Below are 280762 nucleotides of genomic sequence, written 5' to 3'. Positions count from 1 at the left end.
ATAATGTATTCAACTCTGAGTGCACGAACCAAAAGTTGCTTCAGGAGTGCCGTTGAAAGGCTTGAACACCATGCCCTCTGAGTCTACAAGTACTTTACATAGGAACAAACTTGAAAATTCATGTTAGAAGGTAAGAATATTACTGATCTTGCCAATATCAATGAAATCACTGAAATCATTACTACTTTTTACTAAAGAGACCTAACAGCCAAACTGGAGTAATTTGTTCCAAGGATCTCTTCCTTCTCAAGTAACTGGGCTTTTTCTCAAGCCATAAGTGCCCAAATCTGGCCAGTTTGGAAGCCACCACCTTCTTCCTTTGTAGAATGGAATCTGTTTTCCTGATGTAAATTATTTGGAGACGATGAGGCTTGGCAAGAAGGTGGCAATTAGCTAATCTTCTGAATACGCCTTTCTCAAATAATGTCCAGAAGTGCTGCTCGAAGTCCTCTGGTGGCCTAGTGGTGAGGATTTGGTGCTGTCGCTGCTGTGGCCTGGGTTGGGGAACTGAGATCCCATTAGACATGAGCTGTAGCCAGAAACGAAAAGTGCTGTTAACTACTTTGAACAGTGCCATGGCTTGAACAACAGCAGATGGCTTATACATGTGCCCTTTGTGAATCTTTGTCAGTATTCTTAAACATTACTTTTTCCTTGTTGGGCCTCAGATTTGCACACTGCATGCCTGTTTTTAGACACTTCTGTACATTTTAATTTTTATTTGGAGCCAAGAGGATACTGGTGCTAGATATATTACACTCAAATAACATCAGCACATTGGCTGCTGTTAGTTATCCGTGGCATATCTGCTGTTTCCAGTGATGCACCAGTGGTCCTAGGCTAGATAAAGAAAGCTCAGACAATTTTTAATTTAATTAAAAAATGAAAAATAATAACAAAGTTTAGCAACACAAAGGTGGCTTTTCTGCTGCCAGCATTCTACTTTTTGCACCCTCTGTAACATTTCTGCTAAAATAGCAATGATAATGTTAGAAGTAAAGCTCTAAGAATAAAACATTTTTTGATTTGCCATTTCCTGCTTTTTTATAGAAATGGCTTTAGTAATAATAATGGTACACCTGCAACATCTTATTTTTTCCTGCAACATCTTAATGTAAAATTTTTTAGGAACTTCTGTGAATAAAACATTTTTTGATTTGCCATTTCCTGATTTTTTTAAATAGAAATGACTTTAATAATAATAATGATACACCTGCAACATCTTTTTTTTTCCTGCAACATCTTAATGTAAAATTTTGTAGGGACTTCTGTGGCAGCCCAGTGGCTAAGGCTTTGAGCTCGCAATACTGGGGTTCTGGTTTCAATCGCTGGTCAGGGAGCTAGATCCCACACGCTGCAATTAAAGAATTCAAGCACCACAACTAAGACCCGGCACAGCCAAAGAAATATTATTTTAAAATTTGAGAGACTTCCCTGGTGGTTGCCTGTGCCGTGTTGGTGGGACAGAGGTGAGCATAGGTGCCTTCCTGGTGCTTCACTGACTGGAGGTCCACCTGCCAGTGCAGGGAATATGGGTTTGATCCCGGGTCTAGGAAGATCCTACATGCCTCAGTGATTAAACCAAAGTGCTTACTGCTGAGCATACCCGCCAAGAACCTGAGCTCCATTCACAACAAGAGAAGCCACTGAAATGAGAAGGCCACACACTGCAACTAGAGAGTAACCCCACTGGCTGCAAGTAAAGAAAGCCCACGCATAGCAACAAAGACACCGTTCAGTCAAAAATAAATTTTAAAATATTAATTTATACTCGGCTATATGTCTAAAGCTTGAAATGTGGTATCTTGAGCTCTTTTTAAACAATTTTAAAACTATTTTTTTTTACAAAATTTTTTTTTTGTTTGGCCATGGCATACACATCATGTGGCTTATGGGATCTTAGTTCCCCAACCAGGGATTGAACTTGGGTCCTCAACAGTGAAAGCATGGAGTCCTAACCACTATATCGCCAGGGAACTCACAAATCTTTTAAATAAACAAGATGGGAGAGGGTGGGATGAATTGGGAGCGTAACACTGACATATATATATTGGCACCTGTAAAGTAGATAGCTAGTGGAAAGCTGCTATATAGCACAGGGAACTGAGCTCAATGCTCTGTGATGACCTAGAGAGGTGGGTTGGGGGTGGGGTGTGAGGGAGGTTTGAGAGAGAGAAAATATATATATGTGTAACATTCACTTTGTTGTACAACTGAAACTAACACAATATTGTAAAACAATTATACTCCAATAAAATAAGCTTTGGTTTTTAGGAGATTCTTAAATTATAGATTAGAGTAATAAAAATGTGTATATCATTTTAATGCTTTTTACTAGGGATATATTGTTTACCATATTAAGATACAAGTAGTTTAGACTATTGGTTTGGTGTATTTACACTCACTGTAGCATCTATTTCATTTGATTCAGTCCATTAATAAGTATAGATTGGGCCAATGTATATCTATTAATATACTAGATGAAGTGGGACAGAAGGAGCAGTGAGAATAAAGGCAGGATTAGGCATGAACCCTCCTCAATAGGCAGCTGTAGTCTATGTTGAGATAAGACAGTAAAAAAAAAAATGTGAGTCAGGACTTCCCTGGTGGCCCAGTGGTTAAGACTCAGCTCCAAATGCAGGGGACACAGGTTTGATCCCTGGTTGAGGGAACTAAGATCCCACATGCCCTGCGGTGTGAAGGAGAAAAGCAAATATGGCAGTGATCCATCAGTGCCATTTCTAGAGCCTTGCACAGTTGTTTAGTCACTTCAGTGATGTCTGACTCTTTTGCTTCTCTGTCCATGGGATTTTCCAGGCAAGAATACTGGAGTGGGTTGTCATTTCCTTCTCCAGGGGATCTTCTGACCCAGGGATCAAACCCACATCTCCTGCATTGGCAGGTGGATTCTTTTACTGCTGAGCCACCAGGGAAGCCCATGCTAGCACAGTGCCTTGCCCTTAATAAGGGCTCAAATAAATGTTGAATAATGAATTCTACGGATACACTTGCACACTCTCATTCATTCATTTGAAGAGATTTGTTGGCCGTACCACTACCTCATCATCATTCTTGGTGATTTTCAATATCAAAATAAATTATCCTGTTCTCCCCCTGGTCCTCCCACCTTAGCAGCCCAACTCTTCAAATTCCACATCTAGGAATCATCTTTGTTTTTGTTTTTTTTTTCATCTTTGATTTCTCTCTCCACCTCCCACATCCAAGCCATGTTGGCTCTAACTCCAAATATACCCAACATTTGAACTCTTCATCCCATGTCTATTTCCACCACATTTACTGCCCACAGTGCCCTGATGGGTCTCTATTAAAATGCTCCAGTCACAAAATAAAATGCTCCAGTCACACTTAGAATAAAGTTCAAACTGCTTACTGTGGCCTGCAAACAAAGCTCTGAGTGATCGTGTCCTCTCCAGACTCATCGCGTTCACACTGCCATCACCTTGGGTTCTTATTCCTATCCCAGGACCTCTGCACATGCCTCAGCCTGGGATGCTCTCTCCCCAGCCAATTTGGGTCTCATCCTTCAGGCTGTCTAAGTATTGTTGTTCAGTCCCTCAGTCATGTCTGACTCTGTGACCCTATGGACTGCAGCACACCAGGCTTCCCTGTCCTTCACTATCTCCTGGAGTTTGCTCAAACTCATGTCCATTGAGTCAATGATGCCATCCAACCATCTCATCCTCTGTTGCCCCCTTCTCCTTTTGCCTTTGATCTTTCCCAGCATCAGGATCTTTCCCCGTGAGTTTGCCCTTCCCATCAGGTATCACCTGCTTAGAAGTCCTGACCCTCTGTAACCCACCCTCCTGTCTCCCTTGATATTATTGTTGCTGAACCCCTTTCATAGCAACAGATTATTTTATTTGTTTATTTGCCTTTTCTATCCCCCTCCTCCCATCTACCAGCCCCCCCAAACCCAGCTGCCTACACACTCAGTAACAGCCACAGCTTTCTCCCACATAATAGACAATCAAATATTCTTTCAGGGCTGGGAATCATAATCAAGAATGTTGTGTTCTGTGAGAATCTCCACATTTTTAGAAAAATGTGAAGAACTTCAAGTAGGGCAACAGTTATCTGTAATGTAACACCAGTGAGATAAGATTTTGAAAACACAAGTTCATGGTTAGAGTTAATCTCTATTGGGGAACATGAAAAATTTCATTATTACAGTTTTATCACATTGTTTTTCTTCATCTTCATACAAAACTGGATTTGAATTATAGCAAAAGGCCTTGCTAAGATAGGTTAAGCATTCTGACCTCTCACTGGGGAGCTTATGGAATCCTCATTTCTGGAAATCTTACTGGGTAGAAAGTGTCTTTTGCAAATGAACAGTGGAATATTTCCATTGTAAAATCCCTTTCATCTCATTCTCTGACTTCCTGACACTCTTCTTCCCTGTCGTTTTATTCTCTCTACCAGCTCTGCAGACAGCTGGAAACTTTACCAAAATGTTGTTCTTTACAGACTAGGTCTCTTCCAATCTGACTACGCCCATCATCACTAAGCAGGAGAAGTAGCTCCATCTTTAATGAAAATGAAGAAACAAGAGCCAGATTCAAATGCAAAGGGCAGTATCACTGCAAGAAAGCAGGGGTTTGGGCAAGTGGGTAGGAAGACTCTATTTCATTTCCATATATACCAGTATCTCTGTTACAAACTCACTGCCTTAATACCAAGATACTGAGCTTCATTTCCACTTCAGTGTTGAAATCACCCGGAATGATGACAGGGACAGTGGTGAAGTCAAGGAACCTCTTCAAATGAATGAGTAGGAGAGTTCAAGGATATCCATGGAATACAAGAACAGGTCTGTAAAGCTTAGAACTTTTTATGTCTGAGTCCCAGGTAATCAGGAGTTTGCTTATACAACTTTCAGAAGTACTAGTTAATCTGTTCATTCAGTGGATAGAGACTATGGCCCAAACATTGTTTTAGGTCTGAGAATACAGGTGTGAACAAGGGGAATCTGGAGGGTCAATAGACAATGCATATATTTTTAAAAGATGAATTCAGATGGTAGGTACTGGGAGCAAGTAAAACCAAGATGATGTGCTAGAGTTGATTTGGTGGGGAGAAAATTCTTTAGTGTGGTAAAGAGGGAAGGTCACTGGAAAGATGACATCTAAGCCAGTACCTGAATGATAAGAAAGGACCTGCCAGATGAAGAGTTGGAGAAGACAGTTCCAGGAAGAGGGAGTAACAAACAAAAAGACTCTAAGCGTGGTTTGAGAGCCAAGGAAAGGGAATGGGTTTTATTTGGAATATAATGGGAGGCCATTAGAGAGTTAATGTTTTCTTTTACTTTTTTTGTACTTGGTTTTGATTTAGGTATAGTGAATTTACAATACTGTGTTAGTTTCAGGTATAGAGAAAGTAATTGGTTCTACATATATATGTATATTCTTTTCTCCTTTTCTATTATAATTTATTACAAGATATTGAATATAGTTCCCTGTACTATGCAGTAGGTCCTTGTTGGTTATCTATTTTATATACGATGTTTGTATCTGTTAATCCCATACTCCTAATTTATCCCCCCTCCCCCCACGCAGAGAGTTGATTTTTAAACAGAGCGTTGGTGCCACCTGATTTGTGTTTTAAAGGGATCTCTTCAGAGACCTCTACTGCGTAGAGAATGAATTAGAAGGAAGAGAGACGAAAGGAGCCTATTTCAGTAGCCCAGGGAAGCAGAGATGGTGGTTTGGACTGGGTCGTAGCTGTGGAAGAGGTGAGAAGTGATTGGATTCAGGACATGTTTTGGAGGTAGATCTAACACGGGGGATGAAGATGGTAAGAAGTTTTGATTATATAAATACAGATGTTTCTATTAATGTTATAACAATGCCTCTGAAAACCTTCACATTCTGCAGAAAATGTGCTAAAAATAATAGGGCCGATACTTTGGCCACCAGATGGAAAGAGCTGACTCATTAGAAAAGACCCTGATGCTGGGAAAGATTGAAGGAAGGAGGAGAAGGGGACAACAGAGGATGAGATGGTTGGATGATATCACCAATTCAATGAATTGAGTTTGAGCAAACTCCAGGAGATGGTGAAGGACAGGGAGGTCCAGCATGCTGCAGTCCATGGGTCACAGAATAGGATATGACTGAGCGACTGAACAATCAACAATGGGAAATGTAACGTTAGGGCAAACCACTCAAAACCCAAGGAACATGGTAACCAGAACATTAAAAAAGCAATACCAATTCTAATGGGCTTCCCTTGTGGCTAAGATGGTAAAGAATCTGCCTACAATGCAGGAGACTGGGGTTCGATCCCAGGGTCAGGAAGACCCTCTGGAGAAGGGAATGGCAATCCATTCCAATATTCTTGCCTAGAGAATTCCATGGACAGAGGAGCCTGGTGGACTACAGTCCATGGGATTCACAAACAGTCGGACATGACTGAGTGACTAACACACAAAATTCCAATTATAGTAATAGTAGAGTTATGCCTTGATGGCATTTATGCTCTGTAGCCCAGCCAGTTAATCCTTCATAGTTTTAATCAGCTTCCTTCTCCAAGTCAGCTTCTCCAAGTCCTTCTCCAAGTCAGCTTCCTTCTCCAAGACATGAGTCCTTGAGGGCATTCACTTCTGATAAAGATCATCCTCAGGTTTCCAGGTGGCTCTAGTGGTAAAGAATCCGCCTGCAATGCAGGAGACACAAGGAGACACGGGTTCAATCCCTGGGTCAGGAAGATCCCCTGGAGAAGGAAATGGCAATCCATTCCAGTATTCTTGCCTGGAGAATCCCATGGACAGAAGAGCCTGGCAGGCTACAGTCCATGGGGCCAGAAAAGAGTCAGACATAACTGAGCACACATACACACAGTGAAATTAAATAAAATGAATCAGAACATAGTCTTCTTTGCTGTGCGTGGACTTTCTCTAGTTGCAACGAGTGGGGGCTACTCTCTATTGCAGTGTGCAGGCTTCTCTTGTTGCAGAGCATGGGCTCTAGATACACAAGCTTCAGGAGTTGCAGCTCGTGGGCTCAGTAGTTGTGGCACACAGGCTTAGTTGCTCCACAGCATGTAGGATCTTCCCAGACCAGGGATCGAACCCATGTCTCCTGCACTGGCAGGCAGATTCCTATCACTGTACCACCAGTGAAATCCAGGGCATAGCCTTTTTTTTTTTTTAGTTCTACCAGTTTATTGCTACCAACCCATCTCCCTCCACCCTCGTGCACACATGCTCAGTCATGTAATCCCATGGACTTCAGCCCGCCAGACTCCTCTGTCCATGGATTTTTCCAGGCAAGAATACTGGAGTGGGTTGCCATTTCCTTCTCCAGGCATAGCCTTTTTATTTGTCATTTTACCATGAGAGAAATGCCTTTGCAGCATCTTCATCTGTATTCATTGCTTGGACAGATAGCTTACCACAGAAAAGACCACAGCCTCTATGGAGAGCTCTAAACCAGGCACACTAGTACTCATAGAAAGTCTGTCTGTAGACTTCCTGCTTTTTGCTTAGGGTCTTTGTACATTGCCCAGGCCTTTGTAATAGTGAGGATGTTTGCCACAGATCGCTTTAAAATGTTAATGCACTAGAAAAATGGTGTGTTAACCAGCACAATTTCTGTTACCCCAACATCAATCCCTTATTACTTATTAAGTAATTTCCAACACACAAAGACACGCTGTCAGAAACAGGCTGTACAAAAGAAAGCTTTTGGAGCTTTTAAGCAAAGGAGTGATGTGATCTGATTCTGCTTCAGAAAGATCCTGCTGACTGCTGAGAGGACAAACAATGCCCCGAGAGGCTGTTGCACTGGTCCAGGTGAGAGGTGATGGTGGTTCCGATTAGGAGAATAGCAGTAAAGATGGTGAGAAATGATTGCATTCATTCTGGACATAATTCTCTGGGAGAGGTGATAGCATTTGCTGATAGAGTAGGGATTGAGGGCAAGAGAAGAATCAAGAATGACTTATCCAAAAGTGAAAAAGAAGTGAAGACCTTCTTAGACAAAGATTGAAGGAATTGTGCTTTCACTTTTGGAAGATAATTTCACAGGCTATGGAATTCCAGGTTGGTAGAATTTTATTCTCAGCACTAAATATTTCACTCCACTTTCTTCTTGTTTGCATGGTTTCTGAGAAATCAGATATCATTCTTATCTTTGCACCTCTTGCAGGTAAGGTGTTTATTCACTCTGGCTTCTTTCAGGAATTTTTCTTTATCTTTGATTTTCTGTCCTTTGAAACTAATACACCTGGATGTAGTTTTGTCGGCATTTATCCTGCTTGGTGTTGTCTCAGCTTTCTGGATGGGTAGGTTGGTGTCTGACATTAATTTGGGGACATCATCATTGTTTCAAATAATTCTTCAGTTCCTTTGTTTCTCCTGATATTCTCATTATGTGTGTATTATTACACTTTTTGTAGGTGTCCCACAGTCCTTGGATATTCTGCTGGGTTTTTTTTCCCACTCTTTTTTTCCTGTTTTCTTTAGAGGTTTCTACTGAGATATCCTCAAGCTCAGAGGTTCTTTCCTTAGTTGTATTCAGTCTTTGGATAAGCCCACCAAAGGCATTCTTCATTTCTGTTACAGTGTTTTTGATCTCTAGCATTTCTTTTTGGTTCTTTCTTAGAATTCCCATCTATCTGCTTACTGAGCCCATCTGTTCTGACACAATGTCTACTTTATCCATTAGAGCTCTTATCAACTTAGTCACAGTCACTTTAAATTCCTGGTCTGATAATTCCAACATCTGGTTCTGATGGTTGCTCTGTTTCTTCATATTTGTGTTTTGATGTATTATTTATTATTATGTCAGTGTTTTACAGATGCCCTTTATCAAATTAAGGGAGTTATTTTCCATTCTGAGTTTCCTGCAGTTTTAAAAGCTTCAGAATGAATGTGTATGAAGATGTGTTGAAATCTATTAAATTTTTTTCTGTACTGAAAGGATCATTTAAAAACCAAACAAAATATGTGTTTGGTCTTTTAGTATGCCTTGGAATTTTTTCATGAAATTTAGATATGATGTATGAGATGAAAGGAACTCTGATGCACAGAACTTTAGCGATATGCAGATAAGGTGTTGGGGAAGGGGGCACATTCTACAGTCTGAGGATTAGGTCTCAGACTTTTAGTGAACCTTTGCCTCTGGAATATGAACTCACAAGTGTTTCTCAGCTTTTTCTCCCTCCTTAGGTGGGATAGGAAGGCTAGAGGGGGCTAGAGTTGAGTATTTCCCTTCTCTCAGGTCAGTTAGGCTCCACTAAAAACCTTAGTAGGTTAGGCTCTGGTTAACTAGTCTCTCTTGTCTCTCTTGTTAAAAAAAAAAAACCAGAGTGCTCTGGTGTTTTTCAGAATGGTTCCTTTTCCCCTCCCCCTTTTGGAAGCACAAGGGAATTTTTCTCGAATATTTACTGTGAGAACCTGGTCGAGTTCCTGGAGGTAAAACTCATAAAATGTGAACACTCACTGCTGACTAGGTCCCCTGGAGTATCTTATCTCTCAGACTTGTCCATACGGATCCTCCAGCAATTTGTTGATTACAGTTCAGGTTTTCCTGCCCCAGCACCACTTTCCTCAGCGGTTTCTGCTCCAGTAAATTGTGGTTCTCTGTATTCCCCTGTCAGTCTCTTCTATTTGGGGGCAGCAGTTTGCCCTGTGACCTCAGTTCTCTGATGGACCTAAGAAGAGTTGTTGATTTTTAAGTTTGTAGCTGGCACAAAGACAGAAATATAGATCAATGGAACAGAATAGAAAGCCCAGAGATAAATCCATGAACCTATGGACACCTTATCTTCGACAAAGGAGGCAAGGATATACAATGGAAAAAAGACAACCTCTTTAACAAGTGGTGCTGGGAAAACTGGTCAACCACTTGTAAAAGAATGAAACTAGAACACTTTCTAACACCATACACAAAAATAAACTTATAAGCTTTTTACTTATTTTTAGGATGCAGTGGTGATCTTCAAATTTCTAACAGGTCAGACCAGAACTGGAAGTCTTTTTTTTTTTTTTTTTTAATGAGCACACACACACACACACACACACACATAGTGTGTGTGACACTATGCAGATGGTATGCTGCAGAGAAATGGATGTGCGAGAGAGGAGGGGGTACTTACAGGTCGAAACACTTCAGTAGGATGTTTCAGTTGGAGAGATGCAAGCAAGTTACCTTTGGCTGGGCAATTCAACTGCTCAATGCAAGTTATGGGGCAGATAACACGTTTACCCTTATGTTGTGACCAGCAGTTACCCACATCTAACTCCGCCAGGCCAAAGCACAGTTGTACTTTTGCTCACTTGAGGGGCTGAACTAGCTCTTAAGTGGATTGTGTAGAACTGTCAGCTTAAAAGATGCCTGTTGAGCTTCCCTGGTGGCTCAGCGGTAGAGAATCCGCCTGCCAATGCAGGAGACATGGGTTCAGTCCCTGGTCCGGGAAGATCCCACATACCTCAGAGTGACTAAGCCCATGCATCACAACTATTGAGCCTGTGCTCTAGAACCTCTGAGCTGCAACTCCTGAGACTAGGTGCCACAACTACTGAAGCCTACGTGCCCTACAGCCGGTGCTCCACAACAAGAGAAGCCACTGCAGTGAGAATCCCATGCACCACAACTAGAGTAGCCCCTATTTGCTGCAAGCCCGCACAGCAGTGAAGACCCAGCACAGCCAAAAATAAATAAATCAAAATTATTTTTTCAAAAAAGCTTCCTATTGAGCAGCAGTGGAGATCAAGCACAGCGGGGGTGAGCAGCTGTCCTGATCAACTCTGGCGCATGTGTGAACACACCCTAGGGACTCCCAGAAATATTTGGCGGGGGCGGGGGGGGGGGGGTAGGAGCAGACCTAGAAAGGATCTGAGAGTCCCGCAAATGTGCGTAGCCAAGGGAGCTAGTGTCATTTGGGCAGTGATGTCAATGTGACTTCATTTGTACCCAGAGATTGATGAGGCTCTGGTCAAGTACCCCTAGGTCAGTGCTTCTTAAACTTTAGTATGCAAAACCTGAAAAACTAGTTAAAACACTGGACCCCACCCCCAGAGAGTGTGATTCCCTAGGTCTGGGGTAGAGCCTGAGATTCTGCATTTCTAACAAGCTCCCAGGTGATGCTGGTGCAGCCAGTCTTGATAGAAGGCTGGCCTGGAAGCAGTGGGGCCACAAATAAACCCTGATCCTGTCTCCATGGTGGGGGAGGGGGCGGGAGTCAGGAAAAGCTTCGTAAGGAAAGTATATGCACTGCAAAGATGCCTTAAGTCAGGCATGCCAAGAACAGGGGAGGGAGAAACTAGGTCACGTGGCGATCGACGTTGATTGTTAACACAGCTGTAATGAACACATCCACTGTGCTGCCAAGCATTGCAGTGAAACACTGATTTTAGATAATGCAGTCTTCATGAGGTGTTAGCTTTACTAAATAAATATGGTAGGAAACGATTTGAATAACGACCATTTCTGAACTGTTAATTTAGATTATGGGAAGCAATTCACTTATTAAAGAGGAAAAGAGGGGCGACACAAATGTGTTTCATTTCCTACCATAAACTATAATAAATTTTTAAGAAATACTTTAGATAACTATCCACTGTCTCCCCTCCCCCACACCTGCAGAATACCATTGCTTATCTAATAGCTACGGGCTCTACCCATCTGATAAAAAGGGAATTTTTACTATACCTTTCTGTAGATTGACATTCTTTAGTTTGCTTTACTTTTGTTTTGTTTTTAAATTAAGCAAAGACCAACAGTTATTATCAGTCTCTCCGGAGGTTTACACAGATGAACACTGTTCACATTCAAACGATCACAGTTGACCTGTAGTTATCTTGTAATAAATCAGAACATTGTGTGAAATGCCAGTTGAGTTTTAAATATCTTTTAGTATTTCTTTAAAATATATTTCATAAAGGAGGGATGCTGCATCATAAATCATGTACATATTTTAAATTTTGCCAAATTGCTCTCCAAAAATGTTGAGCTCATACCACCACTCACTACAATGGTGTGTGAAAGTGTGCAGTTTCCCCATATTTTTGTTAATTACTACGTGTTGTTCATCTTTAAAATGTTTGCCAATCTGATAGTTGAAAGTGGGACCTCATTTTAATCTGTATTTCCCTAATAACTAGGGAAGTGAAACATCTGTTCTCTCTTGTTGGCTCTTGACGTTTCTTCCTCTTGTATTTGCTTCTTCATATCCTTTGTCAAGTTTTCTATTGACTTGCTTGGCTTTTCTCAAAGATTTGTAGTTCTTTTTCTGTTCTAAATAGTAGCCATTTGTGATAAGTGCTGCAAGAAGTTTGTCTCTGTCCTTGGTCTTGGAGCTCTATGTTCGGTTTAGGTATGCAGGAGTTTTCTGTGTGTCAGTGGAAAAATCTTTCCCTTTATACCTCCTAGCTTTGAGGCATGCTTGAAAGACCTCCCCCATCTCAAATGATACTTACTGTAATATATCCCCTATATACTTTTCCACACATTCTTTTTGTAGTTTGTTTAATTTTTATGTTTCTATCTTTAACTCTTCCAGTATTTACTTTTCATAAAACATAAGAAACAATTGGAGCACAAGGAATTCAGAGCTCAGTTTTCAACATAGGATGTTTGAAGTGCATATTAGAGGAGAGGTCTGGGCTAGGGATGTAAATTTGTGTCAGTTCAGTTCAGTTCAGTCGCTCAGTCATGTCCAACTCTTTGCGACCCCATGGACTACAGCATGCCAGGCTTCCCTGTCCATCACCAACTCCCGGAGCTTGCTCAAACTCATGTCCATCGAGTCAGTGATGCCATCCAACCATCTCATCCTCTGTCGTCCCCTTCTCCTCCTGCCTTCAATCTTTCCCAGCATCAGGGTCTTTTCCAATGAGTCAGCTCTTTGCATCAGGTGGCCAAAGTATTGGAGTTTCAGCTTCAGCATCAGTTCTTCCAATGAATATTCAGGACTGATTTCCTTTAGGATGACTGGTTTGATCTTGTAGTCCAAGGGACTCTCAAGAGTCTTCTCCAACACCACAGTTCAAAAGCATTGATTCTTCAGTGCTCAGCTTTCTTTATAGTTTAACTCTCACATCCATGCATGACTACTGGAAAAACCATAGCTTTGCCTAGACGGACCTTTGTTGGCAAAGTAATGTAATGTCATTGTAACATAGAAGATATTTATGACTCTGGAGGTGGGATTATCAAACAAGAGATTATAGAATCAAAGGAGAGAGCCCAAAACTAAGCAATCCCTGAGGCAACCCAAAGTTTAGAAGTTGAACAAAGGAGATTGGGAAAAAAGAGGCAGTGAAGTCAGAGGAAAACAAGAAAGAGTGGTGCCATGGAAACCCAGAGGAGGATGTTTAAAGAATGCAAGTGATCAACCCTGCTAAACACCTGTCAGAGATCAAGCAGGACAAGGACAGAGAGATGTCTCTGAATTTAGTGATGTTGAGATGATTGGTGACCTCAACAAGAGCAGATATGTTGGAGTGGTAAGAATGGACACCCCCCTGGGCTGTTTAGGAGGGAAAGGAAAGGTAAGAAGTAGAGACAGTGACTAATCATGGACCACAAGTATAAGAAATGTTGCTTCGAAGGAGAACAAAAGAATGGAAATGGAGATGGGTGAGGTGTTAAAAATGGGAGATACATGGGAATATCTGAATAATGATGGAAATGATCCAATAGAGACTGAGAAACTCAAGTGGGAGAGAAAGGGGATAACTGAACTTTAAGATATGCCTCTAAGTTAATTTGTTTCCACATGAATAACCCATTGTCTTGATACCATCAACTGATTCATCCATTTGTCCCCTGCTGATTTGGAACCTTAAAAAATATGAAGTACTCCTTTGTATTCCATAGTCTGTCCTACTGTTCTTCCATGATTTGGCTTCCATGATACTGAGACCGTTTTCAAGTTATACCTATTGTGATGGACCTGTTTTATCTCAGCAGTTGTTCTTAGCAGACTAATTTTGTTCTAGCAATGCAGTATTCTCTTGGACGTCTCTCAGGATGCAAGGCAGAATTTTTAAAACATTTTCCATATATATGTGTTAGTATACTGTAATGGTCTTTATCTTTCTGGCTTACTTCGCTCTGTATAATGGGCTCCAGTTTCATCCATCTCATTAGAACTGATTCAAATGAATTCTTTTTAATGGCTGAGTAATATTCCATGGTGTATATGTACCACAGCTTCCTCATCCATTCGTCTGCTGATGGGCATCTGGGTTGCTTCCATGTCCTGGCTATTATAAACAGTGCTGTGATGAACATTGGGGTGCACGTGTCTATTTCAGATCTGGTTTCCTTGGTGTGTATGCAACACATATATATGGAATTTAGAAAGATGGTAACGATAACCCTATATGCAAAACAGAAAAAGAGACTCATGTATAGAACAGACTTGTGGACTCTGGGAGAAGGCGAGGGTGGGATGTTTCAAGAGAACAGCATTGAAACATGTATATTATCTAGGGTGAAACAGATCACCAGCCCAGGTTGGGTGCATGAGACAAGTGCTCGGGCCTGGTGCACTGGGAAGACCCAGAGGGATCGGGTGGAGAGGGAGGTGGGACGGGGGACCGGGATGGGGAATACATGTAAATCCATGGCTAATTCATTTCAATGTATGACAAAAACTACTGTAATGATGTAAAGTAATTAGCCTCCAACTAATAAAAATAAATGGAAAAAAAAAACAAAAAAAAAATTTAACTGCTATTCCAACATGTCCTTTGTTCTCCATCGCCTTATGGTGGTCTACAAATTACCTGGACAATCCCCACTGATCTCTCCAACCACAGAGTCAATGCTGGGCTCCCTTTATGTGCACAAGAAGGGCTTTATTTAGAAAGCTGCTCTCACTGGCCATGGCCAGGGCTAAACACTACAGCAAGACACTGTGCACAGAGTTGGAGAATGGCCCAACCACTTTGGCAGACCTTTACCTATCTTCTCTACTTTCTGTTTCATGACTCAATCTAGCTCCTAAGCCCTGCAAATTCTGAGCTTTTCAGGGGCTCTATTTGGAAGATTCATAATCATTTCTCCAGTATCCTTCTTCCATTCCTGTGTGAGCAGGATGTGGGTTCCAGAGTATAATTTCCAGAAATTTCCTATTGTTTCTGAAAGGTCAGATAACAGTGGTTTAGTGTACAGTCCTATAGAATCGGACTGCCTGGCTCCAACAAGTCTTAACCTCTCTGTGGCTCTGTTTACTCATTTTTAAATTGCATAATAATAGTGCCAACCCTGCAGAATTATCTAAGTGGTTTAATGCACATGAATTGTTTAGTGCAGTAGCTGGCCCCCTGGACGCGCTGAATGTATGTGTGTGTGTGCTGTGCTCAGTCATGTCTCTTTGTGACCCCATGGGCTGTCACCTGCCAGGTTCCTCTGTCCATCGGATTTCCTAGGGAAAAATACTGGAGTGAGTTGCCAGTTCCTTCTCCAAGGGATCTTCCCCCATCTCTTGTGTCCCCTGCCTTAGCAGGTGGATTCTTTACCACTGTGCTATTTGAATTTCACATTCTCTTGATTTACTTAGAGTAAGTATAGTTGTAAGAAATCCTAGAGATCTTCTAATAGAGCACTCTCCTTTTAAAAATGGGCAAAGAAAAAAAAATGGGCAAAGAAATGAGAAAGAACTTCTCTAAGGCTATAAGTCTATTTAGGGGAAGGACTTATACAAAAGTCAAGATCTCTTGCATCTTAATCCAATTCCTCTCTTACTGAAAATAACTAGATAAATATTACCATAGGTACCAAAGTTATAAACTATGTATGTCTGGGACCATTCTATGTCCCTTTTCTCCTCTGAAAACAGAACAGTCCTTCCTTGTATTTAAAGCCCATCTTTCCACCTGGACTTTGATCCCATTCTCTCCTCCTGCTTTCTCTAGTATTTTCTTATTATTAACACTACCTTCTTTTTGTGGTATATTTAATCTCTTTCTCTGAACTGGATCCTTTCCACTGGTCTTTGATCATGTTGAAATCTATCCCAAGTCATTCAAGCCCTGATGCTCCCACTCCTAGATTCTGCTCTATCTTTCCACTCTCTTTCACCTCCAAACTCCTGCAAACTCCTCTTCACATTGTGGGTACTTTCTTTTTCTCCCATCCCACTGGAGCCTGCCTCTGGCCTTATCACCCCAGCAAGCATCTCTCACTAAAATCACTTATGACTTCCATGCTACTAAATCCAATTTTCAGGCATCAGATTCTCCCACATCTCAGCAGCTGGGACCCAGGTGATGGGTTCCACCATCTTGAAACGGTCCTCTTTGGGGTGTAGGGTCCTGACACTCCTGTGATGTTTATCCTCTCTCCTTTGCCATTCTTTCTCTGTAATGCATGTTCACTTGTCACTTCCACCTGACTGGTAAAGGTTGCAGTTACATGAACAGGTCTTGCTTCTTTTATTTTCCCTTATTTTTTTAGAGTGCTTTAGTTCTTTTCTATGTTTGACTCTCTACTCTTCCTGGGTGAGTTAGAGTCCAAGGCTTTAATGACGGTTTATATAACATTAGCTTCCATGTTTCTATCTCCAACTCAGACCTATCTGCATATGGACTACTGTCATCCTTTCTTAGACAGCTCAAAAATTCCTCAAAATCAACATGTTCAAACAGATCTTTGACTTCCTCTCCTAAAGAAGACACACTAGCGATATTTCATAGCTCTGAAAGGCACACTAATCAATGAAGTTATGCACCCTCCAAACCTAGGAGTTATCACCTTTGAGACCCCCTCATTCCCTGTATCCAATCCAGTATCAAATTTGTTTTCTAAATACATCTTGAATCCATCCACTTCTCTCTGCTTTCACCTCAGCTCCCAGACGCAGCTACCATCCTCTCTACCGTAGACCACAAAGTGATCTCTTCACGGCCACGTGCTCCCTCCATTCTTTCTTGATATTGCAGTCAGACCAAGGTTTTCAAAATGCATGTCTGGGGACGTCCCTGGCAGTCTAATGGTTAGGACTCTGCACTTTCACTATCGGGGGTGTGGGTTTGATTCACTTCTGACTCCCTCCCCTTCCCCATTCTCAACACACATCTCCATAAAACCATTTAATAGCTTCTTCTTCTCCTTAGGAAAGAGACAGTGTTCTTCCATAGGGCTCGCAAAGCCCTGCTGCCTCTGGCTCCTGCTTACTTTTCCAGCTCACCTTGCAAGGCACTCCCTGCCACTGTCTCCCTACCTTTTTCCCTGTGACTCATATTTGCCAGGCCCGTCCCACCACAGGGCTGCTGAACATACTGTTTCCTCCACTTGGACCAGTCATCTCTCCCCTCTTGGCGTGGTTAACTCCTTCTCAGCCTCTGGGATCTCAGCTCAAGCATTATTTGCACAGGGAAGATGACTTGGTCTTCACTGATGAATGCAGGCATCCTTATCACAGCCTCGCCTGGCACCAGATACTGATTCATGACCGTTGCGGTCGTCTATTTATTTGTGTGAATACCTGAATAATTTCTCTCTCCCCTCACTACTCACTCATTCACTCAGCAAATATTTACTGAAATCCTAGTAATACATATACCAGGCATGATTTTAGAAGGGGCGACCAACTATAAACAAAGAGCTCTGCAATATGACATCCAGAGGTGAAAAGTACCCTGAAGAAATAGGAAGTGGGAGAAGAGGACAGAGAGTATGAGAAGCTGCTGGCTTAGATAGGATGGTGAGGGAAGGCTTCTCGGAAGCAGTGATGGAGCCCAGGTTTCATTGAAGAGGAGGGCAAGTCAGGAGGTGGTCTGGGGGATAAGCATCCCAGGTCAAGGACCAGTCAGCAGTGAGTGGGGCTGGAGTGGAGCAAGGTTGGGGCAAGGTCAGGAAAAAACAACCACTAGAAGCTTTTCAACAAGGAGTGACAGTGTTTAATGCACATCCTCAAATGATCACTGTGGCTGTCTTGGGGCGAAGAATGAAGAATTAGAAAGGCAAAAGGTGGAAGTACTGAGTTCTGAAGCTGTGGTCCTGCAGAGAAATGATGGGGGTTTTCAGGAGAGTGAGCAGGGCCAAGGTGGTGACAAAGGATGGAGATGACTGAGAAAAGGATGGGATTGGAATGTGTTTTGATGCTCTATGTGTCAAGATTTGTTGATGGTTTCCTCCAACCTCTCCAACGGGTTTCCTTCTCACTTACAGAAAGAGTCCGCAGCCTAAGCATGGCCGAGGAGGCTTTCTGTGCCATGGCCCCCTCTCTCCTCTCCCCTCCTCTCCGGCCATGCTGGCCTCCTCACCCTTCTGTGAACAGGTTGGGTGTGATCCCACCTTTTGTGTTAGATGTTCCCCCAGATATCAGGCAAGCAGGTATTGACATGCTTCCCCTGCCCTGACCCAGGGTTCTGATCAAATATCACTTCATCAGAACATTTTTTCATGAACATCCTAGATAAATGAGACACTTTTCTATTCCCTGGCTGATTAATTTCTCTTTATAGTACTCACTGACACCTGACAAGTCCATATACTATAGGCAAATATAAAACATGTTACGTATTTATTATTCCCCAAAGGCAGGAATTTGGTGGTCTGTTTTGTTCACTATGGAACAAAACTCCCGGAATGGTGCCTGGCATATAGTAAGTGTTTAATAAATATCTGTTAAATTAATATGGTTGAAACAGAGAATGGGAGAAGCAAAGAACGGCTCCCAGGCTTTGGGGTCTGAATGATGGTGCTATTGAAGATTTTTCAGAATGTGAATTGGGCCTCCTTTGCTATGAGCCTGAAGCTGGAGTCCTGAACTGCTTCATCTATTGCAGGTTTGGAGAAGTCCTCGATCCCTCTGGGCCCATGGAAGCCTGAGAAAGTCCAGAATCCTAGAGGGCTGGGCTCCCTTTCTCTTCCCACAGGAAAAGAGGAAGAAACTAGTGACCAGTCAAACTTTCCATTCCGGAGACTGAAAGTCCCATCAGTTGGATTCCAGCCTCAGCACTGATGCTGAAGACGCTACTACTCTGTGTATGGTTTCCAGGCAAACAATTGGCTGCCCACTTTAAGAGACAGTATCACTAAGCACTTTTTTTTTTAATGCAAAAAGAAAGAAATAAAAAAAGAACTACCTATTTTCCTCATTCCTGCAGGTGCCCAACCCGATTGACTTGTTGGAGTACATTTTCTGCATTCTTAATAGATAGCTAGCAGGAAATGCTTCGTATAGGCTCAGCTAGAGGGGTAGAAAGTTAGCGAGGGGAGGGCACAAGATCGCCAGGCCCTGCTCGGACCAGAGCTGAACTGCTCTAAAGCAGGCCAGGCAGCGCCGGCCAGCAAAACACACCTTTGCCTGGCCATAGCGTCTTGCTGTGTCTCTGCCTCCGATGGTCGAGAATTAAGGTGAGAGAAGGTGGGAGCTCTGGGGGAAGCAGGAGGGATGGGAATTCAACTGAGAAGGAACTGGGGCTGGGGGGAGGTGGTGGTGGTAGGGGGCATCACATGCTTTGCTTAAGGAGATGCGTTCCGGTGCCTTTGGGGCTTTGTTCCAAGTGATCACTGTGACAACCCAACTTCTCAGACTCCCCATCCCAACCCCAGGGGTGCTGGGTACCATTTCCCAGAAGGGTGGTAAGCGTGTGCAGGTAGGCATCCTGGTAGAATGGAGGCCAAATTGTTGCTCTTGCATTCCTCTTGGCCCAAAATATTTGGGCCGAAGACCAGGCATTATTTCAATGCCTACTTGGTGTCTTAAATTTCTGAGCACTGGGGAATATTGTAATTACACTATTTGAACTGCACAGCTGGCAAAGCTTGGCCAAGGCCAACGGTTTTGTCTGCAAGAGGCTTTCGCTACAAAGCCAGGTGCCAATACAGCAGCATCTTGGCCAGGAAAGTCCTACCCTCTGTTCCAGCTTTGTGGCACCTCCTTCTAAGCCAGACCCACCCCACCAATTCACTTCCCCAAGAAAGAGAGTCTTCAAGGAGGGTTCGTGTGGGGATGAAACCGCTCAAGTCACTCCAGAGGTTCAGTGAGATGCGATTGTGTAAAGGATTAAACCAGGTAACAACTCAGAGATTTGAATAGCCCTCGAATACAGACCCTCATCCCCTGAGGTCTGAGTACAGCCGGGGAACTGCTCATGAGCTGTGATCCAGAGATGTACTCCAGGGCTTTCCTTTAGAGTATGTGTCCATGTGTTTGGCAAGGAAAAGAGGGGCATGCATAGGACTTGAGATTTGTTCAAGATCCGCAGTTGTGTGAGGTCTGAGCTCCCCAGGTGAGGGGACCGAGACGGCCTTCTCTGATCTGCTCTATTTCTATGGAACTAGCCTGTCATCTTTGCCCAGGGAGGCTAGGAGCGTGCTTCACGGCATTCATGTCTCAGGGGTCCAGCCAGCTGCTTCTCATGGCTTCAGGGAGACTTAGCAAAGAGAGGTGGCAGGCGGGGTCATACCTGAGCTAGAGCACCGGCCACTGGCAAGAGGGTAAGAGGGCAAGACCCACAAAGGTGCTAAGCCGCCCTTGCAGGTGACGGCTTCCAGGAGACACCCATGAGAATGTGCAGACAGACCGTCTGCCGGCCTGACTGGGAGCCAGAGGACTGGATCAGGATGAGAGTCCCATGGAGGGGAAGGGACTGTTTGCCCCGACAGGTAGAAAGGGATGGTGAGAAAAGGCCAGACACCGAAGTCAGGGAGACTTGGGTTCAAACCTCAGCTCTGCCACCACCTAGCTGCATGGCCTGGGCCCTTGATTTCCTCTTTCTCTAAGCCCAGATTTGCTCATCTTTTAAATGGGGATAATAACACCTAGTCTGAGGGTTGTAAAGATTGGAGAAAATATATTTGGAGCCTCTGGGACAGAATAGGTCTTCTGTGAACTGCAGCTTTAGCAAAAAGGTCGCGTCCATGCTTATCATTACTTGGTCATTCACAATACCATCGCTTTATTATTCATTTGATTTGCTATTTTTTGGAAATATATTTGATAGATAACATTGTGTAGATTTAACATGCACAACATGTTAATGTGATAAATTTATATATTGTCATACAATTACCATCGTGGCGGCCATAATTAACACCTCTATCATGATGCATCATTACCCTTTCTTTTTATTGGTTCAAATAATTAAATTCCAGTCTTTTAGCAAGTTTGATGATTAGAATGCAGTATTGTCTAGATTCACTGCACTGTGTGGTAGATTTCTAGGGCTTGTTCACTGCTTGTTGCACATTTATTCCCTTAAACAACATTGGTTCTGTCCCTCCAACCCCTGGAACACCATTTTATTCTGTAGTTTGGCTCTTGAAAATTCCACAGATAAGTGAAATTATACTTTGACTTATGTCATAACGTGCTCAAGGATTACACCTTTGCTTTATTGCTCAAAGTCCCAAGTATCTGAAGATATCATGTGCTTTTTCACTGAGGAATAATTTGCCTTCAGTGAAACTTGCAGATCTGAGCTGCACAATTTGATGAGTTTTGACACATCTGCATCCATATGTAACCCTCACCCTCTTCAGGATGTAAGACATTTCCAGCACCCCTGTGAGTCCACTCTCACCCTTTTCCAAGCTCTACCTCAAGGCAACTGCTGTCCTGATTTTTATCACCATAGATTATTTGTGCCTGTTTCATGTAAGTGGAGTCATACAATATGCAGTCTTTCGTGTCTGGCTTTTGTCACTCAGGTTAATGTTTTTGTGATTCATCTGTGCTGTTGGGTGGATGTAGTTTGTGCCTTTTTATGGCTGAAGAACATTCCATTGTATGAAAATGTCACAGTTCGTTTATTTGTTCTCCTGGTGATGGACATTTGGGCTGTTTTCACTTTTATAAACAAAGCCACTACAAACACTCATGTAGAAGTCTTTGTGCACACATCTGTTTTCGTTTCTCTTGGTTATATGTGCCTAGAAGTGGGATTGCTGGGTCTTATGGTAAGCGTACGTTTAACTTTAGAAGACACCGCTGGACGGTTTTTCAAAGTGGTGATTCCTATGTTTTTTGAAATAAGAATACAGTGGATTCATTTTTTTTTTAGGGTGGTGCCTGGTGATGCTTAACGTGTCTATCACCCAGGGGGAAACAGATTGACATGCTGAATCAAAGGCTTCTAGAGATAACAGAATCCAGCTGTGATTGGGGCTAAGATTCTGAAAGAACTTTTAAATAAGGGTCCTCTGCTTACTCCCAGTTTCCCTCCTAATGGTCCCATGATAATCGACTGACACTTCTGGCAGAAAAATAAAATAGGCTGCAGAATTCCTATACCCCAACCTCTTCATTTTACAATAGAGGAATCTGAAGGCCAGAGAGGCCCAGTGATTTCCCCAAAGGCACACACCCAGTCAAGGGCAAGCCCAGGTCCTCTGAGCCCTAATTGGTGTGATTTCCTTGCATTGTGCCTTCTCTGCACGAAATTGCATTTCATCACTCAGCCATTGTTTACTGAGTGTTAGGTGCTAGAGATAAAGAAATGAATAAGAAATGGCCTCCATCCTCCTGGATCTCAGAGACTAGACCAGGCGATGGGCTATTCAACTCTAGTCATTTGCATTATATGCATCAGAATGACTAGATTCAAAATTTCTTTAGCCAGAACTTTGGGCAAGTTGGATTGGATGGCCAGAGGTGACGAAGCACCCAGACCTTTTATTTCCCTGGTAAAGGAAGGCCACGGCCTCTCTGAGGTCCCGTCTGCATGCCTGGTCCCTGCCTGGGTGCAAAAAAGGACAGCCTCTGCCCTCAAGGAGCTCACAGGTAGGACCCATTGAGGCCAAGTTGAAGGCAATTCAGCAAATGATTGTTGGGTCATTTGCTCAATATTGAGCTAGGTGGCAGGCACCCTCTAGGCGCACAGGAAGCCTGGTGAACAGAGTGCTCTTTCCCAACAGAGTATCAGTGTGAAAAATGTTAGCTGCATTGGGTGCCGAGTGTATCTATCTGGGGATTCCCTGGTGGCCTAGTAATTAGGGCTCTGGGCTTTCACTGCCGTGGTCCGGGTTCAGTCCCTCATTGGGGAACTGAGGTCCTGCAAGCCATGCGGTGCAGCCGAAAGAAAAATAAAACAGAATATGGACCTGGATTTAAAGCTCTGACATTTTCTAAGTGATTCTGGGCAGAGTATGTCTGTCTGGAGGCCTTAGGACTGGTTGATTGTAATTGCTAATTCTAAGATGGGGTGGGGGTGGGTGTAGGACCCCATCCCGCATGAATCACCATGTCAGGGAGAGCAGGAGAATTTGGTGGGTTTGGTGCTCCTGCACGGAAGTGGGCAAGGTAGAAATCAAGGCTTGCTAGGGCAACAAATTGTCAATATCCACTGATTGCTTAGTCAAGGTCTACTGGAGTACTCGTGCCCTTGTTCAGGGAATCTAGTGGGAGGCAGGCACTTCCCCAGCTGGCAAATTACTGCAGTCTTTGGCTTCAGTGTCCTTTTTCTTTCCTTTTTTTTCATTTGCTGATGTTCTTCTAATCACGTTCCCAGACACTCTTTCACATTTATGAGAGGACCCCTTCAGCACTTTGTCTTATTTCCTAAAGACTGCTCAGTAACTGTGCAGCTCCTGGGAGCCCCAGTGAGAGAACCTGAACCTTAGGCGCAAACTGTCCTCAAGGAAGCCACTTTTGCCAACTTAGCCAAACCACTTGGAAAAAGAGTACCAGTAACATTTTGCGTTTGCTCCGCAGCTCTCCCCTGAGTCACCATGGAAGACGTGACCAAGACCACCGTCCTCACACAGAGCCCTATCAAAACTGAATGGAATTCCCGCTGTGTCCTTTTCACCTATTTCCAAGGGGACATTAGCAGTGTGGTGGATGAACACTTCTCCAGAGCTCTGGGCAATGTCAAGAGCCCCCAGGGACAGAACCCTTCCAGCCCTAGCGGAGACGTGCTGCTGAGGAATGGTGAGCACGTCGAGAGGGAGGGGCTGGAATTCCCTATCAGGCTATCATCAAAGGACAGTTCTGATGTTCTGAGATGTATGTATATTTGCTAAAGGCACATCACACTGTTTAGTGAGAAGCCACACCTCTTTCTCAGAAGTTTTGCTTGAAAATGGACACTGTTTATGGAATTCCCTAGTGGGCTAGTGGTTAAAACGCCACGCTTCTACAGCAGGGGGCACAGGTTCCATTCCTGGTTGGGGAACTAAGATTCCATAAGCCACATGGCGCGGGCAAGAAAAAAAGGACACTTTAATCAAATTAATATACCGATTTCATTGTGTTCTCAATTATGTTAAATGCTGGGTTCACACTCAGTATGCGATGAGAGCACCATTATTATTATTATTATTACTACCTTGGTCTGACAGGGCAAGAACCTGGGCATATGTGTCCTCTGTAGAAACACCCAGCCTTCTCTCAGTTAATAGTGGGTGCTGTGGGGAGCTGGGGTGGGGCCAGAGGGAGGCGGATAAAATGAATGTCTCTCTGCATCCCTCTCCCCACCATTAATAGCACTGGGGGTGTCTATTGCACACACTATTGGGTGATTTTTTTTTTAAAGCATTGTCTCATCTCAAAACAGTTACTTCAAGAGAGCTATACCAAAAGGTGCCGAGCTTATGCGTTGAATACCCTGCTCCCGTTGGAGGATGGACATGCCTCCCAGGAGGGGGCCTCTGCCTGTGGGTGAAGAGCTCACTGGTTTTCAGAAGCTATCACTCTTACTGGCCAGACTCTGGGTCTGGATAGGGAATTGGTGTATTAGCCTCTTTAGCCTTTCAGAATTTGCTTCTTTCCTAGAAATAACTTTTCCAGTCAGGTGACATGTTTTTCTCAGAGACTCTTTGGAGTTCAAGAAACATGTGGAAGGGGAGCATAGTAGGAGCAGGTACTAAAGCTAATACTGGGGACCAGGGGCTGGGTGGAGAGCACAGAGGTGCTGTCTAAGGGTGTGCTGAGTACTTCAGAGCAGCTGCAGGAATGGCTGCTCTTGAGTCGTTTGGGGAATTGATGCGTGGGTAAAAACCCATCCATGTGGTCAATGGGATTCAGAAGCTCTATCTGGCTCCTAGGAAGGGTCAAAATCCTAGGCTCTTCATGCATAGCTAAGTCTGTCCACTTTGGCTATTTGACTCTGAGTTAATTCTAAACACACTGCCTTGAATATATGACAATCATTTCTTTGTCAGCACCAGCAATTCGTCATCCCTCATTTTCTCTCTCCTGCTTGCCTGGTAAACAAACCTGAGATATAACCAATTCTTGGTTGCTTATTGTCCCATTTCTTGGTTTCATTTCGCAGCCAGACTCCTAAGAGGTGTCCACGCATGCTCTTTCCTCTTCCTCTCCTGCTCTCTCAGATCTGCTCCACTGAGGCTGTCATCCTCATCACTCTTTGAAACCACTCTTATCCAGGCTCGTGGGAGACTTCCACTTTCCAAAGCAAATGGTCTTTGTCCTCATCTTAGCTGACCCATCAGCAGCATTTGCTGCAGTTGATTGCTCCCTCCTCTTGGAAGTAACCTCCTTCACTTGGATTCCATAATATCACACTCTCATGGTTTTCCACCTGTCTCCCTGGTTACCCCTCCTCCTCAGTCTCCTTTGCTGAATGTCCTCTTCTCTTCGAGGCTTCATCTCTTAAACATTTGACGGCCCTAGGATTTTGATCTCAATTTCTCTCTCTACATTCACGCCCTGGGGGATCTATTCTAGTCTCTTTGTCTTAAATACCATCTACATAAACACCACCTATGTGCTGATGAAATATCGTATCTTTACCCAGACTGGATTTCAGACTTATCTACACAGCTGCCTAGTTGATAGCTTCACTTCACATAGCTAATAGGAATCTAAACAAAACAGGTCTCAAGCTGAATTTTTTTTAAGACTTTTTTTTAATGTGGACCATTTTTAAAGTCTATTGAATTTGTTACAGTATTGTTTCTGTTTTATGTTTTGGTTTTCCGACTGAGAAGCATGTGGGATCTGAGCTCCCCTTCCAGGGATCGAACCCGCACTCCCTGCATTGGAAGGCTAAGTGTTAACCACCAGACCACCAGGGTTGTCCCCCAAGCTGAACTCTTGATCTTCCCCTCACCCTGCTCTGTCCATAGTCTCAATAAATGGCAGCTGCATCCTTCCAATTAATTGCAGTCATCTTTAACTCCTTTCTTTATCTCATACCCCACATCCAACCCTTTGAACAATTCTGTAAGTTCTACCTTCAAAGTTTATCTGAGCTCTGAACATGTCTCTCCACCTCCACTGCTGTCCCCTTAGTCTGAAAAGCCATCCTCTCCCCACTGGATTTCTGCCTCCTCGTCAGTCTGCTTCTACCGTTGCTCCCCTTCAGTCTGTTCTCAAAGTAGCGGTCAGAGTAATACTATTAAAAGGAAAGCTGTACCATATCACTTCTCTGTTCGAAATCCTCCAGTAACTTCTCATCTTACTTGGAATCAAATCCAAGGTCTTTCAGGGGGCCCTCACTTGCCTGAGCCCCTGTCATCTTTCTGATCTCATTATCCTCCCACCTCCCTCACTCCAGCATAGCCTCCTTGCTCTTTGTAGTGTGTGACAAGTACAGTACTGCCTCAGGCCTTTTGCACTTCCTCTCTCCCCTCTTCCTGAAATGTTCTTTCCTAGGTAACTGCAAGACTTCCCCTTCATTGAAATCTATGTTAGAATGTCATCTTTCAGACAGGCCTTCCTGAACAATCTATTTAAAACATAGAAGTCCCCACCCTGTCACTGTCTTACTCTGTTTTATTTCTCTTAGCATGCGTCACCATGGGGCATATTGTGTATTTTATGGGTTTCTTATCTCCTCCTACCCCCTAGACGCTGTCGGTCTGTTAAAGGGCTGTTTTCCAAGTACCCACCCTAATGTCCTACACATGGAAGGTACTCAATAAATATTTAGTGAATGAATGAAATTGTGTTTTGGATCACAGGGTGCTGATGTCTGTCGTTGATGGGGTTACTGGAGAGACAGTATCATTTGGTATATGGCTTTAGACCCAGGCACCCTGGGGCAGAGTCAGCTTTACTGTTGTTTAACCATGTGACCTCAGGGCTCATCACTTCATCTCTCTGGGCCTGTTTTCCTCATCTGTAAAACTGAGTATCATTGAACTAAAGGAGGAATCAGTGAGATTACGCATGTCAAGTGGCACATAGTAAGTGCCATGTAGGTGGTAGTTAATTTTTGTGATGTGTGAAGGCTCGAGGCATGTTTTTTGAATGTCTACAGTGGATGTGAGGGCCCACCTTCAAACCTTCAGGATTGCAAGGCAGCAGGAGCCTCCCCTCAGCCTCCAAGTTGTCCACTGGCTTCTGCTGGGTGGCCGCTGCCCTGTTTCTTAACTCTCCTGTCTTCGCTTTATATTCTGTGAAGCCCCTGCCCACCAAGGGAGCTTGGACGCGGTCTTGTATCTGGCCCAAGATAGCCTTCTCTGGCCAAACAGAGGCGGCGTTCTTCTCTACCTGCCTCCTGTGCTGTCACATGTTCCGTGTGATGGGCTCACAGGTCCCCTGACTGTGAAGAGATCTCCCTTGCAGCGTGTGTTGTGGGTTAGGCCGGTGTTTGTCCAGCTGACTGAATAAATGAAGGAGAAAGCCTCTTTTCTTCAAGGCCTCTCTTATCACAGTTAGGAGTCAAATTTCTCTCATAAGCTCTGCTGCCTCCAGGGAGGGTCCCCCTGAAAGAAGACGTGTCCCCAATGGTTCTCAATTGGAGGTGTTCTATGAACTGCACGCAGCTTCGAAAATGGTGGGAAATCCATAAAGCGGCTCTTCATCACCGACACTTAGCATCCTCTCAGCCCCTGCAGGCCTGCCCCAGGCTGCCTGGCCTCAGCGAGGCCCCAGCTAAGCTGAGAACAGGCTCCCATTCATGGGCTCCCATGGCGGGCTCACCCACATTTTAAAGGTGCTCTAACAGGCCCATGTGGCTAGGAAATGCCATTGAATTTCCTGGCTGCTTTTTTCAAATCCAAGTAATTTTTTTAATTACTTAGGTATAATTTATACTGGCCCTACTTGTAGAAAAGAAAACACATGCTGAAAGTGTCTGAATTATTTCCCTTTTAAAAGGACATTGGTGATTTCAGAGTAGGTAACTTGAAGAAGCTTCATAAATTATCATTTCTGGGGGCTTGTCGTGGTGCACAACCCACCCTGTATTCTTCCTGTCCCAGCCACGAGCCCAGCCCCAGGGCTGGCTCCCTTCACTCAAGGGCTGCTGAGAGAAGGTATTTGTACAACCTGAGCCCTCTGAGGTCTTTTATAGCCAGTCTCCTCCTCTCCTCTCCTCCAGAATCCAGGGAAGAAATGCTGGGTTTCTTTCTCTTTTATTTATTTTTTCAATTTTAAAAATTGAAGTGGAGTTGATTTACAGTGTTGAGTTAGTTTCAGTATACAGCAAAATGATTCAGTTATACATACATGAGTATATAATATGTATCTATTCTTTTTCAGATTCTTTTCTCTTCCAGATTCTTCCAAGATACTGAATATAGTTCCCTGTGAGAATGTATCTGTTAATCCCAAACTCCTAATTTATATTTCCTCTTTCCCCTTTGGTAACCATAAGTTTGTTTTCTGTGTCTGTGAGTCTGTGTTTTGTAAATAAGTTCTTTTTGGGTTCCACATATAAGCAATATTATAATCATATTTGTCTTTCTCCGTCTGGCTTACTTCACTCAGTAGGACAATCTCTAGGTCACCTACACTGTTGCCCATTAGCACTCTCACTAATAATGTTTCTAATGACCAACATTTATTGAGTGCTTCCTATGTTCCAGGCCCTTTCCCAGGGGCTGGCACATGAATTATCTTAGTGAATCTTCACAGTAACCTCTTGGTTAACTCTCACCATGCTCATTTCCTGATAAGGAAACTGAAGCTCAGCGAATCAAGTAACTTGTTCAAGATCCCACAGCTCATAAGGGGCAGCTGTTCACAACCAGATCATTCAATTCTAGATACTGAGCTCTTACTGGGCCTTCCAGGTGGCTCAGTGGGAAAGAATCCACCTGCCAATGCAGGAGATCCAGGTTTGGTCCCTGGGTCAGGAAGATCCCTTGGAGGGGGGAAATGTCAACCCACTCCAGTATTCTTACCTGGAAAATCCCATGAACAGGGGAGCCTGGCGAACTACATACAGCCCATGGGGTGGCAAAAAAGTTGGACATAATTGAACACGCATACACTGAGCTCTTAGCCATTTTCAAAATACAAGCACATGTTCTGTATTTCATCTCCATTTTCAGTTGGGAAAGGAAACCTGGCTAATCAGCAAAGGACCTAGACAGGTGGCTGTGAAGGAAGGGGCGAGATTGAGTAGGAAACTCACCCCCCACACACACTGGGTGCCCTGAAACAGAGCTGTTCCCCACAAGCTGTCTCTCTGTCTCTAGTGTTATTGTAACCTCAGCTAATACAAATAATGTTTTCTTTGTTTCTGGAATGAATAAATCAGAGACAAGTGCCACCAGCCAAAATGGCAGAGAGGGGAATGTCAATGTGTGCACATTGGTCAGGCCAAAGTTGGGAACTTCATGAGGCAAGATATGTGTGTGTGTGTTCTGAGGTTTCTTGACTTCAACTTCATCATAAAGCAGCATTTATATTAAAGGCAGAGACAGAGTGGAGAAGGAAGGAAGGAAAGATAGATGGAAGGCAACCAGGCAATTATGCAGTGGCCTTTCACAGCTATGACTCAGGTTCAGAGTCAAGTGGGTTCTTAAGTTTTTACTTTAAAACTAATTTTTTCGGGAAAAAAAAAAGCAAAACTAACTTTTTCTAATCACAACGATAATGTGTTAAGTTTTGAAACTTGACAAAACATAGAGAAGCACTCAGGACACAAAACCACATGCACATCTAGGCGCCCATACTAAGTTTTACAACCTAACGTCACTTGGCTTTTTAACGGGTAATAAACCATATATATCTTTACTGCCATTTCATGTTCTACTAAGACATCATTTTATGCCTCAAGAGTATCCTTTTTTTATAGGTGCTTCAAATCTGTTAAAATTTTTGGACATTTAGATTGTTGCCAATCTTTCACTATATGTAAATATCACATTGAATATCCTTGCAGCTCAACTTTTGCATGCATCATTGATTATATTCTTAAAATATATTGTGGGTAGAATGGCTACATCAAAAAGTCCACTCAGATTTTAGGGTTTTGATATCTGCAGATAAATTGCTGCCACAAATGTTATGCCCGTTGTGCTCATCTGCCACCTTTCCAGCTGTGGGAGTGGGTGAAAGCGCCAGCTCACTGCATTCTCAAGATAATAGGAGGCAGAGCCAGCCAAGCATGAAGCTGAGACTCAGCCAGCTCTCCACCTGCTAGTTCTGAGGCCTTAGGCGAGTTACATTAACCACTTTGATTCTCTATTTTCTCATCTGGATGGCCATGAAGCTCACCTGAGGTGCATCCAGAATGCTAGACAAAGAGCCTGACCCATAGTAAGTGCTTAGTAAACAAAAGCTCCTCTAGATTTACAATCTTTCCTGCCCACCTTTGATGGATTATTTCTGGGAATTGACACACAGAGCAAAGGCTTCTGAAATCTCCCTTAATTTTTATTTTATTTATTTGGCTGCACCGGGTCTTAGTTGACACACAGATCTTTGATCTTTGTTGCAGCATGCAGGATCTTTAGTTGTGGCATGTGGGATCTAGTTCCCTGACCAGGGATGGAACCCAGGCCCCTGCACTGGGAGAGCGGAGTCTTAGCCACGGGACCACCAGGGAAGTCCCGGAAAGCTCTCTTTTATAGCCAGTATCTACTCCATCCTCCACATCAGCCCTGAAGCACCGTTGCTGCCCAGGCTCCTTGGCTCTGGCCTTTCCTCCCCTCCCTTCTGTGATGGCTGAGGGCAGAGAGACTCCTCAGGCCCCCTGCGTTACCATTTGGCTTTTTCCTGGTTGATCCTGTAGAGTGTTGCAAGCCAGGAGAGAAACCCGTGAATGTGAGCCTGTGCTGTGTTTCTAAACCAAAATAATAATTAATAATATTGACCACAGCAGCAGCTCTCACTTCTTGAGTGCCTATAAGGTCCTGGGCGCCATGCTAAACCTTTTACACGGATTGTCCCCTTCCATCCATGGGAGTGGGCGTGCTCGGTGTCATTGGCTCTTATGGGGGAGCCTCTTTGAGGGGTTGACATTGAAGTTGGTGTGTCCAGAAGCCAGCCTGGAACAGGGTGTCAGGGCCACCATGCAAGGATAGAGTGTAGGGAGGATCCTCTGGGGTAGAAGCAAACTCATTGATGCCTAGAGGTGCTTTCTAGAAGGTTCTGGGGTTCTCAGAAGCATCTATGGGTGGGCATTTGATGTCTCTGGGTTTGCTTAACAGGTGGGAGAGTAGCTTGACATTTTCATCCTAAAGGGATAGGGAGGAAATGGGGACTTGTGCTCTCTGAACAGGACCTGGTCTTAGAACCAGGGGCTTCATGAATATTAGAGGCATGGATGGAACTTGGAGGCAGGGGCTACATGCTCAGATTAGGAGTCCAAGGGTTGGAAGCCTTTTGTATTCCTACTGAAAGAAAGATCCAGCCTGGGGGGGAGGGGAGGAGCAAAATACAGGAAGGGGATTAAGAAGTACAACCTACTATGGACAGAAGTTACAAGGATGTAATGTATAGCTCAGGGACTATAGTTAATATTTTAGAATAACTATAGATGGAGTATAATCTCTACAAATATTGAGTTACTCTGTTGTATACCTGAAACTAAAATAATATTGTAAGCCACTTATATTTTTATTTAAAAAAAGGCTAAAGCTGCATCCACTTTAAGACATAGTAAGATATGGGGTGGTTAATATGGGGTCATAAACACTGCCTAGTATGGACTGACATCTGAAGGAAAAAAATAGAATATGAAAAACCTAGCCTTCCCTAAATGTCTCCAGAGTGTTCTTTGCTTGCTCTCCATTCATTAGTGTAGGCTGGAGCTTGAGAAGGCTGTGGAGTCTTGCCTGGGGCTCTAAGAGAGGGAACTCGGGTAAGGAAGTATCACCAGGGCCACTTCTTTGCACCAGCCACCATGAGCCAGTCCAGTGGTTCCCCGACTAGATGGGTGTGGTGACTGGAACAGTTTGTCCAAGAAGCCTGAGAAAGCGGCCACCAAAATCCAGGGTGTCCACTCCATGGGACACCACACCCAAGCCTGCCCTGGAAAGGTGGCTTTTCTGGGCCTCCCAAGGCCTACAATTGGGTTACTGTGAATTCAGGATTGGGACTCTCTCTGTCTTCCCACATACTCCCATCCAAACTGTGCTCTGGTGCACTCAGTGGCCAAGTGGGACCTTGGAGAGGCACATCCACCCACTCCCCTTAATCTTTCAGTCAGACGATTCTGGAAGGGAAGCAGTTAAAGAAAATATTCAAACCGTGCTGGGACCCTGCCTTCCACATTTCAAGACTTCCAAACCTTGGTCCTATGTATGAGATCTGGAAGGCCAGTTCAGATGGAAACTGCCCAGTTGTCAGAGGCTAAACATTGTTTCTCATTTGTGCTTAGGACATGCAGTACCCTCATTCAATATGAAGCAGGAACAGTGATTAGCCTAAGTCAGCTTAATCACTCTATTTGTGCTACACAGCAGGCCCTGAATCGCTACTACCCCACAGATAACTGCCTCGAATTGCTACTACCCGGCAGATATCAGTTTTCCAAAGTAGCAGTCATCCTCAAGAACAAATCTTGCTAATTGTTTCACTGCCCTTGGCCTCATTAAAAGAAGCCAACCTTTGCCTATCCCTCATGAACAATGTGAAAAGTTGAGCAGAATATCTGTGCTATGTAGGTGAGGGCTTGTTTTGCCCTTACCATCTATATTACGTGAAAAGCTGTGCTGGTGGGTGAGACACTCCAGCATCACTGGGCAGACCTATCAGAAAAGATCCAGGCAAACTGAACATTCAGGAGTGCTGGATGAGGTGCACGAGGAAGGGCAGGGGGCCAGACAGCCTCTCCAGCCCTCCAGCCCTTCAGTCTCCCTTTGTCTCCACACCCACGCCCCCTTCATTATCTTGGATAGATGAGAACCTCCAGGCTTTAAGCACCATCTGCCAGGGCTCTCTCCCGCCTCCCCTCTTGCCTGAGTGGGTGTTGAGAATGGGGAAAACATCCGTCCATGTCAAGCTGCCCAAGACTCTTGAGAACTCCAATTCAGCTGCTATTAGAGGCACAATTTGAATAGTGTCTCTGAGACCAAAGGAGACTCCATCCCCATTAGCTAGTCCACAAGAATTTTACAAGAAGAACCTGAGTCACCGCTTCACCTTGAACATTTTGCTTTTATAGGAAGAAGTCCAAGAAACTGGGCTTCCCTGGTGGCTTATATGGTAAAGAATCTGGCTGCAATGTGGGAGACCTGGGTTTGATTCCTGGGTTGGGAAGATCCCCTGGAGGAGGGCATGGCAAACCACTCTAGTATTCTTGCCTGAATCCCCGTGGATAGAGGAGCCTGGTGGGCTTGTAGTCCACAGGGTTGCAAAGAGTCAGACACGACTGAGCACACGAAGCAACCATTTTCCTACCCATTACTGACCCCCTCTAGCTCCGATCTCTACTTGGCTAAATCTGCTTTGCTAACTTGGTCCAGTCTCTTAACATCCCCATGGCCCAGACTGTTCTTGAAAATGAAATTTCAACCCCAGACTTGTATGATACCGGCAACTGGTGTTTGGAATACACTGAAGAGGAAAGGCTTCACAAAACTTTATGAAGGGTTCTTCTCTTCAGTGTATTCAAAACACCAGCTATAAAATAAAAGTCAAACAATGGCAACAAACAACACAAATCACCTTTAATCAGGTAATTCTACTTCTAGAAGTTTCCTTGAGGGGTTAGTCAGACAAGTGTATAGAGATGTATATCTGAAGATGCTTATTCCAATGCTGTTAATTGAAAAAATGGAATAACTGAGCTGCCCAAGTATTGTGTTTGTTAGTCATGTTACTGCCTTCTGATGGCATACCATGCAGTGATTTGAAAAGCTGGTGTTGGTTCTATTCATTGCTATAGCAGGATGTTTGTGATATTTTAATAACATGAGAGCAACTGGAAAAACAATGTGTACATATATAGAAACATCATAGAAAGAAGTACACCTAAAGATAGCCACTGATAGTCTCTGGATATTATGCTTAGAGTGATTTTTTTAACCTTCTCTACATTTTTCACGTTAAAAATACATTATATTAACCATACATAGTAGGTGTGTACATGTTCAGTCGCTCAGTTCTGTCTGACTCTTTGCAACCCTTTGGACTGTAATCCTAGTCCATGGGATTTTTCAGGCAAGAATACTGGAGTGGGTTGCCATTTCCTCCTTCAGGGGAACTTCCCGACTCAGAGATCTTATTGAACTGGCATCTCCTGAGTCTCCTGCATTGGCAGATGGATTCTTTACAACTGAGCCACCTGGGAAGCCCCTGTGTTAACCATTAAAAAAGCTAATTCCATTTTGAAAACAAGAAACAAACCTGTCTTCTAAATCTTTCCTTCCCAGACAGTGACATGCCTCCAAATCAGTGGCATTTCTCTGCTCCTTGGACAAAGCCACAGCCAGAAGTATCTTTTGCAAATGGCGCCGCTAGCTGCAACTTGAATGGATCTGGTCTCATGCCTATGGATCAGTACCCACTGTCCCTGACCGGGGGCCCCTCCATTCAGCCTGGTGAGCTGTGGCATTTCTCCTCCCTCGCCAGCCCCAGCTTCCCAGAGCCTGGCTACCCTCATGCTTTTTCCACTGGGCACTTGGTTCCGGAGCCCCAGCCTGAGGGGAAGTATGAGCCCCTCCTAAGTCTCCTCCAGCCAGAGAGATGCCTAACCCATCCTCAGGAATCTGCCTCGTGGGAGGATGGCAACTCTGCCCAGATGGCCGGAAGCACAGGATTTCTCTTCAACCTGCCTCCCAGCTCAGCCCACTGTAAGGAAATGCCTCTAAGTATGGTTGGAGGGTTGCTTCTGATTGGTTGTGGTTGAGAGTGAGTTGGCATGAGATGGGATTGAAAGACTAATTGCTGCCTCTCCAGCTATGGGGCTTCTGAGGGACAAAACATCTATCTTCACTAGGCTGTATCTATAGTCACTATTTAATGACTAAAGGGTTGCATAGATAGCCAGCCAGATGCACTTGGTTCAGGATATTCACCCTGGTCTGCTGACTCAGACTTACCCTAGAAAAATGATGGGCTGCTGCCTAAAATCTTAGGGTCTTGCATTCACTTTACTGTGAACTGCCAGATAACCCATGTGTAAAACAGAACTCAGTGATACACCTACAGGCTCAAAACTATCTCCTAAACAGGTTGGCTACTTGCAATAATGCCAGACTCCTGGGTAGAAACAAGGGCCGTCTATACCAACCATCTGCTCCACACATTAAAATTCAAAGCGACAGTGGAGGCCGCCCCCTTGCTGCCTGGAGACCGTTCATGGTGCCTGGCTGTCTGGGGCTTTTGCTCCCTGACCCCTACTCCTCCCCCAGGCGAAAACCTCCTTAACGCTCATTCACTTTTATTCCATTTACTCACTCACCCGACATATTTAATTAGCACCTACTAGTTGCAAAAATACCCATCAAGAAACAAGACTCTCTTCTTTGTAAAAGGATGGGAAAGAATTGGCCTGAAGTGTACTTTGACCAAAAAAACAAGCGACTCTCCTACAAGATTTGCCCTTCACATGAAATATTGGTAATAATAGATGTTTCATAGTTTCTTGGGGCTGAGTCTCCATCTTCTGGCTTTTTGCACCTTGGATGAGTTTTCTTTTACAGCTCTCTGGTCTGTGCCTGAAAGAAATTGCCAGAAGCTGCTTTTACTTCCAAACTAAGTATATTTATGTTACACCGAGGCCTATTCAGCCTAGCTTACCTAAGTCAGATGCTGTGTTCCATCCTAATGTCAAAAAGAAATTTCCCATTAAAATACCATCCCATCATTTGCAGAGTTTGATTAGCAATGTACTTAAAGAGTAAATTAAAAAAAAATGTCAAGCTTGGGAAACATATGAGAATTCCCACCCTTGTACTCTTTTTCAAAAATCTATTCCTGCTGGATTCAGAGGGGAAAATGAGGCCAACTGTGTGTATATGCTTGTGCACACACACAGTGGAACCCTGTCTCGATGGATGGTTAGAACACAACTCAAATCATTGCGTCCCAAACAAAACAAGCCCATGCAGTTCAAATCAAATTTAGCAAAGATTTAGCAAGCATCTAGTATATGCCAGGAACATCATGGTAAAGCCACAATGCAGGCATTATCATAGTCCCGAAAGTTCTAGATGCATTCTCAAATATTCATCACCAAAGTCTCGACTGTTGCCAACTCTTTACACTCTCCAACTAATGCTGATATCCAATGGATGAATCAGTGGCTGACAGTCCAGGATCTGTTGAGGAAGTCGGCAACCCTTGATCAGAAACACTGCCCATAATATGGGAACAAAACTCCAAGGGCATACAAAACAGAAGTGTCTGTTTTTGTAGCATGTCAGATGTCAAAATTGAGGAGCACATGATTTGGGATTCCTTGGGGGGCTACTGTGCACTTTCTAACCCAGTCCCTGATTTCATTCCCAATCATATTTTCTTCTTTCCTAGTTAAGAAAATCTATTTCCCCCCTGATGGTGGACCTGCCAGTGCCAGCTTTGCAGCTGAAAGTGAGTATCTGCTTCTGTCTTTTATATCTTGTCTCCGCATCCTGAGAACAAACTTGTACCAGAAAAACCAGGATCTCCAGCAACTGAAATGACCCTCATTTCTGTTATTTAGTGTTTTTACCCTTAGAATTGGTTACGTTTAAGTCTCAAAGAGCCCATGCACTTAGTATCTTGTAAAATGTTTTGCCCATTTTCTAATTTGGCTGTAAAAGCAATTCTATTAAGTTCTTTTATCTGAGCTGGATTTAGCGAGGTAACCAAGGTGATGCAGGAAAATGAACAAATTCATGAAGGTTAGCCTGCTCTTTCCCGGATGTTCACTTTTCAGCCTAGAACACAGGGCCACCCCAGGACTCTGCAGTCAGAAAATGCCACCTGATACCAAAGGCTAGGACTCCGGGCTCCACATTCAATTTGAAAGTGGTGTCAGTAAGAACCGCCCAATGAGGACAATCTCTGGTTTGATGTGAGGACCTTAATGGCTCAGGTTTGAATCCACCTTCATTAGTTACTAGCTTCAGGAACTTTAACCACATTTCTTCACCTCTCCATACCTCAGTAGCTTTATTTATAAATGGAGGATTAAAATAATGTCCACCTCATCAGATGTCTGATGAGGATTAATTTACATATATGTATTGACATGTAAATTCTAATGGAAATGAGCTCTAGTAAGTCAGTGCATGGTAAGGCAGCAAAAAGTGCCTTTAGGCAGGGCATCCGTGTGCCTTCCGCTGTTCTCTGAGAGGCCTCAAGGGAACAGCTGCCACCACAGCCTCGAGTCGCTGGCACTTTACAGTTTGGTGTGAAGTGGGGTGAGCAAAGTATGTAGACCTCCCGAAAATGTCCACTCCTTGAGGGCCAAGACTTTGAGGGGTGTCCTAACCCATCCTGGCACCTGTGGCAGTGCCTGGCATGGAGGTCAGAACATGTGTGTCTAATGAATGAGTGAGCAGAAGCCAGAAACAATAAAAGAACATCAAAAAAGGAAATGGTAAAAATCTATCTGCCAATAGAGTATAAATTAATTTTTTTTGATGCTGTTGTGTGAAACAAGCAAGTCACAAATCACCCTCCGTGAGGAATTGGTTGTACCCAAGTGACGGGATAGATTTAGGGCTGATCCAAGAGCCTTAGTACAGTTTCATCAGGCTTCATGGAAGTCTTCCTAAATGGATGAGCTCTGCTCACCTTCTAATGTATGAAATCAGGATTATCAAGTCTCCTAAGTACTCGTTAAGAGCTTATACATTAAAAAAAAATTGTAAGCCTTAGAATTACCAAAAGCCTGATGCTTTCAATTGCTCATAGGCCCAAATTAACAGCAACACCATGTATCAGTGGTGGCTATGAGCTCAGTCCCCACAACGACCTTATGATTCATGTATGAGAACATCTTAGGTGCCTTACATGAGGCATGCAGTAAATAGAGGTTGAATGAGTGAAGAAATGAATATACCCATTTTATAGATGAGTAAACTGAGTCTCAAACAGGTGAAAGGATTTGGCTTAAGATCATCCAGCAAGTGGCAGGGGTACAATTATTTCTCTGCTCTCACAGTGTCATAACATCAACATCATAAATTACATTAAACATAAATCATCAAAAACTATTCCAACTTAAATCAAGTGTACAGCAGTGAAGACTTAGCAACTGGTATGATTGCTTCACTGTATATGGGGTCACTGTCCATCTGTGGGCCAGGACAGTATCCTGAGTAAGATGAGGGGGTGCAGAAACTTGGAAAGCATGCAAAGGAGCAGTATTACCCTGAGAAAGGGCCATGTGTAGAATAGGAAGTGTGGAATGAGTACCTAGCTATGCCAGCAGCCCCCTGTTGGCTATTTTGCCACTGTGGCTCTGGGCAGAGGGAGGCAGCAGGACATGGAGAGTGGGAAGGGGATGACTTCCTAGGTGAAAAGAGGACCAGGAACACCCCTCAGAGCCCACATTCTTAAGAGAGCACAGCACCCATTTCCCCATCTTGCCTGATGCTGAAAACCAGAGGGGAGCTTGTGAAATGCCCAGATTCTGTGCCATCACTTCCTGGTTGAGTGGTTTTGGCATGGAACTCAGTAGCGTCTTTGTATGTTTAAGTCTTGATCTATTTTGTATTAATCTGATTTGGGATTTTTGTTTTGTTTTGGCCATGCCAAACAGTTTGCAGGATCTTAGTTCCCCAACCAGGGATTGAACCTGGGCCCTTGCAGTGAAAGCGCTGAGTCCTAACCATGGGGCCGCCAGGGAGTTCCCATGTAGTGACCTGATTTTGAAGTGAGCTAGATGAAACTATCAGGAAGGATTTTGGTAGTCTGAAAGATTTCCTCTGTTAGATAAATATTTGTTGAAGGAAGGCAGACCCCCTCCTGCCCCTCCAATATGGTCTAGTCCTCTCGAATGAGTACCACACACCCACATGAGGCAGAGACCATGTGGAGAGAAGAGCAATCTACTGGAAGCATAGTTGGAGGGCCTCCCCAAAACTGGTGCCAAAATATTTAGTGAATTTGATTTTTTTTAATCTGCAGAAGTAGACAGTGATTCATTGTACATTCCTTCAATGTCTACAGAAAATATTACCAGACATGGTGCACTTATATATATATATATATATATATATATATATATATATACACACACACACACATATATACAATAGTGTATAAACTCTCTTGGTCCCTGCTCTCACAGATTTATTAGTCTAGTGGGGAAGGTAGACTCCACCAAAAAAAAAAGGACAAAATAAAGTGTTTGCAAGTTACGGTAAGTCTGAAGGAAACATACCAAGTGTTGAAACAGAGCAAGACAGAGGTCAGCTTTGGATAAAGGGGGTCAAGGGTGGCTTCTGTGATGAGTGATGTGTGAACAGGGACCCAAATGGGCTGAGGGATGCCGGGAGCTTTAGAAAGAGCTGGGATGAAGGTGGGGAGGCTGCCCTGCCCAGACCAGAAGTGAGTGAGGAATGGGAGAAACATGAGTGTGGGCCGAGTGAGCCCTGGAAAGGTCAACTGGGGCCGGGTGACACAGCACCTTCTGGATCATGGTGGGAGGTTGATTTTCTCCTCTAAGTGACTCAGTGAGACATGGCAGGGTTTGAAGTGTGATCCAGTTTGCATTTAATAAGGCCACAGAGCTACTGTGCAGAGGATGCATTGGAGTAAGAACTAATTAGGAGGCCAGAAGCACAAGATGGTGGCCTGAATCAGATGGCAATCGTGGACGCTGGATGAAGTGAATGTGTTTGAGATCTATTAATATGCGGGGTGTTTAGGTTTTCATTTGCATGAGCAACTCTGGATACTGGTACATGTGTGGAAATGAGGCAGATTGTAGGAGAACACAACTCTGCCTTGGCCACATTCACTCTAGGTGATGATAAGACATGCAAGCAGATGGCTCTCTCCAACAGTTGTATGTAAGTGTGGAGTTCAGAAGTGGGGAAGAGCCTGAGTCAAGTTTTGAGACTGTTCGGTATGAAAACGACACTGCAAGCCACTGAATGATCACTCAGGCAGAGCAAAGGGCAGAGGACAGAGTCCTGGAGTGTGCCAATATTTAGAAGTTGGGAGACATGAGAACCGAGCGGCCGATATAGAGAAGGAGCAGTCCCTGGGTGGGAGAAGAACCAGAGAGTGTGTGGTGTTCCAGGAACTCAAAGAGGAGAAAGTTTCCAAACACAGAGAGTGATCACCTATGCCAAAGGCTTCCGAGAGATCAAATGAGAGAAGGCCAGAGAAATTTCTGTTAGATGTGGCATCAGAGATTTTGATAACGTAGTTAAGAGCAGTAATAGCAGTTAATAGCATGTGGATGAAACCTGGATGGGGCGGGTTGAAGAGGGAATGGCAACTGAGAAAGTGGAGATAGTAAATGGCAATAGCTTCTTGGAGAAGCTTAGCATTGAGGGAGGTGAATAAAAGCAAGGTAGTAGCTACAGAGATTAGTGGGGTGGAGAGGGTCTTTTATTTATTTATTTTTTAAAGAAGGCAAATATTAGAGCCTATACAGAAAAGTAATTAGCCTCCCCCCCCCCAAAAAAAAACCCTCAGGTGACCAGAAAGAAAAAAAAAATAAAAATAAGAGCCTATACAGAGATGAAGAGATGGATGACAATAACTTCATGGCTGGAGACAATTGCAAGGATGTGGGGAAGCATTGGCATTTGCTCGGAGGAGGGGACATTCTACCATTGAAAGCAGACAAAAGATGGGGAATAAGGACACAGATGCCACTAGATTTGCAGGCTTGTTTGTGGGGAGTTGGAAATATACTAATCAAATGATTTTGAGTCAGCTATAAAGGCTGACATCATGAGTTTAAGTGGAAACAGTTGGCTGACTTGTGTGATTTTTTTTTTTTTTTCACCAGGGCTGTTGGGTTAATGTAACGCACAGAGAAGCCAAACTGGCTTATCCAGCGTTGAGATTTTGACAAGTGAGCATGATGAATGAGGGACCATAACACGGGATCAGGGTATCTAAGCTGCTCAAAGAAGGAAATGGAGGCAGGTGGAAGGTGCCGGGTAGTAGAGGTTGATGGATTGGAGGATGAGATTATGTAAAAATCTGGTGATAAGACTGCTTAAGCCAATGACATCGGGAGATGGTGGTTTGAAATTGAGATGGTAGGGGTGCCACCTGTGTACGTGATGACAAGGTATAGTGTGTGACCATGGCGAATGGCTGACTGAGGTGCCATGAACCAAAAGTCATTAGAAGGTGCAGAGAATGGCAATAACCACATGAATGAGGTAAAATAAGAACCCATAGCTCACTACACCACCGGTGCTGTTTTTATCCTCATTCACAGATGGGAACATGGAGTTTTAGGGAGGTTAAGTAACTTGCCCAGAGTCAAGGTAAGTGCCAGGGTCCGTTTTCTGTCCTTGGTCTTACCCAGTAAGCTAGCTGCAGTGTGACCACACGATAATTCTACTCTACTCCACATAAGGACACTACCTCTTTAACAAATAGTTGAGTCTATCTGTGCCAGGCACTGTTCTAAGGGCTTCACACATGTTTAACTCATGTAGGCGATAGGTATCATTAGTATTCCCATTTACCAGATGAGGAAAGGGGAGCTCAGGCTAGGTAACTTGCCTGAGGTCACACAGCTAGGAGAGGTGAGGTCAAGACTCAAGCCTGGGTTCCCTGGGCACCAAGCCAGCTGCTACCTCATCAAGTTTATTCTATTTTTCAGGAAGCCCGTCTCCAGAGAGAAGAAGAGATCTGTTCTTTTACTGAACATGGGTTTAAAGAAGAGAATTCTTTTTCCGAACCTGCTTCTGGTTTTCTACTGTGAATCCAGAGGGTCTGGAGACATCACTGTCCTTTTTTCTTGTTGCCACCAAAGAGCACTGGGTTCAAAGCAAGTTTCTGTTCTCCCTGAAATTCTATACTTTTTCTTGGCACCTATGCCCCGCAGCACATTTTTTTGTTTTTGTTTTTTAAACTTGTTAAGTGAATCTTGAGCATATAAGATGGTTAAAAGAGCTGTTTAGTGGTGGGGAGCAAACCTGTAGATTGTTCCCCCCAAAGTGACAAATTTCACCCTCTGTGCTCACTGCCCTCCTACTTAGCAGTTGGCCAACTTACCCTCCCTCAGAACAGTTGCCCACATCAACACTGACCACGTGGTACCCAATGGGGTTGTCCCACTCTTCCAACTGAATAGAGAGATTCCAGAAACAGCCTGACGCTTTCTAGCCTTAACCAGATGATGCCCAGCTTCCCTGTTAATGGCGTTGGCAAGACCCACAGAGAGTGGCCGGGAGGTAGAACGGTTCCTGCATCCTTGAAGTTTGAAGGGAAGCTGAAGAGGTCTCAGGCTGGCCCTGATGAATGAGATACTGTCACTTGGAAAATTTGATCACTCAGTTCCAAAAAAGTGATTCTAATCACTGAGCAATCTGACAAGTAACTTGCAAATTAGTAAGCAAACTGTCCCATCCCAAGCCAGACCTAGAGTAAGTTCTGTATCCAGAGCATTCTTAGATGAGCTCCATGACTTCCTGGCTGCCCTCCCTCCAAGGAGGACCTTGGGTCTCCACAGCCCACATGTGCTTGTCTGCACCTGACAACCTTACACAGGGGCCTGCCTGACTGCCATCACCACAGGATCTTTCCTGTAGCTCTTCCACTGTCAGTGGCACCGAGAAAACAGTAACTTTCTTTTCAGGGCAGAACCACTGGGGCCACCTGGGTGGATACCCACATGGGTCCAGGACCAGGCAGCGGGACCTCCCTGCAGATCGTTCCGGATGAAATGACCAATTTCTCCAAATTCTTCCATCTCTCCAATCTGGTAGACAGCTCATAGTCCAGCATGAGCTTGGTACTTAGCTCTGACAATCCCAGTATCCCTGCCCTCAGCATTCCCCACACATACACCCCCTGTTCCCACAGCTCACAGGGTTATTAATAAAGTAAAAATTCTGGATTAAGCTATTCTTAATTCTAAATTCGTTCATGTCCATGATCTCATGCAAACTTGCCAGCAACTCTGTGATTGACATGATTACCTTTACGTAATACATGTGGGTACCAAGGCTCAGAGTTGGCCAATGACCTGCCCAAGGTCATGTAGCCCAGGCTGGATCCCAGGTCTGATCTCGGGGCTCTTTTCTCTCTACCATAATACCAAGGGTTACCATCAAGGTGGCTCTTAGATATTTAGTTCTCCCATCTGCTATGTAAATAAAGACTACAGCTTTTACATGAGTGAATTGGTAACCTTGGTAGTAATAGAGTGATTCTCTTGTCTTGATCAGTTTTTCCAATGTGTTACATATGTTTCTGAGATTTACTAAGAAAAAACCTGTACATTTTCCTTCAAAGTTATTTTCCTTTGAAAGTGCTGTTCTTTTTTAGGTGATGGTTGGGAAAATTCTGGGTGGAGGCTGACTCTAGCACTTGAGATGCATCATTATACAAGGGTGTTATCTTGGCTCACTGTAGAAAGATTCATCTGTGTTAGAAGGTAATATGTACCATCAGAGTTGAACTCTTAATTATGCTATTTAGGGGAAAAAAATGATTCCAAGAGGGCTGGCATTTGGTGTAACCTGGGTAATCTGATGTTATTTCCCCGAAAATCCCTCAGCCTGGAAGTTCTCTCGTATAAAGCTGAAAGCAGTAGTCAATTTTCCCACATTAACAAAGAGGAAAGAAAAGGCCTCCTGTCTCTGAAAGACCCCAGCGCTTCTGATACAAGTAAATCCCTGCCCAGATCATCTGCCTAGAACCATCGTTTCTTACTTTCCCCCTCACTTCCAAAAAGCTAACTTGAAAAGCATTTCTTTGACTACCATTGGTATTTTACTCTTGCTGGCTGCACACCTACACAAGCCAGCCCCATATATTATCTATGGGGCTTAATCTACACTCCCAGTTGATAATCTTATGAGATGCTAGCTAGCTGGGGAAGGGGTGGAATCAGGTGGATCAAGGTTTGAAACTGGAAAGTCGGGCCCAATAGGGCTAGAGCCCATAAACACATTTTTCTCTACAGTTTTGAGAAACTGACAAATGGCTTGATCTACTCTGACTCACTGGCTGCGACCCCTCCCCCCCAAACACACCCATTCCTGAACTTTATGATCTGAAAGAATGGGAATTGTTTCCAATGGGCTGGAAACTCGCTTGAATACCTGGGTTAAAAAAGCAATAAAAAGTAAGTTTCCTTTTTTCAGGAAGCAAAAACTATCAAGAATTCAAAATAAGGATGTTTGCAAAGCCAGTTGAGACTTGTGTAAAAGCAGTTTTCCATTCTAAAAATCAATATCAAGTGTAACAAAACAAAGGAACCCCTCCAGAGATAAAACGAAGTAGCTATCTTTATATAACATCTTTCTCCCATATAAACAACAATCTCTGCCCTTTCCATAACTGTTTCTCTAGCTTGACATAATTGAAAATGATTTTGTAACCCATTTGTTTTTTCAAAATGTGAAGATTCCCTGAAGTAGGAAATGGCAACCCACTCCAGTATTCTTGCCTGGAGAATCCCATGGACAGAGGAACCTGGCGGGCTGCAGTCCATGGGGTCGCAAAGAATCAGACACAACTGAACAGACACGTACAGGTTGCTTAACAGAAACTTATTTCTCACAGCTGGGAAGTCCAAGATCAGGTAGATTTGGTGTCTGGTGGGAACCTGTTTCCTGGTTCATGAACAGTCATCTTTTTGGTGTGTCCTCAGGTAAGGGAAGGAGTGAGGGTGTTTTCTGGGGTCTCTTACATAAGGGCACTGATCTCATTCATGAGGGCTCCACCCTCATGGCCTCCTAATCTCTCAAAGGCCTCACCTCCTAATACCACACTGGGGATTAGGCCAAAACATAAATTTGGGGGTACACATTCAGTCTGTAGTAGTCACACAGCCTGAAATTCTTCAGAGCCAGAATCCCAAACTAGCTCTCCCCTTTCTAAGGAAAATGTTCTATTAGCCCAAGGGGATCTCTTTGCAACTTTTTCCTTGGTTATTGCTTAGTGGCTAAGTTAATATCCAACTCTTTTGTGACCCCATGGACTGTAACTCACCAGGCTCCTCTGTCCATGGGATTTCCCAGGCAAGAATACTGGGGTGGGTTGCCATTTCAATTTTTTTTTAAATTAATTTTAACTTTTTATTTTTACAAAATCCTTGCATTTCATGGTCTCAAAACTTCTGCTCCTAGCCTTTATGGACAATGATGGTGGGAAACAGAACTCAGCTCTGAGATCTGCGTTAACAAAAGATAAAACATCACTACTTCAGAATCTTTCTTTTGTTCCCAAGTAGTGGGTAGGGAGAGGGATGGAACAGTTTCTGCAACAGTTATTCCCTTTAATAAGAACATTGACCCATAAAGGATTGGTGGCAATCCCTTGATAAAACTTGTTAGAGATGGGAGGAGGAACGGGGAGTTGTTTAATGGGTACCATTTCAGTTTTGCAAGATATGTAATACAACATTGTGACTATACTGAACACTGCTGAACTGTACACTTAGAAACAGTTAAGATGATAAATTTCATGTGATATGCTTTCTATAACATTTTAAAGTCTAAAGAATCTTTTTGTTAGTCATGGGAACTTTTAAACAATGTCCCAGAAAGAAGAAAAAGCTGATGCTCTAACGGCACACTTGTTGCTGCCTCCCCAACCCCATAGTCAATGCAAATCTGGAATCTTCAGATTGCAGATCCGAGTCTATAATTCTCCAGAAAAGGTGAAAATCAAGCCACAGAGCTCATCATAATATCAGAATGCAGGAGCTGACCATTTCCTTGCACCTAAAATCTCTCTATGAAACAATCTACAATGACCTGCGCCCACAGAGATTTTCTTAAAGAATCATTCACTTAGAATATATTTATAGGGCATTCCCTGGTGGTCCAGTGGTTAGGACTCAACCTTCCAACACAGGGGATGTGGGTTTGATCCCTGGTCAGGGAAGTAAGATCCTGCAAGATGGTACAAAAACCTAGTTTTCTGGTAATGATTTGGTCATGTTGACAAGGCACCAGCAGAGGATTTCATTGGAAATACTCTGAATATATTCTTTGCGAAGTTGAAAAGTGAAATACATTGAAATAACATAGGCCAAAATAGCATGACATTCTCATTTTCTGTCAGTTTGCATCCAACTTACTAATGACAGAAAAAGGACTTTGAGGAAGATAATTGGGATACATTTTTCAGAATTTCCCAACCCTTTTGCTAAGACTTTGTATCCCCAAACCTAACTGCAATTGTAATCTGTCCACTCTAACTGGCTTAATGTCAGTAACTTCTAGAATTATTGAAATTGGAAGCATTTCCAACTCTAGTCAGAAGAGTTTGGCACCCTGAGAGTATATTGCCTTTTTTACTGAAAAGAGAAATACTTTGGAATTCCAAAAGAAGTAGCAAGATTCCATTTATATATGGTTAAAAAATTTATATACTTAGGTAGAACAAACTTATGGTGCAAAATGTCACGGTTCTAAATGGAGTAAAACTAGAATTTAAAAATGGAAGCCAAAACCAAAAGACAAACCTCAGTGCCAACATGTCTGCTTAATATCACTGATGTTGAGTTTGATTTCATCCTCAAAAGGCAAAGGTCAGTATTCAAGATTCCACTAGTTAATGTCACAACCTATAACCATGCAGGAAGTTCCAGAAATTCAGGTGCACTTTCCTGCTCACAAAAGAACACATTTTGTGATGCAAAAAGAACAAATAATCAACAGATGTTTTAACCAGGCAGAAATCCAACCAATGAATTTTTCAGACTTATTGTTCCCTGTTTCCTGAAGGTGAGGGAGTTGATAATTCTGAATAAACTGAAAAGCACCATGCCTCCTACTTCCTAAAGGAAAGTGCCAATTTTCAGAAGGGCAATACCCAGGGCTGAGTCATCGCTGTATCTTATCGTGCCTAGCACAGTGCCTGGCACAGGGACCTCATTCAGTAAATGTTTGGTCAAAAAATGAATGCAGATAGCACTGTGTCACTGGCCAATTGATGTTACTCTTGGCCAACAAGAACAGATCCTTCCTGGGCCCGCACCCTCACCTCCACTGATGTCTGGATTAGCTGTCCTCTTCTGAGCTCCCGTGGCTCCCTGGGAGCCATCACAGCACTGGCCACCCCATGTTTATTCCAGTTGACTATCCCCTTGTCTGTCTTCCCCACTAGACAGTGAACTGGGTCTGTCCTGATCATCACTGTATCCCCAGTGCCATATGTATGAATGACTGAATGCCTTGAATATTAATTATACTCTATGTTCCAGAACTACAGGGTCAAGGCTAAGGAACAGTGGATTTCCTACTCTTTGTCCAGGTCTCCTTGCTCAGCCCATTGTGTGACTTTAGGCAAATAATTCGGCTTTCTGGGAATCAGCCTCAGTTAGAGCCATGGTCTCTAGGATGGATGTCCAAGGGGATGCAGGGCAGCCCCTTACAGCAGGGCTCTGAGAAATCTCAGACTGGAGGGAAAGTTGATTGCCCTTCCAGAAGAAAGTTGACATGGAAAACTTAGTTCTAGCCTCAGACAGACAGGACTTAAGGTCCATCTCTAGCAGTTTCCAACCAACTTTGGGGCATTACCTCATCCCTCTGAACCTCATTACTTTATGAGGGTTTGATTTGAGCATTTTATCATGGTCACTGACTATCCTCAATGTGAGTTCATAATTGCGCATGCATGTGTTGTAGCATTCTTACAATATTTGAGTAATATCAAGGGCTATGATTTACCGAGCACTCATCGGTCCCGCTCTAGGCTAAGTGCTTTAGATGCATCATCTCATTGAATCTTTACAATAACCCTTCGAGGCAGGAATTAGTGTTGCCATTTTACAGATAAGGAAATTAAAGCTCAGAGCGGTCGCATAAGTGGCCCAGCCGAGGCAGCTGTTAGAGCCAGGATTCAAGCCCGGTTTTGTCTGACTCCAAAGCCCATTACTCTTAACCCCTTCACTCAACTGCTATAGAGTAATTACGGGGTATTAAAATGGGACCCTGTAAAAGCCAGAGAATAAGGTAAATAAATAGAAAGCTTTTGCCTTCTCTTGAAAGGCCATTAGTCCCAGCAGCCTTTTGGTGTCAAATGGAAAAAATAATAAGGCTGGCCCATCAATTAGTAGAAGCAGGCCACTTTACCAGTATGCTGGGCTCTTCTTTCCATTGCTAGCTAAACTAATTACCATCCATTCAACCACTTTAAGTGACTCCCAATGCGGACTTATGAGCCTTTCTATTAACTATAGAACATCAAAATAATATGTAGATGGCAGCTCTCTCTAAGGGACTTTGAATACACTATTAAAAAACAAAGAAGTTTCCAGTTCTTAATCTTCTAAAGCCAGGAACTCTTTCCAAATTTGATAATACCTTTTGTCAAACGCATGGAACTCTGTGGCAAGGAAGCGGGCAGCACCACTGTCCCTTCGCGGAGAGTTTCAGAGCTCACGGATGCAGTGGCTTAGCGAACGTTGGGGATGGCCTTGGTGACCAAAACGACTCCTGTTACCCTAGTTTCAGGCCGACATTCGCCAACTGCTAAAGGGTCGGGAAACATTTTAGTCAAACGGAGCTCAATTTTCACCCCTTGGTTCAGTTCAGTTCAGTTCAGTCGCTCAGTCGCGTCCGACTCTTTGCGCCCCATAGACTGCAGCACACCAGGCCTCCCTAGAGAGAGGCTAAATCTCAAGCAAGGTCCGCGACGCACGGAATCCTGGCGGGGCTCGGGGCTTGCGCTGAGACGGTCTGGGCTTCGGAAGGGTCTCTGCTGCCCTCTGCTGGCCGCAGGTTGGTGCTGTAGCCGCCCAGAAGGTGACCCCTTCAAAGTGCTGCTCTTGGGGCCTCTCCTCCTCTTGCCGCTCCCACTGTTACCCCCACAAACTAGTACCATGTCCTAGGCTTCTCTCAGGGCCAGGGACTGAGTCAGGTGCTGTGGAGACAGAATTGACAAGTCCCGAACAAGTCTCGGGCAGATTCCCAAGCGGAGAATGACAACAAAGTGCAGATCGCGTCGCCAGAGCGTGGACCGGGATCGCTGAGACCCCCTCGTCAGCGGTGCTGGGCTCCTACTCTGCCGACTGAGGTTCTGCGAAAATAATAGTATCACCTACTCGCGTTTGCACAGAGCTTTGTCGTTTTAAGCCTTCGTTTCGAATACATCTCATCTGATCATCCCAACAAACGGGTGAGATGCGCAGAGCCGAGTATTCATATCCTCCTGGTATAGATTAGAAAACCGAGGCTCAGAGAGGGTGCGTAAGTTGCCAAATGTAGCACAGCCAGCTGTTAGGATACAGAGCTTGGACTTGACTAGCTGACTTCGAACTCACCGTGCTGCTTCGTGCTCCTGCTTCCTGAGAGGCGGGATGTGTGTGTGCGTGTGCGTGCGCGTGTGTGTTCGCGCATGCACACTCAGTTGTGTCATTCTTTGTGATCCTGTGGGCTGTAACCCGCCAGACTCCTCTGTCCATGGGATTTCCCAGGCAAGAGTACTGGAGTGGGTTGCCATTTCCTTCTCCAGGGGATCTTCCCAACCCAGGGATCAAACCTGCATCTCCTGCATTGACAGGCAGATTCTTTACCACTGAGCCGCCAGGGAAGCCCCTCCTGAGAGGCGGTAGATCACAGTTCAGGCCAAGTGCTGCCAGTCTTACTAGGCTCTAGCTAGACAGCAGCAAGCAGGTCACTTTACTTCTCTTTGCCTTGTTTCCCCTATCTTTGAAATGGGAAGGATAACCGTATTTATAAGGTTATTTTTGAACACTAAATGGTTAAAGGCTTATGCCAGCCATAGTTAGCACTTAATAAATGTCAGCATTCAATATCACTGTCAAAACGTGAGGCAGGCAACTTAGGGCATGTGTGCCGAGTCCACACTGACAGCTCACTTTTCAGTTTTCTGGGGACCACACCTCTTCTATTTCCAAGATGATCTACAAGAATAACAGGACTGCTGAGTGTGGAGGAACTAATTCTGCCCTAGAGAGTTGATCTCTGCCTTTCTAGGGGCAGGGGCAGCAGGGAAACTGGCCCAGGGACCGGGACTTGTAAAAGAGAAACTTAAAATGTTCTTGTTAAAAACAATCTCATCCGCAAGGGATGTGTTGATAAGCCTCTGGAATCACACCACTCATATCAGTGACCAGACATACGGCTTATACATTAGCAGTTTAATTAAATCATGTTTTGAGAGACTAAGATGCTTATTTGATGTGTATTTTTAAAAAATTGTTACTGAGGTTTAGTTAAGTTACAATATAATGTTAGTTTCAGGTGTACAACGTAGTGATTCAATATTTTTATAGATTATACTCCACTTAAAGTTATTATATTCTAGACCACCAAAACTACCATTTAATAGAAAAATCTGTAATCACTTTTTAAAATCCAGATGTGTATCAGAATTATCTTGGAATAGAAGATAAAATACAAATGCCCAGGTATTGCTTTTTTTCTCCAAAGCTCCAGATATGTTTCTAATGAGCAGCCATGTTTAAAAACAACTGGACTATATGAGGATCTTTTACTTTTATCTAGTTTGTTTCACTTTTTCTATTTCATATTCAGTGCTCCCATTTCATTTAGTTATGTTTTCCAGTTTCACTTTTTTTGATGTTCTTTCTAAGCGTAGTAGAAAAGCCTTTGTATACACATATAAAAAGTTCATATAATGTATATTTTAGGAAACTTATGAATTTTTACCTAGCTAAAACATTTATGATGTTTTGATTCCACTTGTTTGACTTAGTATGAATAGAATGCTAGATTTCTAATTTAAAAAATAGATATGCAACAAGCAACAAAGGTTTACTGTATAGCACAGGGAACTATAGTCAATATCTTGTAATAACCTATAATGGAAAATAATCTGAAAAATAATATATGTATATATATAACTGAATCACCTTGCTGTGCACCTGAAACATTGTAAGTCAACTATACTTCAATAAAATATATATATTAAGAAAAATAAAGTTATTATAAATATTGGCTGTATTTCCTGTGCTGTACAATATATCTTTATGGCTTATTAATTGGTATACATTTTAATAGTTAGAAATGTCTCTTATTAGTAGGACATTTATCCAACAAGGATGTTATAATATGAACTATATATGCAATAGGAGAATACAGGCAGAACTCTATTCGTTGGGCTTCACTTTATTTTTTTTTAAGCTAACAGAGCCAACAATGGTTTTTGTTTAATTCTCTTCCAACTCTACAGACATAATTCGGCCTTCACCTTCATCACACTTTCATATGGTTTTAACAGGAGACACACCTCTTCTTCTAAGAATCTCTGTACCTGCTGGGATGCACGGCCGGTGAAAGAAGGGATCCAGCAAATGGTCCAACTGGGAGTGGATTGGACTGAAGTAGGCATCAGCCTGGATGCGCTCGATGAGGTCGTTGTCACCCCCTTCCTGCTTGACCACGGCAGCTGCCTGCTGCGAGAGCACTCTGATTTTCTCATGGCAATCCTGGCGGTTACCCCCGGCTTTCACCATGGCCATAATGATGTTCTCTGTGGCCATGAAAGGCAGCTCCTGCCGAATGCGCCGCTCAATTACTTTGGGGTATACCACCAATCCTTCAGAAATGTTCTGCAACGTATTCAGTACAGTATCTGCAGTGAGAAACGCCTCTGCCAAACAGATTCGCTGGTTGGCACTGTCATCGAGCGTGCGCTCAAACCACTGCACAGATGCCGTCTGCAGGGGGTCCGTGACAAGCGCCATCAGGTGCCGGGCCAGGCTGCAGCACCGCTCTGAGCGCATAGGGTTCCGCTTGTACGGCATTGCACTTGAGCCAATCTGCTGTTTTTCAAAGGGCTCCTCCATCTCCTTGAGGTTTGCCAGGAGTCGTATGTCGGTACAAATCTTGTGCACCGATGCCCCTAAGCTAGCCAGCACAGAGAGCACCTCAATATCTACTTTTCGTGTATAGGTCTGCCCTGTGATGATGAAAGCCCTCTTGAATCCTGCCTTTTCTGTCACCATCTTGTCAAGCTGTTCTACCTTTTGGTCATCTCCCTCGAAGAGCTGCAGGAAGCTGGCCTGGGTGCCGGTGGTACCCTTCACGCCTCGGAAGCGCAGTTCATCCCGGACACGCTCCAGGTTTTGGAGATCCATGCACAGATCCTGAATCCAGAGACAGCAACGTTTCCCAACTGTGGTCAGCTGAGCAGGCTGGAAATGTGTGAAACCTAAGGTGGGGAGATCAGCTCGTTCCTTGGCAAAGTCGGCAAGCCGAGAGATCACCCTGACAAGCTTTGGCAAAAGCAGGTCAAATGCATTTCTAAGAACAATCAGGTCTGTATCGTCTCCCACATAGCAGGAGGTGGCGCCAAGATGGATAATGCCAGCAGCTTTGGGGCAGCAGTGGGCAAACGTGTGCACGTGGGCCATCACATCATGTCGTAACTGCTTCTCCTCCTCAGCTGCCATCTTGAAGTCGATGTTGTCCAGGTTTGATTTTATCTCCTGGATTTGTTCATCTGTGATAGGTAAAGCCAGTGCCTGCTCGGCCTCCGCCAGCCACAGCCAGAGCTGCCGCCAGGTCCGGAATTTGTACTTGTCGCTAAACAGGAAGCACATCTCCGGGCTGGCATAACGGGAGGCAAGCGGCGAGCGGTAGCTGTCGTGCCCGCAGGCCTCCCGCCCGCCACGGTCGCCCCCGCGGCCATGCCGGACTCTGGACCCTGCTGGAGCCCTGGGCTTCACCTTATTGTGCTTTGCAGATACTGGGTGTTTTACAAATTGAAAGTTTGTGACCAGCCTGCATTGAACAAGTCTATAGGCACCATTTTCCCAACAGCATTTGCTTACATTGTGTCTCAGTGTCACATTTTGTTAATTCTTGAAATATTCCAAACTTTTTAATTGTTATTCTATTTGTTATGGTGAACTGTGATCAGTGATCTCTGATGTTAACACTCTGACTTGCTGAAGGCTCAGATGATGGTTAGCATTTTTAGCAATAAAGTATTTTAAAATTAAGGTATGTACATTGTTTTTTAGACATAATGTTATTGCAGACTTAATAGACTATGGTAGAGTATAAATATAAATTTTATATCTGCCAGGAAACCAAAAAATTCACATGACCCATTTTATTTTGAGATTTAATTTATTATCATGGTCTGCAGTCAAAGCCACAATATATCCGAGGTCTGCCTGTAAATGCATTTTGTAGCAAAGGGTTGGGGGGACAATTAAAAAATGTTCCTGTTGGAAAAAATTCTCTTGTTAAAGGGAACTTTTTAATTACAGAGAATTGATCATTGCATTAAATTCATCTTACTCATGCATGCAAAGCGGGGTCGGTATAGACTGGTACTAGGAATGTGGGCAAAGACTTAATTATATCAGTTCAGTTCAGTTCAGTCGCTCAGTCGTGTCTGACTCTTTGTGACCCCATGAATCGCAGCACGCCAGGCCTCCCTGTCCATCACCAACTCCCGGAGTTTACCCAAACTCATGTCCATCGAGTCGGTGATGCCATCCAGCCATCTCATCCTCTGTCGTCCCCTTCTCCTCCTGCCCCCAATCCCTCCCAGCATCAGGGTCTTTTCCAATGAGTCAGCTCTTCGTGTCAGGTGGCCAAAGTATTGGAGCTTCAGCTTCAGCATCAGTCCTTCCAATGAACACCCAGGACTTATCTCCTTTAGGATGGACTGGTTGGATCTTCTTGCAGTCCAAGGGACTCTCAAGAGTCTTCTCCAACACCACAGTTCAAAAGCATCAATTTTTCGGTGCTCAGCTTTTTTCATAGTCCAACTCTCAGACATCCATACATGACCACTGGAAAAACCATAGCCTGACCAGACGGACCTTTGTTGGAAAAGTAATGTCTCTGCTTTTTAATATACTATCTAGGTTGGTCATAACTTTCCTTCCAAGGAGTAAGCGTCTTTTAATTTCATGGCTGCAATCATCATCTGCAGTGATTTTGGAGCCCCAAAATATAAAGTCTGACACTGTTTCCACTGTTTCCCCATCTATTTCCCATGAAGTGATGGGACCAGATGCCATGATCTTAGCTTTCTGAATGTTGAGCTTTAAGCCAACTTTTTTACTCTCTTCTTTCACTTTCATCAAGAGGCTTTTTAGTTCCTCTTCACTTTCTGCCATAAGGGTGATGTCATCTGCGTATCTGAGGTTATTGATATTTCTCCTGGCATTCTTGATTCCAGCTTGTGCTTCTTCCAGCCCAGCGTTTCTCATGATGTACTCTGCATAGAAGTTAAATAAGCAGGGTGACAATATACAGCCTTGACGTATTCCTTTTCCTATTTGGAACCAGTCTGTTGTTCCATGTCCAGTTCTAACTGTTGCTTCCTGACCTGCATATAGGTTTCTCAAGAGGCAGGTCAGATAGTCTGGTATTCCCATCTCTTTCAGAATTTTCCACAGTTTATTGTGATCCACACAGTCAAAGGCTTTGGCATAGTCAATAAAGCAGAAATAGATGTTTTTCTGGAACTCTCTTGCTTTTTTGATGATCCAGCAGATGTTGGCAATTTGATCTCTGGTTTCTCTGTCTTTTCTAAAACCAGCTTGAACATCTGGAAGTTCATGGTTCACATATTGCTGAAGCCTGGCTTGGAGAATTTTGAGCATTACTTTACTAGTGTGTGAGATGAGTGCAATTGTGTGGTAGTTTGAGCATTCTTTGGGATTGGAATGAAAACTGACCTTTTCCAGTCCTGTGGCCACTGCTGAGTTTTCCAAATTTGCTGGCATATTGAGTGCAGCACTTTCACAGCATCATCTTTCAGGATTTGAAATAGCTCAACTGGAATTCCATCACCTCCACTAGCTTTGTTCGTAGTGATGCTTTCTAAGGCCCACTTGACTTCACATTCCAGGATGTCTGGCTCTAGGTGAGTGATCACACCATCGTGATTATCTGAGTCATGAAGATCTTTTTTGTACAGTTCTTCTGTGTATTCTTGCCACCTCTTCTTAATATCTTCTGCTTCTGTTAGGTCCATACCATTTCTGTCCTTTATTGAGCCCATCTTTGCATGAAATGTTCCCTTGGTATCTCTAATTTTCTTGAAGAGATCTCTATTCTTTCCCATTCTGTTGTTTTCCTCTATTTCTTTGCATTGATCGCTGAGGAAGGCTTTCTTATCTCTCCTGGCTATTCTTTGGAACTGTGCATTCAAATGGGAATACCTTTCCTTTTCTCCTTTGCTTTTGGCTTCTCTTCTTTTCACAGCTATTTGTAAGGCCTCCTCAGACAGCCATTTTGCTTTTTTGCATTTCTTTTCCATGGGGATGGTCTTAATCCCTATCTCCGGTACAATGTCACGAATCTCCATCCCTGGTTCATCAGGCACTCTGTCTATCAGATCTAGTCCCTTAAATCTATTTCTCACTTCCACTGTATAATCATAAGGGATTTGATTTAGGTCATACCTGAATGGTGTAGTGGTTTTCCCTACTTTCTTCAATTTAAGTCTGAATTTGGCAATAAGGAGTTCATGATCTGAGCCACAGTCAGCTCCCGGTCTTGTTTTTGCTGACTGTATAGAGCGTCTCCATCTTTGGCTGCAAAGAACATAATCAATCTGATTTCGGTGTTGACCATCTGGGTGATGTCCATGTGTAGAGTCTTCTCTTGTGTTGTTGGAAGAGAGTGTTTGCTATGACCAGTGCATTCTCTTGGCAAAACTCTATTAGCTTTTGCCCTGCTTCATTCCATACTCCAAGGCCAAATTTGCCTGTTACTCCAGGTGTTTCTTGACTTCCTACTTTTGCATTCCAGTCCCTATAATGAAAAGGACATCTTTTTTGGGTGTTAGTTCTAGAAGGTCTTGTAGGTCTTCATAGAACCGTTCAACTTCAGCTTCTTCAGTGTTACTGGTTGGGGCATAGGCTTGGATTACTGTGATATTGAATGGTTTGCCTTGGAAATGAACAGAGATCATTCTGTCATTTTTGAGATTGCATCCAAGTACTGCATTTCAGACTCTTTTGTTGACCATGATGGCTACTCCATTTCTTCTAAGGGATTCCTGCCCACAGTAGTAGATATAATGGTCATCTGAGTTAAATTCACCCATTCCAGTCCATTTTAGTTTGCTGATTCCTAGAATGTCAGCATTCACTCTTGCCATCTCCTGTTTGACCACTTCCAATTTACCTTGATTCATGGACCTAACATTCCAGGTTCCTATGCAATATTGCTCTTTACAGCATCAGACCTTGCTTCTATCACCAGTCACATCCACAACTGGGTGTTGTTTTTGCTTTGGCTCTGTCTCTTCATTCTTTCTGGAGTTATTTCTCCACTGATCTCCAGTAGCATATTGGGCACCTACTGACCTGGGGAGTTCCTCTTTCAGTATCCTATCATTTTGCCTTCTCATACTGTTCATGGGGTTCTCAAGGCAAGAATACTGAAGTGGTTTGTCATTCCCTTCTCCAGTGGACCACATTCTGTCAGACCTCTCCACCATGACCCGTCCGTCTTGGGTGGCCCCACACGGCATGGCTTAGTTTCATTGAGTTAGACAAGGTTGTGGTCCTGTGATCAGAATGGCTAGTTTTCTGTGATTATGATTTCAGTGTCTGCCCTTTGATGCCCTCTCACAACACCTACCATCTTACTTGAGTTTCTCTTACCTTGGACGTGGGGTATCTCTTTACAGCTGCTCCAGCAAAGCAGAGCCGCTGCTCCTTACCTTGGACAACGGGTATCTCCTCAGGCCGCCCCTCCTGACCTTGAATGTGGAGTAGCTCCTCTCGGCCCTCCTGTGCCCGCGCAGCCGCCACTCCTTGGACGTGGGGTAGCTCCTCTCGGCTGCCACCCCTGACCTTGGGCGAGAGGTAGCTCCTCACGGCCACGCTTCTGCACGGTCCGTCGCGTATTTAAACTGGATCTTTTATCTCAATGCCCTGGGATCTCATGACAATCCCTCCTCCCACTTGGCTGCTTCTCCTCAAATCTTCCTGAGGCTCCTCTTCTGACTCCTGCATGAACCCTTCTTTCTCTACCATCCCCTAAATGTCAGTATTCTCCAGGGATTTTTCCTTGGCCCACAGCCCTCACACACTACACTTTCTTCCTAAGTGATGGCATCCTTTCCCATAACATCAATGACCATTGATGATCAAGTTGATGACTCCAAAGTCGCCATCTCCTACCAAGATTTCTCCTAGGAGCCTGAGACTCACCATCTTCCTGGCTACTGGGCATAAGTACCTGGAGGTCCCATAGGCACCAGTCCCTCTTAAATGTGTTCTGCCACCTGTTTTCTCTGCATCATTTAATGACGCTCGTATTCATTAGTAGTTACTCTCCACGCCCTCTGCCATTTTACTACCCCACCAACAATGTGTGATGGTCAATTTCTTTGGGGGTCATTCTTTTTTTTTCTTAAGAAAAAGCATTTGTTTATTTGGCACACATGATCTTTGATCTTTGGTGTGGCATGTGGGATCTTTTTTCAGTTGGGGCGTGTGGGATCTAGACCACCAGGGAAGTCCCTCTTTGGGAGTCATCCCTCCCTCTCCTTCAGTTCACACATCTAAACACTTAACACCCCAGCCATACTGATCTGCGCATGGTCTCCAATAGAAACATGCTTTTCCTCCTCTGTCTCCTCTGCCTAGAATGTCTTTCCCAGCTCTTTTCATCTAGGGAGCACTTAGTCATTCTTTAAGATTCAGTACCTCTAGGAACTCTCTGTATTACGCCCCTCCTGTTCTGTGAGCTTTCTGAGCCCTGTTGGAGTTGTCTTCCCCCAAAAGGCTGGGACACACCCCATCCCCAACTCCTGCTTAGCTCACTAAGTCCTCTCTTGAAATTTATCAGGCACTCTATCAAGAGTTGTTAGATTAGTGAAAGTGAAAGTCACTCAGTTGTGTCCAACTCTTTGTGACCCCATGGACTATATAGTCCATGGAATTCTCCAGGCCAGAATACTGGAGTGGGTAGCCTTTCCCTTCTCCAGGGGATCTTCCCAACCCAGGGATTGAACCCAGGTCTCCTGCATTGCAGGCAGATTCTTTACCAGCTGAGCCACAAGGGAAGCCAAGAATACTGGAGTGGGTAGCCTATCCCTTCTCCAGGGGGTCTTCCTGACCCAGGAATCAAACCGGGATCTCCTGCATTGCAGGTGGATTCTTTACCAACTGAGCTATGAGGGAAGCCCTTGAATGTCCTCAAATGAGCTGCAGTACAATATTTATTGGGTGCCATCTTCACAAGCAGACACCGAAGGCTACAAGGACTTCAGCCATGGAGGAATGGCCTGGTGTTCCAGTCCCATCACAGCAGCACACAGCTCTCCTAGCCAGGAAAGTCTTAGGCTGAACATGAAACTAACTCAGACCTACCAGGAAGCAGATGCCTTAGCAGATCCCCTTCAAACTCCAAAACCTCCGCCAAAGAGGAGGGTGGCTACTGCGTGCGCCTAAATCAAGAGCTCTGTAGCGTGGGGCAGAATGAAGCTCCTTCCCTCTCTGATTCTGTTCCAAAGTACCATCCCATCTTGGGGGGCCTCCATAGAGTTTTGTTTCTCTTTTTGTTTTTCTTTTGTTTTTGGACACACCACACAGCATGTGGTATCTTAGTTCCCCAACCCAGGGATGGAACCTGTGCCCCCTGCATTGGAAGTGCAGAGTCTTAACCACTGGACCCCCAGGGAAGTCTGGGGGCTTCCATATTTAATGCCCCTCCATGCTGTTTCCTCAGAATCCCAGATCCACCTGCATGTCTGGTTCTCGGATCTCTGCTCCACCTTGATCACTTGGTAGCAACTGATTGGCCAACTACACCAAGTGCCAAGCCCATGAGTTCACAGGAGCCCATCTCTCTGAGGAGGGCATCAGCTTTGCCAGCCTACTGTCTGCTCAAAGTCAGTCCGCATACTTGGCCCCTTGATTAGGTATTCAGTTTACATGTATCTCAATGCTAATATGAGGCAACAATGCTAATCACACATGTTGCATGCCAAATATAAGAGAAAACACAGACTATGAACATATTAGAATACTTGATTATTTTAGCTATGCTTTATTGCTATTTAATTCTTGATTCTCAATCTTGACTGCACCTTGAAATCACCTGTCTCTTGCATTGGCAGGTGGATTCTTTACCACTGAGCCAGTAGGGAAGCCAACCTAGGGAGGTTTTTGTTGTTAAAAATACCAATACCTATAAATAAGTGAAACAATCAATCAACAGTAACGTAATATTAATTAATTAATTAACCTTAAAAAACTGATTCCTGAGTCTCCCTCCCAGAGATTCTGATTTAATTCATTCACAGTGCAGCCTGGACACCAAGAGTTCTTAAAGCTCTCCAAGCAATTCTAACACAAAAGCAGCGATGAGATCACTTTTCTTGCATTTACTTCCTAGACCACAAATCCCCTCCCTTTGACTTGATTCTGGGCAGTGGACATCAGCAATGTGATAACTTGGTCTTACAATGACTTTAGTTCCCCCACCCCGTGGTATCCAAACTGAAAGCCCAGAGTGAGAGAAACCCACGCTACAGAGTGACTCGCTGGGGTTTGGTGCCAAATCTTACAACGCCCACTCTCCAATCCAGGGTGACTAAATTATGAAGTAGCACCGCCCCAGCCCCCGCCTTTTCAGTCCCTCACAGCGCCTGCTCTCACCTATTTTATAATTAGTAGCTGATTAACATGAAAAAGATCTTCCTTCCTGAATGAGGCCTCACAATTGTGTTTTTCAACTTCTGACCCAAATTGCTGTACCACTTGGGGTTTTTGTTTGTTTGTTTGCTTGCCTCTTCTATTCACTCACTGAACTCTTTTCTTTTTTTTGTATTTCACAATGATTTATTTTGCACATAAGAAACACGAGAACTGGGACACTCACTGAACTCTTGAAACTCCTTTTTTTGTTTTTTTTTTAATTTTTATTGGAGTACAGTTGATTTACAATGTTGTGTTAGTTTCAGGTATGCAGCAAAGTGAGTCAGTTATATGTATACATATATTTACTTAAGATTCTTTTCCCATATAGGCCATTACAGAGTATTGAGTAGAGTTCCCTGTGCTATACAGTGGGTCTTTATTAGTTATTTATTTTTATATATAGTCACGTGTGTACATTAATCTCAGTCTCCCAATTTATCCCCCTCCCCTTACACCCTGGAAGGATAGGTTAGTTTTCTACATCTGCAACTCTATTTCTGTTTTGTAAATAAATTTGTTTGTACCATTTTTTTAGATTCCACATATAAGCGATATCATGTAATATTTGTCTTTCTCTGTCTGACTTACTTCACTCAGTATGATAATCTCTAGGTCCATCCATATTATGGCAAATGACATTTATCTTGTTCTTTTTTGTGGCTGAGTAATATTCCATTGTATAGATGTACCCCATCTCCATCCTTCCTCTGTCTATGGATATTTAGATTACTTCCACTGAAACTCCTTTTGAACAAAGCAGCTTGGAAGCTGATTTAGGCTGTTTCTGCACACCAACAGTAAGCAAAAAAACCTACTTTTTATTTTTGCAGGGAAAGATAAAGATCAACAGTCATAAGGGACCAAGACTCAAGTTTCATTTAGGGGAAACCAGATTCAATTTTCCATGTGACACAGAGAGTTTGTATTCCGAGATTAGGATTTACCTAATCAAGACTCTCTTGTTTCCAGGGAGAATGTAGATTCTACATGTTGGGTTTTAGGGTGCACATAATAGGTGTTTTTGAGACATTTCCCCAGCAGTTTATTACTGGGGTACAAGACAGAAGTACCACTGCAGCCCTCTCCCTGAGAAGGTTCCTCCCACAAAGCTTCTCACTTCCTTTTCAAAATTTACTTATTTCACTCATCAGTAAGAACATGAAATGTCTTTTTCTCTTCTCTATGATCATCTCCCCAACTCAGCAACTTCATGCACCTCCGTCACTTTGATTTATGCAAATGATGCGAAATGTCAACCTATTGAAGATCTGTAAGGACCGTGGGTAGTGTCACCCACTGCCCTGAAAAGCCAACGGATTTCAACTCTCTGAACGGATGTCAGAGAGGGGCAAAGCTGAGCCCACGGGATGTCTTCCTGCCGTGCTTCTCAAAGGAGTGAGTCAAGGTGACTTGGGCACCTTGCTGGGGAAGCCACATCTCCTACAACAAGCCACATCTCCTGAATGGCACCATTTTGGCAAAAAAGGAATAGTCCCTGAGAGACTTTTCCCCTCAACTGTGAATTCTTAGAGAGCCACGACATCATTCTGACACATAATGAAGCAGAAACTTTTGATCCCAACCACAGTCTGATCTCACTGGATTGGCAACAGCCCCAGCACGCTGACAATTTAGGTGAGGGTGCCCCCAATTGAGGTCTTTACATGAGGCCTTATGAATTAGTCTGTGAGGATGGCCTTATACTGTGCTTGGCACATATGTAGGAAGCATCCATTGTGTGTGAGGTATTGCTTTGATTATTTAAAGTTCTTTTCCAGAACATTCCACTAGTGCCTGAAAAGTAGGCCTACTGTGACTGGGATTTGGTCTCAAACACGTCATGACTATCTTGTTGGCGGGGGCTTCCCAGGTAGTGCTAGAGGTAAAGAACCTGCCTGCCAATGCAGGGGACATGGTGTTCGATCCCTGGATTGGGAAGATTCTCTGGAGAAGGAAATGGCAATCCACTCCAGTATTCTTGCCTGGGAAATCCCATGGACAGAGGAGCCTGGCAGGCTACAGTCCACGGAGTCAAAAGAGTTGGACATGACTGAGCATGCATGCATGCGCACACACACACATATCCTGTTGGTAGCTGGTCTGGTGCTCCAGGATAGTCAAAACCATTCCAAGAAACCTCAGAGAAAGGTCTAAATTCTTCCATTGGGTTGGAATTCAGTGAATTCTGATTGGTTTTGAAATAATTGAATCAGTGTCTGAGGCTTGGAAAGGCAAGTTTTCTTTTGCTGCAAGGGATTTGGTGTGACTTTGGCATTAATATCAAACTTGCACTATTTTGCTTGCTTCCTTAGGAAGAAAGTGGGTGCTTGCCCCTCAAGTCCAGGGTAAGGTGCTTAGCAGAACTTCATTCAGTTTCTCAGCAGGGAGTGACGCTTGAGCTTAGTGGGTAGGAAGTTGACTGTGAGTTGTTATATGGCTGTGAGGTGTCAGGGGTTTGAGCTGAAAATAATCAAGGCCCAAAATACTCAAGACCTTCTCACTAAGTGCCTAAAAGAATTTACTTAGAGACCTGGTTCCAGAATAGAGCTATCAGTAGAAGAGACATCTGCAGAGAATATGGGCCAGGGATGGAAGGCAGAACAGAGCCTAGAGATCAGAGTCCACACTGTGTCCCCTTGCATCTATAGGGCCCAGCCAACATTTCTTTACCAAACATTTGCTTGACCATCTCTAGGTCAGTTGCCTTCCATCCCTTTTGAAGTCCCAAACCACTACCCCCAACATCCTCTTTTGTCTTTAACTGAAGATGGTATTTAAGGTGAGGGTTTCATCCATTTGGGGAGTTACCGATTTTGCCTGGGTCTCTCCCATGTATATGTCTTATTAAACTTTTGTGTGATTTTCTGATATTTATCAGTTTCATATCAGTTGAATTTTTAGGCCAGCCAGAAGAACCAAGAAGGGTAGAGGGAAATCTTCCTCTCCAACACCTTTCTGGTAAAACAGCACAACCGAGCTCAGAGGAGACACTCACCCATGTTCACTGGAGACAGCCAGGCAAATCCATCCTTTTGTCCCTCCTAGAAAAGAAGTAAGAGGGAGCTTGGTTGTGCTGGTATGAGCTCCTGCTGACTCAGGAGAGTGGATAAATGTTCAGAAATTTAGAAAACTGATTACTAAACACACTGCTATTAAAAATTAAATTATATAAGGACTTCCCTGGTGATCCAGTGGCTAAGACTCTGAGGTCCCATGGGGTCAGGGTTCAATCCCTGGTCAGGGAACTAGATCCCACATGCCACAACTAAGAGTTCACATGCCACAACTAAAGATCCCGCATGCCACAACTAATTTTAACAAATGAAAGTTAAAATTAAAAATTAAATTATATAAACTTACAATTAAATCAAATATACTTAAAGACAGGCAATAAGTACTCAAAGTGTATTACTTCCTCATCATTTTTTTTTTGATTGTGCTTTTTCCCAAGTCAATGTTGAGTGACCTCACACTGATGGCTTGAAATTGACCATGGTAGAAGTATTTATACCATGGAAATCAGCGATAATTTTTTTTTTCAGAAAACCAGTTATTAAACATTGACCAGCATAACCACTGGAGCTAGACTAGCAAATCCGTGGTTTCAGTAACTCTAGGAAGCCACATGGCTACAGGATTTCAGTCTAGGGTGGGGAGTATGAGAAGAAGACCTTAAACAAAAGCCTTGAAGGAAAATTAGGAGTGAAGACCCAGAAGCAAGAGAGGGCAGACTTTTTTTTTCCTTTGGCCATGCTGCGAGGTTTGTGGGATCTTAGTTCCCTGACCAGGAATTGGACCCGGGCCCTCAGCAGTAAGAGCATGACATCCTAACCACTGGACAGCTAGGGAATTCCCAAGGCAGAATTGATTGACCGGAAAAGATGTGTTCTTTGCCTTCAGGGGATCTCAGTCCAGTGGGAGAGACAGGAAGAAACAGGCAGAAAGGAGTACACAGTTAAGTGCTCAACTCGGACCCACCAGGACAGCTTTCGAAGCACAGAGGAAGACACCTTCTTGGTGGGGGTGAACGAAGGCTTCCTGGAGGAGGTGATGTGGCATCTTAAGCTGAGATCAAAAGATCAATAGGAGCAGCCATGTCTCTTGGAAACTGAGGCAGAAAAGTAATGTCTTCTTATATTTTAAAATATGTTGCCAAGATATTCTGCAAAAGAGTGAAGAATAATAATTATTTTTAAAAGGAGTCCTCAAGAAGTGTCTCAGACTTTTTTGAACTTATGTAATTCTTAATAAGTTGCCTTGTGGGTGTGAGGGGACCTCATTTTCTAGGACAGCCTTCCACCAAGTACAGAGCTTTGCTTGACCATAGGCCAGCCTGAGGTCTTCCAATTTTTGCCTGAATGTTATAGGGGTTTAGCCGGGTGGAGAAGGAAATTGGGTGCATTTATTAAATTCTGAACTAAATGGGAGCAAATGTCTCATTTGGGGGAGTAATTCCTAAGTCGTATATTCAGAAGTCTGGCATTTGCTAAGTCCTTGGGTTTCCAGAGCAAAGCTTAAACCACACCGTTCTTTTCTCAATGATTTACATTCATATAAACATCACAGCCTAACTTTTCCAAGAAAAAATGGCTTTGGGATAAGGATGGATCACATTCTGGCATATGTGTGGGGAGCAGGAACCTTGAACAGCAAACGGGTCTCTAACGACAGAGACTCTAAGAAATAGATGTGGTCTCACTTTGGTAATAACACCGGGGGAAAATACCTACTCTTTGTGTTCGGTGCCTTTAAAAAAGAAAAAAAAAAAACAACTAAAGGTCAGATTAGCAAGCTAAAAATGAAACTAGAATGGAGGTGAGGAAAGAAGGACTAGTTTAACACTTTACTCCACCCCTGAGAAGAGGAAATAGATCTAGTTCATCCAAGCCCCTGGGAAAGAAATGTGGGTCTTTCATGTTACAAATGGAAGGAATCCCTTTGCAAATAAACTCTCTGCTAGAAACCTGGGCTAAGCTTTTGGTTTTCATTGATTCCTTTGTATTCTATTCAAATTTCTTGTTGGCAAGGCACAGAAGTTCATCAAGCTATTTCAGATCAAGGATGGTGGGGAAACTGGATTAACTCTGAAATGTTTACTGAGCATCTACTATGTGCCAGATTGTGAGCTAGGAGTCCCAGAAGCAGTGGCCAAATTGGTCACAGGCTCTGTCCTCATGGAGTGCACAGTCTAGCAGGAAAAAACCCACACTACACTCACAAGTACATGATTTGTTATTTAATTCTAAGTGTGATGAGCACTCTGAAAGAAAGGAACAAGACACTGTGAGATCTACTGGGGAGGAAGAAATTTTCCTCTATCCTTCTAGGTTCTTCTGGCTGGTCTAAGAATTAAATTGACATGAGGCAGATTAACAGGAGAAAATCAAGCCAAGTTTAAGAACATATATACCTGGTAGAGACCCAGGAAAACTAACTCCCCAAATGATTCAAACTCTCACCTTAAATACTAACTTCAGCTAAAGACAGAAAAGGATGTTAGGGGTAGTGGTTTGGGACTTCAAAAGGGAGAAAGGCAATGGACATGGAGATGGAAAAGCAAATATTTGGTAAACAAATGTTTGTTGCTTTGTGTGGAGATAATAGGATACAAAGAGGAATTATAAGAGGCTTTGCTGGGTGCACACTTAGTTCTCACTATAGTTACCAATGGTGGTAGCTCCCAGCCTGGAACTGGCCCTCAAGCTACACTCTTTAGGCAGTTAGGGGGAGCTTCTTCCTGAGTCATTTTGGGCCTTGATTGTTTTCAGCTTGAACTGATTATTAATCCCCATTACAAAGAGATATCTTGGGGTGGCAAATTTTGCTCTCCTACAGATTCCATAGGGCCCCCATGTAACGGAACTGGAGAAAAGGTCGGAGAAAACTTCCTAAAGAAATGGTATCGAAAACACTCAGGAGTATGCCATTAGCTGGGATGAGGGAGGCAGATCTGGTAACTTTCTTTGCTTCCTAATTCCCTTATCAAGCAATGCATCCCAAAATCTGCAAGGAAACTGAAAAAGTGAAACTCATAAACAAGGCAGAAGAATAATCCTCCAAATTTATTTTGTATTGGCAGGATCCTTCAACTAGATGTTCCTGGATCTTCCATTCACCCAGGGGTTTATTTCTTGACTGCACCAGACAAAATGCTCTCAGTTTGACATGTAAAATGTGTGTCTCTATAGTGCTATACCCAGAAGGCACCCAAGAAAGGAATTTTCATTGGTAAAAGCATTGCCTTAGTCATGGGAATGGTGTGACTAACAGGTAGTGGGAGTGCTGAGTGAATTAAAGCTTTAATTGTTGTCTGGCCTGAGAAAGTAACTGACCTCAGATTTGTGCAACACTCAGCACTTTCCATTTTGTAGAAACTTTTTTTTCAGTTATAATTGCATAAAAGAGCCTTTCCTCTTTAGATTTCACTTTGAACTCTACCTCTGGCTGAACCTAAATATCAGAATGAAACTCAGTCAAAACCACAGTGTAGACCCCAAATAAGTACAGGTTTACTTGGAGCCTGAAGATATTCTCAAAAGTTTTTGAGAGGGTGCAGAATGAAAGAACCAGCCTCACTCGGAATTACAATAACAAGTGACACCTAAAACCATGAGTTCTAGGCCTTGGCCACCACAAGAGGTGGGTGGTGAAATAATAATCATGATGATGATAATACTTACTACAACTTCTCCTGTGTATTGGGCTTCCCTGGTGGTTCAGATAGTAAAGAATCTGCCTGCAATGCAGAGACCTGGGTTCAATCCCTGGGTCGGGAAGATCCCCTGGAGAAAGGAATGGCTACCTACTCCAGTATTCTTGCCTGGAGAATTCCATGGACAGAGTAGCCTGGCAGGCTACAGTCCATAGGATCGCAAAGAGTCGGACACGACTGAGTGACTAACACTTTCACTTTCACTTTATATGCCAGGAGGTGTCATGATGACCCAATTTTTCAAAATCTCATTGGCTCACGCCAGCAATCGTCTGGGTTAGTTGTGTTTAAGACCTCATTTCATAGATGAGGAAACGAGGCTTATAGGATTCAACACAAATAGTTCACATTCTCACAACCTGTAAGTGTCAGAGCTGGGACATAAACATACATTTATTTACCTCATGTCAATGCCCATGTTCTTAGCCGAGGCCAGGTAAAGTGGGAAATATTTGAATTAATAATAAGCTGATTTCCAAAGCAAGGAAGCAGAGTGTCTTTATTATGTCTAAATTCCATAAATTAATGACAAACCACACTTATTATATTTAATACATATACAATTATATAAAGCTGAAGATTCTGGTGCTCTTGATAACTCTTGTTCTTACTAGACACCCTTATTGAAGTGCTTCTTACTGTGTTAATAAAAATAAGTTTTATTGTCCAATCAGAAATCTTGCTGTCTTGAATCAAGGAAGGACTAGAAGGAGGCAGAGTGATAGAGGACTGTATGCCTTAGCTAGGTTAACAAAAAGATTTTGATTTTCCCTGGAATGACCACGATAGGCAAAGCTGCTTACTTCGGCAATACACTTTGGGGCTGTTGTGCATGTGTGTTAAGTCGCTTTGGTTGTGTCGAACTCATTTTTGTGTGTGTGTCTGAGTCTTTGCGACCCTATGGACCATAGCTCACCAGGCTCCTCCATCCATGGGATTCTCCAGGCAAGAATACTGGAGTGGGTTGTCATGCCCTCCTCCAGGGGATCTTCCCGACCCAGGGACTGAACCCACATCTCTTATGTCTCCTGCATTGGCAGCCGGGTTCTTTACCACTAGCGCCACCTGGGAAACCCCCTTTGAGGCTGTTATACATGGAGAAAAGTTGGGACCAGGAAGGTAGATGAGTAATAACAGCACTAATAATAGGCACGCATGCTCAGATGGTAAAGAATCTGCCTGCAATGCAGGAGACCTGGGTTCAGTCCCTGGGTTCTGGGAAGATCCCCTGGAGAAGGGCATGGCAACCCACTCCAGTATTCTTGCCTGGAGAATCCCATGGACAGAGGAGTCTGGTGGGCTACAGTCCATGGGGTCTCAAAGAGTCGGACACGACTGAGCACTAAGTAAGCACAGTGCAGCACATGCAGCCTTTCGCAGTTGACTAAGGATTTCATATTTGGAGTCTTTCACTTGGTCTGCAAATGTTTTTTTAAATAATGCTTTATGTTGAAATAATTAAAATGGGTCAAGTGATGAAGTGGTAAAGAATCCGCTTGCCAATGCAGGAGATGTAAGAGAGTCGGGTTCTATCTCTGGGTCAGGAAGATCTCCTGGAGTAGGAAATGGCAACTCACTCCAGTATTCTTACCTGGAAAATTCCGTGGACAGAGGAGCCTGGTGGGCTGCAGTGCAGGGAGTCACAAAGAATCGACACAGCTGAGTACGCACGGCCAATTATAAATTTATAGGAGGTTGTAAAGAAATACACAGGGAAAATATGAGCAGCCTTTCCCTCAGTTCAGTTCAGTCGCTCAGTCGTGTCTGACTCTTTGCGACCCCATGAACTGCAGCATGCCAGGCCTCCCTGTCCATCACCAACTGCCGGAGTCTACCCAAACCCATGTCCATTGAGTCAGTGATGCCATCCAACCATCTTATCCTCTGTCATCCCCTTCTCCTCCTGCCCTCAATCTTTCCCAGCATCAGGGTCTTTTCAAATGAGTCAGCTCTTCGCATCAGGTGGCCAGAGTATTGGAGTTTCAGCTTCAACATCAGTCCTTCCAATGAACATTCAGGACTGATCTCCTTTAGGATGGACTGGTTGGATCTCCTTGCAGTCCAAGGGACTCTCAAGAGTCTTCTCCAACACCACAGTTCAAAAGCATCAATTCTTCGGCACTCAGCTTTCTTTATAGTCCAACTCTCACATCCATACATGACTACTGGAAAAACCATAGCCTTGACTAGATGGACCTTTGTTGGCAAAGTAATGTGCTCTCTGCTTTTTAATATGCTATCTAGGTTGGTCATAATTTTCCTTCCAAGGAGTAAGCGTCTTTTAATTTCATGGTTACAATCACCATCTGCAGTGATTTTGGAGCCCCCAAAAATAAAGTCAGCCACTGTTTCCACTGTTTCCCTATCTATTTGCCATGAAGTGATGGGACCAGATGCCATGATCCTAGTTTTCTGAATGTTGAGCTTTAAGCCAAACTTTTCACTCTCTTCTTTCACTTTCATCAAGAGGCTTCTTCAAAAGGCTTCTTTAGTTCTTCTTCACTTTCTGCCATAAGTGTGGTGTCATCTGCATATCTGAGGTTATTGATATTTCTCCCAGCTATCTTGATTCCAGCTTGTGCTTCCTCCAGCCCAGCGTTTCTCATGATGTACTCTGCATATAAGTTAAATAAGCAGGGTGACAATATACAGCCTTGACGTACTCCTTTTCCTATTTGAAACCAGTCTGTTGTTCCATGTCCAGTTCTAACTGTTGCTTCCTGACCTGCATATAGGTTTCTCAAGAGGCAGGTCAGGTGGTCTGGTATTCCCATCTCCTTCAGAATTTTCCAGTTTATTGTGATCCACACAGTCAAAGGCTTTGGCATAGTCAATAAAGCAGAAATAGATGTTTTTCTGGAACTTTCTTGCTTTTTCAGTGATCCAACAGATGTTGGCAATTTGATCTCTAGTTCCTCTGCCTTTTCTAAAACCAGCTTGAACATCTGGAAGTTCACAGTTCATGTATTGCTGAAGCCTGGCTTGGAGAATTTTGAGCATCACTTTACTAGTGTGTGAGATGAGTGCAATTGTTCGGTAGTATTATACAACTATAGCACAATAGGGAAGTCAAGAAATTGCTACCACTAAAATCTAGGGATCATATTCAAGTTCTATCAGTTATATACATATACTTGTGTATGCGTGTGTGTATAACTTCATGAAATTTTATCACATGTGAAGATTTGTATAACCACCACCACAATCAAAATGCTTGACCATGAAGTCACCACAAAACTCTTGTGTTATGCCTTTATAGCCACACCCATTCTCTCCCCTCCTCTCTCCTCATCCCTGGGAACCACAAATCTACTCTCTTATCATTACAGTTTTGCCATTCTGAGAATGTTATATAATACGTATACAGTATTTATTCTTTGGGGATCAGCTTTCACCTCCTCAGCACAATTCCCTCAAGACTCATCCAAGTTGTCGCCATGTGTCAGTGGTACACTCCCCTGTTTTGCTGAGCTGTATCCCACAGTATGGATGCACTACAATTTGTTTAACCAGTCACCTACTGAAAGACATTTGGGTAGTTTCCAGTTTGGGGCTATTATAAATAGCCACTATGAATATTTGCGTGCAAGTTCGTGCAAATTTAGGACCATAGAGAGGTTTGTAGTATTCCCTTATTATCCTTTATGGGTTTTCCAGGTGGCTCAGTGGTAAAGAATGTCGCTGCCTATGCAGGAGACACAAGTTAGATTCCTAGGTCAGGAAGATCCCCTGGAGGAGGAAATGGCAATTCACTCCAGTATTCTTGCCTGGGAAATCCCATGGACAGAGGAGCCTGGAGTGCTGCAGTCCATGGGGTCGCAAAGAGTTGGACACGACTGAGCGACTGAACTGAACTGATAGTTGCTTTACAACGTTGTGTTAGTTTCTACTGTACAGCAAAGTGAATCAGTCATACGTATACATATATCCCTCTTTTTTGGATTTCCTTCTCATTTAGGTTACTACAGAACACCAAGTAGAGTTCCCTGTGCCACACAGAAAGTTCTCATTACTGTTATCTGTTTTACACATAGTAGTGTATATATGTCAATCCCAGACTCCTGATTCATCCCACCCCCTTCCTCCTTTTGGTAACCATAAGTTTGTTCTCTATATCTGTGTCTCTACTTCTGTCTTGCATCATCTCTACCATTTTTCTAGATTCCACATGTAAGTGATATTATATGATATATTTTTTTCTCTTTCTGACTTCTTTCACTCTGTATGACAATCTCTAGGACCATCCACATCTCTCTGAATCAGCCTGGCCTCTTAAACCTCAAATATCACTTCTCCAGTCACACTGAACTACCTGTGGTTCCCTCCATTAGTTGTTCTCTTGTTCACCTCTGAGCCTTTGCATACACCAGTCTCACCTCCGCCTCATCCAAAATCCATCCTTGCTCCTCTGGCAGATTCCTATCATCTTTTCAAAAACCAGCTATGGGGGCTAGCTCTTCCCGGAGGGCTTCCTCTCTGGACAGAGGTCAGCATGTGTGATTCTGGGTTCCCATGTTCACACCTTCACTAAACCATAGACAACATATCCCTATCCTGGAGGACAGGGACCAATGCTTACTCACTTCATAGCCCTACACTTAGCTGGGTGTCAGTCACAGAACATGCCTTCAAGAGTGGATAAAAAAAAAAAAATCACTGCCCTGGGAAAGATGGATCCCAATGTAAAGAATAAACTTCCCATTTCAGGAATAAAATGTGTTGCTTAGTGAATAGGGTTCAACCTCTAGATGGCTGATGATCTAGAAAAAAGATATGCAGGGATGGGAAATTAGCTGGCCTCCGAGTACTCTTCCATATCTGAGAATCTCAGGTTCCATGAAAGCATGACCTTTTTATTTTCTTTATTTTGACTGGAATAGTGCTTTTGAACTGGAGGGCATCTCCCCTCTGAACTGACTGAGTAGGCCAGGGTTAGAAAAGGTACTTTCCAGAAGTTTACCATCCCAGGCAGACTCACAGTGCCTGGCTTCGCCTTCTCAGCATCTCTGACTTCCCATCTGAAAACTGACTAATACTTGCTAATTGTATGTTCTGAGATCCTTTGAAGAAAATGCCATAGTGTGTAAGTATCAAGTATTGTTATGAATAATAAAAATGGATGAAGTTTCTGTTGCTTACTCCTTGAGAGACATTATAGAAAATGGATGTCTCTTAGCAAATTGCAAGTCTGCATTGTAGAAAAGAGATTGGTAGAACACATTCAAACCCTCAATCCTTTGCATTCAATGTAGCAATGTGTTTGTTTCTCCATGACTCTCTTTAATCTGTTCTGGATGCTATAAAAAAATTAGTATAGACTGGGTGGCTTACAAACAACAGAAATTTATTTCTCACAGTTCTGGAGGCTGGAAGCCCAAGATCAAGGCAACAGCAAATTTGCTGTCTGGTGAGAGCCCACTTCCTGATTCATAGGTGGCAGTCTTCTTGCTATGTCCTCACGTGGTTGAAGGGGGCAAGGCATCTCTCTGAGATCGCTTTATAAGGGCACTAATCCCATTCATGAGGCCTTCACATTCTTGACCTCATCACCTCCCAAAGGCCCTACCTCCTAATGCCATCACATTGAGCATCAGGATTTCAACATATGAATTTTGATGGGGACACATTCAGTCTACAGCATCCCCTGAGTACAAAAATGTCATAGAGTCTTTTGGTGTTATTGTGGATTGTACTCATCAGTCTCCCATCAAAGACAATGAAGCTTCACTCAGTGGCTGTTTAGTGTTTTGTCTAGAGCAGCACTCCCCTTCTGGAAAAATGCTCTTTTCTACACTCCCACCATGTGATGAAAGGAACACTGCTATGTTCTTGCCAAACTCTGTTGCCTGGATACAGTGATTGGTAGAGATGTGGGCACCTGATCCAAGCTAGGCCAATCAAAATCTCTCCTGAGACTTCTAATACATTCAGGAAAAACTGGTAGAAATTCCTCTCTGACAGCAACTCTGGGAGATATGGGTACAGATCTGGCCAGCTACTATGTATCTAGCTGTGTGTCAAGAAATTAGTTAGAGTATGAGGCTGACACTCAGAGAGGCAGAGATGGGAGTCTGAAAAAGAAAGGGAGAGGAAAGGGAGAAAGAAAGAGAATCCTGTCAGTTATCACAGGTTTTTGTTTCAGTTGGCCTCGACTTTCCCATGGCGTGGTTACATTAACCAAGAAGTCTCCCATATTGGCATAAGCAAAATTCCAGCTGGCTTTAAGCCACAAGAATCCTAATACACACAGGAAACATGCTATTTGCTCCAAAAATGAAGAGCCTTATAGTCTCCATGTACTTTCAACTCAAGACAGAGTATTTTCTTTTTTTTTTTCAAACCACTTTGTTGAGGTCTGTTTGACAAAAAGCTGTGCATTAAATATCAACATACAGAACTTGGTGAGTTTGGGGTAAGTATACATCTGTGAAACCATCATCACAACTTTTTCCATAAGCATATCCATCACCTCCAATGTTTCTTCCCACTTCTTTTACTATTATTATTATTTTGTGATAAGAACACTTAAACATAAGATTTACTCTCTTAGCAAATTTTCCAGTATACAATATAGTATTGTTAACTACAGGCACTATTCCATACAATAGATTTCTAGGACTTATTCATCTTTTTTATTGCAGTATAGTTGATTTACAATGTTGTGTTAATTTCTGTTGTACAGCAAAGTGATTCCGTTATTTTTGTTGTTGTTCAGTTGCTAAGTCATGTCCGACTCTTTGTGACCCCATGGACTGTAGCACACCAGGCTTCCCTGTCCTTCACTATCTCCCAGAGTTTGCTCAAATTCATGTCCATTGAGTTGTTGATACTATCTAACCATCTCATCCTCTGCCACCCTTTCCTTCTGTTGCTTTCAATCTTCCCCAGCATCAGGTCTTTTCCAATGAGTCAGTTCTTTGCATCAGGTGGCCAAAGTATTGCAGTTTCAGCTTCAACATTGGTCCAGTTATATATCAGATTCAGTTGTACATATACATTCTTTTTTATATTCCTTTCCATTATGGTTTATCCCAGGATATTAAATATAGTTCCCTGTTAGGACTTATTCATCTTATAACTGAAATTTAGTACCCTTTGACTAATATTTCCTCCTTTCCCCATTCCTCTAGGCCCTGGCGGCTACCCTTCCATTCTCTGCCTCCATGAGTTTGACTGTTTTCAATTCCTCATGAAAAGTGAAAAGTGAAAGTGAAGTCTCTCAAGTTGTGTCCGACTCTTTGCAACCCCATGGACTGTAGCCTACCAGGCTTCTCCATCCATGGGATTTTCCAGGCTGGGTTCAATCCCTGGGTTGGGAAGATCTCCTGGAGAAGGAAATGGCAACCCACTCCAGTATTCTTGCCTGGAAAATCCCATGGATGGAGAAGCCTGGTAGGCTACAGTCCATGGGGTCGCAAAGAGTCGGACACGACTGAGCGACTTCACTTCACTCTCTACTGGAGAGTTATGGCCATGACACTTAAGATTTTAGTTCTACAAACTACTTTGATTCATATCCATTTCTCAACTTTGGCATGAAGGACTAACAAAGAATCAAGTCTCCAGGCTTTTCATTTTTCCTCATGTAAAGTTACTGCTATATGTAACCTTAAAAAAATGTGGTCAGCTTTCCTTAGTCAATTGTATCCTCAAGACTTTCACAAACTGATGACATTGTCATTGCTGGGAGGTCATCCTGCACCCATTGTGGACATCCTGCAGCCAAATATAACATATCTTGGAAAGCATGATAAGATTCACAACACTGTCAGGCCCATAAACATTTCTTCAGAAGGAAATGGGTGTAAGGAAGAGATCATTGCTGTTTATCAACCAGTCTGTTATCAATCAAGCAGTCAATCATTGAATGCTCAGTGAGTATCTAGCACTATTTTAATTTTGGGGGGAATAAAATAAGGCCCCTGAGACACTTAAAATATATTACTGTAGATATATTTTCCATTTTAAACCTGGAGCAACTTCCTTAAGGCAGTTACTCTAGTTATGACAGGAAGCTATATGGCACAGTGGAAAGAACACAGGCTTTGGAATTGGGGTGTGTTGTAACTGAATAAATGCCCACTACTAATTGTGCAAACCTGGAGAACTTACAGCCCACTACTGCACCCCACTCCTCATCTGTAAAGTTATTAGAATAAATAATACATTTATTCATAATACTATGAATGAATAATATCTATCTTAATTCATAGCACACAGTGCATATCAATTCATAATCAATAATAATATTATTAATCAACATTGTTAATAATGAATAACACTAACAAATATTACCATTAATGTTGATGCTATTGATATTGATATTAATACTGATTACAATAAATAAAGTTATTACTTTATTATAGCAATAATACCTATTTTTCAGGGTTCTGATAATGAAATTATATTTACCTGGCATACAGTAGGTGCTCAATAAATGCTAACTAGTATGATGAATGATCAATATTTGTTTCATTTCGGTTGTTCAAGAAAATGTGGTTACTTAGGAAGCTTAGCAGGTATTTTAGGCAGCAATAAAGTGTAGGAAATAGACCCTCAAAGGGAACAACAGAACCTTGTGCACCAGGACCCAGGAGAAAGGAACAGTGACCCCACAGGAGACTTGCCTGTGGGTGTCCGGAGTCTCCAGCAAAGGCGTGGGTCGGTGGTGGCCTGCTGCAGGGTTGGGGGCACAGACTGTAGCAGTACATGCATGGGATCTCTGTTTGAGGGAGGTCACCATTATCTTCATTACCTCCACCATAGTTTGGCCCCAGGTAAATAGCAGGGAGGGAACACAGCTCCACCCATCAACAGAAAATTGGATTAAAGATTTACTGAGCATGGCCCTGCCCATCAGAACAAGACCCAGTTTCCCCCACAGTCAGTCTCTCCCATCAGGAAGCTTTCATAAGCCTCTTATCCTTCTCCATCAGAGGGCAGACAGACTGAAAACCACAATCACAGAAAACTAACCAATCTAATCACATGGACCACAGCCTTGTCTAACTCAATGAAGCTATGAGCCATGCTGTGTAGGGCCACCCAAGACAGACAGGTCATGGTGGAGAGTTCTGACAAAATGTGGTCCACTGGAGAAGGGAATGACAAACCACTTCAGTATTCTTGCCTTGAGAACCCCATGAACAGTATGAAAAGGCAAAAAGATAGACACTGAAAGATGAACTCCCCAGGTTGGTAGGTGCCCAATATGCTACTGGAGAGAATCAGTGGAGAAATAACTCCAGAAAGAATGAAGAGACAGAGCCAAAGCAAAAACAACACCCAGTTGTGGATGTGACTGGTGATGGAAGCAAGGTCTGATGCTGTAAAGAGCAATATTGCATAGGAACCTGGAATGTTAGGTCCATGAATCAAGGCAAATTGGAAGTGATCAAACAGGAGATGGCAAGAGTGAATGTTGACATTTTAGGAATCAGTGAACTAAAATGGACTGGAATGGTGAATTTAACTCAGATGACCATTACATCTACTACTGTGGGCAAGAATCCCTTAGAAGAAATGGAGTAGCCATCATAGTCAACAAAAGAGTCTGAAATGCAGTACTTGGATGCAATCTCAAAAATGACAGAATGATCTCTGTTCATTTCCAAGGCAAACCATTCAATATCACAGTAATCCAAGTCTATGCCCTGACCAGTAATGCTGAAGAAGCTGAAGTTGAACGGTTCTATGAAGACCTACAAGACCTTCTAGAACTAACTAACACCCACAGAAAAAAGATGTCCTTTTCATTATAGGGGACTGGAATGCAAAAGTAGGAAGTCAAGAAACACCTGGAGTAACAGGCAAATTTGGCCTTGGAGTACAGAATGAAGTAGGGAAAAAGCTAATAGCTTTGCCAAGAGAATGCACTGGTCATAGCAAACACCCTCTGCCAACAACACAAGAGCAGACTCTACACATGGACATCACCAAATGGTCAACACTGAAATCAGATTGATTATATTCTTTGCAGCCAAAGATGGAGAAGCTCTATACAGTCAGCAAAAACAAGACTGGGAGCTGACTGTGGCTCAGATCATGAATTCCTTATTGCCAAATTCAGACTTAAATTGAAGAAAGTAGGGAAAACCACTAGACCATTCAGACATAACCCAAATTCAATCCCTAATGATTATACAGTGGAAGTGAGAAATAGATTTAAAGGACTAGATCTGATAGACAGAGTGCCTGATGAACTATGGATGGAGGTTCGTGTACAGGAGACAGGGAGCAAGAAAATCCTCAAGAAAAAGAAATGCAAAAAAGCAAAATGGCGGTCTGAGGAGGCCCTATAAATAGCTGTGAAAAGAAGAGAAGTGAAAAGCAAAGGAGAAAAGGAAAGATACACCCATATGAATGCAGAGTTCCAAAGAATAGCAAGGAGAGATAAGGAAGCCTTCCTCAGTGATCAGTGCAAAGAAATAGAGGACAATAATAGAATGGGAAAGACTAGAGATCTCTTCAAGAAAATTAAAGATACCAAGGGAACATTTCATACAAAGATGGGCTCAATAAAGGACAGAAATGGTATGGACCTAACAGAAGCAGAAGATATTAAGAAGAGGTGGCAAGAATACACAGAAGAACTGTACAAAAAAGATCTTCACAACCCAGATAATCACAATGGTGTGATCACTCACCTAGAGCCAGACATCCTGGAATGTGAAATCAAGTGGGCCTTAGGAAGCATCACTACAAACAAAGCTAGTGGAGGTGATGGAATTCCAGTAGTTGAGCTATTTCAAATCCTGAAAGATGATGCTGTGAAAGTGCTGCACTCAATATGCCAGCAAATTTGGAAAACTCAGCAATGGCCACAGGACTGGAAAAGGTCAGTTTTCATTCCAATCCCAATGCCAAAGAATGCTCAAACTACCGCACAATTGCACTCATCTCACATGCTAGCAAAGTAATGCTCAAAATTCTCCAAGCCAGGCTTCAACAATACGTGAACTGTGAACTTCCAGATGTTCAAGCTGGTTTTAGAAAAGGCAGAGGAACCAGAGATCAAATTGCCAACATCTGTTGGATCATTGAAAAAGCAAGAGAGTTCCAGAAAAACATCTACTTCTGCTTTATTGACTATGCCAAAGCCTTTGACTGTGTGGATCACAATAAACTGTGGAAAATTCTGAAAGATATGGGAATACCAGAGCCCCTGACCTGCCTCTTGAGAAATCTGTATGCAGGTCAGGAAGCAACAGTTAGAACTGGACATGGAGCAACAGACTGGTTCCAAACAGGAAAAGGAGTGCGTCAAGGCTGTATATTGTCACCCTGCTTATTTAACTTATATGCAGAGTACATCATGAGAAACACTGGGCTGGAAGAAGCACAAGCTGGAATCAAGATTGCCAGGAGAAATATCAATAACCTCATATATGATACCACCCTTATGGCAGAAAGTGAAGAAGAACTAAAGAGCCTCTTGATGAAAGTGAAAGAGGAGAGTGAAAAAGTTGGCTTAAAGCTCAGCATTCAGAAAACTAAGATCATGGCATCTGGTCCCATCACCTCATGGGAAATAGATGGAGAAACAGTGGAAACAGTGGCTGACTTTATTTTTGGGGGCTCCAAAATCACTGCAGATGGTGATTGTAGCCATGAAATTAAAAGACGCTTACTCCTTGGAAGAAAAGTTATGACCAACCTAGTCAGTATATTAAAAAAGCAGAGATGTTACTTTGCCAACAAAGGTCCGTCTAGTCAAGGCTATGGTTTTTCCAGTGGTTATGTATGGATGTGACAGTTGGACTATAAAGAAAGCTGAGTGCTGATGATTTTGAACTGTGGTGTTGGAGAAGACTCTTGAGAGTCTCTTGGACTTCAAGGAGATCCATCCAGTTCATCCTCAAGGAAATCAGTCCTGAATGTTCATTGGAAGGACTGATGTTGCAGCTGAAACTCCAATACTTTGGCCACCTGATGCGACGAGCTGACTCATTTGAAAAGATCCTGATGCTGGGAACGATTGAAGGAAGGAGGAGAAGGGGACGACAGAGGATGAGATGGTTGGAGGGCATCACTGACTCAGTGGACATGAGTTTGAGTAAACTCCGGGAGTTGGTGATGGACAGGGAGGCTTGGCGTGCTGCAGTCCATGGGGTCGCAAAGAGTTGGACATGACTTAGCGACTGAACTGAACTGAACTGGAAGTGTAGGAATTAAGAACCTGGGCTCCCAAGTCTGACAGAACTTGGGTCCAGTCTCAGCTGTAGCACTTTAACTAGCTGTGTGACCTCGGACAGATCATTGACCGTCTCAAGTTTCAGTTTACCCATCCCTCAAATGGGGATAACAGAACCCACCATTTAGGGTTGTTGGCACTACTTGCTGAGATATTGACTGGGAGGAATTTATGATAGTGCATTTGCTTACATGTGATGTTATTAGGACCTGCACTGTAGAAACACTATGGCCATGTCATAAATTACTGTTTAAGTGAAAACTGAAGTCGCTCAATCACGTCCAACTCTTTGGGACCCCATGGACTGTAGCCTACCAGGCTCCTCCGTCCATGGGATTTTCCAGGCAAGAATACTAGAGTGGGTTGCCATTTCCTTCTCCAGGAGATCTTCCCAACCCAGGGATTGAACCCAGGTCTCCCACATTGTAGGCAGATGCTTTACCATCTGAGCCATAATTTTTCTTTCCAATATTCACAGGTAGAAACAACTGAGCCACTCCTTATATTCATCTGCTTTTGTCATAAGTGTCTGAAAATACCATTAAAAAAACAGAGATTTAAGGACTACCTAGAAGAACTTAAAGATTTCAAGATGATGCATTGAATTTCAAGTCTCTAATACTTTTTAGAGCCAGAGATATAGGCATTCAGCAGTAACTTTTCTGGATACTAATGTACTAAGCAATCTACTTAGTTTGGGGGACTTGCCAAGAGAAGGCACATTGTAAATATTATTAAAATGCCTATAATGAAATAAAATTAATCCTCTAAGTACTATGAGGTTGTATACAGCTAGTATTTTATCATGAAAACACAACTGCTAATATAGTTCTAAAGGAAAAAAAGCAAAAGTATTTGTCGCTCACTGGTGTCTGACTCTTTGTGACCCCATGAATGGTAGCCAGCAGGCCCCTCTGTCCATGGGATTCTCCAGGCAAGAATACTGGAGTGGGTTGAAAGGACAAAGTCAAAAGGTTGCATTGTTTCAAACACATTTTGTAAAAAATAAAATGATCAATTTACAAATTATTCCTGTAAAAATTATGTTTGTTACACTAAATATATTTGTTAAATCAAGAAAAAAAAAGATTACACTGGACAAAGTGTCAAGGAGGAAGCAGAATGAGCTGACATTCACTGACTTTCAGCCACATTATGTAATCTCATTTAAACCTCACAACTCCATGAGGTGGACGCTCATGTTAACCCCATGTAACAGAGAAGAAAATAGGCCCAGAGAGATCAGATAACTTGTCCAAGAGCACACAGGAAATTAGTGATTCAAGCATGGATCTAACAGAGAATAGACTTGTGGTTGTCAAGGGAGAGGGGAGGTAGGGAAGGAAGGGATTAGGAATTAGGGATTAGCAGATGTAAAGTGGTGTATATAGAGGATGGATAACAACAAGGTCCTAACTGTATAGAACAGGGAGCTATATTCAGTATCTTGGTGTAAACCATAATGGCAGAGGATATTAAATATTAAAACTGAACTACTTTTCTGTACAGCAGAAACTAACACAACATTGCAAATCAACTGTACTTCAATAAAAAATATTTTTAAACAAGAGCCAAAAACTATGGGTTTATTTAATTCCAAACTCCATATTCATTCCAGATCTAGTCCTTCCACTGATGCCAAGGACCTGAGCGCTCTTGGTCACCTCACTTTGTTCATTTGTGTCTTGTATCATTTTGCTTTGTTTATTTGTGTCAAAGTATCAATTTCCTAGAGGAAATCAACCCTGAATATTCTTTCAAAGAACTGATGCTGAAGCTGAAGTTCAAATACTTGGGCCACCTGATGAGAAAACTGACTTATTTTAAAAGACACTGATGTTGGAAAAGATTGAAGACGAAAGGAGAAGGGGGCGACAGAGGAGGAGATGGTTGGATGGTGTCACCGACTTAACTGACATGAATCTGAGCAAACTCTGGGAGATGGTGAAGGACAGGGAAGCCTGGAGTGCTATAGTCCATGGGGTCAAAAAAAGTCAGACACGACTGAACTACTGAACAACAAAAACAATCAATTAGGTTGCTTTGGGCTTCAAGTATTAGAGTAACTAACACTGGTTTAAATGACAAATACATTTCATTTTCTCACATAATAAAAAGTTTGGAAACAGTTCCAGTGAAAAGACCACAGCTTAAGCCCCTCCCTACCCCTTTTTCTCTCTATCTTTGCACACTGCTACCTTTAGTGGGTAAAGACAGTTTAGCGGTGTACTCAGTAGCTCTCAGCATTAACCAATCAATGGTCTGACAACTTCCCAAAGCAGGAAGTGGGTATAGGGCAGACACTTTCTCTCTCTCTGCCTCTCTCTTTGATCAAAGAGGAAAAATTTTTCCAGAAACCTCCCAGTGAACTTCTCCTTTGTCTCACTGACCCAAAGTAGGCAATATGGTCACCTATAACATGATAAGAGAAACGGGTTTGCTGTGCTTGACTTGAACCACTAATGACAGTGGCTGGGGACATCTTTCCTGAGATCAAGTGCTCTTGACTTGAAGGTCAGACATGATCAGAGTCCTGCTATCAAGAAAGACATGGAAGCAACCTAGATGCCCATCAGCAGATGAATGGATAAGGAAGCTGTGGTACATATACACCATGGAATATTACTCAGCCATTAAAAAGAACTCATTTGAATCAGTTCTAATGAGATGGATGAAACTGGAGCCCATTATACAGAGTGAAGTAAGCCAGAAAGATAAAGACCAATACAGTATACTAACGCATATATATGGAATTTAGAAAGATGGTAACGATAACCCTATATGCAAAACAGAAAAAGAGACACAGATGTACAGAACAGACTTTTGGACTCTGTGGGAGAAGGCGAGGGTGGGATGTTTCGAGAGAACAGCATCGAAACATGTATATTATCTAGGGTGAAACAGATCACCAGCCCAGGTTGGATGCATGAGACAAGTGCTCAGGCCTGGTGCACTGGGAAGACCCAGAGGAATCAGGTGGAGAGGGAGGTGGGAGGGGGGATCGGGATGGGGAATACATGTAAATCCATGGCTGATTCATGTCAATGTATGACAAAACCCACTACAATATTGTAAAGTAATTAGCCTCCAACTAATAAAAATAAATGGAAAAAAAAAGCTCATAGAAGGAAATAAGATAACAGTGGAAATAGTCCACGGCAGTAGCATAACAGATCCAGAACAGATTTATTTCTGTTAGATTTCTAAGTGAATTATATTTGACCTCAAGTCCATCTCAAGTGGAAATTTTTTTTTACCATATTTTGTATTGCTCCAGGAAAAAAAAACAGTTGTCATATTTTCTTTAAGAGCAGCTGTCAGATGACTCTTTTAACAGTTTAATGATTTAAAACACTCCCTGCCCCAAACTGGATTAGGGATCTGTGCTGTGGCAGGACTTCTCATTTATTATTTTGCATTCAATATTTTACTATTAGCTTCTTACTCCAGGAAATGTAGAGACTGAATGCTTGTCAAAATATTTTATAACATTTCTAAAATTGAAGTACCATGAAAATTGTATTTAAACTGTACTCAGATACTTGATAGCATTATGCTTTTTTTCCAAGTGTGGAAGATTTATTTTCCTATCTTCATAAGAAATGTGTTTTTTTTTCCCCACAGCTTTTCCAAAAGACTTATGGCAGACCATCTTACTTTTTCCAATGCAGTGATTCAATTATTATTTCAAACTATTCCTTTTTTATTTATTGATTAAAAATTAATTTTTCTTTTTACTTTTTGGCCATGTGGGATCTTAGTTTCCCAACCAAGGATGGAATCTGAACCCCTTGCATTGGAAACTCAGAGTCTTAACCGTTGGATTGCCAGGGAAGTCCCACCCTCCTTCCTTTTTGAATATGTCCTGAGCCAGAAAAAATTGAGTACCTCACTCCTGTGCATGTAGGCCCTTCAGCTATCTCCTCAAGCAAAGGAAGTGCAGAGGCAATAATTACCTTGTGACTCCAAATCAATGCTCACTGTTGATAAGGCTTCCAGTGGTGCTAGTGGTAAAGATCTTGTCTGCCAATGCAAAAGGAGATGTAAAAGACAGGGGTTTGAACCATGGGTCGGGAAGATCCCTTGGAGGAGGAAATGCAACCCACTCCAGTATTCTTGCCTGGAGAATCTCATGGACAGAGGAGCCTGGCAAGCTACAGTACATGGGGTTGCAAAGAGTCAGACATGACTGAGTGACTATCACTCACTCACTGTTGATAGAACACTTGACCTCACCTTGGTCTCAACAGCCTCGGGAGGAGGAAAGGCAAAAAAGTACCTGAATCATCAGGACCAGTTACTCTTATTTTACCTTGACTGTGTCTCCATTTATTCATTCACTCGCAAGGACTAATTGAGCCCCTCCTATGTGACAGATGCTGATCTTCACCAAGGAAACAGCAATGAACAAGAGAAAGATCTTTGTCTTCAAGAAATTTATACAGAGGAAGGTAAACTGCCAAACTCATTCTATGAGGCCACCATCACCCTAATACCAAAACCAGACAAAGATGCTACAAAAAAAAAAAAAGAAATTTATACACACCCTGTATATGGACTTCCCTGGTGGTCCAGTGGCTAAAACTCTGCACTCCCAATGCAGGGGGCCCCAGGTTTGATCCCTGGTCAGGGAACTAGATCCCACATGTGACAACTAAGACCTGGTACAGCCAAATAAATTAATTAGTTTGGGACTTCCCAGGTGGTGCTAGTGGTAAAGAACCTGCCTGTCAATGCAGGAGACGTAAGAGACACAGGTTTGATCCCTGGGTCAGGAAGATCCCTTGGAGGAGGGCATGGCAACCCACTCCAGTATTCTTGCCTGGAGAATCCCATGGACAGAGGAGCCTGGAAGGCTGCAGTCCATAGGGTTGCAAAAAGTTGGACATGACTGAAGTGACTTGGATTACTGTGATATTGAATGGTTTGCCTTGGAAACGAACAGAGATCATTCTGTCATTTTTGAGATTGCACCCAAGTACTGCATTTCAGACTCTTTTGTTGACTATGAGGGCTACTCCATTTCTTCTAAGGGATTCTTGCCCACAGTAGTAGATATAATGGTCATCTGAGTTAAATTCACCCATTCCAGTCCATTTTAGTTCACTGATTCCTAAAATGTCAATGTTCACTCTTGCCATCTCCTGTTTGACCACTTCTAATTTACCTTGATTCATGGACCTAACATTCCAGGTTCCTATGCAATATTGCTCTTTACAGCATTGGACCTTGCTTCTATCACCAGTCACATCCACAACTGGGTGTTGTTTTTGCTTTGGCTCTGTCTCTTCATTCTTTCTGGAGTTATTTCTCCACTGATCTCCAGTAGCATATTGGGCACCTACCAACCTGGGGAGTTCATCTTTCAGTGTCATATCTTTTTGCCTTTTCATACTGTTCATGGGGTTCTCAAGGCAGGAATACTGAAGTGGTTTGCCATTCCCTTCTCCAGTGGACCACATTTTGTCAGAACTCTCCACCATGACCTGTCTTGGGTGGCCCTACACAGCATGGCTCATAGTTTCATTGAGTTAGACAAGGCTGTGATCCATGTGATCAGTTTGATTAGTTTTCTGTGATTCTGTCTGCCCTCTGATGGATAAGGATAAGCAGGCTTATGGAAGCTTCCTGATGGGAGAGACTGACTGTGGGGGAAACTGGGTCTTGTTCTGATGGGCAGGGCCATGCTCAGTAAATCTTTAATCCAATTTTCTGTTGATGGGCAGAGCTGTGTTCCCTCCCTGTTGTTTGACCTGACACCAAAGAAAGGTCCCGTGTACACACTGCTGCATTCAATGACCCTGATCCTGCACCAGGCCACCACCACCCACTCCTCCACCGGACACTCCTGGACAATCATAGGCAAGTCTCAGCCAGTCTCTTGTGGGATCACTGCTCCTTTCTCCTGGTCCTGGTGCACACAAGGTTTTGTTTGTGCCCTCCAAGAGTCTGTTTCCCCAGTCCTGTGTAAGTTCTGTAATCAAATCCCACTGGCCTCCAAAGTCAAATTCCCTGGGGGTTCTCAGTCCCTTTGCCAGATCCCCAGGTTGGGAAATCTGTTGTGGGTCCTAGAACTTTCTTAACAGTGTGAGAATTTCTTTGGTATAATTTGTTCTGCAGTTTGTGGGTTGTCTGCTTGGCAGCTCTATGGTGGGGTTAATGGTGACCTCCTCCAAGAGGGCTTATGCCACAGGCTGTGTGACCAGGTAGCTGCACCCAGAGCCCCTGCCCCTGTGGCAGGCCACTGCTGACCCATACCTCCACAGGAGACTCAAACACAGGTCTGGCTCAGTCTCTGTGGGGTCTCTGGGTCCTGGTGTGCACAAGGTTTTTTTGAACTGTGGTGTTGGAGAAGACTCTTGAGAGTCCCTTGGACAGCAAGGAGATCCAACCAGTCCATCCTAAAGGAAATAAGTCCTGAATATTCATTGGAAGGACTGATGCTGAAGCTGAAGCTCCAATACTTTGGCCACATGATGTGAAGAACTGACTCACTGGAAAAGACCCTGATGCTGGGAAAGATTGAAGGCAGGAGAAGAGGATGACAGAGAATGAGATGGTTGATGGCATCATCCAACTTGATGGACATGAGTTTGAGCAAGCTCTGGGAGTTGGTGATGGTCAGGGACTGGTCAGGGACTGGTTTGTTGCAGTCCATGGAGTCAGACACGACTGAGCGACTCAACTGAACTGAACTGAACTGAACTGAACTGAAGTGACTTAGTATGCAGCATGCATATATTAGGGAAAATGAACATCCTCCAGTGAAACCACAGAAGATGGGAGCACAAAGGAATTTTAAAGAACCTCCAGGGGTGTTCAGCCTCCTCAATGGATTGATGAAATCTTGGACCCAGAGAAGGTACGTAATTTATATGAAGACACACAATTAGTCCATGGAGCTGGAATGGGAACCCATATCTCTTGAATAATCATTGCCTAAGTTGCCTACAAAAGTAGGAAATGGCAACCCACTCCAGTATTCTTGCCTGCAGAATTCCATGGACAGAGGAGCCTGGTGGGCTACAGTCCATGGGGTTACAAAGAGTCAGACATAACTGAACAACTAACACACACACACACAAAAGTTGCCTACATGGGAGGCTCCTCAATGGAGCATGAATGCTTGGTCATCTGTAGAGGTGTCATTAACGGTATCATCAGATGAGTGTAGGAATGGGGGAGGGAAACATTAAAGAGGCTTATTCATTAGGCAGTAGTTTTCTCTCCAAATGTCTCACCTGTGCCTTAGTGTTCTGGGGTTGCCATAATAAATTACCACAAAATGGGTGGCTTGAAACAACAGAAATGGGTTCTCTTGCAGTTTCAGAGGTCCAAAGTCTGAAGTGAAAGTGTTAGCAGGGTAGGCTTTTTTTGGAGATAAGAAGAATCAGGTCCACACTGTCTCCTAGCTTCTAGTAGTTGCCATTTCTTGGCATTCCTTGGCTTGTACCTCTGTCACCCCAATCTCTGCCTCCATTACCACATGGCCATCTTCCCTGTGTGTGTCTGAGTCTTCACATGACCTTCTTGTAAGGACAACAGTCTAAGGATTTAGGACCTATCCTAATCCAGTATGTCCTCATCTTAACTAATTATATCTGCAAAGGCTCTATTTCCAAATAAGGTCAAGTTCTGAGAGGATGTGAATTGGGGGAGGCACTATTTAGCCAAGTACACTTTATATTAGAATTTAGCACCAGCAGAATTAGGGTGGGTGTTTGATATGATGTCTAGACTCTCCTTTAACTTTTTCTTCCTAGGGCAAAACAAACAAAAACAAAACTCCAATTTTGAAAGGAATGTATGCAATAGCAGAATCTAAATGGGATGCCCCTGGTTGCTATTTGTAACTCCTCATTTCTTGGAAAATACCTAAGTGGGGAACTTGTTGATAGCTTCCTATTAGAATACCATTTTAATGATTGGCCACTGATTCTTCCTAGAATCAACTAGTCCATCCTTTTTTTCTGAAAGAAAAAAATTTTTATTAAACTTTTATTTTGTGTGGGTTAGTAGCTCAGTCAAGTCCAACTCTTTGTGACCTCATGGGCTGTAGCCCACCAGGCTCCTTGTCCATGGAGTTCTCCAGGCAAGAATACTGGAGAGGGTGCCATTTTCTTCTCCAGGGGATCTTCCCCACCCAGGGATTGAACCCGGGTCTCCCACATTGCAGGCAGTTTCTTTACCATCTGAGCCACCAGGGAAGACCTTAACTTTTATTTTATATCAGAGTATATCTGATTAACAGTGTTGTGATAGTTTCAGGTGGACAGCGAAGGGATACAGCCATACATATTCATGTATCCATTCATGTATCCAAACACTCCTCTTGTCCAGGCTGCCACATAACATTGAGCAGAGTTCCATGTGCTATACAGTAGGTCCTTGTTGGTTATCCATTTTAAATATAGCAGTGTGTACATGTCCATCCCAAACTCCCTAACTATCCCTTTCCCCTCATCCTTCCCCCCTGGCAACCATAAGTTTGTTCTCTAAGTCTGTGAGTCTCTTTCTGTTTTGTAAATAAGTTCATTTGTATCATTTCTTTTTAGATTCTGCATATAAGGGATGTCATACTCTGTCTGAACTAGTCCATTCTTGAGTTGTCGCCCTTCCCTTTCTGCCAAATCACATATTAACACCTAGCATCCAGCAACATCAGAGGGATGATCATCGAAATGTTTTTAAAAAGACAGCTGATCTCATCAACTTGGGCAAAGACTCTTGCAAACAAATAGCATGAAGGATCTCTTTACCAACTATGGACATAATTCAAGTAGAATTTATGTCCATGTGTTCTCATGGCCACTGTTTCCAATCCTGCAGATCTAAACCAGCTCATGTGGGATTCTCTGACTAGGGAACAGATTCCAGGGCTTCCCCATCCAATCACTCCTCAGCATTCCCTGAGTCTGGTTGAAGAGAGGTTGCAGGACTTCATTCAGCTACAGCGTTGAGGAAGCTTGCACAGCTCTGTTACCAAAAGAGCAGAGCTATATTACCACTGATTTCATTTTTGAAATGTAAATCTCATAAAAGAGACTTGCTTCTGGTGAGAAGTACAACAAAGGCCCTTGTCTTAGGTGAAGTAGAGGTAAGGGGAATTTGAAATCAGGTCATGATGAAAGTTTGAGCCCCTTAGATGATCTGGAAAACTTTCTTCTTTCTGTTCAGGATTATCTGTTTTGTTTACTTTGTGACAACCCAACACCACATGCCAGGGAGAAATCTGACATGAAAGCAACTATTGAAATCCTGAGATTTGCTCAGGTTCTGGTGTAGAGGCCAAATTCTGTTGCTTCTCAGTATTTTTAAAAGTCAACCATGTCTAGTTTGTTCTTCCCAAACATGCCAATCAGATAAATCACAGTCCCAAATAAGAGCTAAAGCTTCCTAGTAACTCCTGGGAAAAGAATTGTGCTGACAGATATTGCAAATCCATTTCGTTCTTGTGACTAGCCAAGTTGCTAGATTAGGATCTGTGCAAAAGTAAGCCAGAGTCCAGAGGGTCTTCAGATGATGTTTGTTGCTGGGAGTTTGTAACTATTTATTTCATTGAATGAGGAGAATTCCACACACACCCCCACCACTGCTGTGGCACAAATCTGAGTATCTTTTCTCCACTCTCCACACCCTACACAGCCTGTTCCCCTCAAGCAATGAGCAGAACTCAAATATAAGTCCCAAACCCCACTCTGATTGGCCTGTGGTGTTCCTGAAGTGCAGACAATGATGTAAGTCAGGGGAGGGGATATGGTTCATTCCACCCATCTCCATTGGTTTTTAATTTTAAAAAGATAATTTATTTATTTTATTTTTGACTGTGCTGGGTCTTCATTGCTATACACAGGCTTTTCTCTAGTTGTGGTGAACAGGGGCTACTCTCTAGTTGCAGTGTGTGTGCTTCTTATTGTGGTGGCTTCTCTTGTTGTGGAGCACAGGCTCTAGGGGTGAGAGGGCTTCAGTAGTTGTGGCATGTGAGCTCAGTAGTTGCGGCTCCCAGGCTCTAGAGCACAGGCTCAGTAGTTGTGGTATATAGCTTAGTTGCTCCACAGCATGTGGGATCTTCCCAGATCAGGGATCAAACCCATGTCTCCTGCATTGGCAGGTGGATTCGTTACCACTGAGTCACCAGGGAAGAACCCCCATTGGTCTTTAAATAAGCAGATATATATAAAAAATAAAATAAAATAAATAAACAGATATATTTTTACTCCTCATTTTCGGCAATTTTTTCCCTATCATTTGCTGTATGAGAAAAATGTAACTCCGTGAAGTACTCTTTCTTACAAAGCATGAGCTTGCAAATATCAACATGTGTGTGTGTGTGTATAGTTTTTCCAGTGCTATCGAGGTAAAATGGACACATATGGACACATAAAATTGTAATATATTTAAAGTGTACAGTGTGGTGATTTGATATACATAAAATGTGACAGGCAGGAATCCCACAATCAAGTTAATTGGCACATCTGTTACCTCACATAGTGAACTTTTATCTATATATTTTTTGGGGGGCAAGAACACTTAAGTTGTACACTTTCAGTATATTTCAATTATACAACACAGTATTATCAACTAGAATCTATGTGTTATACAGCAGATCCTCAAACTTATTCATCTTACAATTGAAAGTTTGTACCCTTTTACCAATACCTCCCCATTTCTTCACTTCCCTGCTCCTGGCGACCACTATTCCACTATCTTTTATGAACTCAACTTTTTAAAGATTCCACATGAGTATTTGTCCTTCTGGCTTATTTCACTTAGCGTAACGGCCTCCCGGCTTCCTAGGTGGCGCTAGTGGTAAAGAACCCACCTGCCAAGGCAGGAGACGCCTGGGTAGGGACGATCCCTTGGAGAAGAAAATGGCAACCCACTCTAGTATTCTTGCTTAGAGAATCCCGTGGACAGAGGAGCCTGGTGGGCTACAGTCTACAGGGTTGCAAAGAGTTGGACACGACTGAAGCGGCTTAGCACACGTGTACGAATGCACTCCAGTTTTATTCATATTGTTGCAAATGGCAAATTTCCTTCTTTTTTAAGGCTGAATAGTATACTGATTATATACCACTTTTCTATCTTTTTCATCTGTTGATGAACACTTCAGTCATTTTCATACCTTGGCCATTGCATATAATGCCACACTGAACATGGGAGTACAGATATCTCTTCCAGATAATGGTTCTGTTTCCTTCAGATACGTTTGTACTGTTTTTCCATCAGCAGTGTACAAGGGTTCCCTTTTCTCCGTAACCTCACCAACATTTGTTATCTCTTGTCTCTTTGGTAATAGCCATCATAACAGGTGTGAGATGATATCTCAGTGTGGTTTTGATTGGCATTTCCCTGATAATTAATGATTTTGAGCACCTTTTCGCATACCTGTTGACCATTTGTATGTCTTCTTTAGAAAAATGTCCTTTGCCTATTTTTAAGTTGTTTGAGTGGGGAGAGTTGCTATTCAGTTGTATATGTTACTTGCATATTTAACCCCTTATTAGATATGCAGTTTGCAAATATTTTCTCATTCTGTGGGTTGCATTTTAATTTATTGATGGTTTCCTTTGCTGCAAAATCTTTTTAATTTGATGTGGTCCTTCTTGTTTATTTTTGTTTTGGTATCAGATCCAAAATATCATTGCCAAGATCAATGTCAAGGAGCATAACCCCCTAGATTTTCTTCTAGAAGTTTATGGTTTCAGGTCTTATATTCAAGTCTTTAATCCATTTTGAGTTGATTTTTGTGTGTGTTTTAAGATGAGTCATTTCATTCCTTTGCCTGTGGCTATACATTTTTTCAACATCATTTATTGAAGAGATTATCCTTCCCTCTGTTGTATATTCTTAACTCCTTTGTCAAAAATTAATTGATCATACACACACAGGTTTGGGGCTTCCCTGATTCCTCAGAGGATAAAGTGTCTGCCTGCAATGTGGGAGGCCCAGGTTTGATCCCTGGGTTGGGAAGATCCCCTGGAGAAGGAAATGACAACCCACTCCAGTATTCTTGCCTGGAGAATCCCATGGACAGAGGAGCCTGGCAGGCTATAGTCCACAGGGTCGCAAAGAGTTGGACACGACTGAGCGACTTCACTCACTCACTCACTCACACAGGTTTATTTCTGGGCTCTCTATTCTCTTCCATTAATCTGCATGTTTGTTTTTATGCCAATATCATGTGGCTTTGATTACTACAGCTTTGCAATACGTAGTTTGAAATCAGGAAGTATGGTGCTTCCAGTTTTCTTCTTTTTTCCTCAGAATTACTTTAGATATCCAGCTTCTTTTGTGGTTCCAAATAAATTTTAGGATTGTTTTATCTATTTTGTGAAAAATGTCATTGGAATTTTGATAGGGATTACATTGAATTTGTGAATTGCTTTGGATAGTATGGACATTTTAACAGTATTAATTTTTCCAATCCATGAACATGGAATATCTATCAACTTATTTGTGTCTTTAATTTTTTCCATTGATGTCGTATAGTTTTCAGGGCACACATCTTTCACCTCATAATGTCCTTTTCTAGCTTTGATATCACGGTAATTCTGGCTTTGTAAAATGAGTGTTCTCTCCTCTTCAGTTTTTTGGAAGAGTTTGAGAAGGATTGGCATTAATTTTTTAAATGTTTGGTAGAATTTACCGGCGAAGCCATCTGGTCCTGTACTTTTTGGGGGGGGGAGGTTTTTTTTTTAATTACTGATTCAATGTTCTCACTAGCAATTGGCCTATTTAGAGTCCTTATTTTTTATGATTTAGTCTTGGTAGGTTGCATATTTCTAGGAGTTTATCCATTCTTATAGGTTATCTAATTTGTGGTATATAATTGTTCACAGCAGTTTCCTATAAGCCTTAGTACTTCTGTGTTATCAGTGGCAGTGTCTCCTCTTTCGTTAGTGATTTTATTTATTTGAGTCCTTTTTTTCTTAGCCTACCTAAATGTTTGTCAACTTTGTTTCTTTTCAAAAAGAACATACTATCTTTGTAATTAGAAAAATATGAACAAAAAAAATTTTTTTTTTAAAGAAAGAGCTTTAAAGAGCCAAAAAGCTGCTTAGGAGAATGAGTCAGGCAGCAGATGGCAGGGTTGTTTCAACTTTTGCTTCAATCTCCCAGGATGGTGACAATCAGAATGCCAGGAAGAGTACTGTGAATATAGGGGAAGAAAAGGCTGCAATTAGCATACAACATAATGTGACCAGTGGCTATATCTGGGTGTGGGATTACCACAGATTATTTTTGAATCTTCTTTATGCTTTTTGTGCATGTGTTGATTTTTTCCATATGGACATACAGTACTTGTGGAATAGGGAAAAGAAAAGCATTTATTTCTTTAAAAGAAAAAAATTTAAAGGGTGCCAAGTCCTGCCTCCCCAAGCAGAAGGCTACCCCAGGGCCGGATTTTAGATGCTTCTACTCTGTTACCCTGCCCTCAAGAGGCCCAAGCTCTCAAGCTACAGTCTCTGGCTGTAGTCTCTGTCTCTCTCTCGATACCTCTGCTCCTCTCTGCATATCTGTTTCATTCTCCTCTTTCTCTTGACTGGTTTTCTCCTAACTTTTGCTCAGGGATGGTCCTTTGCATTTGGCCCAGGTTCCAAGTCTGTCTTATAGTCTTTTGGTCCCATTTTAGATGGTGGTTCAGACTCTCTGCTCCCCAATTCTATATTCCTAAGAGAGGAATCTGCTCAAGTTCATCTTCTTCAGCCAGGCCACAGGAGTCCTGCATAAGGCACCAACTTGCCTATGAAGGGGACATCCTTGGTCAAATGTCCCCCAATCCTGTTGCAATCAGACAAGACTGGGAAGGGTGGGGCCTCATGGATATTTAGGATCATAGGAATGATGAGCTAGACAGAGTCCCTGTTGGTGCCCAGACAAATTGTTAGCATCTCTAGTATAGCAGGCCTGAAAACTGTGCTCTGATGAAAACCTAGACCAGAGGTCTACAAAGGCTTGCAAATCCTGCATGATATTCATGTGCCCAGTCTAATTTCAGAGATTCTTAGAATTGGCAGGTCCTAAGGTCTGACTCTTTGCGACCCCATGAAGCTGCGATTCGTGGGGTTGCAAAGAGTCAGACACGACTGAGCGACTGAACTGAACTGAACCGAAGGTCCATCAGGGTCCTGTGGCTGTGATGGTAAAGAATCTGTCTGCAATGCAGGAGACCTGGGTTCAGTCCCTGGGTCAGGAAGATCCCCTGGAGAAGGGAATGGCAACCCACTCTAGTATTCTTACCTGGAGAATTCCATGGACAGAGGAGCCTGGTGGGCTACAGTCCATGGGGTCACAAAGAGTCGGACACGACTGAGCAACTAACATTTTCACTTTTTGTTTTCGTGTAAGGTTCATCAGGCCTACTTGTACCAGTTCTAGCCCCCATCATTGGTCCCCCACTGCCTCTATTTAAGTTGAAACAAACAGTGGTGAATTCATGCAATGGAATATAATTCAGTCATACAAAGGAATGAAGTAGCCATCTGTGCGAGAACAGGGAGGAAACTTGAAAACATTATGCTAAGGAAAAGATGCCAGTCACAAAAGGCCACATACTATATATTATTCCATTTATATCAAAGTCCAGAACAGAGACATCTATAGAGACAGAAAGATTAGTGGTGGCCCAGGGTTAGGAGTGGAGATGGGGTAGGAGAGTGACAGCCAGATGGTATGGAGTTTGTTTTTAAGGTCTTGAAACTTCTAAAATTCTAGAATTTACTGTGGCTATAGTCACCCATATCTGTGAATATACTAAAATTCACATCTCTCTAAGATTCAAAACAGCAGAACTGTGAGAAGACTTTTTCTCGGACTAGTGACAAATTGTCCAAGTGAAGGAAAAATATTAGACACCCTAATGTCCAGTTAACTTGCCTCGTCATGAAATACACAAAGCTACAAATCCTGGCAAAAGATAGTCAAGGGAGGTAGTGAAATTCTATCCCAGAGTGCATGGCTTTTGCACGCTAATCTGAAGAATGAAAGCATACAGGGACACATGCGTGGATGATGGCATTAGCCTCTGCCAAGGAGTCATTAAAGTTTAACAGAGCAATTGCTATTGCGAGTGTGAAGTGGCACTTGTTTTTTTAATGACCCAGGGCAATTATATATTTATCTGGCTGCTCCGAGTCTTAGTTGTGGAATGCAGGATCTTTAGTTGCAGCATGTGAACTCCTAGTTGTGGCATGTGGGATTTAGTTTCCTGAGCAAAGACTAAACCCCAACCCCCTGCATTGGGAGAGTGGAGTCTGAACTGGACCACCAGGGATGTCTCAGAAGTGGCACATTTAGATGTTGTACAGGCCATGGCCAAGAGGTGAGAACTAGTTTTGGAAACTCAAAAGTGGCCCAGCTCGTCTGACTGGCTCAGGAGTGATTTTCCATATCACAACTGCCTATGTAGAACTTGTAGGATTTTATGTCAAAGTATTTTTAAGGGTAAACAGAGCAGTAATATGTTTCCAAAAACTGATAGCATAAAGCAGCATAATGAAAAGACAGTGAAATCATATCAGTTCAGTTCAGTCAATCAGTCATGTCCGACTCTTTGCAACCTCATGTACTCCAGCATGCCAGGCTTTCCTGTCCATCACCAACTCCTGGAGCTTGCTCATATTCATGTCCGACTTGGTGATGGCATCCAACCATCTCATTTTCTGTGCAATCATATAGGAAAGGACTAACCATAAGGCAAGCTTTCTCAAGGGTGACCTTCATAGAAGTCATTTATATTATTCAGCTCTCCTTTTGAAAATACAGTGCTTCTGTTAAGAGTTTTCAAATGTATCTAACCATTAAATATTTTGAAAGTTATAATATATAGCTAGCACTCCAACATGGGCTTATGGATCACTCATGCAAATAGCAGAAAACATAATGTAGTTTTCACAATTATTTGTTGCTAAAAAAAATGACCAAAATATGATTTAAATGCTGATTGAGCCTTTATTACAAAATTTGAAAACAGAGGAATTAAATCACTCTACCTGACACTAAAAATAAAACATATAACAAGATAAAACAATGCTTATTTACATTTTTGTATAAAATATGATGTATACCACAAGACATTTAAAAATGAGAACAGTGAAGTAGTCTTTTTAAGAAATTTCCCATGATGCTAATTTTATATCAGGAATTAAGTCCCATGATCTCTACATTAGATGTATTAATTTTAATAATAAAATATTAAATTTCTTCTTAAACTTGCCTTTTCTTGCCTGGTGATGTGAAAATCCTGTTTAACAAAGGTCTGCCTAGCAAAAAGAAGAACAAAAATTGGCAGCATTTGGAAATGCTTAGAATAGACTCCTCCAAAACTCATGAATTATTAGGTATTTCACAGCTGTTTCCCTCCAGGTTTTAGAGATGGGGTTGGGGTGGGCCATCCTCACTTCGAAATATTCTGGCTTCTTGCTTACTTGATGCACATACAGTTTGAAGATATAAATCTCTGCTTCAAGTGTTAAGCTTCCTTCTTTCTGTCACCAGCTCACAGGAAATGAGTGGATGAAATAGACACATCCAGTAGATAATATATAATAAATAATAATATCATAAATATATGTCACTGGAAGTACAGCCACTGCCCTTTCCATCACCTCTCCAGCCCAGAGATGTTGTTAGCCCATAGTAACTAGTAAATCTCACCCAGCTTCCCTTTGCAGAGATTGCAGGAGGTAGCTGTGCCCTGGAATTTGACCTAGCCTCCAAAATAAAGACAAAAACTTTCCATTCAAAGCTTCTGCCAGCTTTTGGAGTAGGTGGCTCTGTGGTAGGCTTACTTTTTCTGCCTCTGAAGCTTCTGCCCCACCCACCCAGGGCACAGTCTGAAAGCAGGAGGAAAAAAACACTGGCACTTGCTTTGAGTGACAATGGAATTTGGTAAGGCCAGCTGGGCAGATTTCGAGAACTTTTGGAAAATGTTTCTCTTCTGCAGTTTGAATTATGCTGGACTGTCCTTGATAGTTAATGGGGACCTATGTTGATGCCAAAAGGGTCAGATCATCTCTTAAAGGTGTAGGCTTTTGAGCCTGCTTGCTTAGATTCACAATTAACCATTCATTAGGTGCGTGACTCGGAGGCTCAAATATGTCATCTGTATAATGTTGATAAGAATAGTCCCTACATACTTCCCTGGTGGTCCAGTGGTTAGGACTCCGTGCTTCCACTGCAGGGGGCACGGGTTTGATCCCTAGTCAGGGAACTAAGACCCCGAAAGCCCTGTGGTGCTGCCAAAAACAGAAAATTTTGCTGGCGATCCACTACTTAGGACTTCCCAATTTCATTGCAGTGGGTATGGGTTCAATCCTTGGTTGGGGAATTGAAATCTTGCATGCCTCATGGTGCAGCCAAAAAAAAAAAGTTCCTTCATGATGGAGTCAATGTGATAATTAAATTTCCATATCTCCACTGAGACTAAGATGTAGGATAGACCATTATTTTATGGCCACAGGACTGGAAAAGGTCAATTTTCATTCCAATCCCCAAGAAAGGCAATGCCAAAGAATATTCAAACTATCATACAATTGCCCTCATCTCACATGCTAACAAAATAATGCTCAAAATTCTCCAAGCCAGGCATCAACATTATGTAAGTTGAGAAATTCCAGATGTTCAAGTTGGATTTAGAAAAGGCAGAGGAACCAGAGATCAAATTGCCAACATCTGTTGGATCACAGAAAAAGCAAGAGAATTCCAGAAAAAAATCTACTTCTGCTTCATTGACTACGCTAAAGCCTTTGATTGTGTGGATCACAACAAACTGTGGAAAATTCTTAAAGAATGGGAATACCAGACCACCTTACCTGCCTCCTGAGAAACCTGTATGCAGGTCAAGAAGCAACAGTTAGAACTGGACATGGAACAACAGACTGGTTCCAAATTGGGAAAGGAGTACATCAAGGCTGTATATTGTCACCCTGCTTATTTAACTTATATGCAGAGTACATCATGTGAAATGCTGGGCTGGATGAAGCACAGCTGGAATCAAGATTGCAGGGAGAAATATCAATAACCTCAGATATGCAGATGACACCACCCTTATGGCAGAAAGCAAAGAGGAACTAAAGAGCCTCTTGATGAAAGTGAAAGAGGAGAGTGAAAAAGCTGGCTTAAAACTCAACATTCAAAAAACAAAGATCATGGCATCTGGTCCCATCACTTCATGGCAAATAGATGGGGAAACAATGGAAACAGTGACAGACTTTATTTTCTTGGGTTCCAAAATCATTGTGGATGGTGACTGCAGCCATGAAATTAAAAGACACTTGCTCCTTGGAAGAAAAGCTATGACAAATCTAGACAGCATATTAAAAAGCAGAGACGTTACTTTGCTGACAAAGGCCCGTCTAGTCAAAGCTATGGTTTTTCCAATAGTCATGTATGGATGTGAGAGTTGGACCGTAAAGAAAGCTGAGAGCCAAAGAATTGATGCTTTTGAACTGTGGTGTTGGAGAAGACTCTTGAGAGTCCCTTGGACTGCAAGGAGATCAAACCAGTCAATCCTAAAGGAAATCAATCCTCAATATTCATTGGAAGGACTGATGCTGAAACTGAAGCTCCAATACTTTGGTCACCTGATGCAAACAGCTGACTCATTAGAAAAGACCCTGATGCTGGGAAAGATTGAAGGCAGGAGGAGAAGGGGACAACAGAGGATGAGATGGTTATATAGCACCACCGACTCAATGGATGTGAGTTTGAGCAAGCTCTGGGAGTTGGTGATGGATAGGGAAGCCTGGCGTGCTGCAGTCCATGGGGTCACAAAGAGTCAGACACGACTGAGTGACTGAAAAAAGAAAAAGCAAGCTGCCCCTTAAACTCTATACACCACTGAGTTGGAGACATCCTGGTGTTAGAAATGTTACAACATGAAATGTACACATTTCCTAATTGCTGAAGTACAGTAGTAATACTGATAAGGTGCTCAGACGAGTGCTTGGCCTATGAGAAGTACTCCAAGTCTGTAATTATGGGGTGGAATGTCCCTCCAGTAAGGTAGTCCGCCTTGAAAATGGAGGCCTTATTGATAAAGGAAGCCCACCGCCTTCAATAGGAGAAAGTGAGGCTAGGAACCAGGATATGTCCACAAAGGACCATGATATAGGGGTTAATTCTTTCACGCTTTTCTATTGAACAACATAAAAGCAAAAGCCATGTTTGGTGTTTAGTTTTGCACCCTCTCTCCGCCATTGTTACTTCTCTAGTTGCCCTTATCCCCAAGCCTCCAATCCTGCTACAGAACTCTAACTTTGCATGATGGAGCTGGTGAGGACTAGGAGAGGAGGGCTGAGTCCCAGGCAGAAGAGTGGAAGCACACTGGAAAGGTCTATTGTCCGGGAGCCCCACATGGTGACAGGCTGTGAGTAGCCAGGAGGACCCACACCCAGAGAAGTGGCTGCTGAATGGCCATCCACTGAAGAGTTAACATGAGGGGACAAAAGTTCCTCCTCAGATTTTAGGAGAAAAATGACCCTGGGAGTGGCAGAAGTGACTAATGCTTAGGACACATAGACGATGAAATTAGAAGACATCTCACAGAATCTATTCCAGCAGCCATTGAATCAGATCGATAACTTTATTTTCTCACTTTTAAAAAGCGCATTTTCACATTTCATTATTTCTGAAATCAGAATGTGTGACTATGATGCTGGTGGGATGATGATGATGATAGCAATCATAATAGCTAACACTTATCTACAACTTAATGTTATTAAGTGCCAGGTGTTATTCCCAGGGCTTGATCTGTATTAACTCGTTTATAGCCCTAGGGATTAGATTTTCCCCTCATTGACAATTGAGAAATCTGAGGCACAAAAAGGTGAAGTCAGTTCTCCAAGATGTCACACAGGCACCCCTACTAAGTGGCAGAGTCATGACCCCAACCATGACACTGTCCTGTAATTTACCAAAACCATGGGATTTATGTTCTTTCCCCAAAGCTCTTTCTAAACCACTGGTGCCTCTTAAGATACCTGATAACATCTTATAATTGAGGAAATCGAAGTGGTGGTGAAATGGTCCCTATACTTCAGTTCCAGTCCCACCTTTGAGTGCTGGGGGCCACTGAAGGACAGGGTAGGGCAGTGGCAGGAGGCCAGCCCTGCATTTGAGTCCAGCTATTCCACTTGAAAATTAGGTGAGCTTGGCACAGTATTTTTGTTTAATTTATTTTTTAGTTGAAGGATAATTGCTTTACAGAATTTTGTTGTTTTCTGTCAAACCTCAACATGAATCAGCCATAGGTATACATATATCCCCTCCCTTTTGAACCTCCCTCCCATCTCCCACCCCATCCCACCCCTCTAGATTGATACAGAGCCCCTGTTTGAGTTTCTTGGCAGAGTTTTTAAATTCCTCTGACTTTCAGTATCTTATAAAATGAGGACAATCATAACATTTTCTACCTCACAGAGCTGCTGTGATGATAAAACCAGCTAATCCATGTGAAGTTCCTTGAACACAGTAGTGTAGTGTAGTGCTAAGTCACTCAGTCGTGTCCAACTCTTTGTGACTCCATGGACTGTAGCCCACCAGGTTCCTCTGTCCATGGGATTCTCCAGGCAAGAATACTGGAGTGGGTTGCCATGCCCTTCTCCAGGGGATCTTTCCCACCTAGAAACTGAACCCAAGTCTCCTGCAAATCCTGCATTGTAGGCGGATTATTTACCGCTGAGCCACCAGGGAAGCCCAGCACGTGCTCCCTAAATGGAGACCATTTTCATCTTTCAATTGACTTCCTGATGTGCTGAGATGAAGGGCCTTTCCCTCACTGTTCAGTGAATGGGGTGGTTCTTAGTCAGTGAAGACTAGCATCTTTAACCAGTCAGTCAGCCCAGGCTCTATAGAGTCTTCCTAGTGCTTCAGAGGGTGCAGCAGTGGGAAGGGCTCCTTGTGAAGGCCACCAGGCACCCGGGGAATCACTGCTATCACATAGTAGGCACAACTTAATCCCAGATGGGAATGCATTACATTTGCTTACCTAAACTCAAAAACAGTTCTTCTAGACTTTTGTCTCATGTCGTTCACCTTTTTCAAATGTTTCAAACCGGACTTAGGTCTGTGAGAAGCCTCAGAGGCCTTTGTTAGGAAGGACAAACACATAAACCAATGGAAAACAGACACTGCCATCTTGAAACTAAAGGTGGCTATGCCAAGAGGTACACGTGAAATGAGGTACACGTGAAATGAATGATTCAGGGGTTGAAGTGACACCAAATTAACCACTGGAAGGGGTGTTGGGAGTAAGCCCGTGGTCATCAGGCAAACCCCCCTTTCTCAAGCTTATTTCCTCCTGTTCTCTCCATGGAATAGAAGACAAAGTTTTAATCCTCCCCAAGGTAAAAACCCTCTTTATGGGTTACTATCATGGAATCAGTGAGCTTTAAGAAAGGGTTGGAGAAGAAAATATGGCCAAGAAGGGACAGAAAACCATGCTGCATGACCCTAGAGGTAGGACATCTCTGTGGAGTTTGTCCTGTTGGCAGTCTGTGGAATTTGCACTGTTGTTGCGGTTTCTTTTATAGGAGACATCTTGAAATTGATTATGGTAAATAAGTGCAAGTTTGGCACTTAACTGGCAGAAATGATCTCATCCCATTTTGCTACAAAGGCCAGTTAGGATGTGCCTCTCTAGTTTCTATTTTCACTTTGACCTGCTCCCCTGGGAATGTACATGAATCTTTGATTTGAGGATTTCAGGTTCTCCCTCCTTAGCACATGTTTCTAGGAGAAAGACACAAACTACATATAGCCATCATACCTTTGCTCCTAGTAGCAAACTCATGACCCTCTCATTATAAGCACACTGCTTCAACCAGCTAACCAGGTACAAGCAAGCCAACAAAGGCATTAACACAACTGCTCCCCCTAAGAGCCCTAGGCATCTTGCTACATATAATAACTGAGCACTGGAATCTCATCCCAGTTTTCAGCAACATTTTGCTTTGGCTCAGCATTTCTGAAAGTGAAATCAGTCATCTCTGAAAGGTAAGAGTGTCTGCTAGGGCCATCTCTGGGCATGATGCCCACCCAACTCATAGTTTCCAAATAGTACTATAGTGCTTGTTTGGCCTTCAGAAGTTCACAGCCCTGATTCTCTGAGCTAGAGGCAGGTATGAAAAACACTTGGGGGAAATGTGTGGGTGGGTAACAAATAATTATAAGCCAGCTGATAGACATTTGGTGAACTCATGTTCTAGATGGGTTGAATCCTTAGAGGTTAAGACACCACCTCCCATCTTTTCTGGAAATAGTTGGGGAGGAGATAAATAATACATGAAGTGAGTATCACAGGTAGAGTTTAAGAAAAACACAAAAGCAGCTAGAAGCACTGAGATCTGCATAACACTTGTCATAGACATTGGGAGAAATAAGATTAGCATAATGATTAACAGATAAGCAGGTGGAAGGCAGCTGTCTAGGTTTAGATCCTGCCTTGCTATCCATAGCTTAGTAAGTTAATTAACCTCTGTGGGCCTCAGTTTCCCAATCTGTAAAATGGGTATATTAGTAAGCTAACTACCTTATGGAATTACTGTAAGATTAAATGCGTTATATAGAAAATGACTCCAACACAGCTAAGCATATGCTCAGTGATCTATATTACCATTTCTGAGTTCCAAATGTTTCTAGAATGTTCAACTGACTTCGGCTGCTATGCCAGTTTAGCGAGCAGCTATTACAAACAGAGCAATTCAAAGGCGGATGAGAGGAGAGCTGCTGTGAGTAAAACTTCCAAATTCAGGTCACTGATTACCGCCCGCAAAGTCTTATTCTTCCACACACCCACATTTCGGGGGCAGAGGAGAGTGGGGAGTGTTTCCACATGGAAATTAAAGATTGAAATTGCTTATTTCGGGAAGGGCGAAAATAAACAACATGGAGACACAACTGGGGCCGTCCCCACCTACTTCCTAGGCAGCTTCATAGGAAGCTGGCATTGGCCCTTTGAGCAGTGCGGGGTCATCTGGGTCTGGATCTGTCACACACCTACTCTTTTCTATTCCACCATGTAACAAAGAACCAAGTCACCATTCTTTGGTTACCGATCACTTTGATGAGTGAAACTCTTCATTTCCTAGTAACCGTTTCCTTCCTCATTACTAAGCCCTACCACCCAAAGGCCCCTGAGCTCTTCCACTGTGACTCAGAACAAGAAGCTCGCATGGCAAGCCCGACGCCATGAATCAGAGCTTTTCCAGTGTTTGTTGATAGGAAGGGAAGTATGCAGGTATGGCAACAGTGATCACAGTATCGACGGCTTTGGAAACCTCTCAAACCAATTTCTAGTCACTCGTCATCTAAAGATTGTTCCTGAGGGGTAAAGCACCTTGATGTGAGGGCGGAAACAATGATGCAGAGACTGTGAAGAGCTCCCTCTCTACCCCACCTCATTCCATGCTCCACTCTCTCCCCAGGTCCATGTGTGCTTTATCCCTCCAGACAAGAAAAAAGATTGGATGCAAAATCTGCATTAAGGTCTTGAGTGTGACCCCACCTCACTTAGGTAGGATTTACAATCTTTTTTTTCTGTGTGTGGCCATGCTGTGTGGCTTGGGGGATCTTAGTTCCCCAACCAGGGATTGAACCCATGCCCCCAGCAGTGGAAGCATGGAGTTCCCAACCACTGGACTGCCAGGCAAGTCCCAGAATTTACAATTTGAAAGGAATTCCAGCTAGATTAAGAAATCTCGAGAGGTGGACACCCAAGCCCTTGAGACCTCTAGTCACCAAACCTCAGAATGATATAAGCCAGTTTGGATGACACCTTTCTCAATTATCCCAGCTAAACTGTTCCCTCCATGGTGGTCATTCTCTAACCAATGATCCCTTTTTGTAGTCTTCATAAGTCTCGTGATGATCTAAAATCATCTTGATAAGTTATCTATTTGTTTCATTACTGTCTGTCTAATCCTCTCAAGTATGAGACATATATGAAGACAGGAACTTTGTCTGGTTTGTTCACTCCTACATCCACTAAGGCACCAAAGAGTGTCTGTCACGTAATAGGTCACAATAAATATTTGGAAAGTGAGTGAAAGAATAATGAACTGAAATGATTTTAGAACAAGTTCTCCTGAAAATAAGCTGTTCACTTCCCCATAGCCTTTGATAATTTTTTTATGTGGCCAACAAGAGTACCCTCTGTCCCACTTATATATTAGATCACATACGGCTGTGGCCATGACAAGAAGCACCTGTTATATTGTCACCATCTTCATTCAAGGGACTTCTGGTGAGAGATAAGCTGGAGTACCAGCTGCCAGAGGCCAGAACGCCCTCCTGGATCTATACATACCAGCTTGGGGCCGGAAGGGAACACTTCACTTCTAACGTAATTGAAAGGTTGAAGAGGAGTTTGAAAGATGAAGATAACAGGTCTCCGCACGACAACCCCACAGTGCTGAAAGTTCAAAGGTTTCCACTTTGTTAGATGTACATCTTCTAATGATCCCCCACTCTCTATGGCCTTTGCTTACCTCACAATAGCAATAAGGTGTGTAGGTGGCGAGTATTATTAGGCCCAAGTGCAGGTGGAGAAAGTGAGGCAAGGCCAAGGCGGGGTGAATCGAATCAACAAGTTGGCTTCTTGTGTACTCTGTTCAAGGCACCGCTCATTGAGTACCTGCCTTGAACAAGGCATGATTCTCCAGCCATGTCAATCAATACTCGTGTTATTGCTCCCCTTTAGACAGGCCCGGGTTTGCTTGACTCAGGACTGGAAGAGACTTTTCTGACAGCCTAGGAGCTGAGTACACAGCCACAAATGAACAGAGCTAGGAAGACCAGAGCCCCTGAGATGACACCCAGGGCTTAAGAGTGGTGGGTTTCCTGTGTAGAATGAAAGGAACTCTCTGATTGGTTCATGACCACAAGGCTCACCCTGGAGTCAGGCACTGTGTTTCCCCTGCATTATCTCATTGTGTTCCCACAACCCTGGAGATACAAAATATCTTTATCCCCATTTTACAGATGAGGAAACTGAAGTTTACCGACTTGCCCAAGATCAGAGGTAGTCAGTGGCAGAGCCACTTGAACAGGTCTCCCTGTTTGTGGAGCCAACCTTAAGGCATCTATGTTTCCAGCTGAAGACATGCCAACACGTTCTCTACAGGAATTGAGCAGAGCACTGGGAGTCTGTCATTCTACATGGACAAGAAAGCTCTTTCAGCTGGAACTTCGCACCATCACCTTTGGCTTCAATGGCTGCATCCACAGCACCAGTGCTCAAATGACGAGTGAATGCAAGAATAATCTAGTTCTTGGATTTAATCTTCAATCAAATGGAACCACATATTGAGTCTTCTGTTGGAAAGTTAATGCTTTAGGAAGATTTCAAGCCAACAACAGGCATAATTTGTAAGTTCCCACATATAAAGGGCTGGCCTTCAGCTATCAATGAATGAGCTTCTCTAGGAAAGTGTTCCTCCAATGGGTCAGGAAGATCCCCTGGAGAAGGGATAGGTTACCCACTCCAGTATCTTGGGCTTCCCTTGTGCTCAGCTGGTAAAGAATCCACCTGCAATGTGGGAGACCTGGGTTCAATCCCTGGGTTGGTAAGATCCCCTGGAGAAGGGAAAAGCTACCCACTCCAGTATTCTGGCCTGGAAAATTCCATGGGGTTGCAAAGAGTCCTTCCTTCGTATGCAGTGACTAGGCAGAAATGATCATGAGCAAAGGCTCTGAAGTCAGAATGCCTGGGTTCTAATCTTGGCTCTGACTCTTGTTAGCACTATAATGTTGGACAAATTACTTTATCTTTCTGTACCTCCTTTTCCTCATCTGTTGCACAGATTCAGTGAGTTATTATTTGTAAAGCACTTACAGCAGAACCTGGCGTGTAGTCAACACTCCATAAGTTATCCTGTTGCTTTAGGTAAGAAATAATCCTGTGATGAAAAACTGACCTGTGGACAGACCACCACATAAACAAAGCAGAAGCAGCAAGCTGAACGTGAAGCCTACGAGTTCAAACTTCTGTACACCAAGTATTTCTCTTTCCCCTTTCCATTGTTTGATGTTAACCTCCAGGGTATTAGTTAAATTGTGCCCTACCAGAAGCCACACTCTGTGACCACCAAAACTCAGAATTGCCCACCTCTGTCTTTTAGCAATTCTGTGCAGATGACTCAGCACTCGCTTTCTAATTCCCCCATAGAACTCTAAACCCGAGTCTAGCCTGAACCACAACAGTGGGTGACACTGGCAGTGTGTATTGGGTGTCTTCTTTCACTCCTTCCTTCAGCATCTCCCTCCTTCGATTCTCCCAGATACTCAGTGCTCTTGTGATGACCCTGCCTGGGCAGGGCTCCTTGCAAAGAGACACCCAAAAGACTATTAGTCTAGGGCTCCAGACCTTCCCCAAATGGGATTCTGGTTGAGCAAAACCTACATTCCCAGTAGCTACTTGGATTCAAATAGCCTAATCCTGCATTCACGAAACAAATAAGCTCCACCACAAATAGCTTCTGAATATTTGTTAGTGAACTGCAGGACTGAGCCAAGACAATTTTGTCATCACCAAGCTGTTTTTCTCCATCCCCCACATGATGGATTCCCTCCTCTTGTCAGGCCACCCTTGATAGCTATGACCTCTATTTTCTCAATGTCAGCCATAGCAAACCACATCTCAGGAGCATCTGAAGAGGTCTATAACATCTCTATGTTCTCAGTGGTGAAATAGTTGATGTCATTATATATTTTTTAAATTTCTGAGATAATCTGTTATAATTTTTTACACTTAAAGTTAAGAGATGTGGGAAACTTTATACTGGAAAGCTCCAAAAAAATTGAAAAAAAGCATGATTATCTTTTTTCTTGACTCAGAAGAGCACATACTTTTAGTAAAATATATCAGTTCATGCGTGTGAAGAGTTTTCATGAAACATTCATCTATTCTTGTGAAATGTTGGCTTTTGTGCAAATAGAACTATATGGTGTGTGATTTTAGTATCCAATTGATGGAATTTCCTTCCTGAGATCTGAGTTCTCTCACTTAGCACTTTTCCCTTCACTGGGCAGACTCAGACTTGGGTTTGTTTCCACTCCTCTTTGCTGCTCCCAACCCACTTACATCATCAGTTGCTCATCCCTGTTTATTGTAGAAATAGACAAAGACAATATGCTATGGGGTGAGTTAGGTTCCTGAAAATTCATGTGTTGAAGTCCTAACCCCCAAGACTTCAGAATATGACTGCACTTGGAGATAGGATCTTTAAAAAGTAGTAAAATAGTTAAAATTTTTTAAGTTCATGTAGGTGGACCCTGATCCAATATGATTGGTGTCCCTATAGGAAGAGATTAGGACATAGATGAACACACAGAGAAGACTACATGGAGATACAAGAAAAGATGGTCACCTATAGGTCATGAAGATAAGCCTCAGAAGAAACCAACCCTGCACCACCTTGATTTTGTACTTGCAAACTCTAGAACTGTTAGATAATAAATCTATGTTGTATAAGCAACCAGTCTGTGGTACTTTGTTATGGCAGTCTAGCAAACTACTATACTACATATACAGTCAATTAATATTATTCTTTTTGGATAGGTAAAGTGATCAAATATGCAAGTTGTTAATGACTTATATATGTCCCAGGGCCAGTCCTCAAGAGGACAGATGTACTCAAAGGCTCAGGGTCTCTGATGTGAAGTAGCTGTCTGGCTCAACCAATGGTGACTACAGAGCTCGGCATTTTGTCCTTACAGCCTGGCACTCTGGCCCCAGGAAAGTCTGTATTGCAGTTCACTCAGTTTATGGGGAACAGTGAGGCTCAGGGGACACACCATTTTGTGGATGCCCCTCTCTTCCCAGCACAGCCCACCCAATCTGAGGCACGTAATTAAAAGAGATCCAGCCCCAACTGGCAGCAGTAGGCCTGATTGCCTTGGCCATTGCCATAGACTCAGGTGAAGAGCCCAGAATAAAGGAAAAGAACTCACTCTAGGACCACAGCAGAGAGGGAAAGGCCCAGGAGTGAGAAACCTAGCTTCTTAATCTTGTTCTCAAGGACCTTGAGCAAATTACTCAACCTCTCAGGGCCTCTTTTTCCTTATCTGTAAAAATAAATGGGTTGCATCCGCTTCCTGCTAAAGCAGGATTTCTCAAGGTAGGATTCAGCATGAACCAGCTGCAGCCCAATCATCTGGGATACTTGTCCCCAATAGCATCCTGGGCCCTAACTCAGACCCACCCAATCAGAGTCTCCTGTGTGGCAATCTGCATCTTAACAAGCCCTGTTGTTCCAAGGTCTCATTCAACTCAGCGTCTCATGAGCCTGTGACCCGTTATCTCCTCTGTCCCATCCCCTTCATCCATTTAGAAACAAGACCACTTTCTCCCCTGGGCCGTTCGCTGCTCTGTGCTTCTGCTTCGATCCTTGGTGCAGCTGGTGCAGTGCTTTCTGGCTCTAAAAGCCATCTTTCTACTTCCAGCAAAGGATGGCCCAGAGCAAGGAGAAAAGCGAAAATAAGTTTGATGGGAAATAATTTTGAAACTTCTAACTTAACATAAACTTTTGATATTGTCTGGCTTTTAATTTTCCAGAACTTGTTTGTCCTTCATGAGCACAAATAATCAGTAGGTAGCCTCACTAAAAATTTCCTTGAACTGGTTCCTTTGACTGAAAAAACAACGGAGAGAAGGGTAGGTTCGATAATCTTTTGAGTTCTACCTCGCATGATTGTTTTGCATATCAGTATTTTGGCCTTTCCTGCTAAAGGTCTTTCCTTGGGTTTGCAAACAGGAGTTTGAGAAGAGTCCTGGTACTGACTGAGCTTTCTTGGTAATGTCACACAATTTCCAACCACAAAGTCAATCTTCATTTGAGTCAGAGCAATTAGAGGAAGACAATGGCTGTGGACCACACGACTGAAATATTTTATCGAGGAAGCCAAAGAGGCAATTCAAATGGGAAAACATCTTTTTTACAGTTATGAGGTACAATCTGCCACCTTTTAGCAGCAAAATGCCCAGAAGGTATTCTTAAGGAAGGGGAGAAAATATGACTATTCAAGACTCCCTCTCTACAGGTTGTAGGGAATGGTATTGTTTTCCTGGGTCCTTCTATAACATCTGTTTCTCACAATGTTTCTATAATTCAAAGCTGAAACCCTGATTTCCAGTTGATCTAGCATTGTCCACATTCCGGTCCAGGATAGTTTTGATCAGAATCCCAAGATCACAAATACGGGTGATCTTGGGCTCTGTATAAAAACATACTGTAGGGACTTCCCTGGTAGTCCAGTGGCTAAGAGTCTGCACTCCCAATGCAGGGCCCCCAGGTTCCACTCCTTATCAGGGAATTAGTTTCCACGTGCTTTGTGCTACAACTTAGAGTTCGAGTACAGCAACCAAAGATACCACATGCTGCAACTAAGACCACGTGCAGCCAAATAAATAGTTTTTTTTAAACATACTGTAGGGTTAGCTAGAAAAGTGCAAAAAAGTAATTTTTAGGAAAGCCGAGCTTTAGCTAAAGGAGTGGTACTCTGTTTATATGTCAGAATAGCTAAAGCCACCACTTGTTCAAATGGCTCTTTTCGCTTGAGAATACAATGCTGCTGGGGACTTTGTTATTTCCTGAATCTGGGCAGCCAACGATGAAGATTTCTTTGTATGAAGGTCATGATTTTCCCCTGAAATTTGGGATATTTTAGAGCAGGGGTCCCCAACCTCTGGGATCTAATGCCTGATGATCTAAGGTGGAGCTGATGTAATAATAACAGAAATAAAGTTCATAATAAATGTAATGTGCTTGAATCATCCAGAAACCATCCCCCACTCCCCCCATCCGTGGAAAATTGTCTTCCATGAAACCAGTCCCTGGTGCCAAAAAGATGGGGACCACTGCTTTAGAGGGTCCATACTTTTTATGGGGCTCACAATGCAAATGATTTGGATTGATAATACTTGTGGCAAGCAACAAACACAAATTAAAGATTGTAAAAATGTCTAAATATTTATTGGTCTCTGAGTGAAATGTAGGATTGGAAGTTTTCAGCAATGTGACAAAATGCAGTAACCCTTATCACAACTATAGAGTCTGGGTGACACCTCCATCAGCTGAGCCACTTAGAAAGTTTCCACTTCTCACCTTAACATTTAATGTGATACCCTTTAAGATGCTAGAATCTTCTCACTTGGTTACCACAGAAGAGGTAAGGCATAAACCCATCAGATCACCTTCTCCATCAAACCAAGTAACCAGATTAAAAGTGTGGGAGAGGCCTCCACATATACAACCCCCACATCAAGGCCATTGAAACAACTCTGGTTGGGAGTAGGTCATATAGGTGCCAATAGAGAATCGAACTTGGAGGGTGGTAGATTTGGGTCACTGAAAGTGATTCATCCTGTGGCACTCATATGTACTCCATTACTCATGGAGTGGGGTACCTGTGTAGACAATCGTAAACTTGATGCTACTCAGGCTTTGGAACTCTGACTTTAGGGTCTTTGAAGAAATGCTTTGAGAGCAGCAGCCATGTCTTAAACCTCTTAATTCTGCACCTACTGCAGAGGAATAGGAGAAAAACCACAGTCTCGCAGTGGTGTGATGTTATTAAAAGAAGCATTCTATTATGTTGCCTTTTAAAACGGTGGTTATTAAAATGTGGGGTAACAGAAAAATGCTTATTAGGAAAGAGTAAGTGAAGATAAATATGTGAGATGATGGAGGTGTTAATTAACTAGCTAGGGGAATCCTTTCACAAGGTGTATGTATATCAAAGCATCACAACATACACTTTAAATATCTTACAACTTTATTTGTCAATGATACTTCAATAAAGCTGAAAAAAAGGTAAGTATTTAAAAGCATGATACAAACATGTGGGTTCTATAATTACAAGAATAAAAAAATTTTGTAGAGAAAAGACTAAGGAAATGACAACAATGGCTGTGCTAGAAAGCTAGGTTTGTGAGTCATTTTATTCCTATTCTCTTTGTGTGTGTGTGCAATATCACTAAAGAATCCTTTTCAGCATTTTCTTTAAGAGGAAGGTTCCTGTCCAGTTATTGTAAAGCTAAATTCCCAGGTTGACTGCATGAGTTGATTTTTTCCCTTGCCTAATTCAATCTTCCAGAAACGGAGAATCTCAATGGGGTGAGCAATGCTCCGTCCTAAAAAGGTTTCCTAGGAGCGGGGCTCAGCTGGGTCCTTGGTCGGTGATGAGTAGGTTCATAGAAACTCTGAGTCACCCCAGAATGAGAGCCATCAGTCTTGCTCCCATCCGTTTCTCTAGATTGAGGTCGTGGGGCAGCCCTTTCTTCTGTGTGTCTGCTGGTGCAGTCTCACCTGAGCCAAAGGAGGAGGATGAAGAACAACATGAGCCCCCTGATTTCAGTTCCAAGGGCCTGGAGTAGGAAAAAGGAGCACAGAGCCTGCTGGGTGCAAGCCAGTGCTTCCACTTCTATGGAAGGAATATGACGTTTGTGGCTATGACTTGCCACTTAGAGCTTTCCCCAGTCCCCACAGACCATCCAGTGAATCACCAGGTTCCCCAAAATATTTTGTGGGGCCTGCTTGCTACATTGATAAAAGAAAAAAAAAGATTGTGAAAATACATTTGAATCATTCCAGCAATTGTTTATTGCAAAATGAGGAGTGGAGGAACGGGGCACCCAAAAAGCTTTATACCTAGTGCTTGTTGAGGAGAGAAGAAACAGTAATCGCCAGGACCTGGTGCTATAAAATTAAGTGCCACACCAATGGAAGAGAACTCCAAGACTACCAGAGCAACCTCTAAATTTCTCTGCCACTCACTGGGTGCTGGAGCTGATTTCATTTGATTATTAGTCTTTGGTATTTGATATATTTGCCTCTGAGAGCTGGGGTTCTCCTCTTATGATTTATGAAATCAGTTCCTCAGAGGGACAAATTGGGAAACAAATAGAAAGATGTTCGCTTCCACATAGTGTTCAGGGAAAAAGGGGTCATAAATTTATATACTCAGTTGGAATCCAGTGATGTGTTATATATGCATCTTTCTTTCTTTATTGAGAGAGAGAGCATGCAAGCTGGTGAGCCTAGAAGGAAATACTCCAAAATGTTATCAGTGGTTATCTTTGGGTTGTGGGTGCTTTTTGTTTCCTCCTTTATATTTTTCTGCATTTTAGAGTTTCCCACAATGAGCGCTTATCACTTTTCTCATCAGAAAACCAGAGCTCCATCAGGCATTGATGGGTGAAGCATTCTAAAATGTAAGAGTTCTCTGTGAAAAATAATAAAATGGGCTTAAGAACAATGTTAAAGAAATCTCTGGCTAACTGAAAATGAATTCTTAACAGGAAGTAAGCCTCCTTACTAGCTTGGCCAAGGATTGGATTCTATTTCACAAGTGACTGCTGGGAGCTTCTAACGAAATAAAGCACATCAACTCCTTAGCATGGACTGGGCGTGTAGTAAGTACCCAGCCCATATTCGTCCCTTCCTGTTTCCTTCCGACTCTCACCCCTAGTTCTGAAGTATTGAAATAACTTGCCAAGGGTCAAAAAGGAAAGAATCACGAAAACATAGCAATACAAGGCACCAGGTGGAGAAAAATGATGTCACTGTGGGATGCAGGACAAATATTTGATACCATTTCCTAGCTATCCACAAGAAGCACAAATCGTCTCTGTATAAGGAAGGACCAAACTGTAGACAATACAGTTGCCCATGGAGTTTAGAAAAAGGGAGTCCTATTGGGCTTCCTGGAGGAGGCTCAGTTGGGGTTGGCTCTTGAAGGGAGGGGTATGAAGGGATGTGGAAGGAGAGAGGGATATGGCAGGTGAGACGAATGAAATTGAAGGCAAGCACAATGAAGGCAAAAAGAGGATGCTAGACTGTCAGCCTAAATAAACACCTTGCTTACAGTAGCAGTTGGTGGGTAGAGTATAAGAACAGCAAAGTCCCTTAGGGAACATCTTATGGTCCAAACTTCTCATTGTACATCTAGAAAACCTGAGACCCAGGAAGAGGAGGGCCACATGGAGACACAACTGGTTAGGAGCACAACCAAGACTAAAACCTTGGACTGGGGAAAGGCTTGGGGGCAGGGCTCCTGTCTTAGGCAAAACTGAATTGGGGGGGGGGGAATGGAGGGAAAATGGGGCATAACTGCTAAAGAGAATGTTCTAGAATTTGAGAGTGGTGATGGTTGCACAATTTGTGAATATACTAAAAAGCACTGAACTATACACTTTAAACATACCCAACTATATGGTATGGGAATTATATTTCCATCAGGGTGTTATTAAAAAAAATACTGAAGCCCCAGGGCCCGTCCTGGGTCTCAGCTCAGGACAGGGATTCAGATGCTGGGAGAGGAACGTGGCAGGTGAATGGCATGCAGGCCAGTAAAGTTCAGACCATTTCACCACTGCACAACCACTCACACCCAGCAGAAAAACCTGGGTGCCTCTGAGGTGAGGTATTGGATTCATTCTCTGAAGTTCTTAGGTTTGGCCTTAGATGCCGCTTCTCCCCCTCCTTCCCTCACCCAGGATGCCCTTGATCTCTTCATAAACACTTGAGATCAGATGGTGCCCCAGGTGTTATGTTCTGGGTGCTGGCAAGGAGCTGGCTGGGGGTATGGAGACCCTAGGGTTGAGGAACTATCCAGGCCAGCAGAAGCCCCAGGCAGCTCCCCCATGGCCTCTGGCAACACAAGCCCCAAAGAGGGGTTCAGCCTTGATGTTTGTCTGAATTATACAGCTTTACAGCTTTCACAACTTTTTGTGAAGTTATAAGGGCTCCCTCTTGACCACAGTGGTAAGGTTTTTGGTGAATCAAATCACATATACCCACAACTATTTTTCCTTCATTCTCTTGCATTTTTCATTCACTCATTCATCCCCTCAAACAGAAATGGCCTCTGCCCTTGTGGACTTTATGATCTAGCGGGAGAAAGATCAATCAAATCATCACTGTGGTAGGTAGAAATATAAGACGAGCCCCGAGATTTCCATGGTTTGGTGTACATACCTGCTGTAATCTACTTCCCCCGCACAGGGGCTGGATCTACAACTAACATGACAGTGCTCCTGTGATTAGGCTACACTGCATGTGAAAGGTGAAGGGATTTTGCAGATGTAATTAAGGTCCCAAGTCATTTGGCTTTGAGTTATTCCAAAGAGATTTTATCCTGGTGGACCTGACAATGTAGCACCAAAAGAAATTGTAAGATGACAACTGGGACAAATGCTATAGGAGGGGAACATATGGTGCTATGAGGGTCTACAATGGGAGTATTTGAAACAACAATCTAACATTCAACACAATACGTTCTGTTTTCCAGGTGCTGTTCTTGGTGCCTTGTTTAGGGCTCACAACATCCTGAGGAGCAGAGACCACTGTTGGCCCCATTTTGCAGGTGATGAGCTGAAGGCACAGGGAGTTCACTTGTCTGATGTTGTCTGTTTAGAGAATGATGGAGTTGAGATTTGAAGCCAGGAAGTGTGGCTCTCGTTCTGAGAGTCAGACCAAGCTGCTTAGCCCAGGAAAAGCACTCCTTGGGTAAGGAGGTAGGCAGTGCTTGAAGGGAAACAAGAAATGTGAGCTTAATCTTTCTTGCATCTTTTCCCCCTCTGGTTTCTATGCTACTGTCCAATCCTGATTCTTTATACTTTGACCCCCACCTTGCTTCTGTTCTTTCTTGTACCTAATTTTGAGATTCCTCCAAGTTATGGTCACTTGCTCTTTGCCCTCTCTTTTAAGTTTTCTTTCTTTCTGAAAGAAAGATCCCTCTAATGAATGATCTTTTAGGTATTGTGAGTCATTCAGCTAATTTTTAGTAATGAATCAAAGCTGATTTCAGAATCAGATAACATACAATCACCCTTCTGTATCCATGGGTTCCATATCTACAGATTCAAACAATCGCTGATTGAATATTTACCCTCTGTATCTGCAGCTGCAAAATTGCGGAGCATCCCTGGATAAAGAGGGACCGCTGTAAAGGACTTGAGCACCTGCAGAGTTTGGTATCCTTTGGGGGGCCTGGAAGAGATACCCTGTGGATACCAGGGGGTGACTGTGTATGTCAATTTGTATAGAGGTAGTAAAAGTATTTGTAACTTGGAGTGAAATGACTACTTTATTTTGCAATTCTAGCTACCCAGTAGAACCAAGTGAGGAAGCTGCCCAGATGATTCAAATGTGCAAACAGTGCTGGGAACTAATGTTTAATACAACCAATGAAGTCAAACAGTACAATCTTGTTTTAAGAGGGTCTAGGAGTTACCATCAGAGAAGGCAACGGCAACCCACTCCAGTACTCTTGCCTGGAAAACTCCATGGATGGAGAAGCCTGGTAGGCTACAGTCCATGGGGTCGCGAAGAGTTGGACACGACTGAGTGACTTCACTTTCACTTTTCACTTTCATGCATTGGAGAAGGAAATGGCAACCCACTCCAGTGTTCTTGCCTGGAGAATCCCAGGGACAGAGGAGCCTGGTGGGCTGCCGTCTATGGGGTCGCACAGAGTCGGACACGACTGAAGCGACTTAGCAGCAGCAGCAGTAGCAGCAGCAGGAGTTACCATGGAGGGATGATCAGGAAGAGTTACTTTATTTATAAGACCGTGCATGAACAAACAAACTAGAGCCCCAGTAAAATTATCCCACATCCACTGGAGAAAATGAAAAAAAAAAACAGGAAAACCGAAAATTGATAGTATATTACTTACCTTAGTGTCCTGCACATAGTGTTAATGAGTTTACACAGGTGAGAAAATAAGGCAGTAAGAGATGGGGTCGGGGGGTTTGGGTATTGTATGATAACACTTTGTATATATAAAACTGAATCCTCAGACACTGAGAGGTATATTTTATTATCACTATTTAAAATATTAGGAAACTGAGGCAAAATGAGTATGTGATATGCCTAAGATTATAGAGATAGTAAGATTTAAATATAAATTATCTTATGAATGAAGATTCTCACTATTCTTTGGCTTCTAAAAGCATTATCAGGGGGACTTCCCTGGCAATTCAACGGTGAAAATTTCACACTCTCAATGCAGGGTTTGATCCCTTGTTAGGGAACTAAGATCTGGCATGCTGCATGGCATGGCCTAAAACTAAATAAATGCATTGTTGGGAATTGATGTTGAATTTTTTTGCTCCTTCGCCACTTATTGCAATAGTGTTCTGTTACTAATGGGAATTTGAATAATAGATTGTCTAATATTAAGCTATTTTGCATCACTTGAAATGAGTCCCTCTTGGTGAAGGTATGAGCATATTAACATACTGCTAGATTCCATTTATTAATATTTTATTTAGTATAGTTTCACTAAATATTTATGTGTGAAACTGATAGGCAGTTTAATTCTTCATGTTCTTTGTAAGGTTTTAAAATTTTATCTTAACACATTGTTATTCAAATTGTGGTAAGAACACCTAACATGAGATTTACCTTAACAATTTTTAAGTGTACACAAATTTTAAAGTGTACCTATGGTGAGTATAGGTGCAATGTTGTACAGCAGATCTCTAGACCTTATTAATTTTGCTTAACTGAAACCTTATGCCCATTGATTAGTAGCTCTCTATTTCCCCCACTCCAGCCCCTGGCAAACACCATTCTACTCTTTGATTTTGTGATTTTAACTATTTTAGGTGCCTTATATAAGAGGAGTCATGGAGTATTTGTCTGTCTTTCTGTGACTGACTTACCTCACTTAGCATAATTTCCTCAAAGTTCATCCATATTGTCCCATAATGAAGAATTTCCTTCTTGTTTAAGCCTGCATAGTATCCCATTATATGTCTATTTCACATTTTCTTTACCCAATTGTCCATCAATGGACATTTACGTTGTTTCCACATCTCGGCTAAGGCTGCAATGAACAGGAATACTAATATCTCTCTGAGATCCTGATTTCAATTCTTTTGAATATATACCCAGAAGTGGAATTGCTGGATCTTATGGTAGTTCTATTTTTAGTTTTTTGAGGAATTTTCATACTGTTTTCCATAGTGGCTGCACCATTTTGCATTCCTATCAACATGTGCAAGGGCTCCATTTTCTCCACATCCTCGTCACTGCTTGTTGCCTTTTATCATTTTGATGAATAGCAATTGTGACAGGTGTGAAGTGATAGCTCATTGTGGTTTTGATTTGCATTTCCCTGATGATTAGTGACATTGAACATATTTTATATACTTGTTGACTTTTGTATGTCCTCTGAAGAAATGTCTATTTAAGTCATTGGTGGTGGTGGTTTAGTCTCTAAGTCATGTCCAACTCTTGCGACCCCATGGACTGCAGCCTGCCAGGCTCCTCTGTTCATGGAATTTCCCAGGCAAGAATACTGGAGTTGGGTTGCCATTTCCTTCTCCAGGGGATCTTCCCGACCCAGGGATTGAACTCGCATCTCCCACATTGCACTCAGATTCTTTACCACTGAGTTACCAGGGAAGCCTATTCAAGTCCTTAGCCCTTTTTTTGGTAGGAATTCCTTATATATTTTGGAGACTAACCCGTTATCAGATATATGGTTTGAAAATATTTTATCCCATTCTGTGGACTGCCTTTTCACTCAGTTGAATGTTTCCTTTACTGTAAGAAGCCTGTTAGTTTGATATAGTCCCATTTGTCTATTTTAGTATTTTTTGCCTCTGCTTATGGTGTTATATCCATGAAATCATTACCAAGACCAATGTCGTGAAACTCTTCCCCATGTGTTCTTCTAGGAGTTTTATAGTTTCAGGTCTTATGTTTAAGTCTTCAATCCATTTTCAGTTTATTTTTGTGTGTCATGTGAGGTAAGGGTCCAATATCATTCTTTTGCGTGTGGTTATCCAGTTTTCCCACCATCATTTGTTGAAAAGACTATCTTTTCACTGTTGTGTATTCTTTGCCCCCTTGTCAAAGATAGCTGACATGATATATATGGATTTATGTCTTGGCTCTCTGGCTAGTTCCATTGACCTGTATGTCTGTTTTTATGCCAGTGCCATACTGTTTTGATTACTGTAGCTTTGCAATATGTCTTGAAATCAGAAAGTATGAGGCCTCCAGCTTTGTTCTTCTTTTTCAAAATTGTTTTGTCTATTCAGAGTCCTTTGTGGTTCCACATAATATTTAGGGATTTTTTTTCTGCTTTTGTTAGTAAGAATATCATGATTTTGATAGAGATGCCTTAGATCTGTAGATTACTTTGGGTATATGGACATTTTAACATTAAGTCTTTTAGTCCTTGAACATGCAATGTCTTTCCATTTGTTTGTGTCTTGCTTAATTTTCTTCATTAATATTTTCTAGTTTTAATAAACAAGACTTTACCTCCTTAGTTAAATGTATTCCTAAGTATTTTTTTCTTTTCAGTGCTATTATAGATGGCAATGCTTTCCTAATTTCCTTCTCCAATAGTTTCTTGTTAGTGATTAGGAATGCAACTGATTTTTGTATGTTATATGTCATGAAACTTTACTGAATTTGTTTATTAACACTAACAGTTATTTTAATAGAATCTTCAGGGTTTTCTATACATAAGATCATGTCATATGCAAATGGGGATAATTTTACTTTTTCTTTTCTGATTTGGATGCCTTTAATTTCTTTTAGTAGAGTAATTTTTTTTAATATTAAATAGAGGTGGCAACAGTGGGCTCCCTTGTCTTGATCTTAGAGGAAATGCTTTCATCTTTCCACTATCCAATATGATGTTATCTGTGGACTTGTCATAAATGGCCTTTATCATGGTGAGGTACTTTTCTTCCATTCCTAGTTTGTTGAGAGATTTTAATCATGAAAAGATATTGAATGTTGTCAAATGTTTCTTCTGCACCTGTTGAGATATTCATGTGATTTTTATCCCTTATAATGCTAATGTGGAGCATCACTGATTAATTTTCATATGTTCACCCATGTTTGTATCTTGGGAATAAATCTCACTTGGTTGTGGTCTTTGATCATTTTATTTTATTTTATTTTTTCTTTGATCACTTTAATGTGCTTTGATTTACTAATTTTTTTGTTCTTTCAATTTTTTAAAAAATTTTATATTGAATTCAGAAAAATAAATGACCCAATCAAAAAATGGGCCAAAGAACTAAACAGACATTTCTCCAAAGAAGACATACAGATGGCTAAAAAACACATGAAAAGATGCTCAACATCACTCCTTATCAGAGAAATGCAAATCAAAACCACAATGAGGTACCATTACACGCCAGTCAGGATGGCTGCTATCCAAAAGTCTACAAGCAATAAATGCTGGAGAGGGTGTGGAGAAAAGGGAACCCTCTTACACTGTTGGTGGGAATGCAAACTAGTACAACCGCTATGGAGAACAGTGTGGAGATTCCTTTAAAAACTGGAAATAGAACTGCCATATGACACAGCAATCCCACTTCTGGGCATACACACCGAGGAAACCAGATCTGAAAGAGACACGTGCACCCCAATGTTCATCGCAGCACTGTTTATAATAGCCAGGACATGGAAGCAACCTAGATGCCCATCAGCAGACGAATGGATGAGGAAGCTGTGGTACATACACACTATGGAATATTACTCAGCCATTAAAAAGAATTCATTTGAATCAGTTCTAATGAGATGGATGAAACTGGAGCCCATTATACAGAGCGAAGTAAGCCAGAAAGATAAAGACCAATACAGTATACTAATGCATATATATGGAATTTTAAAAGATGGTAATGATAACCCTATATGCAAAACAGAAAAAGAGACACAGATGTATAGAACAGACTTTTGGACTCTGTGGGAGAAGGTGAGGGTGGGATGTTCTGAGAGAATAGCATTGAAACATGTATACTATCAAGGGTGAAACAGATCACCAGCCCAGGCTGGATGCATGAGACAAGTGCTCAGGGCTGGTGCACTGGGAAGACCCAGAGGGATGGGATGGGGAGGGATGTGGGAGGGGTGATCAGGATGGGGAACACATGTAAATCCATGGCTGATTCGTGCCAATGTATGGCAAAAACCACTACAATATTGTAAAGTAATTAGCCTCCAACTAATAAAAATAAATGAAAAAATAAAATTTATATTGAGGTATAGTTGATTTACAATGTTGTGTTAGTTTCAGATGTACAGCAGAGTGATTCAGTTATACATATACATATATCTATTCTTTTTCAAATTCTTTTCCCATTTAGGTTATTACAGAGTATTGAGCAGAGTTCCCTGTGCTATACAGTAGGTCCTTGTTGGTTATCTATTTAAAATATAGCAGTGTGTACATGTCAATCCCAATCTCCCAATTTATTCCTCTGCTAATTTTTTTTTTCAAAATTAGGAAAGGAGTAAGTCAGGCTGTATATTGTCACCCTGCTTACTTAACTTATATGCAGAGTATATCATGAGAAATGTTGGGTTCAATGAATCACAAGATGGAATGAAGATCACTGGGAGAAGTATCAATAACCTCAGATATGCAGGCGACACCACCTTTATGGCAGAAAATGAAGAGGAACTAAAGAGCCTCTTGATGAAGGGGAAAGAGGAGAGTGAAAAAGTGGCTTAAAACTCAACATTCAGAAAATGAAGATCATGGCATCTGATCTCATCACTTCATGGCAAATAGATGGGGAAAAATGGAAACAGTGACAGACTTTATTTTCTTGGGCTCCAAAATCATTGCAGATGGTGACTGCAGCCTTGAAATTAAAAGACACTTGCTCCTTGGAAGAAAAACTACGACAAACCTAGACAGTCTATTAAAAAGCAGAGACATTACTTTGCCAACAAAGGTTCATCTAGTCAAAGCTATGGTTTTTCCAGTAGTCATGTATGGATGTGAGAGTTGGACCATAAAGAAGGCTGAGCACTGAAGAACTGATGCTTTTGATACTGTGGTGTTGGAGAAGACTCTTGAGAGTCCCTTGGACTGCAAGGAGATCCAACCAGTCAATCCTAAAGGAAATCAGTCCTGAATATTCATTGGAAGGACTGATGCTGAGGCTGAAGCTCCAATACTTTGGCCACCTGATGTGAAGAGCCTGATGCTGGGAAAGACTGAAGGCAGAGGGAGAAGGGGACAACAGACTATGAGATGTTTGAATGACATCACCAACTCAATGGACATGAGTTTGAGCAAACTCTGGGAGATGGTGAAGAACAGGGAGCCCTGGCATGCTGCAGTTCATGGGGGTCACAAAGAGTTGGACATGACTTAGTAACTGAACAACAACAAGATTTTTGTCAAGAGTTTTGCATCTATGTTCATCAGGGACATTAGCTTGCAATTTTCTTTTCTTTTCTTTTCTTTTTTTTGCAATTTTCTTTTCTTTTCTTTTCTTTTTTTTGCAATTTTCTTTTCTTATGGTGTCTTTGGCTTTAGTTATCCTGGCCTCATAAAATGAATTTGAGAATGAAGTATTTCTTTTAAATTTTTTTAAAGAGTTTGAGAATGAATGCTATTTACCAGTGAAGCCATCTGGTTCTGGGCTTTTCTGTGTTAGGAGACTTAACATATCTTCTTTATCCATTCATCTGTTGATAGACACAGATTGCTTCCATATCTTGGCTATTGTAAATAATGCTGCAATGAACATGGGGTGCATATATCTTTTTGAATTAGTGTTTTTGTTTTCTTTGGATAAATACCCAGAAGTGGAATTGCTAGATCATATGATAGTTCTATTTTTAATTTTTTGAAGAGACTTGATATTGTTTTCTGTGGTGGTTGCTCCAATTTACATTCTAACCAATGGTACACAGGGTCCTCTTTTCTCCACATCTCTACCAATACTTTTATTTCCTATATTTTTGGTAATAGCCATTCTAACAAGTTTGAGGTGTTGGTTTATTGTGGTTTTGATTTACATTTCCCTGATGGTTAGTGATGTAGGGCATCTTTTTATGTGCTTGTTGGACATCTTTGGAAAAATGTCTATTCAGATCCTCTGCCCATTTTTTAAACAGATGATTTGTTTTTTTTTAATTGGGAGGTTTTTTTATTCAGTTCAAACTCCTTACTCATATTGATCTGTTCAGATTTTCTGTTTCTTAATGATTCAGACTTAACAGGCTATATGTGTCTAAGAATGTATCCATTTTTCTAGGTTATCCAGTTTGTTGGTATATAATTTTTCATAGTAGTCTCTTATGATCCTTTTTATTTCTGGGGCACCAGTTGTTACATGTCCTTTCAATATATATGTCTTTTCTTTCATTTCGGATTTTATTTATTTGAGTCTTCTCTCTTTTTTTCTTAGTCTAGCTAAGAGTTAGTTTTGTTTCTCTCTTCAAAAAACCAACTTAATTTTGTTGGTTTTTTCCTATTTATTTTTAGTTTCACTTACATCTAATCTTTGTTATTTCCTTCATTCTGCTAACTTTGGAGTTAGTTTTTTTTTCCTTTTTCTAATTTCCTGAAGTGTTAAATTAGGTTTTTCTTTACTTAGAACTCGATATTAATATTATACCAGCTTTGATTTGAAAATGGAGATCTTAATTTTCACTATTCTAGAACATTTTTTAAAGTATCAAGATTATTTGTTCCTTGAAAGTTTGAAAGATTTCATTTATGAAGTTGTCTGGGCCTAATGCTGTTTATAAGAGTTAGCTGTTTAAAACATTCCTGGGACTTCCCTGGCAGTCCAGTGGTTAAGATTCCATGCTTCCACTGCAGGGGGCATGGGTTCAATCCCTGATCAGGGAACTAAGATCCTGCATGTTGTGTGGTGCAACAACAAAAAATTCCTAGTTTATCCTATAGGAGCTTAAGTCAGTCCAAGAAACCCCATGAGGGACAAAAGAAATTCATTCTACTGTATCAGGTCAATTCTTTGCTTTCCCTGTTCATTTTCTTACTCATTAGTGATTTCCTTCTGTTCACCTAGTTAACCTGTCTTCTTTTCTTCTTATCCAAATACGGATTAGTTCTAAAACAATATTTACAGTGAAACTCTTTTCCAAGGCTACATCCAAGGGCCTGATTTACTTAGAGCACTCCCAGTATAATGGGTACGTGATGTAGATTCTCTATATATGCAGGCAGCTTTTGATTTAAAAATATTCTGAACTTCCTGAGATTGACATTACCTTTTTTCCTGTTTCCTCTACATCCTTTTTTCCAGCTATTGAATCAAATCCCCTGTGCTAGAGGAGATGGCTAAAGAAGAAGCACAGAAGTAAGTGAGGGGGTGGGGAGAGAGAGTGGAAAATCTGTCAGAAACCTAATTGGGAATTATATTTTCCCTGCCTCTCCCCCTCCCACCCAAAAAGGCCTACTGTTCTTCCACACCACGGTTTGAGCCTGCCATTCTAGAATGTTCCATAATGCAACCATTACTTTCCTGCAGAGGTCATGAAACAGAGTTTTGGCTTTCCGGTCTTGCTCAGAGATCTTCTTCATTTCAGTGAAATACCAGTCCAGAAGCGGCTTTGAAAGGTGTCATATGCCGTCCCCGGCCTCGGTTTAGGAATAACTTGTGCAAAAGCCACAATTGCTCTTCTTTACAAAACCTCTACTGTGGTTTTTGCACATCACTGCTACCTTGCACACAGCCTTTCCTCTTTCTTACAGGAGTAAGAGAAAGTCTTAGTTCTAAGTCAGCTCTGTCACATTTCCGGTTTCAAAAGAGCTAACTCTGAAAATGCAGTAATTTTCATTGTTCATCAACTTTATGGATACCCACTCCATGGATGGAAAATTCTTGTGTCTTAAGCTGCAAATGTCTATTTTGCTCACAGTTGGGAGTAGATTTTGAGACAGGTCTTTTGTTTAAAAGTACAAAAATAGGAGAATTAGTAATTGAACCACGTCAATATATGATCTCTTGAAATCTTTTGCCGTGAAAACAGCACCCCTCTTCTCCTCAAATAAATTAGCCAGGAATGGTCTTTAATTAAGACAATAGTGCCGGGGTGTGGGCATTCCTTTTTAAGCAACTTCCTTACCTTCAGTTAATTGGCCCATAATTCTTTTTAAGCTTCCTTTTGTTGTCCTGGCTAAATGGGAAAAGGTCAGGGAAAAGGAGATTTGTGAAATCCTAAAGGGTCCCCAGAGCTCTGCTCCCTGACCTCTGTGCTCAGAAGCCCCCACTCCCTCCCCTTCTCCAATTGAAGTCCTTGGCTTCTGGGCTTCCAGAAACACTGTCCTTCTCAGCCTGGAAAGTAGCCACACCCACACCCTCTGAGGCAGGGCTTTGTTACTGTTGTTTAGTCGCTCAGTTGGTTGGTGTCTGACTCTTTGTGACCTCGTGGACTGTAGCCTGCCAGGCTCCTTTGTCCATGGAATTTTCCAGGCAAGAATACTGGATTGGGTTGCCATTTCCTTCTCCAGGAGATCTTCTATCTCAGGGATAGAACCTTTGTCTCCTGCATTGCAAAATGATTCTTTACCACTAAGCCACCTGGGAAACCCCCCAGGCAGGGCAGGGAGCAGCTTTAAAGTTTCCCAGAAATTTGCACTTAAATAAAGGAGACTTGGGGTGGCAGCCAGCCCCTCTGTACAAAGCCTGCCTTCATGGAATCACCCCTCCACCCCACCCCACACACAAGGCCTTGTGGGAAGATGTCACCTGTGTGGAGGGAGGTGGGAGGGGTATCCTTAGGAGAGGATGTGAGGACTGGGGGTTGGGCGAAGATGATGGGCTAGGCGGGAGTGTTTTCTGCCTGCCCCACCCTGCTTCCTTTTTCCCAGTTTCACCAAGTCTTCCTTCTTGACTCACTTTTGGACATTTTCTGTACTTCTCATGTCCTCCTTCTGAACTGAGACTCTTCTCTATCCACCTTGCTGCCATTTCCTCCGTGTGTATGTCTTTTCTCTGTGTTAATAATTCTTTCTTTTTCCTTCACTTTAATTTTTATCTGTATACAATTTTTAAAGGTTACTTTTCATTTACAGGTATTATAAAATATTGGCTATAGTCCCCATATTGTGTGTCAGTATTTCTTGATATGTCTTATTCCTTGTCTCAGAACCAAATAAATCATTCTGAGGTTGACAACCCCACCCACTGGCAAAGCCTGCCCCCCTCTTGACCCTGGATCTTTTTGTTGAGTGGCATTATTTTTGGATGAGGAGCCTTTTCCATACTCACTTTGAACCACACCACTTGGGGTTATCCCTGTAGGTGATCTGAGAGGTCAGTCCTAGAAATTAGCTACCCTTTGGGGGATGGGGGCAGAGGAGCAGGTTGTGTGAAAGAATAGGGACTGAGAAGAGAGTGGGGTATCTTCTGCAGAGCACGAAGCTTAATCTGAACAAAAATGTTCTTAGTAGCAGAAAATGCTTCTAGGGAGGAGCTTGCTTTTGTCACATTCATTCAATGAAAAGGTACTGATCACCTACTGTATACCTGGCACCATTCTAAGTTCTGGAGATACAAGGGCTAGGAGAACAAGACAGACAAAAAGCAGTGTCTTTATAGATCTTACCTTCTAGAAAGTGCTACTGGACCAGGTGTTGGGACCATGAGTGCTAGTCACAGCCCCATGAGTTATTAGCTATGAAACCTTAAACAAGTTCCTCAACAACCCTATGAGTCTCAGATTCTTTATCCACCAGAGAGGGGTATGGCATTGAATGGATTGATGAGGAATGCTCTTTAAAAAGCATGGAATACCACACAGACACAGGGTTTTATTATTGTCTACATTCCCCACCACTGGGATTTTCAAGAGTAGTTCCTAGCCTTGGATCCACAAGAAATGAAGGTAATCTAAAGCTATCTGACTTGGAAGATTCTTTGAGTATATAAACCTATTAGTAATTAAAGATCAGTAGATGGATAAGTAGATGCCAGGTAGATGTATATACATATATTTTACACAAGCAATACATAGCCATGTGGGAAACTTAGAAAATACAAGTTAAAACAAAAAGATAAAAATTTCCCAGAATTTATCACTCAAAGACAAGTCTTGGGTTCTTTCCAGTTCTCCATGCATGTATAGACCAGTGTAGAGCATAAGCGGAGGGACCACACAGTCCCCAGGCTTGAGAATGTGTCCTCTGTTGATGAGCATCTTTCGCCTCGTCTCAACTGGAGCAACATTTCAGAAGATGGAGCATTTTTTTTTTCAGATATGTTTGGTATTGTTTTCCAATGACTGCTTTAATACAGTGCCACAGACTGAGTGGCTTAAAACAACAGAAATGTAGTCTTTCACCGTTCTGGAGGCCAGAAGTCTGAGATCAAGGTTTTGGCAGGGACGTGCTCCTTCCCAAGACTCTAGGGAAGAATCCTTTTTGGCCTCTTTCAGCTTCTGGTGACAGCCAGCAACCCTTGACATTCCTTGGCTTTTGGCCACATCAATCCAATCTCTGCCTCCATCTTCACATTGCCATCTTCCCTCAATTTGAGTCCATGTCCAAATTTTCCTCTTCATGTGAAGACATCAGTCATTGAACTAGGGCCCATCCTACTTCAGTATGATCTCATCTTAATTTAACTAATATCTGCAAAGATTCTATTTCCAACTAAGTTCACATTCACAGATTCCGGGAGGACAAGAATTTGGCGGGGAGGGGTGACGCTATTCAAACCACTGCAAGTGTCAATCCTGTTGCTTATTTGAACAGGCTTTAGATATAGTTGGGACCCTCATGTCAGGAAAGAGGTCTGTAGGCATCAGTGATCCTGTGACAATAGGAGGCCCCAGAGCTTCCTGCTCTTCCCAGTCAGAAAACATCTTGATGTCAAAACCCTTGACTGGATTAGATGTTGCATTAGATGTAGATGTTTTCTGGTGGGAGCCATTCCAGATCCACACTGAACAGGGACTTCCCTGGTGGTCCAGTGGCTAAGACTCTGACACTCCCAATGCAGGGGGCCAGGGTTTGATCCCTGGTCAGGGAACTAGATCCTGCATGCTGCAACTAAGACCCAGTGCACCCAGTAAACAAATCAATATATTAAAAAATAAAAATATATCCACATTGAACAAGATGGCACCATTCACTGTGGCACATTGTGAAAGAGAAAAGTTCTTGGCTCCATTTATTTGAAAGTGAAAGCCTGTGTTACAGCAGCTCTCCAAGGTTGTGGTCTTTGTCAACCATTAATCTCTGGGCAAAAATTAACATGGGTGCAGAGAGTGGAGGGGAACATACAGCCAATTTCAAACTACTGCTCATAGGCACTTTGGGGACACGCTCAACTTATTTTTACAGAAGTAGAACTATGGGAACATTCTATTTTTGCCATGATATTTGCACTAACAGTGTATCACAGGGGTCCTTCTAAGTCAGTAAATATATTTGTGTTACCCAAATGTATTTAACTAGAAATCATAAATTATTAATTTTAATTCTTAAAGGGATATTACTACCTTTTTTTCCTTTTGAACTTTTTCCATATATATATATATTTTTTTGGCCAAAACATGCAGTGTGCAGGATCTCTGTGCCCCTTACAGTAGAAGCTCGGAGTCTTGATCTCTGGACAGTCAGGAATGTCTTCAGAATCCTAAATGTTTTGATATAATGCTTTCACCTCCCACCCCTTCCCTGTAGTCCCTGACATCTTACCATTTCATTGACCCCCCCAACTTCTTTTGCATCCCCCACCCTGCCAGAAGGAAAAAAAAAGGCTTCCTGCCTCCAGTGTTCCCTTAATCAGATGCAGACAGGGCTGGATGTTCTTTGCTGGGCTGCTGAGTCAGAAGCTTGGACAGGCCAGCTTCAGTCTTAATGAAGTGGGTCAGGAAGGAAGTGCTGAGAGAGATGGGTGCCTGGTGCAGTCAGTGGGTGGGAGCTAATGGCAGCAACAAGATCGGAGCCTTCTGAGAGGCAGCCTGATTCCTGGGAAAGAGCATTGGCTAGAAGTCTGAAGGCCTGGGCTAGTTTTACTCTGTTATTAAATTGCTGCTGGACCCTGGTAAGTCATCCCCCTTTTCTGAGCCTCAGTTTCCCCATTTCAAAAACCTTGAGGCTGCCCCAGGAGATACTGTTGGAGAACTGGAGGGCACCTGAGTCAGTTCCCATGAAGAGGACAGTCTCCTGGGAGGAGACCTAGGACAGAAGTTAGGAGCAGGAGCTCTCATTTGAGAAATAGCCCCAAGGGGTTGTTGGAATAGATGCAGGAGGGGTCTGGGAGGGACTGCCTGAGCCTTCAGTTAGAACTGAAAAAGAAAGCCTGGAGAATAGTTAGAAGCTGAGTTGGGGGCAGGGAGAAGAGAGAACCCTGGACAAATTAAGTCAAGAAGAAGGATTAGGGTAGAGATAGATTAGGGCCCCAGAGAGAGGCTACATGGAAAAATTCAGGGGAATAAGAGCTAGGAACCAGTTTACTGAAATTCTGGACTCTGGGGGAAATGCAGAAGGTAGTCTGAGACTGCAGTGAGGAAGGTAAAAAATGAGCTAGAAAGCACACAGACAGGTCTTTTATGTTCCAGCATATCAGGCTGATTTCTGAAGAGAGAAGGGTGCCCCCAAATTTACCCACCCATGCAGCACTTGATCCCTGAGACCCTTTACCCTGGAACAAAGAGGATGTTTTTTACTAGAAAGTCCTCATAAGGTGATGCTCCATTTTAAGGGCACATTGGAAAACCCTGGGATAGCTACTGTGCAGAGCCCAGAGCAGGGCTGTGGTCCCGAGACTGCAGACTCAGGAAGAGAGAGCCCGCGGGCTCCAGCCCCTGGGTCATTGCCTGGGCTAGGCCTGGAAAGCATTCTTCCCTCATCCAGAAAATTCCACCAGTGTCACCTCTTCCAGGAATTTTCCTCCTCCATGCTTTTCTCCTTAACTAGCACTCTTTTCTTTCTCATTTTGGTTCCCCAGACATATCAGAGAGCCTAGTGCTTGCTAAGTCCAGGGCAAATATTTGCTGAACAGACACTAACTACTTGATATCAAGCACAGGGGCCTTTGTGCAGTCCTGCCATTATTATTGTTGTTTAGTCACTCAGTCCAGAGAAGGCAATGGCACCCCACTCCAGTACTCTTGCCTGGAAAATCCCATGGATGGAGGAGCCTGGTGGGCTGCCATCTATGGGGTCGCACAGAGTCGGACATGACTGAAGCGATTTAGCAGCAGCAGCAGCAGTCACTCAGTCATGTCCAGCTCTGAACATGTAGCCCTGGACTGTAGCCTGCCAGGCTCCTCTGTCCGTGGGATTTCCCAGGCAAGAATACTGGAGTGGGTTGCCATTTCCTTCTCCAGAGGATCTTCCCTACCCAGGGATCAAACCCATGTCTCCTGTGTCTCCTGCATTGGCAGGCAGGAGGGCCACCAGGGAAGCCCAGTCCTGCTACAGGAAACATCAATGGGAGAACCTGGAGGACTTATACAGAAAGATGCCACGGGGCTTGTGTCTCTCTACTAGACATATGGCAGGAGGTGTCTAAATTGTCCAAAAGCCCAGTTATGACTAGAATTTCTTCTAGAATTTCCTTCAAAGCAGGTTGCTCCTACTGCTTGGTGGGCTGGGGATGTGGAGACAGCAGGAAGTGAGGGGACAGAATCCTACCCCCAGAACACAATTCGAGTTTTTTTTCTCTTAGAGCTAGAGAAAGAGGAATCTCTAATCCATTCTCCCTCAGATACTAAGCCGTTGACTGCCTCAAGGACAACCTTCTCTTTCTTGCCTCTTTCCAGGCTTTACCAGAAGGGTAGAGAGACACTGATGAACACTGGCCGTCTCAGGTATGAAGCATAGAACCTTGCATAATTTTCTCATCTAATCCTCAGACCCAGCCTATAAAGCAAGAACTATTATTATCTTTGCTTCATAGGCAAAGCAACCAAGGCACAAAGAGGTTCAAAGATACGCCTAAGATCCCATATCATGTATGGTAGTCTGAAATGCCTGCTACCGAGATCTGGCTGTTTCCACCACCCTAATCTGCCTCTTGGAAGAATTGTTACACTCAAAGGATATCCCCTTTGAGGGGATTGTTTGAAATAATAGCTATTATTAATAATATTTATTTTTATTTTTTATTTTTACTTATTTATTATTCAATTATTATTTGTGATAATAATTATTAATAACAATTATAATATATAATAGTGTATTATATATTATTATGTAATAATAATTATAAAATAGTTATTATTTTCAAATAATTTTCTTAAATGATTATGTTCTATATTTATGGAGGATGTTAGCATGCAAGTAGACATGTGGATAGCAAATGAGCACATGCAGTGATGGTCAACATCATTAGCCACTGCGTGCATGCTAAGTTGCTTCAGTCATGTCCGACTCTTTGCGACCCTATGTAGCCTGCCAGGCTCCTCTATCCATGGGATTCTCCAGGCAAGAATACCGGCAAGAATACTGGGGTGGGTTGGCCTGCCCTCCTCCACGGATCTTCCCGATCCAGGGATTGAACCTATGTCTCTTACATCTAACCTGCACTGGCAAGCGAGTTCTTTATCACTAGCACCACATGGAAAGCCCCATTAGTCAAATCAAAACTACAATGAGACAATACTACAGACTTGTTAGAAGGGCTAAGATAAATAATGCTGATGATATCAATTGCTAGTGAGGATAAGGAACAACTGGCAATCTTAGTCAAAATGATTCTTTGGTGATAGGAGGCAGAATAGTGGTTACCTTTGTGAGAAGTGGAGGTGATTGGAAGGAGACAAGAGGTGGACTTCCAAGATGCTAGTAAAAATCTACAACTGTTCAGTCTGGGTGATGGTTACAATGTCTGTATTTACTTTATGAAAATTCACTAACATGATTTGTGCACTTTTCTGTATATAAAGGTTTACTTCAATAAGTTTATCAAAATTATAAAAGTCAGGACTTCCCTGATGGTGCAGTGATTAAGATTGTGCTTCCAATGCAAGGGGCAAAGTTCAATTCCTGGTTGAGGAACTAAGATCCCACATACCATACAGTGCACCCAAGAAAATATTTTTTTAAATTATAAAAGTAAAATATTCTCATTATAAAAATAATGCAAAGGGTACAGAGGCATAGATGAAAAATTAAAACTTGTTCCCCGTAAACTCCATTGTACTTCCTAGTGGTAACCACTGTTACCTGTGTCTCTTGTCTATTTAAGCACATAAACAAATAGGGCTTTTCTTACACTAATGGAGAGTGGAGCCATGGTGCCCACAAGTTAGAAACAAAGAGTGGACATTTGTCAAGAAGATTCATCTCGGAGACATAGGATGGAGGTATGCAGCTAGAGATCGAAGATGCCGGTCACACTATCAAAACTAATGTGCGTGTGTGCTAAGTCACTTCAGTCGTGTCTGACTCTTTGTGACCCCATGTATACAAAGTTATCACAGGTGTAGCTTCTTTGAGAAAGCTTTCCTGAACATTCTTCCTATCCTACTTCCCTGCTGTGACTCTTTCTTAATGCTCCCACAACATTCTGTGCTCACCTCCACTGGGGCTCTTCTCACATTGTTTTCTGCTTATCTGCTCATGTATTCATGGATTTTTCTAGACTGAGAGCTCCTGATAGGGTAGGGATTATCATTTTTATTTTTGTATTCCCAGCATCCAACTCAGCACCTGGGCCACAGTAAGCAGGCTGTGAATGTTGATTTGAGCAAGTGAACTGATTGAAGGAAAAATCTCCAGGAAATGCATCTTACAATCTCACCAAGTGCAGCATCTGGATGGAAGCAACAGATATCAAGCCATCTCAGGTTGTTTGCTGCAGACTTGTGTGGAGAATCCCACAAGGTGAAACCAGAATCCTCAAGGTGAGATAGGACTTTGCATTGGAAGCTTTAAAATGTAATGCCTGGCTTTGGTGTTTGTTTGTTTTTTAACAGTCCAAAGGGATATTTCCCCAAATGATATTTTTTTTCCATTTATTTTTATTAGTTGGAGGCTAATTACTTTACAATATTGTAGTGGTTTTTGCCATACATTGACATGAATCAGCCATGGATTTACATGTATTCCCCATCCCAATCCCCCCTCCCACCTCCCTCTCCACCCGATCCCTCTGGGTCTTCCCAGTGCACCAGCCCCAAGCACTTGTCTCATAATGCCTGGCTTTGAAAGTGAAAGTGAAAGTCACTCAGTTGTGTCCAACTCTTTGTGACCCCATGGACTATACAGTCCATGGAATTCTCCAGGCCAGAATACTGGAGTGGGTAGCCGTTCCCTTCTCCAGGGAATCTTCCCAACCCAGGGATCGAACCCAGGTCTCCCGCATTGCAGGCAGATTCTTTACCAGCTGAGCCACAAGAGAAGCCCAAGAATACTGGAGTGGGTAGCCTATCCCTTCTCCAGGGAATCTTCCCTATCCAGGGATCGAACCCAGGTCTCCCACATTGAAGGCAGATTCTTTACCAACTAAGCCACAAGAGAAATGCAAGAATACTGGAATGGGTAGCCTATCACTTCCCCAGTGGATCTTCCTGACCCAGGAATCAAACTGGGGTCTCCTGCGTTGCAGGCTGATACTTCACCAACTGAGCTATCAGGGAAGTCCGCCTGGCTTTGAAGAAGCTGAATAACACAATTTACTATGTATTTACTATTCAGAAAACTAAGATCATGGCATCTGGTCCCATCACTTCATGGCAAATAGATGGGGAAACAGTGGAAATAGTGGCTGACTTTATTTTTCTGGGCTCCAAAATCACTGCAGATGGTGACTGCAGCCATGAAATTAAAAGATGCTTGCTCCTTGGAAGGAAAGTTATGACCAACCTAGACAGCATATTAAAAAGCAGAGACATTACTTTGCCAACAAAGGTCCATCTAGTCAAGGCTATGGTTTTTCCAGTGGTCATGTATGGATGTGAGAGTTGGACTATAAAGAAAGCTGAGTGCTGAAGAATTGATGCTTTTGAACTGTGGTGTTGGAGAAGACTCTTGAGAGTCTCTTGGACTGCAAGGAGATCCAACCAGTCCATCCTAAAGGAGATCAGTCCTGGGTGTTCATTGAAAGGACTGATGTGTTGAAGCTGAAACTCCAATACTTTGGCCACCTGATGTGAAGAGCTGACTCATTTGAAAAGACCCTGATGCTGGGAAAGATTGAGGGCAGGAGGAGAAGGGGACAACAGAGGACAAGATGGTTGGATGGCATCACTGACTCAATGGACATGGGTTTGGGTAGACTCCGGGAGTTGGTGATGGACAGGGAAGGGAGGCCTGGCGTGCTGCGGTTCATAGGGTCACAAAGTCAGACATGACTGAGCGACTGAACTGAACTGAACCATGCATTGATCTGACTAATGGAAAATAAACAATAACTTTTAAATTCTCTTCCTTTGAGTGTGATGTGTTCAGGTTAACACATTGATTAGTCAATGTTAATATATATATTGTTAATATATAATATAACTCCTACATATATATACATATATATAGGACTTCCCTGGTGGTCTAGTGGCTAAGACTTCATGCTCCCAATGCAATGCAAGGGGCCCAGGTTTGGTCCCTGGTTGGGGAACTAGATCTCACATTCTGCAACTAAGACCCACTGCTGCCAAATAAATAAATTTTTTAAAAAAGAACTTTGTGTGTGTGTGTTTGTGTGTGTGATTTTTAGCCTTCCAGATCCCACAGAAATGCTTAAAAAGTGAATTAGTGTAATTAAATCACTTTGCTGTACACCTGAAACTAACACAACATTTAAATCAAATATACTCTAAAGTAAAATTTTAACAAATTTTAAATAAAAAATGAATAAGTATAGGATTATTTGTTGCAGCATTATTTAATATCATATTACTGGAAACAACCTAAATGTTCATCAAGAGGGGACTAGTTAGATAAATTGTGGCATGTCATTCATATAATGGAATATTATACAATTCTTTAAAAAAAAGAAAAAAGAAGCACTTTGTTGCCATAAACTAATCTCCAAGGTATAGTGTTAGATGAAAAAAGAATGATGCACACAGTGCATTGTATACTACTATGTGTAAAAAAGAGTGAAAGAGAATAACTGTATTTGTTTGAATGTACATTGAATGTACATAAAAGCATCTCTGGGAGATACTAAGAAACTGACAATATTGGTTGCCAGTGAAGAACTAGGCAGAAAAGGCTGAAAGAAGACTCTACATTACATACACTTTTGTATCACTTATATATCTAACCATGTGAATGTATTACTTAGTCAAAAGTAAATGTAGGGACTTCTCTGGTGGTCCAGTGGTGAAAACTCTATGCTCCTAGTGCAAGGGGTCAGGGTTCAATCTCTGGTCAAGGCACTAGTTCCCACATACTTTAACTAAGAGTTCACAAGCTGCAATGAAGATTGAAGATCCTGTGTGCTGCAACTAAAACCTGACCCAGCCGAATAAATAAATAAATATTTGAAAATAAATAAATATAAAAAGAATGAAATCACAGCAACAATGCTAAACAAGAAAAGATGACATCAATGTGAAATAAATTTTAAAGGGATATTGGGAAGTAAAAAAGTCAATGAATTTGGGCTAACAGAGAAATCACAGCAGAAAACACTGCAATTCAAAAACTCAGACTGAGTGGGTTTTCTCAACAGCACAGCAATCTCAGAGTTGGTAAATGCAAAGAGTGGGGTAGGTGGGGAAGAAATCATTATGGTAACTCATTTAAGATCTGGAATAGGGACTTCTCTTGTGGGCCAGTGGATAAGAATCTGCCAGCCAACTTCGGGAGGCACAGGTTTGATCCCTGGTCCGGTAAGATCCCACATGCCTTGGAGTGACTAAGCCTGTGCCCCACAACTATTAAGCCTGAGCTCTAGAGCCCATGCTCCTCAACAAGAGAAGCCACCACAGTGAGAAGCCCATACACTGCAACAAAAATCAATATAGTGAAAATGAGTATACTACCCAAAGCAATCTATAGATTCAATGCAATCCCTATCAAGCTACCAGTGGTATTTTTCACAGAACTAGAACAAATAATTTTAAAATTTGTATGGAAATACAAAAAACCCGAATAGCTAAAGCAATCTTGAGAAAGAAAAATGGAACTGGAGGAATCAACCTGCCTGACTTCAGGCTCTACTACAAAGCTACAGTCATAAAGACAGTATGGTACTGGCACAAAGACAGAAATATAGATCAATGGAACAAAATAGAAAGCCCAGAGATAAATCCACACACCTATGGACACCTTATCTTTGACAAAGGAGGCAAGAATATACAATGGAGAAAAGACAATCTCTTTAACAAGTGGTACTGGGAAAACTGGTCAACCATCTGTAAAAGAATGAAACTAGAACACTTTCTAACACCATACACAAAAATAAACTCAAAATGGATTAAAGATCTAAACATAAGACCAGAAACTATAAAACTCCTAGAGGAAAACATAGGCAAAACACTCTCTGACATAAATCACAGCAGGATCCTCTATGACCCACCTCCCAGAGTAATGGAAATAAAAGCAAAAGTAAACAAATGGGACTTAATTAAACTTAAAAGCTTTTGCACAACGAAGGAAACTATAAGCAAGGTGAAAAGACAGCCTTCAGAATGGGAGAAAATAATAGCAAACAAAGCAACTGACAAAGAATTAATCTCAAAAATATACAAGCAGCTCATGCAGCTCAATATCAGAAAAATAAATGACCCAATCAAAAAATGGGCCAAAGAACTAAACAGACATTTCTCCAAAGAAGACATACAGATGGCTAACAAACACATGAAAAGATGCTCAACATCACTCATTATCAGAGAAATGCAAATCAAAACCACAATGAGGTACCATCTCACACCAGTCAGAATGGCTGCTATCAAAAAGTCTACAAACAATAAATGCTGGAGAGGGTGTGGAGAAAAGGGAACCCTCTTACACTGTTGGTGGGAATGCAAACTAGTACAGCCACTATGGAGAACAGTGTGGAGATTTCCTAAAAAACTGGAAATAGAACTGCCATACAACCCAGCAATCCCACTGCTGTGCATGCACACTGAGGAAACCAGAATTGAAAAAGACACATGTACCCCAATGTTCATCGCAGCACTGTTTACAATAGCTAGGACATGGAAGCAACCTAGATGTCCATTGGCAGACAAATGGATAAGAAAGCTGTGGTACATATACACAATGGAATATTACTCAGCTATTAAAAAGAACACATTTGAATCAGTTCTAATGAGGTGGATGAAACTGGAGCCTATTATACAGAGTGAAGTAAGTCAGAAAGAAAAACACCAATATAGTATATTAATGTATATATATATAGAATTTAGAAAGATGGTAACGATGACCCTATATGCGAGACAGCAAAAGAGACACAGATATAAAGAACAGACTTTTGGACTCTGTGGGAGAAGGCAAGGGTGGGATGATTTGAGAGAATAGCATTGAAACATGTATATTACCATATGTGAAATAGATCACCAGTCCAAGTTTGATGCATGAAACAGGGCACTCAAAGCCAGTGCACTGGGACAACCCAGAGGGATGGGATGGGGAGGGAGGTGGGAGGGGGGTTCAGGATGATGGGGGACACATGTACACCCATGGCTGATTCATGTCAATGTATGGCAAAAACCACCACAATATTGTAAAGTAATTAGCCTCCAATTAAAATAAATAAATTAATTAAAAAATAAAATGAATACAGTGGAATAAATAAATAAATAAACAACTATTTTTTTTAAGTGCTAGAGTGGAACAGCTAGGACAAGTGACCCCTTTCTTCCTCTCTCCCTTCCCCCATGGATCCTTTGTCAGCAGCAATACTGGGCCTTTGCCCTCAGGCTAAAACCTAGGGAGGGCCCTGATAGCTCTCCAATGAATAGGAAAAAGAAAACAGAAAGAAAATCAGCCTCAGTCAAGAGTGAAACCCTCTAAAGGGCTCTACCCCCAGAGGAAAGCCCTTCTTTATCAGTTGTGGGGGTCCCAGCCTTTCTGCCTCTCCACCCACATAACCTAAAGGGAAGACTGCCTGTTGACAAGCCCTACCCACTTAAACAGAACCCACAGTCAGCTCTCCCATTCCAGAAAGAGGTTTGTGGGGGAAGCAGATCAACACAATTTTAGAGGAAACCCATGCCATCCAACCATAAAAGCGAACAGATTCATAAATATGACCAGACAACTAAGGTAATCAGACATTGGAGGAAAACTGTCAACATAAAACAGAGGACCAAGATAAAAAATGAAACTGATCCTAGAGGAAAGAGAGATAAAGGAACGGAAGAAAACAGAAAACAAATTCATTGTGATGTCTATCACCAGAGGGCCTTGCCAGTGCTGTACTACCAGATTAGAATGTTTTACACTTTCCCTTCTATCCCCTGAAAAGAAAATTTAGTAATTTGGTAAAGATTTACTAATTCCTTACAATGTGTCAGGAGGCAAGGATTCTGAGATTTGCTTTTTAATCATCTTTCTTCTAAAAGCTAATGGTAGGGAAATCAGACAAGTCAACTATGATGTAATATGTCAAACTCTATGATTGATTAAGCACAGAAGAGGGCATTTTATCAGCTTGGAGGGCTCATTTCACAGAGTGGGTATTTCTTCAACATTCGTGAATAAAAAAGGAAGGAGTCATGAGCTTCCCTGCTGGCTCAGTGAGTAAAGAATTCGCCTGCAATTCAGGAGATGAGAACTGGATCCCTGGGTTGGGAAGATTCGCCTGGAGGAGGGCATGGCAACCTTCTCCAGTATTTTTGCCTGGAGAATCCCCATGGACAGAGGAGCCTGGAGGGCTGCAGTCCATGGGGTCACAAACAGTTGAACACAACTGAGTGACTACGCATGGATGCACTCATGATATTCATAGCGGACAGCTTGAACAAACAATATGTTTAGGGAAATAAACTCAGCTGGACATGGGTGATGCTCAAGGTTGAGCATGAGTGAGTTGTGGAGGATGAAGAAAGAAAGGTGGGCAGGGGTCAGAACTTGTGCTATGCTTGCAATGGAAACACTATCCTCTAGGCTAGGGTTTTACAGACATATTCAGGGAAAAGAGTCCTTGAGAGGCCCTTTGTAAAACAAACAAAACGCTGATATATTTAACTCTTTCTTATGTACTGGAAATAACTTTCCTAGCAGAAACTCTGACTGTGTTCTAGGTTATCAATATAAAATCACAACCACAAGCATAGTCACATCAGAATACATGAGATCCATTGTTTTTTTGAGTTTTTCCCTTGATGCTTGTTTGTTGCAGATCAATCACCAGCAAGAAGGAAAGAAGAGAAAGGTGACAGAAATTTCAGAAAATTTTAGGCAAGAAAAACTGAAAACTGAAACAATTCAATCCATTAACTTGATTCTTTCTGTGAACTAAGAAAAAGATGGTCAATATTTGACTTTAGCTAAAGGCACTTTCCTGTACTCCCCAGGTCTATAGATTTCTTGGTAATCTAGTTTAAAAAGTACTTCTGGATGCAGTAAGCAACTGAAATTTTTAAAGGGGTCCCAGGGCCAGTCCACTCCTTGTCAGGGGAGAGTCAGGTATGGGAGGTCCTTAGACAAAGGACATCTGACAGAGAATCAGAAAATAGAACTAAAATGTGGAAGCTGGAAAGGTAGCCATTGTTACAGTAATCTGGGGGTTTCCCTAGTAGCTCAGTGGTAAAGAATCCACCTGTAATGCAGGAGACACAGGAGACACAGGTTCAATCCCTAGGTCAGGAAGATCCCCTGGAGGAGGGCATGGCAACCCACTCCAGTATTCTTGCCTGGAGAACCCCATGGACAGAGGAGCCTGATGGGCTACAGTCCATGAGGTCGCAAAGAGTTGGACACAACTGAGCGACTGAGCACACATGCAAGTTACAGTAATCTCAAGGACCAGGCAGAGGAAGGATGGGAGAAAGAGTGTACTTCAAGGATTAAAGGACTATCAGGCTATTTGAAGCTAATCCCATTCATATTCATGATGAATATGCCAGGAAACTGTCAATCTGCTTCCCTGGGTCCAACTCAGAGTCTTAGGAGGGTAAAAATAGATTAGATAATATGGTCAGTGACAAGATTCAGAGTTAACATTCTTCTGGAAGATGGATGGGATGGGGCTGGAAAGACAACAAGGTAATCAATTAGGAGAGGACAATTAGGTCATCTAGGAGAGAGGGGATGTGGCCCTGGACTAGGATGTTTCCCTAGAGGCTAGAAAGGAGTGGGGTAATCAAGAAGCTTTTGGGGATGAGGAAGCCACTGGGATTGGGGAGTAATCTGGGCAAGAGGGAGGAAGGAATCCTGGATGGCTCCTAGGTCTTGGACAGTTAGGTAAATATAGTAGTACCATTCACTGAGATGGGGAGAGCCTGGAGGGAGAAAAAGTCTGGGTAGGAAGTGGAGTGGTGGGATGAGTTAATTTGAGGTCCTGGCAGATGCAGGATGGCTTTGGGGTGTCCAAGTGGAGATACCTTGGACTCAGAGGTACTTGCACTTACAAATCTTCAGTTCAGTATTCAGGTATACATCTGGGGTTTATCACAATGAAAGTAATAGTGAAAACCATGAAAATGGATGGGAGTCATCCCAGGTAAACACATAGAATGAGAAGAGGGGAGGGGTGGGAGGAGCATGAGGATGGGAGATGCCAAAGTTTTAAGGGGTACAAGGGGAAAAGGAAGCACATGAAGAAGGATAGTAAGAGGCAAGAGGGGAGAGATTTCAGAAGGATGCAAACAAAAAAAATAGGTCAACAGACTACTGGAAAGGTCACTAAAAATTAACCCTACAAAGTATTCAACTCAAACCATTGTGTTGAGAATAGTGGAAGCAGTTTCAGGGGAATGTTATGAGCAGAAGTCAGGAAGTGTAGGCAGGGAGATGGGACAACAATTTTCTCCTGAAGTTTGTCCCAGGACCAAACGTGCCACCGTCGGCATCTCTGTGGTCCCTTCTGCGACCTCTCCCTCGGAGCTTGGCTGAGCTGATGGTCACAGGGTCCTTGCAACTCTGGCATGCTGTCATTGCATGAAACTGGCCCTTGAGATGTCCTCGAGCCCCTTTTAGCTCTCGTGATAATTTTCCTTTAGTGGAACTAAGGTTCCTTGTCTAAGAACCGAAGCCTCTGATTTGACTGATCAAAGTTTATCAAATGCATTGAAGCCACCTACTTGGCAGATGTAGTGAGATCTGGGCCCAGGACAGGATGCTGGGGCGTGGGAGGGGAAGAGAGCAGGTGGTAACTATGCAGATAGCATGCCTAACAGAGGAGTTTGTTACATTTCCTATTTGTCTGTCAAAACAATTTTATAGGAATCACAAAAGCAATCTTATTGTGGTTCTAGAAAAGGTTGGGATGTGGGGTAGGGATTTCCACAGCTGTTTTTATTTCAAAGGCAATCTGATAAGACCATCAAAAGCCATTCAGAAATGGGTAATTCTACACACTTCAATAATTCAAATCGCTGTTAAAACATTGGGTGTTTTTGAAGCTATTGTTTGTTTGCTGTTTACTAGTATGTAAGGAGTTGGCAATCATTTGGAAAACTCCTCATAGGCTAAACAAACACCAGAAAACTTAAGGTGAGAGTGTTTTGCTATTGCTTGTTTCAAAGATCTTTCAGGCACATCTTTACTTGATTTCTCAACAACCTAGAGGACAGGCAAAGGAGGTACAATTGCCCCTTTGGGTATGAGGGAACCGAGATCTGTAGAGGGAGAGTAGATTTGCTGGAGGTTCACAGCAATTCATTAGTACCCCAAGGTCTAGAATTCAGGTCTCTTAACTGCAACCTAGTTTCCCTAGTCCAAATAGACAGATCAGCATCAACAATTATTTGATGAATTGGAACAGTGTAGACAGGCAACTTGGCTAAATCAACCTAATATTCCTACTTTAACCTCAATTCCAGAATTTTGGCCTGAATTATACAAGACTACTTCTCTTGGCCTTGGAGAAGTGTATTTTTCTTTTCTTTTTCTTTTTATTGGTGTATAGTTGCCTTATGATACTGTGCTAGTTTCTGTTGTACAGCAAAGTGTACAGACACACACACACACACACGTATATATATATATATATATATATATATACGTGTGTGTGTGTATATATATATATATGTATATATGTGTGTATGTGTGTTTATATATATATATATATATATATATATATATCATGTTTTTTGGGTTTCCTTTCCATTTAGGTCACCACAGAGCACTGAATAAAGTTCCCTGTGCTATACAGTAGGTTCTCATTAAGAAGTGTATTTTTCTTGAATTATCTTTCCAGTTATTTTTTTTTTACTAATTGTTAGCACTCCTTTTTGCTTTATTCTGTGTAGACTTGACTTGAAATGCCACAGGGATTTTGTTGGGTTTAAAGATGAAAGAAATCTAAGGAGCCAGCAGCAAGCCAGTCATAAAATCAATCCAAACTTTTGTTGGTGTTTCTTTCTTTCTCCATCTACCAGGTTCCCGCTTTATATTAGTAAGATTGAAATTGAAATAAGCCTATTGCTGGTGGATTCATCTGTCACTTTCCTTGAAACTGGTGAACCCCATACGTTAGACAGTGATAGGAAAATACTGCCATTGTCTGTTAAGGAGTCTATGACATTTCAAGGCAAGAATGAATATATGGAAGAAGAAACTTATTTCTTCTTTACTAATGAAAGGGAAAGCCTGGAAGTGAATGATATGGTTAGGTTAAAAAAAAAAAAAAAACCTTTACGTAACTTTTTTGCTGGGAGAGAAGACTGCGAAGCACATTTTCCAGGAAGTGTGGGCTGCGACGATTGTGCGCTCTTAACTAATCCTGAGTAAGGTGGCCACTTTGACAGTCTTCTCATGCTGCCTCTGCCACCTTCTCAGTCAGAAGACATCATTTCAACTCTAACGCAGCATGATCGAAACATACAGTCAACCTTCTCCCCGCTCTGTGGCCACTGGACCACCTGTCAGTATGAAAATTTTTATGTATTTACTTACAGTTTTTCTTATCACCCAGATGATTGGGTCAGCGCTTTTTGCTGTGTATCTTCACAGAAGATTGGACAAGGTAAGATGAACCATGGGTCTTCATTAACTAAATTTACGGTTCTTATTGATGTGTGGGTTGGTTGGACTTAGTGCTACCCAAATGATGGACAATGTTAAGAACCCAAATAGATAAATGGTCTCATGGCATAGTGGTTGTGGTCTAGTTAGTGAGATATTCTATTCTTTTCTCTGGTCAAGACCCTTGACTTTGGAGTCAGACTGCTGGGTTCAAATCTTGACTCAATCCCCTACTCGTTTTCCGATCCCCGGGCAAGTTATTTTACATTTCTATGCCTCAGTTTCCACATTTGAGAAATAGGGATGATAATGGTACTCACCTCATAGATTAAATTCAAGCTAAGACCAGAACCAGGCACAAAATAAGCACTGTGGAGACATTAACTATAATGATTTGCTAATGTTTTGCTTAAAAAGTAAACTATTTTTTTTTCTGATAGAGACAATTGTTTTTCTTCTAAATTTTCAACTAGAGAAGGAAAGCATCAATTTGACCTGAAAATTCATAGTGCTTCAGGTTAACATAGACATAAAGAAGTCCCCAATTTGCAACTTACAGTGGAAGTGGTGGTCTCTGTCTAATTCTCAAATGCTGATTTTAGTTGTAAGCTGCTCAGTTTCCCTCTGAGATGTTGTGCATTCTTGAATAGCCGGACTTACAGAACAAAAGAGTGGAGTAAGTTAGTAGGTTGCTCTGCATTCTTAAGAAAAAGTTGCCATTAGGATTTATTCTGTTTCCATGTGTTTACCCATCTCCACTGATAAGCATTATTAGCTGTGTTGACAAAATATCAATCATGGATGAAAAGGAGAAATTTTATCAATTATTTGTCTGGTCTGGATGTGGGAATTGTGGATGCACAGCATCTAGAGACTGTGTTTTCTCAGGGATGTGCAAGGGGTCTTTATTGAGCCGCCAACCTTGAATTATGACCATAAGATTTTCTATCAGAATAAGGTGGGGCAGGCAGAATTGAGGCAATTCACTGGGTTACTACAAATTTTAGGTTTCACTGCTTAGAAAAGAGTGGGATTCTGTGTCTGGTTGTTTGTTCATGGGCTGGTAGGCTCTGCTGATCAAATGCCCTGCCAATCAAATATTTCCCCTAGCCTCAATAGGGGAAATATTGACCTGGGTAAATCCCTGGGTGGGGAAGATCCCCTGGAGAAGGGAATGGCAACCCACTCCAGTATTCTTGCCTGGAGAATTCCATGGAGAGAGGAGCCTGGTGGGCTACAGTCCATGGGGTCGCAAAGAGTCGGACATGACTGAGCGACTAACACACACACACACACACAAAGTTAAAAAGAGAGAGAGATGTAATTAGAGTTTGAGTAAGTGACACGCATTGCAAATCCCCTTCTTTTTATAAAGCACTGGATCAGAAATGTTAAAACTAAGTGGGCAAATTAGCTCACGAGAAAACTATTTTATAGATTATGTTTATAATGACCTATCATTATTGAAGCAATGGGAAATATGACCATTAAAGAATGTTGCTGCTAATATACATGAAAAAACGTACACTTTGTGATGAAATTTCATTACAATAGCTATGATTTCTACCTAGTGTTTCAGGCAACATCATATTCTCTTTGCTGGCTTTTGTAGATTTTTTAAATTGCTAATACTAAATATCACTACTTCAGCATCATTGCTTAGTCGCTAAGTCGTGTCTGACTCTTTGCGACCCATGGACTGTAGCCTGCCAGGCTCCTCTGTCCATAGGGATTTTTCCATTAAGAATACTGGAGTGGGTTGTCATTTCCTTTTCCAAGGGATCTTCCCCACCCAGGGATTGAACCTGAGTCTCCTGCATCGGGAGGCAGATTCTTTATCATTGAGCCACCTGGGAAGCCCCAGTCCAGTATACTAATGTGTTATCATTCCCCATTTATATTTGCAAAGCCCTCCTTGTGTTGCTGAGGCCATGGAAGTGATTGTAGAGGCAGACCATTAGCTGCCTTCTTCAGAATTACAATTTCTCATGTCCCTGTCATTTCAAAAATAGATAGAAGACGAAAGGAATCTTCATGAAGATTTTGTGTTCATGAAAACGATACAGAGATGCAATAAAGGAGAGGGGTCCTTATCCTTACTGAACTGTGAGGAAATTAGAAGCCGGTTTGAAGACTTGGTCAAGGTAAGGACCTCAGTCGCTGGGAAAAAGATCACTGAAAAGTTTTGGAGGGGGGAACCTGCTAGGTTGGGCAACTAAAACCTAACCATGTAAAAGTTTAAACATGTGTTGGGTATATGCTATAGATACAGGTAGACATACATATGTACACACGTGTATATGGGTGTGTGTATAAAAACGCAAAAAAGAAGCCAAAACTCAATGGTTAAAAGGGAAAGGAAAGTTTAAAGTGTGCTCGCTCATAGGAATGCCCTTAAGAAGAACAGAAAAGGCTCTCTCTGGAGAAAATACACACTCTCCTGGGCACATTCACATACGCACGTGAGCTCAGACAGGCAGATGGCTCGGGGGGAAATGATGAAGTCCACCACACTTGCTTTTTGCATTTTCTTATCTTTCCATCCAAATCTTGGTGCCTTCCCACTGAGGACCCAGGGTCTGGTCCCCATTTCCCAGGGAAGTGATAAACACAGGCCACTGCAGTGTTGGCAGGCCACCAGTTAGGGGTTTACCTTCAGTGGGGGTGGTGGGGACTTCTGAACACTGATAGACTCTTAACATGTGAAGGAATGCTTTGCTTTTCTCATGATGGAATTTCAGGTACCATGTAAGTAAGATCTTTTCCTTTTACTATGAGGAGAGGTGTGGGCAATGGGTGATGGACTGTCTCAGTGCCACTCGAACCAGACTCCATAGAATACCACCTGCTCATGGAGCCAGTCTGCTCTAGGGCCAATCAAGACCCGAGGTAGAGAGAGTTTAAAGTTGTCTTGCCCAACAGACTGGTGCCCAGCATTAAGTTACTGCAGTGGTTCATGTTGTTGTTGTTTAGTCGCTAAGTTGTGTCTGACTCTGTGACCCTATGGACTGTAGCCCACCAGGCTCCTCTGTCCATGGGATTTCCCAGGTGAGAATACTGGAATGGGTTGCCACTTCCTTCTCCATCAGTGACCTATGATGGGTGCCTAAAGCAAGAGTTTTGAGACAGTTTACTGAGGATGTGCCTAAAATATTAATCTCATCGTTGTAGACAAGGGGTCTAGGAGCTCTTTCTCCAGAACAGCATCTAGAAATCTTTGTGCCTGTTTCCCCCTCAGAACAGAGTTAAACACCTTGGGCCCTCAGGGGACTTGGGGGTTGTGAGTAGGAGGCCACATCCAGGCTGAGGATAGTGCTGTGCCAGGTGGGTGGGTATCTAGAGAAACCAACAGGAGTTCTCACATACAGATAATGTGTAATTTAACCCAGGAGTGGAAGGGCCTGAGATCTTACTTCTGAGCTTTTTCCTGTCCTCCTATACTGTCCCTGGTATGTCATTTAATCCAGTAGTGAGGACTCTGGAAGCCTATCCCTGAGTCACCTATGGGAATCAGAATGCAGCTCAAATCTGTGGCTGGCTTTTAGGTTCTCCACAGCAATGCAGGTTTTAGAGGAAGACTCCAAACTCTTTACATGCAAAGCTTGGAAATGATTTGAGTTTTTCTGGTTCCTTGAGGCTTCTGGCCAGTATTACAGAATATTGGAAGGTGTTGCAAATTTAAATGTGATTAAATCCACTTTGAGATAAATGCTTAGCATATTAAATGTGCTTGACTGTGTGATCTTGAGCAAATAACTTCACCTCTCTGGGCCTTATTTTTCTCAGTTATCCAGTGAGAGGGCTGAGATGTTCCACCAGGCACTACCAGCTTCAACATTCTATAATTCTGGGATCAGCCTCCAGTTCCCCCAAAGGCATTGAGAATGGTTGTTGGTTTCTTCCCTCCCTCTTACTGAGAGTTTTATAGTTGTATTGCCAATATCTCATGGCTGTATTTCCAGTCAGATATGCAAAGCTTCCCAAATCAGCTACCAGGAGAAAAGCAAGGAAAAAGTCAGTTTTGTCTCTCCACTTATACTTGCATGAAAAAAGTGGCAGCTCACAAGTTTCATATTCTGAAAAGGCAGACCTTTTCAGGCATGTTCACCAGAGTGCCTTCTGTGAAACAGAGGAAGCCTCTTGCCTCCACTGCTGCGGGGTAGAGTCCGAGTCAATGTCATCTGCACCTCCGATGCCCACGACAGTCAGACCCAAAATATTCCAGCTCCCTCTCCTCTTCCAATGACTGACCCCACTCCAATATCCATGCCATGAAACTTCTCATTCTAAAACAAAATATTTTGGACTTTTTTTTTAACCCAACAGGCCAAAAAAAAAAATCCCAAATTGGATCATTTATATTCTTAGCTAATGTTAATAGGCTTTCTTTCTGGGTGACAATCTGACTACTCCAGAGCAGCCCAAAGTTTGAATCTCAGGAAGCAATGTTCAAAATCATCAGGTCCAATTATCAACCCAGAGCTGCTGCTTCTCCCCAGAGTCTCTACCCAGCAGTCCCTCCATCTCTGTTGGAACACCTCTAGTGACAAAGAACTAATTACTTCCTGAGGCAGGTAGAACCGAGCTGTCACTCTGGGCAGAAGATAGGATTCGTAGTTGACATTAGGTAAATGGAGGCAGCATTTTAACTAGTATAATTTCACATTAAATCTTCCTCCCCGCCCAACCGCCTGCTAGAATGATCAGTTCCATGATTGTCTGCTGGCCAATGCCCACGATGTCTTCGATAAGGTCAGAGCATCTCCTTTTCCAGTTAAAGATCAACCTATCCATCCCTGCCAAACGAGTTCCCACTAAGAGAGAAATAACTCATTCTAGATTTTCTAAAATCAACTTTAAAAAGTCTGTCAGTTGAGGTGGGGAGTGAAGCAAGAGCGGGGGGAAGGCTCTGGGGCGTGTGGCTGGGGGAAAGTTCACAGAAAGGCAAGGCCGGACGCGTAAAAGACAAACTTTGCTGACTTCACATTTTCATGTTGGCCAAGCCCTGACACCAGGGCAACCACCTAGTCTAAAAGTATCTCGACTTCGATCATCACACTCCATCTTTTGAAAAGACACGAAATACTCTTTTGTTGGCTTATTATCTTACAAGCATTTTCCTGTCGCCGCACTTTCACGCCACCACCCTTGAGCTCAAGTGGAAAGTTGAAGCTCTGAGCCCTGTGCAAACATTTTGAGGTGCAGGCTGCCCATTAGGCTCCATGACTTATACTCTCACACCTGACACCTAAGCCCCTCAGTAGTAACAACACTTTTAATTCCTTTTCAGGGAGTAACAAAAAGGAAGGGTGCTGTGGAAAATTGACTACAGTAATGGGAAGGACCACAAGCCTTTGATTATCCAAAGATGTGAAAATATTATTGCCGTTCTCCTTTGTGCTCAGAGCACAGGGTGATGGTGTGGGTTAAGCCCTGCTTCAGAGTGTGATCTCATAGTTTCTACTCTCGGCTTCAGCCTCAGACTCCTTGGGTGACCTCATGCCTGCCAGTTAAGCCCACCAGGCCTTTTATTCGGTATCTTTAAAATGGCAACAGCAGCCTTTACTACCTTCCAACCTGTGTAGATGACACTCTGTGCTAGCTTTCGTAAGGGCCTCTAACCATCCTGCAGTTGCTAGTGAGAAGCAACCCCTTAAGAAGTACTGTGTTTGCCCTGGAATCTCAGCTGCACTGAGAGATTACTTAGGTTTCTTCTACATAGATTATTCTAAATAAGAACAGGCCACATGAGGCAACCAACAACAAGAGAATCTCTTCAGCCCATTGAAATGGACAACCAAATAAAAAAATGTCTGAGGGTCTTTTCAGGGTCTGGGATTTCTTCCCAGTGTCAAACTTACTACTTCCATTTCCTAAGAGGTTTCAGACTAATTTTATTCTAATAGATACATACCATGTTTATGTTTAGTAATATTCTATCTACCAGTTCCCAAGGAAGAATCAGATCCCCATTCAGCATTATTTGTCGGTATCTCTCAAAGCTGGGGAGGTTGGGGTCATAGGAGGGGTCAGGATGGCAACCTCTGGCCTGGCACAGTAACAGAGCCCAAATTCTGTTTCCAGGTCTACCCCTGGGCTTTCTGGGCTGTCAGCTCATCTGTCAAAGCCCTGGGCTCTGAATTACAGTAGGATGGAATTAATGACAGGATCAGAGTCTATACGATAATCCTCACCAGAAACAGACAACAGAGTAGTGACAGATGTCAAATGCATGCAACCTCCCTCTAAAGATCCCCGCCAGAGTTCCTGTCAAAATGACCTTTTGCTATGATTCTTATTTTAGGATATAATGCAAAACAAAGAAGTAAAGAAGAAAGAAAAAAACTTCGAAATGCACAAAGGTAGGTTGCTCTTTACCATTTCTATGAATACTTAAAAGCAAAAAGGAAACTTTAGGCTGACTGTATTGAACAACGCCAAGTTGAATCAGGGAACCTTTAGCCCCAGAAATAAAGCAGGAACACAGCTGCAAAATCAACACCTTCCTTGGTGCCTGTTACTTGGAAAGGATTTGTGTGGACATATTTACAGGGAAGGCTGTGCTCCTTTAGTGCTGACAATACCAAGTATGAAAAAATTGTATTATTTTCAACACCTTACAGCAACCATACAGCCTAGTGACATCTACGGAGGATAAGATGACCAGACAGTCAGCATTTGGTAGTGGTGTCATTCATCACTCAATGGTAACAGTTTTTCATGGGGAACCACAGCCAGTAGAACCTCAGGGATCAAGAAGTGATTCAGTATGACAGCCTTGTTCTTTGCTCTGTTCTTGATGTCCGAGCATCTCAAACATCCCAAAGTTGAAGGGACCTCTTGACGGTCCTCAAATCTCTCACCATCCCCAGGTCATGAATCTCCTTTACACTAGCACTAACCATCTTCCCTTTGAACAAACATGTCTAGACACCTTCTAGCTCATGAAGCAGCCTGGGCCATCTTTGAATGACTCTAATAATTAAAAGAAGGTTACTATATACTCAAGAGAAGTCTTTTCTTCTCTGGAGTTGAAATTTGTTCTTGTAATCTCTATTCACTGAATTGACTTCTGATCTTTGGGGCCATACTAAGCAAAGTATATAATTCCTCTTCTACACAGCAGCTGTCCAGATGTTGAAAATGACAATCATGGCCCCTGAGCCTTTTCTTCTCCAGGATAAACCCCCTTAGTGTCTTCCACTGTTTCCCCTTTCCAGGATTTTTCCTGTTCTTTCCTGGACACACTGACTTCTCTTTTCCTGTTAGAATGTAGCACCCAAAACCAATATAATAATTCCTGGGGTGACCTGAGCAGCTGAGTATGGGAGAAACGGAGTGTTGGTAAATGGGTGTTGTTAGAGAGACTACTATATCACAAAGTCAGTGTAAAGATGGTATGGCTTGTACAAATTTAATATATACAAAGAAATGCATTCATACATATAGAGATACAGATACTGTTCTCTGAGGCAAAGAGCTTGCTTTAACTGTTGGTCTGAATGCAAGGGGTTGCCTGATTTCCATGAAGGCTTTGCTTTCAGAATGAATGTAAAATACGTTGAGTGGTACCAAATTGTCTGTTAATTGCCATGAAACTTGAGGAACCAGTTCATGTGGGTGCTGCCTAGCAGCCTTTGAGAAAATGACATACTTAACAAAACTGGTCATTTAGGTCACACAACTTGACTCAGTATTTATAGGACACCTACAAGGTGTCCAACTCCAAGCTCATTACTGGAAAAAAAAGGAACTTCCACATCATGTCTGCACTTAGAAGATCAGCACAGCTAATTAAGGAGCAAGTCTTTTACATGAGCAACGGTTGGAGGTAGATACACTGTGGCCAGTGCTTGACCAAATCAGACACTGTAAGCATCTTACTAGCTAAGTGTGTAGGCATGACCTTGGGGCTCACTAAGATGACCAATGGATGGGAGCTTTCTTAAAAGCAAGATTCAAAATGTGTTTAAAGAGGATCATTTTTCTTTAGCCTGTGTCAATCTTTGTAAAGCGGAGTCAAGTACTGAACTACTCTTGGAAGAATTGGGCTCAGTGGAAATAATCAATTCAATTGTTCAGATTTTGGAAACAAACTTTGCCCTCTGTGGGAGGGATTTCAGGCCATCTTACCCTTCCTTTCACATAACCTGTTTAAGTACAGTCTCTATGACCCAGCTGCAGAACTAGACCAAATTGTTTGGTGGCCAGTTTCGTGTTTCTTTGTCCTGACAGTTGGCCTTTGGTTTCATTTCAGGTGATCAGGAGCCTCAAATAGCGGCACATGTCATCAGTGAGGCCAGTAGTAAAACAACCTCTGGTAAGTCCAAAGCATCTGCGCGTCAGTCACCTGAGTGAGGGGCAGGCCAGGAGGCTAGAGTCAGGCAGCCTAATGATTAGGCTCCTCTCTTCCTTTGGGGCCCAATTTACAAAGCTCCCCAGACACGTCTCATGCGCTTGCCTTTGTCTTCAAAGTGGGCTCAAATGCACAGATGGGACTTGGAGAAACAAAAGGCAGTGGAAAGCAATCCCGATGTTCTCATTAGGTTCCTGCTCTGTAGTTGACTCTGAATGATGAATTACTGGGTGGAGGGACCATTATGCTGACAACATAGAAGAGATGGCAGGTAGTGACCTCTTGACTGGGAGCATCCCTCATTCTAACCCCTCTTCACTGTGTGTAAATGGGCCTCAAGGGGTATTTCCTGCCATCTTCCAATCCCTGTATGATTAACCCCCACCTCTTTGGGGCCAACCTTAGGGAAATTAAAGGTAAAATCATTCTGCACAGATCAATAGGTGCTGGTACGTTAGATTTTCCAATGAAGTAACAATAGACGGCATACTGGAATCTTTTCAACTCTGAATGATTTATCTTTCCATATACGTTCTGCCATGATTCTAGCCCTCAGATCTTTTTTCCCAAATCTGTACCTCATACTAGCTGGTGTTGGAGAATGTGGCCGATCTGATAAACGGATGGAAATATACACACTAGCATAAAATCTCCCATCTACATAAATGCAGGCCAAGAGCATTAAAGCAGTCTTTGAAAACTTCAGCACAGTGCTCTGGAATGGAGTTCTAAGCAGTGTGTGTGTGTGTGTGTGCATGTGCATATGCACATGTGTGAGACACAGAGAAACAGATAGAAACCGAGAGAGAGGAAAGGAGGCAGCCTCATCTCTGAGGCGCTCGGGCTTCTCAGTGGGCGTAACACATAGGTGGTTATCCCAGATCATGGTACAGGAGTAGGAGCGCTGGATAGAAAGGTTTTGAACACTGAAGTTTAAGAACCATGACTGCCACTTGCTGGGTGACCTTGGGCAAGTCCCTTTCCCTCGCAGCAGTTTCCTGTCTCACTTACTTCACGAGATGACTCTGAGCATCAAATCAGCTAATATGGAAGAAAGTTATTCTGTCAAGCATTGTACAAATCTAAAGTGTCATTCCTTAACTGACTTCCCTGTAGCTGTCAGAAGAGTAACATAAAGCCCTTTTTGAATAACACTTACTCCCACAATATTTCGTAATTCTGCCAGTACCCCTTTCTCAGAAAATACACTTAGGGGAGAATATCACAACCATATTGACATGTCCAGGGTGGTCATCCACATGATACCCTCTCATCCAGATTGGATGGATGCCAGCCACAGAGACACCTCTTAGAAGAATAGCTTGCCTTGGATAGATGTCACGGTGCTCCCACATTCTGCCAGAAGGTCCATGATGGCTCTTGACCCTAGTGTAGTTGACAGTCTGCAACCCGGTAGGTTTGCAGAGGATCAGATGAGAAGAGAGTCACATTTCTTACCCCACCCCAGCCACAAACTTCTCAGACCTACTTGGTCATGCTGCTCTAATCCTGACCTACCTCTTACAGCAAGGACGAAAATTAGGTAAGGACTTGATAACAATAAACCTTGTGGATGGAAAGATAGAGAAACTGCCCATGTTTCCTCAATTAGATAGTCTAAGAGTGAACACATCATATTGAAGACTTTCTAGAGTGGTCTGGAGGCCCAAGCAATGTGAGGTATTTCAGAATGCCTTTCCTGATTATGAAAGGGTGAATCTCAACAGGTGGCGTCTTGTACACTGATAGGCCTAAGACCACCAAGCAGGAGTGAAAAAGAAACAGCTCAAGGAAGCAAATGCATCAGTACTTTCAGTTCTCCCCACCCCCACCCCCCGCAGCCTCGCTCTCTGTGGGAGCTGAGATTTGAAATCGGCTGCACACACTACTTTGAACCCACTCAACATCTCAGCCGAGAAAATGGCACATTGTTGGTGGGTACTCTGGCTTAGCCACAAGAATACAGGCACTTTCAAGTTGGTGGCGCCCACTACAATGGGAGATCAAAACACACAGTGAAATGACAGGTTTATTTTCATACTTCCTTGCCTAATTTTAGTTGTTGCTGTGGGAGGCAGATTGGGTTTACAAGAGCCCGATCAGGTAGGAAGAAATGGGGGTCTTGTCTTTGCTCTATGCTGCGGCTGAGTGAGAGAGATCAACAAGTCTTTGACTTTAGAAAATTCAAGGAGAGCAAGATATGAAAGTTGATATCAGCAAGGCTTTGAGCATTTTGGCACGCATGATTTATGACATGGGATTTTTTAAATCATTCGCACTGTCTGAAGTTCAAGGGTCAATTGGCTTTAAGAGCTTTTAAGGGGAGAAGGAAACTCCCTGTGCTGTTACTTGAGTTAGTCTGCACAGCGAGTCTCAGGGAGATTGACTTGCCCAAGCTTGAATAAGATCTGGATTGGAACCCAGCTCCATCCAACAGTGCAACCCAGGCTGATTGGTCAGCCGTGGCTCCTCCATAGTCTCTGAGGGCTGGAGGGGTCCTTTAGACTCCCTGACGCCGCAAACTTGCCTTCCTGTACGAAGTCAGTATCCAGTATGGAACTCTATTGTCTGTGAGAATCTGAATCACGTATGCACAACCTCACCACGGCTTTCCCCCTTTTCCATTACAGTTCTCCAGTGGGCCCCCAAAGGATACTACACCCTAAGCACCAACCTGGTAACCCTCGAAAATGGGAAACAGCTGGCCGTGAAAAGACAAGGACTCTATTACATCTACACCCAAGTCACCTTCTGTTCCAATCGGGAAACTTTGAGTCAAGCTCCATTTATAGCCAGCCTCTGCCTGAAGTCCCCAAGTGGATCGGAGAGAATCTTACTGAGAGCTGCAAACACCCACAGTTCTTCCAAACCATGCGGGCAGCAATCCATTCACTTGGGAGGAGTCTTTGAATTGCAACCGGGTGCTTCGGTGTTTGTCAACGTGACTGATCCAAGTCAAGTGAGCCACGGGACCGGCTTCACATCATTTGGCTTACTCAAACTCTGAACGGTGTAAGCCGGCAGGCTGCGGCTGGGCTGATGCTGGTGGTCTTCACAATCCAAGAAAGCAGTTAAGACCACTCCCCCGTTGAACTGCCTATTTATAACCCTAGTATCCTCCTGACGGAGAACTATTTATTATACATCCCAAGGCATGTAGGGCTGCAATGAGTAAATTACTGGGCAGGGGAAACCTCAACAGGCCCTGATCCATAAGAGCTTATATTCTGAAGCAGCAACTCCACTGACACAGACATTCAGAGTCCTGTGAAAAGACACCATTATGCACAGCTCGAATTCTGAGTAAACAGCAGAAAATCAGCCAAGTTTAGTTTTGTTTCTTTGCATGCAGTGTCTTTCAGTGGAGGATATATTTGATTTCTCAGTGAAGATGCCAAAGGGAAATGGGGAGCTTCAGCTCACATTCAATCATGGTGGATTCTGGGTCCCCGGGGCCCTGGTGGAGGTGGGGCAGACTTTAGGAAGTACAAGGCAGTAGAGAACCAAAACCCTGCCCCCACCAGCCACCCTGACACTCATTCTCATCCTCTCTTTCTCTCCTACACACACACACACATACACACACTGAGTCAGGCTGTTGCTCATCAAGTATCTTATTTCAACCCTGTTCTTGTCTCCACTACTGTTGATGGGGTGGGGGGTGGGGGGGAAGAGACGTCAGCTCTGAGGCTGCACACTCCTCCCTGAGAAATGACTGTATTTAAAGGAAACCTATTGTATCTACCTGTAGTCCTCATTGTTTCCAGAATGAACTTGTGATTATCTTATTTATTTTTTGAATAATAAAGATCTCTTAACATGATTGTTGTTACTTAGCATCTGAAGCCCCAGGCCAGGTTGAGGGGGGTGCGGGTTTGGGGGAGAGGAAGAGTGTGGTGTTTTCAGAAACTTGGTTCTGAAGCTTGTGGTGCCACAAAATATCTTGGTGACAGTACACTCCCTGGAGGGCTGTGATAGCCTCTGATGGATGACAGGGGAGCTTAGCCAGTGAGAAGCTTGTTCTGGAAATGTTGCAGGAGATTGAAAAGAGGCTGGGTTTTCTTCTAGATTAGTCACAGCTAAGTGAAGCTTAAATGAGAAGCAGTTGCTTATCTTTTTAATAGCTGTCAAAGTGGTTCCACCTTAGGTAAGAGGACATGCAGTGGGGACCAACCGAGGGGAAGCATTTGCCCCTTGGTCTTGTCACCTCCAATTGAGGAGGTTTTCACACAAGAAACCCAGAGTGGCTTCATCTTCCTGACCAGTAGAGGGCCTTTCCTCTGGCAAATACAAGCAGAAAAATATTACTGCAGCAATAAGAATGAAGCTGAGGAGAGGTCAGTACAGTTCTTGGCTGCTGGTCCTGCTCTTTGGTCCTCTGGACAACACAATCCCTTCTTGGCTGAGTGACTCAGAAGGCCTTAGAGCATGAATTTCTAACATGAGGCTGAAGAGTTGCTAGACAAACTTGCTGGGTTGTGTACTTTCTCCAACAAGAGAACTTTGGTCTGACCCTGGGTAACATTGTGGGTTCAGAGATATATCCACAGTGCTATCTTGTCCTCTGGAGTGAAGGTCCTTCTACAGTGTCACTCTCACATGGGAGACTTGAAGGAAGAGGGGCAGCAGGTGTGGCAGCAAGAAGACCCTGGTCATGATCTTCTCACAGGTAAGCCAGGCCCCCATCTTGCTGACGGGAAGGCTTGGCCCAGTCCCAAGAGAAGACAATACACTGGCCATGACTGTCCCTCTCTCATGGTTGCTGAGAACCCACTGTGTAGCACAGCCTTGGGTGGGCAAGAGGGTCATGAGAAGGTAATTCATGTTCAGGCCTTTCTACACTCACATCCTCTGAATGAAATCTTGTCCCTGCACTGCACCCTGCCTTCTTCTTCTTTGGAAATCATGATGTTCCAGGCTATCTCTACCTCTAGGAACCGAGTGACTAATAAAATCTGTTATCAGAAGGAATGCTGTAGACACAGAACTTCAAAATTTCTAGGCTATCTCCTCTGCTGCTGTGCTTCCTGCTGTCCTCTAAATGCCACCTCCCACAGCCCCAGCCCAGAACTTTCTCCTAAGTGTCAGCCTCACAATCCAAGTGCCTTCAACCCCTCAGATGGCTTCCACCTGAGGTCAGCCTTACCCTTGCCAAGAAGTCCAAGGCCCGTCCCCTCCTGTTCTCCTCCTGTTCACAGGGGGTCATCTCTCCCAGCTCAGGGGTTGAATGATCCCCTTCAGGCTACTAATGTCATGCCTTTGGTCCTGACCTGCCCCCTAGAGTGTGTCCCCTCTGCTCACATTTCCAAACGGTGGGCCCAGGGGTCAAATCCGAGGTATCCATATGGAGCCTTGATCTTTCCCCTGCACGACGGGACCCACTTTCAGTGCTGCCCATTCCACTCAGGACAGCCTTACCCAGTCTGCTTCCCGAGCCACCAACCAGGCCTGACCCCTCACTGCCCTCAATCCCACATCCCGTCCCCCCAACACAACACGTCAACATTATTTCTTAAATAGCTCTTAATCTACTTTCTATCTCTACTGCCAGGATCCTAGTCTGAAGTCCTGCCGTCTGTCTTCTGGAAGTTACAACAGCCTCCTAGACTCCCTGCCTCCACGCCTGCTCCCTCTCATCCATTCATCCTTCTCATCCATCATTCAGCAGTCAGAGGGAATTCTTAAATACAATCCTGATGTCCACCACCCCCCTCCCTTTCTAAAAAAATATTTATTTATTTGGCTATGCCTGGTCTTAGTTGTAGCGTACAGGATCTTTAGTTTGGCATTTGAACTCTTAGTTTCGGCATGTGGGATCTAGTTCCCTGACCAGGGATTGAACCCAGGCCCCCTGCATTGGGAGTGCAAGTCTTAGCCACTGGACCACCAGGGAAGTCTCACACCCCGCTCCTTCTTAATAACCTTAGAATAAAGACCAAAAATAATGAACTGATTTTTTATCCTGCCAATGCCTGTCCCAGGGTGAGTGCCAGTCCTCAGCTCCTCTGAGCAAGGCTACAAATGCTTTCCTGCCTTAGGAAATGGGAGTGCAATTTTCTCTGCTTGGGCCCCATTTCCCTCCCCACTGTCCCCTGCACTGAGGCTCACAACACTTACAAGGTTAAGGTGTTTCCTCCTACGTTGGGAGCTGCTTCGGGACCAAGACTTTTTCTGTGACAGTAAGGAAGACTTTTTCTAAGACAGTAACTTTGGCGTCTACCGAGGGTCTGGCACAGAATTGGTTCTTTATTCTTTGTGTGGGAAGGAATCAGTGAATTAGTGCATGCAGCTGTTTTCAACCCAGGAGTCCATGAAATAATTCTGTGTGTTGGTGAAAGCAAGAATTTGCCATACTGTAGAAACCTTCATGACATCAAAAATATTTATAGGATGAAAATATACTCAGGGAGGAGAGAATGACTGAAAATTATACTGTTGATAAAAACAGATAATATATTTTTATTTTGCAAAATAGCACATGATCATTGGCAAGATAGTCCATGATGTTGGTTACAAACTTCATGTAATATTTTCAAAGCTGTTCCAGTAAATGACGAGGACTTGGGTCTGTTTCTGATCTACCTATATTAATAATATTCTGATCATAAATTATCAAACTAAATTTATTTTTGTAAATATATCACTCTGCATTCCCGCTACCAAGTGGGGAGAAGAATGCTTGAGATGATCAGTGATTTTTATTTTCAGATAAAGAGAAAATAATGTATAAACAGGACTGTCTGAGTTCCTTGATAGGAAGCAAATGTCTCCAAATACGAAGTGTGCCCTGGCAAGCTAGCAATACAGGGGCCCCAGTTAGAAAAAAAAACAACACATAGATTCCTGGGCTCCAGGAAGGAACACATTTTGTGTTGCATTTGACTGTTTCCAGGGAGAAGGCAATGGCACCCCATTCCAGTACTCTTGCCTGGAAAATCCCATGGACGGAGGAGCCTGGTAGGCTGCAGTCCATGGGGTTGCTAGGGGTTGCTAAGAGTTGGACACGACTGAGTGACTTCACTTTCACTTTTCACTTTCATGCATTGGAGAAGGAAATGGCAACCCACTCCAGTGTTCTTGCCTGGAGAATCCCAGGGATGGGGGAGCCTGGTGGGCTGCCGTCTATGGGGTTGCACAGAGTCAGACACGACTGAAGTGACTTAGCAGCAGCAGCAGCAGCAGCAGCAGAGGGCCTGACCGCATTGTTAGAAGTCGCACTACCTTAAGCCTTTAGAGCAGTCTGAAATACTTTGGAGACACAGACAGGGAACATGATTTTCACTATTTTTCTTTTGCTCTGTGAAGCACATCTCTATTAAAAAAAAAATACCGGAAATCCTCAGTGTAGTGCAGTGGTTAAGTCTGGAGTCAGACAGAGACAGTCTTAATCCACACTCCACTGTTTTTCCAACATTATCACCACAGACAATTCATTTCATCTACTCTGGGCCTTGGTATCCTCATCTGTAAAGTGAGGAGATGCTAAAAATACCTGCTTTGCAAAATTGATGAGGATTTGATGAGACCATTCTCAGAAAGCCCCTAGCAGAGTCTGCTCTCTGGAACAGATCATCCTATAAAGAGCACCAAAGGGGGTCCCCGTGTGGTCCCCAGCACACCAGCCTGCACCCAGTGGCATAGGCAGACAGAATGGCACCTTAAAATGTTTGAAACTTCCGAGACCAAGGTGAATGGCAGCCCAGGTACACATGAAAGCCCTTACTATGTAGTAGACCAAAGACCACACCCAATTTGAAGCAAAGTGAAAGCAAAAACAACAAAAAAAAAAAGGCAAGGCTAGAACAAGAACATATACCAAATACTAGAGCAGGTCTGTGTGTAGCAGACTTTCCTATAGTTTCATTGTCAAAAATGATTAACAATCAGAGGCTGGGGGTTGCCAAACTTTTCAGTGGCCTTAAGCAGTTCCAAGTTCCATCCTCAGTGTTGGTCCTTTAATGGACCAGAACCTGGTGGTCCAGAGTCGACGATAAGAAAGTAAGAGAGAGAAAGAGGCTGATAGCGCTTGTTGGTCCTTTAATGGACCGGAACCTGGTGGTCCGGAGAGTAAGAGAGAGAAAGAGGCTGATATCCCCTGGTTTACGCGGAAAGCCAATAGAGCCCTGTTCTCAGGGCTCGCGCTGCTGCGCGGAGGCACCGGGCGCCCTCTCGAGTGGGTGAAGGCGCAGTGCGCCTTCTCCAGAGGGTCTTAGAAGCCCGGGCAAGAAAGTGAGCTCAGCGGGCCTCCGCGCTCCAAGGAATTAGCCAGAAATAGAGAGAGAGAGAAAGAGAAAGAAAGACACGGGGACCAAAGCTCTGATGGAGCAAAGGTGTTTTAATCAACATGGCGTGGGCATATATACTGTAGTTATTCTCAGCAAAGATAAAGATTAAAATTCCAGACTTACAAAACATAAGATGATCCCTATCAAAGAGAGAGTTGCAAACAATCACCTTTTACCGTATGGCTCATAAAAAGGAAGAGGGTACTTATCACCGTAATGAGAAATGCCTGGATTCCTCAGCCCCGGGAAAGGCGTGCCTCTCCTCTTAATTCCTGAATATTCAGGAATCAATAAGGGCCAGAGGGTTCCTGACAGATCCAAAACAGCACACAGGAAGCCTCTTGTTAAATGCTTCCTGACACTCAGGATACTTAGGAAGATTTTTTTTTTAAATCATTGGTTCCCAACATAAAGTATGTCAGCATATAAACTTCCCCCTTCCAAAATAAATGAGGTCCTACTATGTAGCACAGGGATGTATTAATATAGTCAATATCCTGTGATAAACTGTAATGGAAAAGAACATGAAAAAGAATATGCATATGTATGTATAACTGAAACACTTTGCTGTACACCAGAGACTAACACAACACTGTAAATCAACTGTGAAGTGAAAGTCACTCAGTCATGTCCAACTCTTTGCGACCCCATGACTATATACAGTCCATGGAATTCTCCAGGCCAGAATACTGGAGTGGGTAGCTTTCCCTTCTCCAGGGGATCTTCCCAACCCAGGGATTGAACCCAGGTCTCCCACATTGCAGGTGGATTCTTTACCAGCTGAGCCACAAGGGAAGCCCAAGAATACTGGAGTGGGTAGCCTATCCCTTCTCCAGAGGGATCTTCCCAACCCAGGAATCGAACCGGGGTCTCCTGCATTGCAGGCAGATTCTTTACCAACTGAGCTATCAGGGAAGCCTGTACTTCAATAAAATTAATAATAATAATAATAATAAGGCCCCCTCCTTCCATACCATACTCCTCTGAGTAACCCCTAGAGGCAATTCAGCAACTCTCAAGAAAACCATTTAAATATATAGCTGCTTTCCATTCTTCATTCCTGGAGTTCCACTGAGTTATCCATCACATTTTCCCTGCTAATGTAACTCCATTTACGGCCCAGTAATTTTGGTCACTAAACTTATCTTCTGTACCTCTCTGATGGTAACTGCGTGTGTGTATGCATGCATGCTCAGTCATGTCCTTCTCTTTTCGACCCCATGGGCTGTAGCCTGCCAAGCTCCTCTGTCCATGGAATTTTCCAGGCAAGAATACTGGAATGGGTTGCCATTTCTTAAAATCCCACATGAAACCTTTAACACATCTTCAATCTGATTCACATTTCTTGTTACTATGAGTTAAAGATGTGTATTTTTTGAAAGATTTTTTTTAATGTGGACCATTTTTAAAGTCTTTATTGAATTCATTACAATATTGCTTGTTTTATGTTTTGGTTTTTTGGCCACAAGGCATGTGGGATCTTAGCTCCCCAACCAGGGATTGAACCTGCACCCCCTGCATTGGAAGGTGAAGTCTTAACCACTGGACCACCACGGAAGTCCCAAAGATTTGGTTTTTTATCCATCCACCCACCCACCCAATAGTGAGTTGGTTCTGTGCTTTGCATACAATGGATATGACCCAGTCTTTGCTGTCAAGTAGCTTACAGAATTTTGCATCACAGGTGTGCAAACGTTGAAAGCCCACCATGAATGCTGCAAGATGGGTCAGAATCAGTGTTACAAGGGATACACGGGAAGGACATGTAACTAGGACAAGCAAGAGAAGGTGGGTTTCAGGAAAGGCTTTCCAGGACATGTGGCACAGATCGAGCCTTAGGGGATGTTGGGGGAGAGGGACCACATTGAGGAAAGGAGGGCCCAAGAGATAGAGCGAATTGTGTAAAAGCAAACGTATGAAGACAAATAAAGGGTTCTGGGGAGCAGGCAGGAGGAGTCAGCTCACAGAGGGCCTCATGTGAGAAAAATACGTTGGTATACTGACCTAACAGCACATGCTGAAGCCCAATCTAGAAGAGCATTTGTGCTCACCTGGCAGAGAAAAACAGCTCTCTGAGCTCCTTAAATTCTTTTGTTTGCTTGTTTTTTCCTTTTTTTTCTTTGGCTCTGTGGCATGTGGGATCTTAGTTCCCCAACCAGGGATGGAACTTGTGCCCCCTGCAGTGGAAGCAGTCTTAACCACTGAACCACAAGGGAAGTCCCTAAAATTGTTCCTTATTTTGAGTTTGTCTGATATTTCCCCATGGTTAAAATCAGGTTACGCTTTTTGGATGGAAAACTACATACCTGATGTGTTCTTCTCAGGTGTCCTATTTGGAGGCAAGTGATGGTCATTGGCCTCTCATTGTTGATATAAACTGTGATCCCTCACTTCAGGTGCTGTCCAATATCCCCACTCTATCTAGAGTTACTATTTCCTACCTTGCAACTAGTAAGCACTCTTTGGGGAAACACTTTAAGACCATGCAAGTAATTTGCTCATCATCAAAGTTTCCCTCTACGTTTAGCATCCAATGGAAATTTTGGCCTGAATCGGTCTTTACTACAATGGCTGCAAAACAGGGATTTTCCAACTCCAGAGTTCCTTTCTCGTTTACCAGTCAATAATCATGGTATTATAAACAAGAACCTTCCTTTTCTCCCCTTATTTATCGGTATAGACTCATAGATTTCTACTTTTTCCAGTGTTTTCTAATTCATTAACTGTATTTTGGTGCTCAAATTATCCCTGGTTTGGCCAGTAAGAGCCTCTTCAAGTTCACACCTGGGTCTTTCTCACATGCCCCTCTCATATTTCTGAGCATCACTTTCTGGCAGAACAAGATGTTCCAGGCTCATCTTGTACCTTTCCTGCCTCACATGTAGAATCAGCTCTTTCTCCAAGAAGCCCTTCTTCCTTTCAGTGCAGAGTATAGTGTGTAGAAACCAAGTTGTGGGCACTAGGCGTGTTCATTGTATTAAGATGTCACTTCTCTTAGGAAATGTATGCATTTAGATGTACATGTATATGCACATACATACCAAAGTTTGTCATCCATAGCAAATAAAAATTCAGGATACCCAGTCATATTTGGATTTCAGGTAAACATTGAAAAAGTTAGTATAAATATATTCCATTCAAAATTTGGGACCTGCTATATACTAAAACATTATTTGATGTACAGCTGAAATTCCAATTTAACTGGGCATCTTGTATTTTATCTGGCAATCCTAATACATATAAACATACACACTACATGTACATAAATGGACACATATACATGCAGAGATATATATGCACATGTGTTTTGGAGATCATGAGTTCATATAGATACTTGACCTGAGTCTAAATGGAAAAAGAAAGAAGTTGTTTGATGTACAGGGATGGGAAAGGGATTCTAGACAGGACAAATGACATATTTGGGACTTAAGAGAAATTCAAGGAGATCAAAATTTACTGAGTGTGGTAGTAGCAAGACACCACATTTTTAAACAGGTCAGTGATATAGTCAGATCTTTTAGATAATCATTCTACTGGCACCAAAGAGGCCAGACTACAAGAGGCAAAGAGATGCATGAATCTGAGGGAGAGATGACAAGCACCAGAAATGGGCAATGGAGGATGGAGAGAAATTCAGGGGCTACTGCAGAGTTAAAAATGGTAAGACTTGATGACTATATGTATAAAGGGTTAATGTATACGTTTATACAGGGTTGAGGGAGAGAAAGGAAAGAAGGATAATGCCTATTTTTCTGGTTGGGGCAACTAAGTGGCCAGGGATGCCATTTATTGGGATAGGAAACACTGGAAGAGCAGATCTGGGGCTACAAATGAGGAGTCCAGTTTGGGACACACTGACTCTGAGGTGCTATAGGACATCCAAACTGAAATGTCCACAAGGTAGCTGCCTCCACGGGTCTGGAGCTCAGGAGAAAGGTCGGGATAGAAAAATATGGACAAGGGAGTCATCTGTACTTTGATAAATGAAGTTATAGGAATAGACAAGATTGTCCAGGAAGAGGCAATAGAAAGAAAGAGAAGAGGAAAAGAGCATTAAGGATCAGCAACATTCATGGGGCAGGCAGGAGGCAGATCCAGCAAAGGAGACTGTGGGGTGGTCAGAAAGATTGAATGAATGCCAGGAAAGTTGGGATCATGAAAGCCAAGGAAGTAGAGATTTAACAAGGAGGCAAGGGACAAAGGTCAATATAGTCAAAGCTATGGTTTTTCCAGTAGTCATGTATGGATGTGAGAGTTGGACCATAAAGAAGGCTGAGCGCCAAAGAATTGATGCTTTTGAATTGTGGTGCTGGAGAAGACTCTTGAGAGTCCCTTGGACTGCAAGGAGATCAAACCAGTCAACCCTAAAGGAAATCAACCCTGAATATTCATTGGAAGGACTGATGCTGAAGCTGAAGCTCCAATACTTTGGCCACCTGATGTGAAGAGCTGACTCACTGGAAAAGACTCTGATGCTGGGAAAGATTGAAGGCAGGAGAAGGGGATGACAGAGGATGAGATGGTTAGATAGCATCACTGACTCAATGGACATGAGTGTGAGCACACTCCAGGAGATAATGAAGGATAGGGAAGCTTGGCAAGCTGCAGTTCACAGGGTCACAAAGAGTTGAGACGATTTAGCAACTGCATAACAAAGGGTCAGATACTGAAGAGAGGTCAGGATGAATATTGAAAAGTCCTCCCTGCATTTGTCAATAAGAGCTCATCAGTGACTTCAGGAGAGTAGATGGCCAAGGTAGAGGCCAACTTGGCAAGTGTCATGTGTAGAAGAGGCAATGCAGTAGAAAGAACATGGATCCAAGACCAGGGTTTCAAATCCCTGCTCCACACACACCAGCATATTGTTCAATCACTGTACCTTTCTTCACTTGTAAGATGGGGATATCAATAGTGAATACCTAATAGGGTTGTTTTGAGGGTTACAGGAATTTAACCATGTAAAACAGTGCTGAGCCTAGCACACAGGAGGTGCAGTGTTATAGCTATTGCTTCAGAGTAGGAAACAAACCACTGAAGCGATCTCAAGCAGAGTAGTATCAGGTGTCTACAAAATTGATGACTACAGAAGTGGAAGCCAGGGGGCTTCCATTAGACTAATGGCTGTCAAGGTCATAGCACAGTGGTGATGATCCAAATCCAGCTCCAGGAGATACGGCTGCTGCTAGAGTCTGTCATCCACAAAGCTGTGAGTACAGAATGTAGTACAGAAGCCACAAATGTGTCTTTGGATTTCCATGTCAGCCACCAAGCCCTGGGAAGCGAGCCTCTGCCTAACTGAAACCTTTCAACCTTGTGCAAAGGCATCTCATTGGCAGAACTGAAAATGTATCAGAACCCACATTGTATCCAGAATCCTAGCTGCAAGGGAGTCTGAGATAGTTATTTTTTAGCCTTGGGGTAAGGTAGGAAGAGGAATGGATGCTGAGTAGCAACCAATAATACCCAGTGCAGCTATCTTGTTTGGGAGCAAATATTTTCACCCTGACCGCTGAAACCAGCATTCCAACTGTGGTCAAAATAGAGCAAAATTGGCAAAATCCTGCTAAATATACAGAGAGATGGAAACAAGACTGAAGATCAAGGGATAAGTTTGAAGAGGAAAGTGAATATCTCTCAAGGGATAAGTTTGAAGAGGAAAGTGAATATCTCTATCTTTAATGTTGAAGAAAAATGGCAAGAAGAGGTACAGACAGTTTCTGGTTTGGGGCCAGGAGAAGACGGGTGATTAAGTTAAGGGACATTCTCCCTCAAGAGACATATTATCTCTGTAAAGTGGGGAACAAATATCATCTGCCCTGAGTGAAAAAGATAGAAGCTAGTTCAGGGGCCTGATGAGCGTGGATAACTAATGAGGGAAACAGGAAAGGAAGCTGACACAGTATGAGAAATCTTTCCACACACCAGTTAGCAAAAAAAAAAAAAAAAGAAAGAAAGAAAGAAAGAAAAGAAGAAGAAACACAGGACTTATTTTATAAAGCATTGTTATTCTTATTTATTGAAAATGTCCATTTTAAAAGTCTTCAAAATAAAAACAAGTTAGAAAATTTGAGCTTGTGTAAGAAGGGACACGACAGAAGAGGAACTGAAAGGCCTCGAAGGGTAGCGGTTTAACTACAGGGTAACAGGGACCCATTTATAGAGTATTGTAAACAACACAACTATGGAGACACTGCTGTCAGGTTAACATGGCTTCATTTCCTGTATAGGATTATTGAGTGTGAGTGTGGACACCACTCTGCAAAAGCTACATTACCCAGAATACCCAGGGCCTCTCATCAGAAGGGCCACACCCCCAAAACATGCATATAGACACGTCACTTTAAAATAAAGACCTTTCAATATTTTAAGCAATCCTATATACCTTATCAACTAAAGTATTTGTAATCACAAAAAATGTTTCCTACAGATATAGTTTGCGCATTTATTGCAAGCCATTGACTAACCACAGACAGGGCAGGTGCTACGATCTGTGTTGTTATTGTTGTTTTTCATCTGGAAGTGAAGGATGGCATGTCTAAATCATTGGGCTAAAAACAGAACACAGCCATTCCAAGAAGTCTTCTTCGGGCTTCAGCTTCCAAAGACAGCTGTGTGTGGTTGGCTGAGATTGGTCTGCAGGAAAAGTCCATTTCCTGTGGATGATGTAATTTCTGCTGTGTGGCAAGCAGTCAACAGCCCCATAACAGGTAGCTATGGGAGTTGAGACCTCCCCCTACCCCGTACTAAAAAGGAAAAGGGCTTAGCAAGCTGGGGAGTTCAAGTTTGGTTTCTAAACAACAACTGCAAAACCCACAGTTATAAGTACCTACTGAATGTATCTGGGAGACAACTTTGATCTGTCCATTGGTCCTTGACCTCTCTTTCCAGCGATCTCCCCCATCTGGCCAAATTGCCTCTTTTGGGGAGAGACAGGGGCAGGGTGCAACTTCGGCTGTGCTGGATTTGGATGTGTGCTGCCCTGCCATGACCGTCTTCTACACCCGGTTTATCACAATTCTAATTTCTCAGATATTAGAAACCCTCAGCAAGGGTTTGACTCGATGAACAACTTGAGTAAACCAGTTCCAAATAATCAGCTTTGCTAGGAACCAGCACACAGCTACTAGAGGGGCCCTTTCCTTTCAGCTGTATAAACAGGCCCAACAGCACATATCTGCAAATCATGCTTAGAGTCCTACTCAAAGAGGCTGATGATTATTACAGCATCTCACAGCATATATGGGAGGACAATCAAGGGAATTAAAGCTGTCTGCTAGGGCGCCGCATCACCTCAGTGTAGACTGAAGGATGAGAAGTTGCAACTTGAATATGTGACATAGATAAAAGGAACTGCTCACAGTTTACATTTTAAAAAAGCAAAAGCACACACAAACCAATTTACACACCAATTGGGATGGTTGGCTTAAAGCACTGGGGAAATAGAAAACTTCTACACAAGGCAGAAGGCCAGGGACAAAACCTAGCATGCACTGGCAAGAGATGGGCAAGTCGGCTACTGAGGGGAAGACACTCCAGTGCAGGCTGCTAATGGATTTGGTGTTGGCGTGGGTGACCAGAGCTTCTGCCCCACAGAATGGAAACATAAACCAACACGAAAGGAGGAAGGGTGCTACAGTTTTCTTGGTCTTATAGACAACACAGGGTAGTCATTTTAAAAAGTGGGTATTGAGGGTGGCACAGGCTGGGTCAGGGAAGGGCAGCTGGATCACTGGGCAAACATATTTGCCTTTCACCTTCCCCAGTCAGAGTTCCAGAAATGTTGCCTTCTGTAAATTAGGTACTGAGGGACTGCCAGGTAGAGGGAAGCATTAGGGGGAAAGTCAAGTTCACATTTAATAAGCCGTGGCCAGCCACTTGGGGAGAGCAGCCAGCCCAACAAGAGTGACCCAAGGATAATGGCTGGTAAAGAGGCACTATGAGTTGAAGGCCATGTGAAGGCCCTGTGAGTCATCTGCCTACAATAGCTTCCCTTTGCTTACTATTGGAAAAGACTCTGGGGAGACTTCTCCCACCCCCTCTTGCTTTTTTACTCCTGTCAAAAAAATAAACAACCAACCAATAACCAAACAACCACAAACACTCATCCAAACACACACACACACACACACACACAGACACACACAGAGACTAAGAAATGAAATAAAAACCAGAGAAGTGAGCAAACTGAGTCAGATCACTCAGCTGGACATTTCCCGACACCCTACAGGCACCCTCTGCCAGCCGCACAGTGATGGTTATGGGAGAATGGAGGTCTTGCTACTGGACTCGGCCCGAATACACTCATCAGTTTGCTTCAACAGCCTCCGGACCAGCTTCTCTAGGTCCCTTCTTGATTTCAACTCTTCCTCCAGGCACTGCTTCATTCTTTTATTCTCCTATGATGGGAAAAGGCTGATTGGTTACCAAACAAACAGTCCCTACCACAGGGCTCCTCAAACTCAACCTCTTAGCAGCCTTCACCACTGAGGACACTCTCCCTCCTCAAACTCCTCTCCCTCAGCAGCTTCTGGATTGTTCTACTTCTTGCTGACCAATCCCTGAAATATTAAGACAAGCATTCTCTAGGGCTCTGGCCTAGGCCCTCTTCTGACTCACTCTTTTCGCTTACTGTTTCTTTTCTTTCAATTCAAGTATCTATGAAGAGGCCACCCCAATTCTCTCTGGCACTGACCTCATCTCAGCTCAGGAGCACCAGGTCCACAGCCCCCAGGGCCAACTTGATATTTCCGCCTGCACTTGTTATAAGGCCCTCAAGTTCATTATGTTCTAAAGTGAACCCAGTATCTCCCCCATCACCCAAACATCTCTTTCTCCTGTAGTTTCTGATTTTCATGAAGGGCACCACCATATCAAAGTACATACCCAGATGAAAAAGTTTCATCTTCCATCTCTGGCTCTTTCTCTCTCTCTCTCTTTTTTTTAATAATTTTATTTATTTATTTATTTTTGGCTGTGCTGAGTCTTCATTGCTACACGGGCTTTTCTCTAGTTGTGGAGAGTAGGGGCTACTCTCCAGTTGTGGTGCACAGGTTTCTCATTGCAGTGGCTTCTTTGTTGCAGTGCATGGGCTCTAGGCGTGCGGGCTTCAGTAGCTGCGGCACGTGGGCTCTACAGCGCAGGCTCAATAGCCGTGGTGCCCAGGCCTAGCTACGCTGGGGCATGTGGGATCTTCCTGGACCAGGGATCAAACCCGTGTCTCCTGCATTGGCAGGTGGACTCTTTACCACTGAGCCACCAGGGAAGCCCTCTGGGTCTTTCTTAATTCCCACATCACAGCACCATTTTCCACAGACTCTAACTCGGTGATATACCTCCTTTACTTCCATGTCCCTCCTCTGCAGCCTCAGCAGCTCTCTCTCCTCAGCTCAGGACTTCATCATGTCTCACCCTGAGTTCTGTAATAGCCTCCTAAGTGATCTTCCAGCTTCTGGTCTCTCTCCCTACGATCCATCCTTTACCCCATCACCAAATACAGGCAGTCCTCAAACTCAAGGAAGAGTGACAGACGAACCCACAATTCATGACTTATGGTTCTATTTACACTTGCTCATGAATGACTTATCTTTTCTTAAATTCTGTTTGCAAATGTCAGGGAACATGAAAGTTGCAACTAAGTTTGGGACCCTACTTTAAATGCTAAATAGGTATATAAGCAAGCCTCAGAAATTGAAATCCAAGGCCACATGGTAAAATCTACAAAGCCCACCTGGATGACACAAGGGAAATAGGAACCCCCACCTCACCACCTTGTTCCTGGCTTTCTCCTGAGGGTGTTTATCCATGCGTGGCAGGGAAGAGGGAGCAGGCCTGTTAGGATCTGAGAAATTTCATTACCTGTTTCAGCTCTTTGACCTCATCCTTCAAGGCATAAACAGTATCGACAAGGCTCCTAGAACATAAAGTTCAGAGATTAATAGTTGGCATCAAAGTATTAAGAAGAAAAGCAGCTTTATAGAAATACAGTTTCTGAAAACCAGTGACCTTTCTGGAGGATGGGGAGAGATACTGCTATGAATGGCCCTTGTGTCCCTCATTTTCATGGGCTAACAACCACCATCACACCAGCTCATTCCAATGCCGAGTCACTACACTTTTTCTATTACTTCTCTCCTCCACTGCTCACTTCCCAGCTCGGGTGAGTACGGAAAAAGCGACTAGTATATTGTACACCTGTAACTTATATATTATTGTATGTCAACTCTACTTCAATTTTTAAAAAGAAAAAAGTAAAAAAAAAGAGACTAGGGCTACTCGTAAGGTTCTGATTTCTCTCTTGGGGGAAGGGAGGTGCATCACCTGACATACTGTAATGAGAGGTATCACCAGATCCTGTCTAGCTTATAATATCTGCACGAGCACATTGCCCTTCTCACTAGCGTACATAACACAAAGTCAGGGCATTATTTCTGGAAGATTCCATATATTCCAAAAGGGATAAAGCACCTTGGCTGAGTTGTAGAAGAGTCATTTCCTCTCTCACTCTCTCCCTGGACAAGGACTTTGGAGATCAGAGTTCCACTTATTCTACAACTTACAAGTCCTCTAACCTTGGGTAACCAGTTTTCTTATCACCCTCTCTTGGTCTCATTTTCTTCACATACAAAATGGGGATAGTAACCCATTCCCTGAAAGCCTCATAAAGTCGTTGGGCGGATGAATGTAGCCATAATGATAGTAATTAAATTATTACTATTATTGAGTTAATAACTATTACTATTAAGTAAATAACTATTACTATATGATCATCATTTATTGAGTGATTATCATGTGCTAGCCTTTGTACTTATTCCATTTAACCTCACAGCAACCCTGAAAGTATTATTATCACATCCAGTTTATAGATGAGGAAACTGAGGCAGAGAAAAGGGAAGGAACTTGTCCCAAGTCACACAGCTAACAAGTACCAGAATCTGGACTTGAACTAGGGCTGTTCTTCTCTTGAGCCCAAGTGCTTTACCATTTGGCCGTATCACTTCATACACCAGATGGAAAAATATATTGACGGTGCCAAGTGCTATGAAACAAGCTGTCCTATGCAAATTTAGGCCTGACTTCAGAAATGACTCAAGTTTAAACAAGTACTTAACCTGATTTTCCCCTGGTAGGTCACCCTCATTACTGTGCAAAGGTAGGTCAAGGACATAACTTTCTTGAATCACAATTTCCTCATCTGTAATGGTGGTGAAAGCAATGTATCTCATTGGATTGCTGTAGGAGTTTAAATGAGGTCAAGTATTGAAAGTCCAGTGCCTGAGTCCATAAATGCGAGGGGCATTGCCATGAGCAGGGGAATTGGTGCTGTGGCCTTCCCAATGCCTCCCAAACCCATCTGGAGCGGTATTCCTTTGTACTCTGAAATTCCTTCCTGTCCGGGGAGCTGGCTGCCCCCTCTGCCTCTCCTTTCTCCTTCTCTTTGTTGTGGGAGCAGCCCTCCCTGGGCTCCCAACTGTACCATCAACCAAGAGGGCCTCATTCTCTGATGAGGAGGGTCTGCCCTTCAGTGCAGGCTTGGTGTGCCGGAACCTTCTTTTCAGCCCCTGGAAATATCAGAAAAGGTTTAGCCAGCTCTACTCACTTTTCTTCAATGATGGTCTGGCCGTTGCTTCTGGTTTCTTCAACGATGAGTTTCTCCTCCTCGGGGAGTAAGACTTGGGGAATGGAATCTTTGCGCGCACCTACAAACAAGGGTAGCGAGAGGCAGGGGAGGGGGATTACTAGAGGAGACTATTGGGGGTTTGTTCCTTTCTACAATTGTTTTGAGGGGTCTCTGTTGACGGCATCTGGCTGACGGGCACCCCAAAAGCAGTCACGTTTTCTGACGAAATCTTTCAGACATGAGGAATTCAAAATGGCCGAATACATTGTTTCAACCCTGGGGGCGGAGGCACATTTTGTATTCAGAAACAATGTGAAAAGGCTGCTGTGAGACTGTCCTCAACCAAGGGCCCCTCCTTTCCTGTTCTGCCTCCTCCAAAGCAAAGAGCTGGCCAGCAACCATCCTTCCCTGCCCATCTCTGTGTGTTTTGTATTTTAGTAAAAATCATGCAGAACATAGCACTACACGGGGATGCAACATGCTTAAAAGGTCTTCAGAAGCATCATTCACCCCCATTTGTTCTCTTTACCATCTTACAGGGTGAGGTAGAGTCAGTGGAGACCATTTTGATCAAGGGTAGAGTGGGGGGTGGGGAGATGATCACAACAGCTGCAAAGATGCAGGCGTCCTGACCACTGTCTGCTCACCATCTCCTGGCTCTGGGATGGAAAAGGTGACAGAGCAGCCATGGGACCTGACCAGACAGCTCTCCTGCACCTCCAACCTCTGCCCCCCTTCTGGATCCTTCCTCTGAAAGCTAGATCCCTTAATCTTCTGTCTCCTTGATCCACTGGCTTCCTCTCTTCTAAGCCAATTCCCTTCAATTTCTGAACACTCACTGCCTTCACTCAATCTCCATGCCTTTCTCGAAGCAGATGTGTCTCTGTCTTCTGCAGGGCCCAAGACTTCGTATGTGCTTAATAAGTGGGTAGCAGACTGGCTGACTGACCAACCAACTGGATGAAGCAAGAAACAGTAGGGATCAGTTTTAGGGGAGCAGGACTTTTGGCTTGAGAGGGATGTATGGTGTTGGTCGCCATGACACCATGATGCTAAATGGCTTACTGCATGCCAAGCACTGTGCTAGACACTTTCCACACATAAAAGGGAAGCCAGGGAGGAGGGCGGACAATGTGACTCTTGAGGCCAGAATGCCTGCCTGCACTTCTGAGCAAATTTCCTGTCTCTATCACACTGAAGACAGGAGGAGGCAGGAGGTGAGGTCAGATATCATAGGAGGACTGCTGCTTCTAGTGTCTCCTTGTGTCCCTCCCTTTCCTGGTTTATACAATAAAAACTGCTCTCACTTGCCTTTTCTGGCTCCTGGAATCTTGTTATTAGGGCTAGGCATGCCCAGGGTTGCAGCCAGGTTGGGTCTGAGAAGTACAAGGTGTGACAGTCTCCCCTTCAAAGTAAAATGTATCAATGTCCACATAGAATGCTTTTCCCATGATGCCCTTAGAGACATGTCACTTTGACAGTACCCCTCAGGGTGGTTCACCGAGGAAGCCCTGCCCACGCTCAAGCATGGGCTCAGTGGCTGTCCCAGTGGAGCCTTAGGGAGAGTTCATGTCTTCCGCAGAGGCAAGACCCTCACACCAGGTATCCTTAATGTCTCTAATAATGAAAGGCCAAGGACATGAGCCATGTGACATGTCTTTTATAAAAGCACAAGGAAGAATCAGAAAACATCATCTCACTTTCAGTCTGTAGCCTGAAAGTGGCTGGGGGAAATACCCTCAGCTAATAGGTCCCTGATAAATTGTAGACACTCTCAACAGGCCCTGCTAAGCAGCTACATTTCCAGATTTTCAGAGCAACTCTGAAACTTGAGCTTGGTGAAGCTCTGTTTGCTTAAATATGCAGCTGATCAAAGATAATATTTTGACTTCCTTTCCAAATCTGCCTATAAGAAGAGATTAGCATCAGTTCACAGACACAGGAACCCTTTGGGCTCTTTAATTCCTAACTAGTGTTGGTGAAGGTATTTGTGTACTTCAAAGGAAATTGGCTTTAAAAAAATTTTTTTTTCATTTCTATCACCTCCAACTTTTTTTTATTCTTGCATCTCTCTTTCTCTCTGGGTGAAAAGAAACAGTGGGTAAACAAACTGCTTGGTAGCTAAAATCAGCTTATCTGAAAGATGCAGCCTTGTACCCACTCCTCTGCTGCAAGTCACCTGCTTTCCACACCCTGCAGCCCATCTGGGTTGCTTTGCTCTTTTTCCAAGAGGCAGTGAGCAGTAGCGAAGAAACATCACTCATTAGAGAAAGTGGCTGGGGGGACCTACTTGAGGCATGGCCTTGTGGAAAGCTTGCACTGGTACAGTAGGCTTCAATCACTTTCAGAATCTGAGCATCTTCTTCCAGAGCAGCCGTACCTGTCAAATGTAATGAATCGTGACTTTTCACAGAGATACACGGCTCTGGACCCTCGAAATGATGCACGCGGGTGCTGGGCACTGGCTTCTTTGACCAGTGGTGTTCATGCAAGGCGGGAGAGAAAAGCTGACCAGCTGTCATGGTGGAGCGAGAGTGACAGTAGCCCTGAGGAGCTCTGCGGTCAGCACCAGTGAGTTCAGCACCGAGAGTGGTCTGCTCTGGAAGCCACTCGGAACACTAAATTAGAGGGTCTCCCAAGTGTCTCAGAGGCTACAGGGCCAGCACTGGGCTTGGCACTGGCCTCAGTTCTCAGCCGATATACCACACCCTTCCTCACCATCAAATTTCAAGGCTCACCTTCTCTAAGGAAGCTTTCCATCACTAACACAACACATTTTTTTCCCAACCAGCCAGGCTAGTTATTGATTCTCCCTCTCCTCCCCAAGGCCCTCCAACTCATCCTAGAAGTGACTGTTAACACGCTCATGTGCAGACCTAGGAGTGGGGTGGGGGATGGGGGATACAGAAACTAAAGTCTAGCAAAGGGTTTATCCAGACTATTTCTGACTGATACGCACAGCTCTGTCACCCATTTGGGAAGCATCATTTGCTCCTTCATGTGTGTCCCAGAGTGCCTTGTTTCTAGCCGCAGAGGCAAATGTGTACGTATCCACTGGCTGACCGACTTTGCAGACTGTCTCTAAATCCAGCCCTATTTCTATATGCCAGCAGGCAGATTCCTTGACTAACTGAAAACATCACTGAACATTAAACTCCCTTCGGGTCTATTGAGTCAGTCTCAGTAAAGGCAAATATCTCAGGCATTCAGAAACTAAGAACAGAAAAATGTATCCATGGCAAATAGGTCCCTTTAGTGTTTCTAAACCAGGTAAGGCCAAATAGTCAACACAAAAACCATACAGGTGAAAAGCAGCAGGAGACAGCTTATTCCAAAGTCTTAAAGGAGGCCAAGCCTTCGCATGCGTTTTTCCCTATGGGCAAGATGATGCTGAGAACACACTGCTGGACTCTTCTGCTTTCAAAAAATTCCTCATCTATAATCAACTTTCTAAAAATAAAAAACACATACATACTTTTCCGGATGACATATTCCTCCTCTGATGGTTTTCTTTCGGTCTTTCTTTTATGAAGAAACTTCTTCATCGTTTTGGGGCTTTTACTAGACTCCTATAAGGGTAGAGGTTTCTTCATGAATTAGGGTTCTCCCCCCGCCCACCCCCCATAAAAAAAAAGCAAATTAAAAACAGCAAATGAAATTAAGTAGAATGGCTCTCTGATTTTTACAGTTTCACTTAGGAGGGATCAAAATTTAATACTATACACAATAAAAATGGCTCCAAGAATGGCATGGGCCAACTGCAGATGCGGGAGGCCAAGTGCCTTTAGGATACCATCTGGAGAGATGGTAATGGATGTCACTCCTAGAGAAATAACACTACTCCTAACTGGGTTTATACTCCCCACTGATACCGTTTTAAGGGAATGAAATAACAATTATAACTATTAGTGGGGTATAGACCACTTTTCAAAGAGCTTCAAAACTAATAAATTCACCTTAGCAACAGTCCCACAAAGAAGAATATCAACTTCCATTTGCGAGACAGGAAAATTAAGGCAGAGAGACTAAGTACATTCCCTGTATTCAGACAGAATAGCCAAATGAAACATTTCCTGATAAATAATTTGGAGTTACACGTAATGTACTTACAGCCAAGCAAGGCATATTTTTAATTAGCAGATAAAAGATATATGAATTGTTGGATTTGCCATATGAATAACCAGAAAGTCTAAAAAGTGCTCGTAAAGTGTCCGAGTAAACAGCAATCATCTTATTCCAACCTCCCATGCAATGTATATACAGGATGAATGGATAACAATTGCTACCTTAAAAATAAATACAACAAAGAATTTAATTTCTTCCTGTTAGCCTCAGTGATTTCCTTAGAAAGCAGACAGATATGAAAAACTCACATGTGACAAAAATAACAGGAAAAATAGAAATAGCAAAAAAAAAAAAGCCCATGGAAAACAGACATTTTACATGCTATTTCTATTTTTCCTGTTATTTTTGTCATGCGTGAGTTTTTCATTTTTGTACATATTTCCCAAGAGCCTGCTTTTTTGAAGAAAGTACTTACATGTCAGAAATGTATCTTCATATTTTAGCTACCAATTGTAAAAAGGGACAAAACAAGCATAAAGGAAAGCTTCATTCATCAAAGATTACAGCACAGCATTAAATGATGTCACTGTACACCAAAGATATTGTTCTACCCTTACCTTTAAGATATAAGACATCCTCTAAAGTGAATATGTAAAGAAAGAGAAGATGAGCGTGAGAGGTCGATGGTTATAGTGACCAAATCCATTTATCAATAATTCTAAAACAACATTTGAAATGTTAGTGTTATCACAAATTACACAGAGAGAATATCATCATGTTTCCCACATTAGTTTCAGATGCAATATCATCATGCAAAAGCCCAAGGAATACAGTTCTGTGCAGAATTACAAATGCTGAAAATTACTGAAATACACACTATATAGTAAGAACATATTAATAACTCACTTCTCCCAGCAGAAACAAAGTGATCATGCCTTAGTTTTAATGGATTAGTTCTGTGAAGGATTAAGTCAACTTTACCCTTCAAAGCTCACCTTAATTTGAATTTAGTAACTGACAATTACAAAATATCCATCATTAAAAAGGGGACTTAGGTAACTATGAAGTGGCACTCCTGGTTAAGGTAATCAGAGGAGAAAATTGGATGATTGCAGGAATCACCGATCAATTTCCAAAGCCAATCTCTGGGGCTGTTTTCTGGCCACATTCTGAATAGAGGTACATAATAAAGATTCAGCTCAAGGATTATTTTCCTATCATGTCAGGTTGAAAAGATCAAAAAATCCTCTCGTATCCAAACATAGTTCTACTTTTACTGCACTAAGCATTGGAGGCAACAAGTGAAACAATGGCATGGTGTTTTAAATCAAAACAAACTCAAAACGGAGCTAAGTCTGCGTCACACATCAAAAACACACATTTGGTACAAAAATATATGCTGCCTTGGCACCGTGATTCTAAGACACATCTCATAACTGTCACGAACTTAAATCTTCATGCGGTAAGACCTATTTAAAGAACAGTTACTAATAAATGAGGATCTTTTCTGAAAGCTGGAATGATGAGAACCATGCTAGGGGGAAAAAAAAGTTTGGATGGAAAAGGTAACACTCCACACAGTTTCAGAAGATAGTGACTGGCATTTCCTGACTGCAACTTCGAGACAAGAAAAAAAAAAAAACCTTGAAATACCCATTCTACCCAAATATCAAATGTCCTCTAGGCTTGTTGCTTAGAAGCCTCTTTTTTTAAAGACACTCCTTTCATTAAATTCTTTCTTTCCAACTGCAGCAAATAATTCAGACTTTCATAGTTCAGACCCGGGGTTTGGTCCCATAAAACTTTTACTGATTTGGTTTCATAGATCAAAATGATTCAAAATGCAGAATTGGGTCTGTTTGGTTAGCAATTCCAAGCTAATGAAGTGACTTTTGTTTGAGATGTGTGTACATTATGACCAATTTATAGAATTCTCATATCATCATAAAGGCAAACCAGGGGCCCTTCAGGAGGAGACCAGAGAAACTCAGGCAGTACACGGAAAGCCTGTGGGTATTTAAGACATATGTGTAGATGGACAATGGGGAAATGAAAAATTAAGAAATAAAAAAAAAAAATCAGTGGGAGGGGGGACTGGGATGAGGAATACATGTAAATCCATGGCTAATTCATATCAATGTATAACAAAAACTACTGTAATGATGTAAAGTAATTAGCCTCCAACTAATAAAAATTTAAAAAAAAAAAAAAAATCACTGAGTCTGGCAACTCAAGACTGACTGACTGTATCACCTACCATCAATTCTAGCACATCCCCACAGAACTGTTTCTAATAAGCTACAAAATCAGCTTGTCAGAAGCATTTTATACCATATGTAGCAAAATTACCTCTTTATAACCTAGTGCTGCTGATGGTCTAAGTGGAGGTGCAGGTCGTAGACAACTTAAGCTCCACGGTTTTATAATTTGAGGAGGCTCCAAGGGTCCTCGGGGCTGTCCAGTAGAGCTAAAAGACTGGGAAAATGTCTGATGAGATGGTAGCAATTGGCCATATGACCTCAATCCTGGGCCACACAGTGAGAGAACAACAATAGCTTGGTTGGATCTGAAAAGCCAGGCCCAGAAAGGAAAAGATGGGAAAACAAGTCTCCAGTCGGAGGACTGGCATTTTCCAGTCAAGACTTGGGGCCTCAAAGGAATAGCACAACTCTGACTCCACATCCCATGAGCCCACCCTCCCTCTGTCCTGCGATTTCATTCAAGTCAGATGTTCTTTTTCCCCTGAAAGGGAGGAAAGTGGAATAACAGTCAACATTTAATGAGATCAGTCATGTGTTTGGCACTCAATTAGGTGCTTACATAGGTTATTTTCATCAGAAAAACTTAAGGCAAACTTTAGCAAAGCCAAGTAACCAGTTAGCAATTGGCAAAGTCAAGATTTGAACCCAGATCTGATGCCAAAAGCCCCTTTTCTTCTCACAACACACTATGCTCAAAACTGGAATTTGGGCATCACAAGTTTGAATGTTAACAGACAACACAGCACATCTTCAGTCTCACTCAGCAAGTACAGTAAAATCTCATCAATTCAAATTCCGTGAACTCTGTGATAAAGCAGAAGGAGGCAGCTTTCAAAGTTTACCCTTAAAGGTTAATGAAGAAATGTGATAGCATAAATGAGATTGCATGGAGATGTTTAAGTATTTAAGAAAGTAAACTATCTCTTTTGCCTTAGCATATTATTAATACAAGCACGCTGTTGTTCAGTTGCTAAGTCGTGTCTGACTCTTTCTGACCCCATGGACTGAAGCACACCAGGCTTCTCTGTCCTCCACTATCTCCCGGAGTTTGCTCAGATTCATGTCCATTGAGTCAGTGATGTTATCTAACCATCTCATCCTCTGCCACCCCCTTCTCTTTTTGCCTTCAATCTTTCCAGCATCAGGGTCTTTCCCAATGAGTCAGCTCTTCGCATCAGGTGGCCAAAGTATTGGAGCCGAAGCATTGATGAGCATAACAGTTGCTAAGTAAAATAAATCTTGTTTATCACTAAAACATCTTAGCAGGACTTCTGGTTAGAAAAACTTTGCTAGCAGTTCAGCTGGAGTACCTTAATAACTGTCAAACAAAGCTGCATATCTCAAACTCTGTGTTAATTGGGATGCGCCTCCCCCATAACAAGAAAGCAGAATTAATGAGGTTTGACTGTACTTCTAATCCTACAAATCCAAACTACCCAAAGGCTAAGGGCATGCTCAACACTCTTGTAAGTCCTCAGTAGGCAGGATTTGACAAGAGACTCAATAATCCCTGGACAGGACAGACACGCTACTTACGGAGTGAGCACTACAAGACGATGATGATGTTTTCGATAATGAACTGCAAGAGGCAGGTCCTCTGATCAGCCTGTGCAGATGCTCCAGCCAATCCTGGAAGTCCTGGTTGTTGCCACAGTGGACCACAATTCTCTCTACTATGTTACCTGGATCACCCGATTAGGAGCATTTGGAAACAAAAGACAAGGAGGACCTTGAGCTTGCCTCATTCATAAACACACTTCGTGCAGCTAGGACTTGGGTGTCTATCTTGAGAAGTTTTCATACCTATGAGTTAACCCTGTTGAAACTCTTCTATCAGGAACAGACAAGCCATGATAATAAAGATATAAATACTCGTATTTGATTTATAAAAACCATCCTTGGTTTCTACTGCTTATAGAATCTTGGAAGTAATATAAAACCTCACTCTAAACAAACTCACAGTCCCCAGATTTAAGCACAGGGCCCATCTAGTTCATAGTCTAAAAGGAGAATAGCATACTGCTTTACCCAATATCAAAGATGAAGCCAGATCCAACTAAGACTGGTCTTTAGGCCAACACCAAATCTCGGACTCCCTATTGGGAAAGAAGGGGTTAAGGTCTGGGGCCAGCATCCTAGTGTTAGCCATTGAGTTGTATCAGTGAAAAACGTGCAACCATTACATGGATATCAAACAGGTTTGGCTAAAGGGACAATAGGCCAGTTGGGGGGCATGACCAAGGTGTGGCAGATTGCTCAATCTGTGAGGAAAGTTTCATGGCTTTTCAGCACTTTTTAGAAACACAAGTCTTGCTAATTCATAGGCTGATGATAAAATTGTTGATAAAAGTTCACATCTTTGGCTCCACTGCCACCAGGGAACAGATGACAGAAGGGAGAGAAAACTGTATTTACATCAGTCCATCTTGTTATTTCTTAGCTGTTATGCAAGAGAAGATTGAAACTAATAGCAAAGCTGAGGCTCATGAATGACCACGAGTCTTCCCTCCTCTTGCTGTAACCTAATTATCCAAGGAAATGGGATATACTTTACCATGTCCATGAAAAACTTGCTCATGGACTACATAACAGAAAATAATAGCATTTTTTTAAAATTTTTTTTTCATTTATTTTTATTAGTTGGAGGCTAATTACTTTACAATATTGTAGTGGGTTTTGTCATACATTGACATGAATCAGCCATGGAGTTACATGTACTTCCCCATCCCGATCCCCCCTATATATAATAATAGCATTTATTTATTTAAACCCCACTTCATTTTGAAAAGGATTTGAAGAAGAAAAAATTACCTACCTGTGATTTCAAATGTGGAGTCATTCCCTTCAATTTCATCTAATCTAGTCACCACCATTCCTGCTATTGGTATTTTTCCCTATCAGAAAAAGAACATCCCCATTAATTCTGTGGTTATACATGTCTTTGTTTTTGTTAGATTTTCTGACCCTCTTAGGAACCACTGCTGAATTCTGGCGAGACATATTTCTCCAGTCTGTCAATAGATAATGTGTTTCTCTGCTTTAAATTTTAATCAGACAAGAAAGCAACGGGAAAATGTGGGTTGTGTTTTGCTAACACACTGTAAATCATGAGGTCAGGATTTAATCACAGTTTACCCTTCTAACAGATTTTTCAGGAGAGTCTGTCAACAAAGCAAAAACTCACATTTCATGAAAATTAGTCATTGCTAGGCCAAGATAGGATAGGCAACAATAACTTATAACATGCAGTGTCTTGGGAGTCAACTGAAAGAAGCTGAATTTCCTAAGGAGTTGAATGACTTCATCTCAGAAACCTGAGTCATATAATGTGACTATAATAAGACAATCACAGAGGCAAGTGTCAGCTTTATATCTTCTCAGCAATAATGATATGATCTAGGCCTGGAAAATGCTGCTGTTAATTTACTTAGTTGCAGACTTTGATTTCTGTTTACACATTTATGACCTATCTCATAACCAGAGCAGTGGAGGTCCAGGATAAACTCATTATGCTAACATAAAGGTCTATGTTCAAAGGAATATCTGCTCTCATAAATTGTTTAATTATACAAAGGGTCAGAACATCCTGCCTTTTCTGGCTGGGGCTCTTAATACCAGAGTGGAAACAGTGCATCTAGATGAAAACCTGTTTTCATTATCTGTCTTGTTGCTTTATATGAAATCTACTAACCTGATAGATAAAGCCACTCATCCGAGGACTTGCAGATAACATTATCAAAACACTTGAAAATAACATGAGGTACCGCTCCTCTTTTTCCTGAAGTGGAGGGAAAAAGATTACATGTAAACAGAAATTGCACATTTTGTTTATTAAGAATTTCTGGAAAAAGAAAAAGAATTTCTGGAATAATTTTTGTAAGATAGATCTTATATAAGGCAATGAAACACAAATAGTGATTTTTTAAAAAAAGATACCCAACTTAAAGGTACAAAACTCATGGATGAAACTGGAGCCCATTATACAGAGTGAAGTAAGCCAGAAAGATAAAGACCATTACAGTATACTAACACATATATATGGAATTTAGAAAGATGGTAATGATAACCCTATATGCAAAACAGAAAAAGAGACACAGATGTATAGAACAGACTTTTGGACTCTGTGGGAGAAGGCGAGGGTGGGATGTTTCAAGAGAACAGCATCGAAACATGTATATTATCTAGGGTGAAACAGATCACCAGCCCAGGTTGGATACATGAGACAAGTGCTCGGACCTGGTGCACTGGGAAGACCCAGAGGGATCGGGTGGAGAGGGAGGTGGGAGGGGGGATCGGGATGGGGAATGCATGTATATCCATGGCTGATTCATGTCAATGTATGACAAAGACTACTACAATATTGTAAAGTAGTTAGCCTCCAACTAATAAAAAAATTAAAAAAAAAGTACAAAACTCATTTAATTGTACTTTGAAATATATATAAATCCAGTTTATCTATCTCCTTCCTATACACAATGTGTGTGCTCAGTTGCTCAGTTGTGTCCAACTCTTTGTGACCCCGTGAACTGTAGCCCACCAGGCTCTTCTGTCCATGGAATTTTCCAGACAAGAATACCAGAATGAGTTGCCATTTTCTTTTGAGGGGACTTTTATGACCCAGGGATTGAACCCCCATCTCCTGCATTGGCAGGCGGGTTCTTTACCACTAGCACCACCTGGGAAGTCCATCTATACCTAACAGTTAAATACAAATGACCATGCTTGTTTCCCAAGCATGAAGCCTGAAAAGTCACACTGTTAATGCCTTCTTGCCCATGATGCAACCACAGCACGAGAAAGTCTTAAGGTTGTCAAAGCGAAAATGATTTTACTTTGAAAAGTGGCCAAATAAAGGGGTTCAAGTGATAAGAAATTTATTATGCTCTAACACAGGGGTCCCCAACCTCTGAGATCTAATGCCTGATGATCTGAGGTGGAGCTGATGCAATAATAATAGAAATAAAGTGCACAATAAATGTAATGTGCTTGAATCATCCCCAAACCATCCTGCCACCCCTCTCCCATTCGTAGAAAAATTGTCGTCCCCAAAATCCATGTCTGGTGCCTAAAAGGTTGGGGACTGCTGCTCTTAACACATGTGTTAAACTCTTCCTAACATTACTGTTAATCAGTAACTACACAATAATTATTATACTCACATAAAACAAAGAAGGAAATACTTTTTTAAATGGCACTAAAAGGAAATTTTGGACACAAATGTTTCTCTGAACTCCTTGAGCAGATATACAGTGAGTAAATGCCAAAGATGGCGCTGGGCTTGCACATCCAGCCATTTTACCTACAATTATCCTCAAGCCCAGCTCCATCTCCTTCCTCCTGCTTGAGAAGAGCAACGTTTCAAGGCTAATTTTTCTAACAAGTGTTCTGCATTCTCTCCCATCTTTCTCTTGGTTGGCTTCCTTCTACAGACATCTTATCTCCTGCTCCTGCTTCCAGCCACTTCTCCTGTCTAACTCGCTTTTTCTGCTGCCTTTAGCATAGGCACATCTCCTGTCCATTTCATAGGCTTTCATCTGCCCCCTGTGGCTTTATTTCTTGACGTTTTATTGCCAAATTACTGGCTGCTTTCTTTTTCTCCCCATTGATCCCTCCCTAACTGCACCCTTGTCGCTCTCTCAAAGTCATCAATCACTGCCTTTTTGTGACATCCCATGGCTTCTCGGTCTCCATACTCTGACCCTTCTGCAGCCCTCAGCAGTCTGACCGCTTTCAAATGTTCTTTCTGGAATTTCCATGACAACACACTCCCCTAATTTCCCTCTATCTTCCACTTTCTTCTTCTGGCACTATTTCCTTCTTGCTTTACCCAAGAGGTTTATCCCAAAGGTATGAAAGACTGTTAGAGTCGCTACATTAACTTTCCCCAAGGTATCTGCATTTTACATGAGATTGCTTATTTTTTTCTAGTGTTTTTTTTATTGAAGCCTAGTTGATTTACAGTGTTTCAAGTGTATGGCAAAGTGATTCAGATGTATATTTTTTCAGATTCTTTTCCATTATAGGTTATTACAAGATATTGAGTATAGTTCCCTGTGCTATACAGTAGAATCTTGTTGTTGATCTAGTTTATGTATAGTAGTTGGTATGTGTTAATCCCAAATGCTTAATTTATTTCTCTCCACTTTCCTCTTTGGTAACCACATTAACCCAAAGTAATGAATCTCTGACACAGACCTGTCAGGGAGTAGAAGAAGATATTTGGGGAGGGAGAAGATGATTGTAGTACCCAATAGATCATGCAGGTGATATAATCAACCTTCTTCCCCTACCCCGCCCCCTTCCTAAAAGACATAATCCATCTTCAGGCCTTTGTGCTTCTCTCTGGACATTTACTTCCCAAGAAAGCACATCTGTCAGCGACATGTAAGCCTCTGCCTCTAACTCTGACCTCCTACCCACATTTCTATACCTTTTCAACGCCTGCCTACAAGTCACCTCCATCTAGATACCAACCATCACTTAAAGTTACCAGGTCTGAAATGACATCTGTCATCTCTTCTAGCCCCTGGATCACCACTTCCTATAGGCTTTCCTTTCCAAACAGGTCTCAGACTTGCCCCTTAAGTTTCATTCTCTCCACCATCACCTTCTTGGGCGGGGGGTACTTACTTACCACTTTCCAACCCAGCTGGCCTGTCTCCAGCCCCATCCCCTCCAGTTGAGTGGACATGTACGGCTGCAAGATCAGAGAAGGCAATGGCACCCCACTCCAGTACTCTTGCCTGGAAAATCCCATGGACAGAGGAGCCTGGTAGGCTGCAGTCCATGGGGTCGTGAAGAGTCGGACACGACTGAGCAACTTCACTTTCACTTTTCACTTTCATGCATTGGAGAAGGAAATGGCAACCCACTCCAGTGTTCTTGCCTGGAGAATCCCAGGGATGGGGTCGCACAGAGTCGGACATGACTGAAGTGACTTAGCAGTAGCAGCACGGCTGCCAGATGGTGTCATAAACAGCCCTTTCATTGTGTTTCTCTACCTCTCAGGCCTGGCATGGTTTCCTGCTGCCTGTTGCATCCATCTGAACTACCCTTGCCTGACATCCGACATTCTTCACAACCTGCCTCACAATCAGCTCGCTCTTGCACTCCGCCTGGGAGGTTTCCTCTGCTCCCAATCAAGTGCCCTGAAGAACAAAGGCTGCCAAGTTCCTGCTCTCTCCTGAGACAATAAGGACCTCTTCCTTACAAAATCTTCCCCTCTTCTCTTCATGGCCCCCTCCTCCAGTCCTGTCTCCATATAGTCTTTCCTTGCTCTCTCCCCTCTCTGAACTTCTGTGGAACCTACTGCTGGGATGTCACAATCTGTCATGAACTATTTTGATTTGTTTTCCAGTTGCAGTTTGGGTATTCATCTGTCTCTAATGAGTACTTTGAAGGGAGAGATCAAGATCATGGCTGTTCTTTCCTCCTAACTCCCTCCCACAGCACCAAGCAGAGGGCTGGGCAAAGAAGAGGTCCTCAGTTTCTGATGCGAAAGTTCGAGTGTTTGATCTTGATGGGAGAAGACATAAAGGAAGAAACATATAAGAGATGGAAGAAGTGGTGTTGAACTGTGAAACCTCTTACCTCACTTGTTCCACACTGCACCATGACTTGTGACATAAAGATCACATTCCCCAAGGTTTTAATATCGTCCCCTTCCCATGCCTGAATAGGTTCTGAAAGGATCTGCAGCTCCAGCTGTTTTCTCTTTCTGAGATCTTGGCACTGCCCCTACAGAACCAAAGCAGAACATAATGAAACAGGAATTCTTCTGAAACAGACCTAAAACAAGACTAAAATAAGATGTGGTTCTTGACTCTCAGATTTCGACTGAGTCCTTGTTCTTTATCACAAATCCCATCACCAGCTCCATTCTGGACAGACAGAAAGGTCTACTACCTTAAATCACTAGCCTTGAGTCCCCAGACATTTTTAAGGAAGAGCTACTTCTTATTTTGTCAAAACATCAAGATAAACTGGTAGAAGGGGATTGTCTCTCCCTCCCTGCAAGGAGTATGGGAAGATAAGCAGAATTACACCAAACGGGGACAGTACATTCAGATCTGCTGCTTGGCATCCCCGTTGGTTCCAGCTCCCCTCCATCTTGTCTATCTTTGCATGAAGAGTGCTTTGAGTTACAAAGCAATCTTATTTTTCTAACTCAGTTTCCAACCAAATAACATCTTAATTTATAAAATGACTCCAAGAGTTATTGAAAAAGAGAAAATTAAACTCCTTATGCCACAGTGATTCAAACTGATCTTATAATGAAACATGTGCACCATCCTACACTTTGTTTTGGGACTAGTAGTAGGTTGCTATAAAAAGTACTAAGTTCATTTTTATCCTTAAAAGGATTAGAAAAAGAGATACAACTGAATTGCACAAATACAAATTGAAAATACAAGCCAAGAAACAATATGTGGGCTATAGTTACTATATATATATCACTGTTTCAGAAAATGCAGTTATCTTAAAATAATTTAACAGTAATCAATCCAAATTGAATATGAAAATAAGCATATGATTAGTTATAGTCCTGTTTCCAAATGACTGTCATAGCATTTTGGGATGTGTTTTCTATAAAATCTCTGCTGTTCCTTTCAGGTAAATGGAAGCTTGAAGAAATAAATTGATACATTTGTGAAGCACCTGGAATGGGAATAAGTATACTATAACCATCAAAGTAACTTGTACAACATGTAAAATGATTAGAACTAATTTGTTTTCAAAAGAGACATGTTATATTCAGTCTACACAGGAAAAAAGAAAGGGGACACAAATAACAATAACAAATGCCACAGGTTTCAGTGGCCTGTTCTATTAGGTTGAACCATATCAAACTGCCAAACTTTGACTATTTTTTGTCTTCCACAGGAAATTTAACCTGATAACTTACTCTCTGGTCTTCAACTTGCTATTTAACTGTGGACATGTCAGGTACAGATCTTTCAACAGCAACAAAAATGAGGTGATGGTGAAAGTTGCATCATAATCTTACAGCAAGAATCAGTAACTGAACATTTATCTCCATCACTTGGAATACTATGGAACTGTCTAAAATGAAGCTTAACTTAATCAATGACCCCAAATAACATTTACTTTCCTCCTAAAATGCCACCAAGTGGTTTTACATCAGTGGTTTCAAGAGGACATTAAGCCATCATGCTCGAGATTTAAGATAAAGGTACCTTTGATAGCAATCTGTATACAGCAATTGTATTTTAGCTGGTTTTTTTTTTCCTTTTAGATTTGATGAAGGACTTCTTTTTCCTATGCAAAGAATAGACTCACACCTTTTGGCATAAGTAGATGAATCCAGTATTGATGCCAATCAGTGAAGGACGAGTTGCACAGACGTAAGGTGAGCAACACAGGGGTAAAGACAAAGACACAAAAGGAAACCCCCCACCTACACAGCCATGCTTAATGTGGCAGAGACTTCAAATGTGAGGACTTTACACCCTCAGCCTGGCAACCTTTCACAGGTAAGCATGATGTTTGGAAGACAACATTAAATGAAACAATCACTGCAACACGGTCACTAGAGCTTACTGTTTCCACTCCAAAGACCTTTGCAAAAGGAAAGAAACATTACACACAAGTCACTGTTTTAGAAACAAAGACTACGAAATAGAGAATAATAATTTTTGAGCATCACATACCATGAGAGTTTTGAATGCTATGATTGCTTTCAGAATATCCTGGTGATCTGGATGTGTATCCTATCAAAAGAACACATTTTAAAACAGTATTAAAGGAGAACAAATCAGTGGTTGCCAGAGGGTGGGGTGGGAGGAAGGTGTGGCTGCAAAGAGATCAAAAGAGGACATTTTTGAGGGATGATGGAACTGTTGTGTATTGCATCAGTGATGGTGGTAACTCAAATCTATACATGGGGTAAAAGTCATAGAACTGTACCTCAAAGAAAAAAATCAGTTTTGCTATATGCTAATTTCAAGATTACAAAATAAGACAGCACTTGAGCCTTTGGAATCTCAGCACCTCTAATGATTAGGTGATAAAGAAATTAAGACCGTTCGGAATACATTATATATTTGGTAACATATATTTGGTTATTGAGGCAAGAGTTTCCATTTCCCCTTTTGCTACTATACTGTGGATAATACATAATAATTATTTGGGGTCATCATTAGGTTGTGTTGTTAGTAAATGATAAGAGGTAGGGAACTGCGGAAACTGAGTGATGCTCAGAGAAAAATCAATCCAATCTCATCTGCTAAACCCCCTCCATTTTCTTTCAGCAGACTAAACCTGGCGGATGGGAAAAAATTCCGTTTCATAACATGTGCTCCTTCTTCAGTAAGCTTATTTGGTCTGCAATTTCATAGGACTTACAATCCCCAAAAGTGAACAGGTTCAAAAAGGGTTCTGAGGGTCTTCCCTGGCGGTCCAGTGGTTAAGACTCTGTGCTTCCAATGCAGGGGGCAAGGTTCAGTCCCTGGTTGGGGAACTAAGATCCCACAAGCTGGGCAGTACAGTCAAAAAACAAATTAGCTTCAGAACGAATAAACAGCCATTTTTTAAAAACTGGCTTTGAGGAGTCCACACCTGCATAACTCTTTATGAAAGGAAAGTGGAACTCCTTGGGGAGAGATCCAGCTAAGTTTTGAATTTCAGCAGGAATAATGGGAAGATATCTGCTGTGCAACCAGCCTCCAGTGATAAAATACAGAGCTGAGTAGACTAAGGGTCTAACCCAAGCCAAGAACAGCACTGCTTATGAAAAGAAAGGTTGTATTCCTTTATAAACTCATCCTTCCCCAAATCAGCTGACCACTGCGAAGTTCAGATGTTACTCTATCATGAGCCGGCAGCCATGCTCAGTGATCAGAAAGCTGGATAAAGTGTCTTACCAGATGGTGAATTCATACTTGGGGTGTGTATAATCTCATAGTGGGAAATGAAAGGCAGCCAAAGGCAGGTGACCACCAGCACATGGAGAAGGAGTGGAAACAGGCTCCAAAACAGAGGATCCAGGCAGGAGGAGCACCTGGGATTTTATCTCCTCCAGTGAAGTGTGTATTAATATTTGCACTTCAGCACTGAGCAGTTACGGAACCTGAGGCCGCTCATTTCTGAATTTTTGTGAGAAACAAGGAGGGGCCAACCTCAAACAATTCAGCAAATTAGTTTAGCTTTTGGAAAGCCATCCAGGGCTCAACACCTTGCCGGGCTCTAACTGAAATGTCATTCTGGCTGGCATTACTCACTGGCTCCCCACTGCCTGCAGATTTCTGGCAGGTCAAAGAACCTGAGAATGTGGTTTCGCTCAGAGTACACACTTTCAATCCTTACAAATGCTGACATGACTGGCAGCGTGCAACCTTTTTCTTTAAAGATATTCAAACCCTTTCAAACCTCAAAACCTTTCCCCAGACACAGGAAGAACAAGTAGGGTAAATGCAGCCTCCAGGCCCCCCTCACCCACCCACAACCCCATCCCCCAGGCTCCGGCACACAAGAACCACTCAAGAAGCTACCCCTGTTGACTGGCTTTTAATAAGAGGATTTGGGCTCTTGAGGCAAAAAATGCAAGGGGACTTTGATGGAGATGTCTGGCTGCATAAAGAAAGAAACTGAGAGTGGACCCATTTATTCTTCTTTCAAGAAATACCAGAATCTTCCACTGTAATCTAGCCTCAGAAAGCTGAATGACCGCAGTGACCTAGGGATAAATGCTCCTGTCTATAATAATAATAAAAAAGTTCTGCGCATTTTCTGATGCTGATTTGCTTTGTTTATCTCCCACAAGAAAGTTGGTTCATATATCAGAGCAACAGAAGATTTCTTGGTGAAAGAGCTCTCTGTAGGACCACCATCTGAGTCAACCAGGAGCAAGACCGAGGCTGGGAGAAGGGAGGGGAGGGAGAATGACCATGAATATTTAATAATAAAGAGTATCTTTCAGTTATTAGATGAGTAAATCTGGGGGATCTAATGTACAGCATGGTGACTATAGTTAATAATACTGTATTGTATACTTGAAAGTTGCTAAACAAAAAAGGCATTAAAAGTTCTCACACAAAAAAAGTGGTGGATGTGCTAATTAACTTGATTGTATGGTCATCATTTCACAAAGTACGTGTATAATGAATAATCACATTATAAACCTTTTAAAAGTCACGTTATACAATCTAAATGTATACAGTTTTTATTGATCAGTCATACCTCAAAAATAAAGCTAGAAAAAATTGATAAAAATAAGTCCAAAAATTAAAAATCTTCAGAGGAAAAAAAAAGTCCCCTTTTTATCTTGTTGCATAAAGAGGAAAACTAAAAGCCCAGGAAGAGGGAAGACTGGGTCAAGCAAATTTTGAAACCAAGATTTTTCCTCAACTCCTCACCAAGGCTAGTTTGGAGGCAGACTGGCTGCTGCCTCCATAGCAGAGATCCATACTTTGTATGTGAGCTTAAAACAGTTCACCTTCCCTTACCTCCATGTGCCGTTCCAACTCTTGTAAGAGTGTAACATACTTTTCCAGTCGCATGAAAGGTTTGCTGAGGCTTGTTGTTAAAATGAGGATACCTGGACTGGACGCACCTTGATTTTCCATAAATCGTTCCAGATCATCACTGGCAAAAGGACGAATATAGTTTTGTTATTGCTTAATATTCCATGTAAAGAGATATCGACTGAACATGATTGTCCTGTATTTCACAGCATAAAAAACCAAATAAATTTTGTGTCACCAGCCCAAATGCTGTCCAACGCATTTCAACTCAATTCCATCAGCATGGCACGCAACACTGGGTACAGTGGTGAGCCAGGCACTCGTGACCCCTGGCTTCGTTTCCTCATCCAACAATTATTTATTGAGCATCTACTAAGTGACAGGTTCTGATCTCTGTTGGGAATACAGCTGTGAAGAAAACAAAAATCTCTGCCCTTAAGGAAGCCTATACCCAGAGTCATGGGGTGTACAATCTATCAGATGATCTTAATGTCAGGTTTGGAAAGTCTTTTCTGAGTCCCTGCAAACATTTAGTTACTGGCTGGCGAGATGCCAAAGAGAATAACTCACCAAGTGCTCTCTATCACCAGAACATCACTTGCAATGTTCCAGAATCAAGTCCTAAATTCAGACAGCAGCATGTCTCTATGACTAATCACAAAGTCACTTAGCCTAGGATCTGAAAACATGCAGCAGGTTACCCAAATAACTCGGCCAAAAATAAAAAAAGGACTGTAGGGAATTCCCTGGCAGTCCAGTGGTTAAGACTCCAAGTTTCCACTGCAGGGGGCACAGGTTCAATCCATGGTTGGGGAACTAAGATCCCACATGCCAAGTGGTGGGGCCAAAAAAAAAAAAAAAAAACCTCTTAGGAACCATGTCCTGCCAATGTGTAACCTTGGGTTTTCCCTGCCCTTCAGCACATTCTGGATTTTCTCCTTTCCTCCATCTGGATTCTGAGTCCTAGGGCTGCAAGATCATTATAGTTCACATTTCTGCAAAATAGAATTAAAGAAGGAAATCTGCTTTATCACTTGACCCCTCTCCTTCCTTGCTCGCCCATGCATATCCAATCTATCACAAGCCTTCTTGTACCTGTTCATTCCTTTCCATTCCCACTGCCACTGACTTAGTTCAGGCCTTCATCTCATTCGGTCTGGTTCACTTCAATAGTTTAGTGGATCCCCTGGCTTCCAGGCTTTCTGGTTTCTGAAACTCCCTGCAGATCACCACTTTACTCCTGCTGCTTTCCTACTTAAAAACCTCCAATTGCCTGAGAGATCAATTCTTAACTTTTTAGACTCCCACTGACCCCACCAATCTTCTCATCACTCTCCAACAGGAACCCTGTACTACCAAATGACCTATTTATTCTCCCTAGAATACATCTTACGTAGCACTTTCTGACTACGGCATGTTGGAATAAGTTGTATTGTGTTCAAAGAAACTCACTATCAGTGATAACATGCTAGGGAGTTGGGGTGGCGTGGGTTGCAGGTTACCCTACTATAAACACTCTCCCTCTCCCTGGGCTTTTGTGAGCAGGAGAGAAAAGAACGGAGTTTCAGTTGTTAAACAGAAACCTTGAATCACACAGAATTAAAGGAATGTCAGAGGACAAAGAACTGGGAATTGCCACCTTCACGGCAGCTGGAGCTCATCTGAGTGGTCGCACCTAACCATCAGTGCTGCCCGTTTTATCAGTTTCTGCAGTCTTGGTCCAGAAGCAGCCAAGGGGATTGAAGTGCCCTGGACTTGAAATCATAAAACAAATTTGGTGACCCTGGATCAGTTACCAACCTCAGCTGACTCATCTGTAAAACAGAGATAAAACCTACTTCCTACTAAAATCGTGAAGCTTAAATATTGAGGTTTATAAGGCTATTGCTTCATGCGAAGTCTTTGCATGCATTTGTTCTTGTTTAATATTCACTACAACATTTTCACACAGGTGTTATCTTCATTTTACAGACAAGAAACATAAGACTCAGGAAGGATGAGTGAAAGCAAGTAAATAGCTAAGTTGGGGTTCATACCCAAGTCTGTTGGAAATCAGTACCATCTGATGCTTGATGTGGAACACAGCAATGGCATGGGCCATCTCTGAGGTCTAAATCATGAATAAAAGGAGGGTGGGGGCTTAGTTGACTTGAATAACACAGGGAGAACTTCTGTAAGAAATAGTCCTTTGAACCAGATCTGAAAGAGACACGTGCACCCCAATGTTCATCGCAGCACTGTTTATAATAGCCAGGACATGGAAGCAACCTAGATGCCCATCAGCAGACGAATGGATGAGGAAGCTGTGGTACATATACACCATGGAATATTACTCAGCCATTAAAAAGAATTCATTTGAATCAGTTCTAATGAGATGGATGAAACTGGAGCCCATTATACAGAGCGAAGTAAGCCAGAAAGATAAAGACCATTACAGTATACTAACACATATATATGGACTTTAGAAAGATGGTAACGATAACCCTATATGCAAAACAGAAAAAGAGACTCAGATGTATAGAACAGACTTGTGGACTCTGGGAGAAGGCGAGGGTGGGATGTTTCAAGAGAACAGCATTGAAACATGTATATTATCTAGGGTGAAACAGATCACCAGCCCAGGTTGGGTGCATGAGACAAGTGCTCGGACCTGGTGCACTGGGAAGACCCAGAGGGATCGGGTGGAGAGGGAGGTGGGAGGGGGGACTGGGATGGGGAATACATGTAAATCCATGGCTAATTCATTTCAATGTATGACAAAAACTACTGTAATGATGTAAAGTAATTAGCCTCCAACTAATAAAAATAAATGGAAAAAAAAAAAGAAATAGTCCTTTGGACTTAGAAATTATAATACTAAGTGAAGTAAATCGTATAGAGAAAGACAAATATATCACATATATGTGGAATCAAAAATATGATACAAATGACCTTGTTTACAAACTCACATAGAAAACAAATAAACTTATGGTTACTAAAGGGGTAACAGGGTGGGGAAAGGATAAGTTAGGAGTTTGGATTAGTAGATACAAACTACTATATATAAAGTAGATCAACAACAAGGTCTTACTATACAGCACTATATTCAATATCCTGTGATAAACCATAATGGAAAAGAATATGAAAAAGAATATATATATATATGTATAACTGAATCACTTTGCTATACACTTGAAACTAACACAACATTGTAAATCAACTATATTTCAATAAAAAATTTTTTTAAAATAGTGCTTAATGCAAGTCACTAGGGAAACATCTAAGATAGCCTGCCTCTGGGTCAGATTGGCTTAAACTTAGAAAAAAAATCATCGCATATAAAATATAATTAGGAAAATAACTCGAAGTAGGAGAGTGCATTTGAGTAGAAATGTAATTTTGAGAAAATCACGTTCATAATTTCTTTTCAATTTGGTAAACAAGTCTTATTTTTCCTTTCCATGACTAAACAACTACTGCATCCTCAATGTTCTACTCAAATTGATACAAGGGTTACAACAATTAAAAGCAAATGTTAATGTGTATTTTACTACTTTCCATGCAGCATTCTAACTTCTAGGCTTGTCAAATACTACAAAAGAATTTCTTTAATTTTCCCAATATAACATGAGATCACTATGTCAGAATAAAACACTGGTTACTGGGGAAAAAATAACATTTGACTATTGCAACAAAAGAAGAAAATTATCTTAAAGTCACTGCCCATTATGATAAATAGATCCTCAAAGACACATTTTACTTAGCCAAATAAATCTAATGCACAAATTAATACCATTATACACAAATATAATATGCTAATATATATCACTACACCAAAACACAATCTGTCTTTCAAATATAGCTTTTAACTTTATACAGCCTATTTGAAATGTCTTTTGAGTTTAACACGTTCTGTATGTGTGATGTAATACAACAGAAGCAGTTTTCAATGTGTGAATGTTGTTTGCAACTCAGTATAACCTTATCTCACAGAATGGACACGGTGGATGGGGCTTTGGCACATTCTGGGTTGGGCTGGAAAACTCAAGAAAATTATACATTATAACGACAGTACAGGGCTTAACTATCTCATCTGACTGTATTTCAGTAGACTCTCTGCATAGATTTCTACTTCGAATGATGATAACTCCATCTAAAGCAGCTAGAAAAGGGTCAGGCTTTCCCCCCTTTTTGCCTCCCTCTCTCGCACCAGCCTTTCTTGGGAATCACTGTAGTCGGGAAAGTGGTGGTGAGACATGAGGCGCTGGGAGGCTGGGTCTGGCCAGTGGAAAGTCCCGGGGATACCACTCCCACTGGGTGGGGTGGATCTCACTTAGCCCTTTTTTCACTGATCCAGTCCCAGAACCTAGGCTGCCTGCTGCTTTCCTGTCCCCACCACTCTTTGTTTGTGATTAGTCTCACTTGCTCCCTTCCCTGGTTCCTCAAAGACAGAACAGAATCTAGTCTCAGAATTTTCCCTATGTTTTACGTCCCGGAAGCAAGCACACAGCTCTGGGTTTTTCTCAAAGTCTTCACTGCTGACAACAATGGTAAACAAGAGAGTGAATAAAACTAACAAGAGGAAAAAAGGACACGTGGTGTTTGTGGTAGTTGCCACAGCAGAGCCGGAAGTGAGGTCCACATCTGCCTCCATGCTCTCTCTTCCTCTCTCTACTCTGTCGGTTCACACCGGGTCGCTCTCCCTCGTGAAAAAGAATGGATGCCACACTGAAGCATGGGAGAGAAGTGGGTATTTTTGTAAGGGTGGAGTTACTCCCAGAAAGAAACGAGAGCTACAATAGCAAGCCAGAAGGGGAGGGAGAGGGGAAATCCCAAAAGACCTCACCCAGGGCAGAGCAAAAGACCGGGGCAGTCATTCAAATATATGTAAATATGGGGAACATATCAAGGTTGGGGTCCGCTTTATATCTCGAAATCCAGAAAATGGCTTACTGTACTTTTCACAAGGTACCAACACACGATCATAGCATTTTAAGGCTCTGTGTGTGGGCTCAGTGCCAATCGTCATAAACATTTCTAGAATGCTACTGCCACCTGCTGGCAGAAAGCAAGATGTTCGCCTGACTGGCTTGCTCTGACTCGGTGATTAGTGAGTGAAAGTGAAAGTCGCTCAGTCGTGTCCGACTCTTTGCGACCCCATGGACTACACAGTTCATGGAATTCTCCAGGCCAGAATACTGGAGTGGGTAGCCTTTTCCTTCTCCAGGGGATCTTCCCAACCCAGGGATCAAACTCAGGTCCCCGCAGATTCTTTACCAACTGAGCCACAAGAGAAGCCCTTGTGATTGTCCAGCTGCTAAATACCGACAGCTTTAGCAGAAATCCAGCAGTGTCCCTATTTCAGCTGAAACCTTCATGTAAAACACGATTTTAATCTGAGTTTTCATTCTACTACGCTTTGCCTCTAGTATGTCAACATAAGTTATCACAGGATGCCTAAAAAAATAGCTGAGATTATACTAGAAACACCATTGAGTATAATCCCAAGTATTTTCATTTTCATTCCTTACACGTAAATAAGTTACTAAGATAAAAATTCAGTTCTATGGGACTCAAGTAAGTCTTCCATCAATTCAAGGGATATTATAAAACTCTCAAAAAAATCACTAACCATATGTAAAATAGATAAATAAGGACCTGCTATATAGCACAGGGAGCTATATTCAATATCTTGTAATAACCTATAATGAAAAAGAATAAAAAACTTGGGGCTTCCCACGTGCCCCAAGTGGTAAAGAACCTGCCTCCCAATGCAGGAGACATAAGAGACTGCGGGTTCGATCCCTGGGTCAGGAAGATCCCCTGGAGGAGGGCATGGCAACCCACTCCAGTATTCTTGCCTGGAGAATCCCATGGACAGAAGAGCCTGGCAGGCTACAGTCCATAGGGTTGCACAGAGTTGGACACGACTGAGGCGACTTAGCACACATGCGCACACACACACACACACACACACACACTGAATCACTTTGCTGTAAACATGGAATATTGTAAATAACTATACTTCAATGAAAAAAATCATTAACCAAAATCAAGCCAATAGGATACAGTAATTTTCCCCCCAAAGTTGAGAATCTTTATATTAATTGTGGAGCAAATTTTAAATCATAATGTTTGAAGGAATCTCTACTGTTATTTATATTTTAAATTCCTAACATGGATAAATACAGACAGTACCATTTCAGCACACAGAATTACAAGAGAAAATTCTTCAGTTGCGAACTTTCAAAGATGAGAACGTGGTACTTACTAATGAAGACCTGTTGGAAATGGGGGCCCAGAGAAAGGATGAAGGGAGACAAGAGGAAGAAGAAGTAACTGCAGAACTGAATAATTTCACGATGCAGGAAAAGGCAAGGGGATTTTCTTTATTTGAGGAGGCTCTGTTAGTCACAGGACCCAAACGTAGAATAGTACACAAAGGTTGCAGCAGCCATTCAGGCTGCAATCCAGAGCATCTCTGACAAGAAAGAAAAAAAAAAGAGCTACTACCCAGACATCACTGGATTGTTTTTTCAAGAGGGTAGATAGAATTGAATCCAGCAAGGAACCAGAACCTGTGCCATCAACATCAGGCATGAGTGAAATTGCAGCTTGCCCTCCGTCTCCTATTGCTCTACCATCTCCCACCATCCTCCTCCCTCCTCCAGTCAGTAACTCTTCTTGCCTGTTCACTCGATGCCAGCCCTGTATGCCAGCTGTTGTACTGTACTACTGTACTTTTCAAGGTACTGTACTGTAAGATTTAAAATGTTTTTATTTTTTGTGTTTGTTTTTATGTATTATTTGTGTGAAAAGTATTATAAACCTATTACAGTACAGTACTATATAGCTGATTGTGTTAGTTGGGTACCTAGGCTAACTTTGTTGGACTTATGAACAAATTGGCCTTACAAATGTGCTCTCAGAATGGAACTTGTTTGTATGTAGGGGACTTACTGTATCATATAATATTGCTTATATGTGGAATCTAGAAAAATGATACAGATGAACTTATTTGCAAAGCAGAAATAGAGACAGATATAGAGAACAAACGAATGGACACCAACAGGGGAGGGATGGGTGGGATGAACTGGGAGATTGGGATTGACATATATACACTATTGATACTATGTATAAAACAGATAACTAATGAGAACCTACTGTATAGCACAGGGAACTCTATTCAATACTCTGTAATGGCCTATATGGGAAGGAAATCCAAAAAATAGTGGATATATATTTACATGCACTTGATTCACTTTGTTGTATAGCCAAAACTAACACAACAGTGTAAAGCAACTATACTCCAATAAAAACAAAAATAAATAAATATAAATAATTTTTTAAGACAGAAAATTCTCTAAACACTACAAAAATCTGCCATCTGAGGTACACCATTTCTTTCCGGTATTTATTCAGCATTGCTATTCTTGGATCAGAAAAAAGAGAATATGTACTCCTATAAATGGCAAGCTAACATGATGGGGATATCTTTTTATAGGTATTAAGAAATTTACCCTTATCCACACAGGATGTTTAAGTATCTATCACAGAAAAATGCCTCTGAACCATTTTGTCTTTAATGAAGATAAGTAGTAAAGTATGAAGACATTCCTGGAAATAATAAAAACAAATTCAAGACTGGCGTTCCCTTGGGGGAGGGAGCAAAGGAAATATTGGAAAGTATGCACAGGGCTCCAATTGCTGCTATAATTTGTTTCTTAAGCTGAATGGTGGGAATGTGGGTGTACTTTATTTTCTCTCTGCTCTTTGTGTGCTTGAAATAGTGCATGATTTTTTTCTAAAAAACAACAAGTAGCTGGTAGAAGTTGAATAAAGTACAAATGAGGAGTGACAGCAACTACCTTGCCGGGTATTTGTGCACACTGTTTCATTGACTTCTCACACCACCCTGGCAAGGCAGGTGGTTTGATTTTCATTTTACAAGTGAGAAAACTAAGGTTTAAAAGTGAAGTGAATCCTGTTTACAATAGCTAGAACATGGAAGCAACCTAGATGTCCATTGGCAGACAAATGGATAAGAAAGTTGTGGTACATATACACAATGGAATATTACTCAGCTATTAAAAAAAATGCATTTGAGTCAGTTCTAAAGAGGTGGATGAAACTGGAGCCTATTATACAGAGTGAAGTAAGTCAGAAAGAAAAACACCAATACAGTATATTAATGCATATATATGGAATTTAGAAAGATGGTAATGACGACCCTATATGTGAGACAGCAAAAGAGACACAGATATAAAGAACAGACTTTTGGACTCTGTGGGAGAAGGTGAGGGTGGGATGATTTGAGAGAATAGCATTGAAACATGTATATTACCATATGTGAAATAGATGACCAGTCCAAGTTCGATGCATGAAACAGGGCACTCAAAGCCGGTGCACTGGGACAACCCAGAGGGATGGGATGGGGAGGGAGGTGGGAGGGGGGTTCAGGACAGGGGGACACATGTACACCCATGGCTGATTCATGTCAATGTATGGCAAAAACCACCACAATATTGTAAAGCAATTAGCCTCCAATTAAAATAAATAAATTAATGTTTTAAAAAGTGAAGTAAATAACCCTGGATAACACAGCTTCTAAGTGGCAGAATTGTAAACTGAGACAATATAAAAGTGGTAAAAAGTTTAGGATCTAAAATCAAGGACCTAACAGAAGCATAAGAGATTAAGAAGAGGTGGCAAGAATACACAGAAGAACTATACAAAAAAAGATCTTAATGACCCAGAGAATAACCACGATGGTGTGGTCACTCACCTAGAGCCAGACATCCTGGAGTGTGAAGTCAAGTGGGCCTTAGGAAGCATCACTACAAACAAAGCTAGTGGAGGTGATGGGATTCCAGCTGAGCTATTTCAAATCCTAAAAGATGATGCTGTGAAAGTGCTGCACTCAATATGTCAGCAAATTTGGAAAACTGAGCAGTGGTTACAGGACTGGAAAAGGTCAGTTTTCATTCCAATCCCAAAGAAAGGCAATGCCAAAGAATGTTCAAACTACCATACAATTGTGCTCATTTCACATGCTAGCAAGGTTATGCTCAAAATCCTTCAAGCTAGGCTTCAGCAGTACATGAACCAAGAACTTCCAGATGTACAAGCTGGGTTTTGAAGAGGCAGAGGAACCAGAGATCAAATTGCCAACATTCATTGGATCATGGAGAAAGCAAGGGAATTCCAGAGAAACATCTACTTCTGCTTCACTGACTATGCTAAAGCCTTTGACTCTGTGGATCACAACAAACTGTGCAAAATTCTTAAAGAGATGGGAGTACTGGAACACCTTACTTGTCTCCTCAGAAGCCTGTATGCAGTATGAGAAGCAATGGACATGGAACAACTGACTGGTTCAAAACTGGGAAAGGAGTACAAGGCTGTATATTGTCATCCTGCTTATTTAACTTATATGCAGAGTACATCATGTGAAATGCTGGGCTGGATGAATCACAAGCTGGAATCAAGATTGCTGGGAGAAATATCAACAACCTCAGATATGCAGATGATACCACTCTAATGGCAGAAAGTGAAGAGGAACTAAAGAGCCTCTTGATGAGGGTGAAAGAGGAGAGTGAAAAAGTTGGCTTGAAACTCAACATTAAAAAAACTAAGATCATGGCATCCAGTCCCATCACTTCATGGCAAATAGATGGGGAAAAAATGGAAACAGTGGCAGATTTTATTTTCTTGGGCTCCAAAATCACTGCAGACAGTGACTGCAGCCATGAAATTAAGACATCTTGCTCCTTGGAAGAAAAGCTATGACAAACCTAGACAGTATATTAAAAAGCAGAGACATCACTTTGCCAACAAAGATATATATATATATATATATATATATATATATATATATATATATATATATAGTCAAAGCTATAGTTTTTCCAGTAGTCATGTATGGATGTGAGAGTTGAACCATAAAGAAAGCTGAGCGCTGAATAATTGATGCTTTTGAACTGTGGTGTTGGAGAAGACTCTTGAGAGTCCCTTGGACTGCAAGGAGATCCAACCAGTCAATTCTAAAGGAAATAAATTCTGAATATTCATTGGAAGGACTGATGCTGAAGCTGAAGCTCCACTACTTTGGCCACCTGCTGAACTGACTCATTGGAAAAGACCCTGATACTGAGAAAGACTGAAGGCAAAGGAGAAGGGGGCAGAGAGGATGAGATGGTTAGGTTAGCATCACCAACTCAATGGACATGAATTTGAACAAACTCTGGGAGACAGTGGAGGACAAAGGAGCCTGGAGTGATGCAGTCCATGGGGTCACAAAGAGTTGGACATGACTCAGTGAATGAATGAAAAGAACAAAAACTGAGAGGAGGCTGGTCCTCTTAATTAAGAGCAACAAGCTACACAAGAGGCCAGCTAGAACCAGGGAAAGAGACAACTAAGGAGGGCCAGAAGAAACTTCAAACATTGGTCTCAAAAAACTATCCCTAGAATGAGATCCCAGAAATAAACCCAGGTACCTGTGGTCGATTAATCTTCGATAAAGGAGGCAAGAGTATAAAATGGAGAAAAGACAGTCTCTTCAGCAAATGGTATGGGAAAGCTGGATAGCCACATGGAACTCAATGAAGTTAGAACACTCCCTCACACCATACACAAAAATAAACTCAAAATGGCTTAAAGACTTAAATATAAGACATGACACCATAAAACTCCTAGAAGAGAACATAGGCAAAACATTCTCTGACATAAATTGTACCAATGTTTTCTTAGGTCAGTCTCCCAAAGGCAATAGAAATAAAAGCAAAAATAAACAAATGGGACCTAATCAAACTTATAAGCTTTTGCACAGCAAAGGAAACCATAAACAAAAAGAAAAGACAACCCACAGAATGGGAGAAAATATTTGCAAATGATGTGACTGACAAGGGCTTAATTTCCAAAATATACAAACAGCTCATACAACTCAATATCAAAAAAAAACATCCAGTCCAAAAATGGATTTGATATTTTTGTCAAATAAGTAGACATTTCTAAGTAGACATTTCTCTGAAAAAGACATACAGATGGCCAATAAGCACATGAAAAGATGCTCAACATCACTAATTATTAGAGGAATGCAAAATATAACTAAAATGAGGTATCACCTCACACAAATGGAAAATAACAAATACTATACATATATCCTCACTCCTCTTTTCTTCTCTCAGTTTCATTAATAGATAGAAAATTATTATACTAATAATAATTATGGGAATGTATTATTGGGTTTATAACATATAGTCATGATATGTATAACAAAAGTAGCACAGAAAGGGAAGTAGAGAAAAAGAAAGGGAAGTAGAAATAGAGCTAAACTAGGAGCAACACTTTTATATCTCCCCAGAATTAAGTTACTGGTAACATGAAGCAGATTCAGGCAAGATGTATATGGAAAACCTCAAAGCAAACAGCAAAAAAATTATTTATGGGGTGGGAGAAGAGATTGACTCTGGTGGGCATGAGGGATCTGCTGTGACAGAAATGATTTTGAATTGTGGTGATGGCTGTAAAACTCTATACATTTACTAAATATAAGTTAAGCAAACTGGTTAAAAAACAAAATAATTCAAAAAATCATTAAAGGAAACTGGGTTTCAGCTCTGACATCCAAAAAGCTTAGAAGTTATCATTACCATTCTCACAACAAGAAAAAACACTGAACAAACTGAAAATCAATTACTTTTCTTAGATCCACTGAGAATTGAGAGCACAGGGAAAGCCACCAGCCCAAAATCTAGAAAGCCAAACACAAAGAATTAAAACCAAGATCAACTTCCCTGAGGAGAAGCCACTGGAGCCAGTAACTGGTAGAACCACTCAAATGGTACTTTCGATACATTGCAAGAGTCTGAGCATGGACTAGCTTGACAATTAAAAATTTCCAAGGATCCAGTCTTGGGGAACCCAAAACTTTTGTGTGTTTTGTATCTGTTAACCCAAGCAGGCTCTCGTAGAGAAAATCAGAGAAAAATCCCTTTGTGTTTCAGAGAAGGGGAGAGAAAAGTGACCATACTGAAATGCTCCCAGAACATTCTCTGTAACAAAGGCTTGCTCTCCAAACGAAGCTATGTTGTCAGAGACTTATCTGACCCTCTCTCATCTTCCTCTCATAAGTAAGAGGAGAAAAATAATTCTAAGAAACACTTCTACAGATCAGAGGTCAAGGACTGGTCCATTCATTTCAGTCGCTCAGTCGTGTCCGACTCTTTGCGACCCCATGAATCGCAGCACGCCAGGCCTCCCTGTCCATCACCAACTCCCGGAGTTTACCCAAACTCATGTCCATCGAGTTGGTGATGCCATCCAGCCATCTCATCCTCTGTTGTCCCCTTCTCCTCCTGCCCCCAATCCCTCCCAGCATCAGGGTCTTTTCCAATGAGTCAACTCTTCGCATGAGGTGGCCAAAGTATTGGAGTTTCAGCTTCAGCATCAGTCCTTCCAATGAACACCCAGGACTGATCTCCTTTAGGATGAACTGGTTGGATCTCCTTGCAGTTCAAGGGACTCTCAAGAGTCTTCTCCAACACCATGGTTCAAAAGCATCAATTCTTCGGTGCTCAGCTTTCTTCACAGTCCAACTCTCACATCCATACATGACCACTGGAAAAATCATAGCCTTGACTAGACAGACCTTTGTTGGCAAAGTAATGTCTCTGCTTTTTAATATGCTATCTAGGTTGGTCATGCTATCTAGGTTCCTTCCAAGGAGTAAGTCTTTTAATTTCATGGCTGCAATCACCATCTGCAGTAGATTTTGGAGCCCCAAAAAATAAAGTCTGACACTGTTTCCCCATCTATTTCCCATGAAGTGATGGGACCAGATGCCATGATCTTAGTTTTCTGAATGTTGAGCTTTAAGCCAACTTTTTCACTCTCCTCTTTCACTTTCATCAAGAGGTTTTTTAGTTCCTCTTCACTTTCTGCCATAAGGGTGGTGTCATCTGCATATCTGAGGTTATTGATATTTCTCCCGGCAATCTTGATTCCAGCTTGTGCTTCTTCCATTAAATAAGTGAAACTTATCCATAATATTATAGAATGCATACCCTCCATTACACCTTATACCACATCAACATGGCTCCAATATAACAACGGTGGATTACAGCGAGAGAGCTGCAAGAATATAGACTCTATGAAGAAATTCTTAAGAAACACAAAGATACAGAGGGAGGGGAAAAAACAAAGAAACTAGAAAAAATTAAAGCCTCTAGTACTCACAGAAGGCATAAGCAAAAGAAGAAAAAATAAATAACTGGGACTATATCAAACTCAAAAACTTCTGCACAAGTAAAGGAAACTATCAGTAAAAAGAAAGGCCACCTATGGAATAGGAGAAAATATTTGCAAGTCATAATCCTATAAGGGGCAATATTCATAATATATAAAGAATTAAACTCAAAAGCAAAAAAAAAAAAAGAGCCAAACAATTTGATTTAAAAATGGGTTGAAGAACTGAAAAGACATTTTTCCAAAGAAAATATACAAATGACCAACAGGTACATAAAAAGGTGCTCAGTATCACAAATCATCAGGGAAATACAAATCAAAACAACAATCAAATGCTACTCATGCTTTCTAGGATGGCTATTGTCAAAAAGACAAGAGATGACAAGTGTTGGAAAAGACGTGGAAGAAAGGGAACCCTTGTTCACTATTGGTGGGAATATAAATTGGTGCAGCTACTATGGAAAACAGTATGGGGGTTCCTCAAAAAACTAAAAATTTAACTACCATATGACCCAGCAATTTCACTCCTGGGTATATATCCAAAAACAAAAAAAAAGAAACTCAATTTAGAAAAAATACATTCACCCCAGTATAGCAGCACTATTTACAATGGCCAAAATATGAAAACAACCTAAGTTTTCATGGGTAGATGAATGGATAGAAAGAAGCTGTTATATATATATATATAAAACATTTCAGCCTATTTTTAAATCAGATTGTTTGGCTCTTTTTTTGCTATTTTGTTATATATATTTATGTATATATATACACACACACTAATCAGCCATGAGAAAAAGAAATTCTGCCATATGCAACAACATGGATGGACATTAGGGCATAATGCTAAAGTGAAATAAACCAGACAGAGAAAAATATTGTATGGTATCACTTACATGTGGAATCTAAATGAAAAGTCAAGCTCAAAAAGAGAGAGACAGAGAGAGAGAAACTTGTCATATATAATAGAATTCCCATAAGGCTATTAGCAGGTCTCTCAGTAGAATCTTTGCAAGTCAGAAGGGAGAGGGATGATATATCAAAAGTTGTTTTTTTTTAATTAATTTATTTTTTAATTGAAGGATAATTGCTTTACAGAATTTAGTCACTAAGTTATGTCTGACTCCTGTGACCCCATGCACTGTAGCTTGCCAGGCTCCTCTGTCCATGAGATTTCCCAGGCAAGAGTACTAGAGTGGGTTGCCATTTCCTTCTTCAGGGGATCTTTCTGACCCAGGGACTGAACCTGCATCTCCTGCATTGCAGGTCAATTTTTTACTGCTGAGCCACCAGTGAATCCCTGTATTGAAAGTACTGAAAGAAAAATACTGCCAACAATAATATAATATCTGGCATTATTATCCTTCATAAACAAAGGAGAAATAAAGACTTTCCCACACAAACAAAAGCTGGAGACTGTATCACCATTAGATCTGCCTTTACAAGAAATTCTAAAGAGAGTCCTTCAAGTTGAAATTAAAAGACACTAAACAGCAACACAATAGCATTCTTATTTATAAAGTCACTGGTTAGTTAAATATATAAACAAATACAGAATACTATAATACTGTTAGCTATAGTACATAACTTGCTTTAATTCTGGCATAGAAATTAAGAGATAAAAGTATAAAAATAACTATAAAAAGATGCTAATGGATATACAATGTAAAAAGATGTATCTTGTGACATCAATAACATAAAGTGGAAGGGAAGCTGTGTGGAAGTGGAAGTGTAGAGATGTGTGTGTAACTGAAGTCAAATTTTTATCAACTTAAAAGAGATTGTTACATTTTATGTAAGCCCTATAGTGATCATAAAGAAAATGCCTATAGATGATACACAAATGAAAATGAGAAAGGAATCAAAACATGTCACTACACAAAATCAACAAAATATGAAGGAAGACAGCAAGAGACAAAAAAAGCTGCAAGATAAAAAGAAAACAGTGAACAAAATGGCAATAGTAAGTCCTTCCTTTTCAATAATTACTTTAAATTTAAATGGATTAAAGTCCTCAATTAAAAGATATAGAATGGCTGAATGGATTTTTTTTTAAAGACCCAAATATATGCTGTCTAAAAAAACTCACTTTATTTTTAAAGACAAGCTCAGGTTGAAAGTGAAGAGATGGAAAAAGACATTTTATGCAAATAGAAACCAAAAGAGCACAAGGGTGGCCATATTTATATCAGACAAAACAGAAAACTGTCAAAAAAGACAAAGAAGGACAAAAAAGTATCACAGTAAAACAATTAACTAACCAAGAAGATATAACAATTAAAATATGTATATATGCAAACATCAGAGCACACAAATACATAAAGCAAATATGAACAGACTAAAAGGAGATACAGGCAGCAACACAATAATACCAGTGAAATTTAATATTGCACTATCAATAATGGATATAACATCCAGATAAAAAATCACTTGAAAAATGTTTATAGATCATATAGACTTAGCAAACATATACATATTAATCTGCCCAAGAGAGCAGCATATGCATTCTTTTAGTGCACAGAGACCATTTTCCAGGTTAGGTTATATGTTATGTTACAAAACAAAACATAACTTTAAAAATACTGAAATCATACCAAATATCCTTTCTGATTCCAACAGAATGAAACTAGAAACTAACAGAAAACTGGAAAATCCCCAAATATGTGGAAATTAAACAACACACTCTTGAACAACCAAGGACCAAAGAAGAAATCAAAAGGGAAATTACAAAATATCTTCAGATAAATTATAATAAAAATACAACATATCAAAACTTACAGAATGCAACAAAACAATTCTAAAAAGGAAGTTTATTGTGATAAATGCCCATATTAAATAGAAGAGCTCAAACAATCTGACTTTACACCTTAAGGAATTAGAAAAAAGAACAACAAACTAAGTCCAAAGTTAGCAGAAGGAAAGAAATAATAAAAATTAGAGCTGAAAAAATAAACAAAATTGACCTTTAGTAGACTAAGGAAAAAGACTTAAATAAATAAAAACAGAAATTAAATAAGAGACATTACAACTGATGCCATGAAAATAAAAAGGATCATAAGAGACTACAGGCATACCTCTTTTTATTGCACTTCACTTTATTGTGCTTCACAAATACTGATTTTTTACAAATTGAAAGTTTGTGGCAACCCTGCGTCAAGCAAATCTATCAGCACCATTTTTCCAACAGCATTATTTTTAAATTAAGATATACACATTTTAAAACATGTTGATGCATGCTTAATAGACTATAGTATAGTGTAAACATAACTTTTATATGCACTAGGAAACAAAAAAATTCAGGTGAGTTGCTTTATTGCAGTGGCCTGGACCAAACCTGCAATATCTCCAAGATATGTCTATTCTATGAACAATTATAAACTAACATACTGAATAACATAGAAGAAATAGACAAATTCCTGGAAACATACAACCTACCGAGAATGAATCATGAAAAATAAAAAAAAAATTAACACACCAATAATGAGTAAGAAGATTGAATTTGTAATCAAAAACCTCCCAACAAAGGAAAGCCCTGAACCCAATGGCTACACTGCTGAATTCTATCACACATTTGAAAAATTCGTTAATTCGTAACACCAATTCTCCTCAAACTTTTTCAAAAGAATTAAAGAGACAGGAACACTTTCAAACTAATTTTATGAGACCAACATTACCCTGATACCAGAGCCAGAGAAAAATACCACAAGAAAAGAAAAGTACAGACCAATATATCCTGATGAATATAGATACAAAAATCCTCAACAAAATATGAGCAAACCAAATCTAATAGCACTTTTTAAAAGCATCATACACCATGACCAAGTGGGAAATATCCCTAGGACACAAGGATGATTTGACATACAAAAATCAATCAGTGTGATACATCACATTCAAAGGACAAAAGATAAAAATCACATGATAATCTCAAGAGATGTGCAAAAAGCATTGACAAAAATCCAGCATCCTTTCATGATTAAAGAAAAAAAAAACACTCAACTAATCACGAACAGAAGGAAAGTGCCTCAACATAAGAAGGCAATAGATGAAAAGCACACAGCTAACATACTCAATGGTGAAAAACAGAGCTTTTTCTCTAAGATCAGGAACAGGATGCCTACTTTGGTTACTTCTATTCACATAGTACTGGCTGTCCTAGCCAGGCAGGCAAGAAAGAATAACAGAAGGTATCCAAATGGGAAAGGAAGAAGTAAAATGATTTCTGTTCACAGATGACATGATTTTATACATAGAAAACCCTAAAGATGCCACAAAAAAAAACTGGTAAAGTTGATAAATGAATTCAGTAAAGCTGCAGTATTCAAAATTACATAAATCAGTTGCATTTCTATACTTTAACAATGAATTATCAAAAAAAAAAAAAGAAACAATGAGAAAGAAAGAAGTAAAAAAGAAAGTAAATAAGTCTTATTCACAATAGCATCAAAAGAATACAATACTTAGGACTAAACATAACCAAAGAGACCAAAGATTTGGACACTGAAAATTATAAAACGTTGATGAAAAAATTAAAGAAGGAACAAACAAATGTAAAGACATCCCATGTTCACAGATCAGAAGAAATCATTTGTTAAAATGTCTAGACATCTAAAGTGATCTACTGATTCAATGCTATCCCTATAAATTCTTAATGGCATTTTTTAGAGGAAAAGAAAAAAAATCTCCAAATTCATATGGAACCAAAATGGACCCCAAATAACCAAAAGGATCTTGAGAAAGAACAAAGCTGGAGGCTTCACACTTCCTTGTTCCAAAACATATTACAAATCTACAGTATTTAAAACAGTATGGTATTTTGGCACAAAAACAGACAATAGATCAATGGAACAAATAAGAAAGCCCAGAAATAAATCAATGCATATATATTTAATTGATCTTTGTCCAGGATGCCAAGAATATATAATAAGAAAAAACTGTTTTAAACAAATGGTACTAGGAAAACTGAACATGCACATGCAAAAAAAGAAAGAAAGAAACTGGACCCTTACCTTACACCACACACAAAAATCAACTCAAAGGGGATTCAAGACTTAAACCTAAGACCTGAAACTGTAAAATTCCTAGAAGAAAACAGGAGAAATGCTTTACAACATTGGTCTTAGCAATGATTTCCAAGAGCACAGTTAACAAAAGGAAAAACAGGCAAGTGGAACTACATCAAACTAAAAGCCTTCTTCACAGCAAAGGAAACAATCAAGAAAATGAGAAGGAAATCTATAGAATAGGAAAAAAATATTTGTAATTCATGTATTTGATAAAGGGCTAACTTCCAAAACAAATAAGGAACTCCTACCATTCAACAGTAAAAATACTAATAACCCAATTTAGAAGTGGGCAAAGGACTTGAATAGACATTTTTCCTAAGAAGACATACAAATGGTACATGAAAAGATGTTCAATATCACTAATCCTTAGGGAAGTGCAAATCAGAACTATGATGATATTTTATAATAACTATAAATGGAGTATAACCTTTAAAAATTTTGAACCACTATATTGTACACCTGCAACTTATATTAACATTGTACAATTATACTTCAATTAAAATATTACATGAGTATTTATTTGAGGAAGAGAGATACATGACTCTTACTACATAAGATTGTATACATTTAGGTAAAGAACTGGAGAAGGAAATGGCAACCCACTCCAGTATTCTTGCCTAGAGAATCCTGTGGACAGAGGAGCCTGGTGGGCTGCCGTCTATGGGGTCGCACAGAGTCAGACACAACTGAAGTGACTTAGCATGCATGCATGCATTGGAGAAGGAAATGGCAACCCACTCCAGTGTTCTTGCCTGGAGAATCCCAGGGACAGAGGAGCCTGGTGGGCTGCCGTCTATGGGGTCGCACAGTCGGACATGACTGAAGCGACTTAGCAGCAGCAGCAGCAGGGAGTTCACCTGCCAATGTGGGGGACACGGGTTTGATCCCTGGTCCAGGAGGATTCCACGTGCTGCAAAGCAACTGGGCACCACAAGCACCACAACTGCTGAGTCCATGCTCCAGAGCCAGCACCACAACTACTGAACCCCATGTGCCTAGAACCTGTGCTCCACGAGAGAAGCCACCGCCATGAGAAGCCTGTGCACCACAACCAGAGAGTAGCCCCTGCTCGCCGCAACTAGAGAAAGCCCACACAAGCAATGAAGACCCAGTGCAGCCAAAAATAAATAAATAATTAAAATTAAGAAAGAAAGAAAGACAAATAAGAAACTGGAATCTTTGTGTACTATTGGTGGGAATATAAATTGGTGCAGCCACTATGGAAAACAGTATAGAAATTCCTCAAAACACTGAAAATAGAACTACTATTTAATCCAGCAATCCAACTTCTGGCTATTTATCCAAATAAACTGAAATAAGAATCTCAAAGAGACATTTGCATTCCCATGTTTGCTGAGGCATTATTTACAACAGCCAGCCAAGTTGTGAAAACAACCTAAATGTCCATTGATGATGAATGGATAAAGAAATGTAGTATGTACATGCCTATCTCTTTAAACAGAAGGAAAAACTGTCATATGTGAAAATATAAATGAACTTTGAGGACATTACGCTAAGTGAAATAAGTCAGTCACAGAAACACATTACATGATTCCATTTATATAAGGTATCTACATTAATCAAACTCATAGAAGCAGGAAGTAAAATGGTGATTTCCAGGAGCTGAGGTGAGAGGAAAATGGGGAGTTACTCTTCAATGGATATAAAGTTTCAGTTACAAAAGATGATAAAGTTCTAGAGATCTGCTGTACAAAATTGTGCTAATAATTAAAATGCTGTTCTGTACACTTAATAATTTGTTAGAAGGATAGATCTCATGTTATACATTTGTTTGTTTTACACAATAAAAATAGAAGGAAAAAAAGTGGAAGCAAAATTAAAACTTTCTCTCAGGCAAACAAAAACTGAGGAAAATTGTCACCAGTAGATTTTGTATCAAATATTTTTAAAAGAAGTATTTCAGAGAGAAGGAAACTTGGATCTACATAAAAAAAGGAAGAGTGTCAGAGAATAAATGCAGGTAAAATAAAATCTTTTTTTCTTATTTTTAATAGAACTGTTCAAAGTAATATTAGCAACAATATATTGAGTGATTTTACATTATGAATAAATTAAATGAATGGGAATAATAAGAGATGAGGGGGAAGAACTGATAATGCTCTAAGTTACTACTTGTGAAATGGTAAGTGTTAAGTGAAAATGCTGTTAGAGTAGTTGTAAATCGATATTTCAAGCTCTAGGGAAATCACTAAAATTCTTCCTAAAAGAGAAGAGAAAATGAAATCATACAAAATGTTTAACTAAAACCAGAGAAGGTAGTACAAGCGGGATAGCAAAGAAAGAACAAGTGCAATGAATAGAAAACAGAACATTTTAGATATTAATCCAAGTATATCAATAATCACTTTAAATATGAATGGTCTAAATATACCAATTAAAAGATAGAGACTCTCAAAGCGGATTAAAAAATAAGACTCAATTATATATTGCCTACAAGACACAGATTACAAGCAAAGGAATGGAAAAAGACATATTAAGAGTAATCAAAAGATAGCTGGACTAGCTATGTTAATTTCAGAAAAAGCTGATTATCAGAACATGGAAAATTATCAGGGATAAAGACAGAGAATTACATGAAGATAAAAAGGCCATCTCTCCAACAAGATAAAGCAATCCTTAACACAAATGCATCTAACAAAAGGATATAAAAACACTTGAGGGAAAAGAAAGTGATAGAATTGGAAAGAGAAATAGATGGCTCTGCTATTGTAATCCATCCCTCTATCAGTATCAGTAAATTCAGCAGGTCAAAAATTGATAAGGATGTAACTGAAAAGAATAGTATCATTCATCTAGCTGATCTAATCAACATTTATTGAAAAATTGATTCAACAACAGCAAATACAAATTCTTAAGTTCACATGAACACTCACAAAGATAGATCCAATTCTGGGACATAAAATACAATGCAACAGGTTTATAAGAATAGAAATCAACAAATGGTGCTGGGACAATTGGGTCAGTTTAGTTCAGTTGCTCAGTCATGTCCGACTCTTTGCAACCCCACAGACTGCAGCACACCAGGCTTCCCTGTCCATCACCAACTCCCGGAGTTTACTCAAACTCATGTCCATTGAGTCGGTGATGCCATCCAACCATCTCATCCTCTGTTGTCCCCTTCTCCTCCCACCTTCAATCTTTCCCAGCATCAGGGTCTTTTCCAATGAATATTCAGGACTGATCTCCTTTAGGATGGACTGGTTGGATCTCCTTGCAGTCCAAGGGACTCTCAAGAGTCTTCTCCAACACCACAGTTCAAAAGCATCAATTCTTCAGTGCTCAGCTTTCTTTATAGTCCAACTCTCATATCCATACATGACTACTGGGAAAAACCATAGCTTTGACTAGATGGACCTTTGTTGGCAAAGTAATATCTCTGCTTTTTAATATGCTGTCTAGGTTGGTCATAACTTTTCTTCCAAGGAGCAAGTGTCTTTTAATTTCATGGCTGCAGTCACCATCTGCAGTGATTTTGGAGCCCCCAAAAATAAAGTTGTCACTTTCCCCATCTATTTGCCATGAAGTGATGGGACCGGATGCCATGATCTTCATTTTCTGAATGTTGAGTTTTAAGCCAACTTTTTCACTCTCCTCTTTCACTTTCATCAAGAGGCTCTTTAGTTCTTTGCTTTCTGCCATAAGGGTGGTGTCATCTGCATATCTGAGGTTACTGATATTTCTCCCAGCAATCTTGACTCCAACTGTGCTTCATCCAGTCCAGCATTTCTCATGATGCACTCTGAGAAACCCTAACCCCTAGGGCTAGGGTTAAATAAGCAGGGTGACAATATACAGCCTTGACGTACTCCTTCCCGATTTGGAACCAGTCTGTTGTTCCATATCCAGTTCTAACTGTTGCTTCTTGATCTGCATACAGATTTCTCAGGAGGCAGGTCAGGTGGTCTGGTATTCCATCTCTTTAAGAATTTTCCACAGTTTGTTGTGATCCACACAGTCAAAGGCTTTGGCATAGTCAATAAAGCAGAAGTAGATGTTTTTCTGGAACTCTCTTGCTTTTTTGATGATCCAACGGATGTTGGCAATTTGATCTCTGGTTCCTCTGCCTTTTCTAAATCCAGCTTGAACATCTGGAAGTTCACGGTTCATGTACTGTTGAAGCCTGGCTTGGAGAATTTTGAGCATTACCGCTAGCATGTGAGATGAGTGCAATTGTGCAGTAGTTTGAGCATTCTTTGGCATTGTCTTTCTTTGAGATTGGAATGAAAACTGACCTTTTCCAGTCCTGTGGCCACTGCTGAGTTTTCCAAATTTGCTGGCATATTGAGTGCAGCACTTTCACAGCATCATCATCTTTTAGGATTTGAAATAGCTCAACTGGAATTTCATCACCTCCACTAACTTTGTTCATAGTGATGCTTCCTAAGGCCCACTTGACTTTGCATTCCAGGATATCTGGCTCTAGGTGAGTGATCACATCATCGTGATTATCTGGGTCATGAAGATCTTTTTTGTATAGTTCTTCTGTGTATTCTTGCCACCTCTTCTTAATATCTTCTGCTTCTGTTAGGTCCATACCATTTCTGTCCTTTATTGAGCCCATCTTTGCATGAAATGTTCCCTTGGTATCTCTAATTTTCTTGAAGAGATCTCTATTCTTTCCCATTCTATTGTTTTCCTCTATTTCTTTGTATTGATCACTGAGGAAGGTTTTCTTATCTCTCCTTGCTATTCTTTGGAACTCTGTATTCAAATGGGTATATCTTTCCTTTTCTCCTTTGCCTTTAGCTTCTCTTCTTTTCAGCTATTTGTAAGGCCTCCTCAGACAACCATTTTGCCTTTTTGCATTTCTTTTTCTTAGGGATGGTCTTGATCACTGCCTCCTGTACAATGTTACAAACCTCCATCCATAGTTCTTCAGGCACTCTGTCTATCTATCAAGAATGTACAAAGAAATGTTGCCACTCAAAAATGAAAAGATGAATTAACTCACATAAAAAATGGACAAAGGATTTGAGTAGACATATTTCCACAGAAGATATTAAAATAGCCAAGAAGCACAGGAAATATCATTAGCCCTTCGAGAAATGGAGGGTGACCGCTACTAGTAAGGGGTTTCGAGGGTGATGGAAACATTCTGGACCTAAACAGAGATGATGGTTGCACAATGTAATATATAAACAACCACTGAGTTGTACATTTTTAAATGGTGAATTTATGGTATGTTAATCATATCTCAATAACGAGACAAGTAACCCAATTTAACAACAGGTGAAGGATCTGAATAGATATTTCTCCAAATGAAGGTACACCAATTGCCAATAAGCACATGAAAGAGGTCCTACATCATGAGTCATTGCTGCTAAGTCACCTCAGTCATGTCTGACTCTGTGCGACCCTATAGACAGCAGCCCATCAGGCTCCCCCGTTCCTGGGATTTCTCCAGGCAAGAACACTGGAGTGGGTTGCCATTTCCTTCTCCAATGCATGAAAGTGAAAAGTGAAAGTGAAGTCGCTCAGTCGTGTCCGACTCTTAGCGACCCCATGGACCACAGCCTACCAGGTTCCTCCGTCCATGGGATTTTCCAGGCAAGAGTACTGGAGTGGGGTGCCACTGCTTTCTCCGTCATGAGTCATTCGGTAAATGCAAATCAATATCACAGTAAGGTATCATTTCATACCCTTTAGGAAGGCTATAATCTATAATCAAAAAGACTAATGATAACAAATGTTGGTGAGGATGTGGAGAAAGTGGAACCCTCATAAATTATTAGTAGGAATATAAATTGGTACAACCACTTGGAAAAGTCTCACAGTTCCTCTAAAAGTAAAACAGAGTTACTGTATGACCCACCAATTTCACTCCTAGGCATCTACCCAAAAGAAAGGAAAACATGTCCACACAAAGACTTGTACATGAACCTTCATAATAACACCATTCACAATTCGTATGTCCACAAACTGGTGAATGGAAGAACAATATGTGGTATCCATACAATGGAATGTTTTTCATTATATGACAATTTAAAAAGCAGTGTACTGACAAGTGCAACAGCACTGATGAACCTTGAAAACATTATGCTGAGTGAAAGAAGCCAGACACAAAAGGCCATATGTTGTGTGATTTCACTTAAATGAAATGTTCAGAAGAAGCAAATTCATAGTGACCTAAAGTATTTCAGTGGTTGCCTTGGTCTGGCAATGGAGAGTCACTGCTAATGAGTATGGGTTTGTTTGGAGAATGATGAAAATCTTCTAATATTGATCATGGTGATGGTCGCACAACTCTGAATTTACTTAAATTAATTTAACACTTTAAATTGTGAATTGTATAGTATGTGAATTATATCTCAATAAAGCTGTTATATTAAAAAGGAAACGGTAACATTTTATTTCTTAAGTACATAGGTGTTCATTTTATGATAATCCTTTAAATTTGCATTTAGAGTATTCTGTTTGTAGGTGAAATACATGCCTCCATAAAAACATTTTTTTAGAAGTCTGACAGACTTGGATTCTAATTCTGGCTCAACCACTTAACAGTTATGAGTACTTGGGCAGATTACTTAACCTTCCAATGTCTTATCTGTAAAGCAGAGATGGTAATAATAGTAACTCTATCATAGGCTTTTACATCATGTGCTTGGCACATTGTCAGAGTTATTATTAGCTCTAAGCAGTTGAGCCACTTGCCTAAATAATCCAGAGTCACGGCTTCTCTTTCTTTAAACTCCAACGTCCATATTTGCTATTTCATAAAAATTCACAACTCTCATGAGGGACGTAAAACTGACCTCCAAGGAGGACCTACTGAATTTTACCTTCAAAATGCCCTTACATAACAGCTCTATAAAGCCAATCAAGCCCCTCACAAAATAGGACAAAACCAAAGTTTCCATCACTTTCTGAGTGTTGGTGTCAACTAGCATTCCAGCCTGGCTCTGGGAGTTCAAGTCAAATTAAGAGAAAAGTCTTTTCTGTCTTGAGCAGCCTCCAGAATCATGTTGGTCTGAATCTCGACTCAGTTCACTCATAAGAGCCTCTGTGTGTTGTTCTTCCTATTGTACCACCTGGATTTCTAGCACACAGTTTCAAAGTTCAAACTGTGTCTACAGAATCCTGGTCCCGATGAATATATCAGTGAATGTGTCAAGGATGAGTCGTCAGAGGGGAAGGAAGGGCAGGAGAGACATGAGCTCAGCTGTATCCCTTGCAAGGACTCTTAAAGGAGACAGTGTTCTGCTGTTCTCCATGAATCTTAAAGCTTATATTCATGCATAATTGTAATCAGAGATCTTTGCTTAAAGTACGTGACACATAATTTCATGTCTATTTCTCTCAAGAGTCTACACTCCATGAGGGAAGGGACCTTCTCTTCCTTGTTCACAACTGGATCCCCATCAACTACAATAGGACTTTGCACATAGTAGGTGCTCAATAAATTAGTAGTTACATGACTGGGCAATAAAACCATACAACAATGAATCGATTTCTAGTATGACGAACAGGGATAATCAAGAGTTCAGAGGGAGACTCTAGATTTCCAAATAGGTAGTCTGAGGAAAGGGTATCATTGCAAAACAGCTTTTGGGGGGAAATGTTAATAATTTACCTGTGCTGGGTGAGCACATTTACAGCTGAAGGATGATTTGCACAGTAAGCCAGATACATAGATTTAAAATGAGGCATGAGGCTCAGAAGACAACCACCTACTTTGTGTTGGTTTTCTGGAAACCTGTAAGTAAAACAAGTGGAACACACAATGTGATATAGAAAACAAGATAAAGGAAGATGATTTCTATTAAACCTGGCAACATGCAAACATTTTGAATTCTTTTGCCAAAATTAAAAAGAAACTTCTATATTATAACCATTTTATCTATGAAATGCAAGTTCTTGGCCACTGCTTTAAAACCCAGCCACCAAACATAGCTCCAATACATAGATACTTATTTTGCATTAATAGGGGTTTTAAGATGCTTATTCAAATTATGATATTCAAATTTAGCCAGACACACTAAAAATACTCTTGATTAATTTACATGAAGTTCAAGTACAGATAGTTCAGTTGGTAAAGAATCTGCCTGCAATGCAGGAGACCCTGGTTCGATTCCTGGGTTGGGAAGATCTGCTGGAGAAGGGATAGGCTACCCACTCCAGTATTCTTGGGCTTCCCTGGTGGCTCAGCTGGTAAAGAATCTGCCTGCAATGTGGGAGACCTGGGTTCGATCCCTGGGTTGGGAAGATCCCCTGGAGAAGGGAATGGCTACCCACTCCAGTATTCTGGCCTGGAGAATTCCATGGACTATATAGTCCATGAGGTCGCAAAGAGTCGGACATGACAGAGCAACTTTCACTTCACTTCACTTCAAGTACAGACAAAACTAACTGAATCCAGAAATGACACATCACGAAGGAGTGTTATGTAGTCTCGGTGACAGTTGCTAGGCAAGGTGACATCCAGATGTTTAAAATTACAAGTCACCTATCTTAGTTTATCTTCCCTGATGGTTCAGACAGTAAAGCGTCTGCCTACAATGCAGGAGACCTGGGTTCAATCCCTGGGTCGGGAAGATCTCCTGGAGAAGGAAATGGCACCCCACTCCAGTATTCTTGCCTGGAAAATCCCATGGATGGAGAAGCCTGGTAGGCTACAGTCCATGGGGTCACAAGAGTCAGACATGACTGAGCAACTTCACTTTATCTTAGTTTGCAAAAAACTCAGAAAAGCACAAGAAAAAAATTACTTGGAATTCCACCATTCAGAGATACCGATTATAACAATTTTGGCTTATTCTTTGGACTCTTCTATGTGTTTCCTATAAAATGGAAAACAAAGATGACAAATCTAGATGGCAATCTGCTCTTAGTCACCATATTTCCATACCAATCATCTGAATCCCTATCAGCATTTGGAGTGGCTCTTGAGGTCTCCTTGTGAGGGCTCTCACCAGCTTCCTCCGTGGATAACCACTTGTGCTTCACTAAGCTCAAGAAACAGGCAATTGCCCCCAAGTTCCCTATAGATGACAAAAGTCACCAATGTCTGAGATCCACCACTTAGATAACCAATCTTGCTCCAGAAATAAACTGCTTGATGATCGTCACAGTTCATTCTGCAGTATGAAGTTGAACACCTCAATGATCTAGCTAGCCTTCAATGATGTATTGTGCTTCACTAAAGGTATTACTTGGAAAAGTAATTTGCTATGTATGAATTATCATCTAATCGATGATAAAGGCATCATTCATAGTCAGTTTAGATCTTGTCAATATAATTTTTAAATAAAGCCAGAAGTAATTGACTAGATGTAGAACACTGATAAGCAACTAGTGGTCTGACACTGTGAATACCACCACCTAGCGAATTTTCTCTGTTGTATAGTTGCTCAGTCATGTCCAACTGTTTTGTGACCCCATGAACTGTATGTAGCCTGCCAGGCTCCTCTGTCCATAGGATTTCCCAGGCAAGAATACTGGAGTGGGCTGCCATTTCCTTCTCCAGGGGCTCTTCCTGACCCAAGGATTGTACCCCCATCTCCTGCTGTGCAGGCTGATTTTTTATCACTGAGCCACCGGGGAAGTCCAGATTTTCTCTGTACTGGGACAATTTACTAAAGTTGTAATAAATGTATAAATGCATAAATACAGAGTGCCCATATCTAAGACAACAGTCAAAAGAAAAACAAAACACACATTTAAAAAACCCAATGTTGCTAGCTATCTTAATGGCAATGTGAGACACTTACTTTGAACATTCTTCCAAGGCTTGGCAGAGCGTCTGTTGAAATGTGCATACTTCCTCGAAGTTTCCCAATAAAGATGTAAACTCCACAGTACTCAGACTGAAAAATATATACATGCAGCTTCAGTGAAGAGAACTTGGCGATGACTTGAGCTATCTCTGTCTAATCTGGTTAGGTGATAGTTTGCTAGTAACTGGCAAATGGGACAAAGGAAGCAATTCTTATATTTTAACTTTTGCTTCTGAATGGACACCAACTCTGTGGTCTTAAGCAACTTTCTAAAACTTCTTTCCTTGGTTTCCTTTTCTATAACAAGAATAATGATCCTAAAGAGAATGAGTGTTTTCAAGGTACATTAGGTATTTTACAAAACGAGGAGTAAATGAGTAACAAGTGTTTAGCATCTGAGCATTGACAGAGAACAGATTGGTGGTTGCCAAACGTAGGGAGAGGGGGTGGGTGAAATGGATTATGGTGGTCAAAAGGTTCAAGCTTCTAGTTATAAAATAAGGAAGGCATAGGGATGGAATGTATGGCATGGTGACCATAGTTAATAATACTGTACTGCATATTTGAAAGTTTCTGAGAGAGTAGGTCTTAAAAGTCCTCATCACAAGAAAAAAAGTTTGTAACTACGTGTGATGATAAATGTTAACTAGATTTATGTGTGATCATTTCACAATATATACAAATACTGAATCATTACAGTACCCCTGAACTAATATAACGTTTACATGTCAATTGTATCTCAATAAAAAATAAATAAGAATCTAAAGTAAGTAGAATACATCACGGTTGGGAATAAGTGTAAAACCTTTTGAACTTTCTCCCCTAGAAGAGCTGGGACAGTAATTGGAAGATATTATATATGCCATATAAGGCACAAGGAAAAAGAGCAAAATCCAGCTTCTCTTAAATTAAAAGGCTCATAAATCAACTCATGGAAATCTGGAGAGGAAGTAGGAGGGAAGAAATAGTACTGATGTGTGTGTGTTTGTTTTGGGAATGGAATGGAATCAAAGACAAACTGAACAATTTTATCCATCACCTCTGTACTAAGAATTTTCTCATCTTTTCTTCTCCTACCAAAAAAAAAAAAAGGAGCCAACACTACTGTAGCGTTTAACACTGAGGTAAGCATTTTACAAATAACAACTTGTCTTAACCTTACAACAACTTTATGAGATCGATACTATTGCTGCCTCCATTTTACACATAAGGAAACCCACACACAGAGAGGTTAAGCAAATCAGCCAAAGTCACAAGCCAGCGAATGGTGAAGCCAGAAGTTGAACTCAAACATTCTAGCTCCAGAGTAAATGCTCCTAACCACTTTTTGAGAGAAAACTTCTCTGAAGATTGACTTAAAAGGCCAATGTCTGCCACATGTTCTTTCTCCTTAATACAATAATACTAGGGGAGGGTTTCCAGGAGAGTAATTTTTGCTGACAAAGAAAAGGAAGACCCAAACAGATGTTACCAGTAACCCCTAGAGTATAAAAAGCACCCAGTTCCTCCACTCTGAAGCCCTCTTGAACCACAAGCTGAAAAACCCCTCTCATGGGTGTCAAAAGTGAAACCGTTTAGCCAGCTTTCCTGGCTGTTGCTCCCCTAGAGCAGGAGGAACTTGACTGAGCACTTAGCTGGACCCTTCAGGATTAAACAGTAAACAGTCTGCTTTGCTCAAATCACTTTGGGGTCTACAAGGCAGAACCAATGGAAACTGACTAAGTGCATTTCGAATTTCCATGGAACAGTGTGGTTCTGGCTCGGTTCTCTCACCTCCTCTGCCCTGACTCTTTTCTTTTCCTTTCCTTTTGTCTAGTTCCTGATTGCTCATCAATCACTCCTTTATTTGAAATCTTACCATCACTGCTGTCAGGTTTAACACATCAGTTTCCCTCTCCTCCTCTGCCTTTCACCTCTAGAACACAGACCCACATTTCACTCAGTGGCAGGAGACACAGCGGGCTGAGTCTGGTCACTGACTGACCATGTGATGGGCAGGGCAGTGAGCCTCTCTGGGATTTGGTTTTCTTATTTATTCAATGAGGAAAGTCATTTCTTCCAGGGCACTAGACCCAATGATTCACTGAAGTTCCATTCAGCTCTAAGAACTATGATTCACAGAGCACTTCATATTTTACAAAATAATAACAAAAGTTACTTTGTTGTTGATCATTTAAACTCTGACAAAACACAGGAATACAAAATCCTTTCATACTGAAGTAGGATTCCCATAGTGTCATGAAAATAACCAAGTGGAAAATTTAATAGGACATTATTCCTAAACAAGCATGATTTAGAAAAAGGGAGAAAATAGTGAAATACATCATTAAATTTATTTAAGCTAGAAGTCAACAATTTAGGCAATTGTTTGGCAAAAATATACTCAAACTGAGATAAAAGAAGAGGCTTTTGTCCTCCACTCTACGTATCAACTGCTAAATTTTCTATTTGACTTAAATCATAATCTCTAGGAAAGTTTAATCCATTAAAATAAAAACACACAAATGCAGTTAGACATTATTTGTTACATATGCCAGGTCTACAAGCACCGAAAAAATGAGTGGTCAACAGTTTTCTCTTGTGAAAAGGAAGTTTGCAATTCAGGTCTTCGGATTTCTACAACCAGATTAAGGTTTCAATACTGGATTGTGAAAAACATTCTAACATTTCTTTCTCATTCACTTTGGCCTGGGTGAAACACTGGCTTGAATGGCTCTCACAAAACGCCACACTTTTTCCACTCTCAGAGCATGGGAAAGAGTTTCTGCCCTGGCAAGCGAAGGTCACAGCAAGCACAAGAATTTCCAGTGTCTGTGCTTTTCGCATAAAAACATCAGCAAGTCCTTTTTCTGGAAAGGAAAACCAGATATATCCTTTTAAAAATGGACAAGATAAAAATGGTGACAGACAGAAAAGCAGATCGACTCATTCCCGCCACAGCCAGAAGAAAGAGAAAGTCAAGCTCTCCAAAAGCAACATCTTGCATAATTTCTGTTGCCTTGACCATGTTCTTGGCAACCTGTGATCTGTGGAAATTCTTCTAAAGGGCAAAATCAATTATTCAGTGACATAAGAGTAATGACTCCATATGCTGACATTATCTTGCTTTGCTTACTGAGGGGTTTAAAACATAAATCTTACTTGTTATTGGACTGCAGGGGTCTTAAGTAAGTAACAAGAAGAGATTGAAGTTCTTTAGCATAATCTTTTTCGGTGTCCAAGATATTCTGTAACACCTATGGAGAAACAAAGATCAAGGTATTGTAATTGTCAGAAAAGTCCAAAGTAAAATGCAGTTTTAGATCTTTTTTCATTTATTTTTATTAGTTGGAGGCTAATTATTTTACAATATTGTAGTGGTTTTTCCATACATTGACATGAATCAGCCATGGATTTACATGTGTTCCCCATCCTGAACCCCCCTCCCACCTAGTTTTAGATCTTTTAATCAAATTATAATCAAATTATAGCTTACTCAGGCTAGCACTGTAAGGAACACAAAATCTGAATGCATTCTAGCAAAGTAATAATTGCATGACAACTGGTTATATTGCATAACTCATACAAACATGTTTTTTCAGAATTACCTTTATTTGGAGGGGCCCTACTATTTACACAGTATGGCTCAGAATGCTTTTGTATGCTTTAAATTATCTTATCCTCAGTAAAAGTCTCAGCTAACAAAGGATCATCATTTCCATTTTATGGTTGGGAAGACTTGAGACCAACTACCCCAAGACATAGAGATTCAACATCAGGATAATTTCATGATAACTGATACCAAACACCAAAACAGATTTTTTTAAATGATGTTTTTGAGAAGAACTTTAGGTGACAAAATCTGAGGACACTGAATTTTTAAGCAGGGTAAAAACTGGTTTTTTAATTAAAAGTAAAAAGTGCTAGTATAAACATTTCAAAGAGAAAAAGAAGCTGAAGTGTGAGGAATTAAATGAGGGAAATGATGCTTACCAGTATTATTAATGATAGCCAAAAGAAAATCCTCTAGGCAAAATAATCAATAAATAGGTACACAGTTTCTCTTCCCCCACCAGTCCTGGAGTCATGCCCCATTTCCCAGCCTTTTCTGGAGGCAGCTACAACCTTCACTCCAAGTTCTTAGAGATCCACCAAGCTAACATTTTGGTGTACTTTCTCTCATATCTCCTAATCCATTCAACACAAATTTACTGAGTGTCTACGTGGTGACAGGACTTCCCTTGTGGCTCAGCTGGTAAAGAATCTGCCTGCAATGAGGGAGACCTGGGTTTGATCCCTGGGTTGGGAAGATCCCCTGGAGAAGGGAAAGGCTACCCACTCCAGTATTCTGGCCTGGAGAATTCCATGGAGAGTCCATGGGGTCGCAAAGAGTCGGATACAATTGAGTGACTTTCACTATGTGGTGACAATGGCCATGCCTGCCCTCAGGGAGTTTCTACTCTATCTGCAGAAGGAGACATTAAACAGGGGTGGGGGGGCTCACAAGACCATGTGAAGCATTCTTAGCCAGGAGAAGCCCCTTAACCTACCAACATGCCAGACATGTACTCACAAGACAGTGCATGATGATCTGCTTTTGAAAGGTGGAATGGAAAAACTGCCTGGAGGTCCAGGTAGCTGTGGGGTTTTTTTTTTGAAACAACTGAGCTGAAGGGTGGTAGTCCAGGCTCTGCTACCAATGAACAGGTTGCTTCAGTTTTAAGGTTTCACTTGCCTCATCTCAGATTGTGACATTTCACCTACCTCAGAGACCATTGTGAAGAGGTAAGGGAGACACTGCACATGTAGATGCTGGGTGAGTTGGGAAACAGTCCCCTCCAATTTAAAGGGTTAAAAAAAAGGTTCCTCAATGGCAGTATTGACATTTCAGAGCAGATCACTCTTTGTTGTGAGGGGATGCCCTGTGCACTGTAGGATGGTTAGCAACATCACTGGAATCCACCCATCAGATCTCAGCTGCACGCCACCCCCTACCCAAGTGTGATGATCAAAAATGTGCCCAGACAATGCCAAATTCACCTGAAGGGCAATATCACCCCTAGCCGACAAGGACATAGGCTACAGGGGTGGCCTCAAGAGTTAGGGCTTAAGTTGTAGTCCCTCCTCCCAGCCACTCATGTCTACTTTCAGTTTCTCTGTTCCTTAAGGAGGAATGCCTACTCTAAAAATAAGCATGCATCTAAGGGGCCTGGAGGTACCAATGTGCTGTGAAACTAATCCAATAATGGAACAGAAATGTTACCCCCTATAGGAAGTCAAAGCACAACAAAGGAAATCAGAAACTATCTTGAGATGAATAGAAAAAAAAACACACAACATAAAAAACTTGTAGGATGCAGTTAAAACAGTGCTTGGAGACTGTAAATAGCTATACATAAATAGCTATAGCTACACCTATATCAAAAAAGAAGAAAGAGGACTTCTGGTTTCCACTGCAGCATTTAAGGCATTTGCTAGTCATTGTGTGTTAGTCACTCAGTCGTGTCCGACTCTTTGCGACCCCATGGACTGTAGCCTGCCAGGCTTCTCTGTCCATGGAATTTCCCAGGCAAGAATACTGGAGTGGGTTGCCATTCCCTTCTAGTCATTACTCCATCCTAAAAACAAGAAAATAGCTTTAAAAAAATGGAAAAAAGAACTTTGCTTACATTTGTCAGGGAATTGAGGTCGCAGGGGGGAAATGATACACTCAAAATTAGAGAAGCAGACAAGCAGATAGAGATCATATCTTGCTGGAGCAGAAAACCATGAGAAGCCTCCACAGGAATGGGAAGCAAGGTAGGAAAACCTGAACTGTAATTGATGAGTTGCTAGAGGCTCACTTTGCTGTACACCTTAAACTAACAACACGAACATTGTTAATCAACTATACCCCAATATAAAATAAGAGTTTTTAAAGAGATATTTTTTAAAAAGTGGTGCTGTAACCACTCGATAACTACATGCAAAGAAAGAATTTGCACTCCTACTTCACATCATATTAAAAAATTAACTCAAAATGGATGCCGGAGTTAAAATAACAAAACCCTGAAAAGAAAATAGAAGAGGAAATCTTCCTGACCTTGGATTTGGCAATGGATTCTTGGATGACACCAAAAGCACAAGCAACAAGAGACTAAAGATAGATAAATTGAAATTCATGAAAATTAAAAACTTTTATGTATCAAAGGACATTGTTTAGTCGCTAAGTCATGTCTAACTCTTTTGCAACCCCATAGACTACAGCCCGCCGGCTCCTCTGTCCATGGGATTCCTCAGGCAAGAATACTGGAGTGGAAAAAAAAAAAAGAATACTGGAGTGGATTCATGGCAATGTATGGCAAAACCATTACAATATTGTAAAGTAATTAGCCTCCAATTAAGATGAATAAATTTATTTTAAAAATTAAAAAAAATTAAATAAAAAAAAAGAATAGTGGAGTGGGTTGCCATTTCCTTCTCCAGGGGATCTTCCCAACCCAGGGATCAAATCCATGTCTCCTGTGTCTCCTTTGGATTCTTTACCACTGAGCCACCAGGGAAGATCACCAAAGGACACTGTCAAGAAAATGATCCACAAAATGGGGAAAATATTTACAAATCATGTATTTGAAAAGGGTCTACTATTCAGAATTTACAACTCAACAATAAAAGCAATCAATTAAAAGTTGGCAAAGGATTCAAATAGACAACTTGCCAAAGAAGATATACAAATGGCCAATATGCACATAAAAAGATAGTCAACATAGTTAACCACTAGGGAAATGCTAATCAAAACCACAATACTACTTACACTTAGTAGAGTGGCTATAATAAAAAGAAAAAATAGAAAATAAAAGGGGTTGGTGAAGATATGGAGAAACTGGAACCTTCATACATTGCTGGTGGGAATGTAAAAAACTTTCTATGGAAAGTAGCTACTGTGGAAAACAGTTCAGCAGTTCCTCAAATAGTTATACATACAGTTATCATATGATCCAGTAATCCATTACTAGAAAAAATGAAAAAATATGTCTATGTGTATGCAGGTCAGGAAGCCACAGTTAGAACTGGACATGGAACAACAGACTGGTTCCAAATAGGAAAAGGAGTACATCAAGGCTGTATGTTGTCACTGTGCTTATTTAACTTCTATGCAGAGTACATCATGAGAAACGCTGGGCTGGAGGAAGCACAAGCTGGAATCAAGACTGCCGGGAGAAATATCAATAACCTCAGATAGGCAGATGACACCACCCTTATGGCAGAAAGTGAAGAAGAACTAAAGAGGCTCTTGATGAAAGTGAAAGAGGAGAGTGAAAAAGTTGGCTTAAAGCTCAACATTCAGAAAATTAAGATCATGGCATCTGGTCCCATCATTTCATGGCAAATAGATGGGAAAACAGTGGAAACAGTGGCTGACTTTATTTTTCTGAGCTCCAAAATCATTTGCAGATGGTGATTGCAGCCATGAAATTAAAAGATGCTTACTCCTTGGAAGGAAAGTTATGACCAACATAGACAGCATATTAAAAAGCAGAGACATTACTTTGCCAACAAAGGTCCATCTAGTCAAGGCTATGGTTTTTCCAGTGGTCATGTATGGATGTGAGAGTTGGACTATAAAGAAAGCTGAGCGCTGAAGAATTGATGCTTTTGAACTGTGGTGTTGGAGAAGACTCTTGAGAGTCCCTTGGACTACAAGGAGATCCAACCAGTCCAGTCCTAAAGGAGATCAGTCCTGGGTGTTCATTGGAAGGACTGATGTTGAAGCTGAAACTCCAATACTTTGGCCACCTGATGTGAAGAACTGACTCATTTGAAAAGACCCTGATGCTGGGAAAGATTGAGGGCAGGAGGAGAAGGGGACAACAGAGGATGAGATGGTTGGATGGCATCATCGACTCGATGGACATGGGTTTGGGTGGACTCCGGGAGTTGGTGATGGACAGGGAGGCCTGGCATGCTGCGGTTCATGGGGTCGCAAAGAGTCAGACACAACTGAGAGACTGAACTGAACTGAACTGAAATATTTGCACATCGATTTTCACAACAGCATTATAAATAATAACCCAAAGGTCCATCAGGTGATGGCTGGATAAACAAAACCTGTTATATCCATACAATGGAAGATTAATCAGTCAAAAAAAGCAATGAGTTACTAAGACATTCTACAACATGGGTGAATCTTGAAAATGTTATGCTAAGGACACAAAAGAACAAAGATTGTATGATTCAATTTATATGAAACATCCAGAATAAGGAAAATCTACAGAGACGGAAAGTAGATTAGTGCTTGTTAAGGGCTAGAGGGTGTGAGTACTAATGGGTACAGGGTTTCTTATTGAGGTGATGAAAATGTTATAAAATAAGATGGTGGTGATCATCACACAACTCTGTTAGTTTATTAAAAATCAGTGAATTGTACACTTTAAAGTGGTTACTTTTGTGGTATGTGAATTATATATCATTATAGCTGTTATCTTAAAGTCAAAGGACAAATTTCTCATCTGTTAATGGAAATTTTTCCGTTTTTTCTCTGAGTTCAAGTCCTTATCCAGTAGAATATCCTTCCGAACTCAATTTGTCCATCCTTACACCTCTCTGCCCAGCTGAGCTGTTGTTCACTGCAGTGTGTTAAATAATCACTTTTACTCACACTCAGCACTAGGATTCATTTTTTTATTCTTAGAAATAGAAAGAGCTGCACTAGAATTCAACAGGGCCACAGTTATTAAGAGGTAAAATTCATACAGATTTCCTTTTTAGGAATATTTATTTGTCTACAGTATTCATATTGAAAGAAAAAGAGGTTGGTGGCCTGGCTTCCCACTTATATCCAGGAAAGAATGAAGTCAGTTTATCACTTCCTTTGTTCACATTTTTCTGAAGAGACCATGTCTGGTAATATACTGTCTCAAATCCTCAACCTTACTTTCAAGCACCATTGTCTGAAACTGTCATACTACACAGATTATAATGTCCGTTTAAAAAAAAGAAAAACAAAGTCAAAAAGAAAACAAAACACAATCATTACCTGAGGGAATTTTTAAATTAGAAATTTCAAAGACATTATTTACATCATAAAGTGTGATTTTTTAAGACAACTAAACATCACTACTTTAACTCCATGGTTGCTATAATTCAACCTCCCTCTCCCTGTTGAAACAGTTTTATTATTTCAACTTCCTTTAAAATGCAATCATCTTGAGTTCCCTTAAGAGAAAGGACTAAGATTTTGCAAGAAACGTGCCAACTGCCCTGCTCCAAGGGGTTTATTGGAGTGTGCTAAGTGAAGCAGCATGCTTTCCAAGGGTTCCATCTGCGCTGCCATCACTCATACGGGACAAACAGAAGTAGGAAGGCAGACACCCCTTACTGCCTTTGACTGAGTTCTGGAGAGCTGAACAGAAACATATACTAAACTCATACTGTTGCAAGTTTTGAGGGTGGCTGAATGCTGATTTTACAAGCTAGATTGACAAAGGTGATTAATGAGTCCTTCATTAAGTAATGCAAAATGTGTTTGAATGATGATGTACTAAACAGTATTGCCCTTGCTGTGGTGTGATTAGTAGAAATGCTCATCACGGTGGATGTCTAAGATTCTTTCCCAAATTCACTTGGATTTTTATTGCTTTCCTCCATCTCAAAAGACCAACTGATGAACTTCGGAGACTGGTTCTTTATTTTTCAGGCCACAGGGCATCTACTGTAAAAGGATTAAAAAGGGAAGCAGACAGAGAAGGCTATGTGTTCCCAAACAGAAGGCCTCAGTGGTGAGTCAGAAGGCAGGGAGTTTGGCAGGCCAACCAGCTTCAGAGCAGTACAATCTGATTGAGATGAAATCCACTCAAATACTAAAATAGACTGTCCAGACATTGCCTTTGCTTCCCTGACTCCTTCTTCACAAGGACAATGGAGTATCCTTTTGCTCAATTAACCTTTGACTAAATTCAGAATAAAACAGATGGTTAGAAGCCATAGAAAAAGAGGTAGAGGCCTTTTGAACCTACATCCTAGGCTATTGATTTTCCAGTAAAATATATTTCCTCCATTTCCTGGAAAGGCTTTAGAGTGAATTCATTTTTATAACTCTGTTTTCCAAAGGGAACGAACCTTATAAGTCTGAGGAAATTATTTTAAGGGGCTAAAATGTGGAAACGAAGGCTGAATATAGAGATATGTCCCATGATAAAGGAAAACTATAACAGCCCTAGGAAAACTTAAATCTAAGCCAAACCACTGTGTTATAGGAATTCTGAGATAATTATGATGCCTACAAAAAAATGAGTTTGTGTTGGTAAACTACTATGAAACCGGAAAGGGCAATCCATTATTGTATTTATACCATATTTGGCTTATATGACAGAAGAGCCACCTGGTTACATTCAAGTGCAGTGGTCAGTTTCACTTCTCCAAGTCCTTGGTTTTCACACAACAAGCAGCACCATGCCCTGTAACTGACAGACTCGGCAAAACAGAGTTGAACTCTGAAAACTCTCATCATCTCCCCAACTTCAGGTGGAAGACATGGATGAGTCAAACAAGAAATAAGGCAAAAAAAGAATAGGGCATATGGGAAAGAATTAAATGGATAGATGGGTAAGGTAGTTTAGATTAGTGGTTTAAAGAAGAGAGAATGCATAGAAGTATTTTAGGGCAGTGAAATTACCCTGAACAACACTCTAAAGGTAGATAGATGTCATTATACATTTGTCCAAACTCCTAGAATGTCCAACATCAGGAGTAATGGCAATGTCAACTCTGGACTTTGGTGCTAATGATGTGTCGATGTAGGTTCATCAGTTGTCACAAACACACCACTCTGATGGGACATGTTGATAGTGGGGGAGGCTAAGCATGTGTGGGGGCAGGGGTATACAAGACATCTCTCCCTTTTGATCAATTTTGCCATGAAGCTAAAATTGCTCTAAAATATAAAGTTTGTTGTTTTTTTTTAAGAAGGGTAGATAAGCACTAGAAAGGTAGAGGAAAAAATCTTCCCACCTTTCCTACCAAATGGAGGCACTGAAGACAGACTAGTTAGGCATCTGCCATACATTACAATAAAGTAGAAGAAAATTAGAAAAAATAAACAATACTGGCCCTTACTTATTATATTTGCCTATTCGGCTGTAGGGGAATATCTCTACAGATATACAGTTGCAGAGAGAGGCAACTTCCAGAGTTTAGTACAGGCAAACCTCGTGTTATCGCACTTTGCTACATTTCACTTTGCGGACATCATGTTTTTTCACAAACGGAAGGTGTATGGCAGCCCTGAATCAAGCAAGTCTACTGGTGCCGTTTTTCCAACAGCATTTGCTCACTTCGGGTCTCTGTGTCACTTTTGGTAACTCTCCCGAGTCTACATTTTATCATTATTATTATATTCATTGTGTGATTGGTGATCTTTGATATGACTACTGCAGAAAGATTACAACTCACTGAAGGCTTAACAATAAAATATTTGTTAATTAAGGTGTGTACATTGTTTTTTAAGACATAATGCCATTGCACACTTAATAGATGACAGTAAAGCATAAACAGGGACTTCCCTGGAGGTCCAGTGGTTAAGACTTCACGCTTCCACTGCAGGAGGCACGGGTTTGATCCCTGGTTGGGGAACTAAGATCCTAAATGCTGTGCAGCATGGTCAAAAAAATTTTTTTTCATTCATTTTTATTAGTTGGAGCCTAACTATTTCACAATATTGTAGTGGTTGGTTTTTGCCATACATTGACATGAATCAGCCATGGATTTACATGTGTTCAAATTTTTTTAATTAAAATTTAAAAATTGGATAGGACTTAAAAGAAAAATAAAGTGGAAACATAAGTCTCATATGCACTGGGAAACCAAACAACTCATGTAACTCAGTTTCTTGCAATGCTCTGGAATCAAATGGGCCTTCCCAGGTGGCTCTAGTGGTAAAGAATCTGCCTGCCAAAATCCATGGCTGATTCATGTCAATGTATGACAAAAACCACTACAATATTGTAAAGTAATGAGCCTCCAACTAATAAAAATAAATGAAAAAAGAAAAAAGAATCTGCCTGCCAAAGCAAGAGACTCAAGAGACATGAATTCGATCCCTGGGTCGGGAAGATCCCCTGGAGAAGGAATGGCAACCCACTCCAGTATTCTTGCCTGGGAAATCCCATGGATAGAGGAGCCTGGCGGGCTACAGTCCATGGGGTTGCAAAGAGTCAGACACGACTGAGTGACTGAGCACTCATGGAATCAAACCTGCAATATCTTTGAGGGGTGCTTGTATCAGGATTACTGTGAGCCTGGCCTATTTGTGGCAGCACAAAGGACCACATTCTTACAGTGGGCTGCACTTGTTGCAATAAATAAGGAATTTCACCCTCTGAGAGGCATTTTGATGGGAATGGAAGAGAGTGCAGTCCCTTCTGCAGGGACAGGTTGCAGGCGCGCACATTCTTGCCGGGATGAATATGCTCACATGGTTCTCCCTGCCTGACTCCCGTTCTTTGCTTATCTAAGTCCTAACATGTCTTCAGTCCTCTCTGTCATTCAACCTTTTCCTGTTGCTGTTGTTGTTTAGTCGCTAATTCATGTCTGACTCTCTGCGACCCCATGGACTATAACCCGCCAGGCTCCTCTGTCCATGGAATTGTCCAGGCAAGAATATGGGAGTGGGTTGCCATTCCCTTCTTCAGGCCATCTTCGCGACCCACAGATCAAATTCGCGTCTCCTGTACCTCCTGCATTGGCAGACAGATACTTTTTTTTTCTTTTTTTCCCAATTATTTTTATTAGTTGGAGGCTAATTACTTTACAATATTGTAGTGGTTTTTGCCATACATTGACATGAATCAGCCATGGATTTATTTACATGTGTTCCCCATCCTGACCCCCCTCCCACCTCCCTCCCTATCCCATCCCTCTGGGTCATCCCAGTGCACCAGCCCTGAGCACTTGTCTCATGCATCCCACCTGGACTGGCGATCTGTTTCACACTTGATAATGTACATATTTCAATGCTGTTCTCTCAGATCATCCCACCCTCGCCTTCTCCCATAGTGTCCAAAAGTCTGTTCTATACATCTGTGTCTCTTTTTCTGTCTTGTATATAGGGTTATTGTTACCATCTTCCTAAACTTACCACTGATAGACCTAGGAAATCCAATGTTTTCCTTTATTGATTTTTGAATTTTAGTTTAGTGAGTATCAGAATCGCCTGTGAGGAATGGAGAGAAGGCAGCTGAGGGAACTGTTTAAAAATGCTGTTTACTAGGACCTATGGCCAAAGATTCTGATGTAACAAGCCAGATGTGGATCCCAGATATCTACAGTTTTAATGGTCTCCCTGGGGGCTTTCAAATGCAAAAGATTCCCCAGCCACATCTGGAGCAACTCATCTTAGGACAGTTTGTCACGTGACATCATTGCCTGCCATGTGGCTTACACCACGTCGGTCCTGTCTTCCCAGTGAGACCATGGATGCCAAGACCTAAGCACTGCATGCAAATGAAGCCTGACAACTAAGCTACATAGTTTCCTCTTTCTTTTCTTTTTTTTCAATTTTATTGCAATCTAATTGACAAATAAAAATTATATATACTCAAGATATCTTACTTGACATTTTGATGTATGCACACATTGTGAAACGATCACCACGATCAAGCTAATTAACACATCCATCACCTCACAGTCACCATTTTCTTTTGTTGCTATTGTTCTTTATTTTTAATCCCTCCTGGCACATAACATCAACTTACAATAGGCAAAGAGAGTCACTGAGCAGAAGATTATTAGAAAAATAACTCATAGAAAACAATATGCTTTTGTTCAATGGTGAGAGATGTTTAACAAATGACAGTGAATTTTTAGGACAATGAAGGAACCAAAGTCAGGAGCAGCAAAAACCTCCTCTAGGCTGCCATGTCCCTAAAGGATGCTAAACTCCCTTTCAAAACAACCGGCTAGGAGAGGCCAAGCCTCAGTTAGACACATTAAACATGCCTCATGGCAGATGTAAGTCTGAGTCGGGCTCCCTACGTCACTTTGATCATACTGGAGAACTTCTAAACATTTCAGAATTGATGTGCCACCAGAAGCAAACTGAGGCTTGAATGGGTCTGAGATCAGCTGATAATCCCTCAGAAACTTGAAAGAGGGGACAGAATGTGTGCAGACCTGCAAATTCCAAGAGGTCTCTATCCTGTCCAAGCTTACAGGATGTGACAGTTAATTTTATGTGTCAACTTGATTGGGTCATGAGATGCCCAGATTAAATAATATTTCTGGGCATGTCTGTGAGAGTGTTTCCAGGTGAACTTTGAACCAATAGCCTGAGTAAAGCAGACTGCCCTCCCCAGTGTGCATCATCCAATCTGTTGGCCTGAATAGAACAAAAAGGTGAAGGAAGGGTGAATTGGCTCTCTTTGTACCTCACTGCTTGAGCTGGAACATCTTCTGCCCGAGGACTGGAATTTACACCCTTAGCTCTCCTGGTTCTCAGGCCTTTAGACTCAGACTGAACTACACCACCACCTGTCCTGGGTTTCCAGTTTGCAAATGGCAGACCATGGGACTTCTCAGCCTCCATAATCACACAAGCCAATTCCTTACAGTAAATCTCTCTATATGTATCTATTGGTTCTGTCTCTCTGGAGAACCCTAATACACAAGACCAAAATACAGAAAGCATTTAGACTAGCGAGGACTCGCTGAATGCAAGAGCATAAGAACATGTCTGATCACAGACAGTATCGTCAGGGTGTGAGAACAAAAAAATCTCCATGAAGGAGAAATAATGAAGAAGACATAGTTCCTGTTTTATTTATAGCTATATTTATATTTAAACAGGCTATGTATATGTGTATGTGTATACACACACGCACACATCAAAGAAAGTTTGGCATCAGATTCAGCAAGATGTTAATGATGATCATCTCTGAGTGGTGGAATTACAGGTGATATTTATTTTCTTCTTTATACTTTTCCTGCACTGTCTGATTTTTTAACCATTATTTATATAATAAAAAAATTCTTCCTGTTTTTAAAAAAATGAAGTAAAAATCAGACACTAGTGCTCTTATAGAACTAGCAATGGAAAACATCTACAATTAATGACTCTTAGGAAGAAGAGCTAATGTGAGATGAGATGGGGACACCTTACATATGGGTGAACTTGATTTTCCAGATCTCCAAATACTGTGGGTGAGTACTCAGGTATTCAACACAGATTAGGAGGGCAATCAGAACACTTGTAACATATTTTTAATTTGTTGCTGCTAAAAATTTGCCTAAATACGCAAAATGTAGATTTTTAAAAAACACCAACAACTAGCCCAAATCCCTTCACCTACATATCTAATTACAATAGTAAGTCAAACTGGTCTCAATAATCCAGCAATATTCATACTAAGGCTCTACAGTTCCTTCTCAGGCCATCATGGGCTCCCCAAGACCTTTTGAGTTTTTTTAAATTAAGTTTGGTTTGAGAAAAAATTTAAATATATATATATATATATTTTGGCTCAACAATTTAACTTCTAGGACTCCACATTACAGATCTTTATACACTTTGCCAAAGTTACACACAGGATGTTCACTGCAGAATTGTTTATAACAGCGAGAAGTGGAAATAAGGTACGTGGACTCCAACAGGAGGTGGGTGATAGAAACTGCAGTACATCTTGAGTTGGTATATAGTATAGATAGGATTTATATAATGCCCATAAGAATCACAAAGGTTAGTCTGCCTTGGATAATCCCAACAACATTTAAATTGGTAGACTCAGCAGAGGTAGAGAGAGAGTCAAAGCAGAGTGATTGTATGCTCCAGACCAGCAGGGAGAAGCAACTATTATAACACTTTTATTCACCATTTGACTGCACCCTTCCATTAAAAATTTAATCATTGGGGTTCACCTGGAAGCTAAAAGAAATGGTCAGGACCAGAGGTGGGGGGGAATTGTGTGAAGGTGGTTAAAAGGTACAAACTCACAGTTATAACTACTAGGGATATAAAGTACAACATGATAAATATAATTGACACTGCTATATGCTCTTTATGACTGTTGTTAAGAGAGTAAATCCTAAGAGTTCTCATCACAAGGAAAAACATTTTTTTCTATTTCTTTGATTTTGTAACTCTGTGAGATCATAGATATTCAATGACTTACTGGGGTCATCATTTCATGATGTATGTAAGTCAAATCATTATGCTGTACACCTTAAATTTATACAGTGCTGTATGTCAATTATATCTCAATAAAACTAGAAGGAAAAAAAAATACAAGGCAAATAAATAATTGAAAATATGATAACCTTAAGTTATCAGAACACAAATTGTGTAGATAGCATGATTACAACTACATAATGATATATAGCTATATATGTGTAGGAAATGCATCAAAACATTACCAGTTTAAAAAAAAAGTGATCAGGGATGAAGAGAGAAGATGAAGAGAGAAGGGAGCCTTAGCTCTGTTGGGTGATATATTTTAACCTCAGAAATGTAAAAGGAAAATAGTGACAAAATTATCCCCTATGCTTACTGTCCAGGCTACCTATGAAGTTCCTACCTGATTTTTCATACTAAGTACTGTTCATGTTATCATTATGAAGTAAACTCACTGAAGAATGATATTCCATTTTTTGAAACCAAATGTATAGAGAGATTTAAAAACTCTTGAGGGACTCCCCTGCCAGCCCAGTGGTTAGGACTCTGCACTTCCACCTCAGGAGGGCATGGGTTCCATCCCTGGTCTGGTAACTAAGCCCCCACAAGCCACACAGTATGGCCAAAAAATAAAATAAAAACTGTTTATCCATGCACACGATGAAAGGAGTCAGCAGCAAAAACATTAGGTGAAAAGAACATTAGGTGAAAAGTGAAACTATATTTCAGCTGTGATGCGGAAGATGACAAGGCTACCGAACAGGAAGACTTCGAGGTTATGAGGACTTGACCTTTTCATTAGTGACTGGGCCAAGTCTGGGAAGAAGACATGGAGGAAAACAGAGTAGATTAAGGGAAATTATACAATTTCTTTTTCAAACAGGAACTTATTTTGAGTATTGCATATGCCCTATTTATAGCTTATATATTTTGACATATCTGTGTTCAAGCCAGAGCCATTTCATTCCTCCCTCTGTGCCAAAGGGCAGTCTTCTCTTTGGGCTCTCCTCAAGAACAAGGTTGACAATATTTCCAAGGATATCATAGCAGATTGATTGATTCTAAAATAAAATCACACTCTGCAATCATGTAAACTTTACTGCATTAAAGGAACTTGGGAATTCACCTCCTATCTGTAAGGCAAGCTCTAACTGCTGAATTTCCCCATAATGTCCACATATCAGCCAATTTCTCTTTTGTTGCACTTTAAAAGGCCTTGCTCTGAATCTTTGTGCTACCCTTGAATTACCCAGTACAGTGGATGTAAAACTTCTAGACATCTATAAGAAACCTACAAGTAGAAGAGTTCCATTATAATGAAGCTGACATTAGACCCTTGCAATGCAACTTTCTCCAGTCTTCCACTGGTGTTGCCTCGACATTTCAGTGGTTCTCCATATAGAGTCAAGAAAATTTTTGTTCATCATCTGAATACTCACCACAGTATAATAATTCTTGGTAAGTGGAGTTGCTTCAAATCCTTTGACAGCCTTGGGGGAGAGAGGTCTCTCTGTGAAAAAGACATTTAAATTATGTTAATATCACACAAGTCTAAGATGAACATTTTATAACATAGATCATCTAACATATTATAAATATTATCAAGTGGAAGGCTCAAAGGAAATGTACATTTCTAAACAAATGAAGCTATAATCTTACTAAACTACAGATGGTCAAGTCACAGCTTCTTTATGACAGGGTCAAGGCAAGAACTTCAGATCCAGTTTGGGCTGTTTCTTCACTCATTTGCCTCTCCATTCAACTTATTATAAAACAGATAAGCAAAGGAATGCTAACCAAATATGTTATGTTTGTAACTTGCAACTAGCCATACAAGAATAACATAATACAGATAATAGCAGCCATTCTTTCTTGGGACTGGCTGTTTATTGTGCCCAGAATAAAATAATCAGAATCTTGAATACACTGAAAGCTAGCAGGAAATTCTTCTGTGTATCATTTTAATATCATTAATTGTGCTATAAAATGTTGCCTTTCTCTTACAAAGTTTGTCTTATCTATTAAACTCATGACTAAGAGACATCCAAGGATGCTTTTTTTAAAAACAAAGAAACCACTTAATAAAAATACAGACAGGGGACTTCTTTGGTGGTCCAGTGGCTAAGACTCCTCACTTGCACTGCAAGGGGATCAAGTTCAATCCCTGGTCAGGGAACTGAGATCCCACAAGCCACCCTGTGCAGCCAAAAGAAATTAAAAAAATAAAAAACTACAAGACAGCAATCATAAATGTTTAACAGTGTCACTACAGACTATCTTCCCTACTCTCATTTTGTCCTTTTTTTTTTTTTTGTCCTTTGTATCATTGCTTTATATTCCATTTTTACCTTGCTATATTATATTGTATGCTGCTTTACACTCCTTCTGAAGTATGGTAGAGTATACATAAGCAATTATTATCATCAGGCCTTGATCTTTCCTTTTCTAAAAGTAATATTTTCTAGTTTTATATCTATGACATTCCACTCCTAAAAATGCAATATATAGAAAAGAAAAACCAACAATTAACCCGTCACCAAGAGCTAACCATCATCCACAGTAACGTTTTGAAATATGTCTTCCTATTTCTTTTATCATGTGTTTGTGAACACACACACACAGTGATCTTTCTTAATTCACCTACAGCTTAAGTCTCCTATTACAACACTATTTCATGAACATTTTTCCATTTAACCTTGATTTCTAATGATTTTTATATTTAAAATATCCCTTATGTTTACTTGGCACTTAACAGCTTTTAGGACATTTTATTTGATCTTTACAACGACCCTGTGAGGCAGAGATGATCTTCTCATTTTGCAGAGGTCACTAAAGTACAGAAGGGTGAGGTCAGCTGCCTAAGGGCATGAATTTGGGAAATGGCAGAGCCAAGACTGAAGCCCAGGTGTGTCCTGACAAGAGCCTGTGCTCCCAAGCAGCAGGACGTCCAGAGATGAAGCTACTGAAGGGCCTGGTCGATGGCATGAGCAGTGGTTCTCCCTCCACCTCGGAGCTCAGAGGGGCCATCAGTTCGATCTGGGATGGTCAGAGAAGACCTTGCTGGGCAGGGGGGTATTTGATCTGTCCCTGGATGGGGGCTAGAATTCAAACAGGCTGAGAAGACAGTAGAGCATTTTCTCGGCAGGGAAGATTCCAGAAGCACAGCTGTAGAAATGGCAACACTCAAGGCAGGGCTGTTCCTGTTCCAGCTGGACCAGGCTGTGTAAAGTGGAAATACAGCAAAAACGCAGCAATGAGGGCCAATTCTCCCACTCCTCGGTGACAAAAAAAGGGGCATTAAGATCTGCCTGGATCCACATGGTGGCTTCACGAGGCTTTACTGGATAAATCTGTGCAATTCAGAGCCACCCAGACTATTAACTTGAGATTATAAGTGGCAGAGTCAAGACAGGAACCCAAGTACTGTATTGACAAGTTTGTTGCTCGCCCCTCCACCACCACACTATGGTTTTGGACTCTTCAGCATACTTGAAATCAACAGTTACCAAATTCTTTTAGTTTTTATTAAGCAAGTTTTCTACAGTATAGCCCTGATGCTACTTAGAATTCAGTTGTTTTGTGTAATTATGACATAAACCAGTCTGATAAAAATAGAACGTTCCAGAGAAACCAGCAAGATGTGGTCGCATTTCGAAAGCAAGGCCAAAAGGAAGGGTAAACAGTAATGGAAAGTCTGTTAAGACGCAGAAGAGGAAAGGAAAGCCCAAAGGAATTGGTCACTGCAATTGAAAAAAAATTGGTAACTATGTAAAGTAGAACAGGGAAACATGAAAGAAAACAGTGACTGCCATGGCGATTCCTGGGTGGCTGAACATAAGGCTAACAGAGCTGGTGCTTTGATAAGATCAATAAAATTGTTAACAAGGATTTACTGAATAGCCCAGGGGACTATATTCAGTATATTGTAATGACCTATAATGGAAAAGAATTTTTCAAAATATAGAGATATATACATATATATGTATAACCAAATCTTGTACACCTGAAATTAACACAATATCATAAATTAATCACACTTCAATAAAAAAATTATAGTGAAAAAAATTTTAATAAAACAGTCAAACTCTAGCAAGACTGACAGAGGAAAAAAGAGAGAAGACACATACTGCATATATGAAAAGTGAAATATGGGATATCACTACAGACTCTAGAGATACCAAAAAGATAATAACTAGTATGAACAACTCAAAACACATAAATTTGATAATTAGGTGTGAAATGGAGCAATTTCTCAGAAAACCAAAACTACCACAGTTCACCCAATATTAAGTACACCATTTGAAGAACCTTATAACTATTGTAGAAATTGAATTTATAAATTTAAAACTTTGGAAAAAACAAAATCTCCAGGCCCATATGGTTCTAATGGGGAGTTCTACCAAATATTTAAGGAAGAAGCCATAGCAATTCTTCTCAATCTTTTCCAGAAAATAAAAGAATTCATTTTATAAAGTCACTATTACACTGACACCAAAACCAGACAAAGACAGTACAAAAAATAAAACTGCAGACCCATATCCCTCATGAATTTCGATGAAAAAACCTTAACAAAGTATCAGTAAATAGAATTCAGCAATATTTTATAAGAACTTTATACCATGGAATTCATCCCATGGATACAAGTTGGTTAAATATTCAAAAATCAATAGAGGAAACCCATGTTAGTAATAGTCTAAAAAGAAAAATCACATGATAATATCAACAGATGTAGAAAAAGCACAGGGCAAAATTCAGTACCCATTCAACAAAAACTTCCAGAAAGAAATAGGAATAAAGAGCTTCTCCAACTCAATAAAGAACATCTACAAAAACCTTACAGCTAGCATCTTACCTAATGGAGAAAAACCTACGGCTGAATGCATTCTGAACCCCAAGATCAGGAACAAGGCAAGGATGCCTGCTCTCACTCAGCGTCGTGCTAGCAGGTCTGGATGTCCCTGCAGTCTTGGTGCAGAATGGGGAATCAACCCCGAGAGAAGAAGGAAAACAGATTTGGAAGGACAACCTTGGGAAGTCTTTAAAAATGTAGTCTTTGCAAACAACAGGCCCCATGAAAAAATTCAAGGGGTGGATGCAAAGAGAAAAACACCAGTACTAGGTTTCAGTGACAGTTCTTGCCTCTTGTTCCTCCTTTGCCCTCTAACCCCCAGCCCACTGCCTACTCTTACCACGTGTGGTCTTAGCTGAAACCCACTCTCAGCGAGACACGCAGAGAAGGAATGAATACGTGGAGGTTCAGAAGAGACAAGTTCAGTCCCTGGGGGTGATTCCAAGTGACAGAAGAGGGGTCAATTTTCCCTCCCCAAAATGTCTCTTTGGCACGTGGATTATACTGAGCTGAAAACAATCAAGGCTCTAAAGACTCAAGAAGTCTTTCTTTTTGCCTCCCCCTTAGATGCCTAGAGAATTTAGGTAGAGGGCCTGTTCCCAGAACAGAGCTATCAGCAGAGACATCTGCAAAGAACATGGGCTGGGGGTGGTGGGGACAACTCTTGGAGATCAGAGTCCACTCTGTGTTCCATGGTCTCTGCAAGGCCCAGCAAACATTTATTTACCAAACATTTGCTTTTCCATCTCCTTGTCAATTGCCTTCCTCCCCTTTGAAGTCCCAAACCACTACCCCAACACCCTCTTTTGTCTTTAGCTGAAGATGGTATTTAAGGTGAACATTTCACCATTTTGGCAACTTACTCAGTTCCCCTGGGTCTCTCCCACGTAGACGTATTATTAAAAATTTTTTGTGATTTTCACTTGCTGATCTGTCTCTTATCAATTTCAAAAAAACCTAGAAGGGTAGAGGAAAACTTCTTCCTCCCCAATATAACCTAACCAGAACTAATATGAAAAGTCTGCATTTAAATTTTCCAAGATACTGAGTGGTTTTGTTTTTCATTGTTAATAGAGATAGAACTATTCTGTGTTCAATATTAGAATTTGTCAATAAGTTATTTTAGCATGTTATTTGCTGGTTACTGTGTATTATATGTGTGATGAAAGAATTAAAACTATACACAATTCTAATCAATAAAAAAAAAGAAAATATAAACCTTTTAGGCGGTGTTTCTAAGGCCATTAAAAAACTGGTCAATTCAATTCAATCAACAAAAAAGAAATCAATCAATGTAGTGAAGAATTCAAATGGGTTAGTTAGCATAACTCAAACAACAACAGTGTCACACAGGTATAGACGTTAAGTAACCTTCCTAAGGCATTATGCTAAGTGAAATAAATCAGAGAAAGACAAATACTATATGTACAATATGACATATACATGGAATCTAAAAAATAAAACAAACTAGTGAATATAACAAAAAGAAGCAGACTCACTGATACAGAAAACAAACTATTGGTGACCAGTGGGGAGAGGGTAGGGGAAGGGGCAATATAGGTATAGGTGAGTAACAGGTACAAACTATTAGGTATAAAATAAGCTACAAGGATATACTGTACAACATGGGGAATACAGCCAATATTTTATGATAACTATAAATGGAGTATAACCTTTAAATATTGTGATCACTATATTGTATGATTTATATAATACTATACAACTGGGCACAACTGGGGCTTCCCTTGTAGCTCAGTCGGTAAAGAATCTGCCTGCAATGCAGGAGACCTGGGTTCAATTCCTGGGTCAGGAAGATCCCCTGGAGAAGGAAATGGCAACCCACTCCAGTATTCTTGCCTAGAGAATCCCATGGACAGAGGAGCCTGGTGGGCTACAGTCCATGGGGTCGCAAAGAGTTGGACATGACTTAGCGACTAAACAACAACATAGAATAAATAGGAAGAGTCATTTCTTAATCTGCCTTAATACAAATTTAATTAGCCATCTACCTAATCCCCTCATTTGACATTTATATTTACCTGCAAAGAAGAAGTTTTAGAAGGATTTATTGGCCCCTTAACTGAATCAGCTGAAGAAAACAGAACTTGCTTAAAATATCTGCTCCAATCATATTTGCCTCAATAGCCAGGGAAATTTTAATGCAAAGTCCTGATAAAACCTTCACCCTTTCTTGGTAACAAAGACAAAAATTTTAAGGGGAGATATAACCTATTGTGTTACTGAGATATAACTTACTGTGATGTAGTGACAAACATGATTTTGGTGTGTAAACAACAAGGTCATTTACAAGTTACCACTAATTTTGAAGAAAAAGACTGAAAACAGGATAAATCGCTAATTTTCTTATTTATAATATATCTGAGTCAAATGAAATGATGGAGAAAAAAAAGCTTCTGTAGTTTATATAAAGACTAAGTTATTCATACATGTACTTTTCAAGAAGTAAGATCCTTGAAAAAAATATTTTTTCCTCAAAATGGGGTTTATTTTTCTCATGTGACAAGAAATTGAAAGGTGGCCAGCAGGACTGGTAACAAGAGCTTCCTAATGTCACCTGTGTCTGAGTTCTGTCATTCTCGCGGAGCAGCTTTTGTTATCATGGTCACAAAAAGCTATTCTATCTTCAGCCTTAAACTCATGTTGAAAGGTGTGTGTGTGTGTGTGTGTGTGTGTGTGTGTGTGTGTGTGTGTGTGTAAAACATTACACTCAAATATTCTATTTCTCAACTTTCTACAGTATTAGAGTGGTGGTTCTGTAAGTCCTCAGAAATCAACCTCCTCCTGAAGAGAGGAAGAAACTGTCTCCAGGGCTTCGGCCATAATTATCTCTAGACAAAAGTTACAGAGGATTTCTCAAACTTAAAAATCCATTCCCCAAGGGCAAACTTACCAGAGCATGAAGTGCTCTTGTCAGTGGAACAAAACTCTGCACAGCTCTCCACCACGGAGCCAGCAGAGCCATCTGCGGGCTGAGGGTTGCCTGGGACTGGAGTTCCTTTGTTTGATTTCTAAGACAAAAGAACCTGGAGCATCAGCCTGAATTGCAGGCTACCATGAATGAGTATTCCAGAATTCCTGACTCTTCCAGTGATCTCTGTGTTACACATCTGGCCCAACAGTAAGCAGATAGAGATCACAGAAGTCCTTTGTTCCATGCCTGATTCAACTGAAAGGACCCAGAAGTTGTATAGCAGAGGGGTTGAAAACTCCAAATTGAAGGTTTCGTTTCTTTGAGCTACACATTTAATCTAGAAATCATTTTTAAAGACTCTTTAAAGATAAATGTTCTTTCCTAAGTGGTCACATCACTATGGATTTTATGGAAAGACATTCCAAAGTTGACAAGTATCTTCTAAGAGTCAGTCACTCAGTCGTGTCCGACTCTTTGCGACCCCATGGACTATAGCCCACCAGGCTCCTCTGTCCGATGGAATTCTCCAGGCAAGAATACTGGAGTGGGTAGCCATTCCCTTCTCCAGGGGATAAAACAGAATAACATTGAATTTATATTGTCCCTCAGCAGCATTCTAAGTAGGTTGTGGCCTTCTTACTGTACAGCAAGATTTGGGTGGCAAAGGATTCAAGTCGTCTAAGAGCTGATACCTACCTTCCCAACAAGATGTTTGCATTACACCAAGTTAATCTCCTCCACAGTCCCTTAAACACTCTCCACTTGAACTACCACAGATCTTTCATGGTTTTCATTCTCCCCAAACAACCACTACAACTTATATTGTCCTCCTCTCTCTTTTGGACCTATCCACACGGCCTCCGTGTCTTTGAGGGTTCGGCTCAAGTCCTATCTCCTCCAGGAAGCCTCTTCCAACCTCTCCAGTCACAGTGCACTCTGTCCACTGATGATCTGCTATCTATTTGACACTTCATCATCCACCACTTTGTAGTGTCCATTGGCAGTTTAATCTCCAGCTCTTACCTCTCTCCCATGCTCTAAATTCATCCTGCCAACCTGCTAGAAATCTTCAGAATGATAACCTGCTGGCACCTCCACTCAACATGTCCAAAACAACTCATCATCTTCCAGTACCAATCAGTCCCAACACACACACACACACACAACCTCCTATCTTCTCTATTAAGGGAGTTCAGCATGTACAAAACATTTTCTATGTCTAAAGCACTACATTAGGCACTATGGACACAGAAAGATATACAAAGATGAATAATTTCTGCTTGACTTCCTTGTCAGGATGAGCTGGGTACCTCTCTTCTGCGCACCATTCTCCAGACTACCTTGTATTTAGAACTTACCATTTGATATGCTAATAAGACCATCTCCTCACAAGACTATGAACACCACGAGGGCAAGAGGTATGCCTGAGGTTTCTGTGCCTCACTGGTGCCCTCATCATAGAACTGATACCCTACTCCTGGCAAATAAACCTTTGCTGCCCAGCTAGGTGGATGACACTGCATGCCCTTAAGGAGCTCACCATCAACCTGGACCCCTAGACTTGGCATTATGTTCACCTCTTCCCTTTCCTCTTAGCTAATCATCAGCAAGTTTTCTTGATTCTGTTTTCACAGTATCTACTGTATCCATCCACTTTCTCCTCTTCTCCACGGTCATCAAAGTTGATTGCTGAGACCTCAGCAGTAGTCTTTACTGCTTTCCCCACATCCTCCTTGATTATCCCCACCACTTCCTTGCCATCCAGCCCCAACATCACCACTAGAAAGATTTCTCTAAACCGCATGCAATCCCCGGCTTGCAGCTTGTCATTGACAGCCTTCTTAAAGTAGCTCCAGTCACACCCCTTCTCTTCACTCACCTGACCCTCAACCTAAATCCTCCTACCACTCACTCCGTGCTTCCCTACTTCCTAGCTTTAACTTAGTAACTGCTTCTATCCTCTGCCCATCAGAAGCCTCTTTTCATCTTTCAAGACCCAAGTCAAGTGCTTCCTTCCTCTTAGGTTACTGTTAATCAAATAATTTCTTTACTTTTCCAACTGCTTTGTACATATAACTTTGTGTGACTCTGTCCTAATCTGTCATGTACACACCTATCCTGACTACTAGACTGCAAAGTCCTTGGGGGCAGAGTTCATGAGGACAGATTATTACAACCCCCTTCCCACCAAGTGGGCTTCCCTGGTATCTTAGTTGGTAAAAAGAATCCACCTGCAATGCAGGAGACCCCAGTTCAATTCCTGGGTCAGGAAGATCCCCTGGAGAAGGGATAGGCTACCCACTCCAGTATTCTTGGGCTTCCCTGGTGGTTCAGATGGTAAAGAATCCGCCTGCAATGCAGGGGACCTGGGTTCAATCCCTGGGTTGGGAAGATCCCCTGGAGGAGGGCATGGAAACCCACTCCAGTATTCTTGCCCAGAGAATCTCATGGACAGAGGAGCATGGTGGGCTACAGTCCGGGGTTGCAAAGAGTCAGACACGACTGAGTGGGTAAGTACAGCACAGCCCCACCCAGTACCCAGGAAATACTCAACGAACAAGCTGAACAGAATTGAATGACCTGCCCCACAACATTCATTCATTTTCCTAATATTTACTGAGCTAAACCAACAGAAAAAACAACTCTGCCCTTGTGGCACTTATATGCTAATGGTAGAATACAGGTGGTAAATGAAATAAATAATTAAATATACACTGTTAGAAATAAATGGTAAAAAACAAAAACCTACAAAAGAGAAAGGGGACAAGAGTAGAGGGAATAGGGTCTGATTTCCCCCTGGGTGACTGGATAAGATGCTACTTCGAAGCCAACAAGGGAGCAAAGACCTGAAGTAGGTAAGGGTGAAGGGACAGCAGGTGAGGCAGGAACCTGTCTGGAACAGGCAACCAGGAGGCCTGCGTGGCTAAAGTGGAACAAGTGAGGGGGAGAGAGGTCAGAAAGAAGGTCAGAGGGGACACCAGAGGCCAAATCCCAGAGGCCATGTAGACAATTGGGATGACTTTGACCTTCACCATTTTTGAGATGGGAGCCATTATAGTATTCAAGTTACATTTTAAAAGGGTCATTTTAAAAGTACCCTCTCAATCATTTTAATAGTGCTCAAGGTACATTTTAAAAGTACCTTCTGGCTACTGAGTTTAAATTACACTATAGGAGTGACAAGGACAGGGGCAGGGATGCCAGTTAAGAAGCTACTGCAATAAACTAGGTGGGAAGTGGTCCATACTCTTCCAGTCCTAGGCATTCCCTGATGGGCAGGCCTCCTGACCCCAGTTAGCCAGACAGCTGGAAAAGAGTTTCTAAGGGTTAATTCCCCAGGTGCTCAAACAAGAGCCAGAGCTTGCCAAGTGCATCCTTAACTGAGTTGTAAAACAAAGAGAGTTTAGGAAAAACTCAAAGAGAAGGGGTCCAAGACCAGGACCAACAGCTCAGGGTGGTTGGTTCACAAGGGAGGAGCCAGACTATATGCTACAAGGCATCTCAGTAAGGGACACGATAAGTAGTGTGGCATGCTGTCTGTTTGCTACCTACATCCCCTCAACAATGCTTGGGATTCCCAGGCCAGGCCAGGAAGCAAGCACTGTTCTTTTTACTTTTCTGATGAAGGCATTGAATCAGCGAACAAAGTTAGGGTGAATTTGTCAAATTATTTAGAGATTCTAACAATCAGATTATTCACATTGAAAGATGCAAAAGGGGTAAAAATCGGCTGTGAAAATCATCAAAACCAAGGAAGTTCCAGGCAAACCCCATGAAAATACTTCAGGGCTCAATAGAAACGCCTCGATTCCCAGTACTAAAAGATTCTAAGGCATTTGCACACACACATATAATTACAAATCTGTTAGTAAATAGTCATTCCATTAAAGGAAATGCTCTACCTTCACCCGACACACAACACAGAAAAGCATGAAGCTAAATTTTAGCTCAAATACTTTAGGGAAAAGCTCCTAACAGTGGTTATATGGAGGAGGACATGAGAGGGGAACTTTTATTATCTCCATTATCTATTTCGATAAGTTTTAACTTATAGTGAGCCTATAATCTTATTAAATAATAGTATTAATTTTGAGGTATTAAAAAAGCAAAAAAGACATCGACCAAAGGAAAAAATATACCAAGGAGCTAGCTACTCACAAGGAGCCAGTCTTGAAGCATGAAGAGCTATAATAATGTGAATAACTGAACCTTATTTTATCTGTATTATGACATATTTTTATAATGCTAGGGATTTTTGTTGGTTTTGTAATATAAGCAAGATTTCTTTTTTTGAAGAATAAGAGGCAAGTAAGTTACCTAAGAAAGTTCTAGAATGATTACGGATGAGTGATTAGATTGCATTTCTCTGGGTATCATCATGAAAAAGGGTAAACGGTTAGCAGTGTGCAATGAGTTTAAGGGCAATCTTATTCAGAATCAAAGTGGCCAGACAGCTTCCTGCAGCCTTGTGATTGTTATTTCTCCTACATATCTCTCAGACATTTAGACTTAAGTCTGCTCAAAGAGCTTAGGGCTAAAAAAGGAAGTGAGCACATGGCCTCTCTTATTATTCTATTCTGCCATCAGTGATTCTTGGAGTAGCAGGAAGGACTTTGTACGTGGGCTACATGGGCTAGAATTAGTAGCAGAAGGGGACATAGTTAAGGTGGAACAGTTGTCTAAGCTTTGAATTCTTTTGCTTTTTTAGTTTTTTGCCGCCTTGATGTAATCTAAATACAACTTGGCTTCAAAATATCTAATCACAGCTTTTTTTCCCCCCAGTTCTGTGCTAGTCTTTTTTACATATACCAGTACAAACAATTCTGTGAACCAATGAAAACTGCAAGATTTTCCATCCAAAGACCAAGAAAATAGAAGAGTCAGAGTCAAAAAAGCTTTGAAAAGATTGACTTACCACTGGATTTAATTTCTCGGACATAATTACTAGGGAACCAGCCCGTTCTCCCATTTAATGTGCCTTCCCACCAGCCTCCTTCTTCAACTCTAGTGACATAAATGATGTCCCCTTTACAGACAGACAGCTCATCTTCATTAGTCTGCTTAAAGTTGAATCTTGCCTTTACTATCAACTGGTGACTTCCATTTTCCGTCATCTCCTGGAGAAATAAAAGTCACACCAGATTAGGTACTCATCTCAACGAGGCTGGGGCAGAAATTCTATGAATTTAGGCAAATAAAGTAGGGTGACCAAGGATAAAACCCCAGGTCTATCTCAGTCTTGAATCTTTAACTTAGGAATGGGCCTAACATAGGTAGGCTTTGCAGGGGCACAGGCGGTGAGAAGAAGGGGATTAATAAAGCCCTCAAAATTGTAGGCAAACTTTTGCATTTGTGAGAACGCGTATTTTGGAGGGGGTCATGCCTTCACTTCCTTGTCCCCCACCAGTTATCTAAAGATACTACTTTTATTTTTTTGGCCACACCACTCAGCTTGTGGGGATCTTAGTTTCCCAACCAAGAATCAAACCCAGGCTCCCCGCAATGGAAGCATGGAGTCCTAATCACTGAACTGCCAGGGAATTCCTGAAAGATACTTATTTAAATGAGCTAGGAAACAAAGTAGATTAATAAACTATCCCACTCCGCCTGTACCCAACACCCAGACAAAGTCTTACATAATTACATGACCAAGATTAGGTACTAAACTTCTCTCATAAAATCTGCCTCCCACCTCCCAATTACTAAGAATATCTTAAATTGGCTAAGGCTTAGTCATATGCAAAGATCAAATATCCCATAGTTACCCAAGTCAGGAGCTCTTAACCTGTCACAGGTCCCTGAGAAGATGATAGCACAATGTGCCTTTACCCAAAACAGAGACTAGTAAATTCAGGGAGAAGATTTTGCATACAATTTGAGAGGGCCCAAGGGGTATAGAACCATACAGTGTTCATCAGCTTCTGAAAGGGATCTCTGATCTCAAAAGGTTAAGTGCTTTGGAAGTAATTAAAGTACTTTGGAACTAATAGCTCCTGATGGCTTAAAGCAAGTGGGTGGATTTTGACAAGGAATAAAGGTCTCAAAAGAGCAGAAGCTAGGGTGCTTCCTTCCAAAAGAAAGCTCCCATTAAGACTAAATGCAATGATAACTGAGCCATCCCAATCCAGGAGCTCCTCTCGAGCTCAATAGAATGCAAAGAGAAAAAGAAAATGGCAGTGATGCTGATGAGAACAAGTAATATATATTGATTGCCTGCACTGTGCCAGGCGCTATTTAGTTCTCTAATAAGCTGGGGGCAGGGGATGGGGGTGACGGGGAAATAACAGCAAACTTCCCTCAGGAAGTCGGACTAAGAGCTGACATTTGCATAGGGTTCTCAGTTGCTAAATTCTAGAAGGGGATGGGCTTCCCTGGTGGCTCAGATAGTAAAGAATCTGCCTGCAATGCAGAAGACCTGGGTTTGAATCCCTGGGTCAGGAAGATTCCCTGGAGAAGGGAATGGCTACCACTCCAGTAGAAAGGGATAGAACTTTGAGGCTTCAACCCTGACTTTCTGACTCTGTGGCCCACATGCCTTTGATGCGTTCCCTTGGGCCAGCCTGAATTGGGGTGAGGTTCCAAATTCATTTTATCACAACACCCCAAACCAACAGGATGGTATCTCACTACCTATGGAGATGTAACCGAGATAGCCATCGAATTTTATGGATTTAAAAACAGGCCAGGGGAATTGGGGACCATACTTACCACTGGCTTTGACTGCCTTTGCAGTCCTGGAGCTGTGCTAGAAACTGCTCCCTGTGGGTTTGTCTGAGAACTATTAGCAGCGCTAAGAGAAGAGGAACGTCCACATGGCCTTTCTGAGAGCTGATCTGTGAAAAGAGGAAAAGGCACCGTAAAGAGAGCCCCTTGTGTTAGAAAAACGTCTCCAGCAAAATATTATCTTTCACGGGACATTATCAAAGGCAATCTGACCAGACTTCTAACCGTTCCATGATGAACATGCTGAGCTTATTTCATCCCCCCTCCCCTCCCTTGCAGTGGCCAACTTCTCTTTCTTAACCTTACTGGCCATTGTTCTCCAGTAGAATGAAAAACAGCAACACAACCACATTTTCTCTTAACCCATTTATCTACAACTCTTTGCTCTTGAACCCGTTGCAACAGTATGCCCTGTGATCCCCAGCAGAACTATATTGAGTACCAAACAGCTGTCTGTGGCTCTTATTACTTTGAAATATTTTAAATTTCTTGCTTTGTTTTTTGGCCCATAACTGAGTGGTTCTTTTCTTCCTCACATGGAGCAGTCTATGTGGTACATATAATGTCAAATCTCCCTTGTGCCTGGGGGAGGGGAGAATGAGAATGGGAGAGAATGTGTGTCTGGGAAAGATGCAGTCTTGATACTAGAATCTTTTTTTTTAACTCAAACTCAAGAGTCTTTTCCTTGAAACCATGTGAAATTCGATCAGCCCAGCGCTGAGTTGGGTGTTTTCAGAATGCCCAGAGCATACTAAACGGAGGAGTTGGCTCCCTGACAAATTCAAATGAGAGTTCTTTTCCTCTCCATTTATTTTTAAAAGATATAAACTGCAAAAGTCTAAAGCCCAAACAATCCCTAGGCGACAAGCTCAGTATCCAAGTAATTTCCTTGATGCTGTGGGTTTTAACTTTCACCTCCTTGTATTTTATAAATATCTGTGGCAAGGGAAGAGACTGTAAAACTTGCTAGGAGAGTTTGGCAAAGGAACATATAATTTGTATGGCATAATGTTAGAATTATACGATCCTCCCTGCCCAGAACTGGATAGTTGTCATGTGTGTTAAATATAGTTACTTGAATTAGCTGTACTTTCTGCTATACGCCTTGCAATAGAGCCAAAGCATTTTCTTCCAGAAAGCAAAAGAACAACTTCAGAGAAGTATTTTTACATTTATTGCTATTATATACAGCTCTTTTGACTAAAACTGTAATTACTTGATAGCTTCCTAGATGCTCCAGCCTCTTCGGCACTTGATTCTATTGTCTGTTCTTGTTCTGTAATTGTTTCACGTGGGTAAGTCGAGTCTCCCTAAATAGATGGTAATTTTCTCCAGGGCGGGGACCACGTCTTACCCTTCCTTCGTAGCACCTGGCGGTGCTGGGCACACAGCGCATTGACTTTCCAGTGTTTTGAGCAGCAAGACCCACGCTGGAGCATCGGGGCTCTACAGTCAGTGAGATGTGGGTCTGAATCCAAGATCTGCTGCTTACTTTCTACTCGAGCCACTATGGGCCTGACCTTCTTTATTTGTAATATGGACCTAATACTGACACCTACTCCACCTACTCCCAGGCTTGTTTCAAAGATTGAATGAGACTGCTGATGGCTCTTAGGACAGCCATGACCCGTGGTAAGGGCTCAATACATTTTAACTATGGTTATTACTGTCCTGCTCTCAGTAAGATACTGTAGCATGGAAGGAAAGAAGCTCTCCTTTAAGGTTATCATCATTTGGTTCACATGTACTAGGATCTACATATATTTCATTCTGCCAATGTGATGGGTACTAAATACTTAAATAAATGATGTTCTTTTCTCTCACTATGAACCTGAGGTTTCATTTCCAGTGCAAGGTTACTGAAGGGTTCCTTAACATGGACAAAGACATACTGAAAACTATGAGAAAAAAAGAAATATGTCTCTGGCGGGGAAAGGGAAGTAACGGCTGCATTTTGTAAACTTTATGAAAAAAGGAACTGATCTTTTTCCTTTTAATTTTCTGCCTTGTTATACTCAGGGGCCTATTCAATAGCTTTGAATGAAATTGTTTCTTGATTCCTATTATATTAAGGGCATTAGAAAAACATCTGTAATAGTTATGTTGAAATCCTAAAGTATGACGAATTAAAGCATCTGGCACCCATGGGGTTCTTTTAAGGGGAAGAGAGAAATCTGTCCCAAGGGCACAGTTGTGGCCATAGTCGGATCCTAGAGGAATCAGAGACACGTGAACCCAAACATGTCACCCAGAACCCCCCACCCATCTCAAGCCCTACTTACCTTCTGTTGCTTTGTTGACAGCTAAAAGAGTGTTCAGAACTTTGGAGAAATTGACCCCTGCATAAAGGTCATCAGGATCAAATATCTATGAGAAAGGAAATTGAAACTGTTAAGACACTGTAAGTATTCAACTCAACAAACCAAACTATCAGAAGGCCACTTCCTCCAGCTCTCAGGGGAAAATAACGTAAAAGCCAAGACCCAAACCTCTGTATACCTTTGGGAAAAAATGAAAGCGGCAGCAAAGCCACCTAATGACATGTGGCAGCCATCAGTGAGTCAGAGAGAAGCAGTAATGGGAAATGAGAACTACGCCGAGTGCAGGGCCCACCAGGAAATGCACAGACCTGCTCTTCTGACCTGAACCCATCAATACTCTCGGCCCAGTTACCGGAAACCCTGTGCTGGGTTACAGTCAGTGCCCATCACCTACCCAAGGAGGGGGAGCCTTTGTGACACCCTTTCCTCAGTACAGTTTATTCACTGTTCTCAGCCAGGCACTGTCAGCAGTGCCTTCCTCTCTTCTGCCCATCCTCACTGCGGCCACCCATTGGGTCCCAACTTCACACGGCCCAAACTTCCTGCCGAGGCCTGCCTCTTGCTCCCAGCCTCAGTGCCCAGTTTCTGCCGCTTGACCTTGCCCCTCTCAGCTCATCTTCATGGATCTGACCCTTGGCCAGTCTGAGCCTCTAGGTTCTTCCTGGCCTTAGGTAACTTTTCCGGATATGACCTCTGGCCTTCCTGATATTGCTCAACTGCTGGCAGCAAAACACTGAAGAAATACAATATTTCACTTGGCCAGTTGCAACCATCATTCTGATATCCCACTGTCCCTAGGGAAGATACCAAGCAGTTACTGTTTTAAAGACAATTGTTCACTTAAAAGTGTATTCAATATCTTGTAATAACCTATCATGGAAGTGAATCTGAAAAGAAATAGATCTATAGATGTATAAGTGAATCACTTTGCTGTGCACTTGAAACATTGTAGATCAACTATACTTTAGTAAAAAAAATAATTTCACAAATTTAAGAATAAAATTTCAGATGCATTCAATGTATTAAATTATATGGAAATGTCTTCTAGTTTCATAATTGTGTATTTGAAACTAGAAGTCTGCTCAAGGACAGGCTCAACCTACTAATCTGCCAGTCAATGATACAGATCTATATATGTTTTAGTGGCTAAGTCTTATCCGACCCTTGTGACCCCATGGACTGTAGCCTGCCAGGCTCCTCTGTCCATGGGATTTCCCAAGCAAGAATACTGGAGTGGGTTGCCATTTCTTTCTCCAGGGGATCTTCCCAACCCAGGGATCAAACCCACATCTCCTTCATTGGCAGGCAGATTCTTTACCACACTGAGCAACCTGGATTTCCAGATCTATACATGAATATCTATTGTGCTGTGCCATGCTGTGCTCAGTTGTATCTGACTCTTGCTACCCCATGGACTGTAGCCCACCAGACTCCTCTGTCCATGGAATTTCCCAGGCAAGAATACTGGAAGTGGGTTGCCATTTCCTTCTCCAGGGATCTTCCCAGCCCAGGGATCGAACCCACATCTCCTGCATTGGCAGGTGGATTCTTTACTACTAGCACCACCCTCCAATGCTTAACCAGATGCCCACTTTCTGGATGGAAATACACCTTCTTAAAACATTTGGTTCCAGGATGTCAAGAACTTTGCATCCTTTTTTCCCCAAGTGTGGTGATGGGAATAAAACGTACCTTTTCATGTGGAGCATAGTTGGTAATGAGCCTAAGATTCTGAAGGATCTGTCTTCCCATCAGGTAGAGACATTTGTTTCATTTCTAATTTGCATGTTTTCTGGGAGCTATGTCAAGATTCAATTTTATCTTTTTTGTGTACATATTCTTTAAGACCTAAAATCTGTCTCTTGAGTGAAAATATATAGTATCCATTTTTTTCCCACATTTGGGAGGGAGGCCGTCAGTGTAAACAATATATGCAAATGTGGGCCTCTTCTGAGACTCACAAGTCTTTATTCATTTAATCAATGAACGTTTTGCATTCAAACTTAAAATGACTGACGAGCCCAATCACATCTAAAAATGAGATCCTAATATACTTCTAGCAAAGGGGAGATGTCAGTATTACTAAAGAGTTAAAGGACACTACAATCCAAATATGTTCCTGAATGCTACAATCTAAAATGCAAAGGTTTCCAGGAATAAATGGATAGGCATTCTGTTTTAGTTTGCCAAGATCTGAGTGAACAAGATGCAGCAGACCCTAGAGAGACTATCAAGTATCCCATGGGATTCCAGACTTATTGCATCTCCTTTAGAAGTGATATCAATGGGAAAGTGTTAATGACATGTATGCCAAAATGGTAACAAAGCAAAAACCTCCTAGTGGGAGTGTGAGCATGTGTATGCACATGGATATGTGTATTGGGTAGATGTGGTGGAGATGAGTAGTGTCTAAAATAATAAACGGACATAAATATTAGCAGAAAAAGGCCGAGAACTGTGATTAAAAAAAATCCACCTTTCTTTTGAGGTTGCTCCTTATCCAGGTTAATTGACCTCCTATAGGCGACCACACTGGCAATATTCACTTGTATTAGTCGTTGTTTAGAAGCTCAGTCATGTCCAACTCTTTGCAACCCCATGAACTGTAGCCTGCCAGGCTTCTCTGTCCATGGGATTTTCCAGGCAAGAATACTGGAGTGGGTTGCCATTTCCTTCTCCAGGGATCTTCCCAACCCAGGGATCAAACCCACATCTCCTGCATTGGCAGGTGGATTCTTTACCACTGAACCACCAGGGAAGCCCACTTGTGTTGGTACTTGGCTGAATTTGAGAATAAAGACACTGATCAGAAAATGAAACATGCATCAGCAAGAGGCACTGCATCTGCTTGAGGGAAGTTGCCTGCACTATACACAGTTCCCTTTTTTAGAAAACCTCAACACACTAGAATTTACCCACAGATGCTGTTCTGAAGCACTCGGAACTACATAGGAAGAAGTTGGAAGGGGCCTCTCAGGACTAGTAGAGAAGGCAAAGTCTGAGGGTTATGATTTCTGAGCCAATGGAAAGTTAGACAGAACCATGTCACCCTCCACTGCACCACACCCTCACGAGCCTCACATGGAATAATACGGAACATTCCATCCCAGACCTTCTTCCTCGCTCTTGAAATTGGTCACCTACTAAAATGGAAATACTGTCTATAGAAAGTGCAATACTTTCAGCTGCTATCAGTCTTTTACACCTTAGTGGAAATGAGAGGTGTGTGAGACCAAGTTTAGAGATGATGATGTGGAGAAAAACTAAGAGCACTGGCACCCTGGAGAAAAACTAAGAGCACTGGCACCCAACTGGGAAAAAGCAAGGAAGACTCCCCTACCATGGAGAGGGTATGAGGTAAGTAGATTCCAATACAAGTCACTTGCCTAGGATTAATCCCAATCATTTACATGTACAAAATGGAGAACCATTTCCCCTTTTCTATCTGCAAAGCACTGGGATGGTGAAAAGGTAATGCAAATTTGTGCTCAGATGCTATATGCGATTTCCCAATACAATGGCCGGATGACACGCATCTCTGGCTTCTCTATGCAAGCTTCATGCACCTGTTTGGTGTCTCTGGTATGAAACTGAGCTTCAGATTAGCTGAACTTTATTTAAAAAAAAATTTTTTTTTTTTGGTCCACACGCAGCATGTGGGATCTTAGTTCCCTGACCAGGGATTGAACCTGTGTTCCCTGCACTGGAAGCATGGAGTCTTAACCACTGGACCACCAAGAAAGTCCCTAGATGAACTTTCTTGATACTTATTTTGGTGCAGAAATTAGCTGCTTAGTTCCAGTTGAATCTGTGAAGGCTGGATGAACAGCAGGATTCCCTCCCTCCATTTACCACTACTGTGAGGCAGACAGGAAAGAAAAGATTGCTTCTTAGACTACAGCTCAACAGTATCAAGGTCCCAGGCCTGCCATGGAATGAGGCAAGGTTCAAGAATAACAACAACAAAAAAACATTTACTCTACACTGGGTAAGCAATGGAGAGACAGGGAGTAAAGTTCATTAAAGATTTTAAGTATTTACATAGAGCCAGCCTAAGGTCTAATCCTACATCAGCAGCTGAAATCAGACAAGGCCTTTCATTTTTAAATGTTTCCCCACATTTTTCCATTTTGGATATCCACAATGACAGCAAAACCTATTTTCCATCCACTAAGCACCAGGTGTTAATTCTGAACCATTGGGGATCTGCCAGTATAAGCTGCACAGAAGTTAATATTTATATGGCTTTACAAATAGATCCTTTTTGGAGGAGTTTTCAGTTTCAACATGTATGCTATTTTATGACATCCTCCCTAAACTGACAAAAGTAAGGAAGCACAGGAGAAGACACTCCCCCAACCATTTGGTAATCTTACTGCTACAATTTCCTGATTTACTGAGCCCTTGCTATGTGCTATGGGCTGACACCATCCATTCATTGTCCTCGATTCTCCCAGCAAGCCTGTAATCTGGGTACAGTTATTTTCCCCATTTTAGAGATAAGTAAATGGTGACTAAAAGTAAGTAGTTAAGTCACAAAGCAAGAATGTGATGGAATCAATAAAAATATACAAGAAAGTGCTCTGAGGAGCATTTTAGCCCTGTATGCATACTTGAAGTTTTACTGTGTATATGTTAGTTGTTCAGTCATGCCCCAACTCTTTGCAACCCCATGGACTGTAGCCCATCAGGCTCCTCTGTCCATGGGATTCTCTAGGCAAGAATACTGGAGTGGGTTGCCATTCCTTTCTCCAGGGGATCTTCCTGACCCAGGGATCGAACCCAGGTTTCCTGCATCACAGATAGCCTCCTTAGCATCTGAGCCACCATGTTTTCCTGACATTAAAAAGATGAGAACGAAATCTGTGAGTTTGTACATGAAAAGAAATCCCTTGCTGCTGTCAGTACAAGGAGTACCTTTACCACCGGCAGCAAGTTGGTTACAACCTCTGAGACAACTCAGTTCAACTAATTGTGACAAAGAGAAACTCACCTGTATGAGAAGACTGTCTCTGCAGGGGTTTGCCTAACACCTGTGCTGTCTTTCTCATTTCAGGGGGCAGCCCTGACCCAGCAGGCACCTCGTCGTGTTTGCCAGAAGGGGTTCAGGGCTGCACTAAGTTACTCCTGTTTGGTCGTCTGGTTCCATCGTCCATATACGTTAAGCGTTGGCTGACGGGGTGGAGGGTGGAGGATCCGGCCCATGGTTACAGGACCAAGTGAAACCATTTCTCAGCATCATGCTCCAAGCATCTGCGTTAACCAGTCATAGCACCAGCCACATCCTCGTTAAGACAAGAAGCCATACCACAAACCAGTTCAGAACTCAGTGATGCCTCTAATGTCATGTGGCTTCAGTACCACTCAGAGCATTTCATTTAAAGCTAATTCAGGGTTTGAGGGGATCACAATAGACTCCATCACTCAACTATTAAAGCCTAATCAACTGCAAAGCAAGTGATTCAGTGAGACCACATGGATATAGCTTATGTTTCAGGTCCATTTTAAAAAAAAATACTTTTTTCAAATATTTTAGGAACATTCCATCTCTTCCTTGTTCTTCTTGTTCTTATTGAATAAGATCTTAAATTAACTTAGACCATCTTGAATCACATTCTCTAATCCTCACAGCTGAGCACGCTGCCTCTGTTAACCCCTGAACTTTGGAGGAAATGTCATTATGTCGTGCGACAGAGCAAGCAAATCTGAGCTGCTTAGTCATATTTCACTGGGTGGCAGTGCTCCTGGCTCTGTAAACATGACCTGGGATGCTTCCACCCAGCTCCTCCTAAAAGCAGTCACCCAGTCAGCAACAAATAATCCTCTCATCTCAGAAACTGGACTCACTTTGATACTTGTATTCCACTTACTAGAATACAGGAGTTAGCATTTATACTCTGCTTGGTTTTAAATGATAACTCTTCCAATTTGATATGGTACAAAGCCTGCTCACTACTTCTCTCCCTTATTTCCTTCCTTTCTCTACACTTCAGCCATTTAGAGAACAAGGTCTGACTTATGCACGTAGCTGCAATAACATTGGTGTACTGAAAAGAGCACCAATGTGAGGGTCAGGAAACCTTGACTCTAGTCCAAGATTTGTCACTGCGGGGCAGTTGTGAGGACTCAAGGAAAGCAACACTACTTTCTTTGTGTCTCTGTTTCCCATCTGGACGGTGAGAGATGTCTTTGACCAAAGGAGTGCAGTAAATGGCCTGCTGATTCATCCTCTGAACAGAGGCTCCCAAAGGCAGCATCTTGGCTGGGTCCCCAAGGTCCAGAATCTGGTCTTCAATTCTCAAGGCTCTTGAAAATAGACTCACATTAACCATGTTCACAAAAGGCTAATACATAAAGCGAAAAGCCAATGTACTAATTTTTTTAAAAAATGAACCATTAAGAGGATTGGATCCTTCCATTTTATGGTCTAGATCACTCTCTCCCAACAGAGAAATCTACATGGTAAGCCAAATTACAATCGGAAATTTGTTGGATTATACGGAATCAGAGCAAAGGGAGTCTGGGGTATCACAGCCTAACATAATTATTACCTGTTTACAGCTGATTTTTTTTTCAAAATGTCATTTTTAAATGGCTTATTTATAAATTCTGTCTCTATCTTGCTGCCAGTGCCTCATGGGACTCGCGTTGCAATTGGGGATGGCTTTGACCATCTATGTCCTTTCGTTTCTGTAGATTTATACAGAGTTACTTTAGATAACTAATGTGGGCTTCTTGATGACTTGGACCTCATGATATCCAGAGCCAGGAAGCCCAGCTTCATAGAGCTCCTGTACAGCGAGCAAAGGTCTGAGCGTAATTGTTACTGCTCACGCCTCATCTCGAAATCCCCAAATCCACTACCAGATGGCTTCCTCAGCATCACTGACATCAACGCATCCAACTTTATGATCTCCATTCTTCCTTGTTAGCACATGTTTACGGCAAAAACCACTTTCTCCACAACAGAAATTTATCTTCAGTTGAGTAGCAAGTGTTCAGGAAAGAGGCAAAGGAATGAGGAATGATATGGGCATCCTGGTGGAAACAGTGCCAAGATTAAAAGGAGAAACAGAGAGGACAACTGGCTTTGGATAATCTCACCAAAAAGAGAGCAGATGTGAAGGAAAGGAAAAGACGGAATCTCTCTTGTCAATAGCACTTGCCAAGGCAAGGAGGGAAGCCGGCGACCTAGAACCAGCTGCCGCCCAGCCAGATGGCCGCTGTGGCCCACCTCCCGCCCCCCACCTTCCTCCTGTGCCCCTGTCACTAGACTCACACAAGCTGCCAGTTTTGAAGGGTGGGGCGGACAGACACAAGACACCCCAGCTGCTGAAGCATCTGCACACCAGAGCTGGGGGTGTCCTCCCGGAGCCCCAAGTCCCCACCCCTTCAGAGAAGGCAACTTGTTTCTTAGTCTTGCTGACTGGAACAAGGAGCATATCTTCCCAGAGATACAGTGTCATCCCCGCCATTTAGTCTCTCTGACATCTGTAATTCAGTCACATTAGTTATTAAACAAGCCGCTGTGGGCTGGCCAGAAAACAGCCACCGTGTAGCACCACATTTCTATGGGAAAATGTGTTGTGTGCTCCTTACAATAATGTAAAAACAAACTTTCGGAAAATCCATTTTTATACTGAAGAGTGCCTGAACATGGGGTCTCGAATCAACATCTTCATCCTTTATACTTCTTCCTTGTCCTTTCATGTAAAGGATGAATTAAAAAGATAAAAAATTACCCTAGACATTCCAGGTACTATTTCTTTTAGCACTCCCCATGATGAATCCAGCCATAGGTATAAAGACCATGAGGTCTTTATAAAGAGGCTCGGAAAGTCTAAGAGCTGAGAGCTCCGGCTGGTTTAATTGTCCAGGCAGTGAAGGAGGGGACTCTCCTATGAAGACAAGGTTCCCGAAGCCCCTGCTTTCTATGATTTAGGCTCAGAGCCTGAAAACCTAGTAGAAGCAACTGCTTCACGACAAATTCCATGCACAGGAGAGACCAGTGTTACGTGTTGTTGCTCAGTCATTCAGTTGCATCCAACTCTTTGCAACCCCATGCACACCAAGCCTATATCAATTAATCATCACTCACTGGTGAACTGGTAAGGCGGACTATCAGAGAAACTTAAATAAGTCCCATGAAGCCAGTTTTTTAAAACATCTTCATGTCTGGGCGTCGGGGAGGGATGAACTGAGAGTTTGGGATTAGCGGATGCAAACGATTACCTATAGAATGGATAAACAACCAGGTCCTCTGTCATCCCCTTCTCCTCCTGCCTTCAATCTTTCCCAGCATCAGGGTCTTTTCAAATGAGTCAGTTCTTCACATCAGGTGGCCAAAGTATTGGAGCTTCAGCTTCAGCATCAGTCCTTCCAATGAATATTCAGGACTGATTTCCTTTAGGATTGACTGGTTGGATCTCCTTGCAGTCCAAGGGACTCTCAAGAGTCTTCTCCAACACCACAGTTTGAAAGTATCAGTTCTTTGGCGCTCAGCCTTCTTTATGGTTCAACTCTCACATCCGTACATGACTACTGGAAAAACCATAGCTTTGACTAGATGGACCTTGTTGGCAAAGTAATGTCTCTGCTTTTTAATATGCTGTCTAGGTTGGTCATAGCTTTCTTCCAAGGAGCAAGGGTCTTTTAATTTCATGGCTGCAATCACCATCTGCAATGATTTTGGAGCCCAAGAAAGCCTATCATTGTTTCCACTGTTTCCCCGTCTATATGCCATGATCTTAGTTTTTTGAATATTGAGTTTTAAGCCAGCTTTTTCACTCTCCTCTTTCACTTTCATCAAGAGGCTCTTTAGTTCCTCTTCACTTTCTGCCATAAGGGTGGTGTCATCTGCATATCTGAGGTTATTGATATTTCTCCCTGCAATCTTGATTCCAGCTTGTGCTTCATCCAGTCCAGCATTTCGCATGATGTACTCTGCATATAAGTTAAATAAGCAGGGTAGACAATATACAGCCTTGATGAGCACAAAGCTGAGGGAGGGAGGTGGGCAATGAATACAGGAGTCCCCCCTCCGGCAGTCTCATCCACTGCCTTCCTAAAAGTCCTCCACCCTCATGCCTCTCTTTCTTCTTGCTGTCTGCATAGATGGCACACACATAAGCTCTCAATCAACTCCACTGTAATACTCTCTACTTATTCTGCAAGGTTTAAGATTAGCCCTGGCTTTCCCATTGGAAAGCCAACTCTTTGCAGCACAGTGTCCCCCAGCCCTGGTCCAGCATTCAATATATATGAGACACTCAATAAACCACCATTCATTGGTGAATTGGTAGGGTGGACTATCAGAGAAACTGAAATAAGCCCCATGAAGCCAGTTTTTTAAAACATTTTCATATCTGGGTGTGGAGGAGGGATGGACTGGGAGTTTGGGATTAGCAGATGCAAATTATTACATATAGAATGAATAAACAACAAGGTCCTACTGTATAGCACAAGAAAGTATATTTGATACCCTGAGACAAACCATAAAGGAAAAGAATATAAAAAATGTATAACTGAATCACTTTGCTATACAGCAGAAAGTAACATAACATTGTAAATCAACCATACTGCAATAGTATTAAAAATATTTTTCATCTCTGGATCCTCAGTGTCTAGAAGAGTGTCACATAGTAGGTGTTCAATAACTGTTTGATGAATTACAGTTTAGAAGCTTGCACCAATTGGTGATTAATTATAATTGAGGAAAAGGCACTGTCAAGACCACAAGTGAAGACAAAAAGAAATGTGATTAGCAAAGAAAAAGAATCTATTTCCATATGACTTTTCAGGAAACATCTGTTATCAACAATAACACACACCTGTGCTTGTCCCCAGACTGAAGCCCAGTGACTCTGAGGTGACTAAAGATGCTTCAAACTCCACGGTGATGGATTTCAGTGACTCACGTGCCCATGCAATTTCTGGCTTGTCTCAGGTGGTACAAATCTCCTCCCAAAGCACCATGATGTGGGCACTATAGAGAAGGATGCTGGAAAGAACTGTGAGATGTTACTGTTTGGCTGGCTGGGTTATCTTTTTTTTTTTTTTTTGAACGGTCTATTGTAAAACAGCTTAAAAGACAGCCACTACGAGCCACATTAACCTGTTCATCCCTTGCTTTAAAACAGAGTCCAAGTCCCGGCAGGGCACAGTGGGACATGACAAAATACGGCAAAGTAACCCACGAGAAGGAAGGAGCGGTGACAGGCAATTGGCAAGACTACAAATCACACGCCTGAAGTCCCTCTCACACCAGCTAATCTGGGTGGGAAGGATGTTGTGCCAAAGTTTCTCCCACTTTCTTTCTTTCTTTTGAGATCACCTTCAACAATTCATTTGGCAAAGACTTTTGGCATACTTTGCTTACTTCTCTATGTGAGTCACTTTTTCAGAATTATGCCCTTTTCAGAGATGCCCATCGATGCCTAACAGACATCAATCAACCAATTAATGAATAAGTTAATTAATTTTCCTCCATCTGACCCCAAACAAGATCTGTGCCTAGGAAACCATCCAAACACAGGAAGGTGGGCATTCAGGAGCTCAGACATCCAAGCCAGCATGAACAGTGCTTTCTGTTAAAAGTCACGTCTTTCAGCCTACAGTAACCTTGCCTATGACTGCCTACAAGATCAAGTCCACACTCTTCAAGCCAGCATTCAAAGTGCTTCTCAAGCTGGTCTCACCACTAGCAAGTGCGTCATTTCTTACCATCACCTCTATGTATGCCCCAGAATCCTTTGCTTCCTTCACTGTGCCGCTCTCTGCTAGGCACCCTTCTCTTTATGAACAAGGTCCCTCAATCATCTGAATTGTAGCGGGTCTTCAGGGCCCATCCTCCATCACTCTCCTCCATAGGGTCTTCCTCCAACATTCTACCTCAGTACACAATGCGCTTCTCTTTCCACTCTGTATTATGCTTTAGACTCTGGCAGCATGGCTAGCTAGCCAGACATCCACTGAGAAACTCCACGACTATTTCCCGTACACATGCCACCTTTTCCCACAATGCTCAGCACTTGCCACACAGACGATCCACAAACATTTGCTGACTATTCCTCTTTCCTTTCAACCTAAAATTTAAGTGGCCATTTCTTCCACTAGAAACACCTATCCTTTGGGCCTACCTTCTCCAGAAGGAAAGACAGGGAGAGGTCATTTTTTTTTTTCTCATAGAACTTGCTAAATCAGGGCTCATGTATTTTCCATCACATGGGAAGACAGATGTTTGTTTTTGAAGAATATGATTGAGAGAAGAAAAGAATGCTGATAAAGCATTTACCTCACCCAAAGGAAGTGCAGTTACTGCCTGGGACCACTTTGGAGAATCAAAGTTAGAGTCCTGGATGTGCAAATCTCACACTTGAAATTGGAGTGAAATTGACAGAGTTTGGGTAACACAAGGAATAAGAAGTGACCTGAAGACGGGAAAGGCAGAGAAAGTCTTCCATATGACACTGTGTGACCTAATCTCTCATATTTTTCTTTTTCTTTTCTTTCCTGTCTTTTTTTAACTTTTGAAAACATGACAGGTGCTCCAGCTTGGTATAAAGAAACTGAGTAATTCTGACTAGGAGAGACCCAGTTTTCCTGTTAGCCTTATTTTCATCCACTAAAGAGTCACTTCAATAAATAAAGTCAGCTCCTGATAATCTACATATAGGCTGTTATATATTCAAGCTATCTAAAATTAATTCCTAACAATTCATCCACTCATTACCCATTCAACAAATATTTACTGAACACCTGGTATATGCCAGGCAGTAATGCATAAATTTGTTTTAAGATAAGAAATAAAATGGATGTTACATAAACTCTATCAAATAAAAAAGTCCCTACAAGTATACACCATCAAACATTATTTTTTATTCTGTTCTCTTTCCTTGAAGGTGATTTTTTAATCCCCAATCAAGATTTCCCCCAATCCTTTCCCAAATACCAGCATATCTTCAAAGAATGCAAGCAGATTATTTCACAGTAAAAATGCTGATTTACACTATCACAACACACATTTCTCCAAAGAAGTGGTTAAATTTCTTTGGTTAGTAAAATACCGAATTCTCTTGGTTTGCATACATTTCTCAGAAATCATTGGTAAGTAGCCCCAGTTTGCTGGAAACCTAGCCATGAAGAACAGACAAATTATTAATACAAGACAGAATGTTCCTCAGTGTTGAGGAACTGCTTCACAGGGCCAGCTCTTCATAAAAGCTGTTCACAGCTTGACCCCTTAAAGATGTCTCTTAAAGTAATGCCCGCGCTTCCAAAGGGTAGGGAAACCTGCGTGTTTTGTCTAGGGTGAGACAAGCAAGTTCTTATAACACTTTCACTCTCTGCTTTGCAAACTGCTGCGCTTCATCTCACCTTAATTTAATTCCTTCTCTTCCCCATTGCCCTATTCAATCCCTCAGTTGACATGTCTGATCTCTGTAATAATATTCAAGTCCCTAAGAAAGCATAAAGCTGGGATTTTACTCTATTTCTCTAAGCAGAACTTAATTAGGAAGGTAAATCTTCTGCCAAGAAGTCAAATAAAAATGACACGTGACTAGACGTCATCTGAAACCACACAACCCTCTGTGTGGTAGGGTCCAGTTTGCCAGGGTCTGACAAAGCTGGGAGCTAATTAGACAGATGTCTGGTGTTGTAAGTCTTTCTTCCAGATGACAATGGAAGAAGTGGCAAGGTCAATGTTGAAATGTAGATAAGGAGCAGTCTTCTGAGCTGAGTGGACATACACCTCCTCTAAAAACAAAGGTAAGCAAAGGCCCTAAGCAATCGGCCAGACCTTGTACTTCCCTTTGGTGCTAACCCCAGGGTCATCACCAGTGGCTCTGCCTACCTTATGCTGTGTTGGCAACGTCCTCACCTCTCAGACTGATTCTCAGGGGGCCGCCTCAACGATAGCATATGACCAAATTAGAAAGGGGCTGGAGCAGGGGAGAACTGGCTAAGATTGTGTGGTCTTAATAAAGGCCTGTATTGTGCTCTGTTGCCCCCAGAAACAGCCTGGATTCGAATCAACATTAAAACCAAATTAGAGTTGAGTTAGATTTAATTCCAACAAAATGCCTTCCTTTTGGTACTATCAGCACGCATTCAATTCAGTTCAGAAACTATATGTTTCCTTTTTAAGTATTACCTACCATGGGGGTTTTTGTTTGTTTTTGTTTTTTGTAGAGAGGCAATTGATTTTTATTTTCCCCCCTCAACTGTGCCCAATTCAACAGGTCTATTACTTATTTCCTGGGAGCAAAGGGGAAAGCTTTTATCAGTCATCACCAAAAACAAAAAACCATTTGTTGAATTGTTTAATTCAACTAAAACAAGAAGCAAACTGCTCTGGGGTGGATTTTTAAATTTCAAGCTATAGTAATTATAAAACGAACATCAATACCTTTGTTTTAAAAGACACACCTACTATTTTATCCAGGTAAACATAAGAAACTGAAAATATCCTTTTAAACATTCTCCTAGTTTATGCATAGACTGGAAAAGAGTGAAAAGCTTTCCTGATTTTTCAATTCCAAGAGGAATCCGTCCAAACCGTTTCTATTATTAGCACACAAAATGGTAGCTAAAGAAGTTACTGTGGTTAACAACTGAATAATTCATAGTCTCAGAAGAATTCAGTTGCTTTGTCTTCTCCAGTTCCTCTTTAGAACTGGATCCCCAAACATATTTTGCGTCCTGAGTTGTTATAAAGAAAACCATATACAAATTTCTTCTCAAAACTTAAAAATCAGCCACGCTAAGCACTAAAAACAACAGCAAGACATTAGGCTGGAGACTTAACAGGAACTTTTATAACCAGTTCATGAAACTCTTAAGATTACACATATATTACCAGAAATTAGAGTTACAGCTTCCAGTTTCTGTCCCATGGCTATTACTGGGCTATAACATCACCAAAATCTAAATTGTCTTCATGCAATCTTTCAAATAAAATATGTAAACACAGTAAATATGACCTACAAATAATTTTCAACACATTTCAACACCCTCTAAAGTCAAATTATTTTCTGTGATGCGAGACACTAAGAACTTCAAGTTCAGAAAAAGAAAAAAAGACCCACTTCAATTAGTGAGTGAAAGAGGTTAATAATGTTGGCAGGATGGAGTTCTGCTGTTCACCAGGAGAACAGAGGTCAAGCCCACCACTACTCTTCACCGAAAATTCCCAGAAACGGTCAACTTTGATTTGTCTTTGGAAGAAAGATGTTAAGTATTAGAAAATATGTGGCGATTTTAACCTTCAACTTTATTTTCTAACAACGTTTTTCCAAAAACAAGCCATCTCTGCCAAATAAAGCATAGCACTGTGAAACAAGATGGCTGGATTTTCTTTTTCCTGGTTTACATTTCATCCTCGTCTAAATTCTCAATGGAACAAGTGTAAAACCTCAGAACCCCAGGTGAAGCCACCCTTCCCCAGAGGCCACAGTTTACCCCTTCCTGTCTCCAAGGGCTTTTATTTTCTTTTATTGTTTATTTCGCTGCACTGGGTCTTCATTGCTGTGCAGTCTTTCTCTAGTTGTGGCAATCGGGGGGCTACTCTCTAGCTGCAGTAACTGGGGGCCTCTCATTGCGGTGGCTGCTCTTGTGGAGCACAGGCTCTAGTTGTTGAGGCCTGCGGACTTAGTTGCTCTGCAGTACATGGGATCTTCCTGGACCAGGGATTGAACCCAGGTCCCCTGCATTGCAAGGTGGATTCTTAACCTCTGGACCACCAGGGAAGTCGCAAGGTTTTTTTTAATGTTAAAATTCCTAAAGCAAATCTTTCTATAAAGCACAATTCCCTTCTTAAATAGAGTTTGCCTAACCTGTCAAAAGAAAAAAAGTGAACCTTTTTTGGATAATGCAATGTGATCATTTGTGAACACTAGTCTACTAGGATATATTAAAATTCCAGGGACTGCTTCGATGGTTCAGTGGTTAAGAATCCACCTTCCAATGCAGGGGGATGTGGGTTCAATCCCTAGTCAGGGAACTAAGATCCCACACGGCCCATGCTGCAACAAAAAACAGTGCAGCCAAAAAACTAAAATACAGCTAAATTAGGAAATAATTAGATGTTAGTGAGAATTTACTCAGTGCCAGGCACTAAGCTAAGTGCTTTACTTCTCTCATTTAATGCTTAGAGGTAGCATATATCTAATAATAAGAACGTAATATATACCTAATATTACCTAACATTACCATGAAGAAAGGGCTTCCCTGGTGACTCAGTTGGTAAAGAATCTGCCTGTAATGCAGGAGACCTGGGTTCAATCCCTGGGTTGGGAAGATCCCTTGGAGAAGGGCATGGCAACCCACTCCAGTATTCTTGCCTGGAAAATCCCATGGACAGAGGAGCCTGGCAGGCTACAGTCCATGGGGTCACAAAGAGTTGGACACAACTGAGCGACTAACACTTTTCACCATGAAAGAAATTATCATATAATTCACAAGTGGCTACCTCAGGTCAGTTCAAGTCCAAAACTCAAGCTCTTAGCCATTGCACTACTACACGACTTCTCAAGAACAAAGGTTCCCTGAGCAGAAATCAGACCCAGACCAAGGCGGAGAAAGTTAGAAATTCTGGCCACTAGACCACACAGCATGTGTTGGGTTACCTGACCCCATGCCAAAAATGCCCGGATGGTTATGTTTGGCAGTCTGCTTTTTTATAGTTTTTGTCTCCTACTGATTTCATTGCTTCCATGTTTCACATAGATATAGACTTTCTACCATCACCAGCAAGTCTAATCTGGAGCAACCTCTATTTTCCCTTTATCACAACTTTCCATTTAGATGTTGTTTTCCAGTTTACAAAGTGCTTCCACATACCTTATCTCATCTAATCTAATTTTCTAATCAGTTTGGGGATGAGCAACCAGATTACCCATAATTCCAACAGGCTTTGATAAATAAAAGCAATTAGGTTCTGAGTGAGGGCTTAAGGCAGACCCCTAGGAATGAAGTGCACATGTCCAAGGACAAAGAGTGGGCATCTCTTCTGCAGCCCAGACCTTGCCTGACCACTCAGTCATTCTAGCAATCATTCATTTAATAAATATTTACTGAGCACCTGCTATGTGCCATGTTCTGTCATGACTGCTGGCATTATAAGGATGATCAACCTCTAGTTCCTGCCTTTGAGAAGCCCCAAGACTAGTAGAGAGAGAAATGTGATCACAGATTACCATGCTGAGAATGGGCAGGCAGCAAAAAGGTAGCTGTGCACAAAGGATTATGGGAAAATGGATGCTAGCTGCCCAGTTCAGCAGAGATTTTCTAGACGATCCAAGGCTGATGAGGTTCTCAGCTTGGTGGCAGACTCTAGGGGTTGCTGGACGACTGAACTCTAAATAAACCAGGGAAATAGTTCTCGACTCTGGCTACACATTAGAATCATTTGGGGAGCTTTCAAAATCAAATAACAACAAGACCACTTCGGAAAATTGGGGGGCAGCACCTACTCAGGCCAAACATACACATAGCCTATGACCCAGAAGTTCCATTCCTATGTATAAACCCAGCAGAAATGTGTACCAGAAGACACACACAGGGATATTCATAGTAGCATTGTTCATAGCAACCCCAAACTGGAAACAACTCAGATGTCCATCAACAGGTGAATGGATAAAGAAAATAGGGGACATCTACACAATGGAATACCACTAGCGATAAAAAAGAAAGAACAACAAAGCACAGACTCTAGGGCGCCTGGGCTCAGTAGCTGTGGCACAGGGGCTTAGCTGCCCTGCGGCATGTGGAATCTTCTCAGACCAGGGATCGAAACTGTGTCCTTTGCACGTGGCAGGCGGATTTTTAATCACTGAACCACCAGTTCCAGATGCGTTCAGTTTGTAAGGATCCAACACACTTTTTACTCAGGACTTGTGCAGTTTCCTGAATTCATGCTGTTATGTCAATATATAATTTACTTAAACATTAAAAAAAGAAGAAATAGTGAGGAAGGCCTGGATCTCACTGTAGACCAATTAACCCAAAAGCCCAGTCTGGGTAGATCCCAATATTTCTTTTTTTTTTAAAACACCCCAAGTGGCTCTGATGTACAGCTATGTGTGAAAACCAAGGCTAGGTGTTGCCATATTCTCAATAGCTCCTTTGGATTAACAACCTGGCACGTGGCAAAGGGAACAAGTTCTGAAGTAAGGAACATCAGTGATTACATTCTGGCTCTGTTTTGCACTGGCAGTGTGTGCCATTTGTCTGGATCATCCCCAAACCTCAGTTTCCACCAGTGTATAATGGGCACAATATCCTCTCCCTCCCAGGATTGTTGTGCGGATGAAATGAAATAAAATACTTAGAGCACCTAGCACGCAACCTAGAACACAGTAGGTGCTTGAGAAATGGTAGGTACCCAACTCCTCTCCCTCCTTCAAGTCTAAGTTCCTAAGTCTCAGCCCAGTGATGAGCAGATCGCTGCAGACGAACAAAACTCACACTCTCCGGTTTCTCCTCCTGAATGAGTTTCTTTGTAAAGACTGAAGTAATGTTATACTTGGGCTAGTGACGTCAGATGAATGTCAGACATTTCTGGGCCCTGGGGGCTCACTCTGTTCAACACTGCTACCCCCAAAGATGATTGGAGAGGAGGCAGACCATAGACGAACACCAACCACAGAACCCCCTGTGGAAAGCTTTGTCCCTGACCTCACCCCTAGTAACCGCACCAGTCCTATGAGCTGGCAAGAAAGAACAGAAAGAAATAGTAGCTTGGAAGACCTACCATCCAGGATATGTACTAAATGAGATACTTTTGTATCAAATGTCATGTTGTGATAAAAACAAAGCAGAATCATGGGCTGAGAGCAGAAGATTCAGGTGAGAGTTTTGATGACACCACCCGCAGGCTGTGTGACTTTGTTTCACTGAACTTTTCTGTTTCTCTGGCCAATGAAACCAATGCCGTCTCTCCTACACCCTTTACAAGGGCACAGTGAGTTTTAGATAAGATAAATAGAATGCTTTCCAAAACCTGAAACAGCAAAGGAAGGCAAGATGAGATTTCTAGGCTGGAAATTTACTTTGTTCCAAACTCCAGTCACCAACCACCACCCTCCCTCTCCAAGACTGAGAACTCTCTGATCTTAACTGCTCCAAGCACACCCAGAGACTCCACCAGCCTGAAGCTCGCTTATGTAAGAAGAGACTGCAGCACTGCCTGGCATGTAGCATAATACTTTGCTTAAGAGAAATCCTTGGAAATGCCTCAGCTGAACTACAAGGGCAGGCCCAGGCTTTACGTTTTGGAGACAGGAGCTCTCAGTCACGGAACACCAGAACTGTGGCTGGAGCAAATGATGTCATCGGAGCTCTTCTTACCATGGTCAATGTCAAAATTAAGATAGGAAGTTCAAGGACAAATCGTGGGGTTCCCAGGCAAATACAAGTTAGAAAAACAGTCTGGACCTCAGAATCTTGCTTTTAAAATTGTCTTCTCTCCTATAATGGTTTCTGGTTTATGTGAAGCTTTTCTTGACAAAAGGTAGGTACATAGTTGCATAGAAAAATATATTCCCTTAGGACTCTATTTTTTCTCCCATTACACATTAAGGAGAGACAAAAAAAAAAAATCATGTGAGTCACCCCTGTATCCAAAAACAATAACAAACCAAAAATAAAACTATAAGATTTTCAAAGAGACAGAGATAACTTAAGGGCTCTCCACTCTAGAGCTGAGAAACGAAATCGCTCAAATACCTGTTGGGTTCCTAAATGACTGGAAAATGAAAACTCGAAATTAACCACAGGCACGTTGGAACACCTTGTAGATACAGGACTTTCCCCATCCACAAACCATTCCTGCGACAGACCTGTGTACTCAACGCCTAAAATATCCCCAAATGTACGGATGCCGGGGATTGGGGGGGGGGGGCGAATGTCAATTAGTATAAAAGAAAAATAGTACTGTTGACTCCTGCCCTGGTTTCAGGGAAAAGAAGGAATCCGGTCGGATGCAAACCTCGCGGCCAGAGCCGGACAACTCGCCCCTAAGTTTGGTGCGTCCCCGCTCTGCGCCCTCGGCCCCCGCCCCCGCTCCCGGCACCCAGGAGCTCAGAGCCCTGCGAGGCCCTGGCGGAGGACAGACCCCGCGGCCACGGCCCGGGGAGCAAGGGCGGCTCCTCGCCAACGAGGGTCCTTCGGCCCCACCCCAGGCCCTCGCGCGCTCCCCTTCCCCTGACCCTTCGCCCGGGCAGGTCACCTGGCTTGGCGGCTGCCCGCTGGTCCTCCAGTTTTTCGCTCGCTCTATCCGCGCCGCCGCCGCCTCCGGGAAGCCGCTCGCCCTTCCGAGTCACCGGGCCGGCGAGCGGGCGGCCGAGCCGGTGCCAAGGCTGCGGGAACGGTTCCACTCGGCCGGAGCTGGGACTCTGCCCTGAGCGCGGCCGCCACCAGGGCGAAACTGGAGAGCTGGGCTCGGCTCGCCGGGGCGGGGAGGGGCGACTGCAACTTTGCTCCTGGACGCGGACGAGGAGGGGGCGCCCGTCTCCAAACTCTGAGCAGCGCCCGCAACCTCTCCAGACCAGGGGGGTTTTTTGTTTGTTTTTTAATGCCCCCCTCCCCTTTAACCTAACGGGAAGCCAGATGCTGGCCCTCAAGTTCTTGTTTCCAGAGCGGCGGGGAGCGCGGGGCCGAAAGCGGGGTGCTGGAGGCGCGCCCTGCTGGGTGCGCGGGCGGCGAGCCGGCCGAGGGCGCGCGGGGCGGCGACGGGCGGGCAGCGGCTGCCCTGGGAACCCGCCTTTGCGGCCGCTCCGCACCCAGTTCTCAGTACCTCGCCGGCCCCCTCCAGCTGGCAGCCAGAGCCAGGGAGGGAGAGCGGCCTGGAGGGACCGGGCCAGCGGCGGGGAAGCAGTGACCCGGACCTGGATCGCCGAAGTAGGAACTGGAAGTGACAGCGGCGCAGGGCAGAGCAGCCGCCGCCGCCGCCCGGTAGCCGTGGCGGCAGCAGAAGCCACGGAGCAGCGGCGGCGGCGGCCACACTGCGCATGCTGCTGCCGCCGGGTTCAACCCCGAGCCCGGGGCTGCCGCCGCCTGGCCTGCCGCGGGCCTCTGCGAGAGCCTCGAGCGGGAATCCCGGCCTCACTGAGCAGCCCTGCCAGGCGGCCCGCTTCCTCCTCCCGCCCCGGACGCGGCTTGGAGCCCCCAAACCCTGTGGTGAGCCGCTGAGCCACCCCAGAGAGGAAGCGCTCGCCAGCGGCCCTCCGCACCCCTCCCTTCCCCGAACTGTCCTGGATGCCCTTCCCGGACTTCTCGGATAACAGGCCCCACACCAAATAGTCTCTTCGAGGGAGAATGAAAAGGTTCGTGAGAGAAGGCAAATATTTCCGACCTTACTTGAAGTCCAGTTTTTACCGAAAAGCAATGGAATCGGTAGATTGGGATGGCCAGACTCATGGGTGTCATTTGATGTAACTCACGGAAATTCCAGTAGGAGTGTCAGACTGGCTCGACAGAAAGAAAAAAAAAAAAAAAAAGACCAAAAACTTACCAAAATCCTCTTTAGTCTTTCCACTAGCTCAAATTGAGCGGCTAAATATACAAAGCTTTCCCCAGCGGAAACTGATGGAAACGGGCCAGTTAAAAACAGTGTCCAACAGTGAGACATTACCAATCCTTACTCCAGTCTCTTCATTTTTACAGATGAGTCAACCGAGGCCGAGAGAAGGGGACTCTGAGTTCTCGGAGAGAACGTCGCCGTTTCAGGGCCTGATACTCACTGCAGCTACTGCTTAGTTGCCTGGCCTTCTGCCTCACTGCTCCAGGGAGGCTTTGCTCTCCTAGAGCCCAGATCGATTATGGGAGATTTAGCCCTTGACTCATGATCATTAGTAGAGCTGCCTTCCTTCCAGAACTGCTTCCCTGTCGAGCAGCCCCTGGGAAATGGCAAATCGTCCATCCCACCGGCCCCACTTTGGGGAGGGCACCCATGCTGTTCCAGTGACAAGGCAGATGGAGTGACTCAGGGAGACAGGAGGCAGTGAACGGATGGGGGCAAAGAAAAAGCCATACTGATACCAGCTGGTGAGAGAGAGAGAAAGAAGGAGGGAGAAAGAGAGTGAAAGAAGCCCTCACTGAGCTTCATATATGTTCAATGAAATCCTTCAGAAACAAAACAGCTTTCTACAAAGTAGGGTTGGCCCAGAAGCAGAATAGGAGATGTAGAGTATCCCTGGCAATGGGTTGGTCATAAAAGTGGCAGGTGAAAAAGAAGGGCCTACTGGGGATGAGGCTGGGGGAAGTCTGGCTGAAAGAAAAACCAGAGGACTAGAGCTGGGACAGACCAGTCCTTCCTGGGGCTTAGCCAGGACCGCATAGTCAGAGAGGTACCACCCAGGCCAGTCCCAAATGATCACAAGAACTGTATCTGTCCCTGACTCCCAGCAAGTTCAAAGGCAGAACAAAGACCATTGCTAGGATAGTGCTGTCAAGGGACTTATTGGTCACATTAGTGACACTCTACCTAGACATGAGGATTTTTCCGTATGTTCTGGAAGATATTCTCTTGAGGCCTGAGTGTCCTCCCTGCCTTCTCCATTCTGTAAATAAATAAGAAATATACATTTGGTTCACAGAAATGGAAATACAAATAAACAATAAAGGCATGAGAGATGTCCAAATGCACATGGAATCATGAAATTCATATTACAGCAATAAATACCATTTGCACCCAACATTTTAGCCAACATTAATGATAAATAATATCCAGGGTCATCAGAGGCATGAGGAAGAAGGCACTTTCTACACTATTGGTAGGATTAGAACTTCATACAGCATATTTGTAGGGGAATTTGAGAGTATCAAATTTTAACACAGTTATTCCATTTCTATGAAGAAAGATGCTTCAAGAATAATCACAGAAAAAAAATAAAAAAAGAATAATCACAGATGTACACAAATCTCTATGTGCATATACAACATGACCCTCTGACATTTATCCCAAGAATACAAGATTGATTTAACATATGAAAATTAATAATGTAATAAACATTTCAGTATAATAAAGGAGAAAATCAATGGTCATCTTAACAGATGCAAAAAAAAAGCATTTGAAACAATCTGGCACCCTTTCATCATAAAAAACACTCAAAAAACTAGGAATGGACTAGAATTCCTTTAACCTGATAAAGAGCATCTATGAAAACCCACAACTACCATTATGCTTAATGGTGAAAGATCAATTGTATTTCTATGCAATAAACAACCCAAATGTGAAATTAAGGAAACAATTCCATTTGCAATAGTATCAAAAGAAATAAAATACTTTGGAATAAATTGAATCAAGGAGGTACAAGGCGTGTACACTGAAAATTACAAAACATTGTTGAATGAAATTTTAAAGACCTAAATCAATGAAAAGACATCCTGTGTTTATGGATCAGAAGACTTAATGTTGTTCAGATGGCAATATTCCCCAAAGCAATATACAGACTGAATACACACCTTATTAAAAATTCCAGTTGGCTTTTTTGCAGAAATGTACAGGCTGATCCTGATCCATATGCGCACACAAGAGATCCAGAATAGCCAAAATTATTTTGAAAATGAAGAACAAAGTTGGAGGACTCATGCTTTCTGATTTGAAAACTTTCCACTCAGCTACATTAATCAATTCAGTGGGGGAAAGAATAATCTAGAAAAAGCAAGAGAATTCCAGAAAACATCTACTTCTGTTTCATTGACTACACTAAAGTCTTTGACTGTGTGGATCACAACAAACTGTGGAAAATTCTTAAGAGATGGGAATACCAGACCACTTACCTGCCTCCTGAGAAACCTGTATGCAGGTCAAAAAGCAACAGTTAGAACTAAACATGGGATAATGGACTGGTTCCAAATTGGGACAGGGGTGTGACAAGGCTGTATATTGTCACCCTGCTTATTTAACTTATATGCAGAGTACATCATGTGAAATGCCAGGCTAGATGAAGCACAAGCTGGAATCAAGATTGCTGGGAGAAATATCAACAACCTCAGATATGTAGATGATACCACTCTAATGGCAGAAAGTGAAGAAGAACTAAAGAGCTTCTTGATGAAAGGTGAAAGAAGAGAGTGAAAAAGCTGGCTTGAAACTCAACATTCAAAAAACTAAGATCATGGCATCTGGCCCCATCACTTCATGGCAAACAGATGGGGAAAAAGTGGAAACAGTGACAGATTTTATTTTCTTGGGCTCCAAAATCACTGTGGACGGTGACTGCAGCCATGAAATTAAAAGATGCTTGCTCCTTGGAAGGAAAGCTATGACAAATCTAGACAGCATATTAAAAAGCAAAGACATCACTTTGCTAACAAAGGTCTGTATAGTCAAAACTATGGTTTTTTCAGTATTGACGTGAGAGTTGGACCATAAAGAAGGCTGAGCACTGAAAAATTGATGCTTTTGAATTGTGGTGCTGGAGAAGACTCTTGAGAGTCCCTTGGACTGCAAGATCAAACCAGTCAACCCCCTAAAGGAAATCAACCCTGAATATTCATTGGAAGGACTGATGCTGAAGCTGAAGCTCCAATACTTTGGCCACCTGATGCAAAGAGCCAACTCACTGGAAAAGACCCTGATGCTGGGAAAGATTGAAGGCAAAAGGAGAAGAGGGCAGCAGAGGATGAGATGGTTGGATTTATACCGTCACTGACTCAGTGGACATGAATCTGAGCAAACTCTGGGAGGTAGTGAAGGACAGGGAAGCCTGGCATGCTACAGTCCATGGGATCACAGTCAGACACGACTTAGTGACTGAACAACAAACCATCAAAAATACCAATGGCATTTTTCACAGAACTAGAACAAATAATTTAAAAATTTGTATGGAAACACAAAAGACCCCAAATAGCCAAAACAATCTTGAGAAAGAAGAACAGAGCTGGAGGAATCACACTCCCTGACTTCAGACTATACTACAAAGCTACAGTAATCAAAACAGTATGGTACTAGCACAAAAACAGATACATGGATCAGTAGAACAGAATAGAGAGCCCAGAAATAAACCCACACACTTACAGTCAATTAATCCATGACAAAGGAGGCAAGAATATACAATGGAGAAAAGACAGTCTCTTTAATAAGTGGTGCTGGGAAAACTGGACAGCACATGTGAAAGAATGAAATTAGAGCATTTTCTAACACTATACCAAAAATAAGCTCAAATGGATTAAAGGCCAGATATTATAAAACTCCTAGAGGAAAACACAAGCAGACTATTCTTGGACATAACTCACAGCAATATTTTTTGATCCATCTCTTAAAACAAAGGAAATAAAAAGAATAAACAAATGGAACCTACAACTTAAAATTTTTTGTACATCAAGGGAAACCATTGACAAAATGAAATGACAGTCTACTAAATGGGAGAAAATATTTGCAAATGCTGACTAGTAAGAGGTTAATATCCAACATATATAAACAGCTCATGCAACTCAACATCAAAAAAACAACCCAATTAAAAAATGGGCAGAAGACCTGAATAGATATTTTTCCAAAGAGGAAATGCAGATGGCCAACAGGCACATGAAAAGATGCTCAATTGCTAATCATCAGGGAAATGCAAATCAAAACCACAATGAGGTATCACCTCACACCTGTCAGAATGGCTATCATCAAAAAGAACACAAATAACAAATGTTGGGGAGGATGTGGAGAAAAAGGAACCCTCCTACACTGTCAGTGGAATGTAAATTGGTGCAACCACTGTGGAAAACAGTATGGAGGTTTCTCAAAAAACTAAAAATAGAACTACCATATGACTCAGCAATTCCACTCCTGGGTGTGTGTGTGTGTGTGTGTATATATATATATATATGTATGTATAAAATATATATAAATAAAACAACCAAAAACACCAATTCAAAAGATACATGCACCTCAACGTTCATAGCAGCATTATTTACAATTTACAAGGTATAAAAGCAACCTAAGTGTCTATCAACAGGTGAATGGATAAAGACAATGTGGTGTGTGTGTGTGTGTGTGTGTGTGTGTGTGTGTGTGATGGAATACTACTCAGCCATAAAAAAGAACTAAATAATGCCAGTTTATACCAACATGGATGGACTTGGAGGGCATTATGCTAAGTGAAATAAGTCAGAGAAAGACAAATACTGTATGATATCACTTATATGTGGAATCTAAAAAATACAACAAACTAGTGAATAAAACAAATGAACAAAAAAGGCACACTCACAGATATGGAAGACAAACTGCCTGTGGGGAAAGGGAAGGAGGGAGGGGGCAACATAGGGATAAAGGAATAAAAGAGGTTATTATGGGATTATACGAAATCACATGTGTGAAACTTTTGAAAATTAGAAAGCACTATAGAATTTAAAGAATTTTTCATGTAATAAAAAATAATTTTTAGGGACTTCCCTGGTGGTCCAGTGGTTAGGACTCCTCGCTTCCACTGCTGGGGGCTCAGGTTTGATCCCTGATTGGGGACCTAACATCCCACAAGCCACACAGCACAGCCAATAATAATAATAATAACAATTTTAATTAAATTAAAAAGAAAGAAAACGGGGAATTTTTTTTTTTGAAATATTTTTAAGAAGATATTATCAAAGTCTGGGAGGCACTTCAGAGACACCCTTGTCTCCCAGGTGTCTCAGCCAGACCTCCCTGATCAGTTGCTAGCGGTGTGAGCCTCTAGCAACCCTAGGACACTAGAGCCACATGAGAACACAAAGATGGAGGTCACTTGAAGAGACCAGCTGGCCACTCAGAGGGTCAGAAAGCAGCAGTTCTTTCATGTGGTCACCGTGCCCCACAGTCAACACTCAAATTGTCAATGTACTGCTGCATCTCTGCTTTCATTTTTCTAGATTTCCAAACTGACCGTTTCAAGCTGGCACTCTTTCTGTATATAAATAATAGTGTGTCCTTGGCAACAATTAAGCCCTGCTCTTTTTGCTTTTTAAACATTAACAGTTTCATAGTGTCAACAAAAAAAGTATTAAGTATGCCCTAAGGGAAAGGCTACCCACTCCAGTATTCTGGCCTGGAGAATTCCATGGACTGTATGGGGGTTGCAAAGAGTAGGATACGACAGAGCAACTTTCACTTCACTTCACTTCAAACTAGGCACTGTGCTAGGTGCTTTAGGTCTGAGAGATACTCTATCTAAAGTGACAAGATACAGAAACAATTTAAATGTTCATCAATGGATGAATGGATTTCAAAAAAAGATGTGGTATATACACACAATGGACTGTTATTCAGCCATGCAAAAGGAGGATGTTCTGCCATTTGCAAAACCAGGGATGGACTTTGAGCACATTATGCTAAATGAGATAAGTCAAAGAAAAATACTGTATGGTCTCACTTATACATGGAATCTTAAAAAATCAAACATAAAAAAAGAGGCATTACCAGGGGTTGGGGGCTAAGGGATGAAAACTGACATTGTTTAAGCATACCAACCTACAATGAGTAGTAAATACACCATAGTGGTCTAATGCCCTCTATAGGGAACACAGACAACAATATTGTACTTAGGTGATGTGATAAATATCGCTACAATGGCAATATTACAAAATATAAATGCATCAAGGTAACACATCGTACACCTTAAATTTACACCATATTGTATGTCAAATACTTTCAATTTTTAAAATAATGTTTTTAAATTTGCAAGTATTTGTGTTTAGGTCTATCTCCTAGCTACCTTGGGAACTTGAGACTGGATGGTCAGTATTTTTGGCTGCTGGGTGCACCCTAGCTCAGCTTTCTATCTCATTCCTCATGTATTGATTTTATTAATCTTCCCTCAGGGTTCTAGGAGTGCCTCAGTATGGCTGCTATGCACCCCTTTCAGGCATAATTTTGTGTGCAACACTACCTAGTAATAATGGCATGAGTGAGCAGCTATTATACATGCTTTATGTGCAGTGATATATGAAGTGCTTTAGATGAATTATTTCATTTGATCTTTATTTTTTTTTTCATTTGATCTTTAAAAGAATCCAATGCAGGGACTTCCCTGGCCGTCCAGTGGTTAAGACTCCCTGCTTCCACTGCAGGGGGCATGTGGGTTTGATCCCTGATCAGAGAACTAAGATCCCACATGCTGCAAGGTACGGTCAAAATATTAAAAATAAATAAACAAATCCAATGCAGTACCTATTACTCATGTCTCCATTTTACAGATGAAGCAACTGGAGCAGAGAGAGGCCAAATAACTTTTCCCAGAGTCACACAGAGCCAAAATTCTGACCCATGTCTGTCTGTCAAACTGGAGAAGGTATGTGCTTAACCATCCTGCCAGATATTGCCTCCTCACAATATTCATCTGATGCTTAGGCCAGCCTGAATTATCAAAAAGAGATCAAAAATGTTTGGTGACCTTCATGTAAGAAATGAGAATTATGTTAAACTTTTAAAGAAAGATTTTTGTCCAAAGTGGCCAAAAATATTTTAAGTATGGGTGCTTAGCGGTGTAAGCATTAGTTATCAGAAAAATCCACTTATGTGAAACGACTCATTCTCCAACAATGCCAGACCCAGGAGGTGTTTCTCTATCACCTAATATTCTTAGAACCACAAAGAAGCTCAGTATGCCTTCTGACAGCTTCAGAGTGCATAAATCATTGGCAACCTCACCATGTTTTTATTTAACAAATGAAAAGAAAATGCCATGATCTGTTCATAGCAGACATCATTCCATAAGGGATACAGAGTAGGTTGCACCTGCCTTTAAAGCCATACACACAATGTGCCCAGGCACACACACAGAAAGAGAGAGAGAGAGGGAAGGAGCTAAAATATGGCAATAAGGAAATCTGAAATAAAATATTCTGAAACAAGCATAGCTTGATGCCATGGCTAACTTTCAGAAAAATTCTGAAGGAAGCAAAGTTTATCTGGGGAAAAGGTACTTGTACTAGTACTACTAGTAGTTAACTAACACTTGGAGAAAACTTTCTGTGTGCCATGCACTCTTTCAAGGATGCAAATTCTTTGAAACCTTATACCAATCCCATGAGACAGGTGCTGCTATTCTTCCCATTTTGCAGGTATGGAGACTGAGGCATAGAGCCATAGTTAAGTAACATGCCCAAGATCAGAGAGCTACTAGCAAGAGATAACTGAGATTTGAACCCAAGTAGTCTAATATCAGAAAGTGTGTGAAAGTGTTAGTTGCTCAGTTGTATCCAATTCTTTGCAACCCACAGGCTGTAGTCCACCAGGCTCCTCTGTCCATGGGATTCTCCAAGCAGGAATACTGGAGTGGGTTGCCATTCCCTTCTCCAGGGAATCTTCCCAACCCAGGGATCAAACCTGAGTCTCCTGCCTTACAGGCAGATTCTTTACTGTCTGAACCAGCAGGAAAGAGTCCAGGCTCACACCAGTACTAATACTTCTCCACAAGTGATACTACTAACGCATGTCTATACTTCCTACACCCCAGGTCCTGTGCTGAGTACTCTACCTACGTTACTTCGTAGATCTTTGGAATTTGGAGCTCTTAGCTCTAAATTATTATGCAGTATCTCATTTGATCCTTAAAACAACCCCATGAGGTAGTTATTATTGTGTCCATTTTACAGATTAAAACACTAAGGCACATAGACATTAAATAATGTGACATACAAGCAAAAGTGTCACCTCCTTTTCAGCAACACCCCCATACTTACTGCAAGGATCCACATAACATAAAAGAATACAGTGTAACTTAATATACAATTTCTACCTCAGGGCCAAGTTCTTTCATGGCCTCTGTTCTAAAGTGTTGGTGGGGAAAAGTGGTTATAATCTTTCCACCCTTCCCAACTCGAAAGGATTACAGTAACCCTCTGCAGCATCCAGTGGCCCACTTTGGACTCCACTTAGTAGGGACGCACACCATACAACCTCTGGCACCAAAAGCCTGCTTTCAGAGCTTGGGAGCAGTTTTGTTTTGTTTTTTAATTTATTTTTAATTGGAGGATAACTGCTTTACAATATTGTGTTGGCTTCTGCCATACATCAACATGAATCAGCCATAGGTATACATATGTCCCCTCCCTCTTGAATCTCCCTCCCACCTCCCACCCCATCCCACCCCTCTAAGTTGTCACAGAGCCCTGGTTTGAATTCCCTGAGTCATACATCAAATTTGGGGAGCTGTTTTTAAGTGGTACCATATTTGGGGTTTTTTTTAATTGAAGTATAGTTGATTTACAATGTTGTGTTAATTTCTGCTGTACAGTAAAGTGATTCAGTTATACATATATATACATTCTTTTTTTAATATTCTTTTCCATTATGGTTTATCATAGGATATTGAATATAGTTCTCTGTGCTATACAGTAGGATAAAAGTTACCATATTTTGAATTTTGATTTTGTTTTGCTTAGGAATTGGTTTCTGGAAAAACAAACTAGCAAACCACGACTGGGGACCATCGATCTTAACCATGGTTTCCATAAAAATGCTTCCTCTGTTTAACAGTGAAAATAAGCCTTTTACCACAACACCATCTTCATTAGCAGAGTGAAAAATGACCACAAGGAAGGCAACCTGGGTGGGCTTACCTCCACTTGAAGGGCTGCACATCCTTTCAGGAAGTCATTGATGTTGTTGGTGCAGTCAGCTTCAGTTTGGGGCTCCAGACAGTACTAGAGAAACACAGTCAAATATCACTTGGAGACTGTCATCCCAAACGGGACACATCATTGCATCATTCACTGATAACTACATAAAGTAGGCTTTTTAAGGTGGGGCCAACATTGCTGTCAATCCAGGAAGAGAAATTAACCACTGAAGGAAGTGATGCAAAAATCTAAACGGTTGGTCTTGTTCCAAATGTCACCAAATCCTTAGCCCCAAGCCATCTCTACTTATAAACTTTCTCATACTTTCTACCAAAACGTGGTGATAGCAAATTAGAGACACCCTGCAAGTTTTTTTCATCCTGGTTCCTGCTTTCAACCTATCATTTTCTGTCCGTCCTCCTCATGATAATGTATTAAAAATTGTATTTTCCTCTTTGCTGTTCTTTACATTTGATCACATTTCTCGACATTTTCCATTTTATCACTGTTTTCCAAGTTTGAGAAATTATAAGTAAATCGGTATGTTCAATAAAAACACAAACTGCCTCAAGGAGGGAAATGAACTGTACTCAGTGTCTTATTCCCTGCTGACCTTAAGAAAATAATTTATGGCTCCACTTTTAAAACTTACTTAAGGTGCCCATTTTAAAAATTATTCGTACTTGTGATCATGGGTTTCCAACATTCACAGATTTGGATTTTTAAAAATGAGTAAGGTTAGTTTCACTTTGAACACGTGTTGCATTCAAAACATATATTTGGTTTCTATTGTTTTAACAAACCCGTTGTGGCATTTTGGATTATTTCTCCTGATTGCTAAATAGCCTCTCTTTCAATAGATACTTTATTTCTTTGAGAAGAAAATCCGCACTAAATTTAGTTGTACCATCAATAAGCACCCTGAATATGTGTTACAAATCACCCCATTACTCCACGGACTCACAGGAACCCCAGGTTCAAAACATGTCCTTGGTACACAGGCAGGTACAACACGCGTCTCTCTGACAGAGCCAGCTCGTGACAGGGGTGTCCTCCTGGCCCCTGGCACCAGTGGTGTCACAGGTTTTTACTGTACTAACCTCCAGTGGCCAATCACTAAAGGGTAACCTTTCATTTTCTGACTTTTTCCAGCTACAAAAACAGTAAGAAAGAACAGTTAAATCTCAGAAAGAGACGAAAGCAGGAGTGTCCCATGACCCAGGCAATCGAAAATCTCCAGAGTGACATTACCCCTGCTCTCTGGTGGTGAGCAACCCCAAAGATACTGCAAATTTCCCTTACCTTTTCTACAGAGCCAGGCCTTAGTCTGTTGATCAGTTTGCACAGCACTACTCCATTTTTCAACGAGGACTTCAAGAACTCCTCCGGGTCACAGATGGTCTTTTTGGGGGAATCTAATACTCCCAAGGATATGAGCCAGGTCACAACGCGCTCTTCTGGATTCATTACTGCAGACTGAACGCTCCCGAGCACCTCTCTGGGGCAGCTGCAAGGACTAAGCCACATCCGCGATTGCATCTGCTGTTGTCTTCCTTTTTATGAGTTCTCTTCTCGTGCTTGCAGAGCAAAGCTCTAAAACAACGTTCCTTAGACAACGGTGGAAGCCACTCCAATTCTGGGATTTGAAAACCACAGAGCTCACACTCAAAGATGTAGAAATAGAATGAATGGGGGGAAAATCCTGGGTAACACTGGGTTTCTTTTTCAAAAGCTGCAAAACAAATTCACTAGGATTAAAAAAAAAAAAGAAGAAGAAATACATACACACACTCACACCCCTCCCCCCCCCCCAAAAAAAAAACCAACAGTGCAAGAAGCTGTAAGGGAAGGAAGTGAGCAGGATGCTGGGGAGGGAGGAAAGAGAAGGCAGCGAGCGCTCTGGGAAAACAGAGGCGAGCCAGCACTTCAGGGGACCTTGGAAATGAGATACTCATGGGGCAGTCTGGGAAAACGCCGTCAATAAATAGTCTAGCCCCAGTGAAAATCTGGCTTCTGTCAAGAGGAAGATGCCAACTGGCTCTTAGGTCAGACAGATCTGAGCCTCATGGGGAGCTGTGCTGGCACAACAGGGCTCAGAGAGGTAAGCTGGGAAAATTCTTCCAAGAAATGGCCGGAAGTCCTCTTACTGTCTCACCAAGATAATGTGTCATGATCATTCCTTTGCAAAACACGTTGAATTGCACGGTGACAATGTGCCAAGCAGATGAAGACTGTGCCTGCTGTCAGCCATCACTCTGTATAAGCACAAACTAGAAGAATGGCATTTTACTTTGCAGCCAAAAAGCTATGTTTAGGGAAATAGACTAAGGATAACATCTGACATCCTGTTTACTTGCATTCTTGAGCGATTCTTTTTCTGGACCTGGTTCCACTACACAATCCAGCTGCAGTGCCCTTAGCAAAGGCTCAGACACAGTCATATCGGGCAAGTGAAAAGCACTTGGAAGCAGAATTTTCGAGAACAAAAGAACACTTGTCCTCTGTCTATACTACAGTCTGAAGGTTGATGTTTCCCCAACAAGAAACACTTTGCCTTAAAAATATTGCTCTGGAAAAAAAACTGGTCTATAATAAGAGATCTACACTATTCTTAAAACATCTTCATAACCAGTTATAATAGCCACATGATTAGGAAATTTATGATAAGGCCAACAGTATAGCCTGATCTGAGCAAATGCATGGTACTCACCATCACTACCCTCACCTGA

At 41.9% G+C, this 280762-nt stretch overlaps 4 protein-coding genes and 2 long non-coding RNA genes across 14 annotated transcripts; 4 read left to right on the top strand and 2 right to left on the bottom strand.

The window, feature by feature from the left end:
- The first annotated feature begins 23033 nt into the window (after nt 1-23033).
- VGLL1 (vestigial like family member 1) lies at nt 23034-43338 on the top strand. Of its 2 annotated transcripts, XM_070463241.1 has the most exons (4): nt 23034-23856; nt 34446-34865; nt 36547-36606; nt 41807-43338. In XM_070463241.1, exons 1-4 carry the CDS (start codon nt 23655-23657, stop codon nt 41848-41850), a joined length of 726 nt encoding a protein of 241 aa, XP_070319342.1. In that variant the 5' UTR covers nt 23034-23654; the 3' UTR covers nt 41851-43338. The 2 variants fall into 2 exon arrangements, with proteins under 2 accessions (XP_070319342.1, XP_020731079.2); XM_020875420.2 differs by having other exon boundaries at nt 36547-43338.
- A 7921-nt stretch (nt 43339-51259) lies between these two features.
- On the bottom strand, nt 51260-52771 carry LOC110126014 (adenylosuccinate lyase-like). The gene has a single exon (XM_020875458.2). The coding sequence runs from the start codon at nt 52694-52696 to the stop codon at nt 51356-51358; it is 1341 nt and encodes a 446-aa protein (XP_020731117.2). The 5' UTR covers nt 52697-52771; the 3' UTR covers nt 51260-51355.
- Nucleotides 52772-126276: 73505 nt separating this feature from the next.
- LOC110126007 (uncharacterized) lies at nt 126277-131489 on the top strand. Its single transcript, XR_002310270.2, has 3 exons — nt 126277-126487; nt 128211-128258; nt 130087-131489. It is a non-coding gene; the product is annotated as an uncharacterized lncRNA (long non-coding RNA).
- Nucleotides 131490-140199: 8710 nt separating this feature from the next.
- Nucleotides 140200-152651, top strand: CD40LG (CD40 ligand). The gene is made up of 5 exons (XM_020875449.2): nt 140200-140473; nt 142485-142616; nt 146777-146834; nt 148730-148792; nt 151459-152651. The coding sequence occupies exons 1-5, from the start codon at nt 140318-140320 to the stop codon at nt 151833-151835; spliced, it is 786 nt and encodes a 261-aa protein (XP_020731108.1). The 5' UTR covers nt 140200-140317; the 3' UTR covers nt 151836-152651.
- Nucleotides 152652-163098: 10447 nt separating this feature from the next.
- ARHGEF6 (Rac/Cdc42 guanine nucleotide exchange factor 6) lies at nt 163099-279747 on the bottom strand. 8 transcript variants are annotated; one of them, XM_070463252.1, is made up of 22 exons: nt 279336-279746; nt 278034-278117; nt 248466-248550; nt 246169-246293; nt 244376-244577; nt 233119-233189; nt 218701-218795; nt 215554-215649; nt 213417-213539; nt 187521-187659; nt 184728-184787; nt 182647-182793; nt 178748-178834; nt 177872-177950; nt 176593-176738; nt 175145-175282; nt 173413-173433; nt 172206-172299; nt 171021-171110; nt 168710-168809; nt 166969-167023; nt 163099-165509 (listed from the first exon to the last, which is right to left on the bottom strand). In XM_070463252.1, the coding sequence occupies exons 1-22, from the start codon at nt 279570-279572 to the stop codon at nt 165369-165371; spliced, it is 2415 nt and encodes an 804-aa protein (XP_070319353.1). In that variant the 5' UTR covers nt 279573-279746; the 3' UTR covers nt 163099-165368. The 8 variants fall into 8 exon arrangements, with proteins under 8 accessions (XP_070319353.1, XP_020730978.1, XP_070319354.1 ...); XM_020875319.2 differs by having other exon boundaries at nt 175145-175270; nt 279336-279744; XM_070463253.1 differs by lacking the exon at nt 173413-173433 and having other exon boundaries at nt 279336-279747.
- On the top strand, nt 268469-270149 carry LOC139033744 (uncharacterized). Its single transcript, XR_011486223.1, has 2 exons — nt 268469-268828; nt 269169-270149. It is a non-coding gene; the product is annotated as an uncharacterized lncRNA (long non-coding RNA).
- Nucleotides 279748-280762: the final 1015 nt, after the last annotated feature.

The sequence above is a fragment of the Odocoileus virginianus genome, unplaced genomic scaffold (assembly GCF_023699985.2).
Source record: "Odocoileus virginianus isolate 20LAN1187 ecotype Illinois unplaced genomic scaffold, Ovbor_1.2 Unplaced_Contig_1, whole genome shotgun sequence".
NCBI classification, from domain to species: domain Eukaryota; kingdom Metazoa; phylum Chordata; class Mammalia; order Artiodactyla; family Cervidae; genus Odocoileus; species Odocoileus virginianus.
This window is presented reverse-complemented; position numbering and strand designations above follow the sequence as displayed.

What these genes read in the sequence shown, in the direction of transcription:
- VGLL1 (XM_020875420.2), top strand. Translation starts at nt 23,655, where the DNA reads ATGGAAGACGTGACCAAGACCACCGTCCTCACACAGAGCCCTATCAAA. An exon ending in AGACGTGCTGCTGAGGAATG is followed by an intron (nt 23,857 to 34,445) that starts GTGAGCACGTCG and finishes TTTCCTTCCCAG; the next exon opens with ACAGTGACATGCCTCCAAAT. An exon ending in GCCTCCCAGCTCAGCCCACT is followed by an intron (nt 34,866 to 36,546) that starts GTAAGGAAATGC and finishes CTTCTTTCCTAG; the next exon opens with TTAAGAAAATCTATTTCCCC.
- LOC110126014 (XM_020875458.2), bottom strand. Translation starts at nt 52,696, where the DNA reads ATGTGCTTCCTGTTTAGCGACAAGTACAAATTCCGGACCTGGCGGCAG.
- CD40LG (XM_020875449.2), top strand. Translation starts at nt 140,318, where the DNA reads ATGATCGAAACATACAGTCAACCTTCTCCCCGCTCTGTGGCCACTGGA. An exon ending in GGTTTGAAGACTTGGTCAAG is followed by an intron (nt 142,617 to 146,776) that starts GTAAGGACCTCA and finishes TTCTTATTTTAG; the next exon opens with GATATAATGCAAAACAAAGA. An exon ending in AAACTTCGAAATGCACAAAG is followed by an intron (nt 146,835 to 148,729) that starts GTAGGTTGCTCT and finishes GTTTCATTTCAG; the next exon opens with GTGATCAGGAGCCTCAAATA.
- ARHGEF6 (XM_070463252.1), bottom strand. Translation starts at nt 279,572, where the DNA reads ATGCAATCGCGGATGTGGCTTAGTCCTTGCAGCTGCCCCAGAGAGGTG. An exon ending in TGCAGTGTGGAACAAGTGAG is followed by an intron (nt 178,835 to 182,646) that starts GTAAGAGGTTTC and finishes CCTCCACTTCAG; the next exon opens with GAAAAAGAGGAGCGGTACCT. An exon ending in CAGCACTAGGTTATAAAGAG is followed by an intron (nt 173,434 to 175,144) that starts GTAATTTTGCTA and finishes TATTCACTTTAG; the next exon opens with AGGATGTCTTATATCTTAAA.